Below are 269,863 nucleotides of genomic sequence, written 5' to 3' on the forward strand. Positions count from 1 at the left end.
TTTTGATTTTTTACCGGATTCCTGATATTTACGGTACACTCGTGAAATGGTCGTACAGGAAAATCCCCACTTCATCGCGACCTTACAGATACTGTGTCCCATCGCTCGTGCGCCGGCTATAACACCACGTTCAAACTCACTTAAATCTTGATAACCCGCCATTGTGGCAGCAGTAACCGATCTAACAACTGCTCCAGACGCCTTATACAGGCGTACCGACCACAGCGCCGTATTCTGGTTGTTTACATATCTCTCTGCATTTGAATACTGCATGCCTATGCCAGCTTTTTGGGGCTTCTGTGTAGTGTATACAGGCCTTTATATGGGAGGAAAACAGCCTTAGAAGAAAGGTAAAGAAAGTCGTGAAAAGGCAGGGAACGTATTACTGTATGACTATGTACATCGAAGCAGTAAAAGCAGTTAATTTATAACTGAATGACGGCTGCAGATGCATCTAATGAAATTATGAAGAGTACTTCGCTATAGCCGGCCGCTGTGGTCGAGCGGTTCTAGGTGCTACAGTCCGGAACCCCGCTGCTGCTACGGTCGCAGGTTCGAATCCTGCCTCGGGCATGGAAGTGTGTGATGTCCTTAGGTTAGTTAGGTTTAAGTAGTTCTAAATTTTAAATTACATTTGTCTAACTTTTTAAGTTAACCGGTGTGAACCCTCCAGGCTGTTAAAATATTTACATTCAACATCAAGTATTGTACTGCCAACAAAATAGTTTCACAAAATAATATCATATTTCAAGATAATTCTTTCCACATTGTGAATGCGTACTGCCTTGTTTATTCCTTGCTAATGATGATTACTTTCACTGGGGAAAAGAAAATTTAAGACTTTATCTGACTATAGGCCCTGCAAAGTGTAAAGTAACCCCAGTTCATGGCACTAAAATATAGATTATACATGGTAATATCTTAAGACATCACGTTATGTAAGACGGCAAGCAGATTTACAGCTCTGTGAGACAGACAAAGTGACATAGATTCTACCTTAGCACAAATTTTAAATTACATTCCCCAAATTTTTAAGTTAATTGGTGTGAACCCTCTAGGCTGTTAAAATATTTTCACTCAACATCAAGTATTGTGCTGCCAACAAAATATTATTTTGTGAAACTATAATTATAAGCACTGCTGACCTAGTGTAAACATACGTTTATGGTTCCCCCTACATGAGATTTACATTTTGTGTGGAGGATGATGTCAACAGGTAATGCAATATTTGAATTTTACATTACAATACTGAGAAAATTCATGAACAGAGTAATAAATTTGCTTACCGGTTGTTTCATTTCACAGTAACTGCAAGCTTGCAGAATTAGTCAGATTCATGTAAAGAACTTGCATTTAGATCCAATGTAGGATGTAGTGGGCTTCTTAAAACTCGTATTGGATTTTTGCAAGTTGTGTTATCTGAAATCAAATCATGCAGTTGACAATAACACAAAAAGACATTAGATTAGAGCTACTTTGTATGCAATTCACATTTTGAAGTGTCGATGTTGATTAATCTGCAGTGCTCAACTCCTTATATTTTATGTAATTTATCATCTGATGGACTACAGCTCAATGAGTTGCACACAGTTTAACTAATTTAATCCAACAAGAAAATTGTTTGCATTGAGCTTACGCATGAGACACAACATATCTGTAAATGAATACATCATTTGAAACTACTGTGTTTCATTACGAACAAAAATGGAGCGCTAGAATATTACAACATTCACTTTTGAGATAACTGTACGAAGTCCTACCGTATAATGACTTATTTTAAAGTAGTTTTCATGTTTCTTACCTGTTGGATGTGTCTCCACCAGCAATGGCACGCTTACTTCAGACATTTGTGAATAGAGATTTATAATCTGAAAACAAAAGTGACACTTTTAAGTAGAGATTATTGTAGAAAACATGGAAGAACAGAGTGAAGATCTTACTTCTCCAGTTACTTCCCCCTCCCCCTGTATTACACATAGATGCTAGAGATAATTGTAAAGCCATAATTATATATTTAAAAGCAACTGTTACTTACATATTTAGGAGACATTAAATGACAACAGCCTCTAGTTAAGATATGACCCATAAGTACATTAATTATACCCCAGCAATATAAAAAGGTTTATGGCTGTCCACTATAAATGTTGATAACCTATTCTCCACGTGTATCCCTCAATAAAATATTTAATTACCGCCTCATCATAAAAATGGTATTTGTATATGGAAAAAAAGAAGCAGCAGAAGTGGAGGAACAAACCGTGCTCAATAATTCAGTAAATGTACTATAGTTACTGTAAAACACCCATTGCTACCGTAGTGAATTAATCATTCTAAAATTTAATTACGACAGAGAGCTAGCACACCTCAGAATTATCGGCCAAATTAAACTCCGTGACGCCTGTGTTGTCGCTGGTTGTTGCAGTCTCTGAAAAGATGACATGACGTTCATTATTTTAAAAAGCTGCTTGCCTTTCAAAATAGTTACTACATTAGCTGCCGACGAAAAATTCATCATCTACCATATTGGACGGAATATTCTTACCTAGAAACGTTGCGTCACAATCAAAATGACTAGTGTGGCCATCTGAAGGAAGTTTAATTACATTGTGTATTTTTGTATACACAATTACAAATTTATGTTGGACAAAAGGCCCACCGCCAGTCTGGTGCCTATGCTGCCTTAATGCAGCATAATATTTTCTGGTCTCTTTCTTTAGCCTGTCATATTTCTGTCGCTGCTCATCACTGGTTCTGCTTGATGTTGTTTGTGAATTATAGAGATCGCATACTTACTCCCATGCTTTGTTCTGAAATTTGGAAAGATATCTTATTGGTCAAACAACGAAAACTTAATCATTTAACCAATTTCAAGAGATACTTCATTATAACCTTTTCACTACATGACACTGCATCCGTTTACTTGTTCTCTATTATGCTTCTGAAATCGTGAAGGATGTCGACAAGCTTTAATACATCTTCCAAGGAATAATTTTGAGCTCTCGATCGCTTTTCACTGATTTTAATCGAGCTCTTTTTGCAGACGACGAGACGTAAATAAACTTCAAAAACGCACGAAAATACCCAGAGTGCTCTCCTGCTGTTGCCAACTTAACTGAACGAGATCGCTATTCCAGGATTAACTAACCAGAGAATAAAATGGCATCGTACAACGCGCTGTCAAAGTTAAGCCCGGTCCACACACAACGAGCTGTCTGCGCAGACATCAGCGCAGATGTCTGTACATGCAAAAGATCGCTGCAAATGTGGTGTGTTCACACGACACAAACCCCAATCTAGTACTCGCCCGCCATCTGTCGGTGTAGAAAAGAAATCAGTGGCAAGCGACTACGCTCCCCGTAAACGTCAAAAATTTAATTTAGTTATTCTGAAATATAGAAATGGAGGAAGTTCTGTTGTGGTCTGTGTTCGCAACTTGTGTTGCAAAAAAGTTTCAGACCAACCGCAGGAAACAGTGAAAGCGGTCAAAATTGTGTAGACAGTGGCTGCTAAAGCGAAAGCAGTTTTCTCACATAAATTTACTGCGAGATTTGCAAGGCGAACCTTAAGAAAGCCAAGCAGATCAAAATACTATAACGTTGGCTGGTATACTTGATCTACTCCCACACCAGATCTTCTAGATTTGTGAACTTTGGATAACTCTTTTCGGTAAACAGTTCGCAACGAAATTTTTTTTTATTACTGTTTCTCTGTTTGCGGAGGCGTCAACTGCCCGCAATTTTTCAATTAGAGCATTGTATGGTGCTGTCTTTTTGCCTCGGTCACTATATTCTGTACTTTAATCTTCCACAAACATGGGTGGTTTCTACATATTTCAATGAATTCACTAACACGCTCTCGAGAACACTGACGAGTTATCAGCCATTTTAATGCCCTGTGCGCACAAATTCAAACACTAGACTGAGCAAACAGCTGTTTCGCGCCAGATTTTCGGCGATCTCCTTTCCACACGCTCCAACTCGTCTGCGCAGATGTGGTTTGAACCCACAGATTTGAGAGGTTTCGCTCAAACCTCCAACTCCAACTTCCAGGTTTGCACACACCTCAGGTTGGTGCAAATCTTCTGTCCACACGCAACGATCTGTCTGCGCAGATGTGATGTGCGCAGACAGATCGTTGCGTGTGGACGGGCCTTTATACCGTGGTTAGCTTATTCGGTGGTTAGCTAACCTTGGATTTAACCGGACGTTGTACAACCGGCCCAGAGTAAAATTTCATGTGTGAAATAGAATTACATAAAATAACGATAAAATAAAGTATGCACTCCTAGTTGTGGGAATAAAACATAAAACAATGCCTTGCCCGCGAACTGACGTTCGGTCTCGTTTCGTCCGCCCTTGGGCTGACGGGCAACGCCGGCCCGTCGCACACAGATCAGACAGGTGGCCCAGCTCGGCCCTTGCAGTGACGTCACGGGCCCGTTTCGTCCGAGGCTGCTGAGGCACAGGGCTGAGAAGTGCGGTCACAGACAGTGAGACGGGCCGCTTTGCAGGACTGGGGAGTGGTCTTCTTTACTCCTAAGTATTATAGGATTTGTCATCTTAATACAATGAAAGTAGGTACCTCAACAGTATATTTGTGGTACGGGCAACGCACGGATGCGTTCGTCTATAACAGATCAGCAGCTGTGGTATAAACTATACACAGAAGTAACAAGGACTCCAGAAATCGCATTATAGAGATTTTAATGTTCAGATGTACTCGTTACATTAGTTATTTCTTAACCACTTGCTCAACAAGTTTCGCTGTGCGACGAAGAGGCAGTACTGATGGAACACGTAAGTTGGCAGCAATCGAAAACAAAGGACAGTCAACACGAAATTTCCCAGTGTGTCGTATTCTTTCCGTAAGAGTACTCACTGCGTTTAAATGCGACACATCTTCCGAAACACGAAAAACGAATTTCGAAAACCATTTTTGACTGTCGTATTTACTTGTTATGGTCTGAAGCGGATTTGGTAGCCCTGTTAAATATGGCGCCTGGAAAACGGCTGTTACAGTGTCTCATGTAGTCAGCACCATCGCTGTTTCTCTTCGATCAGACGAGGTGTTAACAGCTTCGGTGTAATTTTTCTATTTATTCTTTACCGTACAAAAAGCTCTCCATCCACATTAGCCGAACATTTTTAAAAATAAGACTAAACCTGACAGCCCAAGCACATTTCAAAACCGGTTGCGTTTACATGGGAGCGAAAATCGATTGCGGAATTGGAAAACAGGCAACCAGAAGCGGATTTCCAAAACAGATTTTGAGGTGTTTACATGATAACCTTGAAGCGGTATTAGGAAATCTATTTACGAAATACGGTTTTGGGAGCCCCATGTAAATGGGGTGATGACAACCCAGAAGCGGTACGATATTGGGGAAACTGGTTTAAGAAATCCGGTTTTGGGAGCCCCATGTAAACGCAGTGATCGTTCACCTTCCACCTATGGTTTCATTTGAGTCTGAAGTGAATTAGTTATCATCAGTGAAAATGAAGTTACCCCAAAATATGATACCGTATGACATAATAAAATGAAAGTAATCAAAGTATCACAATTTTATATCAATCATTCCAAGACAATACGATGCAGTTGGGCGGTTGAAAATTATTGCTAATAAATCCCCGTACACCTCCATTTAAAAAATGGCCAGATGTTGGTTATCTCCCTTAAAACCATGTGCAAATGATGGTCGCCCTAGGTGCGGATAGTAAATTTTCTGAGCTCGCACGCATTATTACACTGTGAATTGCAACAGTTTTCTGCTGAATTGAACTAATAGTATAGAGATTTTATGTATTGCTGCAAAATACGTTGGTTGAGTCTAAGGGCATGCCCGGACAGATTTTTCTATTTAAAAACCGGGTCAATGGAAGCGTCCGATTCCACCCGTCTGTTGTGTTGTGTGACGACATTGCAAGGTGAGAAACAATATACTTCTGATAAGATGTTGATGCTTTTAAAAAGAAAATCGCATTATGCAAGGAACAAATTCGCACAAAAAACAGCCTCAGTGTTCCTAAGTTCACTAGCGTTAAAGAAAACGCGAGTTCTGAAGAATTAATTGTGACCTCGATGGAATTTCGAGGATAGTTTTCTAATTGTTTTGATGACATTGCCGACCTACATCTGTTTTAGAGACCTTTTGCCATTTTAGTTGAAAGTGCCATTGCTCATGACCAGATGCAACAGATAACTGTAATGTAATTCTTCTGAGATAAATTCTTTCACGTCAAAACTGTCCAGAAGGACTAAGTTTCGAGCTTTGCACGCCTCTTCAATGAGCCTGCATACGTGATAAAATATTTAGATTAACATATGTGTGCGGAAGGCGTTTTTGGATTTTGAAACTAAAATAAGTCACGATTAAAGTACGCGGCAACCTGAGAGCGAAAAATATGTGTAACTATTGCGTCTATCCGTATGCCACCAATTTGTGGCAGATAAACGTTAGGTCTTCAGCTCGCCAGAAATTATTTAAATAATACTGAAATTTGTTTTCTTAGTGATCTATATTGTTGAGAAATATGAAACCAAGTGGTATGCCATGCGATTGGATTGTCATCAGAATGCGGTGCGTTCGCAATTTCTCCATCCTCACGCTCAGACGGCGAGGTCTGGTTGCAGGGGAGCTGTGCAGCCAGGCGGGAGAGGTGCCGTTGCCGTTGCCGTTGTCATGACTGGACTTCAGTCCATGTATTCTGAAGGGCCGGTGGACTTTGCCTAATGCCCTCTGTCTGACTTTTGGGTTTGTTAACATGATGGGTTTGTTCGTGCATGTATAGTTGTAAGTGTGTTGTGTGAGGGGATCATGATTTATACCCTAAAGTGTCGGGATATTGTGTTTTTAGGATGTTTGTAGTTGATGTGGAATGGGTCTGAGCCCAGTGATGATATCAGTTGGTAAGGTGACATTTCGGCAGTTTCGTAAAATGTTTGTGTTCTCAACTGTATTATAGACGATACAGTGGGCATGTTTGTATCTCTGTGTATAGTGGCGTTTGAGACGAACCATGGCGCGTCTGTGATGATACAAAGTGCTTTGTTCTGAATGACTCGCAATTTGCGTATGTGGGTGTCAGCAGCCATACCCCAGATCTCGCAGCTGTAGAGTAGAGCTGGAAGGACCACCATCTTCCAGATTTTTAGCTTTGTTTGCGTGGTCAGCCCGTTTCCTTTCAGGAGCGGGCAAAGCTGGAAAAGTCGTCCTGAGCCTTTGCTGCTCGCGTCTGTGATGTGCTCGCTCCAGAGGAGTTTGCTGTCAAACTTTAGCCCTAGGTATTTGATTGTGTTACACCAGGGAAGGTCGTTGTCTTCGATCGTGATCTGCCGGTTTGGTGGCCGTCTTTTGGTTGTAAACGTGATGGCGTTGTATTTCGTAAGCATTGATTTTAGTTTTCCAAAGATTGTACCATTGCGTAATTTCGTCAAGGTGCCTTTGGAGATTGTATACTATGTAATTTAGGTTAGAGTGACTGGCGTATACGGCCGTGTCGTCCGCAAAGAGAGCTAATTGGGAGTTGTCCCTTTGGGGTATATCATTGGTGTAAATGCTGTAAAGGACTGGGCCGAGTACGGAACCTCGGGGCACGCCTGCCTCTATGGATTTGAGGTTGCTCTTGTGTCTTTCCAGGTTTACGTACAACTTCCTATCGCTTAGGAAGGACGACAGTATTTTAAGAATGTGGTGTGGGCAGCCATAGTTGTGTATTTTGTATAGCAAGCCGTAGTGCCATATGCGGTCAAAGGCCTTTTCTATATCTAGAAATACGGCCCCCGTACTTTGGCCTTCGGCTTGTGCCTTGCAAATCTGCTCGACCATGCGGGTGGCCTGAGCTATTGTGCCATGTCCGGCGCGAAATCCAAACTGTTGTGGGATGGTTATATGTTTGGAGTGAGGTGAGGATAAGGCATTCGTGTATTTTTCCTAGGATACAAAGGAGGGAAATGGGACTATGGTTTTGTGGGAATAAGGGATTTTTTCCGTGTTTGGGTATGGTTATGACCTTTGCCGTTTTCCAGGAGAATAGGAAGTATGTATGTTTAAGACAGGAGTTGAATATGTTTGCCGGCCGCTGTGGCTGTGCGGTTCTAGGCGCTGCAGTCCGGAACCGCGGGACTGCTGCGGTCGCAGGTTCGAATCCTGCCTCGGGCATGGATGTGTGTGATGTCCTTAGGTTAGTTAGGTTTAAGTAGTTCTAAGTTCTAGGGGACTGATGACCTAAGATGTTAAGTCCCATAGTGCTCAGAGCCATTTGAACCATTTGAATATGTTTATTAGGATAAGGATGGCTGAGGGGGGTAGGTTTTTGAGCTGGGGTGGCTTGATGCCGTCAGGACCGGGGGATTTGTTGTTGCCGAGCCCTTTGATGGCTGAGCAGATTGTTGTTCTGTCACAGGTTGAAAAATTTTGTCCGAGCGTCTTCGTAAAATTTTCGGAACTGTGCGAAGGACCGTTTCATCGTGGTCATCTGCCTCGTCATCAGTGACGATGTTTTCCATGAACCGTAGTTCCAAGGAATTTGCCGTGGCCTCCGCTTTGTCGTGGGGGTCGTAGACTAGACCGTTTTGGCCGTGGATTTGGCGGACTCCTTACGCGACTTGATTATGCGCCAGAACTTTTGTGGATTATTCCCGATTTCGTGGAGAGTTTGTTCCCAGAGAGAGCTTCTGAACTCAGCCAAGAGTACCCTGACTTCCTGGGCTAGACTGTTTACGATTCTCCTGTCTTCGGGATCGCGGTAAGCGTGCCACCTTTTACGGAAACGTTTCTTTGTGCGTAGTAGTTCCTGAATTTCTTCAGGTAGGTCCTGCCTTCTATTTAGATGGCGTGTTCTGGTGGATGTTTGTATGTTGCACTCGTTAATTATGTGGGTGAAGTGGTCCACGGCTTGATCTGTATCCCTACGGTTTGTGAGTCTAGGTGGTTCGGTGGTATGCTGCCTGACTAGGTCCCTGTAGCTGTCCCAGTCGGTGCTATATGTGTAATAGACTTTGTTGTTTCGGTTGTGTCTGGCTCCTGTGATTTCGATACCAACAGGGCCGTGGTCAGAGTCTATTTCTTTTATAACCACTGGGTCGTAAGCCCCGTTGAAGTTTTTTGTTACAAAGATGTCTCGTATATCGGGTCTGTGGTCTGGATTTTTTGGAAAGTGGGTCGGTTCGTCAGGCGCTATTATAGTCACATCATTGTGGTTTTACACATAGTTGTACAGCGTGCCACCACTGTTGTTGTTTGCGAGGCAACCCCACGTCCTGCTTTTGGAGTTCAGGTCTCCAGCCACAATGACTTTCGGCCCTAGTCCTAACAGGGAATCCAGGTCTCTGACAGTTGTTTCTTCCTGGATGGTGGTAGCAGCTACGAGAATAACTAATCCCTGATCGAGCTTGATTTCTATGGCAGACGCCTCCATTCTTTCGAGTGGAGGGACTTCCACCACTCTGTGAGCAATGCTGTTTTTAATTAGTATTAGCGTTCCGCCTTTTGGACGGTCCGCTCTGTCTTTTCGATACATAGAATAGTTCCTAATCGCTAGATTTGGTCGGGGTCGAGGTGCGTCTCTGTTAAGAGAGCTATGGCAACTCCCATATCATCCAGAAAATGTTCTAGAGTATGCTTTTGTCTCAGAATGCCGTCAGCATTCCAGTTTATTATGTACAGATTGTCTACTGTATTAAGGTCCGTCGAAGAAACTTAAAACTACAGACACTAGTACTATCAACTTCGAGATCTTGTCAGGTGTTTGTTGCCTGAAGCTGTGCCACGGTGTTTTTTATTGTTGTGGCCACTTTGGCCAGATCAAACGAAGTGAGAGTGAGTAGGCTGGCGATGCCTTGTAGTTGCGTCAGGGTTCATTCCCGCTGTGGGGAAGTGCGTGTAGTGCGGCAGACGTATTGGCCGCCGGGCTGGCTGCTGCGCGGCAGCCGTTACCTGTGTTTGCTGCGGTACGCTCCCTTTGGGTACCCTTTTAAATAACCGTGGGTACACCCCCACGGCTTCTCAACGTCGGGAAATTTGTGGTGTTTATGGCTGAGGCTGGTTTATGTTTTGGCTTTCCAGCTTCTCGTTTCGAGTTGTTTTTCATGGCTTGTGCCATTTCAATGTATTTCGGGCATTTCCGGTAGCTTGCTGGGTGTTTCCCCCGCAGTGTACGCACGTTGGATCTTTGTCTTTGGGTTTCAAGCACAGAGAGGATAGATGGGGCCCCGCGCATTTTACGCAACGTGGTTCAGCTCGGTAGTTGCGACTGCCGTGATTGAACCGCTGGCAGCGGTAGCACTGCGTTGGGCCATCTTTCCTTCTGTAGGATTCCGTCGTAAAGGCGTTTTGCTTTGTAGATTTCACCAGCATTTTCACCTTTTACAATGGTGGCTATGAAGTTTGGTAATTTCACGAGCTGTGATTTTCCATTTATTTCTCGGTATTCACGCATTTGAATTAAGTTTTCGACATCAAACTTGAGTTCGGTCAACGCATCTTTTATTTCGAGCGGCTCCGCAAAGTCAGGGAGATATTTGATGACTACTTTTTGCAGTCTGTTTGGCTCTAGGTCACACGTGTGATATTGCATACCGCGAAGGGCGAGGTGTTGCCGGACATAGCGGTAGTCGTCTGGGTTGTCGAGTTGGAATTTAACAGTGTCTCCTTTTATCTTGCTTTTGAGCCGTGGTTTGATTTCCTTGACGAAGTCAATATAGCCTTTTGTCTGGTAACTAATGATGGGTGGTACGCGGATTTCCCCGTCGCCTGCGTCATGTGCGACTTCACTGAATCTGTTTGAAGTGGAGACATTTGCCACTTCCATGTCCTCCTCGTCATCGTCAGGTAGAGGAGTGTCCATTGCTGCAGCCACGTCCTCCGTGGGTTGTTTTTTGCTGCTGACAGCAGACATGCCTGGTTCGCCTTCGGGTCTGTGTGTCTTTCTAGTGTGTTTTTTGTGTGTCGTGTTCTGTTTTCGGCGGTCCCTAGCGGTACCACGCTCGACTGTAGTGAATGGTTGATCTGTTTGGGTAAGTCAACGTCTGGCATTGGGGAAAGTCACCAGACAGCACGCTGGGATTGCCAGTTGCACCTTGGCTGTCACCGTGGGGTATCCGGACCCTGGCTCGGAATCATCCCTATCTTCGGTGGAAGCAGAGTGGGAGCTTTGCTGCGTGGTGTCGTGATATTGGGAAGACTCGACAAATTTGCTCACGCGCATCACGACGAAGTTACGACAAGCATCATGAATAGCTAAACTCAACGACAATTTTGCCCGTAAACGGGCAATAAACTAAGCGCGTGTATTTCGCGGCGTTCGCACACCGTCTTGTTCAGTGTGCGTCGTCGCAAATACAATAACCAACACCGGCGAGCGCACGCCGTTTCACGGCAGTCAAGTGCGTCGGCGGAGAATAATGTAGTAGCGGCGATCAGACCAGCGTTAGCGCAGTGCGTCCGAAGAGGTCGGCGTCGCAGCCCAGAATGCGGTGGCCGGCTGGCGCGGGAGAGCTATGCATGCGTGCTAGAGCACAGTTCGCGTGCCGAATTCTCGGTCGTCGCTACAGGTAGTACACGATCTTGTAAAAACAATGATGGCGCCGAGTGACGGAAGTAAGTCGTGTGTAAAGTGCCAAAAAACAGTTAATAGCAAGGAAATAGCTTTAGTGTGTGGATTATGGTGTAGAAAATCATTCCACAGTGATTGTGTAGGCCTTAGTAACAGAGTGGCCCGTGCAGTGTCGTGTTCTAAAGAGCAAATTAAGTTTCATTGCGAAGCTTGCGAAAATAGGTTAGGTATCGAACATGTCAGAGGAAAAGAAGCGCATGAACCTAAAAGCTTGGAGAACAGTGTAAACAGTTGCTTACTGGAGCTTGTAGAAAATCTTCTGAAGTTAACATATGAAATATCACATGATAACTCGGCAATAAATAGAAAGCTAGATACAGTTCTAAGTTCAAATGCAAGATTGGAAGAGTATTTATTACAGTCCCTGAAGCGTTACGAAAAACGTAGTGGAGAAACCTCTGCCAACAGTGTAGTGTGTAAGGATAGTGATCCTATTAGACGAATAACTAAAGTTAATGTGGTAAACAACACAACTTCACATAACCAAAGCGGAAATAGTAAACAAATGTGCTATCCATCAGAGCATCAACAAACTGATAACAGTTCGCTGCATATTGCAAGCGATCTCCCCAGACATTTAACTGATGGTCAACAGCAAAACGTTGCAGAAGCATGCAGTTCAAATGTAAGTAGGGAACAATCCAATGAATTAGAACGAATGTATGAAGTGATTTAAAATGTAAAAGTAACTTATCACGTAATCAAAAATACTCCATGTAATTAAAATATAACAAGTGTGTGCTACGATAGAAAGTATTATAACATTCATGCGAATCCTAGAGACGAAACCCCGACAAAACATTCCATTTATTCTTTTACCGTTGATCCAAATAAAGAATCGTGTGGCTGTGGGACGAGTTGTGCATTACAAAGTAACAGTTAGAAATTGAGGTACTTTGACAATACATGTGAACGGTAGCCAAGTGCGCTAATAATTGCAAACAGTAAAATAACATGTGCACGAGAACAACATATTCCAATAATTACAAACTTGAGCTTTTACCACATTGAAACTGATATATGAAACAAAATTTTAGGTGTCTCAAATTAAAAGTTATAAAATGGCAAACATTAAAATATGTCATTAAATGGACCATAATAAGTACAGTGGTAAGGCAGGGCATAATATTCATGTACAAAGTGGTAATACTGATTATTATATGTATAATGCTTCGTTGCTAAATTACAATGGATAAATATTAATTAGAAAATCATCAAGACACACATTTTGGCATTACACTGGTAAGGCGTTTTGTGCAAGATGGTAATTTACCCCCTTTTGTTCAAGGCTCAAGTTTTTACTGTCAATATCCAAGTTGTGTTTTCATCTTTTGATCTTGTTTGTTTACATTGAGTGGCTCTTAATTACAAAGCGCATAACGTGTAGGATATACTGTGAGGTCATTGTTTTATCATTTATTATTGTTGTTAATGATTTCATCATTTTATGATTTTATAAAAGGATTTCTGCATAGGCTTCTTTTCCAAGAAGTACCCTACACAGCAAAAGGAGATGATGTACATCTTTGTCAATGAAACAGCTCATTTCATGAGTAACAAAGGGGAAAATATATGTTGAGACTATGGTTGAAGAACATAAAGCGTGCAAAAGTGCACTTGCAAACAGAATGGAAGCCCACTATCGAAGAATTCTAATGCACCTGGAAATCTCAAACATAAAGATCCATTAAAACAATAGTTGGTACAGGAGATGACTCAGGCATATTCTACGGCAGAAAAAGATCATTGTTAATCCCTTGTTTTATTTTGTATTAACACCTCCTGATCTCGCACTGTAATGTTTGGAAAATGGATCTTTCATTTGGCGGTTTATTGTGCAATTTATTCCTTATAGAAAATTATGTTTTGTTTGTTTTACCTTTGAAAATGTAACTCCAAACTGGCTCCTGTTCCACGAGTGTGTATGGAACTCCTAGTGAAGTAGCATACTTAATAATGTTTTCACTGATACACACAACAAATTGGAAGAAGTGCTAACTTGGTTCAGTAAGGATATTCAGTTTTTTAAATAGTTCTTGACAATGAATCTCACTATTAATTTTAGTTAAAATTGTTATCGTCCTCAGTTTGAAAATAGTGCCCATGTTTTGTGCTTTTATACCCAAAAAAGAATCCATATGTGAGAACTAAGTGGACATAGGAACAGTGTGTCACCACATGACTTTGGCTGTTGTTATGAATTCAAGATGGAGTCTGATGAGTCTAAAATGCTGACGACGTTCTATATGCCAGTCTCTTTTTTTTGTGTTATTTCCATGTCAACTGACTGTCAGTATTCATCCTTAACTAGTTCGTGTTCATTACACAGTATATACGTTTGTCATCTATGTGTAAGGTGACATAGTTGTTTTCCCACTGTATGGAAATGTGCATGCTTTTTGTTTTCTTTGTTTTCAGTAAGGAGTATAACTTTAAAACTTCCATTTGGCAGCCCTGCCCCTCCTTAAAAAACTATTAATTGCAAAGGGCACCAAATTATATAGAACTGGCTCTCTGTATGTTATTTGCTACTCATTACACAAAAAAGAAAAAAAGTTTTGTGGTGGTCATGACATAACTTAAACAAGTGTGTGGTATTTGTAGTTCACACAATAGTAACTTGATGCACTCCTTTTCAGTGTCTGCAAGAGTGGGGGGTGCCTGATGACCACAGTGGTACACAGGACGCACGAAGCATCTTTAAAGAGGTGAGGGCAGCTTTACTTTTGTATTATTCCTATGCTGCTGTGAATAATTGTATTACGTAACATAGAAAGGCAGTTTATTATTTATTTTCCATAAAAAGCAATACTTTTTTTTATTTTCAACAGGTGCTACAAATCACGTCATATCTTGCAGGAAACAATTACAGAAACACAGTGCATTTCAGTTATTTATAGATTGTATGGTGCAAAGAAAGATAGTCTACCTTTCTGAGAGGCATTATGTATTACTATAAAAACACCTATTAGTAATAAACACCTGCAGAGCAACATCCACATGGGTACTAAGGAAGTTCGTTAAGCAATTTGATACTCATGTCATAGAGCCTGCTGTCTGTATCTTTTGTCTGATGTCATGCAGGGCGATAAACACAACCAGCGGAAGTGTGGTTACAGTGTAACTGGTATTTCCATTTTGTGGTGCAGTTGGCAATTTTTGTGCCACAAATAATGCATTTCAGTGTCACAAATTTAAACAGTACTTGTAGGTGCCATCCTAACTACAACCTCACAAATGTCAGCATATTTGGGGGAGGGGGGGGGGGGAATGCGACTGTGAATATCAACAATTCAACATAAGAACCACTAAAACGTTCTGTGGAATACGTACGGAGCCAATTCCAAGTGGTCAGCAACTTTAAGAATTATATGTAGGCTACTAAATTGTAGGAAGTGCATCTACTAACATAAATCATGTAGAAATCCCTGTACAGTGCACTGAAAATTATGATGTAAGAAAAATATGTTAAATACATAATGGCAGTAGTAAACTGGTGGCATTGACTGGCTAGACAAGATGACAGATTCATTGGGAAAATAGGACGTGATGAACATTGACATGACTTCGAGTGTATGAAATTATGTGGCGGCATAATGAAATTCAGTTGTGTAGAAAGCTTTCATGAAAAACAATGTACCATAAAATTTAAGTTGTACTCCTAGGTTGATGCATAGCCACTTTCGTGCAAATTGGGATGTTATTGAAACAACCCACTGAGTTTTTAAATGATCAGCGTAAATGTATTGTAGAGATTGAACAGCTACATACACACATTTGCACCTAATCTACACCTTTGGCTATGCTACAGATCAGTCCATCACCACAGCTAGTTTTCCTGCATTTACATTTGTTGGCTTTGCCTTCTCACAACCAAACTGTAACATTCCAATCTTACCTAGCCCTCGAGCTACACTACAAACCAGCCTGTCACAACATACATTTTTTTTTTTTTTTCTAGTTCACACATGTACTAAAATAGGCGCTGCTTCAATTGGTTTGTGACACTACTTTGTACTTAATTTGCTAGAGGTGGCACCTACCAATAGGACTGTGCAATGTGTGTGTGTGTGTGTGTGTGGCGTTGGAAGAGCAGCTGGATGAGTTTACCACATTCCACTGACCACAAAATTTTCAGGATTTAAACTCAATCGAGAATCTGTGGGACAACGTCAATCGTGCTGTTCGCGACAAACCTAGCACAGCTGGCTGCGGTACTGCAGTTAGTATGGCTCTGTGTCCCCATTGATACTTACCTGAGCTCCACTGACATTCTTCCTGAACATCTCGTTGCAAAAAGTGGTTATTCCAGCTTCTGACATATGGTCACATTAATGTGATTGGACAGAGTTTGTATCATGCTAGCAAAGATTTTATATCTACAGTAGGGTGTCCATTCGTCCCGTTTTTCCCGGGACAGTCCCGTTTTTTACCAAAATGTCCCGCTGTCCCGAACCGAGCGAGGTGGCGCAGTGGTTAGCACACTGGACTCGCATTCGGGAGGACGACGGTTCAATCCCGTCTCCGGCCATCCTGATTTAGGTTTTCCGTGATTTCCCTAAATCGCTTCAGGCAAATGCCGGGATGGTTCCTTTGAAAGGGCACGTCCGATTTCCTTCCCCATCCTTCCCTCCCCCGAGCTTGCGCTCCATCTCTAATGACCTCGTTGTCGACGGGACGTTAAACACTAATCTCCTCCTCCTCCTCCTCCTCCTCCTCCTCCTCCTCCCGCTGTCCCGAAAATTTTTTTGGGGAAGCTCAAATGTCCCGTTTTTTTATGATTCCGCTTAGCTAGAGTATTTTACGATACTGGTTGTTTGACTTGCTATGAACTGTGCAATTATTTACGCTAGGAAGTGTATGATAACTTTCAGCATATCCCAAACATGTACCGAACTGTCAAAAATCGCAAGTAATTTTAAACGCACTATAGGTTTCTCTTCTAACTCGATCCACTGAATCTGTCCTTTCGGTCCAGAGACACTCTACACCACTGATACTTGCTCTCTGGCTTTCGTCACCACACTGTTAGTGTTTTGCACTGTGCAATGACTGTTTCATTATGCCAAAACAAAAGTGTAATTTTATCAGCGATATAAAAAGCGAGTTTCCTTTTATCACTGGTAGTGGAGAAACTGTAGAATGTACGTTGTGCAGATCAAAATTTGCTATTGGTCATGGTGGAAGGTCTGACATTGTGAATCACATTAAGATGAAGAAACATCGCATGAGTGATCAAATGAAAAGAGCAAATAAATGCGTGAGTGACTACTACGTAAACTTAAAATCAGTAACAGAATTGCATAGGCAGTTGGCATCACAAGAAGCTACGTTTGCATACCACAGTGCAATGCATAACCATAGCTTTAAGTCAATGGACTGTACTACAGCAGTTGTTAAAAAACTTTTCAATCCTAAATTCACATGAGGACACACAAAATGTAATGCAATCATTTCAAATGTTATTGCACTGTATGCAGCTCAGCAGGTTTTAAATTAACTGAAAAGTGTTTGATTCATTTCTGTAATGATTGATACATCGAATCATCTGGATTTGAAGTTGGTTCCTCTCCTTATCAGGTATTTTCACCCTGAAAATGGCATCACTGTGAAAGTGCTCAAATTGGTTAATATAGCTGGAGAAGCTTCAGATTTACTTCAGAATTATGTGTTGGAGGTCTTAAAGAAATATGATCTTGAGGGAAAGATGATTGCAGTTTCTGCAGACAACAATAACACTAATTTTGGTGGTAAACAGAGGAAAGGAAAAAACAATTTGTTCTATAAACTGCAACAGAACACAGTGAATAATATAGTAGGTGTTGGCTGTCCAGCACATGTGGTGCACAATTCCTTACAAACTGGCTCAGATTGCCTACCCATCGACTGACGATTAATTGTAAACAAAATCTACCAGCATTTCCACATATATACAGTAAGGGTTGAATTTCTGAAGTCATTCTGTAAGTTTACTGAAACTGAATACAAAACTGTACTTGGGCACAGCAAGACAAGGTGGCTGTCTCCGCTACCAGCATTGGAAAGAATTGTAGAGATATTTCCTGCTTGGAAATCATATTTCATTTTCCTTGATTAGTGTCCTGTTATCCTTAAACAATTCTTTGACAACTCTGTGTCTATTGTTCTTCTACATTTTCTTGTTAGCCAGATAAAACCTTTCTCCACAACAATTAAATGTATTGAGAAACAAGAAATCACAATAGTGGAAGTTTATCAAGAAATAAACAAATTATTGGGCAAATTACAATGTAGAAAGTCTGAAAGATTTCTCACATTCGTTGTACATGAGACTCTAAGAAAGCTGGAAGAAGAGGGTGAAATTACTGCAGAACAATTTCATATTTATGCTGACATCTTCTATGACTCCTTCATTGAGTATATTAAAGAATGGTGTTTACCATTTCTCACACCTTTTAAAGCATTTGACTGGGTTAGTACTGAAAATGAGCAGCTACAGTGGAAGGATATTCAGGACTGTTGTGTTTTTGTTAAAAGTATTGTACCAAATTTTCCTGTTTATGAAGACGAACTGTTTGATGAATTTTCATGTGCACAGAATGTCATAAAAAGTGAAGAATGAGACAAAGCAAGTGTTAGTGCAATGTGGTGTAAAATATTTGCTTATTTCAAAAGGAAAAACAGTAACGTGAAAAACATGATTCATTTGGTGGAGTTTTGTCTGGCACTTCCTGGGTCAAATGCTGCTGTGGAATGTGTGTTTTCGTTAGTGAACTCTTTGTGGTCAGGTGGAAAAAACAGAATGAAAGTTGAAATGGCTAGGGCCTTGCTCATTGTCAAAACACACTTTAATGGTGTATCGTGTACTGACTTTCATGATACAGTTTCAAACGAAAATGCAATTCTTGATAAAGTACATAAAAGTGAAAAGTATGGCGATAGTGTGGCAGAATAATTGTAAAAAGTGATTTGGGATCATCTGAGTGCAGGTTGTAAAGGTAAACTTGTATGTGTATTAAATTTAGTCAATACAATATTTGTGTCCCATTTTTTTGTTCATTGTCCCAGGTTTTTCTCTAATTTATTTTAAATGTCCCCTTTTTCGATGAAAGTGAAATGGACACCATAATCTACACTGAAATTATGGTGTAATGGGATCTTCAGCTGCATGGTCTGACCACAGCACTGCCAATTTTCCTTCTTTACCAATTCTGTTTAGCCTAAAGAGTTGCAACTATAATGGAAGTAGTAATTGAAAAGCAAAATGTACAACCAAAATTAAAACTTTTCCGTATGATTAATTTTGGAATCACCTACCATAAATTTCATAATAATTCACTTTCTTCTCTCCACTTCATCATCAATGTATAATAAAACAAGAGTTAAACAGATTTTTGAACTTGTTCGTTCCATGCATAGATCATTGCATAGCTGACCATGCCCCTTCTGTAGTATTAGTGTGTGCACTTGCATTTCAATCTTTGACAATAATTTTATGGTTCACTGTCAAGCCTGTTATCACATTGAGAAGAGCGTTTTCTGTTCTTTTGTAAACAACTTCAAAGCAGCACTTCTTGCAGTATTTTACACACCACCCAACATCAGTTTGCTTAAAACATGATTATCTCTTCCTGATTCTCTTGCCAAACATGTATTTGTCAGTCCCTACAACACAATCCAAAACAGACTTTGTAGCAAAAGCTATTCTAGTCAACAACAGTATGCTTTGATAAATGTAGCAGTTAAGCAGTAAAAATGCTACTACATTTTTGAACCTATAAATAAATTATTTTAATGTGTTCCCCATTGTCAGCCTGCCTTCCACAAACCAACTTTGTAGAACCGTTGTATGTCATCACTTGTATATTTTCTTACTACAAGCTTCATTGGCTGAAAACGTATCTGCAGATCCTGTATTTTGCAATGATCCGTGAACCATATGTCATTTCAGTTCCTCATCTTACAAATGGAAGCAACTTTATTGTAACGTGAAACACCACCTCAAAAACTTGTGTCATATTCTGAAAAACATATAAATACAAAAATCAGTGCCCAACTTTATAATCCGTAATAGCCAACTCAATAACTATCAATTTTAAGCTCTCCAACTTGAAAGTGGAAATAATGGAATCATATATTTTGCTGAAATAAATCTTATATTTGTCAGTTCTTGTCGGCTGCTGATATTATCACCCAATTTGATATAACCTGTGGCAACAAGTTACCAGTAACCATGCAGCTAAATGTCCCATTGCACCATAATTGCACTGTAGATACAAAATCTTACCTAGTGTGATAAAAACACTGTCCAATCACATTAATGTGACCATATGTCAGAAGCTGGAATAACTATTTTTTGCACCGAGCGAAGTGGCGCAGGTGTTAAACACTGGACTCGCATTCGGGAGGACGACGGTTCAATCCCGCGTCTGGCCATCCGTGATTTCCCTAAATCGCTCCAGGCAAATGCTGGGATGGTTCCTTTGAAAGGGCGTGGCCGACTTCCTTCCCCATCCTTCCCTAATCCGATGAGACCGATGACCTCGCTGTCTGGTCTCCTTCCCCAAACAACCCAACCCAACTATTTTTTGCAACGAGATGTTCAGGAAGAATGTCAGTGGAGCCCAGGAAAGTATCAATGGGGACACGGAGCCATACTAACTCCACTGCTGCGGCCAGCTGTACTAGGTTTGTTGCGAACAGCACGATCGACGTGGTCCCACAGATTCTGATTGTGTTTAAATCCTGAAAACTTTGTGGTCAGTGGAATATGGTAAACCCATCCAGCTGCTCTTCCAAACACACACACACTAAGAGCCGTGTGACACTCTGCATAGTCCTACTGGTAGGTGCCATCAGGCCAAGGAAAAACAAACTGCATGGGGGGGTGGAAAATGTCCCCAAGGAAAGATACGTATTTGTTTTGATCCACTGTGCCTTCCAGAGTGATGAAGTCACACAGGAAATGCCACGAAAATATTCCACAGACTATAACGCATCCTCCCTCAGTCTGGACCCTTCCGACGATTGGCAGGGTATTTGCTTTCAAACGTTTCGTGCTCGATGGAGCGTAAAACGTGATTTCGTCTGAAAAAGCCGCCTGTAACCACTCGGTGGACTCCAGTTGCTGTATTGGCATACAAATTCCAGCCTGTGTTGCTGCTGACCAGCAGTCAGAATATGTTCGTGAACCAGACTCCCGCTGTCTTTTTGGACCTCTAATAAATCTTTCCATTTCCAAATTCCGACAATGATTGCACTCCAGGATGAGACTTCCACTCTGCAGCAGAGTGTGCACTGATATGAAACTTCCTGGCAGATTAAAAATGTGTGCCGGACCGACACTCGAACTCGGGTCCTTTGCCTTTTGTGGGCAAGTGCTCTACCAGCTGAGTTACCCAAGCACGACTCACTCCCCGTCCTCACAGCTTCACTTCTGCCAGTACCTCGTCTCCTACCTTCCAAACTTTACAGAAGCTCTCCTGCGAACCTTGCAGAACCAGCACTCCTGAAAGAAAGGATATTGCGGAGACATGGCATAGCCACAGCCTGGGGGATGTTTCCAGAATGAGATTTTCACTCGGTCCAGCACACAGTTTTAATCTGCCAGGAAGTTTCATATCAGCGCACACTCTGCTGCAGAGTGAAAATCTCATTCTGGAAACATCTCCCAGGCTGTGGGTATGCCATGTCTCCGCAATATCCTTTCTTTCAGGAGTGCTAGTTTTGAAAGGTTTGCAGGAGAGCTTCTGTTAAGTTTGGAAGGTAGGAGACGAGGTATTGGCAGAAGTGAAGCTGTGAGGATGGGGCGTGAGTCATGCTTGAGTAGCTCAGTTGGTAGAGCACTTGCCCGTGAAAGGCAAAGGTCCCGAGTTCGAGTCTCGATCCGGCACACAGATTTAATCTGCCAGGAAGTTTAATGATTGTACTGTTTTCTGCATTCTCCTTGTCACGCTTTGTGTACCCTCCACTGTTGGTGCTGCCACTTACCATCTGTGAGCTGTTATTGCACATTGATGTTGAACATAAGTAATGGTCACATTAATGTGACTGGTCCGTGTGTTTGTACATCTTAGTGTAAACTGTTGTACTACGTGTACTTGAAATATGTTTTACAATTATAAGCGTGTATGTTGATGGCAGTGTAAGTAATTATTTCTTTCCCTTGAACACCCCTTGACGTGAATGATTAATAATGAGACTGCATAGAATCAAAACTACCATATTTTTAAAAAAGAATGAATACTCTGTTATATACTTGGCTGCTACATAACCACATTTTTGAAGTGTATGTGAGATTAGATACACTAGTAAAATACACTATTCGCCGTTGATCATTGTACAAACTCATTTCATATTGTCGCGCAGTAGGGGACAGTGTGCTATGGACATAACACATGAACTGGCGTGGCAGTCATTAAAACAAAGGCATTTTTCGCTGCGGCTGAATCTTCTCGTGAAATCTACGTCATCAAATTTCTCCCTGGGTCACAAAAATGCTCTGTTGCTGAACACTCTGTCAGGCACTTAATAGTCAATTGCACCCTAACCATGTAGATGTAGGTGAAACTTACTGAAACTTTCTCGCGTATATGCGCAAGCAACTTTTGGCCCCAGAATTTTACACTGTGCTTTTGAAATACTAATTAAGAAGATGCTCAGCCAACATTAGCCAGTTCAGGAATCTGGCCATACCCACAGAATTAAGAGTGATGATGACACACTGAAGATTCGAGATTGACAAGGTTAACAGTTTACTTGTAGCTAATTTACCTAAAACTGATGGCCAGGTATTGAGAGTAAAACATGATGAGCAGCTAGGTTAAGATTATAAAATTAGAACAGTTTATAAAGGATACGTAATCAGTTACCTATTGTGTAATGACTTGCTTGAAGAACACTGGGAAGACAGTCACAGTTATTCTCTTACTTTGGTTGAGTCGTGCAGTAAACTTCTTTTATCCCCTATTCAGTTCAGTAGGCCTTTAGTTTAGATCTACTCATCTAATCCTCAGATCTCTTCCATAGCACACCATGTGGAAAATTTCTATTTTTGTTGTGCCTTTAGTGTTTATCATACGTTTTCATATAAGACTACGCTCTAGGCCAGTACTTTCAGAAAAGACTTCTTGGTACTTAAATTCCTATGCTATGTTAACAATTTTTTTGCATTGAAATAGGAACTATCATATTCATGTTGAAATCTGAGGGTTATTCATCTGCTTCATGTATCTTGCACAACAGATAGAATAGTTTTGTCGAGGCTGGCCCTCTCGACATCTCAATAATTCTGTGGGGGTGTTCTCTGCTCCAGTGTTCTTTCATACTGCTTTTCGTTACTACCTTTTGTTTGTTGTACTGGTATTATATTGAGCTATGTAGATCAACTGATGTTTTCGATATTGCCTTTCATTAGTTTTCATGATTTTATGCTGTGTGTTTTAGTGTTACCTTTTAGAAATGCTTTGAATTTTTGTCTTATCAGCATTTCAAGTAGAGCTATGCAGCTGTTTTCGATATAGCTTTTTCTTTGTTTTCACGATTATTCTTTGTATGCGTTGGTATCACCTTTTGGGTTTCCATTTTTTTTTTTTTTTTATTTATTTCCCCCCCGCCCCAAGTTGAGCTGTATAGCTCAGCTGAAATTTTTCATATTATAGGTTGGACATTTTTACAGATATGGAATTCTCAGGCAATTATGGTTTACTTGGAAATCTCATAAGATCTCAAGGAATTCAGTGTTTTCAACCAAGCATTGTAATTTATTTGTTTGAGCTTTATAAATCACAAATTTCAAAATAGTTAATATTTGAAAGCCTGTTAATTATATGAATACTATTCCTTATAAATAATCCGTCTTTGAAAACTGCGATTAAACTAGTGCTTATTGGTTAGTATGTCTCAACTGTGAGGAAAGAAAAGCTGTTGATGTAATGGAAAGCCCTGATCTCCCCCTCCCCCCCTCCTCCCTGGCAATCCCCTGCCCCACCTCTCCTCCACTCCCTCTGTGGGTTCAGGGATTAGAATAAACCCAAGGTATTCCTGCCTGTCGTAAGAGGCGACTGAAAGGAGTCTCACGTTTTGGCCATATGAGTTTAGCTACTTGGGAGCCTTAATAACAAATTATAACAGTATTGGAAAGGCTATAAGGGAAAGAATACAAACAGGAAACAGAGCTTACTTTGCAAATATGTAGCTTTTCAAAAGTAGCCTTGTTACAAGAAAAACTAAATTGCTAATATATAATTCCCTAGTCCGCCCAGTTATCACATACGGCTCAGAGGTGTGGACGTTGACAGAACACGATAAAAATGCTCTAAGAAGCATTGAGCGGAAAATACTACGCAAAATCTATGGGCCAATATGGGAGGAAGAAGGCTGGAGAATGCGCTACAATGTCGAATTACAAGACTTAATACGAGGCAGGGACATAGTAAAATTTGTGAAATCACAGCGAATACGATGGCTAGGACACTTGGAGAGAATGGCAGAGGATAGAATTCCAAAGAAAATGATGAAAGGTATGATCCATTCAGTTAGGCGAAAAGGGAGGCCTAGAAGAAGACGGATCGATGAGGTAATAATGGATATCAGCAATATGGGAGTCCGGGGGTGGAAAGGAGCAGCAAATAATCGAGAAGTGTGGAGGGAGATTGTTGAAGAAGCCAAAGCTCACCAAGGGCTGTAGCGCTACTGAAGAAGAGAAGTTTAGGTCCCATTTTATGGTTTGACCTGCCACTTTCAAAATTCTACAGAAATGCAGGCCACGTGGGGAAGGACGCTTTACGTGGTTTACGAGTTATCTATAGTGCCCTTAGATTCGATCTCCTGAGTCTCTTGTCATGGCTTTGCATCTCCACCTGCGATTCAACTATTTGGATGAGGACACTTTTCGGGGTATGCCATCTTCTTCCGTTGTCTCCTGTTCTCTTTCGCCAACATGACAATATTGGATTTCTCTGCACCCAATAACCAGCACGGTAGCCAGTCCGTTGTGGTGGGGCCTTCATATACCAATTTGGTGGTAGTCCAATGACAGCACAGGGATTGCACTGCTGATGCCTCAGCTGTAAAGTCCCCACATATGCCAAGAAGTAGATGCCCGTCTTCCTGGGTCATCGGGAGTCCCGGCAATGGCCATCGTGCCAGTTGGCCTTTGCTGTGGCTGTATGGCACCCGTGGGGAGAGCCCATGATCAGAGTGGGTGGCATCAGGGCGGATGACCCGCAATGAAGTGGACTAAGTTATCTCTTTCTGGTAACCATACGGCACCAGCAGTCTCTAAGAAGGGGAAGAGTGAATACAGTGCCGATAGCTACGACCCTAAATCGTTTCCATCCCTTGCTACACCACGGGAGGAATGTAGGGCTACAGAACGGAGAGAGCTATATTCGCCTCGGTTTTTAGTCTGTACCAGAACCTGCGGGGACTCCTTTATACCTCAGTTTTTCATTGGACACCTTGAGGATAAGTTTGGAGAAGTGACAGCACTGTCAAAGATGCAAAACGGCGCAGTCTTGATTCAGACAGCAACCCCAGCCCAATCCTGACCGTTAATACACCTGGGACAAGCTGGGTGACGTTCCTGTTTCCGTCACTCCCCATAAAAGCCTCAACATGGTCCAGGGGATCATTTTCCATCACAATCTCCTCTTGCAGTCTGACCACGCGCTAATTTAGAATGGTGGAGTGTTCATTTCATCTGGTGTGTTTACAGGGGACCCAAAGACAACAGGGTTGCTACCGGTGCCTTCATCTTAGCCTTTGAGGGTGATTCATTGCCTGAAAAGGTCAAGGTTACGCTTTACAATTGTGACGTTAAATCATACACCCCTTCCCCTATGCGGTGCTTTAATTGCTGGACGTTCGGGCATGTCTCTCCGCTGCACTTCCAGCGCCACATGTCGAGACTGCGGACGCCCACTGCACCCAGATACTCCACGTGTGCCACCTCCCTCTTGCATCAACTGTGGAGAGCACCACTCACACTCCTCGCCAGACTGACCAGTACTCCAAATGGAGTGGAAAGTCATGGAGTACAAGACCCTGGACCAGTCGACTTACACAGAGGCTAAAAGGAAATTTGAAAGGTTGCACCCCATTCAATTTACGTCGACATATGCTGCAGCTACGTAATCATCGCCGTCCCAAATGCCAGTGGTTCCTCACTCTGTGCCACGAACAGTGCCCCCCCCCCCCCTTCCCCTGCCCCCAGGTCACCAGAATACGTCTGCCCCCTTAGTGGTAGGGGGCAAATATTACTCCATTGCTCCCAAAACACCTACTTCAGGAGCAAGGACCCCCCCCCCCCTCCAAATGCTGGGGACATCGGTCCCCTCCCCCCTGCTGGAGAAGCAACAGCCTCCTCTGGCTTCTCCCGTGCAGAAGGGATCCCTTGGGGCCATCTCTCCCAAGGTCTCCACTAATGCCACGGCGGACACTCGCCAGTGGCTTAAGGAGCCAAAAGCTGTTGGACGAAGAGCTTCATGGTCTTCCTCTGTGTCTGAAGCTGCTTTGGAGAAATCTTCCCAGCAAGCCCCTAAAGAGAAGTGAGCAAGCAAACAAAAGAGTCTGCTAAGAAAAAGCCTCACAGTAATGTCATCCTCCAGTGGAATTGCGGCGGTTTTTTCCGCCACCTGGCTGAGCTACGGCAACTCTTAAGCTTTACACCTGCTTTCTGCATTGCCCTTCAGGAAACCCTGTTCCTAGAAATGCAGACCTCTGCCCTCCATGGCAATAGGGGCTATTACAAAAATCGTAGTGTCTGTAATAGAGCGTTAGGTAGAGTTTGTGTCTGTGTCCTGAACTCAGTGTGCAGTGAACCTGTGGCCTTCAAATCCCTCTTGAAATTGGCTGTCAGGATTAGGATGACGCAGGAAATAACTGTCCGCAACGTTTATCTCTCTCCAGGTGGTGCAGTGCCCCTAAGCGCATTGGCTGCATTGATTGATCAACTCCCTAAACCTTTCTTTCTTTAGGGAGATTTTAACGCTCATAGCCCCTTGTGGGGTGGCGCCGTGCTTACTGGCCGAGGCAGATATGTTGAAAATTTACTGTCACAACTCGACCTGTGCCCCTTAAATACAGGTGCCCCCACACATTTCAGTATGGCACATGGCACATATTGGGCCATTGATCTCTCGGTTTGCAATCCTGGCCTTCTGTGGTCTTCCTGTCACTGCCCCGGCATCAGACCCACGGATGCCTGCCCAGATGGGCTTTAAACGAGGCAGACTGGGAAGCCTTCACCTCTGATGTCACCGTTGAATCTCCCTCACGTGATAGCATCGATGTGGTGGTTGAGCAGGTAACTACAACAATCGTTTCTGCAGCGGAAAATGTGATCCCTCATTCTTTAGGGTACCCCATGCGACAGACAGTCCCTCAGTCATCACCGGAAGTTGCTGAGGCAATTTAAGGAGTGTCAGTGAGCTCTACGGCAGCATAAGCAGCACCCTTCCCTGGAGCACCTCATAGCCTTTAAACAGCTCCGTGCACCAGCTTATCAGTCGACGGAAACAGGAGTGTTGGGAGAGACATGTCTCGACCATTGGGTGCCGTACACCTTCCCAAGTCAGGTCGAAGAGTTTTTGGGTACCGGACCCAAACAATTGTTCCTGGTGTTAAAATAAAGGCGTGTTATATACCAACGCAGACGTGATTGCCGAGCATTTTACTGAGCACTATGCTCACGCGTCTGCTTCGAAGAATTACCCCCGCAGCCATTTGCACTCTCAAACGGTGGATGGAAGAGAAAGTCCTCTCGTTCACTACATGCCACAGTGAGCTCTATAACGCCCCGTTTACAGAGTGGGAGTTCCTCAGTCCCCTTGCACGTTGCCCCGACACAGCTCCTGGATCCACTGTCAGATGATTAAACATCTCTTGTCTGACTACAAGCGACATCTCCTCATGATCTTGAACCAGATCTGGTGCGATGGCGTCTTTCCATCACACTGGCGGGAGAGCACCATAATATCTAACAGTTTGGGTGACGAGAAGTGGTGCAAAACTGGATTGCGAACTTCACACTTCTCTTACTACAGTTGACTTACTTGACACGTTGAGCCGATCCTCTTCTCTGGATACACTGCGTCGATCTCCACAACTTCTTCTCCGAAGAAATAATGCTGGTTAGAGGAACCAAAAAAGATTCTCCCTCTCCCTCTCCCCCCGCCCCCCCCCCCCCCTCTCTCTCTCTCTCTCTCTCTCTCTCTCTCTCTCTCTCTCTCTCTCTCTCTCTCTCTCTTTCGAAATAACTCGGTACTCTCATACTTTCAGTTCAATCCAGGTATATTTTTATTTCCACAAGTTTCACATAAGCATACAAACTCTTGCAAGTCAACTGTGTTGTTAACCATTAGATACTATTAAATATAATTACAATGTGGTGGGTTTAATAACCACCAGGAATTCAAAGACAGGTCTTGGTTCTAGCAAGTCTAACACCAAGATTAAGTAAGAGTCTCTAGACAAAACATGTTTCAATTGTCTATAACAATTACAATTATTCGACCACCAAGGAATAACACGTAATTACTCCTTGTACTTTCCACACAGGTTCTATGGCGCGAGCGGCAAACACTTGGCGGCGCCGCTCGTCTGACGCAGCTCCTGTCCTCCCATGACCAATGTCCATCCTGCACACACAGACACGTGTTGCGCAGTAAATAGGCTGTCTCTCACACTTATCTTTAAAATATTGTGTGTTGGAGGCGGCAGAAAGTCTAGTAGTGCCAGGATTTATGTATAAATTTTCAAATCACTACAAATACCAGTGCTCTAACCCCACAAAAACCTGCTTGATGTGGATAGCTATCGCCCCATCAGCCTCACCAATGTTGTTTGTAAGCTGCTGGAACATACAGTGTGTTGGCGGTTGGGTTGTGTCCTTGTCACGTAGCCTACTGGCTCCGTGCCAGGGCGGTTTCCGCTTGGGTCACTCTACCACTGATAATCTTGTGACCCTCGAGTCTGCCATCCGAACAACCATTTCCAGACGCCAACAACTTGTTGCTGTCTCTTTTGACATACGAAAAGCGCACGACATCACCTGGCGACATCATATCCTTGCCACATTATACGAGTGGGGTGTCCCAGGCCCGCTCCGATTTTTATCCAGAATTTCCTGTCGCTCCGTACTTTCCGTGTCCAAGTTGGTGCCACCCATAGACTGGGGTCCTGTAGGGCTATGTATTAGGTGTTTCTCTATTTTTAGTGGCCATTAATCATCTAGCAGCAGCTGTAGGGTTGTCTGTCTCACTCTGTACTGCTCTACCAGTACTGGTGTTGCTGAGGGGCACCGACAGGGAGCCATCCACAAGGCGCAGTCATGGGCTCTAACCCACGGCTTCCAGTTTTCAGTCGCAAAGTCGTGTGTCGTGCACTTCTGTCAGCAATGTACCGTACATATGGAACCAGAACTTTACATTACTGACGATTCCCTCACCGTAGTGGGGCATATCACTTTCTAGGACTGGTTTTTGATGCCCTATTGACTTGGCTTCCTCACCTTCGTCAGCTTAAGTGGAAGTGCTGGCAGCACCTCAATGCCCTCTGCTGCCTGAGAAACACCAACTGGGGTGCAGATTGCTCTGTGATGCTGCAGTTGTACTAAGCCCTTATCAATCCTGCCTTGACTACGAGAGTCTGGTTTACGGTTCAGGGGCACCCTCAGCATTGCGTTTACTCGACCCAGTGCCGTTTGCCTAGCAACAGGAGCTTGTAGGATGAGTCCGGTGACCAGTGTCCCGGCGGAGACCGGAGTCCCTCCATTGCAGGTCAGATGCACAACTGCTCACCAGTTATGTTGCACACGTTCGTAGTTCTCCTGTGCTTTTAGGGTGGGGGTTTTAATGTGTTGCAGAATGGCTGGCGTCTCCTTTTTATTCTCATGGTCAGCCAGCTATGGTAATCTGTTTTGTCGTTTTAATCTCTTCTACCTGTTTCTTGTGTTTCTGTGGTTCTCTTCTCCCCTTTTGTTCTAAGTGTTTGTTGTCCTTCTGTCATTCTTGTGGTTTTTCCTTTCTCTCTCTGTTTAGTGTAGTCAGTCTCACTTGTTTTATTCTCGCCCTTGTGGCATTGTTTTGTTCGAGATAAGGGGCCGGTGACCTAACAGTTTGGTCTCTTCCCCTCTCTTTTAAACCAACCACCGCCCCCCCCCCCCTCCATCCAAACACACACACACACACACACACACTGACTCTCTCTCTCTCTCTCTCTCTCTCTCTCTCTCTCACACACACACACACACACACATCACCTCTCTTTATTTCCTTGCACATTGTACAAGGAAGAAAAAGTTTTATAGTAGTCATGGCATGTGGTGGTCAAGCTCTATATGTACATTGAAGCTCACACAAGAGTAAATCAGTACTCCTTTTCAGTGTCTGCAGGAGTGGGAGGTACCTGGTGACCGCAATGGTACGCAGGATCCACTTTGCATTAATAAAGAGGTGAGTGTGTCTTTCCTTTTGTACTATTCTTATGTCACTGTGAATAATTGCATTTTGTAGCATATGATAATAACTTTTTTATTTATTCTCCATAAAATGCAAGGTTTGTTTTGATTTGAAATATATGTTACAAGTTGTATCCTAACTTGTTGTAAACAATTTTTTAAAATCTCAATTGCGTATGAATAGTATGCTGCAAAGAACGATGGTCCAATCTGCTGAGAGTCATAGCTTATTAATACAAAAGCACTTTTTAATAATCAAGCAATGCAAAATCCAGAATGGAACGTAACAATATTATGAAAAGGAATGTAGCTACTCATCATATAGCGGAGATAGGCACAACAGAAAGACTGTCACAAATAAGCTTTTGGCCAGTAAAGCCTCTATCAGAAATAGACCACACACACACACACACACACACACACACACACACACACACACAAAATGCAACTCACACAACACCCATGACTGCAGTCACTGGTAACTCAAGCCACACAGTGAGTAGCAGCACCAGTGCATGATGGGAGTGGCGACAGGGTGGGGGTAAGGAGGTGGCTCGGACAGGGAGGGGGTGGTGGACAGTGAAGTGCTGCAGTTTAGGCGGTGCGCAGGGGAGGGGTAGGGGGGGGGGGGGGTTAGCAGAAAAGGAGAAAAGTAAAAAGGAATGAGGGCTTGAGTAGTGCTGGAATGGGAACAGAGAAGGGGCTGGATGGGTGAGGACAATGAGTATCGCGGAAATTGAGGCCAGGAGGGTTACAGGAATGTAGTATATATTGCAGGGAGAGTTCTCACCTGTGCAATCCAGAAAACTGATGTTGGTGGGAAGGATCCATATGGCACAGGCTGTGAAGCAGTCACTGAAATGAAGGATGTCGTGTTTGGCAGCGTGCTCAGTGACAGGGTGGTCCACTTGTTTCTCTGCCACTGTTTGTCGGTGGCCATTCGTGTGGACATTCGTGTGGTTGTCATCACCACATAGAATACAGCAAAGCAATTGCTGGTTAGCTTGTAAATCACACGACTGGTTTCACAGGTAGCCCTGCTTTTGGTGGGATAGGTGATGTTAGTGGCCTGACTTGAGTAGGTGGTGGCAGGAGGATGTACAGGAGAGGCTTGCCTCTAGGTCTGTTACAGGGGTACGAGCCATGAGGTAAGGGTTGGGAGGAGGGGTTGTGTAGGGATGGACGAGTGTATTGGGTAGGTTCAGTGGACAATGGAATACCCATTCTCCTCTTTGGCTGGATGGCGAGACTTTGGGAAGTGATGAGAGTCTTTCCAGTTTCCCACCACCTCCAAAAATCTCACCGTGCAGCCACAGAGGAGCATTCCCCTTGTAACTCAGTACCACCCAGGACAGCATCACCTAAATTACATTCTCTGCCAGAGTTTCGATTACCTCTCGTCGTGCCCTGAAATGAGAAATGTCTTGCCTTCTATCCTTCCCACCTCTCCTACATTGCTATTCTGCTGTCCAACGAACCTACCCAATATACTCGTCCGTCCCTAGACAACCCCGCCTCCCAACCTTTACCTCATGGCTCGTACCCTCGTAATAGACTTCTACGCGAGACCTGTCCCGTACATCCGCCCACCACCACCTAATCCAGTCCGGTCACAAACATCACCTATCCCGTCAAAGACAGGGCTACCTGTGAAACCAGTCACATGGTCTACAAGCTAAGCTGCAACCACTGTGCTGCATTCTTTGCAGGCACGACAACCGACAAGTCGTCTTGTCCGCACGAATGGCCACCGACAAACTGTGGCCGAGAAACGAGTGGACCACCCTATCGCTGAGCACGCTGCCCAACACGACATACTTCATTTCAGTGACTGCTTCACTGCCTGTGCCATATGGATTGTGCCCACTAACACAAACTTTCCTGGATTGCGCAGGTGAGACCTCTCCCTGCAATATGTCCTACATTCCCGTAACCCTCTTGGCCTCAACTTACGTTAATCATTGTCCTCACCCATCCAGCCCCTTCTCTGTTCCCATTCCAGCAGAATGCAGCCCTCATTCCACCATCACACCCAGTCTTTTTACTATCCTCCTTTTCCACTAACTCTCCCCCCCCTCTGTGCTGCCCTCCGTCTAGCCCCCCCGACTGTGCATAGCTGCCCTACCCTCTCTCCACTCATCCCGGGGCACTCACCAGCAGCACTTCACTGTCCGCCACCCTACTATCCCTGCCCCCCCCCCCCTCCAGCCTCCTTCTTACCCCCACCCAGTCGCCACTTCCATCGAGCACTGGTGCCGCTGCTCGCAGTGTAGCTTGAGTTGCTGGAGACTGCAGTTGTGTGTGTGGGGGGGGGGGGTGGTTCTATTTTTGATGAAGGCCTTACTTGGCGAAAGCGTATTTGTGACAGTCTTTTCGTTGTGCCTATCTGCGACTCAGCGTCTCTGCTATATGGTGAGTAGCAACTTTCCGTTTTTTGGTATTGTTACACTTTTTAATAAGCTACTGTTGCAGAGCAACTTCCATATAGGTGCTGTGGAAGTTTGTTGAGCTGTTTTCTCCTCGTGTCATAGGGATTGTTGTCTGGACGTCTCGTGTGATGCCATACCAGATGATAAACACAATCTTTCCTATGTTATACATACACATATTTTAGTCTAAACTATTTTACTGGTTCTATTTCAAAGTCAGTTGTACACTTTTAAGAATGTAATTTGATGGCAGTGTAAGTAATTAATACTTACTCTTAAACACCCCTTTATGTGATTCGTTAATTCTCATTCTGCACAAAATCAAAACTTTTTTTTACTAAAGAATGAATACTCTGAACATTTGGCTGCTGCAAATTGCCAAACTTGTGTTGCATGTATAGGATATGAATACTCTAGTGCAAGACACACCATTGGTCTTGGATCATAATTTAGAAATTTTGTCTCTGTATTCATAGCACAAGATGATTTTCTTAAAGATTGATATAAAAAAATGAATGTGATCTTCCCAAGACATCTGTGCCTGCCTAATATTAGGTCAAGTAAGGCAGTTGTGTCATCCAATTTTATTTGCATATCATCATTATTCATTCATTGTTGGATAGCTGAATAGTTGAAGGTGAAACTTAAAACTTAATTAATACTTCTGCCTTGTAAATCCTGTATGTACAAGCAGATTTTGGCCCAAGAGTTTGGCCTTTTACGTGCAGTACCATTCAGAAAAACTGGTAATTAGGAAGGTATTGAACAAATCTCAGCAAGTAGTGAAATCTTAAAGTACCCACGGAATGAAGACTGATGATGACATATTGAGATTTAAGAGCAACAAGCCCATTTGTCAGTTGATTTTCTATTTCTTTTTTTTTTCTGTAAAGTAAGTGGCTCATATGATTTAAATAGAGAACGTTCTTTATTCACGGAGTTTTGGAGAACATTCTTAGGTTTTCAGGAATAAAACAAGTCTGAGAATATAGTTCACATGAGTAAAAATGGCAGAGCTTACTTTGCTCTTACGGCAATAAAAGGCATACTTAGCCAGAAGAAATGCTGAAGAGTGAAAATTTAGGAGTTTTTAGACATTTAACAATAAAAGCATTATTTTTCTGGCGAACTTCCTTCCCAAACATCACGAAAGAAGATTTTTTAAATCTAGGATGGGTCCCCTCCATGCCCACACCAACGCGATGACCAAACCAAAAGTTCTACAGTCACCTCTGTATAACATGTTAGTATTCGAATCAGGAGTAACAGGATGCGGGCTGTGATGTTGTCCATGTGTCTGGGTAGGATTACTCATTGACAGGGTCCGTAAGAAGACAGAAAGTGGACGAAAGCGATTGAAGGGTAGCGGTTTGTAAGGGCAGCAGGAAAAAAGTGCCAAGGCGAGCGCCAAGGGAAAGAAAACCTCTGCGACAGTAGGACGGGTAGTAAGGGCAGTAGCAGCATGCTAGCTGCAACAGTGCATGCAAGGTGAGGTTATGTTAGTGCGAGGTATCGTGCATCTTTACCTTTGTCTCTGTGGGTGCTCGTTGTAGATGGGTTAGTTCCGGCACTGCAGCTGGGCTCCTGTGAATTCTCCTGGCCCTGCTGCAGCGGCTTCGTCCCTGTAACAGTCAGAGGTTGTCATACATTAGTGGGCGATCGGCCATAGATCAGCTCACAGTGTAGGGGGTGTGTATGGCTGATTTGCACGTAGTGTACAGTTCGGCTTCCGTGCAATATCCTGTTTTTTGGCGAGTCGAGCATCTGGGGTTGCCAGCAGTAGCTGTGTTGCAGGAGCTTGCCAGTACCGTTGTGTTAGTGTGCTATGGACCATAGATGTTTACTTCCTAATAGAGTATTTGGTCTATTATGTTTCCATCTATGGTTGCGGTCGTAGGTCCCCGGAGAAAGAATAAATGGGTTATGCAAGTGTCTCGTGTTTCTGTGCAGTTGTGTGGAGAGTTTTTGGAATACCTGCAAGAGGGTATCTAGCCGATATTCCCGGTGAAGATCCACGGTGCGTGTATAACGTGGAGCATCGCTTATGATTCTGAATACTTTGTTCTGTATGAGCTGCAGACGGTGCAGGCATGTGGGCGCAGCGTATCCCCAGACAGGAGCAGCGTACATCATCAGAGGTCTAATAAGAATGGTGTACATGGACCTGGACACTCTCCTGTTCAATGTGCTACGCCTGTTAAGCACAGGATGGAGTTGTTTGAGCTTTGTTTTTGCTTTATTGGTAATATTTTGAATGTGGTCCTCCCCGGTCCAGCTAGACACTGAGGTATGTGACCTCAAGGAAATGTACTGGGTGCGCATGTAGTGTTATTGGATTGCAGTTTTGATGTTTGCGCAGTAGTTTCGGTCTTCTAGCGAACAGAATGGCTTCACACTTGACGTTTACTCTAACACGCTATTTCACCAACCGAGGCTCTGCAGCTCTGAGTGCAGTCTGCAGTCGTGAGTTAATGTTAGACAGTTTCCAATCTCGTGCGAGGATGGCAGTGTCATCCGCGTAGATTGCCACCGTAGTGCTGTGTGTTGCTGGAAGGTCATTAATGTAGAGGTTAAACAGTATGCGCCCTAGGATGTTTCCTTGGGGTTCTCCAGTCTGAATACCATGTTGTGTTGATTGCCCTGCACGTCGGTGTTGAAACTCCTGTCCGTGAGCTACGAGTGTATGAGACGTACGAGCCCGTCGGGGAACCACGCATCGCTGAGTTTGTGTGTGACGCTGTTGTGCCACAGACAGTTGAAAGCCTTTTTTATGTACAGCAACACTGCCCTAGTTGCTTTGTTTGTGTTGTATCTATGTTTTATGTATTCAACGACGTGGAGGAGTTGTTATGTTGCCGAGTGGTGATTTCTGAAGCCGAATTGCTCCGGCCTCAGGGTGTCATTTATAATGCAGTGCCTAGCGAGTCATTTTAATATTACCTTCTCGATGATCTTGCTGAGCACGCTCAGCAGACTGATGGGTCGATAATTTTGTGGGAGGGAGTGGTCTTACCCCGGCTTTTTGAACATCAGGACCGTGGCCATCTTCCAAAAGGCGGCAAAGTGTGGGTGTTTAAGTATGGCATTCGTGATGTGTGTAAGGTATTCTACTGCTTTATCTGTGAACTTCTGGAGGACACCGTTTTGAATGCCATCGTGACCAGGGGCCTTCCTAGCTGTGGTATGCACGATGGCCCATTTGACTTCAGCGGTGCTAGCCTGTCAGAGGTCATTGTGTGATGGTTGGGCCGAGATGCGTGTAACTGCCTGATCGGTCGCAAGTGTGAACGCTGTGTCTGAGGGATCCGGGCTCGGTGTGAATGACGCTGCAAGTATGAGGGCCATCAGTTCCGCTTTTTCTTCTGCAGAATATGTCGGTGCGTCGGGCGCTTGGAGCGTGGGTGTGTACAGTTTCTCCCTGGTGAAATGACGGGCCAACTGCCACACGCCAGGTCGTGTGTTGTCCAGCCCTTCAGAGTTTCTGATTTCTCTGTTGTGTTTTAAATGTTTGGATTTTGTCCCGTATTATTCCCTGGAGCCTGTTCATGTGCTGTTTCAAGTGCTGGTGCCTGGTACACTGCCAATGTCTCCTGAGGTGGTTCCTCATTGAGATAAGGCCCAGGATTTCCTGGGGAAGGGCAGCACTGTGCTGTTGTGTGCGGATTGGTATGGTGTCGGCTATTGCATCTCGGATGGCGCTAGTGAGGGTTTTGACAGCCTCATCAATTTGAGCTGCCTCGTTAATCTCGTGGGTGGGTGGGATGCGACTGTCAAGCGTTTCCTTGAACAATGTCCAATTCGCACACCTGTAGTCTAACATCCTGCATTGGTCCATGTGCTGCAGTGTTTCTCCAATGTACAGTATAACAGGTTGGTGATTTGAGGGCAGATGAAAGAAGAGGGGGTGACCTTTCAAATGAAGTGAAAGTGGAAACATTTTTCTGTTATTTAGCAGACCTTGGTTTTCAGACTGTCATAGGAGAAGACTTATGTATGCACCAGACACCTGTGTCACTGACATTTTCAGGTATTCATCATGTTTCTCACAGCATAAATCTTACATATTGTTTTTTTTAGAAATAAGTACGCATGTGAAAAAAATTAATAACTGGTATATTACATACATAGCAGTCTGTTTCTTGTGACGAAGCCAGACGGGTTGTCGCTTACGTACTTGAAGTGTGAGGGAACCATTATCTATCATATTTAACCAAAATTATGTTGTGTTAGAAGCTTTTGACAGATTTCCAGATTGGAGTAGGTGAAAGTGTGATATATTTGCAAGATTTTGTTCGCATAACATATTCATCTAACTTCAGTAACAAAAGGGTTTCCCAAATGTCAAAAATTAGATATCATCAGAAAATACATTTCGTAAATTGTCCGTGTATGATCTTAATAATTTGCTGCTGCACATAAAATTAAAACTGAAATGTAGTGCAACTCTTCAAGGACACATTGAAGCCAGTTCTATCTGTGTACATTGAATAGTTTGCCTGTTTGGATGAGTTGACTGAAACACCTGTGTTCTCTGCCGGATGCAGCAGATGAAACACTGAGAACCTTCTCGAGGAGGAGGGAAGTAGCGAGAAAGAACTTCCTCATCAGATAATTTGCACCAAATTTTTTACTGATACAAAATTGGAATCATAATCTTTCTCTTTCTTTTGCTCTGAGGATATTCTCCAGAGAATGTTCTCTTTCTTTACTCACATATCTAAATATTCTGACACATATGTAGGTTGCTTTTCATTAACAGTTTACTTGTAGCTAATTTACTTGCAACTAATGGCCTAGTATTGTGAAGCACACTGAACGGGTGTATGCAGATTACAAAATTAGAGTTATTTATAACACTAACATAAACAATGACTCAGTCAGATGCTTCATAATGACTTGCTCGAAGAACACTGGGAAGACAGTCACAGGCAGTATTCGTAGGAAATTATTTTTTTAAATTTTCTGTTCCCTTAGCAGATTTCGAATCCAGTTAAAATTAATCAGTTCCAATATTTTGGAGGTCGCCATTGTCGACGCGGTCTCCAGTCCACGGACCGGTCCACAAAAGCTTTACTGTAAATCTTCGCATATCTGCATAACCACTGTAGTCTACATTCACTAATTTGTCGAGCCTCGATCTCCTTCTGCTCGAACACTTCCCTCTGTTACCCAAATAACTATTCCTCGATGCATCATTATGCCCTATTAACCTGTCTCTTATTTTGGTCAAGATGTGCAGTGAATTTTGTTCCTCCCCTGTTCATCTCAACACCCATTTAGTTAACTGATATATCCATCTAATCCTCAGCTTTCTTATGTAGTACACGATTTGGAGAATTTCTATTCTTATCTTGCCTATGGCATTTATAGTTCTTATTTCCCTTCCAAATAAGTCTACACTCTTAGATAAATACTTTCAGAAAAGACTTCCTAACACATAAATTTATATTTAATGTTAACAAATTTATTGCTTCAAAATAGGAGTTGTAATATTTGTCTCGAAATCTGAAGGTTATTCACCTGTGTCATGTTTCTCGCATACCGGATGGAATAGTTTGCCACGGCTGGCCCTTCCGAGGGTCTCAGTAATTCTGTGGGAGTCGCCTACTCCAGGCACCCTGTTTTGAGTTAGATATTTCAGTGCTCTGTCAAATCCTTCTCACAATATCATGTATTCTGTCTCATCATCATGTATTTCACATTCTCACTCCCTAATATTGTCTCGATGTTTGTTCAGAAGGGCAACAAAAAAGAAACAGTCTACAAGGGGAGTTCAATAAGTAATGCAACCCTTTTTTTTTTTTGTCCTGAAAGCAGGCCGGTTTTATTCAGGATTCTGAAGCACCATATTATTCTCCACTCTTTTGACTACAGAACCGTATTTTTCGACACAATCTCTGCGTTGGTAACCTCCCTGCAATTCACATACTGCTTCCCATGGAGTGCATCCACCATTGGGCCAAACAGACAGAAGTCCAAAGTTGCGAGATCTGGACTGTAGGGTGGCTGAGAAAGGACAGTCCAGTGAAGTCTCGTGAGCTCCTCTCAGTGCGCAGACTTGTACGAGGCCTCGTGTCGTCACGGAGAAGTAGTAGTTCGCTAACATTTTTGGGGCGACAAATGTGCTGAAACACACCTTCAGAATCCCAGAAAGCTGTTGCTGTGACTACGGGGTGAGGGTGTAACTTTGCACTTTTTCTTCGGAGGAGAGGTAGTGTGATACCACTCTGTGGATCGCCATTTTGTTTCTGGCTCGAAGTGCCGAACCCACGTTTCGTTGCCTACGACGACGATCGACAAAAAATTATTTTCGGCCTCGTAATGTACGAGCAGTTGTGCACAGACAGTCCTTCGTTGTTCTTTACGGTGTTCCTTTAGGCGATGAGGAACCCAGCAGGCACATACACTCCTGGAAATGGAAAAAAGAACACATTGACACCGGTGTGTCAGACCCACCATACTTGCTCCGGACACTGCGAGAGGGCTGTACAAGCAATGATCACACGCACGGCACAGCGGACACATCAGGAACCGCGGTGTTGGCCGTCGAATGGCGCTAGCTGCGCAGCATTTGTGCACCGCCGCCGTCAGTGTCAGCCAGTTTGCCGTGGCATACGGAGCTCCATCGCAGTCTTTAACACTGGTAGCATGCCGCGACAGCGTGGACGTGAACCGTATGTGCAGTTGACGGACTTTGAGCGAGGGCGTATAGTGGGCATGCGGGAGGCGGGGTGGACGTACCGCCGAATTGCTCAACACGTGGGGCGTGAGGTCTCCACAGTACATCGATGTTGTCGCCAGTGGTCGGCGGAAGGTGCACGTGCCCGTCGACCTGGGACCGGACCACAGCGACGCACGGATGCACGCCAAGACCGTAGGATCCTACGCAGTGCCGTAGGGGACCGCACCGCCACTTCCCAGCAAATTAGGGACACTGTTGCTCCTGGGGTATCGGCGAGGACCATTCGCAACCGTCTCCATGAAGCTGGGCTACGGTCCCGCACACCGTTAGGCCGTCTTCCGCTCACGCCCCAACATCGTGCAGCCCGCCTCCAGTGGTGTCGCGACAGGCGTGAATGGAGGGACGAATGGAGACGTGTCGTCTTCAGCGATGAGAGTCACTTCTGCCTTGGTGCCAATGATGGTCGTATGCGTGTTTGGCGCCGTGCAGGTGAGCGCCACAATCAGGACTGCATACGACCGAGACACACAGGGCCAACACCCGGCATCATGGTGTGGGGAGCGATCTCCTACACTGGCCGTACACCACTGGTGATCGTCGAGGGGACACTGAATAGTGCACGGTACATCCAAACCGTCATCGAACCCATCGTTCTACCATTCCTAGACCGGCAAGGGAACTTGCTGTTCCAACAGGACAATGCACGTCCGCATGTATCCCGTGCCACCCAACGTGCTCTAGAAGGTGTAAGTCAACTACCCTGGCCAGCAAGATCTCCGGATCTGTCCCCCATTGAGCATGTTTGGGACTGGATGAAGCGTCGTCTCACGCGGTCTGCACGTCCAGCACGAACACTGGTCCAACTGAGGCGCCAGGTGGAAATGGCATGGCAAGCCGTTCCACAGGACTACATCCAGCATCTCTACGATCGTCTCCATGGGAGAATAGCAGCCTGCATTGCTGCGAAAGGTGGATATACACTGTACTAGTGCCGACATTGTGCATGCTCTGTTGCCTGTGTCTATGTACCTGTGGTTCTGTCAGTGTGATCGTGTGATGTATCTGACCCCAGGAATGTGTCAATAAAGTTTCCCCTTCCTGGGACAATGAATTCACGGTGTTCTTATTTCAATTTCCAGGAGTGTACCTTTGAGTATCCCAACTTGTGGATGACTGCGTGAGCACTACTAACGAGGACTCCATTTGAGGAATGAGGTGTTTGTGATCTGTCAATCACTCGAGTGTGAGTCTCTGCACGTTCCAGCATTGCGATTGCCACAGCTGTGTGAAGCCAGCTAGCGAGCGAGTCATCGCACAGGTTTGCGTGACTTGTGTTGCGATGGTGGCAGGTGCCTCACCCGACGACTCACTGTGCTTCTGTTCACTGAAGGGTCTCTGTAGACATTCTGAAAGCACCTGTGAATATCTGTGATGCTCTCAGTTTCTGTGTAAAGAACGTGACGGCGGCTTTGGAACGCACCTCCGTTACAGGTGCCATTTTGAAGGCTACGTATAGCACTAAGAATTATCAGAACTTCGTGAAACTGTAGGGGCTGAAGTGGAAATGCTCCGTGATGTCTCACAGCAAATTCCGGAATTTTTTCAACCAAAATTGGCCGAGAAAAAAAGTGTCGCATTACTTATTGAACGCACCTTGTAATAAGTTTGTGAGTGGGTAGGGGACGTAAAATTGAATAAATTTTTCAGATTTCTATGGGCTGCAAATGCACCTTTGTTGAGCTACATCCATAAAACTACAGACAATCTGTGAAGAGTGTGCGGAAGTTGGTTCGGTTAGCGAACGTGTTTAGGTGCATCTAGCAGTGTGGTTTTTTTTCTGACCGAGCTGCTGGTGCTGCAGTGTTATGCTGTGGTTGTTGTTCTCCTCTGCATTTTCCACATGCCGTGTTGCAGTGGAGTGACGGTGAACACACAGTCAACATTTGCCTTACGTAACAGCGGGACACAGTGCTGCAGGTGGTGGGTGTGAGAAGATGCAGTGCCGGACATTTCTCGAGCGAAAGGCTGCCGGCAGTGAACAGCTTCGGGGCTGCGGAGTGACGAGATTATTGGGCATGTTTGCACCCGAAAAGGCTGTTGTAGGTTGGTGAAGGCTCTGGTGTTTGATGGAGAGATTCTCCAACATTTTGGAACCTTCAGTCAGTATCAGAGGAACAGCCCATGAACTCTGCCAATCATCAGCTTGTTTGGAGAGTCACAAAGGAAAACGTTTTACACTTCCTGGCCAATTTATTAAAAACACTATTGTTTTTGAGCAAATTTTGATTTATGTCTAACGAATTTGTTTTTTTAATACATGAATTGTGATAAAATGATTATGTGTAGTCTACTTCATAATTAAGATGATATAACAAATAAATAAAATGTAGTATTTGTTGAAAATAATTTATTTCAATCATCACAACAAAAATTAAAATATTGTGAAAGTGAAAACATTAGTTTTAATATCTGTTGAGCCACCTTTTGCAGCTATGAGAGCCTTAATACAATGCAGCACACTGTCGATGCAGGACTGTACTGTGTACTGCATTTGTAGATTATGATACCACACAAGGGTGATGTTCTTTAAGAGCTGTCTTCTTGTTGTGATGACATCTTTTGCCACCTCCCTCTTCATTAGTTCCTATACATTTTCTATGTCAAGACTATTACCTGGCCATTTGGGAACCGTTGTCTGAGCTGTGGTATTAACCGTTTTTGTTAAGGGTATTGGTCTTTAATTTTGTGGTTCCACTGTGTTACTTTTCTTATATACAGAAGTCATTTTTCCAGACATTTATGGCTTCGTGCCGGGCAAGAGATTCACTATAAATGCAAGCTGAGTAAGAGTCCGATGCCTCTTTGTAAAATTTAATTAGGATACCATCTGGATCTGGTGACTTATTTGTTTTCAACTCTTTTGGCTGTTAGTCTACACAAGGGATGCCTTTTACTATGTCATCCGTAGGGGAGTCTGTCCGGCGGTTAAACGACAGTATGTACATCTGATTCTGCAGCGACAATGATTTCTTAAACACAAAATTTAAAACCTCGGCTTTTCTTTTGCCGTCTTCTATTGCCGCGCCAGACTGGTCGTCGAGTAAGTTGGTGGAGGCCTTAGAACTGCGTAGCAGTTTTATGTGGGACCGGATTTTCTCTAGTTCTCAATCAGATCTTTTGCTAAGGTGTGACAGTGGTAGTTGCTGTACGGTTTGTGGGTGATCATTTCCGCTATCTCCTTTGAACTGAGAGTGCAACAGCATTTACTTCCTCAGTATTTTTCAAATTTCATTCTTAAACCACTGTGGATCTTTTCGTTTGTTAATCCATGTACTAGGTACACCCTCAGTATTTTCCAAATTTCGTCATTAAACCACGGTGGGTCTTTTCCGTCCTTAATCCACATACTAGGCACATAATTCTCCAGAGCACCATTTACAATCTGTGTAAACTCCGCCCATCGTACTGGAACCAAATGATGTCAATTCCTTGTCTAAGTGAGATGCTAACAACTGCTCTTCTGCCCTTTCTAGCAGAAACACTCTCCTAGCCTGCTTGACTGATTTATTAACTTTAGTAACCATATTGCTATGATGACATTACAATCACTAATTCCCATCTCTATACTGACGCCATCAATAAGATTTGGCCTTTTTCTAGCTACGAGTTCGAACGTATTTCCACTGCGTGTGGGCTGCCGAACTAGCTGCTCGAGAAAGTATTCGGAAAATGTGCACCCTCTTGCAAGAATCTGCAAATGTCCCAGTTTATACTAGGTAGTTTAAAGTTGCCTCCAACTAGTAGTGCACGATCTGGGTATTTCTGTGCTGCTGTCTGTAGACTTTCTTCCAATGGCTCTTAAACAGTCACAGCAGAATTGAGTTGCCAGTAAAAACGTCCAACCATTAACTTGATTTCACCTAGATCTGTTAAATGTGAACGCAAAATGTAAGTGTTGATCAGTGCAGATGAGAAGAGAATAAGTTTCTTTTAAATTTAGTGTTACAGAAGAATGGCAAAGATTATATGGATATGTTGTGGGTTAGGGCTGCAGTAGCCACTGCCGTGTAATGATAGCTGTCTTTGTGTTTGTCCAGGCATCCGACACAATGTGCAGTGAAGTTACACTCACAAAATCAATAAATTATCTACTTAGCAATGGAAGCAGTAAACTGCAATGATTGTTAAGTTACTATGTATGTAAATAAACATGTCACATTTAATGTTGAGTATGTGGGCATGTAAGACTAAAATTATTAACTGTAACTCCCTGAGACTTTTGTTTTAATTTCTTATTTTGTCAATTATGTACATGGAAATACAGTAAAACTTGATGTAAGCTGAAAGTGAAAAATTCGGAAATCTGACCAAACCATACAAGTATTTCAGTCCTGGTGCATTCAGTGCACTTTTATATGCTAATTTTTTGTGTAATTCAGAACCTGTCTAATGTGGAAGCGGATTGGAAACTTTAAGACTTAACTATTAATTCATTGTAGAATATGGAAAGGAGTTTATACAGTACTACTGTATTACAGTGTACATTAGTTATTCACAACTCTACCAGGACGCTGCTTTTAACACAAACTGTACAGCTATGAAAATGCTGTTAAGCAACGCAAAACCATGGAAAGAGATTTGGCACAGCGTGGCATTGCAGGTATGGACATCAAACCGTGCCGGTCTGCGCAACTACAAACAAGTTACACGTGGTGTCGGTACACTGAAGAAAACTGTTCATTCGTGAGCCCTCTGTGTGTCAGCATTTCTTTCCAATATTATTGATGGGGGCAGGTGCTCACTGGAGCATTGTTGCACATCTACGAAGAGACTGCTACAACTTCTGCAGTGAAAGACGTGTTCTTCCATGAAACAGTGGTTTTTCCTGACAATGTCAAGCATTTGACTAGTAGCAACAGTGACAACACAATGTCAGCCAGTGTCGCTAACCCTCAGTGAAAATATTGAGGTAATCGAGGTGAGTGAGAAAGGCAAACTCTGTGTGCACGAAATAACGTTGTGTTTCAAATTTGGTAAAACATAAATGCTTTAAAAAACAAGGATAAGATACGGGCTGAATCGATGAAAGGGAATGAGAAATGAAAAGAAAGGCACAGAAGACAGGGAATGAAGAACTTTGTGAGATAGTTGGTATCGGTTTGTAAGTGCGTTACCATTGACTGCACCCACGTTACGGAGTGATGCTCTGAAAGTAGCTAAAGAGCTAAGTTTAAGGCATCCACAGGATGGCTGGACAGTTTCAGAGTTAGCCACATCATCATGTGAAATGAAATGTGTGAGGAAGCAAAGTATGTGCAGGAAAGTGTAGCAACAGAATGGATTACAATACTCTACAACCTAATTGCAAATTATCACCTGAGAGATTTGTTTAGTGCTGATAAAAGGATTCTTTTATCGCACACTGCCTTCAAAATCTCTATCAATTGGCTGCGAAAAGTGCACTGGCAGAAAAATATCCGAGGAAAGACTCCCTGTACTGTTGTGTGGGTACATGTCAGTTGAAATGGAGAAGTCACTGGTGATTGGAAAGACAGTAAAACAGCGTTGTTTCAAAAATATAGATGCTGTGCTCTTTCAATGCCAAAATGAGCAAAGGAAGTCGCCAAGTTCTCCTTTTCATAGACAATGCAACTTGTTGCCCAGAAGTTAAGTTTTCAGGTTCAACCAGCTTCCTTCAACCCCTGACCAGGGAGTTATTTACGCATTTAAGTCCCATTGTAACTGATTACTGATGCGGTCTCTTGAAGAAATCAAAAGTGCATTTGTTGTTGCATGGTCAGTTTCTGTGTTCAATGTAGTAAATTGGATTGGCTTGCCAGTAGGTGAAAGAAAGCGCGAAAACTGTTACTGACTACTCCAACAAAGTGGGGTTTGGAAGTCAAGAACAAGATGCTTCTGTGACCATCAAAGCTCAAGGAAATGCAGCAGCAGTTGCTGAATTAAAATACGAAACACTTCATGTAGTGCAGATGACAAAAGTGCAGTCGAAGTAATGAATTACTGTTAACTCACTTCACTTTTACTGCAGCAACAGGTCTAATAGAAATCTGCAACACAGATGATGATCAGGAAGAAGCAAAGGAAGGAAAAAAGGAGCAAAATAATGTCCATAAAAAAGTGAATACGCCTGGATAAGCCGCTGCGTGCATAAATGACGATATACAAGTTAAGACACACAAATTCTCCCAGGCTGTTGGAGCTATTGTATAGTACAAAATATTGCTTGGAAAAATAAATTTGAACAGGAAACTCAAACTGGTTTCCCTTCTTGGCACGTAGCGAAAGAAGTGAAATGTAAAACAAATAAACATGGGAATAAAATGTGTGTTCTTACAACAATAAATGAATTTAAAGTTATATTAAAAATACAGAAATACCGTATTATTCATCAGTTAGTGTAATAGTCTAGTGTTCTGTCATATACAGTAAGTGAACACTTGCTGTGCAGGAATGAAGGTACGTAAATATGTGCTTAATTACAAACTAATACTTTGTGCATGATACCTGAAAAATTTTATGCAGCCTAGTGAGTTTTGTGCAATTCAGAAATTTTTCCAATGTGGAAAATTATTTTATACCCATGCGATTTCTATTTGATTAAGTTCTATTGTAATAAGAAATCTAATACTCCATCACATCAGTGTAACATTTATTAAATTTGCACCATTTAAGTTGCGTAGTAGTGTAACAAACATTTTACAGTTTCAAAATGTAAGTCAAATGTGGAAGTTTTTCACCAGTTCGCAAGACAAAAATCATACGGTCAAACACAGTCAATGTGTTGCTAGACTATCTCTACTTTTGTATATTTTCTCTTAAATTCTGCCTGAGATATGTAACTCTGGATATCCTTGAAAATCAAGCTGTAGTTCCAAAATGCAATGGAGAGGAAGAAAAAAAAATTGTGACTGGTGACAGAATAGCTGTAAGCCTTAGCCGTGGACAGCCCATAACTTAATGTCTATAAATGTTGTTGTCGTCTTCAGTCCTGAGACTGGTTTGATGCAGCTCTCCATGCTACTCTATCCTGTGCAAGCTTCTTCATCTCCCAGTCAGTACCTACTGCAGCCTACATCCTTCTGAATCTGCTTAGTGTATTCATCTCTTGGCCTCCCTCTACGATTTTTACCCTCCACACTGCCCTCCATGCTAAATTTGTGATCCCTTGATGCCTCAGAACATGTCCTACCAACCGGTCCCTTCTTCTTATCAAGTTGTGCCACAAACTCCTCTTCTCCCCAATTCTATTCAATACCTCCTCATTAGTTATGTGATCTACCCGTCTAATCTTCACCATTCTTCTGTAGCACCACATTTCGAAAGCTTCTATTCTCTCCTTGTCTAAACTATTTATCGTCCACTTCTCACTTCCATACATGGCTACACTCCATAGAAATACTTTCAGAAACAACTTCCAGACACTTAAATCTATCCTCGATGTTAACAAATTCCTCTTCTTCAGAAACGCTGTCCTTGCCATTGCCAGTCTACATTTTATATCCTCTCTACTTCGACCATCATCAGTTATTTTGCTCCCTGAATAGCAAAACTCCTTCACTACTTTAAGTGTCTCATTTCCTAATCTAATTCCCTCAGCATCACCCGACTTTAATTCGACTACATTCCATTATCCTCGTTTTGCTTTTGTTGATGTTCATCTTATACCTTCCTTTCAAGGCACTGTCCATTCCATTCAACAGCTCTTCCAAGTCCTTTGCTGTCTCTGACAGAATTAAAATGTCATCGGCGAACCTCAACGTTTTTATTTCTTCTCCATGGACTTTAATACCTACTCCGAATTTTTCTTTTGTTTCCTTTACTGCATGCTCAATATGCAGATTGAATAACATCGGGGACAGGCTACAGCCCTGTCTCACTCCCTTCCCAACCGCTGCTTCCCTTTCATGCCCCTCGACTCTTATAACTGCTATCTGGTTTCTGTACAAATTGTAAATAGCCTTTCGCTCCCTGTATTTTACCCCTGCAACCTTTAGAATTTCAAAGAGAATATTCCAGTCAACATTGTCAAAAGTTTTCTCTAGGTCTACAAGTGCTAGAAATGTATGTTTGTCTTTCCTTAATCTATTTTCTAAGATAAGTCGTAGGGTCAGTATTGCCTCATGTGTTCCAACATTTCTACGGAATCCAAACTGATCTTCGCCGAGGTCGACTTCTACCAGTGTTTCCATTTGTCTGTAAAGAATTCGCATTAGTATTTTGCAGCTGTGACTTATTAAACTGATAGTTCGGTAATTTTCACATCTGTCAACAACTGCTTTCTTTGGGATTGGAATTATTATACTCTTCTTGAAGTCTGAGGGTATTTCGCCTGTCTCATACATCTTGCTCACCAGATGGTAGATTTTTGTCAGGACTGGCTCCCCCAAGGCTGTCAGTAGTTCTAATGGAATGTTGTCTACTCCCGGGGCCTTGTTTCGACTCAGTCTTTCAGTACTGTGTCAAACTCTTCACGCAGTATCGTATCTCCCATTTCATCTTCATCTACATCCTCTTCCATTTCCATAATATTGTCCTCAAGTACATCGCCCTTGTATAGACCCTCTATATACTCCTTCCACCTTTCTGCTTTCCCTTCTTTGCTTAGAACTGGGTTTCCATCTGAGCTCTTTATGTTTATACAAGTGGTTCTCTTATCTCCAAAGGTCTCTTTCATTTTCCTGTAGGCAGTATCTATCTTACCCCTAGTGAGATAAGCCTCTACATCCTTACATTTGCCCTCTAGCCATCCCTGCTGAGACATTTTGCACTTCCTGTTGATCTCATTTTTGAGACTTTTTTTGCCTGCTTCATTTACTGCGTTTTTTTTATTTTCTCCTTTCATCAATTAAATTCAATATTTCTTCTGTTACCCAAGGATTTCTACTAGCCCTCGTCTTTTTACCTACTTGATGCACTGCTGCCCTCAAAGCTACCCATTCTTCTTCTACTGTATTTCTTTCCCCCATTCCTGTCAATTGTTCCCTTATGCTCTCCCTGAAACTCTGTACAACCTCTGGTTTAGTCAGTTTATCCAGGTCCCATCTCCTTAAATTCCCACCTTTTTGCAGTTTCTTCAGTTTTAATCTACAGTTCATAACCAATAGATTGTGGTCAGAGTCCACATCTGCCCCTGGAAATGTGTTACAATTTAAAACCTGGTTCCTAAATCTCTGTCTTACCATTATATAATCTATCTGATACCTTTTAGTATCTCCAGGGTTCTTCCATGTATACAACCTTCTTTTATGATTCTTGAACCAAGTATTAGCTATGATTAAGTTGTGCTCTGTGCAAAATTCTACCAGGCGGCTTCCTCTTTCATTTCTCTCCCCCAGTCCATATTCACCCACTATGTTTCCTTCTCTCCCTTTTCCTACTCTCGAATTCCAGTCACCCATGACTATTAAATTTTCGTCTCCCTTCACTACCTGAATAATTTCTTTTATCTCATCATACATTTCATCAATTTCTTCATCATCTGCAGAGCTAGTTGGCATATACGAGGTGTGGCTAGAAAAAAACCGGACTAGTACTGGTGAAACAATATAACGAATGCAATAAGGCTGAAAGTCGCGTGGCCTGTCACGTGACTCTCGCTCCGCCTACTGCTCGAGTTTCATCTGCCTCCTGCACTCAGTCTGCCCGTGGCGTCTGTTTTAAGTAGTTGACGTTTTGTCTGTGTGTCGGAAAATGTTGAGTGTACAGAAAGAACAGCGTGTTAACATCAAATTTTGTTTCAAACTAAGAAAATCTGCAAGTGAAACGTTTGTAATGTTTCAACAAGTGTACGGCGATGATTGTTTATCGCGAACACAAGTGTTTGAGTGGTTTAAACGATTTAAAGATGGCCACGAAGACACCAGTGATGACACTCGCACTGGCAGACCATTGTCAGCAAAAACTGATGCAAACATTGAAAAAATCGGTAAACTTGTTCGACAAGATCGCCGTTGAACACTCAGAGCAGATTGTTAAACGGCGATCTTGTCGAACAAGTTTACCGATTTTTTCAATGTTTGCATCAGTTTTTGCTGACAATGGTCTGCCAGTGCGAGTGTCATCACTGGTGTCTTCGCGGCCATCTTTAAATCGTTTAAACCACTCAAACACTTGTGTTCGCGATAAACAATCATCGCCGTACACTTGTTGTAACATTACAAACGTTTCACTTGCAGATTTTCTTAGTTAGAAACAAAATTTGATGTTAACACGCTGTTCTTTCTGTACACTCAACACTTTCCGACGCACAGACAAAACGTCAACTACTTAAAACAGACGCCACGGGCAGACTGAGTGCAGGAGGCAGATGAAACTCGAGCAGTAGGCGGAGCGAGAGTCACGTGACAGGCCACGCGACTTTCAGCCTTATTGCATTCGTTATATTGTTTCACTAGTACTAGTCCGGTTTTTTTCTAGCCACACCTCGTAAACTTGTACTACTGTAGTAGGCATGGGCTTTGTGTCTATCTTGGCCACAATAATGCATTCACTATGCTGTTTGTAGTAGCCTACCCGCACTCCTATTTTTTTATTCATCATTAAACCTATTCCTGCATTACCCCTATTTGATTTTGTATTTATAACCCTGTATTCACCTGACCAAAAGTCTTGTTGCTCCTGCCACCGAACTTCACTAATTCCCACTATATCTAACTTCAACCTATCCATATCCCTTTTTAAATTTTGTAACCTACCTGCCCGATTAAGGGATCTGACATTCCACACTCCGATCCGTAGAACGCCAGTTTTCTTTCTCTTGATAATGACGTCCTCTTGAGTAGTTCCCGCCCGGAGATCCGAATGGGGGACTATTTTACCTCTGGAATGTTTTACCCAAGAGGACGCCATCATCATTTATCCATACATTAAAGCTGCATGCCCTCGGGAAAAATTACGGCTGTAGTTTCCCCTTGCTTTCAGCCGTTTGCAGTTCCAGCACAGCAAGGCCGTTTTGGTTAGTGTTACAAGGCCAGATCAGTCAATCATCCAGACTGTTGCCCCTGCAACTACTGAAAAAGCTGCTGCCCCTCTTCAGGAACCACACGTTTGTCTGGCCTCTCAACAGATACCCCTCCGTTGTGGTTGGACTTACGGCACGGCCATCTGTATCGCTGAGGCACGCAAGCCTCCCCACCAACGGCAAGGTCCATGGTTCATGGGGGTAGGTGTCTGTTAATAGCATAATGTATTAATTCAAATTCCAAAGCAGGTCATGGCTGAGAATATTACCAAACTTTCAGTTTAATAAATCATGATAGCAAAATATATTATTTACAGAAGAATGGAAGAATTGGTAGAAGCCAGCCCCAGACAGATTAGTTTAAGTTCCAGATAAATGTAGGAACACATGAGGCAATACTTTATCCTACTTTTTGTCTTTGAAGATTGGATGAAGAAAAGGCAAACCTATGTTCATAGCATTTGCAGATTTAGTGAAAGCTTTTGACCTAGCAGGGATAAAATACAGTGAGTGAAAGGTTATTTATAACTTGTACAGAAAGCAGCCTGCAATTAGAAGAGTTGATGAAAGGAAAGAAATGGTAGAGAAGAGAGTGAGACAATGTTGTAGACTACAAGAACTTTGATATTTGCTGTTGATATTGTAATACTGGCAAATATGGCAAAGAACATGGAAGAGCAGTTGATAAGAGGTTATTTGATGAACATCAACAAAAGTAAAACAAAGATAATAGAATGTACTCAAATTAAATTAGATGATGATGATGAGAGGGATTTAGGGTAAGAAATGAGATGTTAAAAGTAGTAGATGGGTTTTGCGATGTGGGCAGCAAAATTACGGACAGTGGCAGAAGTAAAGAGGAGAGGAGATAAAACGCTGTCTGGGTGTAGGAAAAAACTATTTCTGAAATAGAGGCATTTGTTAACATTAAATGTAAGTTTAAGTGTTCGGAGTCTTTTCTAATGGTTTTGGTCAGGAATGTTGCCTTGCACAAAAGTTTGTGAGTATAGGTGACAAGCAGTTCAGACAAGAAGAGAGTAGAAGCTTTTGAAATGTGTTGCTGTAGAAGAATTCTGAAGATTAGATCGCTAAATCGAATAAATAATGGAGCGGTGCCTAATTGAATTGGGGAAAAATAAATATATTTCACAACTTGGCTAAAAGAAGTGATTGGCTGATAGGACACATTCTGAGGCATCAAGGAATAGTTATTTGGGTAATGGAGGGAAGTGAGTGGTTGGTGGTGGTGGTGGTGGTGGTGGTGGTGGTGGTGGAGGAGGAGGTGTTGTAGAGTGAGAATAGTTAGGAGAGCTGCATCAAACCAGTCTTTGGACTGAAAACAACAACAACAACAACAACTACAACAACTACTACTACTACTTCATTTGTAGTAGTGAACAGTATTATGTATGGACAGATGTAAGTGCCGTGGTTTTGTTTGGCAGTGAGTAAGTGCCAGACTTGAAATCCAACGGTCAATGGGTCAATCTCTAGTTGGTCCTGTATCTCTTCTTTCACTTCTCATAATGATTCTTCAAGGTGAAAAATGCTGAGTTGCACTATCTCATGGAATCACATTAAATCTCCAGCTCTAAGGGCTGAAGAAGGCAATGCATAACAGAAGTCAACTGGAGTATGCATAGTAAGGCACTCTAGTCCTGCACACAACTTTCAGGATGAGGACTGCTTGACTTGTTTATGTCAAAATGAAGACCAGATGTGTAGCAGTTTTAAAAAACAGAGGAGCAAAAACAATTATTTATGAGTCACTGCATGTTTAATTGCATTAAAATGTTGTATTTTAATATAATTGGCAAGTACCAACAATTTTGTATTGTCACATAGAAAGCATGTGAAAGTGTTTTTAATTTATTGTTCTTGCTTGTCATGCAGTAATTAACAGTTTGATTGAAGACCGTGTGTGTGTGTGTGTGTGTGTGTGTGTGTGTGTGTGTGTGTGTGTTTAGAATGCCATCCATTTTAATGAATTCTCAAGTATTTTTATTAAGAAAACTAGCTATCATATTCCTATGGTACTATCTTATTATTAAAGCCCGAATCTAATTCTTCTGCTTTACATGTTTCCAGCTTCTTTGAATGTATCATTTGTGCCTTAAATATTTAAGGAATGTTGGAGTTCGCAAGAACTATGAAAGTTTGCTACTGTCAGAAACTGTGTAATAACCATAGTCGCCCTCTAACAATCTGCTATTCTACTTACAATAACTGAAAAGTAATATTGTAAAACTGTAATTATAAATTTTTGCACAATATTTTTTTATTTTATGATAAATTTTTTTGATGATACATCTGTGATACAAAAAAGGTTCAGGAATTGTTTGAAGAATGCTAAAGCTTATCCAGAAGCGGATATAAATTCAGACCACAACCTAGTGATGGGAGAAATACAAGTGAAGTTGAAAAAAGTCTGGAGAGGTAAAGCAAAGGAAAGACTAAACATAGAAAGACTCAAAGAGGTAGGAAAGGCATCAGATTTGGAGAACAGATTTATGGAAAAATGGCAAAGAGGTAGTGTTGATGAAAGTGTTAATGACAAGTGGATAAAAATGAGGGAAGGACTCATGGACTCTGCCAAAGAAGTACTAGGAATTAGAGTATCCCAAAGCACCAGGAAAGAATGGATAACAGAAAACATGTTGAAAAAGATGGAAGAGCGCAGAAAGTGGAAAAGTGTAGAAACTGAAGAAGGCAAAAAGAGGTACAGGAAACTGAATAATGAATTAAGAAGAGAAACTGAAGAAGCAAGAGAAAAACGGATGAAACAGAAATGCGATGAAATAGAGAAAATGGAGAAAGAGGGAAAGTATGGAATGATGTATAGACTGGCTAGTGAGATAGTTTTTGAACGTAAAAGAAAGAGGAATAACATGGAAATAGAAAGAGCCGATGGTACTCTAGCAGAAGAACCACAGGAGGTTTTGAACAGATGGCAGGAATATATTGAATGTCTGTATAAGGGGGATGAAATGCAAAGCGAAATTAAGGTTGAAGAGGAGCAATATGTGCCGGAAGATGGAAAGGGATTTACCATCTTGGAAACAGAAGTAGAAAAGGCGCTGAAGGAGATGAAGAATAGGAAGGCATGTGGAATAGATGATTTGCCAGCAGAACTGTTGAAGAGTCTGGGAAACAAGGCAAGAAAAGAAAAAGTCTACCTCTGTAACGAGATATATGACAAAGGGGAATGGCCTGAGGACTTCACTGCAACAGTTATGATACCAATAGAGAAAAAGAGAAATACTAAAAAATGTGAAGAGCACCGGACCATCAGTCTAATTTCTCATGCAGCTAAAGTCTTGCTGAGAGTGTTGAATAGTAGGTTATATGGCAAGCTGGATAGAGGGATTGCAGAGGAGCAGTTCGGATTTAGAAGGGGGAAAGGAACAAGAGATGCTATTGGCCTGTTAAGAACTATAGGGGAAAGATATATGGAAAAGGGTAGAGAAATCTTTGCTGTTTTCATAGATTTAGAAAAGGCTTTTGACAGAGTTCAGTGGAACAAGCTGATGGATATCTTGAAGAGGAAAGGAGTAGACTGGAAAGAGAGGTGACTGATACAGAATCTATATTTACACCAGAAAGTAAGGATAAGGATTGGAAATGAAATGTCAGAAGGAAGCAGCATTGGACGAGGTTTTAGACAAGGTTGTTGCCTTTCCCCACTGTTGTTTAATGTATACCTTGAAGAGATTATTGCGAAAAGTTTAGATGGGAAAAGAGGAATATGTATTGGTGGAAAGAGAATAGAATGTATAAGATTTGCTGATGACATGGTATTAGTGGCAGAAAGTGAGCGGACAGTGAATAACATGCTCAAAGATCTGAATGAAGCTTGTGTGGAATATGGGATGCAAATAAACACAGCAAAAACAAAGAGTATGGTCATCAGTACAAGATGCAGACTGTCCAATATTAAAATACGACAATCTACCATTAGCCAAGTAAGTGAATTTAAATATCTCGGAAGCACAATAACTGAAGACTTGAGATGTCACAAGGAGGTGAAAACTCGAATTGCCATAGCGAAGGAGGCATTCAACAGAAAGAGGAGACTCTTATGTGGCAAATTAGATAAAGGACTAAGGAAAAGGCTTGGCAAATGTTTTGTCTGGAGTGTGGCACTATATGGAGCAGAAACATGGACACTGAGACGAGAGGATGAAAAAAGGTTAGAAGCATTTGAGATGTGGATGTGGAGGAGAATGGAGAGAATAAGCTGGATGGAAAGAGTGAGTAATGAAAGAGTATTGGAAAGGGTTGGTGAGAAATGATGTCTGCTTAAGGTTGTAAGAGAAAGGAAAAAGAACTGGTTGGGACATTCATTGAGAAGGGAGTGCTTGCTAGAAGTTGCTTTGGAAGGATGATTGGTTTGTGGGAGAAGACTGAGAGGAAGAAGGAGATACAAGGTGATAGACGACATAAAGGGAAGAGGAAATTATGCAGACCTGAAGAGGATGGCAGAAGACCAGACAGCCTGGAGAACTACCATGTGAAAACCTGCCTTTAGGCAGAACACTGATGATAATGATGATGATAATCTGTGATACGATACTTTGCATTCGGAAGTTCTGCACTATTACGTTCATTCTTTTCTTCAAGCCTTTCCTGGTTGCTTTTTTCGTATGGTTGAACATACTTTGCACATCCTCTGAATTTTTCTTTTACCTTGTTGTGGTGGAATGTTTTCCGGGAAATGCTTTTCTGTAGATAGCCTTCTCACTTGCCACCCATGGAGCTCAGTGTGGGAGTGTCCTTGCTCACTGGTAATTCTGCACACCATACCGTTGTACATTTAAATACAAGTCTCTTCATATTTTCTTACTTTATTGTGGAGAATGCTTGCATTCAGTAGGTACTAAACCTGAGTACCTTTTAGCAGATATATAGCTTATGTCCTCCCCCCATGAACCATGGACCTTGCCGTTGGTGGGGAGGCTTGCGTGTCTCAGCGATACAGATAGCCGTACCGTAGGTGCAACCACAACGGAGGGGTATCTGTTGAGAGGCCAGACAAACGTGTGGTTCCTGAAGAGGGGCAGCAGCCTTTTCAGTAGTTGCAAGGGCAACAGTCTGGATGATTGACTGATCTGGCCTTGTAACAATAACCAAAACGGCCTTGCTGTGCTGGTACTGCGAATGGCTGAAAGCAAGGGGAAACTACGGCTGTAATTTTTCCCGAGGGCATGCAGCTTTACTGTATTATTACATGATGATGGCGTCCTCTTGGGTAAAATATTCTGGAGGTAAAATAGTCCCCCATTCGGATCTCCGGGCGGAGACTACTCAAGAGGATGTCGTTATCAGGAGAAACAAAACTTGCGTTCTACGGATCGGAGCGTGGAATGTCAGATCCCTTAATCGGGCAGGTAGGTTAGAAAATGTAAAAAGGGAAATGGATAGGTTAAAGTTAGATATAGTGGGAATTAGTGAAGTTCGGTGGCAGGAGGAACAAGACTTCTGGTCAGGTGACTACAGGGTTATAAACACAAAATCAAATAGCGGTAATGCAGGAGTAGGTTTAATAATGAATAGGAAAATAGGAATGTGGGTAAGCGACTACAAACAGCATAGTGAACACATTATTGTGGCCACGATAGATACGAAGCCCACACCTACTACAGTAGTACAAGTTTATATGCCAACTAGCTCTGCAGATGATGAAGAAATTGAAGAAATGTGTGATGAGATATAAGAAATTATTCAGATAGTGAAGCGTGACGAAAATTTAATAGCCATGGGTGACTGGAATTCGAGAGTAGGAAAAGGGAGAGAAGGAAACGTAGTGGGTGAATATGGATTGGGGGAGAGAAATGAAAGAGGAAGCCGCCTGGTAGAATTTTGCACAGAGCACAACTTAATCATAGCTAACACTTGGTTCAAGAATCATAAAAGAAGGTTGTATACATGGAAGAACCCTGGAGATACTAAAAGGTATCAGATAGATTATATAATGGTAAGACAGAGATTTAGGAACCAGGTTTTAAATTGTAACACATTTCCAGGGGCAGATGTGGACTCTGACCACAATCTATTGGTTATGACCTGTAGACTAAAACTGAAGAAACTGCAAAAAGGTGGGAACTTAAGGAGATGGGACCTGGATAAACTGAAAGAACCAGAGGTTGTACAGAGTTTCAGGGAGAGCATAACGGAACAATTGACACGAATGGGGGGAAAAAATACAGTAGAAGAAGAATGGGTAGCTTTGAGGGATGAAGTAGTGAAGGCAGCAGAGGATCAAGTAGGTAAAAAGACGAGGGCTAGTAGAAATCCTTGGGTAACAGAAGAAATATTGAATTTAATTGATGAAAGGATAAAATATAAAAATGCAGTAAATGAAGCAGGCAAAAAGGAATACAAACGTCTCAAAAATGAGATCGGCAGGAAGTGCAAAATGGCTAAACAGGGATGGCTAGAGACGACAAATGTAAGGATGTAGAGGCTTATCTCACTAGGGGTAAGATAGATACTGCCTACAGGAAAATGAAAGAGACCTTTGGATATAAGAGAACCACTTGTATAAACATAAAGAGCTCAGATGGAAACCCAGTTCTAAGCAAAGAAGGGAAAGCAGAAAGGTGGAAGGAGTATATAGAGGGCGATGTACTTGAGGACAATGTTATGGAAATGGAAGAGGATGTAGATGAAGATGAAATGGGAGATACGATACTGCGTGAAGAGTTTGACAGAGCACTGAAAGACCTGAGTGGAAACAAGGCCCCCGGAGTAGACAACATTCCATTGGAACCACTGACGGCCTTGGGAGAGCCAGTTCTGACAAAACTCTCCCATCTGGTGAGCAAGATGTATGAAACAGGCGAAATACCCTCAGACTTCAAGAAGAATATAATAATTCCAATCCCAAAGAAAGCAGGTGTTGACAGATGTGAAAATTACCGAACAGTCAGTTTAATAAGCCACAGCTGCAAAATACTAACACGAATTATTTACAGACGAATGGAAAAACTAGTAGAAGCCAACCTCGGGGAAGATCAGTTTGGATTCCGTAGAAATACTGGAACACATGAGGCAATACTGACCTTACGACTTATCTTAGAAGAAAGATTAAGGAAAGGCAAACCTACGTTTCTAGCATTTTTAGACTTAGAGAAAGCTTTTGACAATGTTGACTGGAATACTCTCTTTCAGATTCTGAAGGTGGCGGGGGTAAAATACAGGGAGCGAAAGGCTATTTACAATTTGTACAGAAACCAGATGGCAGTTATAAGAGTTGAGGGACATGAAAGGGAAGCAGTGGTTGGGAAGGGAGTAAGACAGGGTTGTAGCCTCTCCCCGATGTTATTCAATCTGTATATTGAGCATGCAGTAAAGGAAACAAAAGAAAAATTTGGAGTAGGTATTAAAATCCATGGAGAAGAAATAAAAACTTTGAGGTTCGCCGATGACATTGTAATTCTGTCAGAGACAGCAAAGGACTTGGAAGAGCAGTTGAATGGAATGGATAGCGTCTTGAAAGGAGGATATAAGATGAACATCAACAAAAGCAAAACGAGGATAATGGAATGTAGTCGAATTAAGTCGGGTGATGCTGAGGGAATTAGATTAGGAAATGAGACACTTAAAGTAGTAAAGGAGTTTTGCTATTTGGGGAGCAAAATAACTGATGATGGTCGAAGTAGAGAGGATATAAAATGTAGACTGGCAATGGCAAGGAAAGCGTTTCTGAAGAAGAGAAATTTGTTAACATCGAGTATAGATTTAAGTGTCAGGAAGTCTTTTCTGAAAGTATTTGTATGGAGTGTAGCCATGTATGGAAGTGAAACATGGACGATAAATAGTTTGGACAAGAAGAGAATAGAAGCTTTCGAAATGTGGTGCTACAGAAGAATGCTGAAGATTAGATGGGTAGATCACATAACTAATGAGGAAGTATTGAATAGCATTGGGGAGAAGAGAAGTTTGTGGTACAACTTGACCTGAAGAAGGGATCGGTTGGTAGGACATGTTCTGAGGCATCAAGGGATCACCAATTTAGTATTGGAGGGAAGCGTGGAGGGTAAAAATCGTAGAGGGAGACAAAGAGATGAATACACTAAGCAGATTCAGAAGGATGTAAGTTGCAGTAGGTACTGGGAGATGAAGAAGCTTGCACAGGATAGAGTAGCATGGAGAGCTGCATCAAACCAGTGTCAGGACTGAAGACCACAACAACAACAACAACATAGCTTATGTAGTGCATTAAAGTTTTCTGCATAGTGGCAAACTGTAAACTCAAATTATACGTACCTTGTTCAGTGGTGAATTTTGGTCCTGGGATCTTGTTGCGCAGATAAAGATGTAAATAAAACATTTTTTCTTTCTTTCACTACAAGCTTTTATTAGAACTTGTCAAAGCTCTGTAAACTGAACACACATAATATGCCAATAAAACACACAGTGACACTGTCTGATACAATCTGAGTCAAAATTAGTAATGAACCAATCGAACCTGTTGTAAAATAAGTTATGTGATCGCAGCAGTGATCTTATTTATAATCCGTCAATGATCAGTGTATTTCAAAGAAGTTAATAAAAGGCAGTATATGTTACTATAAAGATGTCGATCATATGATGCACGCAGATTCTCCAGGAGATGTTCTTTGTTTTCTGAGTCACTGGTTTGATGTGGCCCGCCATGAATTCCTCTCCTGGGTCAACCTCCTCATCCCAGAGTAGCACTTGCAGCCTACTTCCCCAATTATTTGCTGGATGTATTCCAATCTATGTCTTCCTCTATAGTTTTTGCCTTCTACAGCTCTCTCTAGTACAGAGAAGTCATTACCTTTTTGTCAGTGCTAGTCTGCTATTGATGCCCTACATGATCTGTCTGTCACTTGTTATTTTGCTGCCTAGGTAGTAGAATTATTTAACTACACCCACTTTGTAACCATCAATCTTGATGTTAAGTTTCTCGCTGTTTTCATTTCTGCTACTTCTCATTACTTTAGTCTTTCTTTGAATTAGTCTCAATGCATATTTTGTACTCATTAGACTGTTCCATTCAGCAGATCGTGTTACTATTCTTCACTTTTGCTCAAGATGGCAATGTGATCAGCAAATTGTATCCTTTCACCTTGAATTTTAACCCCACTCCTGACTCTTTAATTTATTTCCATCACTGTTTCTTTGATGTACAGACTGAACAGTAGGGGCAAAAGAATACATCCCTGTCTTACATGCTTTTTAATCTGAGCACTTCGTCCTTGGTCGTCCACTCTTATTATTTCCTCTTGGCTCTTGTGCATATTGTATATTATCCATCTCTCCCTATAGCTTACCCCTATTGTTCTCAGAATTTCAAACATCTTGCATCATTTTATTGTTTTGAATGCTTTTTCCAGGTTGACATGTTTTGATCTTTCTTTAATCTTGCTTCCATTATCAACTGTGATGTCAGAATTCTCTCTCTGATGCCTTTACCTTTCCTAAAGCCAAACTGATCGTCATCTAACACATCCTCAGTTTTCTTTTCCATTCTTCTGTATATTACTCGTGTGTAAGCAGCTTGGATACATGAGCTGTTAAGCTGATTGTGTGACAATTCTCACACCCATCTTGTCTTACAGTGTTCGGAATTGTGTGGATGATATTTTTCTGAAAGTCAGGTGGTATGCTGCCAGACTCATACATTATACACACCAACATGAATAGTCATTTTGTTGCCACTTCCTGCAATGATTTTAGAAATTTTGAGGGAATGTTATCTATCTCTTCTGCCTTATTAGATCTTATGTCCTCCAAAGCTCTCCTAAATTCTAATTGTAATACTGGATACCCTATCTCTCCTAAATCGACTCTTGTTTCTTCTTCTATCACATCAGACAAATTTTCCCCCTCATAGAGGCCTGAAATGTAATATTTCCACCTATCCACTCTCACCTCTGCACTTAACAGTGGAATTCCGGTTGCACTCTTTATGTTACCACCCTTGCTTTTAATTTCACTGAAGGTTGTTTTGACTTTCCTATATGTTGAATCAGTCCTTCTGCCAATCATTTCTTTTTTGATTTCTTCACATTTTTCTTGCAGCCATTTCACCTTAGCTTCCCTGCACTTCCTATTTGTCTCATTCCTCAGCAACTTGTATTTCTATATTCCTGAATTTCCCTGAATGTTTTTGTACTTATTTCTTTCATCGCTCAACTGAAATATTTTCTTCTGTTTTCCATAGCTTCTTCGCAGTTACTTCTCTGTACGTATGTATTTCTTTCCAACTTCTGTGGTTGCCCTTTTTAGAGATGTCCATTCCTCTTCAACTGTACTGCCTACTGGGCGACTCTTTATTGCTGTATCTACAGCCTTAGAGGACTTCAAGCATACCTCATCATTATTTAGCACTTCTGTATTCCACTTCTTTGAGTATTGATTCTTCCAGATGAATCTCTTAAACTTCGGTGTACTCTTCATCATTACTGCATTGTGATCTGAGTCAATATCTGTTCCTGGATACACCTTACAATACTGTATCTGATTTCAGAATATCTGTTTGAGCATCATGTAATGTAACTGAAATCTTCCCGTATCACTCAGCCTTTTCCAAGTACACCTTCTCCTCATGTGATTCTTGAACAGAGTATTCGCTATTACGAGCTGAAATTTATTACAAAACTCAGTTAGTCTTTCTCCTCTCTCATTCCTTGTCCCAAGCCCATATTTTCCTGTAAACTTTTCTTGTGCTCCTTCCCTTACAACTGCATTCCAGTCCCCCATGATTGTTAAGATTTTCATCTCCCTTCAATATCCTCATACACTTCCTCTATCATCTTCAGCTTGTGACATCTGCATGTATACCTGAACTATCGTTGTCGATGTTGGTTTGCTGTTGATTCTGATAAGAACAACCCTATCATCGAACTGTTCACAATAATACACTCTCTGCCCTATCTTCCTATTCATTACAAACCCAACTCCCATTATACCATTTTCTGCTGCTGTTGATATTGCACTATACTCATCTGACCTATAATCCTTGTTTTCTTTTCATTTCACTTACTGACCCCTACGATAACTAGATTGAGTGTTTGCATTTCTCTTTTCAGGTTTTCTAGCTTTCCTACAACTTTCAAGCTTCTGACCTTCCACGTCCTAACTCGTAGATGGTTATCCTTTCGTCGGAGATGTTAGTCGCGTGATTTAGGTGGGGTAAACTATTTAAGCACTTTCATATGAATGTTTTATGATCTCAGGAAATACATAGTTGTTTATGGAACAGCTAGGTTGAAATTTACTAATTTGGATGAGTATATGTTTCAAAGACTTGGTTTACAAAATATGTAATTAGTTACTAAAATACAAAAGGTTACAGGATTACTTTGTGTGTGTACACTCGGAATTACCAGTGTGTGAGTAGAATTTTCATACAGAAAATTATTATAGTTTATGCAAATTTTTAATTATTGGCTTAAACTATTAATGATAGGTGTCATTTGACCCAGAAAATTTAGAGTAGCTGGGATCTTAACGAGTACAGTGGCTAAGTGTTCAATAGAAAATTTGGACGTGTCCCATCTCCAGTAGTGGTAATCTTCTAAGTTAATTAGTTTTAGGAAAATTAAGACATGTTAAAGTGAAATCTTGTGTCATAGGTCTCCGGTGAAATGTCAGTATGTTAAATTTGACTTATTAGCTTAGTTGAAACTCCCTATTTCATATTGTAATAAAATTTTCAATTATTAATAACTTGCAATTAACGTAGTTTCTAGGAAACTAAATGCGCCATTGTAATCAGCATATGAATAATTGTATTCTGAATAGTGAAATTGCATGAAGCATTGTGTGATTAATGTTGTAAAAGATTCAAGCCTGTATTATGTATACACTACATACAATAGTAGATTCAAAAAGGAAAATGAATAGAGGAAAAAAAATTAATGAGAGTGCAAAAAAGCTTTCTATAGGCAAGATCGCATAAATACGATTTTTCAACAACTGGTCTAGTCTTCAGAAATGTTTATTACAAAATGTGTTCATTGTGAGCTGCAACCTCATGCCAGGTTATCATATTAGTAGGTAAAATGTAGCTTATTATGCAAGTCTTCGTCAGAAATAAAACATTTACAATTAAAAAGCACTATGTGCACTATGTGCTATGTATGTGTAGTGCTCACAGATGACTAATTCTCTTGGTTCATCAATGAATGGAACATGTCAAACTGACATAAATAGATAAGCAGTTGTACATATTACGGTATGTTGTGTTTTTTAAAACTCAACAATCATCTGTGAACAGTACATACACAGACGTGGCCACAAGGTGCTTTTTGACTGTAAATTTATGACAAGCCTTTGCATAATGCACTACATTTTATCCACTCATATGACAACTTAGGCTGAGGTTACAGCTCGCAGTGCAACATTTTGTAACAAAAAATTAGTAAGTCTTTATATGAAAGTTTTTTACCAAGTAAACAGATTGCGCCTTCTCATGTGTTAACATGAGAAGTTTCAATAATAGGAGTGCAATAATGCCAAATGCAGTGGTTCCAGCTTGCTACCTTATACCATGAATGAATCTTCCTCATAGACTGTGCACATTCTATTTGTCTAGACTTCATTCCGTTACAGTTGTGCCTGTGCTGAAACCTTGAATCTTCAAGCAAATTCAAATTGCTATAGACGAATACATGTTACGACTTCCTTTAAGAACAGTTATATTGTGTGTCCAGATACTATTACTTAATGTAGAGAAACATTGCATGTACAGTTAGTTTGAGTTCTTATATTTGAATCTATACATTCAATTCTGACATACATTAAGAAGCAGATGAACCGATAGTTCTTGTTGTGTCTTCTGTTCGCTGTGACACCAGCAGCATTGTTACGGGTGCTTAATATTTGATGGCGCACCTCGTTACTTTGAGCCAGGAAGCTGAATCGTGGAACAAATACAAAGCCCCACAGATACTGTCCCTCCTGAAAATGCAGCAAAAGCCGCCCTATCTTTAAGGCTCATGGCATTCATGTGTATCATGTTAAATGAAAAAAAAAATAGTTATAATGGTAATAATCATAATAAAAGCTCAAAAGAGTTTTCTGCTTTCAACTGCAGCCATTATTCATCATTTAGACAGACATGGGGTTCACATGCTCTACTGGTGTGATGTGTTGCACCACAATGAGTGCATCCAGTTCTTTATTGAAAGTGTGGCTCATGTAATATACTAATAAAAAACTAAGGTAGTTACATTTCAAGATACAAAAATAGTTCTTAAGATATTTGTATTGAAATGTATGCGAAAACTTTTGCTGAAAATGGAGGACAGTTAGCTCGATTCAAGTATTTGAACTTCCTGCACCGGGAAAAGTCAAAATCTTCCTGCGAAATGGAGGAACACCTCCATTTCTCTAAAATAAGCTCCATGACCAGCAATGACTTTGACTGTAAGAGACCTTCTGAAATAGCAGAAAAAAGAAATGTTCTCACTGTTTTTTTTTAGTGTGATTCCTCATAGTTAAATACTATATTGCCATCCAGTGCTGCACATTTCAAGCTAAACAATCAGTGCCATGTGTCTACCCTGTAATGCTATTATACATTGTCTCTAACAGATTTAATATGGTGCAGATGTTATGTTTAGTGCGAACATGCCACCATTTTCCATGATGTATATTACATTAAGGTCCTTGTGAAGTGTTGAACCAGCTCTAGGTGTTAATTTTTCATGCATTGCAACAGGAACAGCGCCTGCTCGACTGCCTGTAATTTATTTATTTACATTTTCTTTGCGTGAAGCCATCAAAATGATAGCACTATTCTCTTTTCCCTTAAAAATCTGCAGAGCAGTAAGCTTTATCGAGCTGTTTAGCTCATGCATGCACTGCCTGAGCCTAATCAGTAGCAGCAGCAGCAGCAGCAGCTTTATTCATCCGTAGATCTCTTTTTACAAGGCTATAGGACATGTCAAAGTATTTACATGTTTAGATCAATTTAAAAAAAGCTAATTCGTGCACACATATATTTACAAAATTCTAGTTAGAGGCAATTATTAGATTTACTCCCGGTATACAGTACTTTTCTTACAAATAACTTATTAAATAATGTAATGCCACACTGTTCACTTATATCTCACTATCAGTCACTGCACACACTATGCACAGATTGTTTCATAACACTTCATCCCCCCCCCCACACACACACACACGTGATCTCTGGGCCATTTTCTGTATCGCAACTTCCCATTTGCTGTTAGTATTATGCTATGCATAGCTTGGGGGTGAGTATTTCTAGAAAGAAAGAAGGAAAAGAAAACATAAATTGAAGGTGTTATGTGGAATGTTGGATGTTTTATCATCATTATTATTGTTATTATTATTTATTTGTATAACATTCTTCATCAAACCCCTACTCTGTTTTAATTAAGTAATCCTTCAATGTATAAAATGTGTTGCATAACAGGTACTTTTTAGCTGCCTTTTTAAATAAGTGTATTTTGGCAATTTCTTTAATCTCTTTTGGTAATTTATTGTACAGTTTTATTCCTTGGTAGAAAATGCTGTTTTGAGTGTTATGTTTATTTTTTTCTTGGTAAATGTAAGTTGAGTCTATCTCTTGTTGCATGGTCACGGACAGAGTTGTTTGTGCAGTAATTAGCAATGTTATTTTTGATGTGTATAACTGACTGGTAAATGTATTCACATGGAGCAGTTAAAATCCCCAGTGTTCTGAACACATCTTTACAATGACCTCGACTAGTATTTTTGCTTATTATTCTTATGGCTCTTTTCTGGAGTTTGAAAACTGTGTTCATATTTTGTGCATTTGTTCCCCAAAAAAGAATTCCATAGCTAAGAATTGAGTGTACATATGAATAATATGTGACTAAAAGACAATGCATGTTACACACTGATGATAGGATTCTAAGTGCATAACATGTGATGACATTCTGTTTGCAAGTACCTTTGTGTGTTCACACCACTTCAACTAAGAATCAATATTCACTCCTAGAAATTTTGCATTTGTTACACAGCCTATAGATGTGCCATCTACATTTAATTTAACATTGTCATGTTTCCAATTCAAACTGAAATTCATGGTATTAGTTTCCTTTATGTTCAATGTCACTTTATTGCTTATTGACCAACCATAAACTTCCTTGAGAGTTTCATTTGCTTTCTCGGCAAGGAGTTCTCGTGTTTGCTCAGTGACTATAATATTGCTGTCATCAGTGAAGAGAATTTTTTCACCATGAGTAACACTACTGGGAAAGTCATTGATGTATATCAGGAACAGTATTGGTCGTAATATGCTACTTTGTGAACCCCTATATTAATGTATTTTGATTCTGATAAGTGTTTTACTGAATGTTTAGATCTATTTGAAGTATGTGTTATCTCTACTCTTTGTACCCTATCTTATAGGTATGATTGAAAGCCCTTAATTCATATTCACATTGGTTTCCTTATATGTTTCATCCCAGCTTTGTTTTTCTAGCTCTTTTGAAAAATCTTTTATTTAGGTTTCTGATAGATGTCGTTTGTAGGCTTATAGTTTAAGAAATGATTCAGTGCCTGATTTTACTGTTGTTATTTGACAAAGAATAGAAGTCATTCTATTTGTCATCAGATCTCTTCATCTGATATGCAAAATCCCATTTCAACTATGCTATTGTGTATTGAAAAGCTAATGTTTGGCATTTTTGGAGTTCATTTCTGCAGAATTTTTGACAGTTTTGGCAAAGCTGAATTTATTAGGTACTCTGTTTGCAGACAAAAGTGCTCAGGATGATCACTTTATGCTTCACTGACTTAAGAGCATTACTGTGGAACACATTAGTCATCATTTCAATTTGTACTTCTATCGTGCGATGTTCATGAACACATTTTATAACTGCTATGTGTTTACTTACATAAACTGTCACACCACCACCTTTATTTTGTTGCTTAAAGTAAATGTTTGCTAGTAAGTAGCCTCCTAATCTATATTAGTTCACTAGGTTCAGTTACAGTTGTTTTCTTCTATGAATATTTACAACAAGTAGATTTTGTTTTTGAGATATTATACATTTTAGTGCAATCCCTGTAAAGATGCTATTCCTTCTTGTTGATTTATCACTCTGCCTGAGTCGCATTTATTTAAGTTATGTTGCTGTGTTGCACTTGTTAGATATATGGAAATCAAAGGAAATGGGCTGTTAAGATTCTGCTCAACAGTTTGCCATACCCTATCTCTTGCCTTATAGCACATTTTCTTTCAACTGTTTCAGATATGTCCACCTTCTGCAGACTTTGCTGTGTCTGGCACATTCAATATTGAGAAAATGGAGGACGAGGAAGACGAGAAAGCAGTGAGCGAAGATGTTGGGCAGGTGGGTCACATTCCATTGTAACACAGTGACTCAATAGTTGATACACACGAATGTGCATTTGCGTGAGGCCCATATGAAATAACTCCAAATAATTAATATTCCATACATACCATTGCAGATTCTGTGCTGATTCTGAATGACTAACTTGCTTGTGAACTTAATGTCATGTTACATAATTTGTTTTGAGGTTCCCTAAACTTTAAATGCAGATTAAGGACAGATGTAGGCCAAAATGCATTCTTGTACTTAAACATATTTATCTAGAAAAATATTACAGCTAAAATAGTAAAACTTGAGACAATTATATAGAATATAATGCTTGGTATTCTATGCAGTTTTTGTTTGAAAACGTGCATTGACATACATTTTATAAGCATTTGAATTTTTAGTTACCATTGTTTTTATTATGTACCATCTCTCGTAAACCAGTCAGGCAATAAAACTGGAATTTCACAATAATCATCTTGCGGTTGAAGCTCTTTTTTTCCGTGTTTGCTTTAACAATATGTATGTTTTTGGATAGGGTCCGCCTTTAGCAAAACACAATTTTGTTTTTTAACCCCAACATCTTCCACTGGAATTGCAGCATCTTCAGTGGGCTTCTATTTTTTATCTTTTTACCACATCAGAAAAACCCACTGAAGATGCTGCAACTGCAGTGAAACATGTTTGGGTTAAAAAACAAAATTATGTTTTGCTAACTGCGGACCCTATCCAAAAACATACATTTGGAATTTCACAGTTTACATCTGCATAAGAGGTTCATAAAATGTGTGGAACAGTTTTTTGTTTAACGTCATAGTTGGTATGAAATTAATTTTTCAGTTTTGTGTTACCCAGGACCGCTCTATTTTTCTCAAATTTTAAAGGAGAACTTTTCTCAGAGAAAAGATAGTGGAAAAGTGCCGCACAGGATTATTCAGTTAGGCCTAGTAATTCTTTAGAACCATGCCAACTTGCAGGATGTTAGCTTTTATAATTCCTGAGAAAAGCAGCATTGTAGCTCAAAAAAGTCAGTTTATGGCAGTTTGCATTTAAAACTTTTATTGCAATTTTTGACAGTATTGCAGTTTTTGACAATATTGCTATACCTCTTCTGAGTAATGCTGCCCATATTTATATTTTTTGCCCGCATCTCGTGGTCATGCGGTAGCGTTCTCGCTTCCCACGCCCGGGTTCCTGGGTTCGATTCCCGGCGGGGTCAGGGATTTTCTCTGCCTCGTGATGGCTGGGTGTTGTGTGCTGTCCTTAGGTTAGTTAGGTTTAAGTAGTTCTAAGTTCTAGGGGACTTATGACCACAGCAGTTGAGTCCCATAGTGCTCAGAGCCATTTGAACCATTTATATTCTTTATTTTCTTCTTTATCTTTCTGGAGTAACCTCTTCCCCTGCCTCCTTTGCCTAGCCAAGTTTTGCATTATTTCTTTTGCTGCCTGAGCTTTCTCCAGTCGCGCTTCGTCAATGCTCTGAATATCTTCAGTGTGAATGCACGTGGGTGGAAGCCTATTCTCTGCAGGCATTTAATTCTACCTACATTTCCGCTATTGAACACTAGACAGAAATCTCATGCAGCTATCTTCACAACAATTGAGGACACAAATACTGTTTTTGGACAATGCATCCGTATACAGTGATTGTAGCTCATTTGTATTCTGTGTTTTCCCATCTACACATTTTTTCAGCAGTTCAGGATTGTCTAGGTACCTGAAAGTTTGTTTTATAACATCTAAAATAACAAGTGGAAAATTATGTTTGTGGCTGTATGGCTTTCCACTGGCTTCCGCTTGAAGATATTTGCACCATGATATGTCACAAAGGGAATGTTACAGATTATCATCTGTGGAAAATTTGTGAAAGAATATTGCCCACATGGCTTGCTGCATTGTTTTCACACTGTGTAAGTTATCCCTGATAGCTTTTCCATAGTATATTTGTAAAGTGTGAATTTCCTACTCTGTCACTCTCAACATCTCCCAGTGGCTTTTCATCTTCTAAAAGCCACATTGTAAACAAAGGAACAAGCAAGGACAATCTTTCTCATAGCCTTCTTGTCTCATCTGCTGTTCATTTTGATTGTGTGAACAAAAAATTAATGCACAAAAAATTTCTAGTGTAAAGAAGGTGTGGATCACAGCATAGTAAGAGGGGGCATGGCAGGTGCAGACACCCAAACATAATTTTTTAAAACATATTTTGTCCCAGAATTTGATTATGAAACTTTGCAACATTATTTTTAAAGAATAACTTCAATAAATTACCCAATTAAAAAAAAATTCAAATTGTTTCACAGTTTTGCCCTACATCTGCCCTCCCTATGTAAAAATTAAAATGGAAAGAAGACTAAAATAGACAAATTTGTGACCTACCGACAAACTGGATACTGTTATTGAATTTCATATGTGATCTTTTGAGATGATTTAATTGTTTGCTCAAGATGATTGCAACAGTTAATTGTTGTTGACAATTCAAGTTTCTCCTTTCTGATTCCTCAAGGACCTGCAGTGGTACTGTGTTTCAGTGCTCAGAGGCAAGGACGGAAGTGAAATCTCTGTGGACAGAAGATGTCTATTTTTCAAGTTGCAGTCGATAGTCCTAGGCCACTGCTTCTCTGAGCTGTCGGTACTGGGCGTATTTTGTGAGGTCAGCAGCTCATCGTAGAGTGGACACTGTAAGGATGTAACACACCAGAACACAGCCGCCCCAGTCTCACTTTTCCCAGCTTCTCTTGGGTCCAACAGTTGCAGCTAGACAACTACAATGAAAACACACTCTGATCTTTGCAGTTGCCACCTTTAGTCAGAATACAGTTTTGCTGTTCATTACCTGGGGCAGAAGATACTAGTAATGTCACTTTGTACAGGTGTCACCATTTTCACTCGGTGTGCAAGACTAGGTCGGTTGTTGCCGAGTCGTAATACGTTCAGCCGCGTGGGAAGAAGTTGCTATAACCACCTCCCTCTGTCACCTCGATCGTTATCTCGTGGACTCGCCCCTTTTCTAGCATTTTAGCATACCCACGTGCTTTCAGCTATCTCCAGCCCATTAGTAATGCAGGTGGTGGTTAGGATACTTTTATAGTTTCATGCTGCATTTATCCTTCTTCTTCGGTTAATATCTCTGTCTCACTCACATTTAAATAGTATTCATATGTGAGTGGGGGCTGCTCTCAGCTCTCTTTTTCTTAATACTGATAGAAACAGGGTGACCCAAAATCTGTTAACATTTGAAAATGCAGTAACCTGTGGAATAACGTAGGTATAAAGATGAAACTTGACACACGTGCCTGAAATGACACGGGGTATTATTGAAATCAAAAACAGAGTGCAAAAACTGTCCAACAGATGGTATGGGACAACAAGAAGTCAGTGATGCTGTGTGAGAATCGTGTATAAAATGAGTTGTAGTTAAAGAGGGAGTCAGATATGCCAGCAGTCGCAGTGAGTTGACTTTACCAGAAAAACCATTGTCAGTGAAAAACCTGCTGCAGTAGCTTTGTAATTGTAATAAGAATGTTATTTGAATGGGTAAAGTTCCTGTTACAAGCATTACTGCAAATAAAATGATCACGAAGTTTGAAGCAACAGTCTGTTCACGTGATCAGCCCCGTAGTGGGTGACAATACACGAGTGCTGCTCCTGCTCAGACAGTTCAGGAAGAACTGGAGACTGTAGCAGGTTCATATCTGTGGAGTGAGGTCACAATGGAATTCCATTCACTGCTATTTGAAGGGTATTAAGGCTTGCCTTCCAGTGCTATCCTACAAACTGTGAACTGTTAGCCATCGATTTCGTGAGAGCATTTGGGATAGGTGACGATCAGTTGTCTAATGTGTTGCCGACCGACAGAGCCAATTTCACACTCTGTGTGTCTGTCAGTGTCCACATCCGAGGATTTTAGAAACTGCTGTGGAAGTCCATTGTGTGGTGAGAAAATCACAGTGTGGTGTGGATTTACCACATCAGTTGTAATCTGACCCTTTGAGGAAATGGTGGGTGCCCTTTTTCAAACAGTCAGTGTGACGGGTACGAGGCCGATAAACACTCGGGTGGAAGAAAAAACTTTTCTGCGGGACGCGCTTGTGAAAGATCTCTTTGTGGACATCGATTGACGAGGATCGTGCCCTGAACAGCCACTTCCGTCACGCTTGTCCTCCCAGGTCCTCAGACCTCACTCCGTTTGATTATCTGTCTGACCTCATTAGGGATGCTAAAAGACAACCTCTGACAACAGTATCTCACCTTACTTACTGATATGTTGTACAGTGCTGTTCACAGTGTTATCTCCTGGCTACAGGCATTGTTGATGAATGACAGCTGATATGTTAAGCATTTTTTAAAAGGAGCATGTTCTTTGCTAGAAATCAGTTGTTATGCTAATTATTGCTTTTGTTTTATATGAAGCACCATCTGCTAGTCATTTTGTGCACTTTGAGTGGTTTCAGTAAAATCCCACGTCATTTCGAGCACGTATGTCAATTTTTACTTCTCGACCTACATTATTTCGAGAAGTCACTTTCTTCAGTCTCGTAAGTAAGAATGACCTCCTGCAAGTAGGGATGAAGCCATTTGCTATCCACAGTGGAGTCTGCGTAAGATATCGAGCAAGTCCCTTCCCGCTTATAAATCTCCTTTCCGAAAGGTAGTGACAGTCACTGCGTCCTAGGAATTACGGTGCGAGATATTCACAACCTGTCTCCTGACGAGTGGACACAGCTGGGACGTCCACCCCGTGGACTGTCCGTCATTGGTGTGTTGCTGACATCTGTGTAAAGTAGAGGAAGATCAAGCTTTATATCGAGTATCTGGCTGTAGAATGTTACATTCATCTTCCGGCAAAAGTAGCTTAGTGGGAAATGACTTTGAGTAGCAAAGAGATGCACCAACCAGTGCTGTATACTCCTTCTTCTAGGTGTACATAGGGAATGCAAAAAGAAGTGTCCCATGTTCTTACTTAGTATTCAAGGCCATTACTTTATAATACATATATTAGCTACCTTTCATAAGTATTATCACAAGATGCCAAATTTATTTTGTTTACTGATAATAAAAACTTTGCAGTAAATAGTAACTCGAGTATACTATTGGAAAGATTGGTTAATGTAATTGTCATGGGCATGCCAGTAGAATCTAACACTACTGGTTCTAAACCAGTTCTTTGTCACCAAACTTTGAAAAGACACACAATACTTAGTTCAGAACTTGAAAGAGATTTCTACGTAGTAAATGCCAGAAACTGATGACGAGCAGATAGAAGAGGTTGACAGTGTTACATTTGTGGGATTACACATTGATAATAAATTCAGTTGATAGAATCATACCACCTAACTGCTGAAAAGTCTGTGGCTGTTGTCTCGCTGATATAAAAAAAAAAAATCTAGTATTGCTTCACTTAACTTCCATGCCATAATGCCACACGGGATCATTTTTTGGTGTAACTCATCAAGTGAAACTGAAGTTTTGCAAGTCCAAAAGTGTGCAATACAAATTATTTGTGTTGTAAATTCAAGAACATCACGCAGAGGCATGTTTGAGCAACTGGGGTTACTAGCTGTGGCTTCCCAATATATTTATTGCTTAGTGAAATTTGTGATGAATGATATATATCTTTCAAATGAACAGTTCATTTCAGGGAATGAATACTATAAATAATAAAATTGATGTCCATTATTCAGCCACCTCTTTGTATTCGATCGATGAATTTCTGAGTAGAACTGCTTGATCAGTTCGCTTCTTTTCTGATTTTTCCCTTTCCCACAGTATGTGATTTAGTTTCACACATTCATGTGCTACAGATGCAGTTTCTCAGAAATTTCCTTCTCAAATTAAGGCCAATGTTTGATAATGGTAGATTTTTTGTGGCCAGGAACGCCCTCTTCACTTGCGCCAGTCTGCTTTTTATGTCCTCCTTACTTTGTTCAGGATGTGATTTTTGCTTCCAAGGTAGCAGAAGTGCTTTACTTCATTTGTTTAATGGTCACTAATTTTAATGTGAAGTTTGTTGCTAATGTCATTTATGCTACTTGTCGTTATTGCTGTCTTTCTTCATTTTGTTCTCAGTCCATAGTGTTTGCTTATGAGGCTGTTGGTTCCTCTCAGTAGGTCCTGCAGTTCTTCCTAACTTCAGCCAAGGTTAGCAATGTCATCAACGAATCGTACTACTTCTTCTTCGCGGATGGATCACTTAGGACCACGCGTAATCAACATTTGTTGGCCTTCCTTTTCGCACAGTATTCCTTCATAAACAACGAATGGGCTAGCTTTCGTGGCGTAGACCATGTATGTCGGTTAAGTTTTTCTCTCTTCTTCCTCAAAACCCCGTGTGTTTGTGATTTTTCTGATTTCATTTCTATCATGTAGATTTGGAGACCCTAATTCTCTCAGGTCTTTTTCCGTCCGTTTGTACCAGTTCGGTCTTGTAGTTTTGTTCTTTAAAAATGTATGGATTTTGTGCATTAACCTGTTTGAGTCCATTCTTTCTAAGTGCCCCATGAATTGGATTCTTCTCATGCGCATTGTGTCTGTTATTTTGGAGATATTTTTATATATTTCTGCATTGGGTTTTGGATAATGTACCCCATCTTTAGTTCTTGGTCCTAGGATTTTCCTCATTATCTTACGTTTTTTCACTTCTAATTCCTCTTTTAGTGTTCTGTGTTGAAGGTTTAGTGTCTCAGATGCGTAGAGAGCTTCAGGTCTAATTACTGTTGTGTAGTGTCGATTTTGCAGTTCCATGAGAGACTCTTTTTGTTGTAAATGTTTTTTGTTAAATGAAATGCCGTCTCCATTTTCTGGACTCTTGATCTGACAGATTCCTTTTCATTACAATTTTCTGCAATCCATTCACCTAAATATTTAAATTCTTTTACTCGAGAGATGTAGTTATTACCAATTTTGAGATCAGAAGGTGCATCTTTGATGTCAGTCATAAATTTTGTTTTTTCAAATGAAATTTGTAATCCTATTTTAGCTGCCTGTTCTTGTAATAATTCTAGCTGTTTCTGTGCATCAGTAATGTCTTGTGCGATCAGTGCCATGTCATCAGCAAATGCTAAACAGCGTAATTCTATGCCCTTATGTCTTGGTCCCAGTCTGTGTGCTGGTGCACCTGCTTTTTTCCATTCTCTAACAACTTTTTCAAGAGCACAATTGAAGAGCACTGGGGACAGTACATCCCCTTGTTGTACTCCTGTGTCTATTTCAAATTCTGTGCTCAATTCTCCTATAAATTTTACTTTGGATTTGGTCTCCATGAGTGTTTCTTTTATGATGTTTGTTGTCTTTCGATCTAGTCCAAATTCTGCTAATACTTCAAAAAGGGATTCTCGGTCTATACTGTCATATGCTTTTTTAAAGTTGACAAACGTGATGACATAACTTTTGTTTGAAGTACTATGTAAATATTTCATTGAGTTTTTCAAGTTAAGGATTTGTTCTACGCAAGATCGACCTTTTCTGAACCCACCTTGGTATCCGCCTAGTTTTGAATCCAGCTGAGGTTCTGCGCGGTTTAGTAGGGCTTTAGACGGAATTTTGTATGTTATTGACAATAAAGAGATTCCATGATAGTTGTTGGGGTCTGTTTTACTTCCTTTTTTGTACAGAGGATGTATGATTGCAGTCTTCCAATCTGTGGGGATTTTTTCAGTTTTCCAGATTTCATGTATAATTTCTTTGAGTTTTGCAATAAAATTTTCTCCTGCATTTTTCCATAATTCTGCGATGATTTGGTCTTCTCCTGATGCTTTGTTATTTTTCAGTGACTGAATTATCTCTTTAATCTCTTGTAAACTTGGTGGCTTTGAGTCTGGGTTTCGTTGTGTACGATGGAACTCAAATTTTTCTGCAGGCTTTTGACAATTCAGTAATTTAGAAAAGTATTTTGCAAGAATCTCAGTTTTCAGTGTTGGTATGAGCAATTTCCCCATGGTCATTTTTGAACTGGAGTGATGGAGGAGAGTACTTTGTTAATTTTTGTTTGAATACTCTGTAGAAATTTTGGGAATTGTTTTTCTTGAAATCATTTTCTATGTCTTGCAGTTTTTTGTCTTCGTGTTGTTTACTTTGTGACTTTTGTGACTGTTTTCCTGGTATCTTTGAGATCTTCCAGGGTCTTTTGATTTTTGTTGCACAACCAATTTTGCCACGCCTGTTGTCTGAGATTTATCAGTTGGCCACACTCATCTGTCCACCATGGGTGTTTACGTGTTCTTGTTTGCGGTGCTACAGTTTCAGCTGCATTTAAAAGTCCTGCTTGCAGTTGTTGCCAATTTTGTGGTTTTAAATTTTGCGTTTCTTTTGTAAATTGTTCATTGCCATTTATCTTTTGTACATCATATTTGCGGTGTGGATAATTCTTAGTGAATTTTCTTTTTTCTGGAATGACATCTAGGAAGAATTTTGTTGGGTAATGGTCGGAATCTAGGTCTAGTCCATTAAGGACTTTAAGTTTCATGATTTCTACTGTATTTACGCGGGAGATCATTACATGATCCAACTGATATTCACCTAGTAATGGATTAGGTGAGATCCAAGTTTTCGTTTTCGAGGCTCTTTCCTTGAAAAATGTTGATTTGAAAAATAGGTCATGGTTTTTGCAGATTTCAATGAGTCGCATGCCATTCCAGTTGGTCTGTGTGTGCCCTGACCATTTACCTACCCAATATCGATATTTCTTTTCTTTACCGATTTGTGCATTGAAATTGCCCATAAGGATTTTGACATGGTTATTTGGGATTTTTTGGAGAATATTATCTAATTGGTTCCAGAATTCTTCTACTTCTCCTATTTTGTTTTTGTTAGTGATGTTAGTTGGTGCATGTCCGTTGATTAGGGTGTATATCTTATTAGCTGATTTTATTGTCATCGTGGAGAGCCGACCTGAGTAAGATTTGAAAGTTGCGACTGAATCAAGTATTGATGTATCTACTATAAATCCAGTTCCAAATTGTGGACAATTTGCCATGGCTCGTTTTCCAGGTTTTCCTTTGTATATCCTGTATCCTTCCGAATCAAAAGGATTTTCATCTGTATATCGTGACTCCTGAAATACAATAATTTTGATTTTACATTCTCTGGATTTGTCCAGGATGTTTTTTAGTTTTCCCATTTTTAAGAGAGAATTTACATTAAATGTCATTAGCCAAATTCTAGATTTTGGTTTGATTTTGTTGTTATGGGGTTTTGAGGTACTCCGATTTACCTCCATCCACACTTCTGTGGTCTCCCCAGAATCCGAATAGACCACTTGCGGTTTTTCAACCATGGGATTTGACCCACTGGGGTAATTTGTCTTTGAAGGTGCTGTATCCATGTTGATTTAATTGGACTGGGTTTGTGACTGAAATTGAGATTCAGTCTGGTTAAGCTCAGAGTTCCACTTCTGAGTTTTATAGATCAGCCGCCACTAACATGTGGAACAGACGCTGTAGGGTTACCGCCACTAACCTGTGGAACCGTCGTGCCCTTTGTCCAAATAACCTTGGACGATAGCTTTTATAGTATCCCAAAAAGCAAGGTTGCCTCTTCCACCAGTTCCGCCGTACCGATGATCTTCATCTCCGCCTTCACTGCTGTTGAGGTCTTCACCGTGTCCCTGGCAAGGGGCCCTCACAAGGTGCTATCACCCGGGCCAGGTGAACCAAGGTTTTTTTATGAGGTGTTACTCCTCCCCCTCCTCCTTTTTCAACCGGGCTTGGGACCGGCTATGGCGGAGTTCGAATCGTACTATTAGTATCCTTTCACCGTTTATTGTAATATCTTTTCTGAGCCTATCCTTTATTTCTGCCATTGCTCGTTTGATGTGTAGGTTGAACAGTATGGCTGAATGACTGCCTCCCTAACTTACACTCCTTACATTCTTTTTAATCCAAGATCTTTTTTGGTTCTTCCGTTCTTAAGGTTCTCTCTTGGTTGTGTACATGCTACGTACAGGGTGATTATAATTAAAGTTAAACTTTGAAACCACTGTACAAGTAACACCACTGGTCAGAATGGTGTCAGATTGCAACGGAGTATTATCAGAGAAGGGGGAAATGTTTGGCAGAAGAAAAATAAATAGTTAAAAAATGTAGAAATAGATGAAACGGTAAGCATCATAATTTAATAGTGGTGGACTACAAATGAATCATACCACAAAGCCTACGGTATACGTTTGATGTTGAACCAACTGTACTACTCAGTGTGTGTGGGTGTACAGGTGTGATAGTGTTAGCTGCGTAACCCGATCCACCACGGTAAGGTCATATCATGTCAGATGGGAAAAATCGGTTTCTAATTATCCTGAGACCAAAATCTGCATAAAAGGCATCAATCACATTGGTTTTTAATTGTCCTGAGGCCAAAAACCATATAAAAAGCATCAATCAAAATCAAATCGGATTATTAATTTCCATGTGACTGGTGCAAAACATGTTCAATATGCAACAAGTTGAAACCAAGAAACAGCATGTTCCACAACTGATCAAAGTATTTCCAGGGTCATGTTCAGAATGTGCTGCACAATGCGTGCCTTCAATACAGCTAAGTTTGCAATTGGAACACTGATCACAACGTCTTTCAGACAGCCCCACAGCCAGAAGCCACACACATTAAGATCAGTTGATCGGGATGGCCAGGCTGTTGGGAAATGGCATCTGATAATTCTAGCATTTCAGAAATGGCGTTTCAACAGTTGCTTAACTGAATTTGCAATGTGCGGAGGTGCATAAAAATGATCCCATCCACACTGTTGGAGAGCTCAAATGACGTTGTTGGGCAAAAGACACTCGTAGCACTTACCAGTGACGGTACAGATAAGGGAACCAGAATCACCTGTCTCTTCGAAAAAATATGGCTCTATGATAAATGATGCCATAAACGCGCACCACATAGTGACCTTTTCAGGATGAAGTGGTACTGGTTGATTTGTGTGTGGATTTCACATTGCCCATATTCGACAGTTCCGTGTATTGACATATCCTGTCAGATGGAAGTGGGCTTCATCTGTCCACAGAATCTTCCATGGTCAATCATTGTCCACTTCCATTCGAGCAAGAAATTGCAAAGCAAAAGTCTCTCTTGCTGGCAGGTCAACAGGAAACAACTTGTGCACATGGATAATTTTGAATGTGTAGCAAGAAGGATGCTTCGTAGGATTTTGCGTACCTTGCTTTCGGGTATGGCCAATTTTCGAGCAGTTCTCCATGCACTACACATTTGCACACCACCACTCGTCACCTCCTGCATTGCTGTGGCCACTACTTTCACTTATGATGAATCAATTCGTTTCCTCCCTCTACCATGTTGCACACCAAAAGTACCCATCTTTTCAAACTTCCAAATCGTTTTCTCCAGACCTAAGGCAGTCATCAGACCAACGCCTTTATTTTCAAACCCTTCAGCGTCCAGAAATTCTGCAGAACAACATGTGCACAGTCATCATTCTTGTAATACAGCTTTACAAGCAGAGCGCGATCCGGCATTGAGAGACAGTCATGGCAAACATCGCAGATGCGAAAGGAGGAAAAGCCATGTTATCTGGCGTGTTTATACCAACTTCAGTGGGTCGTGTGTATGACAGGTGTTTTCATTTATGTATTCTGACACATACAGTGCCATCTGTTGATCAATTTTAACACTTTTTTTTTTCTTCTGCCATACGTTTTGCCCCTTCTCCAATAATATTCCATTTCAATTTGACATCATTCGACCAGTGGTGTTATTTCTACAGCTTTTTGAAAGTCTTAACTTTAATTATAATCCCTGTGTACTACTAGTGTGATCAACTCTTTTAAAAGAAAATAAGGGAGATATTTATATTCTTGACAAAAAATAAAGGAGGTGAAGAGCATGGTGAAATTTCACCAAAAATCAAAGCAATATTTGTAAAAGATAACTTCTTTAATTATACATTGCTAATACTTACACATATCTTGCAACAAGGAAAATTCATGGCAACTTGCATTTCAGATTTTATTAGGTTTTTACTACTTCTGTTCCTTACATCTGCCCATTTATTATTCATAAGAAAAATACTCTTCGTGTGAGCATTACTTCCTGGTATATTCATAACATAACCTACCAGCTTACCTAAATTTTCAAAATTCACCACTGGACTCGCATTCAGGAGGACAACGGTTCAGTTCCGCGTCTGGCCATCTTGATTTAGGTTTTCTGTGATTTCACTAAATCGCTCCAGGTAAATGCCGGGATGGTTCCATTGAAAGGGCACGGCCGACTTCCTTCCCCGTCCTTCCCTAATCCGATGAGACCGATGACCTCGCTGTCTGGTCTCCTTCCCAAAACAACCCAACCCAACCCTCAAAATTCACATTATTTGATTTCAAAGTTGTTGAAACTTTTATGCATTTCTTGCTAACACTTCTCTCTAAACGGACAGCACATTTAATTGCATCATTAGAACTACAGAATTCTTCATATAATTCATCTTCATTTACACAACCAAGCTTGACACATTCCACAACTTCATGGTGCCATTGAATGTTAATTCCCTTTGTAGACATGGTGGGATTATACACTTTAAACTATCATCAAATTTGTTAACTTAGTAAGAATATAAAGAACATAGAATTCAGTGAACCTGTTCTCAATAGTAGATTTCAAATTTGAATCAAGAACAGTAGCTAACAACTTATGAGTACCACTGCCAGAAAATATATCTTCCTTTCTCTGTCTAACTTTACTAATTAGCAACTGTACAGCTCCTTGAGATTCCATAATGCTAAGATCAGAAATCTCCAAATACTTTGCGTTTTGATTGAAAACATTTCCAAAGTTCACAAAGAAAGCAATAAAAGCCTGAACTTCTGTATTTTCATTGCAAAAATACTTTTTCAAAACTTTAGGTCAGTCTATGATTTTAAAAAAGCTTTTTATAGGCTGCAACAATGTAGGAAAAAGATTGATTGCTACTTACTGTAAAGAAGACGTGTCAAATTGCAGACAGGCACGATTAAAAGACACTCCATGCAGCTCTTGGCCACAGCCTTTGTCAGTGAAGATAGAATAGACAATTGTGCACCCCCCCCCCCCTCCCCCCGTCACCCCACACACACACACACAACCGTCAACTCCAGCATCTTGGGCCAGAATGGCTTTTAATCATGCATGTCTGCAACTTGACGTGTCCTTTGTACAATAAGTTGCAATCTATCTTATCCTACATTGTTGTTATTCCTACCTGGAGTTTTCTATTGTTTGATTTTTATAGGCTCCCAATGTTTTAAAAACCTTTCTACAGCAGGTGTGAGAGATAACCATCTAGTATTTACATGTTGCAAGATTTCAGCTCATGCATTATCAACAGATTAAAAAAATATTTTAACGTATCCCTTCGTTTGGCAGAACAGAAAAAAAATTCTTATATATTTTCAATACTAAAACTTCAACTTCTACATATTGTAAATAATTGCATGCATGTTTCATGGCATTATGAAGCACATAGTCAAAACAACTGGCCTGGAGGACTTTTTCATTCTCATTACTTAATAGTTTCATGACTCATTGATGCTTGCCATAATTTATATTGACATCATCAGCACTGTATGATGATATGTTACTGACATTCAGCTTATTTGAATGTTATTATTTAGTTATTATACATATAACAGCGTATGGAGATCCATTGCAGTTTCATCTGCCTGTTTTGTGAAATCCAACAATTTGTTTTAAATTCCACTAAAGGGGTCAAAATCTCGTATTACAACTGGTAATGATTTCTTGTTTAAGTGATTGATGGTATTTGTTGCTAAAGAAAAGAATATGCTACACTTTTTGGGGTCATTTAAAACTTCCAAAAAATCATTAACATTTCTTGGGGCCAATATGTTCATTATGATCATTTCAGCATTAGTTTTCCACCAATATGTTTTCTTTGACACATTAGCTTAACTGAACATGTTTTTTGAAAGTTTGATCGCACAGTCCGAGGTCCCGTGGCTTAGATTGTGTTGTACTGTGTGTCAGACTAATGAAAGTTCACCAGCAATGATTATCACGTCATTGCTTGTTAGGCATTTGCTCAGTTGAGGAGAGCTGAAGAGAGTATTTATCTTGGATGAAGTAGTAACATCATTTGCTTTGCTTTTGTGACCTACAAGGAAATACAAGAAGTTAATTCAGAAAACTGCCAATTACTAATTACTACCTGCTGAAAATTAAGATATATTTTTTTTAGAATACAAAGTAATAATTTGCTGCCTGAAGTATTCGTGTACTGTACACTATTGTTCTTGCTGCCCTGTGTGATGCTAAACTCACATTTACAGATTGGGACTGTTTGCAGTATAAGCATTTGTCTGTGCTGGTCAAATCCAGGAATATAAAGGTTCCTGCTTCATAAGATACATACACATATACTTTGTTTCCTTTTTTGGTGGCGCTTTAGCTGCGTCCTCACTGCCCGTCACAAAATCTCAAACCACGATTCACAATAAGTACTACCACTGAAATGAAGTTACATCTGACGGACAGGCGTCGGTTGACAATTTCTAAGATAATCGATAGACATAATGTCGATATAGAACCAGTTGTGTCTACTATCCAATGTTTCAACGAATTCTGACAGTGCACATAAAATTTAAATGCTCGAAAAATATTTGTAGGGAGGAAAAAAAAAAGTTAAAAACTGGTTAAAAATGCCCAATGAGCATGCAAATACAGAAGCTGAGAGATTATAAAAAAAGATGTTCAGATATGGGTGATCCTGGGAAATCTGGGAGAGTTGATCACCCTATATACTACCCATCTTCTCCTATAGTTTACACCTATTTTCCTGAGATTTTGAACTCTTGTACCATTTTACCCTAAGTATAATGAAAGAATTATCTGATCGGGATGGAAATCGGTAGATGCAATATACAAATGCAAACAACTGATTAAAATTTCAGAAAAATTGGATGATTTATTCAAGGGAAAGAAACTTCACAAAATGAGCAAGTCAGTAATGCATCAGTCCTTCAAAATCCCAAACTGGTTGGAGGGACCTGACAATATGTTGTTGTTGTTGTGGTCTTCAGTCCTGAGACTGGTTTGATGCAGCTCTCCATGCTACTCTATCCTGTGCAAGCTTCTTCATCTCCCAGTACCTACTGCAACCTACATCCTCCTGAATCTGCTTAGTGTATTGATCTCTTGGTCTCCCTCTACGATTTTTACCCTCCATGCTGCCCTCCAATGCTAAATTTGTGATGCCTTGATGCCTCAAAACGTGTCCTACCAACCGATCCCTTCTTCTAGTCAAGTTGTGCCACAAAATTCTCTTCTCCCCAATCCTATTGAATATCTCCTCATTAGTTATGTGATCTACCCACCTTATCTTCAGCATTCTTCTGTAGCACCACATTTCGAAAGTTTCTATTCTCTTCTTGTCCAAACTAGTTATCGTCCATTTTTCACTTCCATACATGGCTACACTCCATACAAATAGTTTCAGAAACTACTTCCTGACACTTAAATCTATACTCGATATTAACAAATTCCTCTTCTTCAGAAACGCTTTCCTTGCCATTGCCAGTCTACATTTTATATCCTCTCTACTTCGACCATCATCAGTTATTTTGCTCCCCAAATAGCAAAACTCCTTTACTACTTTAAGTGTCTCATTTCCTAATCTAATCCCCTCAGCATCACCCAATTTAATTTGATTGTGACATTATTAATTATATTAATTATATTATCTGACAATAATGCTCCAAATATTCTCAATTGAGGAGAGATCCAGCGAACTTGCCGGTTAAGGTGGAGTTTCTCGAGCACAAAGGCTAGGAGTAGAAACTGTCACTACGTGGGGGGTGAGCATTATCTCGCAGAAATGTAAGTGCAGGATGGCTTCTCGTGAAGGGCGACAAATTAGAGCACAGAATATTGTCAGCGTACTCCTGTGCTGTAAGGGTGCCACGAATGACAACCAAAGGGGATCCTTCCATTAAAAGAAATGGCACCATCACTCTAGGTTGCCGTGCCGTATTGTGGGCGACTGTCAGATTGCTATACCACAACTGTCCGGGGCATCCTCAGACACATCTTCAGCCTGGAATCTCTTTGGCTGGAGTAGAATTGTCTTCAGTGATGATTCCTCCTTCGAATTGAGCCCCAATGACCAGCAAAGGTGTATCTGGAGATGCCCTGGACAGCAGTGGGTTAATTTTCACTTCCGAATTGTGTTCTTCAAACCGTGGTGTGGAAAAGGACCTACCGAATTCCACTGACGCACGGATACTCACGAAGGGAGGCAGCACTATTACGGTTTTGCTAAAATGGGCTTCCGGGTAAAGTCCTGATGACCTTGTCCAATCCCATGTTAACTGTCTGCAACTGTACTGCACACTGATGCTCATGTTTCAACCCTGTGTCGCGATAGCAGTACCGGGGTCTAATGGCAAATCGTGACACTACCACGCCTAACGATGGGAATTTTGCATTGCACGGTCAGACAATCATTTCTGCAATGATGGGTACCCACACGGTAGATAGTTTTCCGTGTACATTAACTCAAATAGCAAAAGTTTAATTAAAAATGTACTATATTATTATTGTGATCTGATGGAAGTTGTAAACTGAAAATCTGATAACTGGAATTGTGTATTTGTCATATTTGGTATTTTTTGTGTTTTACTTGTGTGCGTCACACTCGTAAAGTTTCACTGGTGCACCAGATTAAATACCTCTCTAACGCACATCATTGTTTTGGTACAATGGGTTGTGCAAAACACTCATTACATCATTCAATGTTGGAAGTAGGATATTTTCATGTGATGTCTAGTCTAGGGCATTGGTCCTTATGTAGAAAATGATTGGTCATTTTAAGATGATATGCAAATCTCAACTTTGAGAAAGGAGGTCACGATCCAAATTCAACGATAAATAGCTGTCAGTTACCAATATTAGTAATCTGCTGATCTTAGATTTATGACATTTTTACTCGGGGGAAAATGGGAAGTTTCATTACATTTCACAGAAATTGCTGATTTCACATTGTATCATTAAAACTGATTTATTTGGTGTTATAATTAATACAAAATATCCATATCACTATTTAAATATTGATGAGTGAATAATATTTATTTTGAAAAGTTTGTACAAGGATTTTTCTATTTTACAGTTACCACAGTGTGCAGAACTTATAGTATGATCTTTGTCAGGAACATAAAATTTCAGTTTGCTCTGTCCATTAACAGATTCTGCCATCTGCGCCAGTTCTGTGATCAGAATACTATGTTTGAACTCTTTGTTAACACGAACAGCCTTCGCAAATGCTCTCTTTCACTGTCAGTATTGCGCTGAGTGATGTGATGTGGTGTTTATGTTGTCTCTGGTGTGAATTTCCGTGTAAATTCTAGAAGCACTTGCCCTCCTACCGTCTTGAACACACGATATTTTAAACATAAGTGAGAAAGTGGAAACGTATCTACTGTGGCACCTGTTTCTGTGTGCAGGTTAGAAGTTCGTTATGAGAAGACTGTAAGTGTGGCGGCCGAACAACACCAACAAGTGTTTGCCGCTAGCGCCACAGAAGCTGTGATGAAAGAACAAGAAGTATAGTATTCTTTGCTGTTTTAGTGACTGTGATTATTGTTAAAGAAAAATGAACAATTGATTATAGATTTTTAAGTACTTCACATATTGGACTCGCTAGAGGCAAGACGGTTTCATAAATTATGTGGTTATTAAATCAACTTTATTGCAGATGTATTTTATCGAGTCTAATGCGAGACGAATCAGTTGGCTTGTAAACATTCAAATATTGATGTGAGAAATGGTGAATATATTATTTATGGAAGTTGTAATATACCAAGACTGAACTAAAAGTATTCTTCAAGTACTAAATTATTTCAAAAGTAGAGAGTGAGTCTTATAAATTCCTGTTAACCAGCAGTATTCTTTGGATTAGTAGTTTTTGAAGATCGACGTAGCCAGAAATCAAGAGAAGTAGTTCGGCTGTACATACCACGTGAGTCAACCAATGAGAGAGGTGTGAATTTTGCAATCCAACTTCACATCGCCTCAGGTCGTCTAAAGCGTTAGAATATGGCGACCCCCCCCCCCCCCCAGGAGGTCCACAACTCTTTTGTGGATACGTGCGTAGCGAGCACGGGACCCCGAGCTAATGTGGCCCTCCTTCCTTTCCGGGCTGCATACCTTCCTTTTCCGCATCCTTCCCTATCTCCCATTCGCCCCCCCTCCCCTCACCTCTGGCTCTTTCCTTCCCTTTCTCCCCCTCTGGGAGTATGGTTTGTGCCTACGTCCGGAGACGGACGCTCGTAAATTTAATGCATTCTTCGCCTTCTCTGCTTGTATGTCTTCATCCTTCCTTTGTCCTTCTCTTTTCCTTACCTCTTCTCTTTACCCTTTTCTCTGCTGCGGCGTTTGATACCTCTCTTCTTTCCTTCCCCTTTCTTTGTTTATCCCTTTCTCTTTCTTCCTCCCTGTGCGTGTCTGAAGGCCGACCCACGCATTTTCGTGCGTAGCCGGTGATGGGGTAACGCGTAATTCCCCGCCCCGGGTAGACAGGTAGGACACGTACGTACCCCCTGGTAACGGCCAGGCCCAGGGAGGGGTGATTACCCGAGCTGATACCTTCCGAAAGTGCCGATTGGTCCCTCCGTCAGTTTGTCGGGAGGTGTGACCTGAGGTGTGAACAATCACCTAAGGCGGGAGTGCCCTCAGAGAGGGCCCCCACAAGGGAGGAGCGCGCCATCGGAGACGCCCGTAATCATGGGGGATTCTTCCGCAATGGTTTCCTCACCTTCCACTATGTCTGCTCACAAGCGTAAGTTCACTGAGTCTCAGCCACAGACTGTATGGGTGACCACGCTGCTTCCTCTCGAGATTGCCCCATTTTTAAAGACGAAAAGCTCATCCAGGAAATCAGAGTGAAGGAAAAGGTGTCGACCTTTGCTGCCATAGTTCCTTGTTGTTTCTCGGTCTGATGAAGGTCACGACTTCTCCACGGTCAACCCTTTCATTATTCAGAAAAGTGTCGACGCAATTGCAGGTCCTGTGAAGTCTTGTTCCAGATTACGGAATGGCACCTTGTTGTTAGAAACGGTCAGTGCCCTCCAGGCACAAAAATTGCTGCGTACTTCACTTCTCCACACCTTCCCTGTTCGGGTGGAACCGCACCGTACTTTAAATTGCTCGCGTGGAGTCGTTTGTACACGCTCCCTCGATGGATTGTCTGACGACGAAATTCAGCACTACCTGTCTGACCAGGGTGTAACGGCTGTTCATAGAGTTATGAAAAGGGTTGACACAAACATCATTCCAACCCGCACTGTCTTCTTGACATTTGAGAAAGTTCAACTCCCATCCAAAATCAACGCAGGCTATGAGATAATTTCCGTTCGCCCTTATGTCCCAAACCATACGCGTTGCTATCGGTGTCAGTGGTTCAATCACACCAGCCAGTCCTGTTCCAATCCGGCCAAATGTGTTACGTGTGGCAAGGATGCCCATGAGGGTGCTTGTCCACCTCCATCCCCTCGCTGCATCAACTGTATGGGTGACCACGCTGCTTCCTCTCGAGATTGCCCCATTTTTAAAGACGAAAAGCTCATCCAGGAAATCAGAGTGAAGGATAAGGTGTCGACCTTTGCTGCTCGAAAATTATTCACCAGTCGACAGCCCACCGTGCCTCAGACAGGAAAATACAGCACTGTCCTTGCTTCTCCTCGACCAACAAAGGAGGCGGCCACGCAGACTTGCGACCTCACCTTTAGTGCCACGGTCGTCAGATCGGCCAGCGCAAAGATCGCCCGTTCAACCTCACCACTTTCGCCTGCCCACTCTACGGCTCACCCTTCATCAGGTTCTGCTAAATCTCGAGCCCAAAAGTCAGACACCAAGACTTCGAAAAAAGAGCATACTCGTGAAGATTTTTTACGTACCCCAACTTCACAACCATCGGTTCCTCCTTCATCTAAACATCATATTTCCAAGAAGGCTAATAAGAAACCCAGTTCATCTCCTTCTCTGCCAAGGCGTGTCTCATCTACAGCACCACCTGGCGGAAATCGCCCTCGGCCGTCTTCTGTGTCGCCGAGGCGCACTGCTGGCGGCCGATCAACCGGCCGATCGCTGGTGGCAGGAGCTGCTCCTGACCAACCTATGGATCAGGATCTTCTGCCTTTGGTTGAATGCCATTCCATGCTGTCGGTCGCAAGCTCTGAGCAGTCGTTGAGTTGACGGCAACCTTGGTCACATTCCTCCATTTTCTGTTCACCCTATGTCTATTATCCACTGGAATATCCGCGGTATTCGAGCCAATCAGGATGAATTGTCGATCCTCTTATGATCCTACTCGCCGGTCATCTTCTGTCTTCAGGAAACAAAGCTGCGTCCCCATGACCGCTTTGTTCTACCCCATTTTTAGTCTGTCCGATTTGATCTCCCCTCTGTTGAAGGCACTCCAGCCCATGGAGGACTCATGATTCTTCTCCATGATACTCTCCATTATCACCCAATCCACTTAAACACTTCCTTCCAAGCTGTCGCTGTCCGTCTTCCCCTTTCTGGATATACCTTTTCTTTTTGTACTGTATACATTCCATCGTCCACACTAATGGCACGAGCTGATCTCCTTCATCTTCTTGGTCAGCTTCCACCCCCATATTTGCTGGTTGGGGACTTCAATGCCCACCACCCGCTTTGGGGATCTCCACATCCTTGTCCACGTGGCTCACTATTGCTAGACATCTTCCACCAAGCAGATCTAGTTTGCCTCAACACTGGGGTCTCTACATTTTTATCTGCCTCCACGACAAATTTCTCTCATTTGGACCTTTCGGTCGGTACTGTTCCGCTAGCTCGGCGCTTCGAATGGTTCGCCCTTGACGATACACACTCGAGTGACCACTTTCCATGTGTCCTTAGACTGCAGCCTCAACTGCCATATATGCGCTCGCGACGCTGGAAGTTTGCCCAAGCCGATTGGACACTTTTTTCGTCTCTAGCGACATTCGATGACCGTCACTTTCCTAGTGTCGACGATGAGGTCACACATATTACCGACGTTATTCTTACAGCTGCGGAACGTTCAATTCCACGCACCTCCGAATTGCCCCGGCGCCCCCCAGTTCCTTGGTGGAACGAGGCATGCCGTGACGCAATACGTGAACGGCGACGTGCTCTTCGCGTTTTCCGCCACCATCCTACTTTGGCCAACTGTATCCGCTATAAGCAGTTCCGTGCACGATGCCGTCGCGTCATCTTCGATAGCAAGAAGGCAAGCTGGAAATTCTTTATTAGCTCATTTAACACCTTCACTCCCTCCTCGCAAGTTTGGAGTCGGATTCGACGGTTATCAGGCGCGCCTAGTTTCTCCCCGGTCTCTGGGCTCACTGTCGTGCGTGATACGTTAGTGGACCCCGTCGCAATTTCTAACTCCTTGAGTAAACACTTTGCTGAGATTTCGAATTCTTCAGTTTACCCGCCAGCGTTTCTCCCGAAGAAACGTGCAGCGGAAGTGCAACCTCTTGCTTTCTTCTCTCAAAATCGCGAAAGCTATAATACTGTTTTCTCCATGCGGGAACTCCAACATGCACTCTATTCTTCTCGCTCCTCCGCCCCAGGACCGGATGGTATCCACATCCGAATGTTGCTGCATTTATCAACCCATAGTCTGCATTACCTCCTTCGCATTTATAATCGAATTTGGACCGACAGTACATTTCCCAGACAATGGCGGGAAGCTATCGTCGTTCCCGTTCCGAAACCTGGAAAGGACAAACATCTCCCCTCTAGCTATCACCCCATTTCTCTCACGAGTAGTGTATGTAAGGTTTTGGAGCGTATGGTGAATTGCCGTTTAGCTTGGTGGCTGGAGTCCCGCAGTCTTTTAACACCTGCCCAATGCGGTTTCCGAAAGCATCGTTCTGCAGTTGACCATCTTGTTTCTCTCTCCACTTATATCATGAACAATTTTCTCCGGAAATGCCAAACAGTAGCAATATTTTTTGATCTGGAGAGAGCATACGATACCTGTTGGAGGACATGCATCCTCCGCACACTGTTCTCTTGGGGCTTTCGAGGTCGGCTGCCCCTTTTTCTTTGCGAATTTATGGCAGAGCGCACATTTAGAGTGCGGGTGAACACTACTCTCTCCCGTACTTTCTCCCAAGAAAACGGGGTACCCCAGGGCTCCGTGCTAAGTGTTGTACTGTTTGCTATTGCCATAAATCCAATTATGGATTGTCTCCTTCCTGATGTCTCGGGCTCCCTCTTTGTGGACGATTTTGCGATCTACTACAGCTCTCAACGGACCAACCTTCTTGAACGACGTCTTCAAGGATGTCTCGATTGCCTCTACTCTTGGAGCAACGAAACCGGCTTCCGTTTTTCTCCCAGTAAGACCGTTTGTGTTAATTTTTGGCGACGTAAGGAGTTTCTTCCACCCTCCTTACCTCTAGGACCTGTCAACCTTCCGTTTTCGGACGTCGCTAAATTCTTGGGTCTTATGTTTGACAGAAAACTGTGCTGGTCCTCCCACGTTTCCTCTCTTTCGGCTCGCTGTCTGCGATCCCTCAACACCCTCCGTGTCCTGAATGGTACCTCCTGGGGAGCGGACCGAGTGGTCCTTCTCCGCCTCTATCGCGCCTTAGTGCGCTCGAAATTGGACTATGGCAGCATAGTTTACTCCTCTGCTCGGCCGTCTATTCTTCGTCGTCTCGACTCTATCCACCACCGTGGATTACGTTTAGTGTCTGGAGCTTTTTACACCAGCCCTGTGGAAAGCCTTTATGCTGAGACTGCTGAACCTCCGCTGTCCAATCGGCGAGCAGTCCTTCTGAGTCATTATGCTAGCCATCTGTCTTCCATGCCTGCTAATCCAGCCCTTGACATTTTTTTCGACGCCTCCTTTGATGTAGGGTATGCAGGCCGCCCCTCCTCCCTACTACCACCGGGAGTCCGCTTCCGTCAACTGCTCCATTCTCTTTCCTTCCGCTTTCCTAAAACCTTCTTGACAACTTGGGGTACAGCACTGCCTTGGCTCCATCCCCGGATCTGCTTGCTCCGTGACCTTTGTCAATTTCCCCTTCACTTGTTTATCGTCGGGCATTTGCTGCTCTATGTGCACAAATGAAGGAAGCCACATTTATTTACACTGATGGCTCGAAAACATCGTTAGGTCTAGGGACTGCCTATATTGTTGGCGACACCCCAAATCAATTTCAGCTTCCCGACCAGTGTTCGGTTTATACTGTGGAGCTTTATGCTGTTCTCCAGGCTGTCCAATACATCCGCCGCCATCAGCGGATACAGTATGTCATCTGCTCTGGTTCTCTCAGCTCTCTCCTCAGTCTCCAAGCTCTTTACCCTGTGCACCCTCTGGTCCACCGGATTCAGGACTGTCTGCGCTTGCTCCACCTGGGGGGTGTCTCGGTGGCGTTCCTGTGGCTCCCGGGACACGTTGGTATCGGTGGAAATGAGGCGGCCGATATTGCGGCCAAGGCTGCAGTCTCTCTTCTTCGGCCAGCTATTCACTCGATTCCCTTCGCCGATCTACGGAGCGTTTTATGTCGTCGTGTTCTTCTTTTATGGCACGCACATTGGTCGACACTTCCCCATAATAAATTGCGGGACATGAAAGCTCTTCCTTGTGCTTGGACCTCTTCCTCCCGAACGCGTCGTCGGGAGGAGGTAATTTTAACTAGACTCCGGATAGGGCACTGTCTTTTTAGCCATCGACATCTTTTAAGCGGCGATCCTCCCCCACTCTGTCCCCACTGCTCTCAGCTGTGGACGGTAAGACACCTTTTAATTGAGTTCTCCTATTTTACGCTCCCGTCTACAGCTGTCACCTGATATATCGTCAATTTTAGCAGATGACACGCGCTCGGTTGATCGCGTTCTCGAGTTCATTAGTGCCAGTGAAATGACGTCAGTCATTTGAAGCTTTTTTTTGGGGACAACCAACCCCTTTCTGTAGTGGATTTTTAAGTCTTCCTTCTGCTTTTAGTTTCTCCAATTTTTTGAGTTTCGTTCCCATTGCTGCTGGTTTCCATTTTCGGTTTTTACTGTTTCCTAAGTCACGGACCGGGCGCTAATGACCATAGCAGTTTTGCGCAAGGGACATGGCGACCATGACAGGACTTCAAAAACAGGAATTTTGAGAGGAAATCGAAGCAGAAGATCTGATGTGTTGCCATAGCAACCAGGAATAAAAGGCAAGAAGAGAACTGTTTCGCGTAATTGCGTTAAGTCCAAAAATTAAATAAAAAATTTTGTGAATGCAACACAGTGAAAGACGTTAAAAGAACAGAAAGAAGACCTCGACGTACTAGACTAAGAAGAGATACAACAAGAATAATTCAACTAAGAAGATCCGATGTGGGGAGTGTACAGTTCTCGCACACACCGCCGGGACGCAGATGCAGAGACAACATCCGACAACACCGGTGCCAGTTGCTGCTAACCAGTGGTGATTCTACATCTGCACACCGACGCCGACACAGAAACCAGCAACCGACGCTACTGGTACCAGTTACTGTTCACCGGTGCTAATTCCATACCTGCTCACCGACGCAGCCAAAAACTCTACGCTGGGTGAGCGAAAACAATAGTTGTTCCAGTATAATGTCGAAGGAAATGGTCACTAGACTGTATTAGTGTAGTTATAATGGTTAGAGTTAATTTGTTAAATGATCACTAGATAAAAAACTAAGAGAAATATGGATAATACACAGAGAATTGGGGGGGGACTTCAGAAACAGCCATGGCAATGAAAGTGAGTAAGGATGTGCCAGACTGGTCTGAAGTAGTAAATTTAATCAAAGCACAAAGTGCAGATTCAGCGACTTTAAGAAAGGAACTAAGTGCGATTTTAGATGCCAAACTAGAAGCTGAGAGTTTACAGTTAAATGATAAAATAAATGACCAGGGTGTTTCTTTGAGAAATGAAATAAGTGCAACTTTAAGTGAAAAACTTGATGCACAGAGAGCTAAATTAAGTAGAGCAATAGACACAGTGAATACTCCATTAAATAATAAATTGGATGTTCAAAATAAAACTTTAGAATAGTTAAGTGCTAAGATAGATTCACAAAGTAAAGAATTTAGTAATTTATGTGAACGTATGGGAAATTTGAAGACTGAATTTGACACTTTAACTACTAAAGTAGAAAATCTGAAACTAGATTTGAAAGGTGAATTAACTAGTTCTTTAAGCAGTCATGTAAATCAACTGTTCACTGAGTTTAATCAGAGACAGAATGACGAATTCCAGAATTTGGGAAGAAAAAAAAAAAAAAAGAAAAAAAGATAGAATTTGTTATTGAAGATAAATGTAATAGTGTAGAAACTGAACTGAGTGAAAAATTAGGATCATTTCAAGCTGTATGTAATGTTACATTTGGTGCTGTAAAGCAGAGCTTGCATACCTTAAAAGAAAATGTTGAAAAGTGGGACAAGACCAATAGGCCATTCACAAATTGCAGGCAGAAACTTCAAAGAGAAACTAGGACATAATAAATATAAGCAGTCTGGAGGAACAGGTAGAAGAGATGATAGACCGAAAAGTTGCCGCGAGAGTAATCTCCGAGAACATATCTCCTGTTTTATCTTCTGAGCTTAGTAATACCAAGAGAGGTATGGATGGAATATGGAAAGAATTCAAACTTATCCAGACAAAATAGATAATAGGGTGGCTTCTCATAATGTGGTATTGACTAGTGAGCTAATGACATATTTACAGTGGGGAGCCAGTTCAGGATTATCTAGGAAATTACGTAAGTTTAAGCCAGACACGGAAGTACGTCCTACTCATTTTTTGAAAAGGTTCATCTAAGCCTTGCCCAAGAACTGGGAGGATTTAAAAGATTGAGTTTGCTGTGGGGGTATCTATTAGGGGAGGCCCCAGAGTGGGGTACAGTAAAGATTGAGAACTTTTCCTCTTGGGGAGGTTTTCAGAAGAAGTTTAAAGATAAGTATTGGTTATCAAGTGCCAGAAAAAATTAATATCAGACTTGTGGGACCCGAAGTATTACAGTAATACGTGGGGTACAACGAGGAAGTATTTCGACTGGCATTTAACACGGGTGAAGTACTTACCTAAGCCAATGGAGGAAGAAGGATTAGTTTGAATTTTAATAAGACGATTACCCATTTACATGAGGAAAGATATATTAGGTAGTGGGTGAAAGACAGCAGAAGAGTTGTTGTCCTTTGTGGACGCACTGGATGCCTTAAATAAAGACCGCAACGAGAAAGTACACCAAAGTGAAAATCATAACTACAAAAGGAATAATAGTAATAATTTAAAAAAACTTGAGGCCAACGTAGCTAGAGTGCACCAGTGTAACAGGAATAATGGTAACGATAATTATCAGAAAAAGCATCCACCTTCGAATTTAGGGCCTGTAACTTCATAGGAATTTGTGCCAAGTAATAATAGAGTACAAAGTGGTAACGTAATACCTGATTTGGTAACCAGCCAGTAATTACCAATAATGAGGAAAACACAGTGCGATCTGGATCCAGGGCCGGAGTCCAGGTCGTAGAGAGACACTAATGCAGGCTGTTCCAACCGAGCTCCAGGGAGCCGGACCGCTCCGGAGCGCTCACTGCGGCAGCTCGGAGCCCGCGTGGAGGGGGAAAGCGAACTCACTGCCCCCTGGCCGCATGCAGCCGCAACTGAGGCAATAATCCGTGTTCAATGACAGCTATGATTAGCCGCAGGAGCCCCGTACCTCTATTGGCGGATACCTTTCTATTCATTGAGAGGGATGGTCGTCCACAGTGTCTTGTATGTCATAAAGTATTTAATTGTGCGAAGAGGTACAATATACAACGACATTATACACGTCTTCATGCAGCATACTACGATCAGGTAGAAGGCATTGCACGCAGAGAACTGGTGGCCAGGCTTAAGAACGACATACCAGGAGATGTTAAGTTTACAAACGGTTTCGTAATACGGAGGGTATCAAAACATGCAACATAGTTCGCGATCTGTAATGCGTTTATAATTTTCAGGCGAATTAGAGTGGAGAAAACACTACTGAGTCTGCAATTCGAGCAAGCTACAGGGTGGCTCACATCATTGCGACGAGTGGCAAGCTGTTTTCGGTGGGACCTCTCGTAAAATCGTGCATGGTAGCCGTTGCAGAATGTTTGTTTCCAAGGGAGGTTCAGGCAATTGAAGGGGTTTGCCTGTCGAAGCAAACAATGTCTCGTCGAATCCTGGACACGGCAGCTGATTTAGACACACAGCTCAGGAAAAAGGCTGAGAGCTTTGTTGCATTTTCGCTGGTGCTTGACGAAAGCACCGACATATCGGGTTGTGCTCAGCTTGCAGTTTTTGTGCGTGGTGTCGACATGGAGGTACAAGTAACTGAAGAACTCTTGGATGTGGTACCATTCGATTACACCGCAACAGGACGTCACATTTTTGAAGCTGTTTGTGAATCAGTGGACAATATGAATTTGCCGTGGGATAAGCTCCATTCTGTAGCGACAGACGGTGCACCACAAATGATCGGGTGTCACCAAGGTTATGCTTCTCGTTTGAAAAATAAACTCAGGGACGAATTCGGGGAAGACATTTTGACTCTTCATTGTTTTATTCACCAAGAGGCACTGTGCGCTGAAACAGTAGAGCTAGGTGGCGTAATGAAAGATGTTGTGAAGTGTGTGAATTTTGTGCTTCGTCACAGTATGAATCATCGCCAATTCAAAGGATTCCTGAAAGATATGGAAGCGGAGTATGGGGATATACCTTACCACAGTACAGTTCGTTGGCTGAGTCGGGGAAAAGTTCTTGATGTTTTCTTTGTCATTCATGAGGAAATAACCCTTTTTCTCGAAATGAAAGGGGAAGAAATGCGTTGTCTGAAAGATATAAAATGGATATCAGAGCTGGCGTTCCTAGCTGACATAACTATGCATCTGAATAATTTAAATCTGTCATTGCAGGGCAAAGGGCAGCTAATTGTTGACATGCACGACCAGATCAAAGCGTTCATGGAAAAGTTACGTTTATTTGAGAGGCAGATGAGCAATGGACATTTAACGTTCTTCAATCATCTTGATTCTTTAAAACTACCTGTAGGTACTACTTTCGGCGATTACCAAGCAAAGTTCAGGTGATCACGTCGTTTGAAACACGATTCCAAGACCTCACTAGTTTCGAAATGGAAATCAAGGTGTTCAGCACTCCTTTTTCAGTTTCCCCCGATGACTTGTCATCGACACTTCAAATGGAGATTATTGATTTGCAAAATTCAACTGTGTTGAAAGAGAGGTACTACAACATGTTGGATTTGCCATGATGGTATCGTTCATTACAGCAAAAAACTTCTCCCAAGCTTCAGAACAATCTTGCTCAGATCATGTGCATGTTTGAATCTACGTATTGTTGTGAGCAGCTTTTCTAAGCTATGAAAAGAGTAAAAAGTAAGGAACGACCGTTTCTTCAGGATGCAACAAACGAAGGCCATCCTCCGCATTAAAGCTGCGAACACTTTGACGCCTGGTATTTCCGATCTAGTAATGAAAAGAAAATGTCAAGCTACAGAGGCCCAATAAGTTCAGTATGCAATTTCGTGTAAAACAGTTGTTTCTTATTTAAAGCATGTCACCACGTCTTAGCAGCTAAGAGTATGAGGCTGTCGATCTTGTAAGACGCAGCTGGCACACCAAAACGCTTGCCTTGCTGACTGCCTCAGCCAGTCGCACCACGTGCCAGCCCACTTGAATGGCCACAGCGAGCGACACGGCTCCCTGGAGCAGGGAGTGCCCCGCGGCTCACAACGGAGCCGACGAGCTGGAACAGACTGCACTAGGAGGCCTGGTTCATAATAAGTATGTAAATTTCACGCACAAAATACCTACAAAACAATGGTTGCTACTGAAAGAATCAAGCTTGATTACCAATAATCCACAACCAATAATAGCAGGAACCGTGGAAACTTCTGAAGTTAACATATTTTATAGATTCAGGGGGTGAGGTGTCACTCGTTTCTAGAGCATTCTTTAACACGATACAGACTTAACATTACTTACCTCTATTACCAATAACTGGAGTTTACATAGTTGGCATAACCGGAACGAAAAGCAAGGTAGTGAAACACGAAACCCTTGTGAACTGCCACATTGGAAATACCAGATTTCCTCAAACACTTTTAATATTGTTGTTGTTGTTGTTGTGGTCTTCAGTCCTGAGACTGGTTTGATGCAGCTCTCTATGCTACTCTATCCTGTGCAAGCTTCATCATCTCCCAGTACCTACTGCAACCTACATCCTTCTGAATCTGCTTAGTGTATTGATCTCTTGCCCTCCAATGCTAAATTTGTGATCCCTTGATGCCTCAAAACATGTCCTACCAACCGATCCCGTCAAGTTGTGCCACAAACTTCTCTTCTCCCCAATCCTATTCAATACCTCCTCATTAGTTACGTGATCTACCCACCTTATCTTCAGCATTATTCTGTAGCACCACATTTCGAAAGCTTCTCTTCTCTTCTTGTCCAAACTGGTTATCGTCCATGTTTCACTTCCATACATGGCTACACTCCATACAAATACTTTCAGAAACGACTTCCTGACACTTAAATCTATACTTGATGTTAACAAATTTCTCTTCTTTAGCAACACTTTCCTTGCCATTGCCAGTCTACATTTTATATCCTCTCTACTTCGACCATCATCAGTTATTTTACTCCCTAAATAGCAAAACTCCTTCACTACTTTAAGTGTCTCATTTCCTAATCTAATCCTCTCAGCATCACCCGATTTAATTTGACTACATTCCATTATCCTCGTTTTGCTTTTCTTGATGTTCATCTTATATCCTCCTTTCAAGACACTGTCCATTCCGTTCAACTGCTCTTCCAAGTCCTTTGCTGTCTCTGATAGAATTACAATATCATCGGCGAACCTCAAAGTTTTTATTTCTTCTCCATGGATTTTAATACCTACTCCGAATTTTTCCTTTGTTTCCTTTACTGCTTGCTCAATATACAGATTGTATAACATCGGGGAGATGCTACAACCCTGTCTCACTCCTTTCCCAACCACTGCTTCCCTTTCATGCCCCTCGACTCTTATAACTGCCATCTGGTTTCTGTACAAATTGTAAATAGCCTTTCGCTCCCTGTATTTTACCCCTGCCATCTTCAGAATTTGAAAGAGTATTCCAGTCAACATTGTCAAAAGCTTTCTCTAAGTCTACAAATGCTAGAAACGTAGGTTTTCCTTTCCTTAATCTAGCTTCTAAGGTAAGTCGTAGGGTCAGTATTGCCTCATGTGTTCCAACATTTCTACGGAATCCAAACCGATCTACCCCAAGGTCAGCTTCTACTAGTTTTTCCATTCATCTGTTAAGAATTTGCGTTAGTATTTTGAAGCCGTGACTTATTAAACTGATAGTTCGGTAATTTTCACTCCTGTCAACACCTGCTTTCTTTGGGATTGGAATTATTATATTCTACTTGAAGTCTGAGTGTATTTCCCCTGTCTCAAACATCTTGCTCACCAGATGGGAGAGTTTTGTCAGGACTGGCTTTCCCAAGGCCGTCAGTAGTTCTAATGGAATGTTGTCAACCCCTGGGGCCTTGTTTCGACTTATATCTTTCAGTGCTCTGTTGAACTCTTCGCGCAGTATCATATCTCCCATTTCATCTTCATCTACATCCTCTTCCATTTCCATAATATTGTCCTCAAGTACATCACCCTTGTGTAGGCCCTCTATATACTCCTTCCACCTTTCTGCTTTCCCTTCTTTGCTCAGAACTGGGTTTCCATCTGAGCTCTTGATATTCATACAAGTGGTTCTCTTTTCTCCAAATGTCTCTTTAATTTTCATGTAGGCAGTAGCTATCTTACCGCTAGTGAGATAAGCCTCTACATCCTTACATTTGTCCTCTGGCCATCCCTGCTTAGCCATTTTGCGCTTCCTGTCGATCTTTCCTTGAATTCCTTTTTGCCTGCTTCATTTACTGCATTTTTATATTTTCTTCTTTCATCAATTAAATTTAATATTTCTTCTGTTACCCAAGGATTTCTACTAGCCCTCGTCTTTTTACCTACTTGATCCTCTGCTGCCTTCACTACTTCATCCCTCAGAGCTACCCATTCTTCTTCTACTGTATTTCTTGCCTCCATTCCTGTCAATTGTTCCCTTATGCTCTCCCTGAAACTCTGTACAACCTCTGGTTCTTACAGTTTATCCAGGTCCCATCTTCTTAAATTCCCACCTTTTTGCAGTTTCTTCAGTTTTAATCTACAGTTCATAACCAATAGATTGTGGTCAGAGTCCACATCTGCCCCTGGAAATGTCTTACAATTTAAAACCTGGTTCCTAAATCTCTGTCTTACCATTATATAATCTATATAATATTATCTATATAATATTAGAAAATATTAAGAGGGATGTATTATTTGGCCTAGATTGGTTATTAGAATTTAATGTCATATTGACTTTCGAGGAAAATCTTTGTTTTGCCCAAGATGACAGTATGTGTTGGATACCATTTGTGACTGACAATTACATTGCAAAACAAACAGCTGATTGTCAATGTTTACAATTAACTGCTACAGCACAATTGTTACCAGAGATCGATAATGTAGAGTGCATATCACGTTGAGCTGACATACAAAACAAAGTAAATGAGTCTCCAATATTAACCAATACACAAAAACTTAATTTATATAATTGAATATGAACCATGGACCTTGCCATTGGTGGGGAGGCTTGCGTGCCTCAGCGATACAGACAGCTGTGCTGTAGGTCCAACCACAACGGAGGGGCCAGACAAACGTTTGGTTCCTGAAGAAGGGCAGCAGCCTTTTCAGTAGTTGCAGGGGCAACAGTCTGGATGATTGACTGAGCTGGCCTTGTAACACTAACCAAAACGGCCTTGCTGTGCTGGTATTGCGAACGGCTGAAAGCAAGGGGAAACTACAGCCGTAATTTTTCCCGAGGGCACGCAGCTTTACTGTATGGTTAAATGATGATGGTATCCTCTTGGGTAAAATAATCCGGAGGTAAAATAGTCACCCATTTGGATCTCCGGGCGAGGACTACTCAAGAGGATGTCATTATCAGGAGAAAGAAAACTGGCGTTCTACAGATTGGAGCGTGGATTGTCAGATCCCTTAATCGAGTAGATAGGTTAGAAAATTTAAAAAGGGAAATGGATAGGTTAAAGTTAGATATAGTGGGAATTAGTGAAGTTCAGTGGCAGGAGGCACAAGACTTTTGGTCAGGTGAATACAGGGTTATAAATACAAAATCAAGTAGGGGTAATGCAGGAGTAGGTTTAATAATGAATAAAAAAATTGGAGTGCGGGTAAGCTACTACAAACAGCATAGTGCACGCATTATTGTGGCCAAGATAGACATGAAGCCCACGCCTACTATAGTAGTACAAGTTTATATGCCAACTAGCTCTGCAGATGACGAAGAAATTGAAGAAATGTATGATGAAATAAAAGAAATTATTCATATAGTGAAGGGAGACGAAAATTTAAGTCATTGGTGACTGGAATTCGGCAGTAGGAAAAGGGAGAGAAGGCAACGTAATAGGTGAATATGGATAGGGGGTAAGAAATGAAAGAGGTAGCCGCCTGGTAGAATTTTGCACAGAGCACAACTTAATCATAGCTAACACTTGGTTCAGGAATCATAAAAGAAGGTTGTATACATGGAAGAAGCCTGGAGATACTGACAGGTTTCGGATAGATTATATAATGGTAAGACAGAGATTTAGGAACCAGGTTTTAAATTGTAAGACATTTCCAGGGGCAGATGTGGACTCTGACCACAATCTATTGGTTATGAACTGTAGATTAAAACTGAAGAAACTGCAAAAAGGTGGGAATTTAAGAAGATGGGACCTGGATAAACTGTAAGAACCAGAGGTTGTACAGAGTTTCAGGGAGAGCATAAGGGAACAATTGACAGGAATGGAGGCAAGAAATACAGTAGAAGAAGAATGGGTAGCTCTGAGAGATGAAGTAGTGAAGGCAGCAGAGGATCAAGTAGGTAAAAAGACGAGGGCTAGTAGAAATCCTTGGGTAACAGAAGAAATATTAAATTTAATTGATGAAAGAAGAAAATATAAAAATGCAGTAAATGAAGCAGGCAAAAAGGAATTCAAGGAAAGATCGACAGGAAGCGCAAAATGGCTAAGCAGGGATGGCCAGAGGACAAATGTAAGGATGTAGAGGCTTATCTCACTAGCGGTAAGATAGCTACTGCCTACATGAAAATTAAAGAGACATTTGGAGAAAAGAGAACCACTTGTATGAATATCAAGAGCTCAGATGGAAACCCAGTTCTAAGCAAAGAAGGGAAAGCAGAAAGGTGGAAGGAGTATATAGAGGGTCTATACAAGGGCGATGTACTTGAGGACAATATTATGGAAATGGAAGAGGATTTAGATGAAGATGAAATGTGAGATATGATACTGCGCGAAGAGTTCAACAGAGCACTTAAAGATCTAAGTCGAAACAAGGCCCCAGGGGTAGACAACATTCCATTAGAACTACTGACGGCCTTGGGAAAGCCAGTCCTGACAAAACTCGCCCATCTGGTGAGCAAGATGTTTGAGACAGGGGAAATACACTCAGACTTCAAGAAGAATATAATAATTCCAATCCCAAAGAAAGCAGGTGTTGACAGGAGTGAAAATTACCGAACTATCAGTTTAATAAGTCACGGCTTCAAAATACTAACGCAAAATCTTAACAGATGAATGGAAAAACTAGTAGAAGCTGATCTCGGGGGAGATCGGTTTGGATTCCGTAGAAATGTTGGAACGCGTGAGGCAATACTGACCCTACGACTTATCTTAGAAGCTAGATTAAGGAAAGGAAAACCTACGTTTCTAGCATTTGTAGACTTAGAGAAAGCTTTTGACAATGTTGACTGGAATACTCTCTTTCAAATTCTGAAGATGGCAGGGGTAAAATACAGGGAGCGAAAGGCTATTTACAATTTGTACAGAAACCAGATGGCAGTTATAAGAGTTGAGGGACGTGAAAGGGAAGCAGTGGTTGGGAAGGGAGTGCGACAGGGTTGTAGCTTATCCCCGATGTTATTTAATCTGTATATTGTGCAAGCAGTGAAGGAAACAAAAGAAAAATTCGGAGTATGTATTAAAACGCATGGAGAAGAAATAAAAACTTTGAAGTTCACCGATGACATTGTTATTTTGTCAGAGACAGCAAAGGACATGGATGAGCAGTTGAATGGAATGGATAGTGTCTTGAAAGGAGGATATAAGATGAACATCAACAAAAGCAAAACGAGGATAATTGAATGTAGTCGAATTAAGTCGGGTGATGCTGAGGGAAATAGATTCGGAAATGAGGCACTTAAAGCAGTAAAGGAGTTTTGCTATTTGGGGAGCAAAATAACTGATGATTGTCGAAGTAGGGAGGATATAAAATGTAGACTGGCAATGGCAAGGAAAGTGTTTCTAAAGAAGAGAAATTTGTTAACATCAAGTATAGATTTAAGTGTCAGGAAGTCGTTTCTGAAAGTATTTCTATGGAGCATAGCCATTTATGGAAGTGAAACATGGACGATAAATAGTTTGGACAAGAAGAGAATAGAAGCTTTCGAAATGCGGTGCTACAGAAGAATGCCGAAGATTAGATGTGCAGATCACATAACTAATGATGAGATATTGTATAGAATTGGGGAGAAGAGGAGTTTGTGGCACAACTTGACTAGAAGAAGGGATCGGTTGGTAGGACATGTTCTGAGGCTTCAAGGGATCATCAATTTAGTATTTGGGGGTAGCTTGGAGGGTAAAAATCGCAGAGGGAGCTCAAGAGTTGAATACACTAAGCAGATTCAGAGGGATGTAGGTTGCAGTAGGTACTGGGAGATGAAGAAGCTTGCACAGGATAGAGTAGCATGGAGAGCTGCATCAAACCAGTCTCAGGACTGAAGACCACAACAACAACAACAACAACAACAACATTTTCCGATCGTCCCGGTAATATCAGCGATTACATATGGAAGTTTAAAATCAAAGATGACACTCCATTTTTCTGTAAGCCATATCTAATACCGGTGAAAGAATCAGTTAAGGAGGCAATTGACAAAATGATTGACAACAAATAATAGAACGTAGTTCTAGCATCATGAATAACCCTTTAGTAGTGGTAAAAAAGGTCACAGGAGGTGTACGGTTAGTGCTAGACAGGCGTACATTGAATAAGTATATAGAGACAGAAGGAGACAGACCCATTAACATCGATGAATTGTTATCCAAATTTGAGAAAGCAAGGTTTTTTTTTAGCATGATGGACCTGACTGCAGGATATTGGAAAATTAGGTTACATCCCGAATCAAAGAAGTATACCGTGTTTTTGTTTGATGGTAAATCATATCATTTCAATGTGTTACCATTTGGACTTAATATATCAGCATCAGTATTTATACATGCGTTGGATGAGGCATTAGGGAGAGATTTGTTACAGGATTTAATAATATATGTGTATGATATCCTCAAAATATCAGCTACATGGGAAGAACATTGTCTAACTTTGAGTAAGACCCTAAAAAAATTTAAAGGTAGAGGTGCTACCGTGAAATTGTCTAAATCACACTTTGCGTGGCAAGAGCATATGTTTTTGGGCATATTTCAGGGGTGCAGGGGATCAGACTGGATCTTGAATGCATAAAAGCTATTAAAGAATGTCCTCCCCCTAGAAACATAGGACAATTGAAGGGATTTATAGTTATGGCCAGATACTATAGACGATATATACGAAGCCAAGAACTGGACGACGCAAGAATTTTACATTCATTAAGAAAGGGAAAACCTTGGGTATGGGATCAAGAGGCAAATGATGCGTTTGAAAACATCAAGAGAACGCTAGTAGAATCACCTCTACTACATCATCCGATTATGGGTGGGATATTTAATATTTCGATCCATGCATCTGAGTATGGTATCGCTGGAGTACTCTTCGAAGGAGAGTGGGATCTAGATCGTGGAGAACATCGAACCATAGCCTTTGCTAGTTGTAGTCTGAATAAACATGAATTAATTTACATGGCTATTGAAAAGGAACTGTAAGCAATTGTATGGAGTATCCAGAAATTTCAAACACTAGTATGGGGGTCAGAAATCCGTGTCTATACAAGTCATCAGGCTCTATCTTTTCTAATGAATAGTAGATTGTTACATAATTAATTAATTAGATGGATGTTGTTCTTACAGGAATATAACATTAGGATACAGTATGTAAAAGGTCTGAGAATATTGTACCAGATGCTTTGTCCAGGTTGCCTGTAAGCATGGAAGAGTTAAAACGTATGGAAGGACCCGGCGTAATTTTTTCAATTAATTTTTTGAGAGCAGAATATTAGCATACCAGGGTACAAGAGATGGCTTGAAAAGTAACAGATAACATCCATCATGATCCCTATTTTTCAGAAATGTTTGCTATGTTTATCAGTAATTCCTTACCTCCTAATCAAGCAGAAAAGTGGAAAATTATAGGGCATAATTTGTTTTGGAGAGACAGTATAACATAGCAACGTTGGCGCATATGCATTCCGAAGTTAATGGAAGACTAAATTGTATGGTATGTTCATACAGGATATGGACACTTCGAAATAAAAAAGTGTATAGCCCACATAAATAAGTTTATTATTTTAAGAAGCTAGGGTGTAAAGTGGCCTCTTAAATCAGAACCTGTGAGATCTGTCAGAAGGTGAAAGAGAGTAACACTCATGTTAAATACAGAATGTACCCGATTATTCCTAAATTGTTTCACGATCTTACAGCAGTTGATTGGTTTGGACCGGTTCCGAAAGGAAAGGGAGCAGTGTTGTACATTTTAGTCATCATAGAATGCCGGTCAAAGTATGTTAAGTTATATCCTATCAAAAGAGTAAATACACAGACTGTTTGCAACAGTACTTTCTGGAGGTAGGAAAACCGAAACAATTTCTCACAGATAATGGACCACAATTTGTCAGTAACGAATTTAAAGAATTTCTAGTTTGGGAAGATATTCGTGAAGTATTAATATCCAACTATAACCCGTCATTGAATCCGAGTGAAAGAGTTATGAAAGAAATTGGGAAATTATGCCACACCCTACTGCCACGAATAGCATTCTTTATGGGCGATGAAAATTAAAGACTTTGAGCGTATTTTAAATGAAATACTGCATTTATCAAGGAGAACCTCTGATTAAATGTTTTAGTTGAACAACCTACTTTAGATTACGATCTTAATCGGGAAATAGTTTCCAGAAATTTAGTTGAAAAGGCACAACAAAGAGTGAGTAAACATAATGAGAAAGCTGTTGAACCTGAGTACAAGGTCATTGACCTAGTTCTGGTAAAATAACATCTTCAGAGTTCTGCCCTGAAGAAATATAAACGACCTTTCCAAATACAAATGGTAGGACATCCTACAACTGGATCAGAGAAGGGAAAATACTATGTAAAGGATATAAAGTTGTATATCCCACAGGGATGTTAACGTTCTGTGTTAACGGGTGAAGTGACGACCGTCGGATACCGAATTGTTTTCGGCGTTTCTTCCAAAATAGTTCCCCTGCACCGAATTCCCTTCAAATCTTAAACTATTCTGTAGTCTGTTACTGAATTCTTAAACTATCCTGTAATTTTAGTATTTAGAAAACTGTATATGACCATAACGTAAAGACTGGCGTAAGAGAACCACGGATAAACAGTGATCTCTAGACAAAAAATGTGCCGAACAGAACAACTATTTTATCGTAGTGTATAATTTTCTATTTTGTATAGAATATTTTATAACTTTTATGAGATATGATATAGACGGGAGGGTTTATATCAATTTTGAAAGGGGTGGGTAGTGTAGATAAAAGTACGATTTACACTTACAGATAAGTCATGGCTAACACTAAACACACATCACACCTTTCAGACAACCCTCGCTAACAAGTGTGCCTGATTCTTCACCATTTGCCGTTTCCATAGGGGTTGCTAAGATTCCTTTCATGGACCTCAAGGGTGAAGGTGAGACTGCCCATTCTGTAGGATACGATTTAACAACATACCTCCTGTGGCTTCTCACTCAAGTACTGGAAAGGTAGGGATCCTGGAGAAGGGGGGTGGGAATGGTTTCCTGTCTTTGGGGCTGTCTTCTTTCTCTTCTTTGAACTTAGCAACCACATCTATTTTTTTCCTTTCTTACTTTTCGTTTGAGGATCTATCTATTTCTCCCTCATTCCATATCCATCTACTTCTATCGCAGAAATCCTTCCTGGTTTCTGTGGTTCCCAATAACCTACAACTTATCTTCACATAAGAAGGCCGAAGAATCAGGCTGCACAAACACACATCAGCATACACACAAAGATACACAGGTATGCAAACAATGAAACTACTGACTAGAAACCTGTCAAAAGGTGAGAACTGTCAAGTGGTGGAGGGGAAAGGTATGTGTACATCGGGAAATATGCACACATTGTTTATTGTGACGGTTCTACATTGCGCACACGCACACGCGCGTGCACACACACACACACACACACACACACACACACACACACACAAAGAACTATGACAATTCAATATCGCATATAAATATGTTGTTGTTGTTGTGGTCTTCAGTCCTGAGACTGGTTTGATGCAGCTCTCCATGCTACTCTATCCTGTGCAAGCTTCTTCATCTCCCAGTACCTACTGCAACCTACATCCTTCTGAATCTGCTTAGTGTATTCATCTCTTGGTCTCCCTCTACGATTTTTACCCTCCACGCTGCCCTCCAATACTAAATTGGTGATCCCTTGATGCCTCAGAATACGTCCTACCAACCGATCCCTTCTTCTGGTCAAGTTGTGCCACAAACTCCTCTTCTCCCCAATCCTATTCAGTACCTCCTCATTAGTTATGTGATCTACCCATCTAATCTTCAGCATTCTTCTGTAGCACCACATTTCGAAAGCTTCTATTCTCTTCTTGTCCAAACTATTTACCGTCCATGTTTCACTTCCATACATGGCTACACTCCATACAAATACTTTCAGAAATGACTTCCTGACACTTAAATCTATACTCGATGTTAACAAATTTCTCTTCTTCAGAAACGCTTTCCTTGCCATTGCCATTCTACATTTTATATCCTCTCTACTCCGACCATCATCAGTTATTTTGCTCCCCAAATAGCAAAACTCCTTTACTACTTTAAGTGTCTCATTTCCTAATCTAATCCCCTCAGCATCACCCGACTTAATTCGAATACATTCCATTATCCTCGTTTTGCTTTTGTTGATGTTCATCTTATATCCTCCTTCCAAGACACCATCCATTCCGTTCAACTGCTCTTCCAAGTCCTTTGCTGTCTCTGACAGAATTACAATGTCATCGGCGAACCTCAAAGTTTTTATTTCTTCTCCATGGATTTTAATACCTACTCCGAATTTTTCATTTGTTTCCTTTACTGCTTGCTCAATATACAGATTGAATAACATCGGGGAGAGGCTACAACCCTGTCTTACTCCCTTCCCAACCACTGCTTCCCTTTCATGTCCCTCGACTCTTATAACTGCCATCTGGTTTCTGTACAAATTGTAAATAGCCTTTCGCTCCCTGTATTTTACCCCTGCCACCTTTAGAATTTGAAAGAGAGTATTCCAGTCAACATTGTCAAAAGCTTTCTCTAAGTCTACAAATGCTAAAAACGTAGGTTTGCCTTTCCTTAATCTTTCTTCTAAGATAAGTCGTAAGGTCAGTATTGCCTCACGTGTTCCAGTATTTCTACGGAATCCAAACTGATCTTCCCCGAGGTCGGCTTCTACTAGTTTTTCCATTCGTCTGTAAATAATTCGCGTTAGTATTTTGCAGCTGTGGCTTATTAAACTGATTGTTCGGTAATTCTCACATCTGTCAACACCTGCTTTCTTTGGGATTGGAATTATTATATTCTTCTTGAAGTCTGAGGGTTTTTCGCCTGTTTCATACATCTTGCTCACCAGATGGTAGAGTTTTGTCAGGACTGGCTCTCCCAAGGCCGTCAGTAGTTCCAATGGAATGTTGTCTACTCCGGGGGCCTTGTTTCGACTCAGGTCTTTCAGTGCTCTGTTAAACTCTTCACGCAGTATCGTATCTCCCATTTCATCTTCATCTACATCCTCTTCCATTTCCATAATATTGTCCTCAAGTACATCGCCCTTGTATAGACCCTCTATATACTCGTTCCACCTTTCTGCTTTCCCTTCTTTGCTTAGAACTGGGTTTCCATCTGAGCTCTTGATGTTCATACAAGTGGTTCTCTTTTCTCCAAAGGTCTCTTTAATTTTCCTGTAGGCAGTATCTATCTTACCCCTAGTGAGATAAGCCTCTACATCCTTACATTTGTCCTCTAGCCATCCCTGCTTAGCCATTTTGCACTTCCTGTCGATCTCATTTTTGAGATGTTTGTATTCCTTTTTGCCTGCTTCATTTACTGCATTTTTATATTTTCTCCTTTCATCAATTAAATTCAATATTTCTTTTGTTACCCAAGGATTTCTAGTAGCCCTCGTCTTTTTACCTACTTGATCCTCTGCTGCCTTCACTACTTCATCCCTCAAAGCTACCCATTCTTCTTCTACTGTATTTCTTTCCCTCATTCCTGTCAATTGTTCCCTTATGCTCTCCCTGAAACTCTGTACAACCCCTGGTTTAGTCAGTTTATACAGGTCCCATCTCCTTAAATTCCCACCTTTTTGCAGTTTCTTCAGTTTTAATCTACAGTTCATAACCAATAGATTGTGGTCAGAGTCCACATCTGCCCCTGGAAACGTCTTACAATTTAAAACCTGGTTCCTAAATCTCTGTGTTACCATTATATAATCTATCTGATACCTTTTAGTATCTCCAGGGTTCTTCCATGTATACAACCTTCTATCATGATTCTTAAACCAAGTGTTAGCTATGATTAAGTTGTGCTCTGTGCAAAATTCTACCAGGTGGCTTCCTCTTTCATTTCTTACCCCCAATCCATATTCTCCTACTACGTTTCCTTCTCTCCCTTTTCCTACACTCGAATTCCTGTCACCCATGACTATTAAATTTTCATCTCCCTTCACTATCTGAATAATTTCTTTTATTTCATCATACATTTCTTCAATTTCTTCGTCATCTGCAGAGCTAGTTGGCATATAAACTTGTACTACTGTAGTAGGTGTGGGCTTCGTATCTATCTTGGCCACAATAATGCATTCACTAAGCTGTTTGTAGTAGCTTACCCGCGTTCCTGTTTTCCTATTCATTATTAAACCTACTCCTGCATTACCCCTATTTGACTTTGTGTTTATAACCCTGTAGTCACCTGACCAGAAGTCTTGTTCCTCCTGCCACCGAACTTCACTAATTCCCACTATATCTAACTTTAACCTATCCATTTCCCTTTTCAAATTTTCTAACCTACCTGCCCGATTAAGGGATCTGACAATCCACGCTCCAATCTGTAGAACGCCAGTTTTCTTTCTCCTGATAACGACATCCTCTTGTGTAGTCCCCGCCCGGAGATCCGAATGGGGGACTATTTTACCTCCGGAACATTTTACCCAAGAGGATGCCATCATCATTTAATCATACAGTAAAGCTGCATGCCCTCGGGAAAAATTACGGCCGTAGTTTCCCCTTGCTTTCAGCCGTTCGCAGTACCAGCACAGCAAGGCCGTTTTGGTTATTGTTACAAGGCCAGATCAGTCAATCATCCAGACTGTTGCCCTTGCAACTAGTGAAAAGGCTGCTGCCCATCTACAGGAACCACACGTTTGTCTGGCCTCTCAACAGATACCCCTCCGTTGTGGTTGTACCTACGGTACGGCTATCTGTATCGCTGAGGCACGCAAGCCTCCCCACCAACGGCAAGGTCCATGGTTCATGGGGGGAGGGGGGGGGCATATAAATATACATATAAAAAACTAGGAGGATTCCACGTTGAGTATTTAAGAAGAAGGCGTGAGTGAGGTAAGAGAGCATAAACCAGAGAGGAATCGATTGTGATAATTATTGAGGAATGTCAAGTCGAAGTATAGGTAGACATAGTATCTGTTAAGAGTAAAGAAGTTGAAAAGTAGAGGAGGACTCCAAGGTATAAGTATTAAGAAGGGAGAATGAAGTGTAAAATAGATTTTTATTTTTACCAGGAAATATTTAATTATAGTATACATGAAATGTATGTATACTAGGGCAATGAACCATGAGGCCTACTCACAAAGGATAAGGGAGGCATACCCGGCATTTGCTAGCTAAGGATATAAGGCAGACATATCAACATAGAGATAGGACGACTTGTGGCCTGATGAATAGGGATGTATTATGATGGGGCGTACCTACCAGAAAGGGAGGAGGAAGTGCACTCATAGGGTCAACCCACATGTAAGGTATAGGTACTGATCCTAGGGGAAAAGGACAGTATTGTGACAGAAGTCACACATTTTATAGGAATGATTCTAGTAAGATTGAATTCTATGTACCAGTAGCATTATTATGTGTTATGACTGACAGAAAGAACACTTTCATTTGCCCAGAGTTCCTGTGAAACTACTGTGCATAATGAAATTAGTACATGCTAAAGAAAAAATAGTACAAAGAATTAAAATGAAGGATGAAATAATCAATTGTCTATGACACCTGGAGTTTACGGTTGGAAATCAGAAATGTTGTTCACACGATTCCTAGATGTAAAAGAACTGACTCCCAACATTAGGTGAAATGCTCAAGTTGTTATTATCGAAGTAGAATGAAAAAAGAAGAGCTAAGTATCGAATAAAAGGCTGTTCACGATTATTAAAAGAAATATAATGTATCCTAGTTAAAATGTGAATTAGTATTGTGTGGGATATTAACATACATGGTGATTACGTATAAAATATCGCATGTTTGAGCTGAGGTGAGGGATATGTAGTGCTTCGAGAATTTCCGTGTAAATTCTAGAACCACTTGTTCTTCTACCATCTCGAACACAGGACGATATTTTAAATATAAGTGGAAGAGTGGAAACGTATCTACTGTGGCACCTGTTTCTGTGTGCAGGTTGGAATTTTGTTGTAAGAAGACTGTAAGCGTGGCGGTCGAACGACGCCGACAAGTGTTTGCCGCTAGCGCCACAGAAGCTGTGATGAAAGAACAAGAAGTAATTATGTAATATTCTTTGCTGTTTTAGTGACTGTGATTGTTGTTAAAGAAAAATGAACAGTTGATTATAGATTTTTAAGTACTTCACATATTGGACTCGCTAGGGGCAAGACAGGTTCATAAATTATGTGGTTGTTAAACCAACTTTATTTAAGATGTATTTTATCGAGTCTAATGCGAGATGAATCGGTTGGCTTGTAAACATTCGAATATTGATGTGAGAATTGGTGAATATATTATTTATGGAAGTTGAAATATACCAAGACTGAACTAAAAGTATTCTTTGAGTACTAAATTATTTCAAAAGTAGAGAGTGAGTCTTATAAATTCCTGTTAACCAGCAGTATTCTTTGGAGAAGAAGTTTTCTTAGCCAGAAATCAAGAGAAGAGGATCGGCTGTACATGCCAAGTAAGTCAACCTATGGGGGAGAGGTGTGAATTTTGCAATCCAACTTCACATCGCTTCAGGTCATCTAAAGCATTAGTATCCATGATATAAATGTTCTGTATATTACTTCCGCTGTACCATATTCATAGCGAAAATCACCTCCTTAAAGGCACTTGTTTAAATGGATGCAATTCAGAGGAAGTGAACTGTCCTCTTTCAGCTACATCGTACCATAAATTTATTTTTCTCCAATTTGATGTAGTGCCTCATCCTTAGTTATTTGATCTACCCACCTAATCATCGGCATTCTTCTCCAGCGCCACATTTGAAAAGCATCTATTCTCTTCTTACGTCGACCACTTATCATCCTTGTATCATTACTATACAAGGCTACACTTGTGATATCTACCATTCGACACTTCATGAAGTAACAAATTTCATAATTGTTGCAAACAATAAACTTTGAAAAGCTGGAGGTGATTCTGTTGGAACAACTCCAATGTACCACACCTAGAGAGAGAAGTTTGAATGGCAAATGCATAAATGATAGTTGTTGTTGTTGTTGTTGTTGTTGTCGTTGTTGTCGTCTTCAGTCCTGAGACTGGTTTGATGCAGCTCTCCATGCTACTCTATCCTGTGCAAGCTTCTTCATCTCCCAGTACCTACTACGACCTACATCCTTCTGAATCTGCTTGATGTATTCATCTCTTGGTCTCCCTCTACGATTTTTACCCTCCACGCTGCCCTCCAATGCTAAATTTGTGATCCCTTGATGCCTCAAAACGTGTCCTACCAACCGATCCCTTCTTCTAGTCAAGTTGTGCCACAAACTTCTCTTCTCCCCAATTCTATTCAATACCTCCTCATTAGTTACGTGATCTACCCACCTTATCTTCAGCATTCTTCTGTAGCACCACATTTCGATAGCTTCTATTCTCTTCTTGTCCAAACTAGTTATCGTCCATGTTTCACTTCCATACATGGCTACACTCCATACAAACTGATGGTATGATAGTAACTATGATAGTAACTATGAAAATTTATTCAGTATTGGTAAATGGTCTGGGTATGTGGTAACTGCATGGGTTAACCAAACACTTTTTTAAAAATTGCTCTACATTTATTATAATACTTAAATAAACATAATGCATTACACATTTATGGCAACAAGTAACGACACCTAAAGTACAACAACAACAACCACACTATACTCTGTATAATGCTATACTTCGTTTGTGGGCACTGGCGCCACAGTATATGGAACTTACTGTTCTGATATTACAAAGTATTGTTAGATGTGTACGTGGAATTTCATTTAAAACTATAAACCCTTTATAGTTTTAACATAGGATTTGTTATTAGAAAATATAGTTAAAAATCTTGTGTAAGTTTAATTTTGATAGTAAAACATTTTCAGATTGAAATTTAGGGACTTGCATATTATAAAGAATTCGTACAAATAAAAGTTTATTTACATTTTAATTCCTCAATGGATCTTGTTACTAGCATATTCTCTAAGATTTTGAAAAAAAGTGATCAATTTGCTACAGTTAATTGTGGAAGCTGAAGAAATGAATTAAAATTTGTACCATGGCTGGGACTCGAACCTGTGTGTTCTTGCTTACAATGCTGACCATTACACTACTGCAGCACTATGGTCAACATTTCTGTCCAGTAAGCAAGAAGACCTGGATTCGAGTACTGGCCGTGGCACAAATTTTAATTCATTTCTTCGGCTTCCATCAGTATTGTAGATAAAGATGAGACTTAAGTGTCTTGCGGAAAATTTTATTATAATTGCTACCGTTAGATGTTCGGTAGAAATGGTCTAAATATTTGCGAGTTGTTTACAAAATATGAAGTATCCTAGAATCACCCATAATTCATAAATTTATATACAATAATAATACTATGATATCAAATAGTATGTTTGTAAGTCTAATTGCATTGACCATCTAATAAAGCATCGAAATTATGAAAAACAGAAAGTTCACAGTAACTAAGAATATTGTCATTCCCATGATCTGTGTATGGGTTTCATCACTAAAGTTACAGGATCAAATTGTATACCAATCTGTAGCATTAAACACTAGAGAGAATTACCTTCGGAAAAGACTTCTTAACTCATAGCAATTTTTACTTGTTCTGGAGTGCTCCTTCGTGGTGTAGGGTGTGTCTGTGCTGATGTTTATTGCTCCTTTCTTATTGACTATGTCAGTCTCTGTACTTACTAGAGGGCCTTACAGACTGGTCATCTAAGATTTTCTTCATACTTGTAGGATTTGAAGGGCATTGTCCAGATATCGATTTTGTAAAGCAGTATGTTGTAATATTCAAATAACTCAATAAATCCAACTTCAAGGATTGGAAGATTTCCACTATCAACATAATCAGCAATAGCTCTACCCTACACTGGTAGAAGATTGGCACTGGATCTCACTAGAAGCAAAACATTTTTCCATTTATTTAAATTCTGTACATATTACCAAATAGAAATGTTAATTATCATACATTAAACATGTTTTTAATAAAATAATATCTAATTATTTTGAATTACTGCTAATAAGAAAATAAATTATAATTTGATAGATATCAGTGAAATACGTTATTGTTAAGTGAATAAACAAAGAATCATCATATTAATGTCCAGTCTCCATAAATCGAAAATTGTTTTATGTTCCATTTCACGGTTTGCATTTTTGCACCAAATTTGAATTCCTTGTGATTAGTGTCATTTATGCAATTAGTAATTAAAATATATTTTTATTAAAAAATTATACAGTTTTTTGTTAATTAACATTTATATTCGTTAATAAATACATATCCTATTATAAGATGAGGTCTTTTCCCAGATTGATAACCCAAAAAATACAAGGTTGTCATACATTCACAAATTAAACTAATGCTGCTGAGGTGGATGTTTCTACTTTCTGTAAGAGATATGTCCAACCTGGTTATTCTGAACTGCCCCGTACATCTTGCGCAGAATCCCACGATCAAATATCTTGAGCTGCTGCTTGTCAGTACATGTTAATGTCCGTGTTTCACTTGTGAAGGTCACAACTGGCCTGGCAGTGCAACGTCAGCTGCCTGTTTAATAACGTCAACATGGATAATTTTAAATTCCTCTAATTTTGGTACTTTCTGTGGTCCATTTTCCTAGAAGTAAACTTTTTCTCGTTCAGAAAACTAAAGACAATTTTTCAAGACAAACATAAAAAAATCGATTTTTTTGACAGTTATTCATGTATAAGTCCCCTTAAGCTGTCGGCACTCGAACTGTGCATTCGAATGTTGAGCATGCAGAGTTTCTGACATCATAGCATGGGGGGGGGGGGGGAGACATGTTAGGGAGTCTTTCCAAATGTGCATAGCAATATCTAGCATGTCAGATACTCTGAATGTGAAGTTGAACACAGAGCAAAGGAATTAGAGAACACCACCTGCATCACATGCACGGCATCTCTCTTCTTAACGCATAGATTTATATTAAATGTCAACATATTCCTCTTTTTCAGAAATGCTTTTCTTGTTATAGCCAGTATACATTTTGTTTCTGCTCTATTTCAGCCATCGTCGGTTATTCTGCTGCAAAAATAGCAAAACTCATCTTCTTCTGTCTCTAGCTTGTTATCCTGATCCAGTTCCCTTAGCATCCATGATTTAAATAAACTACTTTGCATCATTTTTGTTATACTTCTCTTGCCTTTATGAAGAAATTTTTAAAACTGTTTCAGAAATGTTCAGCTTCAGAAGATATTGTCGGGCCTAGCACATTCGTTGTTGAGAAAATTGAGAATGAGGAAGACGAGGAGCCAGTGGAGGAAGAGGACTTCAAGGTGAGTCTGTTCCCCCCCCCCCCCCCCCCCCCCCCCCACCTGTCTGCTGCTGGTGTGCTGCTGACAGCCGGGGAAGGTCAAGCTTTATATTAATTGGCTGCCTGTAGAATTTTAGTTTTGCATGGAAACCTTCAGGTTAAGGTAGTCTAGTGGGAAGGGACTTTCTAGTAACAAAAAAATGCAGCACCAAATGCAGTATACGCCTCATAAGAGATAGTCTTATGATAGATAATACTTTTCAAAAGTAGAAAAAAAGGTCCTATAAACCTCTGTCTGGAAACAAGTGCTTATTGTAGTATAAGCCATTTTGGCTTTCAGTTGAGGAGCATATGCCGTTTCTAAGCATCAACAAATTGAAGACCTCTCAAAAACCTATTTTTAATTGTATGGTTTGTTATAATAAAATTACAAATGTCATGTCGGTGGTTAAAGAATTATTGTAAGTAGTATACCATGAAAATATGCATTTTCAAGGCAACAGCACATTGAGAATCTATCAAAAATGCATTTTTATAATTAAATGTCAATTAATAACGTATATACAGTTAAAGCTTATAGGAATATGTTCACAAGTTGTTCACGATCGGTGTAGAGTACAGCTGCAGAATTGTCAGGTATCAGTTCATATCTCTCTGGCTTGCCTCTCAGTAGATCCAAACATTTTTTGCTAATGTTCACATTTACTAATGGCGTCTGATACTTTATTAGTTTAATAAAACTATATTGTGAAATATACAATCTGAAGATAAGTGTGCTGTTTCTGAGGAGTGAATTTGTTCGATTGGCTTTCTCTACAAGACAGCTTGCACTATTTGCTGTAAGACATTTTACAATTCCTGTTTTAAGTTTTGTATTGTCTGATACTAATTCTGAAATATACAATCTGAAGATAAGTGTGCTGTTTCTGAGGAGTGAATTTCTTCGATTGGCTTTCTCTACAAGACAGCTTGCACTACTTGCTGTAAGACATTTTACAATTCCTGTTTTAAGTTTTGTATTTCACATCTTTTAAAGGTTCTGCCACTGAATACGAACAGTGATCAAGTAAGAATGACCTTAAGATCTTACTAAAAAGTGAGAATGATGAAATAATTTGTGTCTAATGTAGAGAGCTATTGCAAATTTGTATCACAGTATTTGAAATGGAACTTTTATAAGCCAATGTCCATATTTACTCAATACGGTACATAGGACCTCGCTTAAAGAGTACCTCCCATAACACGTTATTCGCATAATAAGCAAAACGAACTGTAAAAAAAAATTACTCTTGTAATGAGTGATGCTTTGCATTATGAGTTGCATTGGAAAGTTGCACAGGCCACACCAATATTCAAAAAAGGCCACACCAATATTCAAAAAAGGCAGTAGGAGTAATCAACTAAATTACATGCCCATATCATTAATGTCAGTGTGGAACAGTATTTTGGAACATATCTTATGTTCGAACATTATGAATTACCTCGATGAGAGCAGTCTGTTTACATACCGTCAACACTGATTTAGAAAACATCGTTCTTTGAAACACAACTAGCTCTTTACTCATGCGAAGTGTTGAGTGCTATTGACAAGGGATTTCAAATTGATTCTGTATTTCTAGATTTCCAGAAGGCCTTTGACACTGTACCACACAAGCGGCTTGTAGTGAAATTGTGTGCTTATGGAATATCGTCTCAGTTATGTGACTGGATTCGTGATTTCCTGTCACAGGGTTCACAGCTCATAGTAACCACGGAAAGTTGTAGAGTAAAACACAAGTGATTTCTTGCAATTCACTAGGTAGTGTTACAGGACCTCCGCTGTTCCTTATCTATGTAAATGATTTAGGAGACAATCTGAGCAGCTGTCTTAGGTTGTTTGCAGATGACGCTGCTGTTTATCACCTGGTACACTCATCAGAAGATCGAAACAAATTGCAAAACGATTTAGAAAAGATACCTGAAGGTGAGAAAATTGATCCTAAATAATGCAAAATGTGAGGTCATCCACATGAGTACTAAAAGGGATCCGTTAAACTTCAGTTACACAATATATCAATCTAATCTAAAGGCTGTACATTCAACGAAAATGCAGGAATTACAATTATGAACAACTTAAACTGGAAAGAACATATGGAAAATGTTGTGGAGAAAGGCAAACCAAACACTGTGTTTTGTTGGCAGAACACTTGGATAATGTAACAGAGCTACTAAAGAGACTACCAACACTACGCTTGTCCGTCCTCTTTTTGGAGTAGTGCTGCGCGGTGTGGGATCCTTATCAGATAGGATTAATGGAGTACGTCGATAAAGTTCAAAGAAGAGCAGCATGTTCTGTATTATCCCAAAATAGGGGAGATAGTGTCACGGACTTGATACGGGATTTGGTGTGGATATCATTAAAACAAAGGCATTTTTCACTGTGGAGCAATCTTCTCACAAAATTCCAGTCACCAACTTTCTCCACTGATTGCGAAGATATTTTGTTGATGCCGACCTACATAGAGAAAAACAATCATAATAATAATAAAATAAGGGAAATCAGAGCTTGTGAAGAAAGATATAGGTGTTCATTTATTTCGCACACTCTTCGAGATTGGAATAATAAAGAATTATTGTGAAGGTGGTTTGATTAACCCTCTGTCTTGCACTTAAGTGGGTTTTACAGAGTATCTTTGTAGATGTAGATGTAAACAAATGAGTGATGACAATTTAGTGTGATGTCAGCAGGTGTTTGTGTGTTCCATGGGAAACGTTTAACAGTATGAACACTTTCATTGTCGGCAGTGGCATATAAACAATGTCTTTAGTATGTAGGGCAGTCTGGGTATAGCACTCTTTCTGCTACCACCTCAGTGCAGCTTGTAGTCACATATGTTTCTAAACTTGGGTTAACACAGTGTTTTTTGTGTGTGCAAATTTTAATAACCTTTGTAGAAGTGTCACCAAGGATAAAGCCACAAGAAGACAACCATAAGAGAAAGAAAATGGCCTTGGAAATGAAACGTAAGATAATTGAAAAACACAAATGTGATGTGAGCATTCTTGATTTAGTATGCACATACAGTCTGTCTACATCAATGGTTTGCATTATCCTCAAGAACAAGGACAAGAGTAAGGAGATAGATGCTTCAAACGGAGTGACAAGAGTATATAAACTATGGTTTTGTATTCTGTATGATGTCGAAAGGATGCTCCTTAAATGGATAAGTGAAAATCAATTGCAAGGTGACACTATTAAAGAGAACATAATTTGTGAGGAAGTGAGAAGGAGTTTTGCTGACTTCATTAAGAAGACCCCAGGATTGTCAGTGGCCAAAGACGTGTTAAAGGGAAGCCGTGCGTGGTTCACAAGTTTAAGAGAACAACCGGCATCCACAGTGTAGTGAGGCATGTCAAAGCAGGCAGCTCTGACACAAAGACAGGACAGAACTCCATCAGCTACTTCAAGGTGCTCGTAGATTCTGAGGGTTAACTGCCATGACATCATTAAAACGGAGGCCTTTTTTTTGTGACGGAATCTTCTCATGAAATTCCAATCACCAGCTTTCTCCTCTGAATGCAAAAATATTTTGTTGACACTGACCTACATAGGGAGAAATGATCACCATCATAAAATAAGAGACATCAGAGCTCGTACGGAAACATACAGGCGTTCGTTATTTCCGTGCGCCGTACGAGATTGGAATAACAGAGAATAGTGAAGGTGGGTTGATGAACCCTCTGCCAGGCACTTAAATGTAATTTGCAGGGTATCCATGTAGATGTAGAACAGGTTTTTGGTTGTTACAGGATGGGTATATTCTGGAAAAAGATGCCGAAGCTTACCTTTATAACAGCAGAAGAGAATACATTGCCCGGTCACAAGCCAACGAAAAACTGTCCCTCAGTGCTGTTCTGTGCCAATGCAGCGATTTGAAAATTAAACCTGTGAGCCTTCAAGAAGTGTAAAGTCCAGAAGAGCGGGTTAAATATGATTTGAAGGTCCAACAACAAGGCTTGGATGACACACAATCTTTTTTGTGATTGAATCAATGAAGTATTTGGTCGTATGGTGATAATGTTTGTTTTACATGAATCTGCCACTTGTAATCTCCCCCTCCCAAAATTTGTTTTTGTTGTCACTCCTAATTTCGATGGTAAAGTCTCTTTTTTTCAAAAATACGAGAGGAGTAAGATTTACAATAAACTCTTTGCTTGTCTTCTTTCATCTTGTAGTTGACTCCAATTCTTCACATCTAGGGGCTGATTCTTGAAGCTGAAATTTTCATATTTTACGATCTCATGGTTACAGTTGAAGAATGCCTACACTGTATTTTTGCTTTCACGAATATTTTATTCCCTCACATTTTTCTATATCAGACTGTCTTTTGAATTTTCACATTAACAAAGCTGAAATTACATTGTTCTTCCCAAATATAAAAAGAAGTCCGAGCACATCAGAGGCGTGCCCACTACTACTTCACTCTGCAGTAATAACAATATTCCAAAGGGTTTACAAATTTTCTTGACAAATTAATTTCTGTTAATATATTATTATTTTATAAATGAATCCAGAAATAAACATAATAAATAGTATCAGATTGCATCATTAATAATAGAAATTTTAAGTGTGTCAAATATTTCGTAATTTCGATCGTTTGTAAAAAAAATTATTTCAACTCTACGTTCAGAGCTAGTACATATCGATTGTAACAAAGAAAATAAAGTAAATTTCTTTTTACAGATTTTAGCTTGAAGTATAACACACCGTGTACAAAATCATATGAATCTTTTTTTATAAAAATATTTGAGATAATATTAACCTCTTCAAAATTGGAAAATATTTCTGCTGAGGAAAAGTAATGCCATAGCAGGGTGTCCCTTTACACACGCCATGTCTTGCTTGTTATGGACAATGCTCCTGGCCATTCTTCAGTCCTAAATTACTATCTCCTTGCAGAATTTCAATTAATCAAGATCCAATTTCTGCCTCGCAACGCTACTTCATTACTCCAGCCTATGGACCAGCAGACTATTTCTAAATTAAAGAAGCTCTACACTAAAGCACTCTTTGAGCATTGCTTTGAGTTGGCTGAAGCTACCAATCTCAATCTGTCACTGAGTTTTGGAAATATCACTTCAACATCCTTGCCTGCATCAACATCATCAAAAAGGGTTGGGAAGGGGTTACCAAGAGAACTCTCACATATGCTTGGATAAGCTTTGGCCAATGTGTGTTGTCAAATATGACCTGAGGCATTTTTGAGTCAATACCTGTTTTGTTTTTAGTCAACGAGATTCTCTCTTTGGCCAAGAGCAGGGGACTAGAAGTGGATAACACTGATATGATGAGCTTATGGAAGGTCACAGCCAAGAAATGATCACTGATGGGTTTATGGACATGCAGTGCGTTTCACACCAGGAAGTTGCGGAGAGGAGTTCGGCGGAGGAGGAGGAGGAGAAGAAGGAGGAGTAGGAGGAGGAGGAGAAGAAGGAGGTGGAGGCGGCGGTAACAAGAAAGAAGTAATCTCCTGGCGCAATAAGAGAGATGCTGAAACCATGGTAATCAGTTGCATGGTACATTGAAAATCATCACCCCAATAAAGCAATGGCTATGCACGCTACAAATTTATTTGACGATAATGCTGTGTCGCATTTTCGGCAGAAACAAATGCCTATAGATATCTTCGTAGTAAAAAAGAATTAGTTATGTTTCGTGTATGATAAAGTACATAATACTGTATGTATTGAATAAATGGCATGAATAAGATAAAACTTTCAGTATTTTTTCTACATGCAATGCATTATCATATTTTACATTAATTTATATGGGATAAATTGTTTCACTTAATGAGTGTTTTGCATTATGAGGAATATTCTGGAACAAATTATGCTTGCTACGTGAGGTTTCACTGTTCTTTCCTTTCTGCCTTATAACATTTTCATTGATATTAACGTTTATTGGCATATGGACAAGGGAGGAAATGTGCATTAAAGCTAACATAGGAATTTTGTACTCATCCATTTTGTAAATAAACTGTGTGATCGCAAGTTAGACACAGCCAACAATTGCCACTGCAGCACGCTGTGATGTGTATACCACATTGAGATACGCGTACCGTACGGACAAGTTGCATAGTTTCTGAGCATTCAGTAGGACAGTGAGCTTGGCACTCTTAATGTTGTCATCCAGAAGCACAGTCTGTGTGCCGACAGCTTTAGAACCAGCCAGTGTTGCTGGAGTGACTGAAACATACTTAAAGGATATACCAAGCAGTGACAAATTGTATAGCACTTACGCACTATCAAGACCATCAGACACCTCCCTCAAGTCTACATAGAGATTATGAAGCTCAATATACTTGTGTGCCTTTGATGTATGTGCTTCGGCACAAATATCTGACCTGTTGTTGACCTATTAGACTGAAATCCAGACTGATATTTTCTTAGAATCTCTACTGCGTGCGGAGCTAGCCGGTTGTAGATAATATTAGAGACAATTTTTTAGGTTATATGCATAATTCCTGGGCAATTCAAACAGCAAATCTTGCGTCTTTTCTTATGTATTGATTGAATTTCACCTAAGGTCTGCTCTTCCATGATTCTTTCTGATTCCGTATTAACTTGATGAGTTTGTCGATTCACTTATGGAGACGAAGTCCCCCATTTTTCAACAGATCTGCAGTTATTCCATCAGTTCATAGTGTTCTGTAATTTCTGAGACAGTGCACTACCTTCTGTACGGCCTCTAATATGGGTTCCTCTATCTTTGGATCTACAGTGTAATGTGGTAGCTGCTCGCTTCAAGCAGGATCGTTCCCCAAAATTCCCTTGAAGTACTCTCTCCATCTATGCATGACATCTTGGACAATTTGTTTATCTGTCAGCAAATTTCCCTCTTTGTCCTTACATGCTATTCTTTTCAGTCTATATTCTTTAGTTCCTTCTTTAATTTCCTTGCAAAATTTTCTGCTTGCATCCTTTCGGTAGAGCTCTTCTGTCTCCTCTATCTTTCTCTTTGCGGCTTTGCTTTTTTCCTCCTACATGCCCTTGCTGCTTCTGTTCTCATTTCATTATATAATGCCTGGTTTGATCTCATATTTCATTGTAAGTATTTCAACCTTGCTTCCTTTTTCCATTCCACTATCTGCTTATATTTTTGACCATACCACTCTTCATTTTTAAGTTTCCTTGTTTCACCCAGTATCTGATGTGCTGTTGTCAACATAGCATTTTTAATATAGTTCTGTTCTTTGTCCTTGTGGTCTCCACCATTATTTGCTTGTAACTCTTGTTGTAGTGTGCTCTGATATTTTTTTTTTTTTTTTTTAATTTTATATGTCGTATTCCACAGGACCAAATTGAGCAGCAAGTATCCATGGTTATGGAACAAGTCAGTACTTGAAATTATAAAACAAGAATAATAATAAATAAATATCAACCCCCTAGCCTCTGCTTCCGAAGAACAGATGGATCCCTGGAAACAAACACAAAAGAAAACTGTAAAATTCTCAAACATTACTTTGATAAACTTCTTAATTGTAAAAAACCTACAGGAAAATTAACATTCCAAAAGACCACATCTAATGCCGATTCTGATCCGCCCACAATAGAAGAGATAGAGGAAATCATAAAACAAATGAAAAATAACAGAGCTGCCGGAGAAGATGGTATTATCGCTGAGATCTGGAAACTCCAAGATGAAAACATCACCAAAAAAATCCATAAGATTATCTCCGAAATTTGGATCACAGAGAAAGTGCCAGAGGAATGGAAATGTGCATTGATCCATCCGTTACATAAAAAGGGTGATAAGTCAGATCCAAACAATTACAGAGGCATTTCGCTAGTACCAGTTACATACAAAATTTTCTCTAAGGTGCTATTAAACAGACTAGAACCACAAGCAGATCTGCAAATTGGGGAATACCAGGCAGGCTTCAGAAAAGGGAGATCATGCATCGAACAGATCTGGAACTTGAGAACACTTTTGAAAGTCAGACAGGCAAGAAACACTGTAGTTACCTTTGTGGACTTTAAAAAAGCATATGATTCCATAGACAGACAGACACTCTTTGACGTACTGGAAGAATATGGTATCGACAGAAAAACCAGGGCACTTATACAACAGACGCTTACAGACACTACCTCCAAGATTAAGTTCATGGTAGAAATTTCGGAACCCTTCCACATACACACAGGTGTCCGACAAGGAGACGGGCTCTCACCAATCCTGTTCAACATGGTGTTAGACAAAATTATCAAGCAGTGGGAGGAACAAGTTAAAGGAATACAGCTGGGAAGAACACGTGAAACCAAAACAATCATAAAATGTCTGGCATTTGCAGATGATATAGCCATACTCAGCAATAATACACAGGAGGCAAAGGAAGCACTGGAATGCTTGCATGAAATAGCTGCCAAAACAGGTCTGCAGGTATCTTACGAGAAGACACAATATATGGAACGACAGACCAACAATGTACACACCATGCATACTGTATATGGATCCGTAGAAAGAGTCGAAAAATTTAAGTATTTAGGGGAGTACATACAAATGGGAGGATCAAACAAGGCGGCTAACATGGAACGAACAAAGAAACTCCAGAAGGCATACAAACTCACATGGTCACATTATAATAAGAAAAGCATATCGAGGCAGGCCAAACTTAGGCACTACAAAACAGTTGTATTACCAGAAGCATTGTACGCGTCAGAAACAACCACAATTGGAGCATCAGGCATCATAGACACAGAAAAAATAGAACGCAAAATTCTCAGAAAAATATTTGGACCAATTCACAGAGATGGCATATGGATGAAGCGACCTACCAAAGAGCTGTACCAGCACACTGACAGACTAACAGACGCGATCAGAAAACGCAGATTAACTTTCTATGGGCACATACAGAGAATGGACAACAACCGACTTACAAAGAAAATTTTTGATGTAGTAAACAGCTCAAGCAAGAAAACAAATTGGTATCATGAAATAGACGAAGACTTAGGGCAGATAGGGATCAACAGGCAAATGATAGGAGACAGGAAATACTTCAGAAACAAAGTTAGGAGTGCAAAATGTATTGTAAAGGAGAGAAAGAAGACAGGAACATTATGGACAGAGCAAAGGAAACAGGAGCACAGCCAAAGGATGAAGAGATTTTGGGAAGAGAAGAGGAAGAAAGGAAAGAAGTGAAAATTGTGTCATCATGTGATTTTCGAGTTCAAACACTGTCCATAAGGGCAACAATGAAATGAATGAATGAATGAATAAATAAATAAAATGAAAAATTCACGAATCCTCTGCAGATGACAAGCCATAAATTTAAATAAACATAATCAAGAATGAAGCACAGGAATTAGTTTAATTTTTCCAGGAATTCCTTTTCAGAATAGTAGTGAGCTATGAGGAAACTCTTCAGTTTAGACTTGAAAGTTTGTGGATTAATGCTTAGATTTTCGAATTCTTGTGCCAGTTTATTGAAAATGGATGCAGCAGAACACTGATACCTTTCTGCACAAGAGTCCAGGACGTATGTTCCAAATGCAGATGGGATTTCTGCTTAGTATTGACTGAAGGAAAACTGCTAACTCTTGGGAATAAGCTGATATTGTTAACAACAAACAACATTAAAGAAAGTGTGTATTGAGAAGCCAGTGTCAGAATTCCCAGACTACTGAACAGTAGTCGACAAGAGGTTCTCGAACTTGCATCACGTATTGTTCGAACCGTCCCTTTTTGAGCCGAGAATATCCTTTTAGAATCAAAAGATTTACCCCGAAAAAGTAATACCGTAATGTCATAGACTACTTTTCATGTTAAACTACAAATTATTTCGGATACTGTTTTAAAGGTTCCACAACAGCTTACTATATGTTTGAATCCCTAGGAATTTGAACTCTTTCAATACTTTTGAACAGTTAACATAACTTTCAGTTGTTTTGTATTTCATTTTTTTAGCCTGGTGCTATTTCCTTTGGCAGCCATGGCAAGTTTCTGCTTTGTTTTTGCTCCTGCTATGTAATGGTCAGAATCAAAATCACATTGGAAAGGGAACACATTTTCCATATCAGATGCCCATCTCTCTGATATCAGTATGTGAACTATTTGATTTGTTTGTGGTATTTTCCACACCCCTTCGAAAATACCCGGACGGGAAAAATATCGCAGCACTGAGGAGTTGTGTGATACGAACAAAAGTTGGTAGGCCTGTTTCTACATATGAAAGATAATGCTCTATTCATAAGAGCGGCACCAGTGATGTCACTGTGAGAATGCAAGTCGGGCTTGCTTTAAATATGTGCTGTAGTGGTTGTAAACGTTAGTTATCTTTGAGATTGGACACGGTGAGTCGATTTTAGTCAAAAATGCCTTCAAGGTAACAAAGATGCCATTATCGGCATCTCATCGAGTGGGAACAGGGTCACGCAGTAGGACTACGAGAAGCCGGACGTTCCTTCTCCGATATTGCAGAAAGACTCGGCAGGAATTTAGCTGTAAACGATTGCCGGCAGCGGCGGTCACGAGAATGTGCGGTTGCGAGAAGACCGGGTGGCTCCGGGTGGCCGTGCTGCACTGACCAGAGGGAAGACCACTGTGCTCTGGGTGGAGGTCTTTTGTGTTTCCTGATGAAATCTGGTTCTGCTTCAGTGTCAGTGACGGCCGTGTGTCGGTTAGGAGGAGGGCACTCGAGGATGTGCAATCGACTCGTCTGTATGCTAGACGCACTGGTCCTACATCTGGAGTTACGGTCTGGGGTGTGACTTCGTACGACGACAGGAGCACTCTCACGGTTAACGGTGATTCTACCTATTATGTCACACTTCGTGAACAGCATTCCAGAGGGTGTTTTCCGAGAGGATAATGCGTGGCCACATACCGCCGGTGTAACCCGACACACTCTACAGTGTCGCCTCGGCCTGCTTGAGCCTCTGGTCTGTCGCGAATCGAGCACGTACGGGACACCGTCGGACGACAACTCCGGCATCCTCTACTGACGGCATTAACTATCTCTGTATTGACGAAAGTGCAACAGGCGTGGAACTCTGTCCCACAAACTGACATCCGGCACCTGTACAACACCGTGCGTGAACATTTGCATGCTTGCATTCAAAATTCTGGTCGGTTATTAATGTACCACTTTAGCACATTTTCAATGGCTTATCTCATGCTTATATTAAATTTTGATGCAATGTTAATCACTTAAATATGTTACCTAGGTCAATGTATTCTCATTACTCTATATTAATTATTTTTTTATATTTCTTCCGTGAGGCTATATATAGCTGATTGTAGAAACCATCTACCGTGTGCTAATCTGAATCTCCTGTTAGCACTTATACACACACAAAATTCACTGGAAAGGCCAGAGAGGGTTTGGGGAGGCATAAGTTACTAGAGACAGAGAATATAAATAATTTTAAACAAGCTAACTTTATTACAGTATGACGGAGTAAGTGGTAAGAAACACAGATGCAGTCCAGGTAACAAGTAAGACCTTAATGTCTGTAGCGCTAATAATAATTACTTGAAGTCTGTTATTGAGTAGCCACCTGAGTGGCAATCCAGAAGATGATGGTAGAATTTGACAAACTTATTAACATCTATAAGCATTACTTAAACAAGTGAGGTGAGGTGTCAAACATTTTAGAATTGTTTGTACCAAATGACAAAAGTGATTACAATTTTTCTGATTAGCAGTTTTGAGTCGAACTGTGAAGTATAAGATGATGGACACATTGTGCAAGACGAGATTGAAATGAAAAGCTTCCAACAATGTTAATTACCCGTAGTTCCTCAGCATTTCCAAAATTTACAATTTTTAATCACCAGCAGATAAATGAGCTAAATTAACCGTGACACAATCTAAATACACAACCTTTACGTCAGAGGAGGCCTGTCTGAATGATAACTTTTAGTTTTAAAATGGAGAGGTGTAATGAATAATAAAATTTGTGAAACACTGAGAACAGGCTTAGATAGTGTGAAAGCTAAATATTCATAACAATTTAATTAAAGAATTACATTAGTGCTCACCAACGAGAGCTTCAGTCAGCAAGTTCAACTGTAAAGCTACAGTCCTAACAGTGAGCGAGTTTAGATTACTACAAATGGGAATGCCTAAAAGCTTGCACCAAAAACAGGCATAACACGCAAACATGGCCAGTTAACACCACAGGTACCAAATTAATCAAAATGAATAAAGTAAAACAAGCACTCAGAAAATTTATCAATTTAATCAGCTGGCCAGCTGTACAAATCAATAAACAAATATATATAATGATACAGTGACTTCAGGAGCGTTAGAATGGCTTGTGAACATGAATAGGACTAACTGGGCACAGATGGATACAATATCATACATGTACAATCCACTCACAATAATGATTCTTTTACCTGTTTTGCCTGCAACTTAATTAACTTCATGAATACACATGCCACTCACATAAGCTTACGTATCACATAACTTAAAAAGCCCATAAAAGAAGGTGAAAACCAAATCCAGTAGGTTTTACTAGTGAGATTTTGACAAATAAACACCAGTGATCTACATACCTGGTACAGGTCGTATCAGCTGAACTGTAGAAGCATTACAGGAGATAGGAGAGCATAACCACAGAGCAGGAAGGGGAAATTTGCATCCTATGCGCAAATGCATGGGAACCAAAATAGTGATGCTCCTACTAGGTAATAGCCCCCACCCCCACCCCCATCCCCTTTCCTACACGCACACACAAACTCTCTCTCTCTCTCTCTCTCTCTCTCTCTCTCACACACACACACACACACACACACACACACACTTGGTAATACTAATGGACGTTACAACCTAAACACTTCCAACATGCAAACAACCCAAGTACCAGGGTGCGAAGGCTCCTGAAGTAGGAAATGACAGCTGTGCGGGGGCTACTACCAACAGACATCACAACATAAACACGCCCTATGCACAAATAGCACAAGTACCAACTTCTTTACACCATGAGTTTGCACTGGAAATGTTTATTTGCCAGTACTGGTTATCAAATTTATAACACATCATCAGTGGCATCTGACCCAGCAAAACATACAGCTGTATGTACATTGATTCTGCAAAATGAGAACTATATATATGTCACAGTATTATAAGCCTACTTACATCATGTACCTCCAGAGCAGTGACATATGTGTCAGTTAATATGATACGATCTGAAATTGGTCCTCTCACATAGTATACAGATTGTCATATATGTTACTGTTGTAAATGTGGAACTGATAAGTCAGAGTCTACATTACCTATCTTCTGTTGCTTCTGTTATCATATTTCTTTATTTATTTTGACTTTGGTTAGACGCCATTCAGTTGTTGCTGCATTATAATAATGTCTTTGTGCATTCAGTATCCGATTCTTTTGGTGCAACTTCGCTTTTCCTATTCCTTATAGTTCACTTTCAAGCTTTATGTTTCTGTATGTCCATTACATATAAATAACTATGACATTCATGGATATATGAGTGGTCTTATGCCAGAATGAACTAGCGACATTTTAAAAAAATTGAGTCCTTCACCATATTAAAATGATAGGGTTTCATTTTGTCTTATGACAAAACAAACTATCTGACAACTCGCCTCGCTTCTTTGCTGTAGCAAGGGATTTTGGCAAAGGTTGGTACTATTCATTCTCTTTTTCCAAAGTGAACCATGCGGCATCACAAGATGGCTACCACGGTATATAGCTCAGGCGCACGTTCCCGCGCAATGGCAGAAAACGATAATAATTGTGAAGACGAGTCTTTTAGTTCTAGTTGTTCTGATGTATATGAACCTAGTGATGGTGCCTCTCATTCATCAAATGATAAGTGGATTTTAATAACTAGTGATACTTTAGTTTATAGAATAAACTCGTTAATTGGAGTTTATGCTGTTTACCTTACATGCCAGAATGAACCATGACCACAAGTAGTAAATCTAAGGTCACTGCACAATTGATAGTGAGTGTATGTCGATATTTTGGCCAGTGCTGCCATAAATATTGAGGGAAGAGAAAAATTGACCGTGTGGAAAGAAATACCTCTTTATTTAGGGCGGAAAATGCGATTTAATGTGGAGGGTGTTCACTCTGGCAGAAGAGTTCCTGAAAGAATTGCATTTCGCATATTCATCAGCTACCAAAGTAATGAAATGGAATATCGTAACTTGATCTCATGATTGGCATTTTTAATAAATCAGTTTTGAAAACTAATTTGTAGATCTAAGTAATTTGTTTTTCAGATGAACATGAAATTTCTGGCAATAAAAGAAAAAAAAGAAACAGGGAACACTGGAAGAAAACCCTAAGGAAGAAGAAGTGAAATAGAGGGGAGACTGTCCCAGGAAAGACATTTGTTTATTTTAATTGTTCATGTAGACAAAAATGCTGGCAAAAAAATAAATTGTGAGGAGAAAAGAAAGTTTTTTTGACACATTTTATGGAAGTGGATCTTGGGACGTGCAGACATCAATAATACATGGTTCAGTTAAAAATGTTCCAGTCAATATTCCTAGTGCGGATGGAAATGATGTGAAGGCGTACAAAGAAACTTATCTAAAGACACTACAGATTTCTGGCAGCAGCGTGCATCGAGCCATAACCAAAACAAAGGCAAGCTCTTTATGTGACCTGTGTGGAAAACACGTACCTCATAATAAAAGTGCTGATTCAGTTATTATTCACATCCATAATCATATTAATAGTTTTCCCAGTACATCGAGTCACTACTGCAGAAGAGATTCGTCAAAAAAGTACTTGGACAGTAGACTTAATCTTAGTTTGATGTACAGATTATTCTTTGATAAGCTGAAAGAAGAAGATCCCAATGTTAAACCTCCCAGCCAATCACTGTACGAAAATGTATTTAGACGAGACTTCAATCTCAGTTTGAAGCCTCCTCAAAAGGATACAGGTCAAACATGTGACAGGCTAAACACGCTGATTACAGCAGAGGAGACACTGGTGAGGCAGACACTGAGAAGCTATGAAGATTAAGAAAGGAGCAGGAATTGCACCACAGGAAGGCTGAAGCTGCAAGAGATTGTCTGAAAAGGGATATGGAGAACTCCAAGACAGAAGATAAGCTTACAGTTTTTTCATTTGATTTGCCGAAAGCATTACTGCTGCCAAAATTGACAACAGGTGTTGCATACTATAAACGTCAACTCTCCTGCTTTAATCTTGGAATTCATGATTTTAAAAGTGGGAAGGCAGTAATGCATTGCTGGATTGAAAGTACTGCTTCAAGGGGAGCTCAAGAGGTAGGCTCTTGTGTACTGGAGTAAGTTGAATCTCATGATATTGGTCCAAGGATGGTCGGATTCGCGTGGGGGATGTATTTGGTGCACAGTGACAAAACTAACATTGAGGAAATTGCGCACAAATCTGCTGAACCTGGTCACTCGTACCTTCCTAATGACAGTGATAGTGGGGATATTGGGAGGAAACTACGACATTATCCACAAATATTTGCCCCAGAACGGCTTTATTGTATTATTGAGAATGCCAGAGTGAAGAAAGGTAAATCTGAAGTTGTAAAAATGGATTGTAGTGACTTCAAAAGTACTATGCTACTCGAAAAAGCAATGACTAACAGAGAAGTAAATCTTTCTGGAGAAAAGGTTGAGTGGCTTAGGATTAAGGAAATGAGATTTTCAAAAGGGAAGCCAGGGATAATGGAGTACAAATACAGCCATAATGACATGGAAGAATACTCTTCCGTGAATTAAAATAAACGCTTAAAAGCTCGCCACTGTTCTCTCAGTCAAATTACACTATCTACACTGTATCAATTAGGGCACACTCTATGCCCTGAGAAGCTGAAAGATATTCAGAGCCTTCTAAAGTACGCACCCCCAATATACCATGAATTCTATAAGGGTCTCAAAATGGCTGAAGAAGTATCAGAAATGAGCAGTGACAGTAAGGAAGAAGATGAGTAATGGGGAAGCATAATCATCGCCTTAAGTATATTCCAATGTTCTCTCCTAATTCCAAAAATTGCTTAATAATTCTGTATTACATGAATGCTGAAATTATATCTGTGTGTTTCAGTTGCCAAATAGATCTATATATGAATATAATACAAAAACAAGAAAACTTTACTTTATATTTTGTACTGAAGCGCAGTAATGTGATGTGACAAAATAACCTGACGACGTACATGGATATTTTACATTTTTTCTCTGTAGTTTTAAGTTTCAAACTGTAATTAAATAATGTGCTGCAAGGCTCAAAATGCTTGTAAAGGTTTTTCACACCCATTATGCACCAGACCACATGTATATTCCTAAATATTTTTGAATAAATAAGCTGCTGCAAACTCATAACTTCAGTCCTTCATTTCTCAAAACTAACTAAATGTCACTTAGTTCATTCTGGCAAAAGACCACTCATATGTAAATTATATTTTTTGACAATTGATATATTTTGCAATTTTATACCTTTTGTATGTTCAACCTTCATATACCAAGTGTTGAAAAATTATAATGTACATATATGAATGCATGTCACAGATAAATATATATGAGCTTAGAAATAACAGTTCCATGTTTACACTATACGACAGTTATGCCAAATATTATCAAGAATTGTCACTACCTAAGATTTGACAATAGTAATATGCAGAGCAACCTGTAGACAATGTAATAGGGCACATTTCAGGTCCTGTAGCATGTATGCCACTGCTAGAAGTGGATAATGTATAGAAACTTATATTGGCACTACCTTATATACAGTTGTCATTTTGTAGACATCGATTTACGTACAGTTATTTGTTCTTCTGTATCAGAAGCCACTGATTATGGTTATAAACCCAAAAACTGTCAAATAGACATTTCTATTGCGGCTCGTGGTGTATGGAAGATGTCCTTTAATAAACAACATATTTGCCCATATAATATGGGGATAAATTCATAATAAATTTCAGGTTTTATAAAGAAGTCAAACTTTATATTAAAACAATGAGTGGAACAAAAGATCCTGGGACCTTGAAGAACAGCAGTCAGTCACTATAGAAGTTGAGTGAACCAAGAACTATATACCCAAATAAGGAAAATAATACCACCATTGGAAAAGGAAAAACATTTTTTCAGATGTGTTCTTAGAATGTTGCAGGGGCATTAGTACATCAGATAACACAGTTTCTTGTGAATGGGAGAACTACAGTACACTGTATCCGAGAGCTACAAAGGGATCTGGAAGAAATAGGAATACAGGAGCAAGAGATTTACAACAGCATGACTTGCAAATCAAAACTTCAAGCTGTCACAGTTTTCTAGGGAAGTTAGACCCAAGGCAAGGTCACCACGAACAGAAAAGCCAAGGATGTTACAAAGTATGAGAATGAAAGGATACAGGACAGGGATAAAGACCCGAAGAAATGAAGGTGACTCAAATTGACATGGTCATTGAGATGACCAAAATGAGCAGAAGAAGAAGAAGAAGAAGAAGAAGTGCCCTATTCATATGTATTTTTGTCAGACATTCTTAACTTTCCAATTACAAATTGAATCCAAATCCTCTAACAAGCAACCAAAAATGTCTATTATCTACTCAAAACAACACGTCAGTGTCAAAATCTCGAAAACAGAAAATTGCTGTACTAACTCAGAAATATGCTACATCATTCCTTAGTTTGTGTTATTGTTTTATAAAGAAAAGTATATAGCTCAGTGCACACAATGACAGACTAGCTATGGTACGGGCATGACAAGTTGGCCACTGACTCCCAGTACTGATCAGTAAGTCTGCACCATTTGGAACACTTCGTGTCGACTGTTCTCTGTTTCATATTGTTGCCACCTCAAAGTCATTGAGGTGGCCTGATGTAGTGCTGATTTTACTTAAAATTAAATACGTTATGCAACATGAGACACAATCACAAATGCTTACTAAATGTTTCAATTGGAATTTTTCTACTACTCATTGCATTGTATTAAAACTGTCTTCATTCAATTTTATAGTCCTTGCTACAAATAGGTACTGCATTTGGAGATGACTGTCTCTGTAATGCACATTTATGAATCCATGTTACTTTCACAAATTTATACTTTAGCAGCCAATCAGTACGAATTGCGAATGCTCGTGAGTTGTCAGTACTGGAAGATAATAAAACGTGCCCCATCTCACATTCTCTAACCCTGCAGTGACCATACTGTTCATGTCTCTGCCCCTGGTGCACCTGCCCCAACCAGTGTCAACTACAATCAAGCAATCTTAAAATATGACTGCCTGTGTAAGTATTTTTGTTGGTTACAGGAGAGGAAACTACTAGATGCTTTTTATTGTAAAATACAGCTCAGGACTGTGGGCCACACACATACCTGATTTGGGCTGGATGTAGCCAGTGGGCCACACATTGTCGACTGCTAATATAGACTGTATTAATGATCAGTTTATAAATTATTTCCTGAATACACAAAAGGTATCACACGCGTTTAATGGAAAATGAACCGTGCCAATCTGGTTTCATTTTGTTTGAGATTCTAATAAGGCTAGTATCACCTCATAAAATTTCTCCATTATGGTATCCATTTTCTTTCACTTTAACATTAATACCTATTATTCTCTTGTGTGAGGCACAATGAGTTCCTCGTACATCATTTGTAGATTGTCTACTACATGGGGAAAAATGGGGAGTATATATCCTAGTGCACCCCTGCTTGCAAATTAGCAAACCAACAGTGGCTAATTGTGTACAGGCAAAATAATTAGCAGGGAAAGTGCTCATATTGTATGAGGGTGAGTCAAATGTAAACCTTAAATATTTTTTTAAATATTATTTATTGTGCAGAAGTGGTACAAAGATTTATCACTTTTCAAAATAATCTCCCCCAAATGCAACTCCTCCAGCACTTACAAAGTGTATAAATTCCTTTAGAAAAAAATTCTTTTGGTAGTCTGTGCAACCACTCATGCACCGCGTGGCATACCGTTTCATCAGAACGGAACTTCTTTCCTCCCATTGCGTCATTCAGTGTCACTCGGCAGTTTTCCTTCACTGTGCCTTCAACTGCTGCAGTGTTCTGTGGTGTCATAACTCGTTGTGCCTGACCTGGACGAGGAGCATCTTCCACTGAAGTCACACCATTTGTGAACTTCCTACTCCATTCGTAGACTTGTGGCTGTGACGTACATGCATCACTCTAGTGAACCTTCATTCGTCACACCTTCACTACGCAAAAACCGAATAACAGAACGCCGTTCTTCCCTGGTGCAAGTCGCAAGTGGGGCGGCCATCTTAATACTGATAGTGCGAGGGTATGTGTGCATCTGCACTATGCTGCCACCTACAGGCCATTCTGCACAGTTTGTAGTACGCTTAAGAACTTACGGGATAATGGCGCGAAATTTCTGTTTGTTATTACAAATTTAAGGTTTTCATTTCACTCGCCAGCTGAACCATCTACTGTAACTGGCAGTATAATATTCTTGAATACTAATGGTTCCCAAGACTTGTGTATAAAATTCCATTTTTTGTCCTGATATTTTCGAAGTCTATTGTTTTGCCTCTTAATCATTGAAAAATTATGTATCGATCAAATGGTCATTTTCATGTGAAAGATTTTATGCCTACATGTAAAAAATTTAAGCATTCTGTGTCATACATAAATATTAGTGGTGGGTTTTACTCAAAGTTAAAGTAAAAGGCGAAAACGTTGTCTTGCAAAATGTATTATATGACCCTGAACACAGCACAAAAACAATATATCATTTGGTTATTTGTGACTGTGTGATTAGCGAAATGCTTTGTGAATGAACATTTCGATCTGCCTTTATATGCTAGAATAACATTTGAAAGCGTTCCCAGATTGTAGTCAGCTGAAAACAAGAGAGAAACATTCTTGTGAAACAAGGAAGAATATTGATTAGAAATTACATGTTTAATAAATGAAATGAAAGAGAATTATACTGTATCATAATTGTGATTATTACAATAAATTACACTGGCAAGAGTAGTTGTGGAGTTAGTCTCAACAGACTCTTCTGCCTTCCAAAAATGACCAGCAATTAACTGGAACGAGTGTCGGTGTGTTTGCTTGATAATTGATGAAAGGCCCAAGAAAACTTGAGATACATTCATAGTATTTTTCAACCTAGAAGAAACATTCAGAAATGTAAAGTGATGCTAGATGTTTGAGATTCTCAGTAAAGTCTCTGGTGAGGAAATAATAAATAGCGTTGAGACTTCAAAAATTTTACGTGTCATATTGATGAGGTGAAAACCATGTTTTGGAACTTCTAAAACAAATTAGCTGAACAACATTTGCACTTAGAATCATTGCAAATATTGGGGGGGGGAAACAGATTAGTAACTTGACATATTTCGCATATTTTCCTTCAATAATGTTGTATAGAATAATGCTCTGGGGTAACATATCTTTCACAAAGAAAGTTGTCATTGCAAAAAAAGTGCTGTAAGAATAATATGTTGTACTCACCCGTGATCATCTTGTGAACATATGTTTAAGGAGCTATGCATTTTTACTACTGCTTCAGAGTGTATTTATTCCCTCTTGATGTTTGCTGTAAATAATCTGCTGCAGTTCAAAAGGAACAATGATATACCTAATTATGATACCAGAAGAAAAAAATGTCAGCAATTATTCTACATTAATGTAGTCTTAAGCACAAAGAAAGGTGCACAATTTTGCAACCAAAATTTTTGATGATGACTTACCCAGTGATACATAATGTCTGACAGACAGCAAAGTAGAATTTGAAAACAAATTGAAAAAGTTTCTTGTTGACAACTCCTTCCATTCCATAGAAGAAGTTTAATTACTGCAAGCTGTAAAAGGTGGTGGATAGAAAGTACTAATTCACTTCTGCAATACTAGGAAAAGGGTAGATTGCTACTCACTGTTAAGATAACATGTTGAGTTGAGATACTGTGTGAATGTATGTATGATTTCTTTTCTGAACAAGGCATTGGCAGAAAGCTAAATGTGAAACAGTCTTTTTGTTGTGCCTGTGTGCAACTCATTGTGTCATCTTTATGGTGAGTAAGCATTTCCTAATATTGTTGGTATTCCAACCTGTAGTTTCCATTGTTTAACTCACATATGTGAATTTAAAAAAAAAAAAAAAGTACTTTAAATTGTCTGCATGTAACCATATTTTCAAATTAATGTGTGATGAGAATGTAAGGTGACTCAGTCCACATCATTACAATGTATTGTGCAAATGACCCATGTAACATGAAACTAACTGCCTACATAACTACAATGTAGGAAAAGACAGATTGCTACTTACAGCAAAGAAGACACGTTAGGTTGCAGACAGATGCAATCAAAAAGACACTTATATAAAGCTTTTGGCCAAAGCTTTCATCTGTGAAAGAGAGAGAGAATCCAGTTGTACATGCAAGCAAGCACGCCTCATACACACATGACCACCAAATCCAGCGTGTGTGTGTGTGTGTGTGTGTGTGTGTGTGGATCGTCTCTGTCTCTCTTTTACTGATGATGGTTGTGGCCGAAAGCTTTATGTAAGTGTGTCTTAATTGTGCCTGACTGCAACTTGACGTGTGTTCTTTACGGTAAATAGCAATCTGTCTTTTCCTTCATTGTTGATATTCCTACCTGAAGATTCCATTGTTCGATTTTAGCCTAACTAACTAGATTAAGATCGGTAATATAAAATATATACAACAACTGAGAAAGAACTAGAATAATGTAAAATTAAGAGAAAAGTGTGTGGATTAAAAAGGGCATTGACGAGGAAGTACTTTTCTCCTTACTATATATCAGAGCAGTATTTACAGAAACAGAAGATTCAGAAGTGGGATGAAAATCAGAGTGATAGGTTATTAATGAGGACAGTGGTCTGCTCTGTGGAAGGAGGAAGATTAAATGGGATTTACAATATACTGAGTGTGAAATATGGATTGAAAGTAAAGAAAGAACTTTGAGGAGCAGCAGAAATGAGATTAGCAGTGGACTCGACACCAAAATTGTTATTGATGTGGTAGATGAAGTGAATGAATTTTGCTATTTTGGAAGCAAAATAACACATACAATGAATGAAACAATAAAGATATAAAAAAGCAATCTAGCACAGAAAAAGATGGCATTACTCACCTAAAGAGGTCTGCTATCGAGAAATATTGGCTTTAATTTTAGTAATAAATTTCTAAGATTATATTTGTGCAGCATTGTATTGAAGTGAAACGTGGTTCATGGAAAACCAGAAAAGAAGAGAATCAAAGTGTTTAAGATGCTGAAAATTAAATGGACTGAAAGGAAATGATTTGCAGGAATGTTGAGAAAAGGAATGAATGAAGTCCACTTGCCAGAAGAAGTGACAGATTTGCAGTACATTTGTTGAGACAGCAAGGAATTATCAGAATAGACATTGACTCATTAATGAGTATTTCTTTTTATCTTCCCTGAGAATCATTGTCCTTTTTGAGTTCGTGAGTGGCTGAGGAGACCAATGCTGGAACAGAATGTATACACCCCGGGACAACCAGGAAATGCAGGCATTTTTTCATCTTGGAAAAACTTAAGAATTTCTTAAGATTCTAGGTATTTTTTTATTGTTTTAGTTTCCAGTTAAATTTTTATAATTTTGACTGGTAAGAACTGGTATTCTAACAAAGAATTTTGCTAGCCCACTACTGAAAAATAATACTGCAGCAATAAAATGTGTGTGTGTGTGTGTGAGAGAGAGAGAGAGAGAGAGAGAGAGAGAGAGAGAGAGAAACTAGAAAAAAGAACTTGTAAACAAAATGTGCCATTTACCACAACAAAATGCAGTAAACACAAGTGTCTGCCACCAGCAAAATGTGTCAAGGGCTTTAGGACAAAGACTACGCAATACTTCATGACAACTAATTGCTTTTGGTGTTACAGATGTTTATGTTTCTAACAAGGGCATGGGAAAATATTGTGAATGGTGGTTTGAGAAGTGTTGCTTTCAAATTAAATTTCCTTTTATGCAAGATGGATTAAGTTATGTGTGGGAACGTGTGATGAATTTCTTAAATCAAGAAGTGTTTGACTCTCTTTCAGAACTCAGCACTTTGAGGACCAGCCACTCAGAAAAAAAATTGGGTCCAAACACTGGCTGTTTATTCCATTATTTAAAATTTTACTGGCACATTTGTGTTTGATATGTCTTAAATGGTAACACATGCTAAAAACACCAATATTGTACATGACAGCTTAGCTTTTCTTGTAACTACACTTATGTGTATTAATTTAAATGATAAACTTTTCCTATTTGTATGTTCATGCTATTTAAATCATGTTGCCATTGGTTGACTACATGCTCTGAATATCTGCTGTCATTAGCTGGCAAGATCATGTGATGTGAGCTTTGATTGGCTAACAGAAGCACATCACAATCTCAGTGTCAGAGCATTGGAAACTACCTGGCTTTATTTGACAGAATTTGTATTAATACTTTCATAATACGAAAATAAGCAATGTACATATTGCCACGCATCAAAGCTCTTTTGAAAATGCGTTGTTTTTTTACTAGGTTTCATTCCCTGAAGTGCTGAATAGTTTTATGCTAGCGTATAAATCCTTTATCGTTCAAAGCATTGATAAGTTTGACAGCTCTGGGGTGAAGTATGTTGTCACGTAACACGGGATCGGGAAAAGATATACTTTTACCCAGGGGGTAGTGTGTTTCTCATCTGGGAAAAAGTGTATTTTTAACCTGAAAATCTGGCAAAAATCTGAGAATTTTTTTTTCTTGTCCATGTATAGATCCTGTGGAACCACATTTTCTATTATATTGAGGGCACATTCTGTCCATTCTAACCACGGATTGTACGGGGTTGTTTGTCACGAGATTTTCTTGCCATATTCTAAGGTTCCATGTATTTGATCTCAGTCTTTGCCGCAATTGTTCAAAGTACTGTGGACAACCACAAACAGTTGGACACGGTGTCGGACAATCATTGGCAGTGGTTTCCCAAATACTGGTGTCTGTTTGGCCCTTTTTAAAGAGTATTTCTCATCGTTCTTGTACAGTTTCAGTTGCCCTCCTTGCTTTTGTTGTCTATTTTTGAATTTAGAGTACATTATTTGTTTTGGTAGGTATCTAACAGGCATGTCGGTAATACGAACAACCCATCGAAGTAGGTGTTTGATAATGATGGGCTCCATGCTGGTAGTATTTGTTTCCAGCAGGTTACTGATATTGGCACACTGGTCTTGCCATTTCCCTTTCAGTATTTTCACGAGGGAACACTTACAATATTTTTTGAGCAATTTTAGATGTCACCTGTAGGTGATCAAGGCCTCAGACCTGTTAGTAAGAATTGGTATAATGGTAGTCTGGTATTAGTGCTGAGGTAATGGTTGTTGAAGATACTGTCCTGCAAATGCCCAGAATTTTGTCTCACTATCTGGAGCCTGTTGGTAAATACCTTGCCAGAAACACAGTGTCCTTTTAGACCAAACTGAGGTGCAGTTGATACGGTATTTAGCACATGACAAATCCAGTAAGGAATAATTTCAACGGTACTAGAAGGAGCCGTAGAGAGTGAGAGTTTTAGAGGAAGATAGAGATTAAAATAAATGTGACAAATAACTGAGGAGGTTGTGTGGAGGTGCTGTTCTGAGATGTGGAGGTTAGCACAGGAGAGGAAACTGTGGTAGGTTGCATAAAACCCATCAGATGACTACTGACGAAAGGTGTTTTTCACCTTGAACTTTAATTCCATTATAATTAATTACCTGAATTATGTCCAGTTTCATGAGTCACTCCAATGCTTTCACAGTCAGTCTGCATGGCTTTTCGCTCAGGTATTGTATACAAGTTATTCTAAATGATGAACCCATTTTAAAAACTTCGTATTTATTCAAGTCCAAAATTAAAAATGAAAAGAGGAAGTTACAGAGTTTTTTTCCATAATGTTTGATATCTGTTTAATACTTTGCAATAATTTGTAATTAATTAGCTTTTAATAATTATTTAATAATTAGAAATAAGATAAATGTTCAGTGTTGCCACTGTTGGCTGAATGGCAAACATCAGTGTGGTAGCCAAACTCATCCCACATGTGGGAAAGCATATCTGCTGTTACTGAGTGCACGGCAGCAGTGATCCGGTTCTGTAGATTGTTCAGAGTGATTGGTAGAGGTGGGATGTAAACAGATTCTTTCACACCCCATAAGAAGTAGTCACAGGGTGTGAGATCAGATCCGGCATTGAGGAAGGGAGTCATTCGAAAAGCTCACACATCACGGTGCCAATGGGGCGGAGCTCCGTCCTGTTCGAAAATGAAGTCCTGGAAATCTTCCATAACTTGAGGTAACAGTCATTTTTCCAACGTGTCCAGGTATGTGATTACAATTACAGTTCTTTCTGTAAAGAAAAATGGTCTGTAAACCTTTGTACGGGATACGGCACAGAACACATTGATCTTCAGTGAGTCTCTTTTGTATTGCAGTGGTGAATGTGGATTTTCCAAACCCCATATGCGAACATTGTGTCTGTGCGGGGGGGGGGTTGACTTTTTCACTAATGTGAAACGTTGTTTCATTGCTAAAAATTATATTCCTTAGAAATGCTTCATCCTCCATCTTTGCCAGCACATAACCACAAAATGCGAGACACTTTTCTTTGTCACTAGGGTTGAGAGCCTGCACAAGTTGGAACTGGTACAGCTTGTACAGCAAACGCCATCTCAGAGCTTCCCATATAGTTGGTTGGAGTATACAAAGTTCTCAACTGGCTCCATTGGTAGACTTATTGGGACTGCGCAGAAAACTCTTGAATCAGTCGGACATCGTCCTCTGACACACGTGATCGGCCTGTGCTTTTTCCTTTGCACACACTCCCAGGCTGTTTAAATTGCTGAAACCTATGGCTAATGCTTTTGCGAGTTGGTGGTCGAATACCGAATTTGGTACAAAATGCTCGCTGCACTGCACTTTTTGACTCTCTTTATCCGAACTCGAGAATGCAGAAAACCTTGTGCTCCACAGTCACCGTCTCACTCACAACTGACAGTGAAATCGAATGGTGGCCTATTGCTGCACGAAAGCTACCGGCCGCTTCTGAAACAGTCATCGCCTGCCTGCCACTACTCACCAAAAACTTCGAAACTTCCTCTTTTAATTGGTGTCAAGTTTGTTCATTTTGGATTTTTACTTGAATACATATGAATTTTTGAAAGTGGTTCCATCATTTAGAATAACCATGTATTTTCATCTTGAGCACCACCATTGTACATGTTGAAGCCATTTTGAGTAATGAGATGAGACATCTGGCACTGCTTTCACATTTACTTATTTCCATATGTTGTTAACTGGGACGCATCTAAGAGAGAGAATTCTTTGACATTCCATAGATATCTCATTTCAGCTGTTGGAACAGTGTTCGCATTAGCTTTACAAATGGTCCATGCTGCAGCACCATACAGTAGCAGTGAACCTGTTATTATTATTATTATTTTCGATTATTCCCATTTAAGAGAGCGTTTGAACTTGAATTCCTTTATGATGATTGTTTATGTTTTTCTGAGCCCAAATTTTCTTCATGTGTTCACTGTGTTGTTTCTTTTGCTCCGCTGTCCATTTGCATCCTGGTCTCTTCTGTGTTGTGGTGTCAAATTTATGTTTTTTGATGATGTTCCTGAATTCAGTTCTATTTTCTGCATCGTTTACTGTTATGTGTGCTTGTCTGAGGTCCTCTTGAACTTCTTTTATCCATTTTGTTTTTCGCCTGCCTGAGTTGATGACTTTAAGAATTCGCTTTGAAATTCTGTTTTCATTCATCCTGTGGATATGTCCGTAGAACTGCATTCTTCTTTTCCTTTTTGTATCCGTAATCTTGTCTGTGTATTTATATAATTCTGATGTTGGTCTCTTCTTCCAGATTCCTTGCTCTTGTATCGGACCAAAAATTTTCCTGAGAATTTTCCTTTCTTGTTTCTCTATTTCTTTGATTTTAGTTTGCCCACCTATTTGTGTTGTTTCAGATGCATACAGTGCCTCCGGAAGTACGACAGTGTTGTAGTGCCTCAATTTTGCATTAATGGATATGGACTTTTTGTTATAATAGTTCCACGTGAGTTTATATGCTTTCTGTAGTTTTTTTATTCTTTCCTCATTGGCCTTTAGGTTGATCCTTGATGGCTGGATGATTTCTCCCAGGTACTTATAATGTGGTACTTGTACGATTTTCCCATGGGTTGTCACAATAGGCAATTTGTCTTGTGGCACTCTTTCTATGTACTGGGTTTTCTCATATGAGATTTACAGGCCAGTTCTTTGTGGAATTTCGTGTAACTTCTCTATGGCATTAGTGGCTTCTTTTCTATTATTTGTGAGGATTGCAAGGTCATCCGCAAAAGCTAAACACTTCACATTGGGTCTATTATCTTTTCTAATGCCAATTTGGATTCCTTTGACTTCTTTTTCCATGTCCTGATAATTTTTTCAAGAATGATATTAAAGAGTAATGGTGAAAGTCCATCATCCTGTCGCACTCCAGTTTGGATTTCAAATGGTTCCGAGATACCCCCCATAAATTTAACCTTGGAGACTGTGTCAGTTAATGTTTCCCGAATGATTGCTCTTGTCTTTCTGTCAATGCTGAATTCTTCCAGCATCTTGGAGAGCGCTACTCTGTCTATTGAGTCGTAGGCCTTTTTAAAATCTACAAAAGTAACCACTGTGTTTCGGGTGTTTCTCATCTGGAGAATCATTTTCAGATTCCAGATCTGCTCTATGCATGATCGTCCCTTGCGAAAACCAGCCTGGTATTCTCCTATTTGTGGGTCAGCTTGTTCTTCTGATCTATTCATGAGACTTTTGATAGGATTTTATATGTGACTGGTACGAGTGAGATACCCCTGTAATTATTTGGTTCAGTTTTGTCCCCTTTTTTGTGGAGTGGATGGATGAGTGCGCATTTCCATTCAGAAGGGATCTGTTCTGTTTCAAAAATGTTTAATATGATTTTGTGAATTTTTCCTGTTAATCTTTCATCATTTAGTTTCCATAGTTCTGCAATAATTCCATCTTCTCCTGTGGCTCTATTGTTTTTCAGTGTCTTGATAATTTCTACTATTTCGTTGATGGTTGGTGGTTTAGTGTCAGGATTTGGTGTAGACGTCTCATAGTGAATATCCTCTGTAGGTCTTTCGCAGTTGAGAAGTTTGTTGAAATAGTCTGCGGGGATTTGGCAGTTATTCTTTGTGTTAGTTTCTAGTGAACCATCCGGTTTCTTGAAACAAAGATTGGGTGGCTGGTATCCTGCAATATGTTCTTTAAACGTCTTATAAAAATTCCTGGTGTTGTTCTTCTTAAAGTCTTGTTCTATCTCATCTAGTCGCCGTTTGTCATAATTTCTTTTTTCCCTCCGAATAGTTTTCGATGTTTGTTTTCGGATCACTAGAAAATGTTGCCATTTTTCTGATGTTTTGTGACTATTGAAGTTTTTCCAGGCATTGGCCCTTTCTTCTATTGCTTGGTCACATATTATATTCCACCACCTGTGTTTTCTCCTTCTCGGGGGTTGACCCAATTTCATCGTGGATTTGAGGACGTCCACAAGTTCTGTCCAGTTTGTGGTGTTTGTCTGACTAATTTCCTGTAAGATGTTTTCCTTGTTGAGTTTTATGTATCCGGGGTCTGGTCTCAGCAGTTTGTTTAGTTTTGGCTTTTTTCTATTGGGTTTTAATCTGGTCTTTATCTGTAGAAGATGGTGGTCTGAGTCAAAAAATCCTCTTCTCGTTTTCACATTCAGAATTTCTGCTGTGTTACTCTTGGAGATGGCCACATGGTCTATCTGGAATTCACCCAACATTGTCTTGGGCGACTTCCAAGTATACAGTTTCTTGTTGGGTTTTTTGAATTGTGTTGACATAATTACGAGGCCGAAATTTTCACAAAAGCTTATCAATCTTTCCCCATTCTTGTTAGTTCTCTTGTGAGCTGTATGGATTCCGGTGATTTTCCTGTATTTTTTCTCTTTACCTAATTGTGCATTAAAGTCGCCTAACAAGATTATTACATGGTATTTGGCAATTCTGTTTGTCGTCTCTTCAAGGTCATTCGAGAAGTCATCCACTTTCTGGCGGTTCTTCTTCTTATAGTTATTTGTGGGTGCGTGTGCGTTGATCAAGGTATCTGCTTTGTTGGCCGATTTGACGGAGAGCGTTGATATACATTCTGAGGCAGACTGGAAGTCAATGACAGAGTCGCTGATAGATTTGTGGACTGCAAATGCTGTGCCAAACTGTTTGAGTCCTTTCTCATTAGTTTTAACTGCTGGTTTTCCTTTGTAGATCCTGTAGTTGTCTGTATCAAAATGGTTTTCGTCCGTAAATCGTGTTTCCTGGATTGCAAGGATTTTGATCTGGAATTTTTGCAGCATGTCTGTAAGTTGTTTGATCTTGCCCAGTTTGAAAAGAGTATCAGTATTAAGTGTACCGATGAAGTGTCTTTGTTTTGTGTGTAATAATTTGGACATCGTCTGGTTCTCAACCTTAGGCGTAACATGATGCTCCTGGTCCCCCGGAATCCAAGCTTGAGTGAACCTGTTATTATTATTATTATTATTATTATTATTATTATTGTAATAGATGTTTTTAATTCTTCTTTCAGGAGCTCAAACATGAAGTACAAGTACAGCTGACAAGTAATGGCAGTGAATCAGAAAGGTAGAGTACAGTTTATTTTTGTATCTCTTCATTTTTATTTTGTGCATGAGTCATTTTGCAGCTCCATGTTGTAATTGGAGCAGCAGAACATAATGATATCACACTTATTCACAGAATATTGAATGTTGTTGACTAGTGTCTATAGTGTTCACATGCTTGATCTGTGGAACACTCAGTCTCTTGCTCTGTTTCACCAACAGCATGCATTCCTGTATTTAATTAATTAATAGCTCTAAACTTCCTGAATGTGCACATTTTGAAACCACTCATGTGAACCTCTGGTAAAGTTCTTAATCTCCATGAAGATTTTGAGGAGAAAGCATTAGACTCTGCAAGTTTTAAGCTTGTTATCTGTTGGAGGTATGTGAATGATACTTGTTTAGAGTGGCCCTATGGTGAAGAGAAACTTCATCAATTCTGGAGCCATCTAAATTCCAGTCATGAGAACGTCAGATTCACTTTGGGGCCGGAAAAGCATGTACGTCTTCGTTCAGCATAAAACTGACAACATCCTGGGGTGTATGTCTTTGTGCATCTAAAACTGACAACATGCTGGGGCGTGGATATTCACCTGCTAGCAGACAGCTGTCATCATCAAGTGCAGGCCAATTGCATTCCCAACAAACTTATTCAAGGGGCACATATGATTGCTGATAAGGACTGTCTACAGGAAAAATTTGAACATCTCAAAAAAGTTTTTGGCGATAACAGCTATCCGTCGTGCAAAAGCCGTGAGACTTGAAACTAAAACTGAATGTTTGTCTCCCACCTCAAGAGGCTGAAAAGGAAAGGTTCAAGTCCATGGCCCTCCTACTTTCTTCTAAAACATTTTGTATCCTCTCTAAACATAGTCAAGGCTATTTCTCTATCAGCTCCAAAGATAGCCACACTCATTGACTCTTGAAGGTTGAATTGAATCTACGGCAGGTAAGTGTGTATAAGATGTTCTGTCAGTATGGTTTGTTGTCTATAAGACATATTTTATGTACATTGTGCAGAACATCGACAATATACTCGCTTTCTAGGCCTGACAAATATGTTGGAGCCGAGCACTGTGGACAGGCAAGCCATTGAGCCGACTGCAAGAACAGTCAGATTTAAATGTCTGTTTCATCCGTTCTGCGATTCAGTTTTCAGAGAAGCTATTCAAATACATTTGAGGACGTATTTCATTTATCATGAAGATGGTCTTAACCTTGACAAAATTTGAAATTTGCCAGTGGAATAGTTAATTCTTATAGATAACAGTGTCGTCGCCATGTCAACCAGAATTCTGAAACACAAGGGGTCATGGTAGCATGTATCTCTGCCACCTGTGTGGTGTTTCTTCCTCAACCATTCAATTCCCTGAGGGCTCGTGAACTTGGCTCACCCTGCCAGTATATAAGGTGGATGGGAGTTTTTCTCCATCAATCATTGTGGCTTACTCAAAGATGGTTTAATGGTTTATAGGTGAAAATTAAACAACAGACAAAGTTAATTTATTTGTAAGTTAACTTTAATTGTTGCTAACAATAATTCATGTCCACTAATCATCTTTCTTGATGGATACAGCTTTTAAACTGATATTTTGTTCTGATAAGCACAGTTCGTGATACTTGCATGGCGCCCAGTTCCTGTTCACGAGGTGCTTTGTTATTCTCGCATTGCAAACGAATGTAGTTTCCATAACATCCATTACATCATTTGTGACTATTATTGTTTACAGTATTCTTTTTCTACCATTGATACTCACACAAAAGCATCAAATGTATATGTGCTCGCATAAGCTGAAAGCCACTCCCGCATGTGATTGTTAATCTCCACCATATGTGCTCAAAAGTCAATAATATTTAAATTATTCTTCCATATATTCCATATGGTGAACTTGCATTTGATAGTCCATATAGTATCCCTCAGCATAGTTGTAAGCATTTGCCAGTGACTGTGTTGTTCACAAAGCACACTAATGTCAATTAAAGCCAAAAACCAGGAAATGGATAAAGAGGAGAGCACAGTAGCAAACTCTGTATCTTTTCTTCCCTTTATCAGCAATATTTCTTTCAAAATAGCCAGAATGCTATGGAAATTTCAGATTAACGTAGTTTTCTGACAACCATTTAAGATTACAGAACTACTGGGATCAGTGAAGGATGACTTGTAATTGCAGGAGGCTGTAATTTAGAAATGATCGTGTAGCATCGATGGCGGGAGGCCCCATCCCCGGGGAATTCAGCTGCAGGGTGCAAGTCTTATTTCAGATGACGCCACGTTGGGCGACTTACGTGTTGATGATGAGATGATGATGAGGACAACGCAACACCCGGTCCGAGAGCGGAGAAAATCTCCAACCTGGCTGGGATTTGAACCCAGTTCCACTGCATGGTAGACAGATATGTTACCACTCAGCTAAGCAGGCAGACTGGAGTCTGGAAAAATACTTTGCCAGTGTGGTATGGCTTGCTCAGGCCAGACCACACGCACTTTGGAAGACCACTGTACCAAATACTGATGCTGCACCCGGCTTTTGCAACCAGTCAAGTGTGTTATCACTGAGCATTGTACCTCCACTGTGTATTAGTGTGATAAATAGTAATTTTCACCAAACTGACTTCTTTTGAGACTGTTATTAAAGAAACCATGGAAATATGAGGGGTATTCAATAAGTAATGAAACACATTATTTTTCTTGGCCAATTTTGGTTGAAGAATTTGTTGTGGGACATGGTGAAATATTTGTGCTTCAGCCCTAATAGTTTCGTGACGTTCTGGTCGGTGGCAGCACTGTACGTGGCCTCATAGTGGTGCCTGTAACAGAAGTGCATTCCGAGCGGAGAGCTGTCATTGAGTTTCTTTTGCTGGAAAACCAGAGCCTTGCAGATATTTATAGGCACTTGCAGAATGTCTGTGGAGACTTGGCAGTGAACAAAACCACAGAGTGTCATTGGGCAAGGCATCTGTCATTGGGACAAGCTTGCGAAAACCTGTTCCATCTCCTACATACTGGCTGCCTGTGCACACCCTCAGGAAATTGTGAACTACTTCTGCGTGTTTGTCGGCACAAAAATGCGTACGAATTTCTCCTTCTTCGTGACGGTGCAAGGCTTCGCACAAGCCTGCGTAGCTGAGAGAAGCTCACAAAACTTCATTAGACTGTTCTTTTATCATCCACCCTACAGCCTGGATCTCGCAACTTCTGACTTCGAGTCTGTCGCATTGGTTGGAAATTATGTTGAAATATAGGGTTTTGTAGCCAAAGGAATGGGGAATAATATGTTGTATTTGAATCCTGAATAAAACCGACCAGCTTTCAGGAAAACTTGTTGTCTACTTATTGAACTCCCCTCATACACGTGGCAGCGAATCTGATGAAATGCAATAGTGAGTACCAGTTGTATAGTTTGTGCAACTTCATCAAATCTATGATTTATTCTAAACGAAGTCAGAAGAGTACACAGATGGTCACAATAAATGGCAACTCTGAGGGCAGCTGAGTTCCGCAGTTGCACCAGTGACAGTGGTGCCTGCCTGGTAGTGTGTTCACTCAGTCAACACAGTTGTAAAGCACGTCCAAAATGTACACGCAGCTTACTAGGAAGTTGTGGAATGGGCGAAGGCTCGGTCAGACTTTGATGTCTCACCCGGGGATGACTGGCAGGTGCTCAGTTGAAGTATCACGGAGAGTAGTCAGTTACTGCCTGCAAATTGAAGTCTTTATCAATAATGATAAGTCGTGTAAGTTCATGTAGCATGATGTATGGTGCATTACATAGGGAAATGCTGAATCAATTGTGTTTAGGAGAAACCAATAGTGTACGAATGTACTACACCTTAGTACATTTTATAAGCAGACTGAGAGTCTGTCACATCATAATCTTCTGTTAAAATCATTCTCTTCTCTGGGGCAAGACAACAAATGATTGTTTATTGACATCTAAGTATTCCACTAAATTATGGTACTCAGATCCCTTGATAATGATAGCTAATTAAGACACATACTACTTGTAAAAAATACCAGATTACATAAGATAATTACACACCATGAGATATAATGAAAAAAATCATTAAAATGCATACACCATCTATCTTGTTAGGCTTTTGCCTGTTTCACCGTCATGTCGTGTGTCTGCTGTCTGTGGTTAGTTTTTATTTTATCGTGCAGTGCAGACTCTCGTGGACTTTATTTGCATCCTTGGTAATTTTGTTTTACGGATATTGGACCATGGTCAAGGCATATTTCTGTGGCCAGTGCTTTGTTTCCTAATGCTGGAGACATCATCGTAGGCTGTAAAGACCCAGGTAGCAATTTCAGACCTGTAAGTGCTCAGCAAGCCAAACTGTTGTTATACATCTATGCAACCGCTGGGTTGTGACGTCATCAGACTGCTGGTTAAGATCGCAGAGCCATGCTGACTTGTGTTATGAAGCTTGTAGTGGGGAAAGCTTGTAAATTTGCTATATTTTACGCTGAGGCCCATAACTTGTCTAATTTACATTCTTCTTCTTTCGCATTAAAATTGTTTTTGTGCTTTTTATTTTCTGTTCCCCCTTTGCAAATCCTAACATAGTAACGATTGGATCTGGATAAAATCATAGCATGGAGAAACTAATTGGGTGGGTATCTGGTTCCAGTTCATAACACACTACTGCAGATTTATCTCTATTTGCCAGATGACAGTTGCTCTTGTGTTCCTTAAGCTGGTTATCTTTGTACGTGGGGGAAATTTCCAAGTACTTTGAGACATTTGTCATACTGCTTTATAAGTTTCAAAAATCCTTCCAGGAAAAAATCAGGGCACTGCATATGAGAGAAGCATGGAACAGCTTGTTTGACGTCAGCATTGCTGTCAAAACACCTTCCGCTGAGAGTCTTCTTCAAAGCAAGAAACAGATGGAAGTCACTTGGTGCAAGATCCGGACTGTATGGCCTATGGTGTAAGCACTCCCAACCAAGAGTTGCAATATGGTTTTGTGTTGCCGTCACCGTGTGTGGTCTCGCATTGTCATACAACAGCAGAACGCCAGATCTGAGAAGGCCAGGCTGCTTTTTCTAAAACACCTCTTTCAGTTTCGACAGAGTGGCTCAGTACTGCGCAGCATTGATGGTTGCATTCTCCAGAAAGCCCAGCAGCAAAACTCCTTTGGCGTCCCAGAAAACAGTGAGTAGCACTTTACCTGCAGACAGAGTGCTTTTGAACTTCTTTCAGACAGGTGATGATGAATGTTTCCACTCCACGGATGCGGCCTTCAATTCGGGCGTGTAATGGTGGACCCACATTTCATCCCCCATCACAATCCGAAACAGAAGGTCATTGCCAGATTCATGGTAATGCACAAGCTGTTCCAGGCTGAATGCCATGTATTGTTCCATGTGTATCGGGGTCAGTTGGCGGGACACCCATCATGCTGACACCTTCCTGTATCGAAGAATGTCGTGGATGATCTTGTGAGCTCGCTCATGTCCGAATTGAAGTTCTGCTGCTACTCCATCGATGGTGGTACGCCGGTTCGCTTTAATCATGTCATCCACCTTCCTGACGTGCATCTGTAGTGGCCATGCACGTCCATCCAGGTCTCGGTATGTCTTGCACGTGCTGACGTTGTCCATTGCTGACACCATCGCTGCACCATTTGCCTCTACATCACACCTGACCCACACACCTCAACAAGGCAGTTATGAATTTCTGTGCCTGATACTCCACATGCCCATTCATAGGAGATAACAGCTCTCACTTCTGCCTTTGACCATGACTCCAAAATGCACCTTCTCTCCATAGCTCCAGGAAAAGACTGAACGGCTTACCTCCGCTTTGTGCAGGCACTGCTTGATCGCGGGTAATCTCTTCCCAATGGTGTATCAGTGTCTTGCACGTGCGCGTTCACCTGCCGTGTCGTCTTTTGCCCATATCACACATCTCTGCCCACAGTCGGCAGGAGAAACTTATTTTCCAACTCCCCCTCGTGCTTCCAGTGCGACTGCATGTGTAAGGGATTTTATGTACTCTAGCTGTGGCAAGCATGGGCTATGGCCCTCTACAGTATTCAAAGACTTGTGCAACTTTCTTATTGGTTTAAACACTGTGTGAATACTGTGTTTTCCTAGTGCTCTGCTGATAAAATCTGTGATCATTTCTGTGAATGTGAGGGAAATTTTCCTTTAGTTTTTTTTTTTTTTTCTGTCAGAAGCTCCAGATCTTTTAGTGGTAGTGTCCTATTTATCTCTCTGTCAGAGCAGCCATTTCTGTTGAAAGTAGTGTGTATATTATCAAGCTTTTCCTCTGAGTACTGTGGTTCCGAGTGCTTTTAAATAGCTTTGTCCACGAATGTTTAAATAACTTCTCTTTTCTGCTGAGGATGGTGACTGGAAATTTTGTGAAGGTACCTCTATCCATGTGAGTGGGCTTTCTGTAGACATTGTGCCCTAAAGTTCCTTATAGTTTTCTAAGTACCCGTACATCCAAAAGTGAAATTTCACCTTCTTTCTCTTTTTGTATAGTGAACTTTGTATTAGAATTAATATATACAAAATTAGGAAATATAGAAATATGAGTGTTCTTTTTCACCACAAGGCCATATAACGAATATATCAATGTATTGAAACCAACAACATTGTTTCTTGTTGGCCATCTAATGGGCTCTTTCTTCAAATTTTTCTGTATAGAAATTCACTATGACTGCAGTTCTTGCCCATCCTGTGCTACAGGAATTGTAGGCAACTCGTTTAAAATGTCATTACAAATAGCTCACATCTTGGGAACACTGTTGATTGTCTTTATGTTCGTATGATTTGGTGTTTCTCCTCATTATTCTGTTATGGTGTGGCAAGTTTCCTTTCCACAGACAATTTTTGGTTATGTGGATTTTCCTTGTATTCCCGTATGCATTGTTTGCTTAGTTTGCCGTCACACTAGCCTTTTCGAATGTCATAAGGACTTCCCCAATATGCCAACTTTGGATGCTGTTATAGCTTGTGGAGTTGCAGTATGTATTCAATCTTTCAAGGCAATATTGAATGCCTGCATAGATGTTGTGTGTCAAGGCACCTGTGTGGGCTGTTGTCATGATGTGCATCCTGCAGCTGGCATAATGCGACATATAAAGGTGTATTGAGGCTCTAAATAAAATTACAGACTGTGAATCTTGTTCTGTCCAATTCAGTAAACCAGTTTTAATAAAACTGTGAACAGCAATGTATATATCAATAGTAGTCTACAAATTCAATTTCAAGACAAAAATATCTCATAATAAATAACAGTATATAGTTTATATACGGTGTTAATGTGTGTGTGTGTGTGAGAAGTCTATAGGAAGTGTAAGTAAACAACAAATATTGAGTTTGAGAGTGATTAAGAATGTCTGGGAATCTATATAATGTTATGCGACAGAGTAGTGAATAATACGCGCTGAGAGTAATATCATTCGTGCAATTCTGAAGATATCAAAGGCAGATAACTGCAACTAGTGTACAGACGGCTTAACAGCCCAGGTTGTTGGCAAGAATAACATACAGAAGAACGGAGAAGGAAAACGATGATCTGTTAGATGAGAATGAGTTTGGCTTTAGCAAAGGTAAAGGCACCAGAGAGGCAATTCTGACATTAGTCTTGATAGTGGAAGCAAGAATTATGGAAAATGTAGATATGTTCATAGGATTTGTTGACAAAAAAAGCATTCAAGATTGTAATGGTGCAATGTGTTCAAAATCCTCAGAAAAAAAGGAGCAAGCCTTAGGGAAAGATGGTTAACATACATACATGTATAAAAGCAAAGAGGGAACAATAAGAATGGAAGACCAAAAATGAAGTGCTCAGAATAAAAAGGGTGTAAAACAGTGTGTCAGTCTCTCACCCTCTGCTGTTCAATATGTATATATATCAAAGAATCAGTGGCAGAAATAAAGGAAAGATTCAGGAGTGGTATTAAAATTGAGGGTGAATGAATATCAGTGATGAGATGCGTTGATAACGTCGCTATCCTCAGTGAAAGTGAAGAAGAATTACAGGACATGTTGAATGGAATAAACAGTCAGATGAGTACTGAATATGGCTTGAGAGTGAAGAAAGATGGAAGTAATAAGGAGAAGCATAAATGAGATTAGCGATAACCTTTATGTCAACATTGGGTGCAAGTCACGATGGATGAAACAAGGAGGGTATAATGGGCAGATTAGCACATATGAATAATAATAATAATAATAATAATAATAATGGTTTATTTGTCCATAATAACTTTTACAGGCATGGGCATAGTCAGTCAGTACATACATGAGCAATAATAATAGTTTAGTAGTAGAAATAAAGTACATACAACATTAAAAATCCTTGATGGAGTACAAACATTTAGCAATTAACAGCTGCTTTAATTTTATTTTAAATATATTTCCTTTTAATATTTTATGGTATAAAAGAAAATCTTCCAGCAGAAAATGGATTATGATTGGTTGCTTTTTTATTTCTGATTTTTACGTGGTAATCCTCTTTCTTCCTTGTATTATAACTATGGATATCACTATTTATTATACTGTGCTCCATATTTTCTTTTACAAACAGTATAGTCCTTAGAACATATAATGAATACACTGTTAGTATACTTAATGAAGTATTCTCTACAGGATTGACGTTTACTAATATACGCTATTATCCTAATTGATCTTTTCTGGGCTCTAAAACCCCTATCCATGTATACCGTTGGTGCCCCGCCCCAAATCTCAATACCATATTGTAGGTGGGAGTGTATAATACCAAAATAGATTTGTCTTAAGACTGGTGACACTATTATTCTAGAAAGGCGTTTTAGCAGGTAGGTATTACACGAGATTTTTTTACACATGCAGCTGATGTGCTCCTTCCATGTAAGATGTTCATCAACTACCCAGGAATTTATGTTTATCAATTGTTTCAGTTGATAACTCTGGCTCAGTATCCACTTGTCTTGATTTGTAATTTAGCATAAACTCCATTAGAATTGTCTTTTCCTTATTTAATGCCAATTTATTTTTAGTCATATATTCTGTGATGAGGCTAGTGTTGTTCATATTATTTTGCACTGCTAGCTGTTTTGTAGGGCCCCAGCTTATGAAGGAGGTGTCGTCGGCATAATTCACAAGGTCTGCATTTTTTGGAATTGTTATATCATTGATGTACACAATGAACAGAAAAGGCTCAATAGTACTTCTGTGAGGGACTCCACAGTTAAGAATTTTATAAGATGATTTTACTGTTTGTATAAGTCCCCCGGTTGTATAATACAACTTAACACATTGTCTCCTGTCAGCAAGGTACGATCTTAACAAATCTAATGCCACTCCTCTGACACCATAAGTTTCTAACTTATGTAGAAGAACGGAGTGATTTACTGTATCAAAAGCCTTAGATAGGTCTAGAAAGGTGCCAATAACTTTGTTTCCATCATCAAGTTTATTCAATACTGCTTGAATAAATGTGGCTGTGGCTGTTATTGTAGACTTGCCCTTCCTGAAACCATGTTGAGAACTTTTTAATATGAAGAGGGCATGCCTGGCCAAAAGAAATCTGTTAGTATCAAACAGTGGAATTAATTTGAGGAAGAAATTCTTGAGAATATACTGATGTAGTGCAGCTTTGGATGGAAGTGAATCATGGATTGGGGAAAACTTGAAAAGAGGATCAAAGTATTTGAGATATGGTGCTGTATAAGGATGCTGACAATTGGGTGGGAAGGGGGGGAGGCTGATAAGATAAGAAATGTGATTCTATGCAGACTTGGCAAGGACAGGAATACATGGAAAAAATTGACAAGAAGAAGGAACAGGTTCGTAGGGCATGTGTTACCACATCAAGAAAATTCGCATGGAACTAGAGGGAGCTGTAGGGTGTATAAACTGCAGGAGAAGACAGAGATTGGAATACACCCAAAAAATAATTGAGCAAAATTTGGTGTGAGTAGTGCTCTAATATGAAGAGATTTGCAAGGAGAGGAAGTCATGGCAGGCTGCATCAAACCAGTCAGTAGACTGGTGACAAAATCATTGCTATCCATTTGAAATTACCCGTATCCAGGAGTTTGTTTATGCTGACCTGTCAGTAAGAGAAATGTTTACTCGCATGAAAGTCGACAGTAAATGGCTATGGAACGTTCTGTGGACAAACGAAGCCCATTTCCATCTCCAAGGACACATCCATACACAGAATTGCAGAATATGGACAACAGAAAATCCTGTACAGCTTCATTCTCCTAATGCAACTGCGCGATGCAGGTTGACGGCCTTGTTTCTCGTAGGGCCATATTTTTTCAAGGAGATGGCTTTTGCATGTCCCGCTACCTGTACTGTCACTGGTAAACGCTATGAGAGTCTTTTGCCCGCCAACCTCACTCTGACCATTCAATAGTGGGGATATGTGGGTAGGATCATTTTTATGCAAGGTGGCACTCCTACATACATTGCACAGCCAGCAAGGCACCTGCTGCATTTTGGAAGTGCTAGAATTAATTATCACTCTTCATTTTCTTATTGCCTGGCTGTCCAGATCATCATCATCATCATCATCATCAGTTATCTACTATATTAGTAGGTCCTTTGCCTCTCCATTTTCTGCGATCCTTTGCTTCCTTCTTAAGGCTGCTGTATGTTGTACCGTCCATCATGTCATCCAGTATCTGGAATCTCTTCCTTCCTCGCTTCCTTTTCTCTTCTACATAACCTTCTAAAACTGTTTTTATCAGTCCGTCATTCTTTCTTAATATATGCCCAATCCAATTTCTTTTTCTTCTCTTTATTACATCTAGTAACTGTCTTTTCTCTCCCACTTTTCTCAGTACCTCTTCATTTTTTACTCTGTCCATCCAACTTATTCTTTCCATCTTCCGCCATGTCCAGATCTCAAAAGCCTCCAGCCTTTCTCTGTCTTTTTTCCTCATAGTCCATGTTTCAGCGCCATATAGAAGAACACTCCATACAAGACATTTTATGAGTCTCTTTCTGAGTTCTCTGTCCAGACCGCTGCAGAAGATTCTCCTTTTCTTATAAAACGCCTCTTTTGCCATTGCTATCCTTGTTTTAATTTCTGTGGTGCACTTCCAGTCGGTGTCTATCCTGCTTCCAAGATACTTAAAATTTTGCACCTGTTCTAGTGTTTCTCTATTCAGCACAATTTTTATTTCCTTATTTCCTCCTATTGCCAATATTTTTGTTTTATTTGTGTTAATTTTCATTCCATATTTTTTCCTGTTAGTTGCAATGGTGTCCACCAAATCCTGTAATTCTTTTTCCCCTGTGGCTAGAAGGACCATGTCATCAGCAAATCTCAAGCACCCTACTCTTCTTCCTCCAATTTCTACTCCTTTGTCATCTAATGAGCATTGGTCAATCATATTTTCCAAGTACAGGTTGAAACGAGTAGGTGATAAACAGCATCCTTGTCTTACTCCTTTCCCTAGTCTGATCCAGTTTGTACTTTCTCCTCTCACTTTAACTGAAACTTTTTGATTAAGGTATAATGAGTTTATAAGTCTTCTGGTTTTCCAGTCCACTCTCTTTTCCCTCATAATAGTCGCCAGCTTGTCCCAAACCACATTGTCAAATGCCTTTTCTAAATTGATGAAGCACATATATAGGTCTCTTCCTTTTTCAATAAACCTTTCTCCCAAGATTCGTAGGAGCCCTATTGCATCTCTGGTGCCCGTATTCCGTCTAAAGCCAAACTGCTCCTCGCCAAGACTCTCCTCCATTACTTTTTCAAGTCTTTTATTAATTATTCTTAACATCACTTTGGCTGCATGTGAAATGAGGCTGATTGTCCTGTGCTCGCTGCATTTCTTGGTTCCTTGTTTTTTTCGGTAATGGAATCATTACTGTTGTCAAAAAGTCCTCAGGCCATTCACCACTGTCATATATTTTATTACATAACCTCAATATTTCTCTTATTCCATTGTGGTTCAAGCATTTCAGTATTTCTCCCGGTATTGTATCTGTACCTACTGCTTTGCCATTTTTCATTGCAGCAATGGCAGACTTTACTTCTTCCATTATGATGGTCAGTCCTTTCTCTTCATCACTTACACTGTTGTGTGCTTCAAGTTCCAGACTTTCTGGTTTGCTATTTGTTTCATATAGCTCTTTTATATATTCTTCCCATCTCTGGAGGACATCGTCACGATCTTTGTACACTACCTCTTCGTCTTTACTCAAAATTTCCATAGTAGCACTTCCTGCTCTGTTCTGTTCCCATGTCATAGTCTTTACTCTGTTGTATAGTAAGTCGTATCCTCCCTTCCTGTCCAGTTCTTCAATTTCATCACATTCCTCTTTTAGCCATTTTTTCCTAGCCTTCTCTGTTTCTCTTCGCAGTTCGTTATTTAACCTTCGGTATATCTTTCTTGCATCTTCAGTGTTCTTGCTTTTCAATTTTCTTCTCTCCTCCATCTTGGAAATCATTTCTTGTGTGACCCATGGTTTTTTGACCTTTTCCCTTTTACATATCCTATATTTTCCCCCCTGCGGGTTCGGGGGTAAGAATAGGCCCGCGGTATTCCTGCTTGTCGTAAGAGGCGACTAAAAGGAGTCTCAAATGTTTCGGCCTTATGTGATGGTCCCCTCTCGGGTTTGACCTCCCATCTTTCTAAATTATTCCGAAGAGCGAGCCAATTTGGGAAGGGCGCCTTACATGGTGCATTGTATCCGTCGTGCATTGAGACCTTTAGCCGGCTTTTTCGTCGTTGCAATGGTGTCCCGCTCGTTTTCCATCTCTTGGGCGAGGATACGTCCCTGGGTGCGATTCCCACGCTGCACTCTGCAGTGTTGCTTTTAACTGCGACGACGACCTTGGACATTTTTGCACCTAAGATCCAGCACGGTAGCCAGTCCGTTGTGGTGGGGCCGCCATGTACCCTGTTGGTTGTAGCCCCCTGACAACACAGGGATCGCTCTACTGATGCCTCCCCACGTATGCCAAGGAGTAGATGCCTATCCTCCTGGGGTATCGGAACTCCCGGCAACGGCCATCCTGCCAGGTGGCCTTTGCTGTGGCTGGGTGGCGCCCGTGGGGAGGGCCCTTGGTCAGAGTAGGTGGCATCAGGGTGGATGACCCGCAATGAAGCGTGGTACATCATCTCTCGCTGGCGACCAGCCGCCAGCAGTCTCTAAGCGTTCTCGGGCTCAATTTAATGCTCAAAAGTACGATCCGAAAACGTTCCCCTCTCTGGCCACGCCTTGGGAGGAGCGTAAGTCTCAGGATGGAGGTAATAGTTATTCGCCCCGATTCTTAGTTTGTACGAGAGCTGATGGGGAGTCTTTTCTCTCCACAAAGCCTCAGTTCTTCGTCGAGCATTTAGAGGACAAGTTTGGGGAGGTGGAGGGCTTGTCCAAAATGCGCTCTGGATCAGTCCTGATAAAAACGGCATCCTCTGCCCAGTCACGACAGTTACTTGCTTGTGACAAGTTGGGGGATGTTGCTGTTACGATCACACCGCATAAGAGTTTAAATATGGTCCAGGGAGTTATTTACCATAAGGACCTTCTTTTGCAGTCTGATGACGAGCTGCGCGCCAACTTAGAGCGCAGAGGTGTACATTTCGTCCGGCGCGTTCATCGTGGTCCGAAGGAAAATCAGATAGCTACCGGTGCCTTCATCTTGGCCTTCGAGGGTGATACGTTACCGGAAAAGGTCAAGGTGATGGTCTACCGATGTTATGTCAGGCCCTATATTCCTCCCCCGATGCGGTGCTTCAAGTGCTGGAAGTTAGGCCATATGTCTTCCCGCTGCACTTCCAGCCTCACATGTCGAGATTGCGGATGCCCGTCTCATCCCGATACTCCATGTGCCCCGCCTCCCATCTGTGTCAACTGCGGGGAGCACCATTCACCTTGCTCGCCAGACTGCAGAATCTTCCAGAAAGAACGCAAAATCATGGATTATAAGACCCTGGACCGACTGACTTATACTGAGACTGAGGCCAAAAGGAAATACGACCGATTACATCCCGTGAGAATGACATCTTCCTACGCCGCTGCTACAACACCTGTGCTCGCCCCATCAGTTTCGCGACTTCCGGCCGGATCGCTGAGTGGTACAACTCCTCCTGCCCCCTTGCCAGTGGGGGGCTCTACCCACCGGGTTGCTCCTGCGCCACCTACCTCAGGAGCAACACCATCCCCCCCCCCCCCCCCCCATCAGGGACGTCCGTCCCTGCTTCTAAGCCAGAGAAGTGTCCAACTTCTTCGGCTTCTCACGCTCGCAAGGGGTCCCTTGGGTCCCTCCCTTCCCAGGTTTCCACCAGTGGGAAGGCTGACGACAGACAGTGGCGTAAGTGCCCGCAATCAGCTGGTCGAAGGGCTTCACGATCCTCCTCAGTCCCGGAGACTGAATCGGTGAAGCCCTCCCAGCCAGTTAAACCCAAGGAGCATCGTGAGAATTCCAAGAAGAAGAGCTCTAAGCCCAAGGAATTTGCAGTGGCAGCCACCCCACCGCAACCTTCCAGCTCTGCGTCTGAGGACGAGGTGGAGATTCTGGCGTCCGCTGAGGACCTCGATATCGCCGGTCCCTCAGACGCCATGGATAGCACTAGCACAGGTGCTCAATCGGAGGCAGCAGGTGACCCAGCGGCGTAATCTGCCTTCGCAGTCCCGTCACGCCTTTCTCCGCCATGGACAATACCATCCTCCAGTGGAACTGCAGCGGTTTCTTCCACCATCTAGCTGAGCTCCGCCAACTTATCAGCCTTTACCCTTTCTTCTGCATTGCTCTTCAGGAAACTTGGTTTCCAGCAATGCGAACCCCCGCCCTCCGTGGCTATCGGGGTTATTATACGAACCGGGCAGCTTATGAAAGGGTGTCTGGTGGCGTCTGCATATATGTCCTTCACACTCTGCACAGCGAGTCTGTCCCTCTCCAAACACCTTTAGAGGCTGTCGCTGTTTGGGTGTGGACGCCACAGGCTGTTACCGTCTGCAGTCTTTACCCTCCACCGGATGGTGATGTCTCGCAGCATGTCCTGGCTGCACTGGTAGCCCAATTGCCACCACCTTTCTTGCTATTGGGCGACTTCAACGCCCATAACCCACTGTGGGGTGGGTCAGTGGCAACAGGTCGAGGCGCCATCGTTGAGCATTTATTGTCGCAGCTCGATCTCTCGCTGTTAAATGATGGTGCCTTCACACACTTCAGTGTGGCACATGGCACATACTCAGCCATTGACCTTTCAATCTGTAGCCCTAGCCTCTTGCCGTCTGTCCAGTGGAGTGTGCATGACGACCTGTGTGGTAGTGACCACTTTCCGATCTTTCTGTCACTACCACAGCGTCACTCTTCTGGGCGCCCTAGTAGATGGGCTATGAATAAGGCTGACTGGGACTTCTTCTCCTCCACTGCCGCTATTGAGCCTCTCTCTACTGATGACATTGATGCGGTGGTTCAATCGGTCACCACCGGCATCGTTACTGCCACCGAATCTGCCATTCCCCGTTCCTCTGGGTCCTCTCGGCGGAGGGCTGTGCCTTGGTGGTCCCCTGAGATCGCTGAAACGACTAAAGATCACCGGCGGGTGCTACAGCGTCACAAGCGACATCCCTCCGTAGACCACCTTATCGCCTTCAAACGGCTGCATGCGCGGGCCCGCCTCCTTATCCGCCAAGGCAAGAAGGAGTGCTGGGAGCGGTATGTGTCCACCATTGGCCTCCATGTCACTCCATCGCAGGTCTGGGCCAAGATTCGATGCGTCTACGGCTATCGGACCCCTGTCAGCGTCCCAGCGCTCTCACTGAATGGAGCAGTTTGTACAGACTCCGACGTGATTGCTAACCGCTTAGCAGAGCATTTTGCTACGTGTTCCGCTTCTGCGAATTACCCCCAGGCCTTCCGCTCCATTAAAGAGCGGGTGGAACGTCGGAGCCTTTCTTTTCGCACCCACACTTCTGAATGCTCCATTCAGTGAGTGGGAATTTCACAGTGCCCTTGCCGCTTGCCCTGATACAGCTCCCGGGCCCGATCGCATCCACTGTCAGATGCTGAAACACCTTTCGGTGGACTGCAAGCGACGCCTCCTCGACCTTTACAACCGTCTCTGGGTCGAGGGTGAGTTTCCGTCGCAATGGCGGAAAAGCATTGTCATCCCCGTTTTGAAACCGGGCAAGAGCCCATTGCAGGTGGACAGCTACCGCCCCATTAGCCTCACCAATGTTCTTTGCAAGCTTCTCAAACGGATGGTGAGCCGGCGCTTGAATTGGGTACTGGAGTCTCGGGGCCTTCTGGCTCCGTCTCAGGGTGGGTTCCGTAAAGGCCGCTCCGCCGCCGACAATCTGGTGAGCCTGGAGTCGGCCATCCGTACTGCCTTTGCCCGCCGCCAGCACCTGGTCGCTGTCTTTTTCGACATGCGGAAGGCGTACGATACGACATGGCGTCATCACATCCTTTCTACGCTTCATGGGTGGGGTCTTCGGGGTCCTCTGCCGATCTTTATCCGCAATTTCCTGTCGTATCGTACCTTCCGCGTGCAAGTCGCAGTCTCATATAGTTCCTCCCACGTCCAGGAGAACGGCATGCCGCAGGGTTCTGTTTTAAGTGTCTGCCTGTTTTTAATAGCCATTAACGGGCTCGCTGCGGCCGTGGGAAGTTCTGTCTCCGCTTCCCTGTATGCTGACGACTTCTGCCTTTACTACAGCTCTATTGGCATTGCAGCTGCTGAATGTCAGCTACAGGGCGCAATCCGCAAGGCGCAGTCTTGGGCTGTAGCTCATGGGTTCCAGTTTTCGGCAGCCAAGACTTGCGTTATGCATTTCTGCCGGCGACGTACTGTCCACCCGGAGCCGCAGCTTTCTCTTAATGGCGAACTTCTTTCAGTGGTGGAATCACACAGGTTTATGGGGGTGGTTTTCGATGCCCGGTTGACTTGGCTGCCTCATATCCAGCAGCTGAAACAGGCGTGTTGGCGGCATCTCAATGCTCTGCGATGTTTGAGCCACACCCGCTGGGGCGCCGACCGCTCTACCCTGTTCCGGCTCTACCAGGCGTTAATCCAGTCTCGTCTGGATTATGGGAGCCTGGCTTATGGCTCAGCTTCCCCATCTGCGTTGCGGGTGCTGGACCCAATCCTCCACAGCGGGATACGCCTTGCCACTGGTGCTTTCCGCACCAGCCCGGTGGACAGCATACTAGTGGAGGCAGGTGTCCCTCCACTGGGGTTACGACGCCAACAATTACTGGCTGCTTATGCTGCCCATGTTTTTAGCTTGCCGGGGCATCCAAATTACCGTGTCCTGTTCCCGCAGTCAGTCGTCCATCTGCCAGACCGTCGGCCCCAGTCGGGTTGTCCGATCGCCGTACGCGTCAAGGAGCTTCTCTCCGGGCTTGGGTTTTTCCCTGTTCCGCCTCCTTTCCGGGCACCTCTGCGTACACCCCCGTGGTGTGTTCCTCGCCCTTGCCTTCGGCTCGACTTGGCACAGGGCTTGAAGGACTCAGTCCCTCCAGAGGCCTTCCGCCGCCGCTTTTATTCCATCCTGGCCACGTATCAGGGCTTTGGAATTGTTTACACTGACGGTTCGATGGTTGCTGGTCGTGTCGGGTATGCGCTAACTCTAGGGGACCATTCCGAACAACGTTCCTTGCCGGATGGCTGCAGCGTTTACACTGCTGAGCTGGTCGCCATCTCTCGTGCCCTAGAGTATATCCGCTCCTGCTGAGGTGAGTCCTTCGTTATCTGTAGTGATTCCCTGAGCGGTTTACGAGCTCTCGACCAGTGTTTCGCTCGTTCTCGTCAGCTGATGGCTATCCATGAGTCCCTGCATACTCTTGCGCGTTGCGGCCGCTCTGTGGTCTTCGTGTGGACCCCAGGCCATGTTGGGATACCCGGCAATGAGAATGTTGACCGCCTGGCGAAAGAGGCCACTAGTAAATCATCTCTGGAGACTGGCCTCCCGGAGACTGATTTGCGGGCAGTCTTACGCCGCGAAGTTCTTTCGGTTTGGGACGCTGAATGGCGCAATCTGCCCACGCCCAACAAACTCCGTCCAATCAAGGTGACGACAACTGTGTGGCGGTTGTCCCTGCGGGTCTCCCGCAAGGAGTCTGTTGTACTCTGCCGGCTGCGCATTGGGCACACTCGGCTTACGCACGGCCACTTATTGCGCCGTGAGGACGCACCTCTATGTCGCTGCGGCTCCGTTTTATCTGTGGTCCATATTTTATTGGAGTGTCCGCTTTTAGCTGTGCTCAGGCAGTCGTTCGCACTGCCTGATACGCTCCCTGCCCTTTTAACAGATGACTCTGCTACGGCTGACTTAGTTTTACGTTTTATTCGGGCAGGGGGTTTTTATCATTTAATCTAAGTGTTTCTGTTTTATCTTATTGTTTTGTGTGGATTCTGGCCTTTGGCCTCCGGTTTTAGACTGATTTTTTAATGTGTTTTAAGTGGTTGGCTTTTCCTTTTTTATTTCTATGGTCGGCCAACCACCGTCACACTCTGTGATTTTAGTTCGTTTAGTCTGGTCTTTGTCTCAGTTTCTCTTGTTCTGTGTCGTCTGTGCTCTATTCTGTTAATCGTTTTTATTCTCCATGAGTGTTTTTCGTACTTGGAAAAAGGGACCGATGACCCTAGCAGTCTGGTCCCTTTAATCCCACAAACCAACCAATCCTATATTTTGCTGTCCTGCTTTAATGATTCCTTCTTTCAGCATATTCCAGTACTCAGCATTATCAGGCGCTTCTTTGTCTCGTAATGTGTTTAGAAAGTCCCGAGACAGCATTTCTGTAATTTGTTCTTTGTTGGACCTTATCTTCTCTAAATCCCACTTCTTCACCATTGTCGCCTTTTTCAGTTTTTTCATTCTTATTTCTATTTCTGCCATAAGTAAGTTGTGGTCACTATTACTATCTGCACCTGGTAATGTGTGCACCTTCTTGGTTCCATTCCTGTATCTTTCTCCTACCAGTATAAAATCGATTTGGTTTCTGTATTTATCCCCTGGTGATTTCCAAGTGTAGAGCCTCCTCTTATGGTTCTTGAACCATGTGTTTGCCGCTATCAGCTGCCTTTCCCTGCAGAAGTCAATTAACCATTCACCTCTGTCATTTCTCTTTCCAAGACTATGACTGCCTACTATGTTTCCCTCTTTCCCTTCTCCCACAATGGCGTTCCAGTCTCCCATTACTCCCTGAGATCACCTGACCTTAATGCAAGTGACTTTTGGCTGTGGAGTTATCTGAACGATGCTTTGAATCCGTTTGACTTTCGGATGTGGAGTTATCTGAAAGTTGTTGTGTTTAATGATCGGATTACAAATGTAGCTGAATTGAAGGTACACAGTGCGCAAAACATTCTTAATGTGAGCCATGAGACACTCCCATCAGCTGTTTCTGGATTTCAACTTGTCAGAAAATGGTGAACAGCATTTTTCATTCATTCTTCATTGATCCACTGAATCATTTTATGTTCAGAGAGTACTACATGATATGGGACAAGTGATCATAGTAGCTAAAAATTTTAAAAAATACACAACACCTAGACTTCCACAATTGTATGATAGTTATAGATTACAAGATATAGTAATAGAATACTCACAAGCTGTTAAAAACTAAGATCAACAAGGCCTAATTAAAATTTGAGGATACATTTAAAATCAAATTGAGTACAGGTAAGCATTAGATAATAAGATTTACTAGATAAAAATAATATTTACATACAAGTAGATCAATTTTTAACAGTCGGTTAGACCTTATTGAAATTTACATTTTGAAGATAAATTATAGTACAAAAAGACAATTGTGCAAATATACAGGGTGTTTATGAATGAATATTGGGGTTTTAATGCTTTATAATCTATATATATATATATATATTACATTAAACTTACAGTTATAAATGATATGTCGAATGAAAGAGCAACTCAAACAGTTGTGTTTGGCACCAGTGCACAATGTTTCCGCCGAAATACGTGATTGGTTGAACTTCACCGTACCCAAGCAAGGGGCCCAATGACAGGGCTTGCTTTGCATGGCCTCCACATTCACCCAACCTAACACCATGCGATTTTTTCCTTTGGGGCTTCATCAAGGATTGTGTGTACATGACTCCGCTACCAGCAGTCCTCCCTGAATTAAGAAGCCGGATTGAAGCAGCTGTTGCTACAATCACTGAAGACACACTTATCAACGTTTGGGAAGAACTCGGCTATAGACTTGATGTGTGCCTTGTGAAACTGGCGCTCACACCGAACATTTATAAGGTTCTTGGAAAAACTGTTTGAGTTGCTCTTTCATTTGACATATCATTTATAACTGTAAGTTTAATATGATAAATATTATAAACCGTTAAAACCCTGATATTCATTTATAAACACCCTGTATTACACAGAAAAATCACATTCAGAATATTCATGTAAGTTGAAAAAAAAGAGTATTTTAATAATGTCAATTTAAGCCTTATTTTAAAATGTGCTGGATGGTTGATGTTTTTTATGTTTAGTGGTAGATGATTATAAAGTTTAATCCCCACACATTTTACGCTATTAGCCTATAATGTGGTGGAATTGGGAAACTGTGTCGGCAAGTATTTCTCTCTAGTGTTGTGCTGGTGATAGTCCAGATCCTGCTTCAGGTCGCTTTGTAAAACTTAGTGTCTCCAATATGTACTGGCATGGAAGCAGAAGAATACCTAGTTTTTGGAATAGTTGTTTACAAGAGTCTCAACTTTTTAAATAACATTATCCCTACAGTTTTCTTTTGGAGCTTAAATATTTTATTGGACTCAGAACTGTGGCCCCAGAATATGATGTCATATGTGAGGATTGAGTGCAAAAGAGCATGGTATACTGACATTAGGATATTTATATTCGTGTCTTCCCTGACTGACAGAAGAATAAAACATACTTTACTTAGCTTGGTAGCTATGCTGTCAGTGTGCCTCTTCCAGCTTTAGAGTGTCAGAGATAGATATTACAAGGAATTTAATTAACATTTACCAGTTCAATACTATTTCCACCTATTTGTATAGTTGGGACAGTGGGATTTCTATTCTGGACTGTATGAAATGTTAGGCCTACAGTCTTTTTCCACTAAAAAGTAGCCTACTAACTGTAAGCCATGAATCCAGTAGAGCTGTACATTGGTTGACTGCAGCTTCAATGCGATCATCTGAGTCAGATATCAGAATATTGGTGTCGTCGGCAAAAAGGAAGGTATTGCAAGTTCGTAGGTGAAGAGGAAGATCATTAATTAACAGGAGAAATGGGATCGGGTCTAAAACTGATGTTTGAGGGATCATGTATTGCGCCAGTCTCACCACAACAGCTAAAAACCAATTTCATTGTTGCTTTTATGCAGTTTTTGACCTCAAGACAGTTAAATATCGATGTATCATTGCTTTGTATGTGGTTTTTGGCCTCAGGGCAATTAAAAACTGATTTTTTCATCCAATGTTTTTCAACCTTGCCATGGTGGGTGGGCATACCCAACAGTGCCACAACTGTTGAATTACAAACTTGTACAGTTACAGCCATTGCACAGTATGGTTGGTTTGACATGCAACTCTCACCATAGCCATAGTATTGAGATTCATCTGTCATTTGTAATCGAACCCATTTACACTGTGCAACTTACAGCGACATCTAGTGGAGGATTTTTGTTAATGTTGCTCCTTTCATTGATAATATTCCATTCAGATTTGATGTCATTCTGAGCAGCAGTTCTTTTGTTACAGCGTTTTGAAACCGTAACATTAATTATAAAAGCTCTGCATACATCTTGAAGCAACTTAACTCTGTGCGTGCAGATATTCAGAGTATTTTCAACTAGTATTTGACAATGGGAACACTTGACGACTTCCAGAAAACAAACATAAATTTAAACTTTTTATATTTATTGCTCGCATCCATAATGTCAAATATTTAACACACAGTAATTAGAAGTGTGACGCTGTCTTATACATGGAGCTCGATTCTTTAAGAAATTGGGGGTTTTCTGGTTAGTTAGAATTAACATAATACATAATACATTTTGACGTTATGGTTGTATACCTCCCTAGGATCTTCATTTTCTTGTAACAGGCCATGCAACGTGTCTGTTTTATTGTTCTATCTTAATATCGATATCACCTTTGGTGTTATACCATTTGTCCCACGGTTGGACCTCATTAGGAGCACTGTTTGGTTTTCTTCACCAACGTCCTAGTTGAGTGTGATTGTTATAAAATCTCATTTATACCAGAGCGTATGAAAGAGAAGACAAACAAACGAGCATTCGCAAACAATTCGCCACTTTCTATTATTGACTATATTGCATCTGTGAACAAGTGCTTGCGCTAGAGGAAACAAAAGTGAACATGAGATAACAATTATAAGATTGACAACCCTACAAATGCTACTTTATTGTTTTTTAGTGCTAATAATTGCCTCATGAGTTTCATAACAAGGAGACAGTACGATCTTCTCTTCAGCGGTTTGATCTGTAGGACTGAAACATATGTAAACAGGAAGAGACAATTCTCAATCTTTTCGAGAAAACCGAGTTTGAAAGTTTTAGATGTGCTTGTATACTTCGTATGATCACTATAATTCAAGGGGTCCGCATCCGAGCTAGTAAGCATAAGGTCTCTGGATCGAATCCCGCTGTCGATACTTCCCTTTTTTTTTCACGTAATTCTAATAACAGGTATGTGGGGTACGCCACGAAAATGTGTGACTAGCGAGAGTGGTTTGAGTGTAAACCACGTTTATTTACACTGAAAGAGCAATGCATTTGCAAAGATTAGGCGTCCATTACACGTGCTGTATGTCACAGTAATTATTGTCTTCCATGTTTGTACAGTCAGTGTCATCGAGATTCGGCAGTGCTCCGTAGGATACGCATTGTACTTGTCACAAATGTGGATATATTAATAAAATGAATGTACTGATTTGATTGATAATTCTTGCGTCTCGTCTTTTTATTTCCAGTTTCTTACCAAAAAATTTCTCTTTTGTTCAGGATAAGGAGTATGAAAATAATAAATTTGTTATAATTACTTGGGAATGAAAAAAAGAGAAAAAAAATCAGACGTACCGGCAGAGCTTACTTGCTAGGCTGTGGACTCCTTGAATACTAGTGACAATAAAAAGTGTATAAATAGGTCTAAAGTTTTCAAAGACGATTTTCTTGAAAACTATAGAAAGTTGCGTGTTCCTGTTTACCTATATTCAAGTCCTCGTCTTGCTCCACACTCCTTGTGAATATGAATCATATCGGTGGGGGGAAGAACGTAGGGTCCCCTTGTAAGTACAGCACTATTTAGAGGCACAGTGCAAAACTTTGATATGTTCAGAGAGGATTATTTTGCATAGGACTGCACTGTGTTTGACGAAGAAATGAAAACTGGGTAGGAAAAGAGGAATTAGATGTCCGAATTTGTACGTAAGTGTGAGATGCGTGAAGAAAGTGCAGTTAACACTGAATTTCAGTTCCAACTTTCTTTAGTATTATTTCGAAATTACCCCTTATATCTGTCGACGCTTTTTGCTGGCTTCCAGTATAACTGAGGAGGAAGTTTATAAACAGAACACTAATTAGCGACAACCGATAACCTGAAGAAAGCACAGCGTTTACACTCTGGTTATTAGTGGTGGTTAGTGTTTAACGTCCCGTCGACAACGAGGTCATTAGAGACGGAGCGCAAGCTCGGGTTAGGGAAGGATTGGGAAGGAAAGCGGCCGTGCCCTTTCAAAGGAACCATCCCGGCATTTGCCTGAAACGATTTAGGGAAATCACGGAAAACCTAAATCAGGATGGCCGGAGACGGGATTGGTTATTAGTGCTGGTGACTGGGAACGTAGTTGTATCACGGTGCAGTAGCTGCTGCAACTCAGTTCCTGGTGTCCGCAGTCACATACGGAAAGCAGTTCAAGAATTTTATTGACGTGTGGTGTGTATAAGGAAGATAACGTCAATAAAATGTGAGTAATGAAGTGTTAAACACACGCAATTTTTATCCAGGCTACTAGATAAACCTTCTATATCATTTGTTCGAGAGTAGATAGCATTATCATGGGAAACGTTTATTTATTCTGTTATTACATTAAAAAATTTTAACCTAAAAGGGGCACATCAGCCATGTAACGGTAGTTACCATTTAACGTGAGCAATGAGTATGATCAAGTCTTTTGTATATTTTTAATTTTAATCAACATTATAGATACATATTCGAAGTAGTTTACTTCCAATGTAATATTATGTGGTGGTCCTTTTCAATAGAAAGTGCAAAGTTTGTGCTTATTCGCTCTGTTGACACATGATGGAAGCATTTCATGTCCCCATTTGGACCTTTGAGTGCTTCGGCACTTTTCTGTCAGTCATATTTCTTTTCCTTTGGCATTTTTGCTGCAGGTTTCTTGGATTCCAAAGTACCTGTAGCATCTATAGGATGGGCGAGAAGTCGCCATACCCCTGTAACCCCTGTTCAGTGTCAGATGATGATGTGCAGGTTAGTAGCTGTGTACTTCTTACCAGTCGTTGGAATTCATGTATACATGTTTACACAGGCAAATTTTAATGTGTACCCGTGCCAGATGTGAGCAGTCATAGTCACACTATGGAGAAGCGCTTAATGACAACTGTGTGGGTGTATGAAGAACACACAATGAGACAGTTTATGGGTTATCCCAGGAAAGGTTTAATAAGGCTGCACCGCGAAAGGCTACCATTCTGGATTGAGAAAAACATGCTCTTGCTTTTGGCAGTGTTGGAGACATGCTGCAGAGTGACAGGAAGAAGACACAAGAAGGAACATGGGCCGGAGTCTCCGCTTCGACGGACCTATCTCCTTTGAAGTCGACACGTAAATGTGCTTCGGAACTCGGTATGCCGAGAACTGAAATGCGAGGTCACATGAAAAAAGACCTTGAACCTTAGCTACTATGGATGTTGACAGGGACACAGTTACTATGGAGGAGTCTCTCAGATCCCCTTTTTATTTTTTATGTATAAAACCACTGTTTTGGTGTAAATATTTTTTCATGCCTCACTTGGTGTAAGGAGCGTAAACATTGGACGACTAAACAAACTTCATGCAAATTTACACCTTGTACACAATGCATTATGTAAAACAATTTGAAAACTAAAACATAGCAAAATTTGCAGTCTATTTTTGTTTGTGTGTTACTGAAATAACAGCACATATTTGTCTACTCACTCACAGATTATCGTTAGGGAGATAGTATTACAGATTCGCAACGTAACTGTATGGAAAAGTGCATTTCAGTTACGACAAATTGTATTTGAGTTTACTATTCGCCGCTTCAGCCTTAGAGGGATTATTCCACCCATAATTCTATCAAGGGAGAAATTTCGCCAATTTTCTATTTTAAAAATCAAGAAGAAAGTAGTTGCCTTATGTATTCTTCTGAGGGCCTGAATATTATTTTAATTACTTTCAGCCTGCGTGCGTGTTACACAGTCCCTCCTACAATCTCCAACTGAATAGGAACACCACACTGTTGAGACAGATGTATTGTTTTCCACTTCAAACAAGAAACTGATGTTTTTCGTTTAAAAAAAAAATATTTCCGTATTTGAGGCTCATATCTCCAAAACAGCAAGTTTTCTCTGAGATTATTCGGAATCTGTTGCATCCAGGAAGCTGCAAGACAGTGTTGTTGCCCTGTTCATACGTTAGTCAGTGACTTCCGTTTTCTCCATCGAAAACATCTTTCTGTTCTTACCAAAAAAGGACGCTTTACCATCGTCTGTCACATCTTCATCACTTTCAGTTTCCTGCTTCGAATTAGCGTGGCTGTTCACTACATACTCAAAGTCAGTGTCATTATCACTGTCTTTCATCTGATAATTCACTGAGGCATTCTTGAGCACCCACATCAATCTCGCATAGGAAACGTTGCATAGAAGGTCTAGCTTTTCTCACCACGAAGAAACAGTAACGTTCAACATGATACTCAAATGCTGTGGTGTGTCTGAGAGGCGTCGCAAGCCGCCCCCCCCCCCCCAGAAAAAGGAAACAAATTGCAACAACAATGCCAGATTTCTGACACGTATACACTATGTGATCAAAATTATCCGGACACCTGGCTGAAAATGACTTAAAAGTTCGTGGCGGCGCCCTCCATCGGTAGTACAGGGATTCAATAGGGTGTTGGCCCACCCTTTGCCTTGATGACAGCTTCCACTCTTGCAGGCATATGTTCAGTTAGGTGCTGGAAGGTTTCTTGGGGAATGGCAGCCCATTCTACACGGAGCGCTGCACTGAGGAGAGGTATTGATGTCAGTCGCTGAGGCCTGGCATGAAGTCGGCGTTCCAAAACATTCCAAAGGTGTTCTGTAGGATTCAGGTCAGGACACTCTGTAGGCCAGTCCATTGCAGGGATGTTATTATCATGTAACCACTCCGCGGCAGGCCGTGCATTATGAACAGGTGCTTGATCGTGTTGAAAGATGCAATCAACCTCGGATTGTTCTTCAACAGTGGGGAGCAATAAGGTGCTTAAAACATCAATGTAGGCCTGTGGTGTGCTAGTGCCACGCAAAACAACAAGGGGTGTAAGCCCCTCCATGAAAAACACGACCACACCATAGCACCACCGCCTCCGAATTTTACTTTTGGCACTACACACGCTGGCAGATGACGTTCCCCGGGCATTCGCCACACCCACACCCTGCCGTCGGATCGCCATATTGTGTACCGTGATTCTTCACTCCACACAACGTTTTTCCACTGTTTAGTCGTCCAATGTTTACGCTCCTTACACCAAGTGAGGCATCGTTTGGCATTTGCCAGCGTGATGAGTGGCTTATGAGCAGCCACTCGACCATGAAATCCAAATTTTGTCACCTCTCGCCTGACTGTCGTAGTACATGCAATGGATGCTGATGCAGCTTGGAAATCCTGTGTGATGGTGTGGATAGACGTATGCGTATTACACATTGCGACCCTTTTCAACTGTCGGTGGTCTCTCAATAGACGAGGTAGGCCTGTATGCTTTTGTGCTATACGCAGCCTTTCATGTTTCCACTCATCACATCGGAAACAGTGGACATAGGGATGTTTAGGAGTGTGGAAATCTCGCATACAGACATATGACACAAGTGACACACAATCACCTGACCACATTTGAAGTCCGAGAGATCCACGGGGCGCCGCATTCTGCTCACTCACAATGTCTAATGACTACTGAGGTCGCTGATATGGAGTACCTGGCAGTAGGGGGCAGCACAATGCACCCAATATGAAGAAGTATGTTTTTGGGGGTGTCCAGATACTTTTGCTCACATAGTGTAGCTTGCCATCCTGTAGGAGGGGACACAGAAGAGTCTTAAGTCACCTCACAGGGGTGAGTGAAATATCACAAGACAAAAAACTGTTGTGGTCTGAGAGACCATCCATAACAGTTAAGGGTTAAGGTCCGATCTTTGCGACAGACGTTCGTAGACGAGTTTCGGATACAGACTGGAATGAGCGCTTTTTAACGTGCTGTACTTTGTTAACTCAGTTTCTAAATGCAGTGAACCGTGCCAAGGTTAAGTTTTCAATGAGTGTGCCATTTATCGCAGCTAGAAATATTGTCGTTTAGGCCAAAGGGAACCTGCTGAGGTCATCGGTACCTATGCTTACACACTACTTAATCTAACTTAAACTAACTTACGCCAAGGAAAAACACACACACACACACACACACACACACACACACACACACACACACACACACACACACAGACACACACACACGCACGCCTGAGGGAGGACTCGAACTTCCGAGAGGGGGAGCGGCGCGAATCGTGGCAAGGCGCCTGAGACCACGCGGCTACCGCGTGCGGCCCCTCACATAATGATAAGGGCAGCGATGACATCACAACATCTGCTTGGACTGCACTTTTTTGAAGAGACTGTAAATGACGTAAATTGATTTACACGTGCTACAACATAGTGAATACCTCAACTTAAGGAAAGGGGCCTCTGAGAACGTATATCAGTGCAGCCAGACGGAGCGCCTCCTGACTTCACTCTTGAAGTGCGCGAGACATAAATGAACATTTTTTAGGACGGTGGGTAGATCACGGTTCATCAGCAACGCTGGCTCCTATGAAGTGGCCACCAGTTAAGTCCTGACCTCGCCACACCTTGCAACTCGGTAAATGGGGAGTCACCAAGGCGCATTTCTCTGCACCTCGTCACGCTACTCGGGAAGAACTGCGCTGCGCAATGCTGTTGAGGATGCATGTCGCTCTTCAACACCTGACATCATACTGATATATTGCACATTTAATGCGTAAATACTTGGGCTGAAATAAATCAAATGAAATAGTAATCCGTAATAGGGGTACGGGTACTTCTTGCCAACCGTGTGCATTCTTATACACTGAAGCGCCAGAGAAAATGATATAGCCATGCGTATTTAAATACAGAGGTGTGTAAACAGGGGGAATATGGCGCAGCGGTCGGCAACGCCTATATAAGACAAGTGTCTGGCGCAGTTGCTGGATCGGTTGCTGCTGCTACAGTGCCATGTTATCAGCATTTAAGTGAGTTTGAACGTGGTGTTATAGTCGGCGCACGAGCGATGGGACACGGCATCTCCGAGGCAGCGATGAAGCGGGGATTTTCCCGTACGACCATTTCACCTGTGTCTGAAATGGTAAAACATCAAATCTCCGACATCGCTGTGACGGGAAAAACATCCTGCAAGAACGGGATCGACGGCGACTGAAGAAAATTGTTCAACGTGACAGAAGCGCAACCCTTCCGCAGATTGCTGCAGATTTCAATGCTGGGCCATCAACAAGTGTCAGCGTGCGAACCATTCAACAAAACATCATCGATATGGGCTCTCGGAGCTGAAGGCTCAATCGTGTACCCTTGATGACTGCGCGACAAAGTTTTACGCCTAGCCTGGGCCCGTCAACACCGACATTAGACTGTTGATGGCTGCAAACATGTTTCCTGATCGGACAAGTGTCGTTTCAAATCGTATCGAGCGGATGGACGTGTACGGGTAGGGAACAACCTCATGAATCCATCGACCCTGCATGTCAGCAGGGGACTGTTGAAGCTTGTGGAGGTTCTGTAATGGTGTGGAGTGTGTGCAGTTGGAGCGATATGGGACCCCTGCTACGCCTAAATACGACTGATAGGTGCCATGTACGTAAGCATCTTGTCTATTTACTTACATCGATTCATCTCCATTGTGCATTCCGACGGACTTCGGCAATTCCAGCAGGACAATACGACACCCCACACGTCCAGAATTGCTACAGAGTGGCTCCAGGAACACTCTTCTGAGTTGCACCTTGCTGTTCAGAAGAGATCTCCAGCCTGTCGCACTCTCAGGAATTTATGGACAGAGCTGCAGGATTCATGGTGTCAATTCCCTCCAGCACTACTTCAGAACACGTCGTGTTGCGGCACTTCTGATTGCTCGTGGGGCCGTACACGATATTAGGCAGGTGTACAAGTCCACTTTCTTTGGCTCTTCAATGTATAATCAGCATTACTTTCACTCACGACCACTCCATCGCTCACGCAGTAACAAAAGTGGTTCGGACACAAAACAGCTATCGAATGCCTCCAGTGCTTGTGGCGCTGAAACGGCGAGGATGGTTCGCTAAGAGACCGGCAACCAGCCATTGGCGAGTACCGACAATTCTGTAAGGTAAGCAAATGGTATTTTTAATTGGTATTGAATCATCTTTTTGGTGAATTCGTTGATTACCAGAACTTAGACCTCAGCTGCCTTAGGAGATCCTCTCAGTTGACAGCAGAATCAAGTTTGTAAGCTGATATTGAGTTTCTGAACTACAGTCGATATCTATTACAGCGACATCGTTTTTAACGACGTATGGGCTATAAAAGGAGAATCTAAGGATCCCGCCGAAACCGTATGTCAACGTTATATTGACAAAATCTCGTAGTACGACGTCGCCTATTGAGAATTTTCGTACAAAACGACGTATTTTTATACATTTTCTGAGAAATATATCTGCTATAACGTACATTGATCATTTTTTGTTACATATTTGGAGGTTACTAACACCAGTATAACGCATATTTTCAAACTCTTGTTTTTCTGCAAGTTGGTTTCAAATCAGGCGTTTAAAACGAATGCATTGTCAATGCAAAATGCATACGCACATCTTAATTGCAAACAAAAATAACTGCTCACCTGAAGGAGGGTTGTATACTGTAGTATGCGTTACTGTACCGCATCTTAAAGTTAAATCAGCTGGTTGAAAGACTAAACAAAATCGTCTTTGCTGTGAATGTATAAAAGTAGAATATTAACTCCAGTATGTGTTTCTTTTTCAAAGTACAGAAGTGGAATAATAGTGCATTCGTTGTGGATGTTTTGTGGTTACCTGTGTTAGATATTTTCAATGTGTTAGGTAGTGTACCCCTACAACATTTTAAAGAGAAACATGGGAGAAACTGTAGGCCTTCGTGTATTTATGTGTAGAATATTGTCTTTTCATTTTGGTACTGTTGATTAGTTTCTGGAGTATAGTAACTGGAACGAAGTTGTATTCATGACTGTTACACCATACAGTTACAGCAAGGTTTAAACATGCTCAACATTTTTATCATCTTTCATTATCCAAGACTGTTCGATATTATTGAACAGTTGACATTGTTGCTACTTTTTTCTTTACCAATTAAAAGTATTTAAATTGTTACATATGAGCCAATGTCCTAAGCTCTGGCTTGCAATATGTTGAATAAAGCATCATTGAGAAGGAACATATCTCTGAGGCCCATTGCACAATTACATCTACATCTACATCCATACTCCGCAAGCCACCTGACGGTGTGTGGCGGAGGGTACCTTGAGTGCCTCTATCGGTTCTCCAGTCTCGTATTGTTCGTGGAAAGAAGGATTGTCGGTATGCTTCCGTGTGGGCTCTAATCTCTCTGAGTATATCCTCACGGTCTCTTCGCGAGATATACGTAGGAGGGAGCAATATACTGCTTGACTCTTCGGTGAAGATATGTTCTCGAAAATTTAACAAAAGCCCGTACCGAGCTACTGAGCGTCTCTCCTGCAGAGTCTTCCACTGGAGTTTATCTATCATCTCCGTAACGCTTTCGCGATTACTAAATGATGCTGTAACGAAGCGCGCTGCTCTCCGTTGGATCTTCTCTATCTCTTCTATCAACCCTATCTGGTATGGATCCACACTGCTGAGCAGTATTCAAGCAGTGGGCGAACAAGCGTACTGTAACCTACTTCCTTTGTTTTCGGATTGCATTTCCTTAGGATTCTTCCAATGAATCTCAGTCTGGCATCTGCTTTACCGACGATCAACTTTATATAATCATTCCATTTTAAATCACTCCTAATGCCTACTCCCAGATAATTTATGGAATTAACTGCTTCCAGTTGCTGACCTGCTATTTTGTAGCTAAATGATAAGGGATCTATCTTTCTATGTATTCGCAGCACATTACACTTGTCTACATTGAGATTCAATTGCCATTTCCTGCACCATGCGTCAATTCGCTGCAGATCCTCCTGCATTTCAGTACAATTTTCCATTGTTACAACCTCTCGATATACCACAGCATCGTCTGCAAAAAGCCTCAGTGAACTTCCGATGTCATCCACAAGGTCATTTATGTATATTGTGAATAGCAACGGTCCTACGACACTCCCCTGCGGCACACCTGAAATCACGCTTACTTCGGAAGACTTCTCTCCATTGAGAATGACATGCTGCGTTCTGTTATCTAGGAACTCTTCAATCCAGTCACACAGTTGGTCTGATAGTCCATATGCTCTTACTTTGTTCATTAAACGACTGTGGGGAACTGTATCGAACGCCTTGCGGAAGTCAAGAAACACGGCATCTACCTGGGAGCCCGTTTCTATGGCCCTCTGAGTCTCGTGGACGAATAGCGCGAGCCGGGTTTCACACGACCGTCTTTTTCGAAACCCACACTGATTGCTACAGAGTAGGTTTCTAGTCTCCAGAAAAGTCACTATACTCGAACATAATACGTGTTCCAAAATTCTACAACTGATCGACGTTAGAGATATATGGACCTATAGTTCTGCACATCTGTTCGACGTCCCTTCTTGAAAACGGGGATGACCTGTGCCCTTTTCCAATCCTTTGGAACGCTACGCTCTTCTAGAGACCTACGGAAACCGCTGCAAGAAGGGGGGCAAGTTCCTTCGCGTACTCAATGTGTTAGGATGGTCCGCGTTCCGCGCGGTTGGCAGTCATGTATTCGAATTGGGCCCCACACAGTTACGCGGACGGTCCGCAAGCGGCGGAGCCGCCCGCGCAGCCCTTGCGCGCCGCGGACCGTCCGCGTCAACTGAATACACAGAAACAAGTTGGCGCGCGCACGTTCCTGCGGATACCGCGCGCGCAGTAGAGTAAATATGGGTGTGATTTAAGAAGTTTCCAGAATGTCTTGTGAAATCGATACAGACATGTTAATTGCCGAAGTTGAAGGAAGGCCTGACATATGGTACCGGTATCTATCGCATGGGGACTACAAGAACCGTGAAATGCGATTCAAGGCGTGGCTAGACGTCTTTGCAAATATAATACTCGGCTTTGAAGGTTCGAACGAAGCAGATCAGAAAAAGTGTGGTAAATAGACGCATATTTTCCTTGTGTTGTTATTGTAGTTCTATACAAAATGCAGTGATTTACAATTATAGAATTATAGACATTCACAAGTTCAGTTTATGCACAGTGCAAACATTGATTATGTTGAAAAATTGTACACAACCGCAGGTGTCTGTCATTGAGATAAGTGGCCTGTGTTCAGTGAATTTTTGATTCCTGCCAGGGCACAGCTCCTCTACCGACAAAATATTCCGCAAATTTATCTTGTACACTATTACCCGATTTACTGACAGGTGTAGTTTCTGCCAGATCTTCGAAGCCGGTAACATAGAGGGTGTTTTCAAAGTTGTATCCGTCTCTTACTCGAACCAAATTATGCAAAATGCAGCACGTTTTGACAGTAGATACTGTTAGATCAAGATTGACATTCAGGGGGCAGTGGAAAACCGTCCACTTGTGACTTAATATTCCGAAAGTACATTCAATAAATCTTCGGGCTCGGGTTAAGTCGGTAATTGAAAACCCACTTTTTGTGAGTCATGGTTTTTCGCGCATACGACCTAACACACGTGTTAATGCGAAGCCTTCGTCTTCCACAAGAACGTATGGCACTGGAGAGTGGTGTGTACCTGGCAGTGGCTTTGGTGGGGGTAACGCTAATTTCCCTTTTTCCATTTTCTCCCAAAAGACGCTGTTTTTAAATATATTTGAGTCACAGTTCCTTCCGTGTCCTCCGACATCAATGAACGTGAAACAATAGTTCGTGTCACAGATGGCCATAACAATAATGGAGAAATAATTCTTGTAACTGAAGAAAAGTGATACACTTTTGATAGGTTTTACTAGATGTCATCCAGGGCTCCGAAGCAATGAGGAAAATTGGCGATATTTTGGAAACCGTGGCTAATTTCGTTCCCTTCGTCTGTTGAGGGCTCAGGCATGCATTCTTCTCTTAACGTAGTCCAAATAGTGGCGCTCACCTGCCTGGTAATCTGTCCAACTCTTTATGCACCTATTAAATAAGAGTAATGCAGATCTGTAAATGTGTTTACGCTTCGAAGATACCTGTAACTTGTAAAGCATATATTTGATACTTATGTACATTCACAGAGGAAAGTAGACTTAATTGTAGGTATTAAGTCGGCTACGCTGACATAAAACCTTAGATGTATTCCTTCTTAAAATAATATATGTACGCATCCTCAGTAATAAGAGACTTATCGGCCTTGTTATTTCAGTTGACAAGATCCAGACAGATGGAAAACTGCACGGGATGCCTATTTTAAAAGCCTCACTAGAATAAATCAAACGAGGTCCGGATCAGCAGCATCTAAGAGACCAAAATACATGTACCATCAGCTGTTACACTTTCTTGACCGTCTCCGAGATGCGCCAACAGTATCGGTCGTGCAAGATAATCAGTATAAGAACAATGCACTCGCAGAAAACAGTCGAGACGAACCCTCTGAAGAACAAACCAATGACGTCCGACTGAATGTCAACACCGAAAAACAATACTTCAAGAGGAAGAGGCCTATCAAGAACACAACATTTGAAGATAATTTACTTACAGTATTAAAAGATGGTAAGGAAAAGGAGGAAGACGACGACCGAGCATTCTTTGTTTCGCTGTTGCCCTCTGTGAAGACATTAAATGTTCATCAGAAGCTATTATTTCGTACTCAGGTACTTCAACTGTTTATGTCGATTAAGCAAACAAATCAGGCTAGCAGGCTAGTTTAAACATAAACCCCCCCCCCCCCCCCCAGCTCCCATCAGCTCTTTCCACCATCCACCGACCTCTTTTACCTACGCCCCACCTTCAATATCCCAACAGGATCCTAACCAATCGATGCCGTACCGCAAGGATCCGTCCGTACAGACACAAGTTGCGACTCCCCATCCCTCTCCAGCCCAATGAACGTCGTCGTCATCTTGGGAGATGTTATAAACATTATAGGAGGTGGCGTGAGGTCAGTCGCTTGACGGCGCGTTCGGTGCTGCCCTGTGCGATGCCGGCGCGCCGTAAAGGCACGGACGCTCGCACTGGGGCGTATCGCTTCTAGTTGGGCGTGCCGCGGCAGTCCTCACAAGGGGAAGTGATGCGTCTCTCATAGCCTCTCCTTCCCAAGTGGCTCTTTCCGCCTTCCCGTGGCGCCAGACGTTAAGCTCGGCATTCTGCTTTGCGACAAAAGGGAGAGCTGCGACCCAACCCGATGCGAAAACGAAAGGTGCGTGGCACAGGGGGAGCTGTGTCGAGGGACCGAACATCAGTCCGTCTCTATTCGCAGGGCACAGACCAGCAGGTGCTCTGCATGCCGGCGACCTCGTTTGTCGGCGTGGGATCGTGGCGCGAGTCGGCAAGGGTGCTTCGCCGCACCCCTGGGTAACCGGGGCGTGTTCTGCCAAACCCAGGAGGTGGTGACATCGCCTGGGCTAGGTTAGATGGGTCCAGACCGCTGAACGACTGGGTGACCGACCCACCACCTGAGTAGGAGTGGGTCCTTGGCCGAGAGGTGGAAGCTCGGGCAAGTAGGCGGCGAAGGCAGGTGCATCCGCCTCTCAGGAGTGCGGGGTGCAGTTGCCGAGCAACGTCGGGTGAAATTGATGATGACGGAGCCACCGATGGGGACCAGTGCGCTGGCAACGGCGCGCTAACCCTGCAGTTCGAGAGTGCCATTGGCCTTGGGGCGAGGCCGGTGGGTGAACTGCCTTCTTTGTCCCCCCCGCCCCCATGCCAGAGGAGCCGGTCCGGGGTAAGAGACAGGCTCCCACCTTTTATCACTTGTTAATTCAAAGATGGCTACAATAGAAACGAGTGATTCGTGTGCATCAAAACGCGCTTCTTCTGCACCTGATCCCTCTCCCCAGGACAAGCTGGGACAGGCAGAGGGTGAGACAGTGACACAGAGGCATGCCAGAATATCACTGCTCTTGAAGCAAAATGTAAAAAATGGCAAAATAAGTCCAGTGGCTCTGTCCGTAATGAAAAACGAACTAACAGCATGGACCATTGCTCATGCAAATCTTGAAGGCCGGGTGGAAGAGTTAGAGAAGGAGAATAGTAGACTACGAAAGCAACTTGCTAAGACTTGGGCGGCGGTGGCTGCGCAAGCGCCTACCAAGCCAAATACCACCAAGGAGACAATAGACAAAGTAACTAAGAGATCAGACACTGTGGTGTTTCTCAGGACTCTGCCTGGGCAAGACACCAGTGTCAAGAAAATTCAAGAGTTGCTTACCACAACTGCCAACCCAGCAAAAGACAAGATTAAAATAAAGAGAAACCGAGCAAGAATTCAGTAATTGTGGAAGTTGCGTCAGAGGGGGATAAAGAAAAGCTTTTGAATAACCAAAAGTTAGTAGTAAAATGCGAACCATCAAGTTATCCTCTATGATGTACCCACTGTAATGACCAATGAGGAGCTTACTGACACAATTCGAGAACAAAATTATGAGGACATAAATGAGGAGGAATTCAAAAACTGCTTCAAACTAAGGTTAAAGACGGGGCCTCGGGGGCGTGATGTTCATCACGTTGCCGAGGTCACGGCACCAATGGGGAAGAGGATTACGGCAATGGGCAGATTGTACGTTGGCTTCCACTCGGTCAATATTAGGGACTATATCATGGTACCTCGCTGCCACAACTGTGGTGCCCTGGACCACATTCTAAGGCTTTGCACCAGGGAATCGGCTTGCACGAAGTGTGGCACAAACGGCCGCAATCGCAAATATTGCAAGGCAGCAGCAGTCTGGATCCCTTGCAAAAGCCGTGGCAAAAAGTCATGAGGAGCCACAGGACGTAATTGCCCAACATACCGGATGCTGGAACAGCGGTTAATTTCCAGAATCGACTATGGCTGATTGCAGCCTACGGAACAGGATGCCAAAGCGCAAATCCCCGAGCAAGAGGAGGCGGGATGCTATGAGGGCAAATAGATTTAAGAAATTCTTGATGTCTCTCTCGGGCGCCACTAAGACAGAAACATTGGATAAGGCCACCAAACAGAGCGCTGTACGATAGACAAAAGCATGCAAACTGATCTTCCCTCAATGGGCATTGACCCCACCCTTCAAAGCCGGGGAACGAAGCCGATAGCACATCAGAAGCGGCAAGGGCATCCTGTGGCTGTGACAATCTCAATAGATAATCAAAACAAAGTAACCCTACCGATTCAAGAAAACACAGTTACCAGTACAAGTCCAAATTCCACCACACATAGCACTCCAGTAGTCAGATTGCCACCTGTTGACCCGGTAAGGGTGTACCCCAATATCGAGTACATGATGCAACTGGCTAGGCTGGAAGAGCCGATTACCCTGGCCACAGCCTTACGACATGTGGTCCGTGTAGGACATGAAGAGGGTAGGAGGGGTCACCTTCTCAGTAATGGAGGCTGTGGACAGAATTCAGCTAAAGTCAGTGAATCTCCCCACTGATTTCGGAGCCCTGCGGGTCCTGCTAAAGAAAGTTTTTGAGAGATGAGGTGAGAAGTTTGACCTCAAGGACATCTATGAACAGGCTGTACTGGCAAATTGCTTTCGACTAGAGTAAGACTTGGCCAGACGATCACATGCACACATACTTTCCTTGATGACTGAAATAACTATTGGACAGCTAAACTGAAATAACTATCGGACAGCTAAACACTCACAATAGCCGACTTGTGATGCAGGAGCTCCGTAAAGAGGTGGAGGAGAGGAGGCTGGATGTGCTCGGCCTACAGGAGCCGTACTCCCAAACTGGGAAAATAGGTTTTGCTGCCGCGACATGACAAATTGTCAGCAGAGGAGATGACCCAAGAGCGGCGATAGCTATCACAAACAAACTTCTGAGGGTCACTACACTCTCGCAGTTCACGTCTAGTCACTGCAACGTTGTGGAGCTTCAATCTCCAGTTGGAGTAATCATTCTCATAAACACGTATTTCCAATATGGAGATGACATCGAACAACATCTAGAACATCTGGCAAGAGTTACCATGGCGTTGCAGGGACGGAATATAGTCATAACTGCTGACATTAACGCAAAATCCCCCCTGTGGTACAGCAGCACTAGAGGTACAAATGGGGAAAAAGTGGAAGAATTTATTATGGCTTCGCAGCTCGTGGTGGCCAACAACCCTGGCAACCCTCGTACCTACGCAGCAGGAGGAGGACAGGGCATGAACATTGACGTAACGTTAACATCACCGAATGCAGCAAATCTTATACAGCACGTGAAGGTCGTGAGCAATGCCACCACAAGCGACCACAATTTAATAGCTTTCACTCTAGGTGAAAGGGAGTGCCGTTGGGCCATGGGGTGGGATGTACAATTTAATTACAATAAAGCAGACTGGAAACACTCAGCAAGGGAGTGCGACATTCCTGCCTTACCGGAAGGTGACATATGTCAGGACATAGACGTGAACGAAAGAGCTGAGGAAGTGGTGGGTGCAGTACACAGAGCGGTGCGGGCCGCTGTACCGACCAGGAGGGAGGCCATGGCGGCCTCACCGTCACCATGGTCGGCCGAATTAGAGGAACTATGTCAATCTGTCAGGAGGCTGAGGAGGCACTACCACTGCAGTGTCGTCTGGCTAGAAGGGCAAAGATGGCAGTTGCAATATAGGGAGGCCAAGCAGAAATTTCAAAAGGAACTGCGGGAAGCAAGGATGCGTAGCTGGGAGAGTTACGTGTTAAACCAGTTGGCCTTGGACCAATGGGATCTCCCCTATAAATTAGTGAGAGAGAAAATCCGCTCCCATGGAGTTATCGACAGTCAGGCAGGGGGACAGGATGGCGGAGTCTTGGCAGGAGTCTGCAGAGGTCCTCCTCTGGTCCCTGCTGCTTGACTACAATGCGGATGGAGAAACCGAAGGACAACAGCAACTGCGAAACACGGACTCAGACGAATATAACAACGATACGGCAGTCCACCCCTTTTCGGAAGAGGAGGTGGCTGCACGTATAAGATCCTTTAAAAGAGGGAAAGCTCTGGGACCAGACGGCATTGTGGCTGAGATGGTGCAATTCCTGCCCCCCCCCCCCCCCCCAGTTAATTGCGCCACTAACTCATCTCTTCAATGAGTGCCTGAAACAAAGGAAGTTTCCTAAGAGGTGGAAAACTGCAAACGTGGTGATAATCAAAAAAGGACCCAAAAAAGACTCGGCCAAGGTTAAATCATACAGGCCAATTTGCCTATTGGACCTGTTTGGGAAGCTACTAGAAAAACTGCTAGTGCTGTGCAGGATGAGGGGCAGGCAGTTCGGCTTCAGACTGGGGTGGTCGGCATCTGATGCTATCGCTCTGGCGGCTGAGGTCTGTGGCTCAACCCTGCGTAAGTATGTAGTTGGCATCATGGTGGATATCAGTGGCATCTTCGACAACCTGTGGTGGCATTCGCTCTTCTCTGTTTGCGGGAGAAAGAGTCCTGTTTGCGGGAGAAAATGTGTCCAGAGCCGCTATATGGGTGTCTGAGGAGCTATTGCAAGGATTGGGAGGTATGGCTATCATCCCCTAGTGGGAAAGTTGGGAAAGCAATCACCAAAGGATGTCCCCAAGGCTCCGTTTTAGGACCCCTTTTCTGGGACATCCATATGGAACCGTTATTAGACAACTTACAGCAAATTGAAGAAGTGCTAGAGGTGATAGCCTACGCGGATGACCTCCTCCTGTTGGTCGGCGGTCGCAGCCGAGAAGATATAGAACCAAAGATTGAAAGGGCCGTAGAGAAACTGCACGAATGGTGCCAAAATACCAAAATGACAATATCGCCTAGTAAATCTACATACCTGCTAGTAGTTAATCAGGAATCCTACTGTTAGAATCGATGGCTCGCCAGTTCTTTGGCGACGGGAGACACGATACTTGGGAGTCATCATTGACGAGAGATGGAACTTCGGGAAACACACAGACACCGTAACCCAGAGAGCTCTCCAATTACTAAACAGTCTCATCTCCATAGGACATAAAAGATTTCACATACCTCCTCATCTCATAAAACTCTATCATAACAGTATTCTAACTTCAGTAGTGGGTTTCGGCTCAGGAGTCTGGGCACACAGGCTCACGAGGGTCGTGCCCGCCATGACAGTGAGAAGGGTCCAGAGAAGCATGATTCTGAGATCTGTGGGGCCTACAGAACATCTCCGGGGGGAGCTCAGTTAGTCATAATGGGGCTCTGCCCATTAGATATCAAGATACGAGAACAAGTGGCGTGGTACTGGGCCAAAAAGGGGAATATGGAGAAAGTAATAGAGATCATGGGTGTGAGGGTGGAGGATAAGAGGGAAATAAGAAACAGAGGGGAGGAACTTTGGCAGAGGGCTTGGGAGGAAGAAGAAACTGGAAGGAGGACATTCCAGTTTGTAAAAGAGCGTGGGGGCATGAAATACTTCGAACTTACACGAGAACTCATTCACTTTCTCATGGCCATGGACCCTATCCAACATATTTATGTCTGTTTGGGAAGAGGGCAATCCCCGTGTGTGACTGTGGCGCGGCAGAGGGTACCCCCGACCATGTGGTTTACGAGTGCCCTCTCTTCAATGATGTTGCAACAACACTCCGGGACAGACTTCCAAATAATGACACATACCAACTACTCAGACAAGAAGACACTTTTCACACTTTGAATGCATTGGCAGATGGGGTATCACGAAAAGTGTTAGCAGAATACCTGAGGGACCTAGATTAGGTATCAACTTGTAGATCAAACCGATTGAGACCAGATCCCATTCCCATACCGCCTGTGTGTGGGCTGTCCGACTTCTGTCATAGTTGGAATTGCAACGCACAGGACTAGGGGGGGGTGGGGTCAGCACCACCGATTACGACAAAGCACCAGATACGACGTAGGTTAAGTTAGTTTTGTAGGACTTAGATTAGGACATTAATTTAGGAAACTGCAGCGATTACTTACCTTGGCCAGTCCAGTGCCAGGGGCATGCTCCTTTGGTTTAGCTCGTGGAGCCTGGTATCCTAAGTAGGTTTATACACAACTGGCACACATGTGACGCTGCAGGTTATAGTCATAGTAGTTTAGCTAAGTAACAAGTAGTTAGATCAAATTGCCTGTTGTCGTAGAAAACTAAAACGAACACATTGTAGTAGTAAAACTATAGCTCACTAACATAATTGTAAAAGCTGCATTGTAATCTAATCTATGTATCATTGTATGACCCACTAATCATCTTAGGAGGTGGGTTAACATTGTATAATTAGTATTGTTATTGAATTAAAGATTTTTTTAAAAATATAGGAATTCAGTAGTAATACAATACAAATGTAAAATTGTCTATTGCCAAACGAATGTAATACATAGTTGTAGCAAAGCTTTGAATGATTAAATATATTATTAAAATTAATCTTCATCCGTATACATATTCATATTCTTACCTTAAGGTTAATGCTACTCGTTCTGTCGGAGCAATAGGTATCCTTTTGAGACTTTCAAGTGTCAGGTTGTCTTGTATTTTACCGACAAGCTCGTCAAAGCAACGAATAGACATACGAAAATATGTATTAAATTTGTCTTCCACTTTGCGCAATTCTGAATACAGTGTACGAACGCTCCTTTCGTACATCTTTGTTCCACCATAGGATGCACCCAAAACAGTCTCTCACACGTGGAATTTCTCTTTTTGCATATGAAATGACTTTTACTTGCAGCGAACTCATCTCTATACATCCGATCAAACAGAACGGTATGCTACACCACAGATGAGATCCGGCACAGTGCAGGAAAGACGGCGTACACTCGACTGCACGGAACCGCGCGCAGCCGCCCGACTGTGTGAACATGACGCGGGTCCGCCACTCGGGCCTAAAAACATGTAGAATGAAACTGACTTCCATCATGATTTCAAATCGACGTGTAGAAGTACAGGCTTCTTCGTTCCGCTTATTTGGATCTGTTTTTTTCTTGAAAAGTGGAACAATTTGACTGTGGTATAAGGTTTTGACAAAAATATATGCAGAACCCAAACATGCAAGAACTTTGGGTAGTCGTTTCTTTGCTTTCTCATCTAGAACCCCGAATATTTTGGTTGGCATGGAAAACAGCAGAAATACCATTCAGCCTGAGGGAAAATGTTCTACATTTTATTAATCTTTGATACGACTTTAGATAGCACCTGAATTCAAAAAGTGGTACTGTGAACGAACATTGCGGTAGAACACATGTTTATCGCTCTTCATTGCAATATGTTGAAATGAGCAGCTATAAGTGCAGCCTCATCGTAACTCTGAGCGTGTTTGTGTATTTTCAAAACCTTCCAACGACTTGACGAACAGCTGGTCACTGGAAAGTACTGAGGAGACTCGTGATAAATTACAACAAGTGAGACAACATTTGATTCACTTATCTCCTGTCTTATTTTATTCGTCAACGTGTTTGAAAATAGAGGCACTCTTGTAATTCGATAGTAATTTTACACTCCTGTAAACTTAGAATAATTTTCTAAATAATATTTCAGCATCCGTTATATTCACTGAGAAGATTCACGGGTTCAACAGAATCGCATTTATCCAGATTTTGCATATTAGGGCATTCTGATAGCCAGTGATTGTTGTTGTAAAGATGCGTATTGAAACATAATATGCAAGATTCCTAGTTATGGTACGGACTTAGCCTGAGGTCTGCTCAGTTGTATTACGTTATGCTCCTTTTTGAAACTGCGAACAGCAAAGTTGTACCGCAAAGTCGCTGCACATTCCTATCGGCGCTGCCCTGGTTGGATTCCAGTGACGTCGCAGCCCAGCAGTACGATATGCAACGAACTTGATTGATTCTATTCCTGCCAACAGCAGCATGCCTGTGTGATGGTTGTTATATTTTGGAGTAAGATGACGTAACCATACTGACGGAAAAAATCGCAACACCAAAAAATAATTAATGTGGAGTAATGATATTTAAGGAACATTCACCTAGGAAACATATTTAAGCGATTAACACTGCAAGATCGTAAGTTAAATGTACGTCGCGATATAGGTCTCTGCTAACGTGAAATGGTGGTATATTAATAATCGGTGTAACGGCCAGGATGTTGAATACAAGCATGCAAGCGTGCCTGCATTGTGTTGTGCAGATGCCAGATGTCAGTTTGTGGGATGGAGGTCACTACCTGTTGCGCTTGCTCGATCAGTACAGGGACGATAATGCTGTTGGTGCATGATGCTCCAGTTGTCGTCTGATAATATCCGATATGTGCTCGAATGGAGACAGATCTGGTGATCGAGCAGGCGAAGGCAACGTTTCTACACTCTGTGGAGCATGTTGGGTTACAAAAGTAGTATGTTGACCAGCGTTATCCTGTTAGGATGCTGTTCATGAATGACAACACAACAGATCGAAATCATTGCTGGCACCGAGGCAGTACCGGCTTTCATCAGAAAACACTACAGACTCCCAGCCGGCCCTCCTGTAAGTTCTCGCTCGACACCAGTGAAGTCGCAGGTGGTGGTGGTCGTTTGGGATCAATGGACTGCACGCTACAGGACATCTGACTCTGAGCTGTACTTAAAGTAACAGATCTGTAACAGTGCCAACCGCTACTCGCAGTACGATGCGTCAGAGGCGCATGCCCAACACGATGGTCTTTCCTCTCTGTGGTGCCACGTGGCCGTCCACAGCCTGGTCGTCTTGCGACCGTACGTTCACGTGACCAAGACTGCCAGCAAAAGTGTGCAGTGGCTACATTCCTGCCAAGTCTTTCTGCAATATCGCAGAAGGAACATCCAGCTTCTCACAGCCCTATTACACGACCTCATTCAAAGTAAATGAGGTGTCGATAATGGCATCTTCGTCGCCTTAAACGCATTCTTGACTAGCATCAACTCACCACGTCCACTACGCTTATGACCGCTACAGTGTGTATTTAATATTAATCAGAGTTGCATCCTCATAATGGCGCTACTAGCGCCACTCCTACGCGACCGGCGCGAAATTTGAATAGACATAGCATTTCAAACACACCTACCAGCTTTCGTTTATGTCGCAAAACACCATTTTGGTGCTGAGATTTTTTTCCCATCAGTGTATGTACCACATGGGTAATTAGTCATTTATCTTAACAAAGAGTACGTTTTCTGTAGCACCAGGGAAGAAATCACAACTTCTAGTCCTAACCTCACACAAAGGAACCTGGCGGTCGAGACTGACACATAGCCACACTTCCCAGTGCTTCAGCCATCACTTGTACAGCCCATTCAGAAAACATCTGTTCTTGTGTGAATCATAAGTTTATAGCGAGTGTATGTAGTAGGGTAAAGGGGGTTCGTAACCACCTTTGATATCAAATTGATATGAAAATTAATTAAATTGATCAATTAATTACCCCCCTGGATGATGTCATGTGTTTTCCCCAGCAGGGATGTCGGTCCCCGGTCCTCCTCTCCCCACTCCTAACCCCATCCACCACCTACCCTATTGGTGGGAAATACGAATTTTGCCAGTAATTCCGAATTTTCAAAGTAAAATTGAATTTTCGTGATAAAATTCAGTTGTCAATTCAGAGGCGTAATATTAATGGAGATTGTTTATAGGGTAGGTGATAGAAATCGAAAAAATTGACAGGATGGGAAATTAGCGAATTATGCACTGTTGAGGACATAATTTGCATTTTGTACTACAGGGATACTCTTATTTATAATGCAGCAGCATCGGTGAGCGCTCTCCCTACAGCCTGGGTGCTCCCATAGGACCTCACTGCCGCCACCTCCTCCTGCTCTGGCTGTGAGTGTTCGTCCCTGCCGGCAATGAAAGATATGTGCACCTCAGTGCATACCCCTCACACCAGCAGGTGCTTCTTCCCCAAAGCCATAATCCACCAGATGGACAGTTGTTGGCACCCCTATACGCAGATGATAGTGATAATGAACCTGTGGCCAGTGTTAGTGCTCTCTCCTGTCCTTATAATGAAGGACCTTAGATTAGCTGCATCGTGACCCCTCTAGGATACCTAGCGGTTGCTACGGCCTTTGAGGAGTGTATCTTGTTCACTAGAATTGAGAATCCGGCTGGAGGTATCGCCACATAGGTTTATAGAAGTGTGCCTCAAAGCCATAGATGATGTAATGCAGTACTCTGCTGTGAGTTGACTCACCGTCCCTAACATCAGGGTGCTGCTGTGGTGATAATCTTGGAGCTCATCAATCGCGAGTGGTATCGTTAATCCACGTTGGGTGCTATACTGTCCCGGTTTTCCGAGATGGAAGTAAGAGGATCAGCTAAAGCATTCAGCTAAATATCACACCTCAACATCCATATTCATGTCTATTGTTGTGACTTGGCGAGACAGCCAAGCCACTACGAGGTAGCTGAAAGGCACGTGTTTAAGCTCACGCAGGCTGGCGTGAGGTCTGGAACAGGTAAAGTAATTGAGACTAGCAAATAAAGTACGTAGCTGCTGGAATACTTAACTTTAATCCATAATTGGTGAACATCGGTCTGACGGTACATGCATCACAAGATAAATAGCAAATGATAATGGCGCCTTGCTAGGTCGTAGCAAATGACGTAGCTGAAGGCTATGCTAACTATCGTCTCGGCAAATGAGAGCGTAATTTGTCAGTGAACCATCTCTAGCAAAGTCGGCTGTACAACTGGGGCGAGTGCTAGGAAGTCTCTCTAGACCTGCCGTGTGGCGGCGCTCGGTCTGCAATCACTGACAGTGGCGACACGCGGGTCCGACGTATACTAACGGACCGCGGCCGAATTAAAGGCTACCACCTAGCAAGTGTGGTGTCTGGCGGTGACACCACAGCTATGATCCCTTAAATGGAGGGTTATATCAAGCTCTCTAAGGATATAGCTGATGAGAAGGGTTCTGTTGGCGATCCTGGTTTGTGAGAGAAATTACTGTTACAGATGCCATCCTGAGCGCACAACATACAGTGTACCAAAGAATAAAATCCCCAGAGATTATAATTTTGATAGTGTTGAGTTAACTTGTAAAGATTCAGGACATACCAAAATTAGAGGCGCAAGATCCCGGAATAGTGGTTCACGATTATGGCCTGAAGAAGCTGAAAAGCAGCCAGATGAGAAGGTTAAGCATACTGTAGTTGGACCACTCCATTTTTCAAAATACGCAGGTGAATGTGATGTCATGTAAACATGCTTGTCTTCTCTGAAGGTGATAATCAGCATTATGTATGGATCAGAGATATGTCCTGCCTCCTTAATTCCCAACTCAATAAACATAAATGTAAACAGCACATTTGCTTCAGGTATCTAAATACGTTTTCAGAAGAAAAATATTTAAAAAGTCATCTGGAGGACTGTGAATCCAAGCAACCGGCATGTGTTATGTCTACAGAAGAAAATAAGTTAGTTAAATTCAAGAATGCTCATCACCAGGAACAATGTCTGTCTGTTTTATATGCTGACTTCGAATGCCTCCTTGCCCCTATCACCCGCTGTGAAGAGAATCCCTTCGCCTTACATACCATCATCAAGAAAAAACAGGTACTGAATGCAGCAGTGTTCCAACTTGCATGCTCATATGATTCAAGTCTTAACTGCTATGAATCTTATGTTGGGAATAATCCTGTGGTTTGGTTGCTCACTGAGCTTGAAAAACTCTCATGGAATGTTGATAGGCTTTGAAGCACCGACATCTCCATGACCGAATCGGAGGATAAAAAATTATACAATGATGCAGTAAACTGTTATATTCATTGGGCTGCTGTTAGATAGAACAGCTGAAACCCCTTGTAGGGACCACTGTCATCTTACGGGGAAGTTCCACGGTGCAGCTCACAATGCATGTAATTTGGAGTATCAGCTGGCGGATTCCTCTTATGTAGAGTATGTGGTGGAGGCAGACCTCATACCCTGTAAGTATCCATGAATGCCTAAGCTGATGACCACAAGCAGAGGTACATGATTCATTATCATAATCAACCAGCCCCCTGGTTGAAGGAGTATAAGGCACATACCCGTTTTCTTCCATAATTTAAGCTGTTGGCTAATTTTAGCTCGGAGAAAAATCAGGCCAGAGTCCGACTGATAGCGTTGAGAAATGTATTTCATTCTCCAAGTGCACAATGCCGAAAATTATGCTCCACTTCTTTGAATACTACGTTGTATGCAGGCGCCACTCCAGAAACTTATGGAAACTGTACCTCGGGATAGTGTGCGTATTACACGATCTGCATTCCCTGATGAGAAAAAGTTTCGTCTTGTGACTAGCTAAGGACTTTTCCCTTTTGAGCATCTGGCTAGCAGTGCATACCTGTACAATGCCAAGCTACATGACCTGTCTGTATTTACCAGTAATCTCACAGGTGGTGCCATAACTAGTGCACGTTATGGCATACTGTAAATGTGGGGTTGGAATTTATCTCTCCCAGTTTGGATGAATACACACGACTATACATAGACACCAACGTGTACTTGCTTACAGACGTTTTTCAACAGTTCCAGAGTGTGTGCATGATCACGTACTGTCTAGACCCTGTCTTTTATTACACGGCACCTAGGTTTCCTTGGACGTGATGCTTAATAACACGAGGGGCAGCGTCGAACTTTTAGCTCCAGATAATCCACTTATGTGTGTAGGTTTCAAAGCATCCCTCGATTAGAGCTATATTCAATATGTGGATGTGAATAACTTACAAGGGTATGCCATGATGCAACCACTGCTGATTGGTGGGTTTCAATGGGTGTCTGAAAATAAATTAGAGGGATTAAGTGGAAACATAATGGGTCTGGTGGATGAGTCTGATGTAGAGTATGTGGTGCAGACAGACCTCATACCCTGTAAGCGTGCATGAAATGACAAGTGACTTCCCGTTATGTCCACAGCAAAACGTTCTGCAAGGAAGTACTATCCCTAAACTGATGACCACTGTTGGACACAAGCAGAGGTATGTACCAGCCCCCAGGTTGAAGGAGTATATTGAGTTAAGTACTGAAAAGAGGATGGGCATGACTAGCTACGTCGAAAAAGACCTCTATAAACTAATGAATAATTCAATTTTTGGTAAAACCACACAGAAGGTAAGAAGTGAATGCGATATTTTAATTAGGACTGAATGGGATGGGCATGGGACATAAGAGAATGCATTGCCCGACCAAATTTTAAGCGGGTCACTATTTTCAATGATAACTTTGTTGCTGTGGAGATGTTGAAGGCCTCAGTAGAGTTTACAGTACCTAACTATTTGGGTATGTGTGTACCAGACATCTACAAACTCCACATGTACCAGTTCCACTATGAATTTGTTAAAACTCATTCCACAAAACCGAAGTTATTTTATATGGATACAGATAGCTTCAGCTATTCAGTGAGGAACTACAATCCATATGAAGTAATGAGGTGTTATGGTAATGAATTCGACACGTCGGGATGTGCAGCTGATAATCCATATGGTATTGTTCCTCAGAAAAGAAGGTTACCGGCTTAATGAAGGAGGAGGTGAATGTAGTGCTGATTGTGGAGTTTGTGGGTCTAATACCCAAAATCTATGTATATTGTACAATAGATAGGGCCATCCAGAGGGCAGCTAAGGGTGTGCAACATGCGGCATCCTGTGTCCTTGCAGTGCTTGTGTGGTGGTGTTCGTAGTGCTCCACCGCAACCTCTGCATATGGTACAGCAAACTAGTATTCAATGGCGAGGTCACGAGGTATACACTGTGCTGCAATCGTAAGTCAGATTGTTACCTCATGACAATAAGAGCCGTTTGTGACGATGGTATCGAAACCCTCCGATACCCACACTGTTTATTTGAAGTGCAACATGGAGTGGGGGACTTACATGGTGTGAATGAGAGAGAGAGGGGGGGGGGGAGAGAGAGAGAGAGAGAGAGAGAGAGAGAGAGAGAGAGAGAGAATGTGTGTGTGTGTGTGTCAGAGAGAGAGAGAGAGAGAGACTGAATGACTGGTTGAGTGAGAGCTTGTGCCAAATAGTAGGACTCTTTTATCATAGTGTAAGTATTGTATGTGTGTGATGTATGGTGTGCCTGCGTGTGGCATTGCTTATGTGTTTTTGTATGCGCATGTACACATGTTTGAGTGTGGGTGTCTGTGTAAATAAATTCTGCTTATTTTTCCTTAATAAGTAGCATACTAAGTACGCATGAATATATGAGCACCATGTGCTAGAAAAAATTATAAAACAATAAAGAAGTAAAAAAAAGTGCAATGTTTATACAGGGCGATTTTTTTTTCACCATGTACAAACTAGGCAATGATCAGTGAGAGGGTACAGAACAAGACAGGTCTAATGAACCTACATCTGGAAATGCATGGTTTCCATGCCATAGACCGTGTATTCAGTTGTACTTTATTACAGAGACTGGTCTAATATGTGCTGTACCATGCAGCTGCAGTTACAGTATGCATGGTTTCCTCCTAGAGGGTGGTACTGTTCCTCATATGTCATGGGCTTGCGCACTCTCTTGCCATAGTAATTGGTAATGTTGTGTCGGATTCTCTTCTCTTGCTGACTCACCTTGTAGTGGATGCAATACGGCGTTGCACACAATGGTTGTGCATTGGAATTGAAAGCTTGTCAACATGGTGTTTACTTACGGAGAGGCAAATGGCAACGGGTGGTGGGCAGCAAGTTTTTATCAGGAGAGAGATCCCCACCACCAACCACCACAGCATTCAATGTTTGCAATGGTGTTTCGCCATTTGTCAGAGACTGGGTCGTTTCAGGAAGCAGGAAACCACGAAGGACATACTTGAAATGTTGAGGAGGAAAATGTGATTAACACTGTGGAAGGCAAGTGCAGTGTCAGTACGGGGCAGTTGGCCCTCAAGTACAAGGCAAGCCAGACGACCGTGTGGAACATTCTCCATGACAGTTGTCACTACCCTTATCACTTAAAGCATGTGCAGAGTGTACTAGTGACAGACTTTCCACATCGGGAGCAGTTTTGTCACTGGTTTCTTCACCAGGAAACCACAATTCTGGCATTTGTGTCATCTTTGGTTTTCACAGATGAGGCTACCTTTACATGAATAGTATCTTCAACTTTCATAAGTCATTTGCAGGATAGTATGCAGACCCCCCCCCCCCCCCCCCATGGTGGTGACAGAGAACAGGATCGGTGCAGCTGGAATGTGTGGCCGGGATAATTGGTGACCATATTTTCGGACCCTTCTTCCTTCCACATCACCTAACAGGGTGGAACTATCGGCGTTTCTTGCAGGTGGAAGTGTCATTGATGAATGGAAGGGTTATGTATCTGCTACATATGAAGTGAAATGTTTGTGGCTGCTACATGTGGTACTCCAGCCCACTTTGGCGTTAATGTTCAGACACATCTCAATTGCGTCTTTCCTAGTCTATGGATTGGATGAGGGGGGTCCAGTTGCATGGCCTGCTCGTTCACCAGATCTCAACCTGTCTGATTTCTGTTTAGGGGGCCATCTCAAAAGCACTGTGTATGCAGAGGCCATTCCAGATGTGGAGACACTGGAGCAGCATATTCATGCTATCTTTCACATTTATCAGATGCAGTCTGAGCAATGTGAATGTGCGAGATGGAACATGCTAGGGCGCGTACATGTCTGGAAATCATTTTCAGCACATTCTGTAACTGTGGCTGCATGGTACACCAGGTATTAGACTGCAGTCTCTGTAACAGAGTATGATTGAATAAAGGTCTCTAGCATGGAAACCACGCAGTTTTGAACATAAGTTTGTTCTGCCTTTTTTGTTCCATATCCTCACATCAATCAGTTCCTATGGGGTGGAAAAATGATCCTGTAAAAAAGTTAAAAAATAAGTAGAGAGAACGATCAAAAAGGTCAAATAATTGTAAATGGAGAAGAAATAATAGTTTTACAGTATTTCTCTTCTTTTATACTGTGTGCGTGAGATTGTGTGAATGCAAGTGTAAATAGAATAGTTTTTACATTTCACCTACCGCTAGCTGTGCAGGACATTTTAGTTTTAAGTGTGAGTTCTGCACACTTCATTTTAGTGTAGCTGTTCCTGATGAGCATTTTAGGACTATCTGCTTCATTGCATTATTAAATTATTTCATCTGGTTGAGGTGTGAAATGTTTTACAGCAGCTGGAACATGTTAAGTTTAGAGCCACCCAGTTCAATATATGAACTACGTTTTCTGTTTGGATGGAATTCCACAAGTTGTAGTAGTAATATTAGTGTAAGAGAAACTGTACCTGTACCTGTGCAGTGGCTGTAATCAGTACTGCGATGTTATGCAGAAATTTTCGCCCCATATTGTTAGTAATGTAGGAATATTCAGTCGGTACTGCAATGCAAAGTAAATTTTTTCAACCAATACTATTATTTGTAAATCTAAGAACTATGAATTTAAAAGCAGTATTACTTTGTGTATTGTAAAAACAATAAGATTTGTGACTGTAAAACAGTATTACTTCTGTGAGTACATATGAATACAAAAATTGTTATTCGTTACCATATGTCTTTGATGTTATTTCACAAATCCATACCCTTACAAATGTATATAAAGGCTGTGCAAGATGTACAAGGTATTAATTTCAAGCATGAGAGAAGTGCAAGATGTACAAGGTATTAATTTCAAGCATGAGAGAAGTGCAAGATGTACAAGGTATTAATTTCAAGCATGAGAGAAGTGACGTTTAAGATGGACACACCATCAGTGGGCAACAGTTAATCACAGGGATGGATCGGATTTTGCCTATTGTTCTGTACGAATAGATTTTTGGGAACAGGCGACCTGTGATTGTGTCTACTTCCAATGACGTGTAGTAAATGTGTTTGAAATGATATCGTCTGTGCTCGATCAAAGCCGTAGACGTAGGATCTGGGCACAGCTATGTGCTATCTAAGTGCAAGCTATGTGTAAAGAAAGAAAAACACAGAAAGTGAGGTAAAAATTCATTTATTTTCATTAATCCAACTTAAAAGTAATTTTATAGTTTCATAAGCAGTCACAACATTAATTTTCACACATCATCTTGAGTTGATGGGTACTATGGCACCCATAGAATTCCATGTCTTGAATAAACGCAAACTTGAAGATTCGCTGCATGCATGTGTTGTTCTCCTCGCCTTTGATGTTAGATGATGGTGTCAGGTGATTGAATATTGAAAATGATGTCATCATATCTTTATAAGGTATACCAGGATTGTCCCACTGGAGTCCATGGAAGAAACGTGTTAACCAGTTTGCATTCCTCCGTGTTTTAGCATAATCCACTCCTTGAAAGGCCTCGGTGATGAAGTGCTTGCCGATAATGTCTCTATTATACAAGCATCTTCTATGTATGTTATGAACGCGACATCTTTAAATATGAATTGTCTGCACTCATCATCATGGAAACGGCGTTCACACTCAAAGTTGCCTTTGTGAAGTGCTCTGGGTATGACACAACAGTTGGTCATTTATACACCACACTGCAATAGCACATGTAGGACTAGAGCATACGCTGCAGTGTGTTCTGGGAAATTTGATGATTCACATTCAATCAGCACCTTTATCAGTCCTGATTTAATTATATCATTCTGCTTAGAACAGTCTCTTACGATGATTGGCGCCAGCTCCTTGAATTTCTGTGGACTGAGTAGACATCCTTCCTCTTTGACACCTTCATAGTAAGAAGCATGGAGCCTTGCATACATGTCAAATGCTAGACCCTATACATTCTGGTCCCACTGTAGCAGTAAATTGTCATAGGGGTAGAATTTTGAGTTCCATTAGACTCTGGCACTAGTTAAATTACAATTCTCAAATATGTTGGAATAATTTGCTAAATTCCGCTTTCTATTGGTCTGAAATGCAAGTATGTTGAATCTCGGTGTCTCCAGCTGCACGAGGTTTTAATAGCCCATGTTTGTTTGCTCACTGTTGGTCGCATTGGATACACAAAAACCGTCCATGACTGGAAAGTTAATGGCGGATATGTACTGATATTCAGAACTCTTAAAAGCTTTCAGTGCTCCTTGTCTTCCGTGGTGATGTGTGGTATTTTCCATATAATTTTAGTGATGATCTTATTCTCCTCTTGAGCTCCTTGTATGTACGAGTTGCTATGCGTTGCACTCGATACCAGCCTAACTTCCTGTTTAGCGTTCATAATAATTCGCTGCATCTCCTCAAAGTACCCAACAAGTATTTTTAGAGGTATGCATGCAGTAAATTGGCTGTACTCTTGCTATTCTGCCCACAGGCTCGTGTATGTATCATCCTGCATTTTCTAAACAATTCAAGCGTGAGGGCGATGAGGACACACATGTTTTAAGGGCTGATGCTGCGCTTCATTATATGCACAATCAGTCTCTGATCCATTAAGTCCATATTGTATTTCCTGGAACAGGAATGCCAAAGCATTACGTGTCAGCTTTGATCCCACTGTATGACAACCATCCACTTCCTTAAATGATCCATCCAAATATATCAAACTCGTGCACGTAAGAGTTAAAGTGTCTTGATGCTGGATGACAATTGTAATTTCCTCATTCTTGTTAAATATCATTGCAGCATAAGGTTTATCTGAGAATTATTCCTGGTGTATAATTTGCTCATCATATTCCACAGGATGAGATATGTTGTGGACTGGCAAGACAGCCAATCCACAATGACGGGTAGCCGAAAGGCACGAGTTTAAGCTCACGCAGGATGGTGTGAGGTCTGGAACAGGTCAAGGTCTTATAGTAGCAAAAATAGTACGTAGCTTCTGGAATACTTAACTTTAATCCATAATTGGTGAACATCGGTCTGACAGTACATGCATCACAAGATAAATAGCAATTGATAATGGCGCCTTGCTAGGTCGTAGCAAACGACGTAGCTGAAGGCTATGCTAACTATCGTCTCGGCAAATGAGAGCGTAATTTGCCAGTGAACCATCTCTAGCAAAGTCGGCTGTACAACTGGGGCGAGTGCTAGGACGTCTCTCTAGACCTGCCGTGTGGCGGCGCTTGGTCTGCAGTCACTGACAGTGGCGACACGCGGGTCCGACGTATACTACCGGACCGCGGCCGATTTAAAGGCTACCACCTAGCGAGTGTGGTGTCTGGCGGTGACACCACATTCCTCCCCCGCAAATCGGCGTACGGTTATAAGGCTTCCGCCCGCCGTGGCGAGGACCCCATGTTGACGTATGCGACGAGGTGGGGAGCCTAACAACAGGCGAGGCTGTGCTACCCGCACCCTGCCATTCGGTCAGAGCAGAGCTAGGAAACGCCTGAAAATCTAGTCCAGGGTGCACGCCAACATGCGGTGTATGCGCCCGTAAAGCGACAGGAGGGGCCGAAGGGTCGACCTCCATCGGGTCAGGGCACCCGACGGGCGAAGACGCCATGTTGTCCGGAGCGGGCAAGACTTCCATGTCGGAGGACAGCTGGTCACGGGAAGTGATCGGCGGCGCGTGACCCAGGGAGGCGCCCGGCGGTTGCAGCGACACGTCCACTGCGGGCGTCGCCGGCGGGAGAACAGATGGCGGCGCGTCGCCATGGGGCAAAATGGAAGGCAGCGTCGGTAACACCTGGGGATGAGGCAAGCCAGTAGATGGATCCCCAGGGCGCTGACCGGACGGCACCGTCGCTGAAAGCAGACGGGGAGCGGCAGAACCCGTGCGACGACAGAGGCGCAGCTAATTGAGATGCCGACGCACCTCACCAGAGGCTCCCAAAACCAAATACATCGCGCGGCCGAGGTACCGAAGAATGCGCCCTGCGAGCCAACGCCGTGAACCTCGATAATGGCGATAGTATACAACGTCGCCTGGAGCAAAAGCAGGTGGCTGCCGCTGCACAGGAACCTGATGCGGCGGATGTAGCAAAGACATCAAGGTGCGATGAGGGCGACCGTGCAACAACTCAGCCGGCGAGCGACCATCTCGGGGCTGAGAGCGATACGAGGACAAAAAGAGCAATAACGCGTCCTCCCGAGAATGCGACTCTTTTAACTTCAACATCTGTGACTTGACAGTCCTGACCAAACGTTCAGCGGCACCGTTTGACTGCGGCGAAAACGGCGCGGACGTCAGATGTTGAATACCGTTGGCCTTGCAGAATGACTGAAATTCTGCGGACATGAATTGTGGGCCATTGCCGGAAACAATAGTCTGTGGAAGACCTTCAATGCAAAAGATAGCGGATAACGCTTGGATGGTGGCTGAAGACGTCGTGGAATACATCCGGACAACAAAAGGAAAATTACTAAAGAAATCGACCATCGAGCATTCCAGAATGGACCAGCAAAATCGATGTGTAAGCGTTGCCAAGTGGAAGTGGCTTTTGGCCATGCAATGAATTTCCGCGGTGGTGCGGATTGTTGTTCGGCACACGCCATACAATGAGAGCACATATGCGTAACCGCAGCATCGATTCCGAACCAAGTACAGTGCTGACGAGCAAGTTGTTTCGTTCGCACTATACCCCAATGTCCTTGGTGGAGAAGCCATAAGACAGAGGACTGTAACGAACGTGGGACCACGACCCTGGACTGATCATTATCGGAACGCAACAGCAAAACACCACGTCGAACAAAAAGTCTCTCCTTGTGAGCAACAAATCGTTGAACCAACGGATCCTCGATCCGTGACTTTGACAAGGGCCATTGCGTAGCAACAAAACGCGAAACGGTAGCAAGGACAGGGTCATCAGCTGTGGCTGTAGCTACATGACGAAAATCAATTGGAAACGATTCGACCACGTCATCGGTTTCCGAATCAATGAACATGCAAGCAAGTTCGGAAGAGTCGAATGCGCTATCCTCAGCAACAGGCAAACGGGACAACGCATCGGCGTTTCCATGCTTAGCAGTGGACCGATACAAGATATCATAGCGGTACTGCGAGAGGAAAATAGACCAGCGAATTAATTTCTGCGCTGTACGTGGAGGTACAGGCTTGGTCGGATGAAAAAGCGATGTCAAAGGTTTGTGGTCTGTGATGATGGTAAAGTGACGACCATACAAGAAATCATGAAACGTTGTAACACCAAATACGAGAGCCAAATCTTCTTTCTCGATCTGTGAATAACTTCTTTGTGCAGACGAGAGCAATTTGGACGCAAAGGCAATAGGGCGATCGTGCGAACCATCTTTGTGCGCAAGCACAGCACCGATCCCAAAATCCGATGCATCGACCATCAACAAAAGGGGCTTCCGAGAATCGAATGGCGTAAGGCAAGTAGTGGAAAGCAACGCCGATTTCAACTGGCGAAAGGCGCGTTCGCATTCCGTCGTCCAGACGAATGGAACACCTTTATGGCATAAGCGATGAAGCGGAGCTGAAATGGAAGAGGCATGGGGCACATATTTATGGTAATAGTTGTTTTTTCCCAGCACACTCTGTAGCTGCTTCAAATTCTGCAGCGAAGGCAAGTCTTGTATGGCACGGAGGTGCTCGGGACTGGGATGTATGCCTTGGGCATTGAGTACATGTCCGAGATATGGTAAGTCACAAGCAAAAAACACACATTTGTCCTTCCCAAGCGAAGACCATTTTGTCGCAAGACCTGAAATAATGTTCTGAGATTGGCTAAATGTTCTTCTTCCGTCTTTCCGGAGATCACAATATCGTCCAGATAGTTTGCTGCAGTAGGGACCGACGCACAAACAGTTTGTAAATATTGCTGAAACAATGCAGGGGCAGATGCACACCCGAATGACAGTCTTTTGAATCGATACAAACCCAGATGCGTGTTAACCACCAAAATGCGCTGGGATTCTTCGTCCACCGGTATTTGCAAGTACGCATCTGCTAGGTCCAACTTCGAAAAATATTTACCCGGACACAGTTTGTCAAAAAGATCTTCCGGGCGGGGTAAAGGAAAAGTTGCAGTCACAAGTTGTGGATTCACTGTTGCCTTGAAGTCCACACAAAGTCTCAATTTTCTGGAAGGTTTTGGCAAAATTACTAAGGGTGATGCCCAGAGAGAAGCCTGCACACGTTCAATCACACCTTGTGATTCCAAATCGTGTAATGTTCTTGCGACCTCATCACGCAATGCATGGGGAACATTGCGCGCTCTGAAAAATTTCGGTTGCGCGTTTACTTTCAGTTCCAAATGTGATTTATAGTTCTTAGCGCAACCAAGGCCCGGTGCAAAAATGTCTGCAAACTCTTCACATAGACGAGAAACATTGTCTGAAGGCACAGTCTGGTTCACTGATAGGACCCGATTGACTATAGACAAGTTAAACAACTGAAATAAATCTAAACGAAACAAGTTCACTGCAGAAGAAGAACGAGGGACGTACAATGACACAAGTTTTGTTTGTCCTTTGTATGTTGCAAGAAGGCTGCACTGTCCTAACACGGGGATAGCTTGTCCTGAATAACTACTGAGCTTAACATTTGCGGCACGCAACCGAGGTGTGCCCAGCTGTTTGTACGTGTCTTGATTGAACAGTGAAACTGCAGCTCCGGTATCGAGCTGGAATGCTATCACTTTGCCGTTAATGTCCAAATCTACAAAAAGTTTATTGTCCTGCTGACGACAAGAGCGACTGTCTCATGCAACGTGAACTGACACTGGTACAGAATCACTTGCGACTTTACGGGATTTCCAGCGATGTCGATGCACACTATTTGTGGGACGAACACAGTCACTGTTAGAGAGAGTGGCACTGGGCGGAGTGGAATGAACTACATGAATTTCCATGGGCGAAGGTTCACGAGCCTGGGTATTCTGGGTTCGATTCCGGCGCGAAACAAAGGGCCTGGAATGGTTGTGAGTGTCCGTTCTGAGCTTTTTCTGGCAAACACTTCGAACATGTCCTTTTTTATTACAGAAAAAGCAAATAGCCTGGCGTACAGAAAAAGCAAATAGCCTGGCGTGACGGGGAATTCTCACGCGAATGTGTAGTAGCACACCGCTGGCATGATTTTAGCACTGCATTTGCTTGCTTGCGCGGCACACGTAGCGGAGAGCTTGGCGGCAGCTGCGCGGACGGGCGCGAGGGCTGTTTACTGTTAAGTGCAGCGCGCCTGGCGGGCCGGTTAATGTGACACACGGCCGGTGAAGTTTCAAATGATTGCTGAGCAAAGTCAAGTGTGTCCTGCCGATCCAATATGTCCATCACTTGTTGAAGGGAGGGATTGACTAGTTTCAAAATCTGTTCCCTTATACGAACATCAGAAACTTCTGTGCAATTGCATCATGTACCATAGTATCTGAATAAGGGAGTCCACTTTCACACTCAAAAGCACAATCCGTAGTAAGGCCTTGCAAAGTTGCAACCCACTCCCGATTAGTTTGACCGGCCGTACGTTTTGTATGAAAGAAGGTATACCTTTTCGCAACTACATTGACCGATTCTTTGAAATATGCATCTAATGCAGACAAAATTTCGTCGTAGGACAGAGTTGCTACGTCGCGTCGGGGAAATAATGTCACTATCACACGGTACTTCTGGACGCCTAAGGCGGAAAGGAGAAAAGGCTGCCGCTCATTACCTTGAATTCTGTAGGCGGCGAGATGGAATCCAAATTGGCGTGACCACTCCATCCAGCTTTCCAGTGCAGCATCAAAAGGACGAAAAGTTGGTGCAACAGCGTGTTGTGGCTGTGGTAGCGGTGGAGCGGCGGCTGCCGCGTCGTTTTGCATTGCACGTTGACGCTGGACAAGCTGTCCAAGTGCATCCAATAAGGCCTACGTCTGCTGGTTCTGTAAGCGATAAAATTCGGACAGTACATCTGGAGATTGTGGCGAAGCCATGACACAAGTAAATTAGGGCAACAGCAAGACGAACGCAAAATTCTCGTCGTCAACTTTTGTGGACTGGCAAGACAGCCAATCCACGAGGACGGGAGGCCGAAGGGCACGCTTTTAAGCTCACGCAGGATGGCGTGAGGTCTGGAACAGGTCAAGGTCTTATAGTAGCAAAAATAGTACGTAGCTTCTGGAATACTTAACTTTAATCCATAATTGGTGAACATCGGTCTGACGGTACATGAATCACAAGATAAATAGCAATTGATAATGGCGCCTTGCTAGGTCGTAGCAAATGACGTAGCTGAAGGCTATGCTAACTATCGTCTCGGCAAATGAGAGCGTAATTTGTCAGTGAACCATCTCTAGCAAAGTCGGCTGTACAAATGGGGCGAGTGCTAGGACGTCTCTCTAGACCTGCCGTGTGGCGGCGCTCGGTCTGCAATCACTGACAGTGGCGACACGCGGGTCCGACGTATACTACCGGACCGCGGCCGATTTAAAGGCTACCACCTAGCAAGTGTGGTGTCTGGCGGTGACACCACAAGATATATTGAGTGTAAAATAACACTGAAATGCTGAGTGAAAAGATATTGATAAGCATTGAAGATGTATAGCTATTGCGGTGGTGTTATTTGTAATTTTGTAACTAATAAACAACTTTATATAACATTATCTGTATACAGAATTGGCCACTGACTGAAAATGAGTTTTTACACTGATGTTTCCTGATAATTTTCAACGTGAAGAATTTTTGAACTGATAGTACTTCAATGCGACATGACAAAACACTTTCCTGTTTTTTTGGTTGAATATAAATTTAGTTTGTTACAGAAAATGTGCACAGTACCTTTTGTTGTCTTCTTCTATCTGGTACTTTGTACACAATCTGATGGCCAAATATGGCAATAATGATTTTAAGCACTTTATATAGGCCTGCATATAGCCAGCTTACGATCTGAAAATGTTGCTTATTAAGTATCGGTATGTGAAAAGAATACACTAAACATCTACTGAAATGACAACACTGTGATCAAGCTTATTGCTTTTAAACACTTAACTTGTATTACTTGTACAAGAGAACAACAGATCATGACTTTTACGATATGTCCATTGCTATGAAAAATAGAATACACTGAACTTCACCAAAGAAATAAATAATTCAGTCCTTTTGTGGTGTTTGAGCAACATATTGCAGCCTCTGAAGAGATTCTGCTACCGATGGATGGTTTAGCAGCTTCTACACAGTGGTTTCCAATTCATAATTCCCATCTTAATATTTGGCCTGCTGCAGCATAATGTCTGCCTCCTTCACAGCGAACAACGACTTCCCACTGACCCTCGCAATAATGTAGTCACTTCTGGTTGGTTGACAGATAGCTGCTTAATACTGTGTAGCAATAATTTCCCATCCATCGGAAGCCATTTAAGAATGGTGTGCTCATTTTTATCATCACACAATACAGTACATGGGCTTCACACCATACACTACTCCACAACCTTTCCAGCTCACAGATAGAACTGTTCTGGAACTTCATGCCGCAACGTTTCTCCTGCCTTATACTTCCGCAAGGAAGTCCCTGTAGATTTTAACTTAAGCCTAAAGCCATAACTCTTTACGGTTTTAATTACAAAGGTTCATAATACTTTTAAAGCTAAGGTCTACTTAACAACATATAGAGATTAATACAAAAACATTATTTACAGCTACATTTAAAAGACTGTTACAGATTATTGGTTGCGAGCTTCGCAAGATGGTGGCAGCACTTTACAGGGGGCGAGCTGCCTTACCTTACCCCTCTGTTGTTAAATAGCATATGCTCCTTCAGCCCTCTGTCATCTCACTGCTTGCTTTATACAGGTTTTTACAACTGGCTTGCTAGTGATCATATTTTTTAAGTTATGACAGAGATTAGATTAACAAAGTAACTTCCACGAAATGTGTGGAACAATTCCTACACTGTGTGATGTATATTTGTGCCATTACAGAGTCCCAACAATCTTATACCCAGTTCCAACTGCTGGGAAGAATCCGTAAGTTGAATGACACAATCTGTTGATGAGACGTGAGTTCGTTGCAGTGCAACACGGATTCTACTGACAGGCAACTTATCCACAGTCTGATCTGACATGTAAAATTTACTGGCACCCTTCTTCAAAACCTGCCCCTTTGTGAAACCCAGTAGTGGGCCTATCGGACATTTCTGCTTAAAGTCAGTCGAAGCATTAACCCTCCTTATTTCAGATTTAAGTGTACTGATGTTTGCACAGAGCTCAATTCCTTTTTCTATATGTAAACGCTTCGAATTGCTAGCAGTTAAATTATATACTGAAGCGCACAGGGCGCAGTTGGTATCTTCTCAGACATTGTATCCACAATTTGTCCATGTAGTGTCACTAGAATCGACGTGCTGCAGACCCCGACAGGCTGGAGAATGTCGCATCCACCCACTGATGAGCAAACAAGAAAAACAGTTACAAGTGTTAATAGCAGCACAAAGATTTCATCTTCATCGCTTGACAGTAAACAAAGACATTAAGCGAGGGGTACTGCAGCCTTTTCCTACTCTGCTGCAGCTGGGCAGCAGTGGACGAGATCCGTTGGCACTTTTATCCTGACTGACAGCTGCTGAGGCTGCAGAGTTGTTGTTCCTGTCAGCGGATGCTGCGTTCCTATTGACTACTGTCAATTTAAAGCGCCTCTGGTGGCATAATTGTGAACTGGACCAGTTGCTTGGTCCTCTGGATTGGAGGTGGAAAACTGACCGTAAATTTAAAAAAATGGCAAGAAGTTATAACAGCAGCATTTGTCTGCTTAACGTGCAAAATGCATCTTGATAGCATTCTCCTGCCTAGCCATTATTTACTGGACAGTATTCGTCCTCTTCTTTAGGCACTCATCCAATTTTCTTTCCATTCTGCATATAGGAGTTTGTGGGTGCAGTCCTTGGCTGTATGCTTAAAGGCAACATGCTGTTGAATTTCTTCTCGTCAGGCACCAGCAGCTCTTTGTAGAACACATTCTGCTCAGCAGCGAGGATGGCAAGTGAGTGATGATGGGATGAGAAGGTGGGTTCGTGGAGGGGGAAGTGGATGGGGATGAGCAGTTGAAGCTCTTAAGTGGTACATATTATGTATACGAATATGCTTCCACTCAAGTGAATTAGCGTCAACTGCTCGCCTCTTCAGTTTTGGAAGAGTTAATGCTTCATGTGGAATACCTCGGCAGCTTGCGAATGCGCACGAACATGGGCATGTATCGGTTTGCAACGTGCATCTTGGCTCCATCCCTCTGCATTGCCACATTCAGATGAATCAAATCATTGTGCTTGTTCCATTATCATAGTCTTCCAGCCACTGTGTAGTGAACTGTGGCTGCAGTGCTTTCTCGAATGTGTATATTGAAAGTCGCTCTATCATTCACAATCATCTCGTTGATGGGACACATTGCAATGCTTCCACGACAGCTCAGCATAGACTGAACCTCCTGACCAATTCTGGTAATCCAAATTTCAATTTCGCGCCAATTTTTGTGAACGGGACGGAGGTGGGACATTGGCAAAGTCCTGGGACAAAGAAATTCCCGCCATTTTTGAATATCCCGCCAAAAGTCCCGCAAGTAGGATAGATGGGGGAGGGGTAGGGTGTGGGGAACCCATGTGCCGGTTGGGGAAAACACGTGACGCCATCCGGCAGTGGGAAGTAATTGATTGATCAACTTAATTAATTTGCATATCAATTTGATATGAAAATTGGGTTAGGAGCCCCATTACCCTACGACTAGTGAAAACATGCGAATTTATCTGAGAATCATGACAAATAAGAAGGGGTAATCCGAAAATATTGTATAATGTCTATTTTATAAACCCCTTGTAAGGAATGGAATTAAACTTTAACCTTTACATTAGTTTTGCCTTGGTTTTCAGTTAATGCTGGGTCAGCACTGCTTATGTTAAGCCAGTTGATTACACACCACCACAACCAGGAAAACACGAGAAGACACCAGAGAATGTGGTCTGCACACAATCAAATGAAGTTCGTTTGTGCCCACTACTGTTTACACCAAGGAGACTTCTTGTTTGCTGATTTTCGTTCACTGATGATAATTCACAGGTGTCAACTGTGGTGTAAATCAGGTATTATTTTGTGACTTTGTAGGCTTTCTGGGCAAAATAATTCTCTCCAATCTCCTTTGGTTAGCTGTAGGATCGTAAAATCAACATGACTGAATAATTAGACGATTCATATATGCCCCATCTTCAGGAGAATGATGCTGCTGATTCTCTCTGAAAACTGAGCAATTCATTGTCCTAGATAGGCCTTTGTACTGTATGTGGTGCATGTGCTTCCCACCACAGTTGTTCCCCCAAGACTGGGCTGGTGACACTACCCCTAGTATAACACTGGAGCCAACTATGTATCGCCATCAAGAACTATCTTCAAACACTCAGGTCGACTGCACCAGAGAGCATAGGTTTCGATGTGAGATAGTACAGGGTTCCAAGTCCCACTAAGAAGAAAACTCTTGTCTTTATTGAACAGATTATCTGCCAACCTAATTTCGATTGCCTCTTTATAATCACAGTTCTAAAATTTGAAAGTGCTGGCAAATATCAGAACTAGGTTAATTTCATTCCATGTTACTCATTTAAATAATGTTCTGCTACTGCCGACTTTTCAGAATGTGATGGCGATGTTCCATGCACCTATCCTGAACTGTGCGAATTGAAAGGCCAATGTAAGCACTCCCACGTTCACACCAAGTTTTGTATATTGCAATCTTCCTAAGTCCCAGATCATCTTCGAGAGAACCGAGTAGTGTACTAATCTTGAAAGGTAGATGGAAAAACTTTTAAAATTCTTCCAGTCTGAAACTATATGACACCAGTATTATGAATAAATGCCACAAATCTATGCTCTTCATCATGCACTGCTGGGGATGGTCCAGATTCCGACCAATCTGCTTCTCAGAGTGCACATTTTTCTTAAACACAGCCATCAAAGGTGCAGGTTCATGGGTTAATGCGGTGGTTAGTAGTGGTTGCATTGTCATGATGGAATTTGAACTTCCCACTAGGGGGGGGGGTGGCACTTTCTCACCAGACAGGTTAATTAATTGACCAGTTTAATTAAGTAGTCAAGCAAATTGTTAACAGTGAGAGGGGTCTACTCCAATAACACAGACCCAAAAGTGTACCTATAGCAGTGAGGGGGAAAGGGTTTAGGGGAGGGGATGGGGGGACAACGGCTTAAGTGCCTGTCAATCAAAAGGAAATGGGGGTGACATGGAAAAGCGCTTAACAGAACAATAGGCTAAGGACCTGTCAATCAAAGGAGAACAATAGGTTAAGTACCTGAGTGCATACCTGCCCCTGATGTAGGCAACCCGCAGTAACAAAATGCGCCAGAAACAGATTAGTCCCCCTACTGGTATAGTACTACTGTTCACAGTAAACTTATACTAGAGTGAAATTTTTCATTAAAAATATATTCCCTACTGAACGAACAGCTCTATTCGTGCAATCAATAATAAAAGTGAAATGTGATTGTATGACACTGTTGGCAGAAAGGTCCCATCTGGGGTTCCTTGGCTATTTGGTGCAAATCCTCCTGTCTGACACCAATTTGGCGACTTGCAAGTCGGGGAAGGTGAGTTGAAGTGATTAGAGTAACACAAACATCCAGTTCCCAAGTGAGGAAAATCATTTGCCCCTTGGGTGTCGAAGCAAGGACCCCATGATCTAATGGCAGTGACGCTAATGACTAGACTTCGATCTGTGGACGTTTGTACTAGAAACAAGAATAATGTTCATAATAATAAATTTTGGTCCAGAAAGCTGCTCTTTATTATAACAAACATTTTCAATAACGTTCCAGCAGCCATAAAGAGTTTAACTACTAATGAAGTTGAGGTTAAAAGCAGATTGGTGGCCAACTCTTTCTGTTCGATTGATGAAATTATTAGCAGAACCGAGTTTTGTGTGTATGTTATTGACAATATCAAATAACACTAATGTTATGTACTGTATGACTTGTGTATGAATTCAGTGCAATAATATGATCATTGTAAATAAGTATCCGAAAACGATTTTATGTATGCTGGTGGGTGGCTACAATAGCCCAAGAAATATCATGTGCGTCTCGGTGTATTAAACATTTAAATGTTTTATGACAAATGTTATTACCTTTTAAATTAAAAAGTAAGACTTTTTACTTCTTCTACATCCACAAGGACCTTTTCACTTGTGACGAGTGAAGGTACGTTAGCGTATCAGTTTATCCCTGTTAATATATATTGTGTTCTTGTTTTCTAAGTGTTTTAGATGCTGAAGGATCTCCTCACTATGGATCAATTGGAACGAAAATTACATCTCAACTAATCTTGGGACAGTCTGTATCTATCTTCTATCGCCTGTCAATTCCATTTCTTCGGCACCTCTTGACACTCTTCCTTGGGTCAAACAAACCTGTGATCATTCGTGCTGCTCTTCTTCGGACACGTTCACTGTCTTCTATTAATCATATTTTGTATGGGTCCCACACATTTGAGCAGTATTCTAGGTGATGGGACTTCCTTAGTATGCTACTAATGGACCAAAGTCTGCCACCTGCCTTGCCCAGGACTAAGCTTAAATGATCGTTATGTTTCATATTTGCTAAAAATTAACTACACCCAATATTTGTGTATGAGATTGTTTGCTGATGAAGCAGTTGTGTGGAGGTAAGTAGCTTCAGTGGAAAACCATGAGCAATTGCAGTGGTTAACTGTAAGATAATATCTGTAACAATGAGAAAAATTCTCCTATGGTATCTGATTAGAAGGATTAGTGGTGAACATCTGGGAAACGACACATTGTGTATATGTTTAAGGGTAATGTCAAGCGATGTGAAATGGTACGATCATTTAACATCGATATTCGGGAATGTGAACGGAAGACTTACACTTGTTGAAAGGGTTCTGGGAAAATGTGGTGTATCTGTAAAGGAAATCCAATACGTGATGTTAACGTGACCAGTTCTAACAACTGTTTCTGTGTTTGGAGTCTGTATCAAGGAGGCGTGACAACAGACATAAAACGAACTCAGGAATGTGCTGCACTTTCTGAAGATGAATGTGTGACCATTACGCTGCCGCAGTCGTTTATCTGGCATAGGGATCATAAGAAAAAGTGATGAGGGTATATACAGAGGCATGTAGACAGGCATTTCTCCCCTGCCTCAGCACGCAGATGGAGCAAGAAAGAAAATTGGTGATATTGGTAAATTTATGCTCTGCCATACACTCAACAGTATCTTGCGGTTTATGTACAATGACGTAAAAATCGCAACATCAAAAATAATTAATGTAGAGTAATGACTTTTGGGAATACATTTGTCTAGGTAACACATTTAAATGATTAACAATGTAATGTCACAACTGAATGTAAGCACGAGATAAGCCATAGCGAATGTGAAATGCTGGTATGTTAATACGAAGTGTAACCACATTTAACGACTCTCACAATCCGCAAACACGTGGTCGTCACAAATAGAAATTTTATATAAAATGAGTGCTAAAATTCAGAATAGCTAAGCAAATTGGACAGGATATATTACTGTGAAATACGATCTGCGAACTTAAGGCTCTGAGATCCGTAGTTAACACGTACTGAGCCGACAAAGACACGTGGAAACTAGATTACGAACTGAAATCTAAATTAGCGAAGTTTCAGAAATCTGTTCAGTTGTACTGTACTCGTGAGATCAGACTGAACTGAGAAGATACATCGCGAGTCCACTTGTTTGCTTGCATGCACGGCTAAACGCAACTTAACTGCTCATAATGTTCCGAAATTAGTGAGAAAAGTTCCGTACACCGCTGAACGAGCGATGAGCGAAGAGAGCAACACGTTAATTTTGACTTGAGCTGAAATCTACAAAAATAAGATAATGAGTCATCTATGAGTAGGCACACTCACACTTGGTGTCGCCCGCCTCGCGCCTACCGGAACACTGCCGAACGAATCCTTTGGGGCCCACGGATTCCGTTCTTCCGGCAATGCCCAGAGGCCGCAAACCATAAAAAAAACGGGCTGTGCAGCTGAGTGTGTGTATATTAGTGGCCACAAGGTATATTATCTTTATTTCACCTCACATTTTCCTAAGATTTTGGTAATTATCGGAACGAAAAGACGTATTGCGCTTCTCTCAGCTTTAATGTAATTTCGATACGTTGCCTGCATTTCATATGCATTAATGTGAGACCTAAAACGAACCAAATGCAATATGTACCCAATGCGCTTTTATCTCTGGAATTTCTTTAAAATTTCGTGCAGTTTTTACTTGATTTCGTGTAGAATTTCTTTAAAATTTCGTGCAGTTTTTACTTGATTTCGTGCCGCACAGTAACAATGACGAACAGCGAAAAGAAATGTTGCCCTTTATCGAGCGAGAATATCACGCTCTAAGATGGAAAACAGTATAATTTTTTTTCACGGGATATTTTCTTACAATCGGATGATAAGTATTTCATAGCAGCGGGCGTGTCTACTAGAGCGCTTCGCCGAAAATTCTCATAGCTCCGAGGGCCATACCCGACGTCACACTCACATTCAATGAATCACTGTCCATGACTAATGTACTCGACAACATTTAGACAAGTGATGAGTCAAAAATAACTTCTCATGACTCTCATAACAGTTTTTAACATTGCAGTTCCAGTACCCATATTCAGTTTACAATGATAGTACATTACACTTGATATGGTAGGCAGTTATTTGTAACTGAATATGTCTGTAAGTTGATCCTCAGTATTTCCTCTATTAAGATCACATATTTCAACCACTCTGCGAGTATTTGTCAGCGAAACAATCAATGGAATATTTTCACAATAGCCAATTCCATCCTAAACTGCCTTTAACATTACCATAGCAAATAAAGACATGAAACCGACGCCTACCCACCGTAGACAAGTTTTCGTGTAAACCGACACCACAGACGGTGAACAGTTTGGAAAGATGTACGATAAAATAAAGAAAATTATTCAGATTGTTGTTAAAGTAGATAAAAATTTGAAATACAATGAAAGACGGATTTCGATAGCAGGGACAGGAAGATGAAATAGAAGATGGGCTGGGAGGAAGAAATGAAAGGGTGAGCCGCCTGATAAAATTTCGCGCAGAGCGTAATTTAATCATCGCTAAATCTTTGTTCAAGAATCATGAAAGAAGTACGTCAACACAATAGACTTTTCGAAACACGATTTTAAATTCTAAGACATTTCCAGGTGGAGATACGGACTGAAGATAATTTACTGCAGACAGCAACGAAAGAGACAGCTAAATGTAGCGAATTAAGAGATGAAATCTAAATAAGTTAAGACCATAGCTTGTGGATACTCTTAAAGGGAACATTAGCCAACGATTGATTGAAAGAGAGGAAGGAATACACTACAAGACGAATGGGTACTTTTGAGAGAACAAGCATTGAGAGCAGCACAAGATAAAAAAACGAAAAAGGTGCAGTAGAAAGCCTTGCATAACACGATATATTGACTTGAATTGACAACAGAAGCAAATATAAAAAAGGAGTGCAAAATCGTAAATCAACAAAGGCTTTGCAATTGCACTTGGAAAAGATAGATGGTGCATATAGGACAATCAAATTTAAAAAAATGTTTGGAGCAAACAAAAGCAACTGTACGAATATTTACCGCTCAGATGGCAAGCCAGAATTAAGCAGAGAAGGGAAGGCTGGAAGGTGGAGGAAATATTTGTATGGGGAGGAGGAGACTATACAAACTAAACTGAGCACAATTTTAGAATCCTGTGAAATTTATGAACACGCGACACAATACCGATCCTAAAAGCTATCTTAGTAGACAGACAGAAGAAAGGCAAACCTACGTTAATGGCACTTGCAGATTAAGAGATCTTGATAATCTTGACTGAAATACACTCTTAGAAGCTCAGTGGGTATCAGTGATAAAACACAGAGACATAGAATTCTTTACAGCGTGTACAGAAGTCGTACTATAGTTGTAACTTCAAGGACTAGAAAGGGAAGCAGTAGTTGAGAAGACAAAAGTATGGAAGATAAAAAATGTAGACTGATAATAGCAAGAAAGGTATATCTGAAAAAGAAGAGTTTTTTTTTACCACGATTATAAAGTTAAATGTTGGGAAATACACTCCTGGAAATTGAAATAAGAACACCGTGAATTCATTGTCCCAGGAAGGGGAAACTTTGACACATTCCTGGGGTCAGATACATCACATGATCACACTGACAGAACCACAGGCACATAGACACAGGCAACAGAGCATGCACAATGTCGGCACTAGTACAGTGTATATCCACCTTTCGCAGCAATGCAGGCTGCTATTCTCCCATGGAGACGATCGTAGAGATGCTGGATGTAGTCCTGTGGAACGGCTTGCCATGCCATTTCCACCTGGCGCCTCAGTTGGACCAGCGTTCGTGCTGGACGTGCAGACCGCGTGAGACGACGCTTCATCCAGTCCCAAACATGCTCAATGGGGGACAGATCCGGAGATCTTGCTGGCCAGGGTAGTTGACTTACACCTTCTAGAGCACGTTGGGTGCCACGGGATACATGCGGACGTGCATTGTCCTGTTGGAACAGCAAGTTCCCTTGCCGGTCTAGGAATGGTAGAACGATGGGTTCGATGACGGTTTGGATGTACCGTGCACTATTCAGTGTCCCCTCGACGATCACCAGTGGTGTACGGCCAGTGTAGGAGATCGCTCCCCACTCCATGATGCCGGGTGTTGGCCCTGTGTGCCTCGGTCGTATGCAGTCCTGATTGTGGCGCTCACCTGCACGGCGCCAAACACGCATACGACCATCATTGGCACCAAGGCAGAAGCGACTCTCATCGCTGAAGACGACACGTCTCCATTCGTCCCTCCATTCACGCCTGTCGCGACACCACTGGAGGCGGGCTGCACGATGTTGGGGCGTGAGCGGAAGACGGCCTAACGGTGTGCGGGACCGTAGCCCAGCTTCATGGAGACGGTTGCGAATGGTCCTCGCCGATACCCCAGGAGCAACAGTGTCCCTAATTTGCTGGGAAGTGGCGGTGCGGTCCCCTACGGCACTGCGTAGGATCCTACGGTCTTGGCGTGCATCCGTGCGTCGCTGCGGTCCGGTCCCAGGTCGACGGGCACGTGCACCTTCCGCCGACCACTGGCGACAACATCGATGTACTGTGGAGACCTCACGCCCCACGTGTTGAGCAATTCGGCGGTACGTCCACCCGGCCTCCCGCATGCCCACTATACGCCCTCGCTCAAAGTCCGTCAACTGCACATACGGTTCACGTCCACGCTGTCGCGGCATGCTACCAGTGTTAAAGACTGCGATGGAGCTCCGTATGCCACGGCAAACAGGCTGACACTGACGGCGGCGGTGCACAAATGCTGCGCAGCTAGCGCCATTCGACGGCCAACACCGCGGTTCCTGGTGTGTCCGCTGTGCCGTGCGTGTGATCATTGCTTGTACAGCCCTCTCGCAGTGTCCGGAGCAAGTATGGTGGGTCTGACACACCGGTGTCAATGTGTTCTTTTTTCCATTTCCAGGAGTGTACTTAGTGGTGTGCAGTTATCTACACCGTACCGTTCCTCGTGTATCGGAGTGAAAGATTCGTTTACATTTCCTGTTAATGCTTCAGTGTTTTGCCTTTCTATTATATTCATATTGTCTTGGGACCTATAACCTGTTGTACTGTGACTTGGAAACTGCACAATTGGTACATGTGTCGCCGCAACTTGCTCTGTTCTAGCGTCACTCGCGTACGTTCGGAGGGTCGGCTGCCGCTCTGTTGGAATTGCGCGTTTACCGTTTGTCGCTCCCTTGTCTGCTGTGACCGCACATCACCTGCTTCGCTCACCTGTGTTAACTGTTCTTTTCCTGTTTTCTTTTGTTTCGGTTCCGTAATTATGGACGCAATCTCTTGCGTATATACGACTGGAATTTCATGACGTTTTTGTGCTTCCGCTACTGCTACGGACAATTGACTTGTTTATTTCTGGATTGCACTGTACGCAAAAGGTAACTGAGACAGATAGATATTGAATGTAGGGCAACGATGTTGTCCAGAAGGGAAAAAGGTGTAAGAAGGAATACACAGCCAATTACCATGTGCTCACCTAGTTCGTAACTCTCAAAGTGTCTGTCCTAAAAATGGCTTTGTTAATGGTGCAATAATATTTCAGCAAGAAACATGTAATATGCACCGCAATATAAACATAACATAGTTCAATAAATTCCCATCTCAACACACTAAAGTTAGCATAATACAATGTGAATCCTGACGTAACGCAAAACATAGCAAAATTCAATGGTTAATTTACCAATATATGTTCTCAAATTTTCCCTCGGGTATAAATTGGTAAGCAGCACTGTTGTATTTTCTGGGCCACATTTCGCTTCATCTGATGTTTGTGTTTCTGTTTAGTTAGGACATCCTGTGGTATCTTTCTCTCCAGTTATATTCTGATCTGTTTCTTTAGCTCTACGTTTTAAGGAAATATCAAGAGCTCAGATGGCAACCCAGTTCTAAGCAAAGAAGGGAAGGCAGAAAGGTGGAAGGAGTATATAGAGGGTTTATACAAGGGCGATGTACTTGAGGACAATATTATGGAAATGGAAGAGGATGTAGATGAAGATGAAATGGGAGATAAGATACTGCGTGAAGAGTTTGACAGAGCACTGAAAGACCTGAGTCGAAACAAGGCCCCGGGAGTAGACAACATTCCATTAGAACTACTGATGGCCTTGGGAGAGCCAGTCATGACAAAACTCTACCATCTGGTGAGCAAGATGTATGAGACAGGCGAAATACCCACAGACTTCAAGAAGAATATAATAATTCCAATACCAAAGAAAGCAGGTGTTGACAGATGTGAAAATTACCGAACTATCAGTTTAATAAGTCACAGTTGCAAAATACTAACGCGAATTCTTTACAGACGAATGGAAAAACTGGTAGAAGCGGACCTCGGGGAAGATCAGTTTGGATTCCGTAGAAATGTTGGAACACGTGAGGCAATACTAACCTTACGACTTATCTTAGAAGAAAGATTAAGAAAAGGCAAACCTACGTTTCTAGCATTTGTAGACTTAGAGAAAGCTTTTGACAACGTTAACTGGAATACTCTCTTTCAAATTCTGAAGGTGGCAGAGGTAAAATACAGGGAGCGAAAGGCTATTTACAATTTGTACAGAAACCAGATGGCAGTTATAAGAGTCGAGGGGCATGAAGGGAAGCAGTGGTTGGGAAAGGAGTGAGACAGGGTTGTAGCCTCTCCCCGATGTTATTCAATCTGTATATTGAGCAAGCAGTAAAGGAAACAAAAGAAAAATTCGGAGTAGGTATTAAAATTCATGGAGAAGAAGTAAAAACTTTGAGGTTCGCCGATGACATTGTAATTCTGTCAGAGACAGCAAAGGACTTGGAAGAGCAGTTGAACGGAATGGACAGTGTCTTGAAAGGAGGATATAAGATGAACATCAACAAAAGCAAAACGAGGATAATGGAATGTAGTCAAATTAAATCGGGTGATGCTGAGGGGATTAGATTAGGAAATGAGACACTTAAAGTAGTAAAGGAGTTTTGCTATTTAGGGAGTAAAATAACTGATGATGGTCGAAGTAGAGAGGATATAAAATGTAGACTGGCAATGGGAAGGAAAGCGTTTCTGAAGAAGAGAAATTTGTTAACATCTAGTATAGATTTAAGTGTCAGGAAGTCTTTTCTGAAAGTATTTGTATGGAGTGTAGCCATGTATGGAAGTGAGACATGGACGATAACCAGTTTGGACAAGAAGAGAATAGAAGCTTTCGAAATGTGGTGCTACAGAAGAATGCTGAAGATAAGGTGGGTAGATCACGTAACTAATGAGGAGGTATTGAATAGGATTGGGGAGAAGAGAAGTTTGTGGCACAACTTGACTAGAAGAAGGGATCGGTTGGTAGGACATATTTTGAGGCATCAAGGGATCACAAATTTAGCATTGGAGGGCAGCGTGGAGGGTAAAAATCGTAGAGGGAGACCAAGAGATCAATACACTAAGCAGATTCAGAAGGATGTAGGTTGCAGTAGGTACTGGGAGATGAAGAAGCTTGCACAGGATAGAGTAGCATGGAGAGCTGCATCAAACCAGTCTCAGGACTGAAGACCACAACAACAACAACAACGTTTTAAGGCAACTGGCACCCTTAATTCATTATTAGAATCGAAATTGTGTGAGTTTTCAACTCAAGCAAACTAAACTTTCCATTTACATACTCTCTACCTGAATGTAATTGCGAAGACGAAACTGATTATTTTACAGTCATAATCAAACATTTCACATCAATTAACATCATTCAATTCATGTCCAGTTGGACCTTTTCTGTGAACTGTACACTATTTACAGATTTTTTCAAATACACTGTCGAAAATAGAAGGTGTAACACAATAAAGCTCCAGTCTGATATGTATCAAGAATGCGAAACTGTTAAATGTCGTGAGGGGTGTTATATGACTAACTCATCCTGAAGTCATGTCCGTCATCGCCAGCAGGAGGTGTGCCTGCTGCTGGTTCTCTGGGCATGATGGCTGGACTATTCTTGGCACATATTGGGTAGTATTAAGCCTTTGCCTAACACTTATCAAACCACTTCTTTTGTTGTATCCCGCATATCCCATAGTTTCCGAAATCACGATTCCATGAATTGGAGAGGTATGCATCTTGAAATCCACTGCTCTCTATGGCTGCTCACCAATCATCTACAAAGACATTGGAGTCGACCTGGCCGCCGCAGACGGAAGTAAGACTCATTGCTGAAACCACACAGTGGCGCTTTATGCACCCCTGGAACCTGGATTTACACCACAATGTCTATAGTGGGAAGGTGTCGCTAATAAACGACCCATGACAACTCAAAATCTCAGCACCGAACCATTTCCCAGGTTGACCTTCCTGTAACCACCCACTGTCGTTTAAGTAGTTTATTCCAGGTCTGTCGCGGTGTAAGTAGGCTTCTCATAGTGGAACGTGTGTTCCACGGTCCGTTACTTTCTGAGACATTTTATCTACTGCTCCACAACCAAGCTGGCATCGTTTATAGTAGTTTAAACAATGTTTCATAGTCTTTCTTGACACTGGTGAATTCTAGTTGTTAGGATAATTAAGAAAAATTAACATGCCCCAATATATCTATGATCTACAACAAAAGGAATATATTAAGTTACGTATTTGCGACACACCATAGGTGAGTTGTGGAATATAGACTTTGATGTACAAGTTCACATGCTATACATTAGAGTTCTATGGGCCCCATCAGCCAATTTCTTGTGTCTGCTGAAGGAATGGTTATGGTTTGTGGCATCCTGTGTTTTCACTTTTCAGTAATCCCACTGTCAATGAATTTTTTATACCTGGCTTCTGTGAAGTACCGTGTGACAAATTTTAAGCCTCTTTTTCCCTAAATTTCGGGTACATATGGACTCAAATCTCTCTGTTGCGTCTTCAGAACGCCATACAATATTCTGTTAATTTAATACTGTTTATTCCTAATGTGTGATCTAGTTTGCAGACTATGCTATACAATGTGCATTTGTGGGGAACGTTTGAGACATAAGATGACCTCCTATATGGTAATATAATTTTTTATTTCTAGATTTGCACTGTTATGACAATACTTTCTGACACAGTTTTCTCCATTTTTATGCAGCACCAGCCCTGTTGGCATCGAGGACGCCAAGAGTCTTGATGGCAGCTGGAATTTGGTTACCAACGTTTCACAGGCTGCAGGAACAGGCTACAAGATACAATACACCACCAAAGAGAAAGTCTCCTGCGGGAATAAAAGTGGTACAAGTTGTCTGGTGCATAGTTGTGACATTTGTAAAAAGATGTTTGCAAATTTGAGGGACCTGAAGGATCACACATGCATGATCAGATGTACCTATCATTCGTGCTGTGTGTGTCGCAAGAAATTCGCAAGGAGGAGTGATTTGAAGAGGCATTTCCTTGTGCACACTGGCGAACGCCCGTACAGCTGTGTCGTCTGCGGCAAGACATTCTCGGAACGTGGCACACTGAAGCGGCATGCGCTCTTGCACACAGGCGAACGCCCATACAGCTGTGCCGTTTGCAGCAAGAGATTCATCCAACGTAATCAATTGAAGCAACATTTGCGGTTGCACACTGACGTAGGTCCCCACATCTGTGGTCTTTGCAACAAGACGTTCAAACATAAAATGTCCCTGAAGCGGCATGCGCAGTTGCACACAGGCGAACGCCCGTACAGCTGTGCTGTCTGCAACAAGACATTCACACAACTTAGTTATCTGAAGCAGCATTCGCTGGTGCACGCTTTCGGACGTGCTTAAATTTGTGGTGTTTGCGAGGAGACACTCGTGGAAAACAAGCATTTGAAGCAGCATTTGTGGTTTCGCACTGGTGAACGCCCTTGCAGCTGTATTGTGCGTCATGATAAATACAGGGTATCAGCAACCTGGGGGAATACCGGACCCTGCACACTCGTACTGAACCATACAATTGCTGCATATGTCAAAAGAAATTCTCATCTAGTAGCACCCTGAGAAAACACTTAGTTCTTCATGTGATACAACATCAATACCCTTGTGGTATGCTTCTATAAATATTGGCAACAATGTACAGGCTAGAAAAACATTTATTTTTGTATTTTCGTACACAGGGCAACTGAGAACTGCCTGAAAAAACACTCTGTGAGAGCACAATGACAGCAACTACATTGTGCCATAAGACGTTGAAGAGTAAAAATGGATTAAAATGCTTGTGAATTCTTAGAGTTAGCGTTTTTATTATACTTTACACCATTCTCAGCCTTGATCATGGTCATTCCCATCTTAAATGGTTCTCCTAAGATATAGTTAAGTAGTTGATGTTGGTGATTGATTGCCATAATCAATAGCCTCTCATTTAGTCAAAACAATATTTTTTTTTTTTTAAACCCAAGTGTCGACAATTCTTCAGATAACAAGAGAAATCTGTCCGCGCCTGATTGAGAGTGGGTCACTTCCTAGTCACCCGAATGGTAACAGTGGTTGACCTGCTGCATGGTTGCAATAATTTGTGTTATCGTTTCAGATTCTTCTCACCTTTTGAAACAGCCATTTTTGGAAATCAGCAGGTCTGTCATAGGGCATAGTGACCTTTTAAGCAGATTTCCAATTTGTTGAGACACTGACTTCCATGAAGGAATGTAATGCTGCCACCTCTACATTACATGTAGTCTTATCTACATCCACATCCATACTCCGCTAGCCACCTGACGGTGTGTGGTGGAGGGTACTTTGAGTACCTGTATCGGTTCTCCCTTCTATTCCAGTCTCGTATTGTTCGTGGAAAGAAATATTGTCGGTATGCCTCTGTGTGGGCTCTAATCTCTCTGATTTTATCCTCATGGTCTCTTCGCGAGACATAAGTAGGAGAGAACAATATACTGCTTGACTCCTCGGTGAAGGTATGTTCTCGAAACTTCAACAAAAGCCCGTACCGAGCTACTGAGCGTCTCTCCTGCAGAGTCTTCCACTGGATTTTATCCATCATCTCCGTAACGCTTTCGCGATTACTAAATGATTCTGTAACGAAGCGCGCTGCTCTCCGTTGGATCTTCTCTATCTCCTCTATCAACCCTGTCTGGTATGGATCCCACACTGGTGAGCAGTATTCAAGCAGTGGGCGAACAAGTGTACTGTAACCTACTTCCTTTGTTTTCGGATTGCATTTCCTTAGGATTCTTCCAATGAATCTCAGTCTGGCATATGCTTTACCGACGATCAACTTTATATGAGCATTCCATTTTAAATCACCCCTAAAGCCTACTCCCAGATAATTTATGGAATTAACTGCTTCCAGTTGCTGACCTGCTATATTGTAGCTAAATGATAAAGTATCTTTCTTTCTATGTATTCGCAGCACATTACACTTGTCTACATTGAGATTCAATTGCCATTACCTGCACCATGCGTCAATCCATTGCAGATCCTCCTGCATTTCAGTACAATTTTCCATTGTTACAACCTCTCGATATACTACAGCATCATCCGCAAAAAGCCTCATTTATGTATATTGCGAATAGCAACGGTCCGACGACACTCACCTGCGGCACATCTGAAAGCACTCTTACTTCGGAAGAAAATACCGGCAATGGAGGGTGAAGCTTTGACAATGCCAGCCACTCGTGCTGGCGAAACGTCAGAAAAATCATTAGATGAACGTCGGCCGAAGAACCCGAGACAGAAGCCAATAGGCAGTTTGTCAACAAGTGGCCACGAAAGCCTCAACAATTTAGAAAATAAAATAGTTCAAATGGCTCTGAGCACTATGGGACTTAACTTCTCAGGTCATCAGTCCCCTAGAACTTAGAACTACTTAAACCTAACTAACCTAAGGACATCACACACATCCATGCCCGAGGCAGGATTCGAACCTGCGACCGTAGCGGTCGCGCGGTTTAACCGCTTGGCCACACCGGCCGGCTACTTCGGAAGACTTCTCTCCATTGAGAATGACATGCTGCGTTCTGTTATCTAGGAACTCTTCAATCCAATCACACAATTGCTCTGATAGTCCATATGCTCTTACTCTGTTCATTAAACTACTGTGGGGAACTATATCGAACGGCTTGCGGAAGTCAAGAAACACGGCATCTACCTGGGAGCCCGTGTCTATGGCCCTCTGAGTCTCGTGGACGAATAGCGCGAGCTGGGTTTCACACGATCGTCTTTTTTGAAACCCGTGCTGATTCCTACAGAGTAGATTTCTAGTCTCCAGGAAAGTCCTTATACTCGAACATAATACGTGTTCCAAAATTCTACAACTGATCGACGTTAGAGGTATAGGTCTATAGTTCTGGACATGTGTTCGACGTCCCTTTTTGAAAACGGGGATGACCTGTGCCCTTTTCCAATCCTGTGGAACGCTACGCTCTTCCTGAGACCTGCGGTACACCGCTGCAAGAAGGGGGGCAAGTTCCTTCGCGTACTCTGTGTAAAATCGAACTGGTATCCCATCAAGTCGAGCGGCCTTTCCTCTTTTGAGCGATTTAAATTGTTTTTCTATCCCTGTGTCATCTATTTCGATATCTACCATTTTGTCATCTGTGAGACAATCTAGAGAAGGAACTACAGTGTAGTCTTCCTCTGTGAAACAGCTTTGGAAAAAGACATTTAGTATTTCGGCCTTTAGTCTGTCATCCTCTGTTTCAGTACCATTTTGGTCACAGAGTGCCTGGACATTTTGTTTTGATCCACCTACCGCTTTGGCATAAGACCAAAATTTCTTACGATTTTCGTATGGGTGGTAATAACAAAGCACATAACAAAAAAATGAGAAATATGTATGTGATTTTCCTATGAAGATAATACAGCAATACTTATAACATGTAGCCTGAAGTGGCGTAAACAAGAAAAATTCAAATGGCTCTGGGCACTATGGGACTCAACTGCTGAGGTTATTAGTCCCCTAGAACTTAGAACTAGTTAAACCTAACTAACCTAAGGACATCACAAACATCCATGCCCGAGGCAGGATTCGAACCTGCGACCGTAGCGGTCTTGCGGTTCCAGACTGCAGCGCCTTTAACCGCACGGCCACTTCGGCCGGCTCAAGAAAAATTGCACGATGGCTCTTCATTGAATTCAACATCAAGCAACTGATAATTTCTTACATATATTTTCCTCCCTTATTGTCACAGACCCCATATTCACGACATTGTACATACATTTCATCCAGTGCAAATTCTAATGACTAAGTGGGAGAAGCTACATACTTGTCATTATGTGCAAGTCATATTTGTCATTGTGACCTGCTGACTCCGTATGCAAGTGCTTGTGGTGGGAAAGCTTGGTTGCGCTGCAAGCAGTCGCTTGCGACTAGTAGTGGTTGATCTTCTTCTACAGGGAGTATACGAACCGGGAGATCCGGGAGAAAACCGGGAAAACCAGGAAATCTTTTAGATTTCCTGGAATTTTTCATTGTTTTAGTTTTCAGTTAAATTGTTGTAATTTTGACTGGTAAGGACCGATACTCTGACAAAGGATATTACTGTATCCCGCTACTGCAGAATAATACTGCAGCAATAATACATGAACGAGAGAAAAAAACGAAAATAAAACTTAAATCGTAAAGGAAATGTGCCATATACTATAACAAAACGCAGGGCTCATTCAAGCGTCTGCCAACAGCAAAATGTGTCAAAGGCTTTAGAAAGACTATCAATGCTTCAGAACAACAAATTGCCTCCGATAAGCGCGACGTTACAACTGTTTACATTAGATTCCTTTTAGCAGTTACTAGCGGGCTTCTGCGCATGCGCAGTTCAGTCGCGTTTGGGTAGCTTCTAGCTACAGAAAGGTGGCTGTTGGCTGTGTAAGCAGCCGCAGCAAGCAGCTGGATGATACCGCGAAAAACTGCTGGAGCGCCCGAGCTGCCAGATTCACGCATGCGCAGCAGGCCCAGCATTTGTACACGTATCCCTGCTGGTTTTAGAACAATTTTGAACACATCCTAAGTTGATTTTTGAAAGAATCATAAAGTGATTTTTGAATGCGTGCATAGTGTACGTCATGTGCCTGTCAGGGGAATCCTCGTCGCATCCAGAAATAAACTTTCCTGCAGACAAAAGGGGACGCGGCTATACGAGCTGAGCAGAGTAAAGCCGTACGGATGATGCCAGTCGCTATGTGATTATGTGGTTGATTCGGTTTGCGAATGATCAGCGTTGTTATAATTATTAGCGAAATCCATAGGTTCAGACTACCAGAGTGGAAATAAACGACCAACAGGTAAGAAAGATTACGTGTTATCTTCTCGGTGTATCCAAGAAAATGAAATTTTGTCAGAAAATTTTAGCCAGATCGCTACACTAGTAAAGACCTGTTATACAGTCTTCGGCTAGCAGCCGCTTAAGTTCTATTCTGGAAGCAGCATGTAACAACGCAACCGGAGAATAATCGCGGTGTAACTAAACTGGTGATTCTGGCAGAGTTACCGAATTTAACCGGCGAATAAGTTTTGAGAATGGTAGAAATATATTACTGGCCATTAAAATTGTTACACCAAGAAGAAATGCAGATGATAAACGGGTATTCATTGGACAAATATATTATATTATAACTGACATGTGATTACATTTTCACGCTATTTGGGTGCATAGATCCTGAGAAATCAGTACCCCGAACAACCACCTCTGGCCGTAATAACGGCCTTGATACGCTTGGGCATTGAGTCAAACAGAGCTTGGATGGTTTGTACAGGTACAGCTGCCCATGCAGCTTCAACACGATACCACAGTTCATCAAGAGTAGTGACTGGCGTATTGTGACGAGCCAGTTGCTCGGCCACCATTGACCACACGTTTTCAATTGATGAGAGATCTGGAGAATATGCTGTCCAGGGCAGCAGTCGAACATTTTCTGTATCCAGAAAGGCCCGTACAGGACCTGCAACATGCGGTCGTGCATTATTCTGCTGAAATGTATGGTTTTGCAGGGATCGAATCAGAGGTAGAGCCACGGGTCGTAACACATCTGAAATGTAACGTCCACTGTTCAAAGTGCCGTCAATTCGAACAAAAGGTGACCGAGACGTGTAACCAGTGGCACCCCATACCATCACGCCGGGTGATACGCCAGTATGGCTATGACGAATACACTCTTCCAATGTAAGTTCACCGTGATTTCGCCAAACACGGATGCGACCATCATGATGCTGTAAACAGAACCTGGATTCATCCGAAAAAAAAATGACGTTTTTCCATTCGTGCACCCAGGTTCGTCGTTGAGTACATCGCAGGCGCTCCTGTCTGTGATGCAGCGTCAAGGGTAACCGCAGCCATGGTCTCCGAGCTGATAGTCCATGCTGCTGCAAACGTCGTCGAACTTGGTGCAGATGGTTGTTGTCTTGCAAACGTCCTCATCTGTTGACTCAGGGATCGAGACGTGGCTGCACGATCCGTTACAGCCATGCGGATAAGATGCCTCTCATCTCGACTGCTAGTGATACGAGGCCGTTGGGATCCAGCACGGCGTTCCGTATTACCCTCCAGAACCCATCGATTCCATATTCTGGCAACAGTCATTGGATCTCGACCAACGCGAGCAGCAATATCGCGATACGATGAACCGCAATCCCGATAGGCTACGATTTATCAAAGTCGGAAACGTGATGGTACGCATTTCTCCTCCTAACACGAGGCATCACAACAACGTTTCACCAGGCAAGGCCGCTCAACTGCTGTTTATGTATGAGAAATCGGTTGGAAACTTTCCTCATGTCAGCACGTTGTAGGTGTCGCCACCGGCGCCAATCTTGTCTGAATGTTCTGAAAAGCTAATCATTTGCATGTCACAGCATCTTCTTCGTGTCGCTTAAATTTCGCGTCTGTAGCACGTCATCTTCGTGGTGTAGTAATTTTAATGCCCAGTAGTGTAGTTCCAAAGTTAGTGATGACAAGATTGTTTGTTAGAACAAAGTTGTTAGGACGAAAAAGAAACAGCGACATCGCACAAATTATGGAAGAATATGACGATTCAAAGTTTATATAAAAATTTCGTACTACTTTTCGATCTCATGCATGAGAAACTGGAGCGTCTGAATGAAATGTAAAACTATTTCCTAACATAAAGCTTTTCGCGTGTACTAGGCTAAATAGTCATTTGATACTGATACTTCGTGAATTATAATCTGTCGTGTTCTAAAAATGACCATTTCTGCCAAAACAGTCTCGTTTATTTGGTGTGTGCTACAATTGCTGCAATATTAGAAAGGCCTATTTTGTTTTATATAGCAGACATGACAAAACAGACGTAATCAGTTCGAGAAACAACACCAGTCTTTGATACTATATGTATTAACAGCTTTTGCAGTATCAGAATACTACATTTCAATTTTTCAAGTAGCAGAACGTTTGACGAATTTTGATGAGGTAATAAATTCTTTCGCAGAAAGAAAAACGTGCCATGTAAAGCTATAGCAAGATCAGAGAGAAAAAAAATGCTTGGAGCTAAGGATTGAAGAAATGTGTACTGCCTTGCTTGTCTCTTGTGTTTACTGGTTTTATGTATCCTATATTTAATTTTATGTCACACAAACCAGGAAGTTATTAGCTAATAGGCAAATAAACAGTGCAAATTTTCTGAAGAGTTCTTCTTCTCCCGATCACAAATAATCTCATCAGTGTTAATTGCGAGGTTTTTTCTTTTTCTTTTTAAAAAGGAAGAGGGGCAGGATGTCAGACCGGCCGACTGGGAGCAGGAGGGGCACCGCAGGACATTTTACTTTCCACTGTCCTGAGTGTAGTTTGATGGCCCCTATTACAAAATGTTGCACGTCTCAATTCCACAGAGCGAAATACAGTGACGTGGGATAGAAGAAAACTATGTGAGGAGGCGTGGCAGTGCACTTCGGCACGCTTAAGACCAGAAACTTGTTTTACATTGCCGCGAACATATTTGTTTTATTATCAGTCTTTTCAGAAACATGTGCGCTTCAAAATGAACATATTCTTGAAAATTCGAATTTTTTTTAAATTTTTGCCGTCCTACCTCAAACGCTCGAGGTAGGAGGGGGGGGGGGGGGGGGGCGCCGGTTCGGAATTATCGTAGACAGAGCAGCCTGAGTTGTAGTGGGCAGGTGGGGAGTCTCCACGTGACCCGTGCTTACGTTTAGTGGTTTTGCTGTTTCCTCTTCGTTTACTGCTCTCGTGTCCAATGAAAACAAAACGGATTTCCGTGGCCAAGACCTATCAAGTCAATAAAATACATTCACATAATTACGGAAGGCTGAAATATGTTATTAGTTCCAGATTTTATTTTATTTCCACCTTTCTGACAGTCAAGTATCAATCACCTTACAGAACAATGAAGTTATTTTTGTCGGTTTGCTAAACAAACTTGGTTTTTATTAATCGTTTCCGCTGAGGCAGTCAATGTATTTAAAACGAAGTGTTTAATTCCACACTATTGGCTAGTTTCAACTGTTCGCTGCATTTCAAGTGCACGTTTTCATCTTCTAGCATGTATGGCATTATGCCATAATGAAGAACCAAACATGAGATAATACAGTACTGGTACTCCAAGAAAATTTCCTTCCCAAAAACCACACTGGAAAGCTTAATATCTGGTCAAGGCCTACTTCATCGGGAATCTGGACATACGAATGTCCACTTAAAGTATGCACTTTCAATGTGAACGTTTTAGTATGGTTCACAACATTCTCTGGGAGCACCTCCTGATGTCTCTTTTCTTTTATGACAATATGTAAGATCTTTTAACGTTTTACGCGTGCGAACATACGGCCTTCCTGCGTCATCGTAGCTGCGCAAGCGGGGTGACGGCTGTTATCTGGCGCTCTCTGACAATTGCTGAAACGTGCACATTTCTAACAGATAGCGGGAAAATATAGCGCATGGTGGTCTGAAATGCGTTAATTTCAATTTAAATTTCTTTTTACGCAAGTTGAACTATTTGCGAGAATGTACGATGAATTTCTTAATTCACAGAGCGTTTGGCTCTCATTTAGAAATGAACTCTTTGATGACGAGCCAGTTAGAAGATTTTCGAGCCCAGAAGACCAGACATTTATGTCGTTATTAAAAATTTTACTGACACATTTTTGTGATATATCTTAAAGTATAACACTTGCAAATAATATCAAAAAATATTAGATGTGAAAGTTTTGCTTTTCTTGTAGCAACACTATGTATATTAATTTGAACCATTAACTTTTCCTGTTTGTGTTTAACAGTGACGTTGCTATTGGCTGACTACATCACGTGTCCTATGCTCTGAATATCAGCTGTCATCGGCTGGCGAGATCACGTGACATGAGCTATGACTGGCTTACAAAAGCACATCGCAATCTCGATTCCAATGGTTCGGAAAGTAAAATGCGGTGTTTGGTGGAATTCGAATTTATACTTTCGTAATACGAAAATATGCAGTGTACATGTTGCTGCATATCAAAGATCTTTCGAAAACATGTTTTCTTCCTTGAGTTTCATCTTCTAAAGTACTCAGAAGTTCTACGCCCATGTATGAAACCTTAACAATTCAAAGGATTGATATGTTTTACAGTTCCGAGGGAAAATATACTGTCACTTAACACAGAAAAGGTGTTTTTTCACCCGGGAGAAAGTGTATTTTCAACTAGGAAATCCGGGAAAAATCCGGAATTTTTTTTTCTTGTCGGCGTATACACCCTGTTCCAGCACCTGGTTATAATAATACGTGTCTCACATTATCCTCATCTTGTTATCAAAGTCATTTTTAGATAGCTCAGATGGGCTGTGGAACAAAATACCCTTGAAAGCAGTTTTCCGATCTGTGAAATCACTGTGGTCCTAGATAGAATGTAATGCTGTTCCACCCATTTTGTATGTGAAACTATTTCATAAGGGTGTGTATAGGAATGAACGCAAAATAATAAATGAGAAATTTTTTCTGCCGTGTTCGTTTAAACACATATGTAACGTTAGTAATGACTCTCCAGAATACTGATAACATGTGGCATCACAACGCTTAAACAACAATATAAAATCATTTGCACTCTAGGTGTTTATAAAACTGAATGTTAAACAGCAAGGAAGTAGCAGTGGGGTGTATATCCCGGGACAGTCTTCATTGTTGTCAAATTTCAGATGACCTCACTGGTGACATCATCAATTATTATTGTCATACTTACCTTCTCCGTACCCTTCTGATGACATACTAATTTCTGGGTGCAAAAAATGATGAAACATTTAAAAGTTGGTTGGAAATGCAAAAATCCGAGATGGCGGACTTAGTGTATTTCTTTGAAGTATGGAATCTGACATTACCACTGGTTTCTCTTAACTCTATGACGTCAGAGTCCAAGATGACCAACCTGATGGATTCTGGAATTGCTTGTCAGATCACTTGTGTTTACATATAGACTCCAAGATGGCCCCAAGAATTTTGTGACAGGCTACGTGGTGATCAGAGTTTCGGGGTTTTCCACAGCACTATTTCTTCAAATACATGAAGGTGAAACTTGATAATGTTGTCATGTGAGCTAAGTACTAAATCCAAGAAGACATACTTAAAATACAAGCTTTAGTGTGCATGGTTGACAGGTCTCTAAGACTAAAATATGGTCCTAAGTTGAGAACATTGGGAAATTAAATATAGTGGAAATTCCAATTAGCCCAATCGTGCTCTAGAACTGAATGACATTGTAGAGTCCACTTGCCCTTTTTTTAAAACAGGGTAGCTCCTGGTGCACTCTGAATGTTGAAATAACTTCCACTGTACCTTTGATGTCACAGTTCACTGCTACACTAAATTTGAAACCCAAGAGATGACAGGCCCCAAATTTAAAACTTAATGCTTTTTAAATAGGTAGGTTGTGATAGGAAAAATGGCATCTTAATTTAAACAAAAGTGTTGGAGGGTTTCTTGTGTTTGCAAGCTGTGCACATACCAGCAGAGCTAACACGATTCAGCAGTACACGTGCACGCAGTTGCACCACCCAGGCGTCATGCTGACAGAGCTGTGGTGTGTTGTGGATACATCCCCCACTGATGTGATGGCTGCTGCATAGCACAACAGATCTCACTCCTGGTTGGTTGAACAGAGTTGAGATCCTAGTGATGCCTAACAGCCTGTATCACTTTCGCCATGTGTGTGTGACACAATTCACAGGTATTTGCCTTTGAGTTTGCAGTCACTGTCCTTTCCAAGACTTCAGTATATCTACAGTTATTCCTAGAGTGTATTTCCTATTTTCTGGTTTTTCCCAATCTGTTCATTGTTGATCTTCTTTCCACAACATGAAAAAGCAATCAGAAGTTTGCAAGCATGTCATTCAGTAAGCAGGAACGTGAAGATCTACTTTCAAACGTAGGGACATCCACCACACACACACACACACACACACACACACACACACGCAAGCACATTGACCATACCAAACATCAACTCTTTTGGTGTAGACTGATGCTTCATAATGGCAACATTTACTGCTTGATAGCTCATGGGTAACTGAAATTATTACTTACATTACATTGTGGGTAGCTTCGCAACAAAAATCGTTTCTTGATGTTGTTAGTTGTTCTTAGTTGGGGGACCTACTGTTTGATTTTTTGGAGGTATACAGGATGAAGAAAAAATACCACACTCAGCAGTCGGTATGTGATTCCTAATCCCAATTCAAGACAAAACTGTATCTAGCAAAATTTAGTCCCATCAATGTGTTTAATAGAAATGTTATTAGAAAATCGAAGCTTTGATGATGCTGTAACTGGGTGCAGAATGGACAAGAATAGGTAACATTGAACCTGTGCTGTGCGGGAGTTGTCCCATTAGCACAGTGAGACGAGGCAATGCCATCAGGAAGGATATGCTGACATGCCAATATTCGAGCTGATTTTGTGTCAATTTTTTTGGTAAAGCTACAAATTTGTATCCAGTTTACACTTGCAGTTTACAGCATATTCTCTATTTCTTTCTGTTACTGTTACCTTTTTGTAAACATCAAGACACAACATGAACTTCTTACAGACATAAACGACCACCGTTTTTCATCCATGACACAAATAAAGCCAATAGAAAATTATAGTGGCTGCAGTAACATCATCTGTATCCAGTGAGTTTCAAAAAACACAGTTGGTGGGCTACACTGGATTGCACATCATGATATGCACGATAATCCCATCCTGTATGTCCAACACCCAGACTTATATCCATGGAGCTAGTATTTACACATATTATCAACATTCACTATAGAGACGGTGCTTAAAGTCGTCACCTAGCATTTAAAAACACTTTGCCATGTGCTGGATCATACTTTTACTGGAAGCTATTGCAGTACACCTGCATCTTCCACTGCTGATGCAGCATGCATGCGAGCTTTTAGGTTGGTTCATCCATGGGCGGTGTACTATAAACTTGTATCTTTGAGTATCGCCACAAATAAAAATCTAGCGGATTAAGATCCAGGGAACATGGAGGCCAAGATATTGGAACTTCACGACCAATTAAATTCCCTGGAAACACTTTATTTAAACAGATATGCACATTTATTACATAGTATGGTAGTGCAGCGTCATGCTGAAACTGTAGCTGTCGCCGAACACCAAGTGCAAAGTTTACTAACCCATCAAGCTACTCATTGAAAAGAAACATATGATACATGGATGCATTCAACTTGTCTTGAAATAGGTAAGGGTCCAAAAGGACTCCTCCCACAAATTTATGCCAAAGCATACCTCAAAGCCACATTCACAGATGGCCACTAAGTTAGGTATCGCACAATGTTGGCACTACGTACATCTGGTTATGATGAACCATTAATACATGCACATCTGGAGATAAATTGGGTCGAAAGTTGAATGAAGGGTAGTAGTTTGAAGGGCAGAGGGGAAAAAAGTGCCAAGGCAAAAGCCAAGGGAAAAAACCACCTTGATAATTGGGTCAGGTTGTAACAGCAGTAGCAGTTCTCTTGCTGCCTGCAACAGGTCATGCAAGGGTAGGCTTCGTTGGTAGTGGGTACCATGCAGGCGGATACCTGTGACATTGTGGAGTGGTGTTACTCACAAGGGAACCTCCCCATCGCACCCCCCTCAGATTTAGTTATAAGTTGGCCTTGGAAAACTGAACACAGATCAATCGAGAAAACAGGAAGAAGTTGTGTGGATCTATGAAAAAAATTAGTAAAATATACAAACTGAGTAGTCCATGCGAAGATATGCAACATCAAGGAGAACGCGAGTCAAGGAGTGCCGTGGTCCCGTGGTTAGCGAGAGCAGCTACGGAACGAGAGGTCCTAGGTTCAAGTCTTCCCTCGAGTGAAAAGTTTAATTTTTTATTTTCAGTTTATATGACAAAACTCTTATGTTTTCATCACTTTTTTGGGAGTGATTATCACATCCACAAGAAAACCTAAATCGGACAAGGTAGAAGAATCTTTTTACCCATTCGCTAAGTGTACAAGTTAGGTGGGTCGACAACATATTCCTGTCATGTGACGCACATGCCGTCACCAGTGTCGTATAGAATATATGAGACGTGTTTTCCTGTGGAGCAATCGGTTGACATATGACCTTGCGATCAAATGTTTTCGGTTCCCATTGGAGAAGCACGTCCTTTCGTCTACTAATCGCACGGTTTTGCGGTGCGGTCACAAAACACAGACACTAAACTTATTACAGTGAACAGAGACATCAATGAACGAACGGACAGATCATAACTTTGCGAAAATAAAGAAAGTAAAATTTTCAGTGGAAGAAAGTAAAATTTTCAGTGGAGGGAAGACTTGAACCAAGGACCTCTCGTTCCGCAGTTACTCACGCTAACCACGGGACCACAGCGCTCCGGAGCTAACATTCACCTTGACGTTGCTTATCTTCGCATGGACTACTCAGTTTGTATATTTTACTAATTTTTTTCATAGTTCCACACAACTTCTTCCTGTTTTCTCGATTGATCTGTGTTCAGTTTTTCAAGGCCTATCCACTGTGCCAACTTAGAACTAAATCTGAGGGGGGTGCGATGGGGAGGTTCCCTTGTCAGCAGCTGCAGGTGGTTACCAGGTTGGCTTCTCTGTCAGCATTAGCATGGCTGAAACAGTTGGGTTCATCGTTGTTTAGTGTCCATTAGGTCATATATCCGATTTAAAGTATAGGGTGGCGTTGGCGGTTTGTTTGTGCATTAGTGTGCAAGCTTTCCTGCTGTAGCCTGTTGGTCGGCTTTAATAGCAGCTGTCATTTCCAGTCAATTCGCTGACTTGCAGGGGCTTGCTGATGTCGCTTGTGAGTGTATGTTAACTCGCCATTTGTGGTTATGCCCTAACTAGTAATGCCTTTGGTCGCTTATGCTTCCTCCTATGGTTGTGATTATAGTTCATCAGAGTAAGGCTGAAAGGATAGTCGGAGTGTCTCAAGTTCCTGTATAGTATAATGGCAGTAGTCGAGATTGAAAATATGTTCAAAAGTGAAGCTAGATTTGTCAGTCCATACCACACTATTTATAAAATTTTCCTTATTTTTCACTTGGTGCAAAAGCACTGGTTGAGTGTTGTCTTCTGGCCAATTGTGTTGAGTTAACTTGTAATGATATGGATGCAGTTCTACATCATGCAACACTGCAACAACAGGTCTTTGAGATATCCAGAACTGCTTTGCAGTATCACAGGTACTTCAAATAGGTGATGGTTGAACGGTTTCAAGACACCCTTCCTCTGTTTGTGGAGTATGTCCAGTCCATAGACAACCTCTGTCTGTTACCTGTGGATGAAGAGTACCGGTTTGCGAAAGCAATGCTCAAGGCAATGAAAAACGTTCTTATCAGGCTGAGGCCTTTGAGGGTACGGAGCAGCATTCACACGAGCCACACCAGTAGCAGCTTTGTTATTGGAGGCATTTGTGTACTCCATTGGGAAGCAACACCACGTGAACATGACAGCATCAGTTATAGTTGTGCATTGCACAATTTGTAGACATGTGCATGCAGTTTAATGGATGCCACTGTCACGTGATATGCTGTTGTCACATGACGAATGATGTCGTGCTCGTAAATCATGAGAACTGAGAAACAGACCTCTAAAAAGTAAAAAAGGAATCTGATGAGAATTCAAACCTGAGCTCCAAGGTGGATGTGGGTTTTGTGCCGCAGCAGGTTACTCAGTGACCTAGGATGGCTGGTACAGTAGTGCAGTGTGATGTACGTTTCTCTGTACATTCCGATACATTGAACAATGCGACAGTGTTGTCAACTCCTCGTTTTCATACAGTTATTTTCGAACTGCAGCCAATCTGATTTTGCTGGATAAACTTTTGTATTGAACCTGGATGAGAAATTGCATGACCATCTCCAGTTGTGGCATTTATTTTCTGCCCTATGTATGATTGTGGGAATTGCTGCTTCAGTCTTTGGATGAACCTGGTGCTACTACAGTTACTAAAACTACAACTGCGCCATACTGACCAAACATCTTTAGAAACTGAAACTTCCTGGCAGATTAAAATTGTGTGCCAGACCGAGACTCGAACTCGGGACCTTTGCCTAGGCACTCGATCGAGCCCGCCTGTCACGAGAGAGGCCAGAGACACACCTGCAAGCGACACGCCGCCAACGCCCTCTCCACAGCGTATATCTAGGGTGCTGTCGCTAACTGGAGCGCCTCACTCACTCCCTCATCCAGTTTGGCATCTGTCAGTTTACTTGCAGGGCAGGTTTAGCTCACCACAGGCTACAACAGTACACGGTGACCAGATTAGTGATCATAGTGGGACTATTACTGATGAGCTTGTACCACGAGCATGGACTCTAGTCGAGTACACATTCCAGGTCATGTAAATAGAGAACTGCATTAATCCACGTGTGCATTTGTGTTGTAGAAAGATACTGGCCGCCCATAACATCATCCCCTCCCCTGCTTCCTTGTGGGACAGTACTCTTCAGTATTATTTTGTCTCCAAAGCATATAGATTCATTTATTGTTTTGTTTGTGAAATTGTACTGAATGTGACAAAGGTTTGTTGATTGTGTGTGTGCTATATATATAAAGCAGAATGTATGTATTTTTGTACATTCAGAAATCTCCTCCAAAACCAGTGGATCAATTTAAGAAACTGGAGGTCTCATGAGTGTCATGCCTATGGAGATTATAATCTCCTAGCTCCAATAGGCATGAAGATATGGGCCAAAATGTGCACTTTGCAGCCCTGACATATAGGCTGCCCTGCATTGCAGGTATGTTGTGTGGGAATAGTATTGACCTACCTACCGAGCTGCTTTGTAGGGCAGCCTAGACAATGGGGCAAAAAACGGATTTTCAGACCCCGACATATAGATTGCCCTGCACAACAAGTGTATTGTGTAATAGTTGTATCAGCTGCTTTATTGGCCTAAGAGAGAGGGCCGGAGGGGTAAAGAGATGGGCAGAGAGAGATAGCAGCAGGGTGAGATAGACAGAGAGGGGGAGAGGGGGGATGAGATAGAAAGAGGAAGGTTAAGAAGATGGACAAGGGAGAGGAAAAGATGGACAAGGTGTGAGTGGTAGAACGAAATATACAGAGAGAGAAGGGAGTATGTGGATATGGACAGAAAGTGGGAGATGAGGAGCTGGGCTGAGAGGGGGCAGAAGGAGATGGGTAGAGATAATGGGGTAAGGAAACTGGTAGACAGAGGAAGGAGATGAGTGTCAAGAAGAGGCAGAAGAATGCTGAAATGGGGAAGGAGGAGATGTGCAGAGAGGCAGGACACAGCAGTGGAAAGACAATTAGGTGAGGAAGTGATAGCCAGAATGTAGGGAGGAGGAGATGGACCAAGAGAGGATGGGGGAAGAGGTGTGTCCATTGTATCTCACATATTTGTGTGTGCTTAAGGCCACAGGGAAGAGCTAATCTTAATATGCACAAAGCAGAGAACATGTATGTACTCGTATGTCTGGGAACTCCTCTCAGACCCATGGACCAAAGTGGATCAAATTCGACACAAAAAATTCTTGCCATGAGAGGAGCAACATAAGGGGCTCATATTGCTCTGACTCTAATATTTAGGGAGATGTAAACGTGTGTTTACAAGCCCTTGCCCCATAGACAGCCCTAGACCATGGATGCGTTTTTTGAGAATGGTGTCAACATGCCATATCGACAAGCCTTACTGATCTGCTTTGCAGGGCACACTTCGCATCAGGAGCAATAAATCGTTTTCCAGCCTCCAATGTGTGCACTGCCCAGCACAACAGGTGTATTATGCTGGTGTAGTATCAGCCTGATTTGTCAATCTGCTTGGCGTAGCTGCTCACACTTCATGGGGCAAAAGTGTTTCCAAGCCCTTGGCACGTACACTGTGTTGCTTGAGAGGAATGTTGTGGGAGTAGTACTAGCATGCATTTAGACCTATTTTGCAGGTGCTACACACGCAGATAGGCACACCTGGTGGAAGGTTGAGATGGATAGATGAGGAAATAGAGAGAGGGTGGGGCTATGAGCGTATGGATAGGAAGAGGGGGCAGGAGGGGGTGGATATGGAGGGAGAAGGAAGGAGGTGGTGTACAGGGGAGGAGGGGGAGGACAAGATGCACAGAGAAAGGGTGGAAAATATGGACGGAAACAGAGGACGGAAGGAGATGGGATGAGGTATGTGGGGAGGAGATGGGCAGATAGGGAGGTGAGGAGTTTTTGGGCAGAGGGCGCGGGAGGAGAAGGGCCAAGAGATGTGTGCATTACATGTGTCATACACATGTGCAGGTAAACTGTGGGAAAAGCCTAGTATATAGAGGGTGGTCCATTGATAGTGACTGGGCCAAATATCTCACGAAATAAGCATCAAACGAAAAAAAATTACAAAGATCGAAACTCGTCTAGCTTGAAGGGGGAAACTAGATGGCGCTATGGCTGGCCCACTAGATGGCGCTGCCATTGGTCAAACGCATATCAACTGCGTTTTTTTGAATAGGAACCCCCATTTTTTATTACATATTCGTGTAATACGTAAAGAAATATGGATGTTTTAGTTGGACCACTTTTTCCGCTTTGTGATAGATGGCGCTGTAGTAGTCACAAACGTATAAGTACGTGGTATCAAGTAACATTCCGCCAGTGCGGACGGTATTTGCTTCGTGATACATTACCATTGTTAAAATGGACCGTTTACCAACTGCGGAAAAGGCCGATATCGTGTTGATGTGTGGCTGTTGTGATCAAAATGCCGAACGGACGTGTGCTATGTATGCTGCTCGGTATCCTGGACGACATCATCCAAGTGTCCGGACCGTTCGCCGGATGGTTACGTCAACCAAGACCTGCAACAAATGATGATGCCCAAGTAGGTGTTTTAGCCGCTATCTTGGCTAATCCGCACATCAGTAGCAGACAAATTGCGCGAGAATAGGGGATCTCAAAAACGTCGGTGTTGAGAATGCTACATCAACATCGATTGCACCTGTACAATATTTCTATGCACCAGGAATTGCACGGCGACGACTTTGAACATCATGTACAGTTCTGCCACTGGGCACAAGAGAAATTACGGGACGATGATAGATTTTTTGTACGCATTCTATTTATCGACGAAGCGTCATTCAACAACAGCGGTAACGTAAACCGGCATAATATGCTCTATTGGGCAACGGAAAATCCACGATGAATGCGACAAGTGGAACATCAGCGACCTTGGCGGGTTAATGTACGGTGCGGCATTATGAGAGGAAGGATAACTGGCCCCCATTTTATCGATGGCAATCTAAATGATGCAATGTATGCTGATTTCCTACGTAATGTTCTACCGATGTTACTAAGATGTTTCACTGCATGACAGAATGGCGATGTACTTCCGACGTGATGAATGTCTGGCACATATCTCGCTTGCGGTTGAAGCAGTATTGAATAGCATATTTCATGACAGGTGGATTGGTCCGCATGTTCACCGGATCTGACGTCCCCGCATTTCTTTCTGTGGGGAAAGTTGAAGGATATTTGCTATCGTGATCCACCGACAACGCCTGACAACATGCGTTAGCACATTGTCAACATTACGGAAGGCGAACTACTCGCTGTTGAGAGGAATGTCGTTACACGTATTGCCAAATGCATTGAGGTTGACGGACATCATTTTGAGCATTTATTGCATTAATGTCGTATTCATAGGTAATCAAGCTGTAACAGAATGCGTTCTCAGAGATGATAAGTTCACAAAGGTACGTGTATCACATTGGAACAACCAAAATAAAATATTCAAACGTACCTACGTTCCATATTTTGATTTAAAAAGCCTACCTGTTACCAACTGTCTGTCTAAAATTGTGAGCCATATGTTTGTGACTATTACAGAGCCATCTATCACAAAGCGAAAAAAGTGGTCCAACTAAAACTTTCATATTTCTTTACGTACTACACGAATATGTAATAAAACACGGGGGTTCCTATTTTAAAAAAATGCAGTTGATATCCGTTTGGCCTATGGCAGCGCCATCTAGCGGGCCAACCATAGCGCCATCTGGTTTCCCCTTCAAGCTAGACAAGTTTCGTTCTTTCTAGTTTTTTCGTTTGACGCTTATTTCGTGAGATATTTGGCCTGGTCACTATCAATGGACCACCCTGTATATTGAACATGTGTATATGGTCTCCCAAACTTCTGGATCGATTTCAACCAAATATGGAACAGAAACAGCAGGCCATACAAGCATTACAAGTATTACCTCCTAGCTCCAATAGGTGTTGAAACATGTGCAAAAACTTTTTTTTTTCAGCTCATGACATATAGGCTATCCTGCACAACAGACAGATTAGCATTGGCCTGCCTTACAGCCCTGCTTTACATGGCAGCCTAAACCTTAGGGGCAGGCACAATAATTTCCAAGCCCCTTCCATACAGGTTGCAGAGCATGGGAAGAGACTGTGCTGAATTGTACAGATGGGATGGATAGAGAGGTGGTGGGAGGATGACACAGAGAGGTGGAGGAGATCAGTAGGGAGAGAGAGAATGAGGGAGGGACAGAGAGGGGAAGAAGGAAGGAACAACAGAGAGAGTGGTAGAAGAGGATGAATAAGGAGAATGGTGCAGGAGGAGATAAATAGTGTGAGGTGGGAAGCAGGAGGTTTAGGGAAAGTGAGTCAGGAGGAGAGGGAGGGAGGGGGAGATAGAGAGATGGGAGGAGGGGGAGATAGAGAGATGGGAGGAGGCAGACATGGACAGAGAAGAGAGGTAAGAAGAGATGGATAGAGAGAGAGAGGGGAGGAGGATGAGATGGACAGAAAGAAGGTATGGATCAGATGGGTAGAGGCAGGAGGAGAAGGAGGTGGTCAAAGTGAGGGGGAGGAGATGGCCAGAGAGAGATAGAGGAGGAATGGACAGAGAGAGGACGTGGACAGAGGTAGGATGAAGAAATGAAGACAGTGGGAAGAAGATGGTTGACAGACATGGGAGGGAGGATAATGTGAACTCAGGATGAGGTGAAGAAGGGAGAGGACACAGAGCAAGTAGGAGGTAATATGTGTGATACATGAACTGAATGTGTATGCTGGTGAAGCCATGTGTTAAAAGCTAGTGTGTATGTATATATATATATATATATATGTGTGTGTGTGTGTGTGTGTGTGTGTGTGTGTGTGTGTATATATATATATATATATATATATATATATATATATATATATATATATATATGTCAGTGAATAGTGTAGAGGAAAGTGCAACTGTGCTGCAGGCTGGGAGAAGACAGGGAATGCAGTCTCGTGGGCAAATACTTGAGTGCTGAATCGTGCGCTCTCGTTAAAGCAGCGTGGTTCCATTAGGCATTTATAGGTTTGATATTCACTCCACACTTCTGGCAGAAGGGGGGTAGCCATGCAGCAGCTGAGGATGTGCCCACCAGGGGATGTTGCTGTGATGTCGTACGACGAGTCACTGCAGTGGTGTGTGAGGTTACAGCTGCACCCCTCTTGCACAATCGGCGTGTCCATTGCGTGAGCCAGCGAATCCTGGCCCCGTACCAGCAGTCGAGTGGCCGGTGGTGGCCACCTGTGGCACAGCGGCCTGCACGGAGTGGCGCACGGGCACCGAGGGAGGTTTCCACGTTTCAGTCTAAAGAAAGACGCAGTTCCTCATATCACATCCTACCGTAAATGTTTAAATAGTACACAGTTTTAACTTAGGTAAGACAGCTCATGAATATCAAACTTAGGTGGTTTCATGTCAGAGGGAGGGGGAACTGTTTAAAAATTCAAGTTGTATCAGTGGGTTACACTGTTTTAAGCTTATGACAAACGGACTCTTAAGACAATATAACTGGGACCTTGTAAAACAGAGGTTATATTGTTGCACAGTTGGACTTTTTTTCAAATTTCTGGCTATTATAAACATAGAAGCAGATTCTGAGCTTGACGCAAGTGACGTGGCAACCACGTAGAGTGACCAGAATCCTCACGAATACCGCCTTGGATATTATACTTAGCATAAGTGACCTGGAAAACTTGTAGGTTGTGCCAGGATACACCAGTTCCACTGTCTTGTATATGACATCATAACGCTGAGCAAAATCGAAAAATCCAGGAACTATTACAAACACTCAGCTTGTCCCGGTTTCATCAAGTGCACTTCCTGGATTCCATACGTAGCACAAGTGACGTATCAACCATGCAGAGGTGTCCACGTCTGTCATTTTGGTTTCTGATGCCAAGAGGCTGAGAAAACCAGATGATTATTTTTGATTTTATACTTACAACAATTAGACTCTCGCTGCCATCTTGGTGCACTAACTTGGATTCAGATATCATGGAAGCTGCCCTAAGATCCCCCATCTTTAATTTTATACTTATGGCTGTTGGGATAGGTCTACCATCTTGGAATTTTTAATTTCGCGTCAGAATATGAGTTTTTCATTATTTTATATACAGAGCGATTCGCCAATGATGTCAGAGGGGTTTGTCCGCAGCTCGTGGTCGTGCGGTAGCGTTCTCGCTTCACACGCCCGGGTTCCCGGGTTCGATTCCCGGCGGGGTCAGGGATATTCTCTGCCTCGTGATGACTGGGTGTTGTGTGCTGTCCTTAAGTTAGTTGGGTTTAAGTAGTTCTAAGTTCTAGGGGACTGATGACCATAGATGTTAAGTCCCATAGTGCTGAGAGCCATTTGAACCATTTTCAGAGGCGTTTGCTGGAGGGGAAGGTGGGAATTCTAGCAAATTGAATATGATGTCATTGATAACGTCATCAGTAAGCTGGCAACAGTGCAAACTGTGCCAAAGCATATTCAGCTCCACCATCCACTATCACATTGTTTTTTTTCGGAAATACATGTAATTGTATGTATCGTTCATGTCAGAAATTTAGTGCAAACTGCCAGAAATATCACACAAATTTTTTTGATAATTGTTTACATTGTTACAATTTTTAATCCAAAGATGAACAGATAACCGTTTCTAAAATCACTGAAGGAACTTACAAAATGTCAACAGGAGATGCAGAACGCGTTTCAACACACAGTTACAATTTTTTTAAAAATCATGAGATCAATAGATAATTCTTTTTTTTATCATCGAACAAAATTCAAAAATGATAGCAGGAGATGCAGAAGGCGTTTTGGCACACAGCTCTAATATTTGTTTTAGTCAAAAGATCATCAGATAACTTTTTTTAAATTACTGAAAAAATTCTAAAACAGAATTCGCAGAAAGCAATCAGGAACGGACGGCAGTGTAGTTTATGACTATTATTGTTTGGCAAGACTCCGCAGAAGGCGACATATTGCATTACAGAATAACAGACTTATAAAATTATTAGTCACTGTGTATCCATAATAACAAAACCATTCAATAAACACACGAGCAGATTAAAAGAAAACATAAGGACTGATGAGCTGAGGGCTCTTAATTAAATATAAGGCTCTTTTATTCGGTTAAAGTTGTGCAAGGAATCCTATTTTACAAGAAATATTCATGCAGACATTTTCGTTGAAATGCGAGATTACCCTAATTCCGCAGTAGCCAACATACAGCTATAAGAAATTATGTTTTATTCATCAGGAATAAAACAGAATTATCACAGCTGTCGAAATACAAAGTTTAGCGAAAAGCATGTTAAATGCCTTTTGTAAAATTAATTTCTTTTCAGCTGCAAGGACTTCAAATGGAGTTACCATAGAGTGCTTCCGCTTGTTGGTGACAATTCAAACTTCCAGTGAAGTATCTGACTCCCAACCAATAGCCTCTCATGAGCTCATCCGCTTCAGTAACATTAGTTTCACTGTGTTTGAAATGGCCGAACAGCAAAACCCTCTGGCCGGACAGCAAAACCCTGATAACAGTGACTAATACTATTGTTGTTGTTGTGTTCTTCAGCCCAGAGACTGGTTTGATGCAGCTCTCCATGCTACTCTATCCTGTGCAAGCTTCTTCATCTCCCAGTACCTACTGCAACGTACATCCTTCTGAAACTGTTTAGTGTATTCATCTCTTGGTCTCCCTCTATGATTTTTACCCTCCACGCTGCCCTCCAATACTAAATACTTCCTGACAAATGTATACTCGATGCTAACAATTTTCTCTTCTTCAGAAACACTTTCCTTCCCGTTGCCAGTCTACATTTTGTATCATATCTACTTCGACCATCATCAGTTATTTTGCTCCCCAAATACCAAAACTCATCTACTACTAAGCGTCTCATTTCCTAATCTAATTTCCGCAGCATCCCCCGATTTAATTCGACTACATTCCATTATCCTCGTTTGGCTTTTGTTGATGTTCCTCTTTTCAAGACACTGTCCATTCCGTTCAGCTGCTCTTTCAGGTCTTTTGCTGTCTTTGACAGAATTACAATGTCATCGGCAAACCTCAAAGTTTTTATTTCTTTTCCATGGATTTTAATTCCTACTCCGAATGTTTCTTTTGTTTCCTTTACTGCTTGCTCAATATACAGATTGAATAACATTGGGGAAAGGCTACAACCCTGTCTCACTCCCTTCCCAACCACTGCTTCCCTTTCATGTCCCTCGACTCTTATAACTGCCATCTGGTTTCTGTACAAATTGTAAATAGCCTTTCGCTCCCTGCATTTTACCCCTGCCACCTTTAGAATTTGAAAGAGAGTATTCCAGTCAACATTGTCAAAAGCTTGCTCTAAGTCTACAAATGTTAGAAACGTAGGTTTGCCTTTCCTTAATCTATTTTCTATGATAAGTCGTAGGGTCAGTATTGCCTCACGTGTTCCAACATTTCTACGGAATCCAAACTGATATTCCCTGAGGTCGGCTTCTACCAGTTTTTCCATTCGTCTGTAAAGAATTCGCGTTAGTATTTTGCAGCCGTGTCTTATTAAACTGATAGTTCGGTAATTTTGACATCTGTCAACACCTGATTTATTTGGGATTAGAATTATTATATTCTTCTTGAAGTCTGAAGGTATTTAAGCTGTCTCATACATCTTGCTCACTAGAGGGTAGAGTTTTGTTAGGCCTGGCTCTCCCAAGGCTGTCAGTAGTTCTAATGGAATGTTGTCTACTCCTGGGGCCTTTTTTCGACTTAGGTCTTTCAGTTCTCTGTCAAACTCTTCACGCAGTATCATATCTCCTATATCATCTTCATCTACATTCTCTTCCATTTCCATAATATTGTCCTCAGGAACATCGACCTTGTACAGACCCTCTATATACTCCTTCCACCTTTCTGCTTTCCCTTCTTTGCTTAAAACTGCTTTTCCATCTGAGCTCTTGATATTCATGCAAGTGGTTGTACAAAGGGTAAATCACAGAATTGAAAACAGGTTGAAAATATACATTATTAAATTCGACAGAACTAAGACGGCCAATGCAGGGAAGTATCCAGTTAGTACATAGAAGGTTGATTAACTTGAACCAGAAGAAAATCACACTGTCAGGATAGCCGAGTTGCAATACAACTCTTTTGCTTTAGCAACTTATCTAGTTGGTACAAAAAAAAAAAAAAACTAACCATATGTTGATACACCTGTGCAACACAATACAGCAGCTGTGTAGCAAGTCATGGTAGCTGTCGTCCAGAGGTAAGTGGCACCAGATGTCTGTACGCAGGTCCTACAGATTCTGCAAATTAAAGACCACTAATTGGTTAATAAATTACAAATGTTTTGTGTTATTATTTCATTTAAATGAACAAATGTGCATTGGTGGTCCCTGTTCGGGCGCCAGTGTGGCGGCTTTTTCGTATCATCAACATGGATAAATGCAATGAATATGGCGTCCCAGATGTATTCAGTCTGGTTCACATTGGGCGAATTTGGTGGCCAGCGCTTCAGTACTTCACTATCACGCTCCTCAAACCGTTGTAGCACAACTGTGGCCTTTGACATGGACAGTTGTCCTGCTGGAAGATGCTACTGCCATTTGGGAAGACCCCAAGCTGGAAAGGGCGCAGCTGGTCCTCAATAAGGTTCACGTACTCCTCAGCCGTCATGGTAATTAGAATACTAGCACTGCTGCCATGGAAACCAAAGTGAATATCACACATAACATTAAAGTGCCCCCAGAAACCTATGTCTGTGGCATAGTGCATGTTTGCACAAGCGTGTCAGTACTGAAGTTCACAACATGTTTGTGACAATACTGCTGGCTGATGTTTGTAACATGGAAACAGCTATGCGTGGCATTGCCAGTGCTGAACAAAGAAAGCAATGTTTCTGGACAGTTATTGCATGTCACCACTGCAAGGCATAGTATTTGTGTGTGATTTGGTTTGCTCGATGTTCACCTGGTTGTATGTTTGCACATACTGTTCATTGATACTGATATTGAAATGGAATGCGTGAGGCCGCATCTTTTGGAAATGGGGTCGTCGTAAGAAGCAGAGGAATGCCTCTCGCATGTCAGGAGTTCCAGCCACAAGAAAGTAAACGAAAGCAGGACTCCCTGGAAAGAACTGCTACTGCATTTAACACCAAAAGCCGCTATGTCGAGCTTAAGATTACATCGCTATTCGTTCAATACCGAAGGAAGAAGAGAACAGTGGAGGAAAGCACCAAGTCGTACAGTGATGCAGAAGGAACTTGTAAGCTGAAGGGACATGGTTTTGAAGTCATGCAGTTCCTTGATGACATACATGAATCAAAAGAAACGAGATGTAAAATAAAAATACACAAGGCTCTGAAATGCATCTTTATTTGCCAAAAAAAAAGGAGTAATGGCCATTCTTTGCTTCACTGTATTTGTTGTCTTGAAATTTATGTCTTGCTTTGAAACATATGGTGCCACCATATTTGTCAGAATTTCAAAATTGTTTCAAACAAAACATGTTTCCAGTGCCAATGTGGAAGTGGGTTAACAGCCGTTTGCCTGGAGGACAGTGATCCCAGACAATACCGTGGACATGGTTTGGCAAGGAATGTCGTTCATCTGGTCAGACAACGCAACCATTTATCGTCAGTCCAATCTAGATGGGTACATGCCCACTGTAATCGTAACTGATGATATCATTGGGCCGACATGGGAACATGCACGGGTCAATTGTTGCCGAGCCGCATCTTCAACAATGTGTGCTCTGAATCAACACTCGTGCCTCTGTCACCATGCCTGCCACAGATTGCCTCCACATTCTGTAATAAGGCCAGCACCTTGTCGTCTGCTCATCGTTTTACCATACTTAGACTATTCCTCACGGATGTTCACGACAGCAGCATGAGAATAGCGACAGAGCTTCGAAGTTTCTAAAAATCCCATTCCCAGGAGCCAGGTTACAATTAACACCACTTTATCAAAGTTGTTTATGTCAGTGGATTTCCGTACCTGTTCGACTTACTCGCTTTCCTTACGATGTCAGATGTCCACAGCAAAACATATGCTGTGGACAGTAATCATTATATTTTTGTTCGTTGCTATAAATGTAGAATAAGAATATATAAGGTAACATTATGTAAGTGTTAGAAAATAATGCAGTATATCATGTAATAATATAATGCTGATATGTAGCACTTATTAACTACTGATAAAATAAAATCACAAATTATGTGAATATCCTTGAGTACTTAACCAACTAAATCATAAATCCACTTGTAATAGCAAACTTTGTTTTAAATGAGAGAAAATGTATCCTCAGTATTTGATGGCAGGGTTGAATCCAAAGCCATAAATATGGAGTATATCACATGCAAGACTGTTCACTTGAAAGGCAAGCTCACTGTTTATAGACAGGAATAGGGATATCAGGGACTTTAGTTAGACCAAGATGTAGTTTTGCATCCCATAGTGAACAAGTCAGTGGAAGAGTGGCATTCATGTATACAAAGAATTGAGTGCATTGTACAGAAACTTTCATTCGTCATTGGGAGACACAAAAATAATATGTGCGCTCTCCTCATTTTCTCTGTATGTAGACTCACAAACAATTTTGTGCGACCTGTTGTGGCTGTCAGAATAGTGGAGGGAAACATCATTCTTATACAACAGAAATTTTTGGAACATCTGTTGCTTCCAAATTTTTTTTTTTTTATAATGATTGGTCTGTGACTAATAGAACTAACAATTAAGTAAGTAAGAGGCAAAATATTGTTTAGAAGAGAACAATGTTGAATAGGTAAGATATGCTGTGGGTGAGCAATTATTTATTAAAGGTTAGAATAAGTAATACAGTCCACAGCAGTACATCTTCAGCCAGTGGACAACATTTCCCATAGAAGACTTCATATGATACCTATAGTTCCAGGTATGTTGTAAACAAAGTACTATCAGACAACAAAGGGAGTAACTCTTTTCCATTAGTCATCGGCTATATCTTTGTCTCACTGACAAGAGTCTGCTTAGTGGCAGTTTGTGTGGACAGAAGAAGGAACGCTATATCTCGTACTATTCAAGTGTTCCATGTAAATAAAGTTTGTCTCTGTTGGGACTCAATCATCTTTATACATATAATTCTACTGTACGTGTGTATGTCACTGAACTCCTCCTAAACGGCTGGACCGATTTGAATGAATTTTTTTATATGCGTTTGGATGGTTTAGATTCACAAATCAGCCCGGCAGATGGCGCTGCAGTCGGTATCTAGGTTATTTATCTATACTGCAACTGAACGGCTGGATCGACTTGAATGGATTTTTGTGTATGCGTTCAAGTGGGGGTCTGGATGATTTACGTTCTTAAATCGGCACGGTAGGTGGCGTTGCATTTTTTTGTGCAATATTCAGCGTATTATATTCAGATATAAGTTACGTGCATAGGATTTCGTTTATTTTTCGACATTTTAATTTGAGTGTATTGTATTAAGTGTGTTTTCATTATTTCGACATTTTTATTTTTTTTGTACGGTGTCTTTTGATATTTCAGGTGTCGCGTTTCAGGGAATATTAAGTGTACTGTATTCACATATAAGTTACGTACATATAACTATGCCACGTCTTCGTGGACGAGGAGAAAATATTGGTCGACGAACTCGGAATTCACAATTAGTCCAGAACCGTCGGTTAAATAGATCGGCAGAAGATCAGCTGACGGACAATGAAAATTTAAGAAACCAGACTACAATCAGACATGCTAATGAAAGTCAAGAGCAACGCAACGAACGCCTTCGAGCTAATGCATCGAGACAAAGACTGGCCCGTCAACGAGTCACCGACACATTAAGAACACGTGAACCGCAGCGTCTGCAAGTGTATCGCGCATTGACACGTGCATCACGTCTTCGCATTGCGTTTGAATACGAGTCGGACATCGACTATTCGTCACATTCACAAATTGTAATCGCTGCTATGAGTAAACAATGCCAACACTGTCATGCACTCAAATACAAAGGTGGATCGGCCGGTTTCTGCTGCGCGTCTGGAAACGTTGTATTGCCACTAATGAATTCGCCGCCAGAACCATTGAAAACACTATTGGCTGGAGCTACATCTCAGTCTAAATTGTTTTTGCGTAAAATTCGCAAATTCAACTCGTGCTTCCAAATGACATTTGGGGCAAGAAAAATCGTTCAGAATGAGGATGGTCGCAATTTTAAATCAACGTTTAAGATTCAGGGCCAAGTGTGTCATGAAGTTGGTTCTTTAATGCCGATGCCTGATACCGATTCAAAATTTCTGCAGATCTACTTCACGGGTGATGAGGAGCAGCAAATAAACGCACGCTGCCACTACAACCACATCTAGCAGATGGAGGAGCGAGAAATTGCAGGTATTTTAGAACCGTTTTTACAGAATCACAACCAGTTGGTACAGTTGCTCAATACCGTTTCAGACTGCAAAACGACAACTATACGATCGTCATCAAAACAGATGACCAGCTGGGCAGCACGCGGGCCGATATAATGCACCGACCATTAATGAAGTTGCAGTTGTTATGATTGAAAGTCATCGCTCTTACGACGCTTTGCAATATCCATTGATATTTTGGGAAGGAGAAGATGGATATTGTGGTGTCACTGCCAGACACCACACTTGCTAGGTGGTAGCTTAAATCGGCCGCGGTCCATTAGTACATGTCGGACCCGCGTGTCGCCACTGTGTGATCGCAGACCGAGCGCCACCACACGGCAGGTCTCGAGAGACGTACGAGAACTCGCCCCAGTTGTACGGCGACGTTGCTAGCGACTATACTGACGAAGCCTTTGCTCTCATTTGCCGAGAGACAGTTAGAATAGCCTTCAGCTAAGTTAATGGCTACGACTTAGCAAGGCGCCAATTGTCACATTGCATGTATCTTACGAGTCTCATTTGTATAGTCAAGAGAGATGTATCACAAGGATTGATTAAAAGTTGTATATTCCAAAGATACGTATTTTCTTTATAGTATTCAATACGTATCCTGTTCCAGACTTGACGCCAGTCGGCGTGTGTCTACGCGTGCCTTTCGGCTTCCTCCTCAGTGTGGCGTGACTAGCTTGTTACGCCACAACAGATATCATTTAAATCAAACAAATAAATTCAGGAACAGGTACAATCTACACATGTCATTACCTAATATTTTATTTTTATGCACGATTAATTTCGTCTTCATTATATTTTTACTTTGCAGGCGCAGAAACCAGCAAGAAAGTGAGCACGATGAACTTCTACGCATATCGGTTGATGATTCGTGCCAATGATGCCACCAGCTGTTTTATCAATATATCGTTTATATGTATTCGAAAATTGAAAGTGAGCGATTACGATGCACGTGTCAATGCGCGATACACTTGCAGACGCTGCTGTTCACGTGTTCTTAATGTGTCGGTGACTCGTTGACGGGCCAGTCTTTGTCTCAATGCTTTAGCTCGAAGGCGTTCGTTGCTCTTGACTTTCATTACCACGTCTGATTGCACCCTGGTTTCTTAAATTTTCATTGTCCGTCAATTGATCTTCTGCCGATCTATTTAACCGACGGTTCTGGACTAATTGTGAATTCCGAGTCCGTCGACCAATATTTCCTCCTCGTCCACGAAGACGTGGCTCTGTTTTATGTACGTAACTTATATGTGAATACAATACACTTAATATATCTGAATATAATACGCCCAATATTACACATAAAAGTGCAACGCCACCTACCGTGCTGATTTAAGAATGTAAATTTTCCAAGCCCCTACTTGAATTTATACACAAAAATTCATTCAAGTGGATCCAGCCGTTTAGTTGCAGTATAGATAAATAACATAGATACCTGATGTGAATCTTCAGGTTTTGGCGGCGCAAAGACTGTTCCATTAAGTTTCGGGTGTGCAGCCGCAAGAGATCTCATTCTTCTTCTAATATTTCGGCCGTATAACGTTCAGCCATCTTCAGAGTGAGCCGCAAGACTGCCGCTCCAGTGCTCGCTTCGTCCCTTTATACTGTTATACCGCGCGACTGCGCATTCGGCCACAGATGCAAATGCGCCAGAGACGTTGGTCGGCAGCAGAGACGTGCATAATGCGCGAGTTGTATCTATGACTCCACAGTCGATCTGTATATAGGGACGAAGCGAGCACTGGAGCGGCAGTCTTGCGGCTCACTCTGAAGATGGCTGAACGTTATACAGCCGAAATATTAGAAGGAGATTTCTTGCGGCTGGAAACCCGAAACTTAATGGAACAACCTAGATACCGACTGCAGCGCCATCTGCCGGGCTGATTTGTGAATCTAAACCATCCAGGGCGCCACCCAAACGCATACAAAAAAGTTCATTCAAACCGGTCCAGCCGTTTCGGAGGAGTTCAGTGACATACACACGTACAGTAGAGTTATATATATAAAGATAACTGAAAAAGTTGAGAACAAGTGTGTCGCCACGTCCGGATGGCGCACAGGGTAAGCAGCAGTCTGCTGATGATGATATGCCGTCGTTCTGTGACTGTAGGCGGATACAAGACCACTTAAACAAAATTTCTAGTTGGTGTGATGAATGGCAGCTAGCTGTAAATATGGTAAAATGCAACTTAATGCAGATGAGTAGGCGAAACAAACCCATAATGTTCGAATACAGCGTTAGTAGTGTGCTGTTTGACACACTCAGTTCCATTAAATATCTAGACGCAACGCTGCAAAGTAATATTAAATGGAATAAGCATCTAAGGATTTGTAGTAGAGAAGACGAATGGTCGACTTCGGTTTATTGGGAGAATTTTAGGAAAGTGTTCTTCATCTGGGACAGGGCAGCCTCCGCTACGCACCATATAGTGGCTCGGGGAGCATGTATATATATATACTTCCCTGGGGCAGTCCTCACGATACCCTTGCCTCGCTTACCCTGTCCGCCCGATCATATACACTGAAGAGCCAAAGAAACTGGTACACCTGTAAACTGGTACACCTGTCCAATATCGTGTAGCACCCCCGCAGGCTCTCACAAGTGCCCCAACAGGACGTGACATGGGCTCGACTAAAGTCTGAAGTTGTGCTGGAGGGATCTGACACCATGAATCCTGCAGGGCTGTCCATGAATCCTTAAGAGTACGAGCGGGTGGAGATCTCTTCGGAACAGCAATTTGCAACGCCTCACAGATATGCTCATTAATTTTCATGTCTGGGGAGTTTGGTGGCCAGCGGAAGTGTTTAATCTCAGAAGAGTATTCCTGGAGCCATTCTGTGGCATTTCTGGACGTGTGGGGCGTCGCATTGTCCCACTGGAATTGCCCAAGTCCGTCGGAATGCACAGTGGACATGAGTGGATGCAGGTCATCAGACAGGGCGCTTACGTATGTGCCACCCGTCAGAGTCGTATCTAGACGTGTCAGGAGTCCCATACCACTCCAACTGCAGACGCCCTACACCATTACAGAGCCTCCACCAGCTTCAACAGTCCCCTGCTGACAGGCAGGGTCCACGGATTCATGAGGTTGTCTCCATACCAGTACACGTCCATCCGCTCGATACAACTTGAAACGAGACTCGTCCGGGGAGGCAACATGTTTCCAGCCATCAGTCCAATATCGGTGTTGACGGGCCCAGGCAAGGCGTAAAGCTTTGTGTCGTGCAGTAATCAAGGGTACAGGAGTGGGCCTTCAGCTCCGAAAGCCCGTATCGATGATGTTTCGTCGAATGGTTCACACACTGACACTTATTGATGGCCCAGCACTGAAATCTGCAGCAATTTGCGAAAGGGTTGCACTTCTGTCTCGTTGAACGGTTCTCTTCAGTCGTCGTTGGTCCCGTTCTTGCAGGATCTTTTTCTGGCAGCAGCAATGTAGGAGATTTGATTTTTTACCGAATTTCTGATATTCACGGTGCATTCCTGAAATGGTCGTACGGGAAAATCCCCACTTCATCTCTACATCGGAGACGCTGTGTCCCATCGCTCGTGCGGCGACTATAGCATCACGTTCAAACTCACTTAAATCGTAATAACCTGCCACAGTAGTAGCAGTAACCGATCTCACAACTACGCCAGTCACTTGTCTTATGTAGGCATTGCCGACCGCAACGCCGTGTTCTGCCTGTTCACGTATCTCTGAATACGCGTGCCTGTGGCAGTTTCCCTGGGGCACTACTTACGTTACCCATGTCTCTGATGAACACTCGGCGTCGAGGACAACAAACTGGGTTGTGTTACTTAAGAGGTCTCCGAGCAACTCCCATATCTGGAAACCAATCTCGTATGCTTGTACCTTCGTTAACAGTCGCCAATGTGGAATCGTGTCTAATGCTTTGTGAAATTCTAGGAATATGGAATCTGGGAAGTTATTCCCTTTCAACTCTTCCAGTCGTTTCTCTACGATAGGGACGCTTCTTATTACTGTGTCAACGACAAGAGAGCCTGTCCAATGGTAAAACGGCGGTGTGTCTGTACGAGTGTGCTGCGTGGACGATTTCTTAAATGCTAAATTTAAAACATCAGCTTTACTTTTGCTGTCGTCTGCTGCCATACCAGACTGGTCAGCGAGTGACTGGATAGATGCCTTAGACCCACTTAGCGACTTTACGTAGCACCAGAATTTTCTCGGGTTCTCGGCAACTAATTTTGCTAAGTGATAGTCCTTGTAAGATTCACGCATCGACCTCTGTTTCAGACGCACGAATTTATGTTAATTTTTGCCTGTCATAATTTGCACTTTCTCTTTTGAACCGAGAGTGCAACAGCCTTTGCTACCTCAGAAATTTTCGAATTTCGTTGGTAAACTACGGTGAGTCTTTTCCGTCCTTAATCCACTTATTTGGCACATACTTCTCCAGAGAATGCTTTACAGTCTGATTAAACTTTACCCATAATTCCTTTACGTCAATTACCCATAATTCCTTTAGGTCCATCGTACTGGAACTAAATGATGTCAATTCATTGTCTAAGCGAGATACTAACAACTGTCTGTCTGCCCTTTTTGGCACAATTACTCTCCTAGCCTTCTTGTTTCAATTCTTAGCTTTAGTAACCAAAGTCATTATGATGACATCGTAGTCAGTAATCGCTGTCTCTAAACTTACGCCTAGATATCCCAGACGTATTTGCCAAGGTGGCCTACTGCAGGTTTTGAATGAAGATACGAGCTTACGGAAATGGTTCCCTGGCTTGAAGACGTCCTAAATTACTGAACCCCCTAGTCCGTTGCCCTCAACGGGGAGTGTTCGTCGCAGACAAGGGTGTCGCTAGGAGTCCCCTAGGGCCGCCGTTATCCCCTACATAGATAAATGATCTGACGGACAGGGTCGCCGCAATCTGCGGCTATTTGCTGATGATTTAGTGGGTTGCGGGAAGCTGTCGTCATTGAGTGACTGTAGGATGGTAAAAGATGGCAGACAAAATTTCTATAATTCGTTCATCATAAGAATAAACCTGATGTAAACAATGCACTATGTATTATTCCGCGTTTGCTGGATCCTCATTTTACGCGCACGTCGACTTAGCGATAATACAAGACACAAGCTTCACCGGCACATTTATCTTGGACAGCACTGGCCGGTCAGCTGGTACAGCTAGCCTGCTGTAGTTCACGCGTAAAAAGAGACGAACGGAGAAGCAATACAGCTTCGAATGCCGTTTAATTTTTAAGCAGAATGAAATAAAACCCTGCAGAACTCTCAGAATACGCTCCTTAGACGACTAGACGAAAACCGGATCAGGTTATAGTTTTTAGTTAATGCACTGTTGTAATGGAAAACAAGAAAGATGAACATTGCTGACTTAGCCACAGGGTAATTTTTCTGCATATGCTGTGTGTAACGTAAGAGAGTATTGAAGGATTTCACCGTACAGTTAAATATTGAAGCCACTGAAGGTATTACTTACAGTCGGCCGTCTGGTAATCTCTTAGCTCCTTCCTTATCCGAATCCGAGAGATACATTTCAGTTCAGGAAGGGTCACCTGCTACGTTGATAATGAGCCTACCAACAACAGAATACACGAAGCCAACCAGGTGTAGCATTATCTGTTCTCCTTTTATGACTGGCCGTTCTACACTCCTGGAAATTGAAATAAGAACACCGTGAATTCATTGTCCCAGGAAGGGGAAACTTTATTGACACATTCCTGGGGTCAGATACATCACATGATCACACTGACAGAACCACAGGCACATAGGCACAGGCAACAGAGCATGCACAATGTCGGCACTAGTACAGTGTATATCCACCTTTCGCAGCAATGCAGGCTGCTATTCTCCCATGGAGACGATCGTAGAGATGCTGGATGTAGTCCTGTAGAACGGCTTGCCATGCCATTTCCACCTGGCGCCTCAGTTGGACCAGCGTTCGTGCTGGACGTGCAGACCGCGTGAGACGACGCTTCATCCAGTCCCAAACATGCTCAATGGGGGACAGATCCGGAGATCTTGCTGGCCAGGGTAGTTGACTTACACCTTCTAGAGCACGTTGGGTGGCACGGGATACATGCGGACGTGCATTGTCCTGTTGGAACAGCAAGTTCCCTTGCCGGTCTAGGAATGGTAGAACGATGGGTTCGATGACGGTTTGGATGTACCGTGCACTATTCAGTGTCCCCTCGACGATCACCGGTGGTGTACGGCCAGTGTAGGAGATCGCTCCCCACACCATGATGCCGGGTGTTGGCCCTGTGTGCCTCGGTCGTATGCAGTCCTGATTGTGGCGCTCACCTGCACGGCGCCAAACACGCATACGACCATCATTGGCACCAAGGCAGAAGCGACTCCCATCGCTGAAGACGACACGTCTCCATTCGTCCCTCCATTCACGCCTGTCGCGACACCACTGGAGGCGGGCTGCACGATGTTGGGGCGTGAGCGGAAGACGGCCTAACGGTGTGCGGGACCGTAGCCCAGCTTCATGGAGACGGTTCCGAATGGTCCTCGCCGATACCCCAGGAGCAACAGTGTCCCTAATTTGCTGGGAAGTGGCGGTGCGGTCCCCTACGGCACTGCGTAGGATCCTACGGTCTTGGCGTGCATCCGTGCGTCGCTGCGGTCCGGTCCCAGGTCGACGGGCACGTGCACCTTCCGCCGACCACTGGCGACAACATCGATGTACTGTGGAGACCTCACGCCCCACGTGTTGAGCAATTCGGCCTCCCGCATGCCCACTATACGCCCTCGCTCAAAGTCCGTCAACTGCACATACGGTTCACGTCCACGCTGTCGCGGCATGCTACCAGTGTTAAAGACTGCGATGGAGCTCCGTATGCCACGGCAAACTGGCTGACACTGACGGCGGCGGTGCACAAATGCTGCGCAGCTAGCGCCGTTCGACGGCCAACACCGCGGTTCCTGGTGTGTCCGCTGTGCCGTGCGTGTGATCATTGCTTGTACAGCCCTCTCGCAGTGTCCGGAGCAAGTATGGTGGGTCTGACACACCGGTGTCAATGTGTTCTTTTTTCCATTTCCAGGAGTGTATATCCCGTCAGCATTCGGCAGGGACGTGTGGAAGAGCTGCTTGCGTCACTTCCAGTACGACTGACAGCTTAACAGTCTCGTTACTTCTCGGGCCAAATCCCACAGCTTGGCTCCAGATCAGCTCTGTTGGGTTCATATTGTGGTGGTACAGTAGCAAATGCAAAAATGCAGCATTTGTACGACGTGCTCGATGCTCTGAAAATTATGGTTTTTCGTGTTTCTACGATACTTATTTACGTCTGTGGTATAAAACGATGGACATAGTCCAAGTAAAGAGGATTTGGTTTTCCATTTTTGCTTTAAAAACTTAAATTGTTGTGTTTTCTTAATTTAAACAACTTCTATAAACAGTCTTTCGTAAAATATCGATAATTAAGAATTTTTATTTGAAATGGAAACAGCAATTTCGTGTCCAATATGTAATTAGGAACACGTAGATTATTCATAAAAATGATGAGTTTTATAATTACGAGATGTAGGTATCTCAAATTGTACGAGAAAAGAAAGTGATAACGAGTAGATTTGAACCGACGTTCGAACAACGACTTCGTCTTCTCAGGCCAATACAGTACCGACTGCGATACACGACCACTGTAAATGTGATAGCAAAAATGGTTCAAATGGCTCTGAGCACTTTGGGACTTAACTTCTGAGGTCATCAGTCCCCTAGAACTTAGAACTACTTAAACCTAAGGACATCACACACATCCATGCCCGAGGCAGGATTCGAACCTGCGACCGTAGCAGCAGCGCGGCTCCGGACTGGAGCGCCTAGAACCGCACGGCCACCGCGGCCGGCCCTGAAGATGTCCAGCGCAGTTCTGGACCAAACGTTAGGAACAGAAGAGTTTCGTGGACCACGACCTTACACCCCGAAAGGTTTACCAGCAACAAATTCCACTGCTGTTTTTGATGATTTATTGCAGTTTACAGTAGTTAGGTGACGAAAGATTGTGAAAACATTTTGAAGGGCGCCTAAAATTGCCACTTACATTTCTTCCAAAGTGATTTAGGCTATGAAACTACTTGTGTAGTTTCATACCATCCAGTATTTTACAGGTAGCTCGTGAGCGGGAATGCCATGTAGCTTCCACATAAATCGATTTGAAAATCGATGTTAAAGCATGTAGCGGTGGTTTAAAGCACAAAATGTGTGAAATGTTATTCATCTGAAAACTGTAATGTCAGCCAAACAATTAATTGAGAAAACAGTACTTACATTGGCACAAACATAACAATAACGTAGACAGTGGGAAAACATAAAGTCTGGGAATATAAAAATAGGTTTTACTATATTAGTTGGCCACAATATTATTGTACCAAGCAGGGTGGTGTTTCGAGCACGTAATTGGGGATGACAGCATAGGCACATCTGACCTGCAAGATCTGATAATTCAATGTCTATTCCTTAGTTGTCACGTTATTTGTTTACTGTAATGTCATCACTAGTTTCTGATAATGGCCAAGTGCAATAATATCGCGGATGAGTAGTAATTATACTGTTAGTTTGTTTATGTTTACAACGTTGACCAGCTTCACTGGAGAACCAATTTTAGGAAAAAAGAGAAGATAAAAATGTCCTTAATATTTGTAATCACATACATGTATGAGGAAAATGTTTTGCCTCTACTGAAGTGAAATCGTGTGGGTGCCCTTAACGAGATTTATATTGTTTCTGCTCAGACAGTTGACTGTAGCGCTGTTGGTGACAGAAGTAAGAATCAAAGGTGAAAGCAAGAGAAAACCGTTAACATCAGAAATGTTGTTCAGTCACCCCACAGAATAGCCGTCTGTCGCAGCCACATTGCAGCAATGTTGACGACAAAACCATTCCGGCCAATTATTACCATAAAATATGGCCTATTTAAACGAAAGTATAGCTAAAAGTTCTGCAAGTGAAACGAATGACGTTTATATTCCTTGCTTACCACAAAAATTTCACTTTCTATTTCCAAAAATTTCGCGATTTCAGAGGGTGAGGTTAGGCAGCAACCTATGAGTGAAGCTGAAACTGAATTTGATGCGAGCTTTAAACAGGCAAAAACAAAGCGAGTATACACAGCACGCGTTAACTCATGCTACAAATTTAGACCAGCATGCGGGTGAAACATACTGCTTATCGATTGGCGTTCCCGACGTTACTTTTCGTTGGTCGTTTGGTTAGAGCTCAGATGGCGTGGCGGGATTATTCGTAGACCGTAGAATACTCGTAGATCATGCCTTGTTTCAGGTCTTGCACTTGAAATTCAGTATTTACGTTTAGTTTGCAAGCAATGAAACCTACGTGCTGTAAGCCAGAGTCGTAACCGAGTTTTGGCTAAACATTCGCGAAAGGAAAATGACATAAAAAAGTTAACCCATACTGATCCTTGCAATATAGACGCTAGAAACTTTAAATGAGAACATTTTAGGCTATGGTTTACCGTGACTGTTATTGATTTTGAGTGAAACAACAAGTTTACTGTTACCAGACACTGTTTATTTATCTTTACGACGCGTTTCAAAGGTTTAAACCCCTTTCACCAGGAGGATTCACATTTGTTAGTATGACATGCATGTGTGTGTTGTGTTACGATTTTTAGAGGAGCTTGTGGCACTGTCTAGTGGAGAAACAAAACACTGCTCCAGAACATGGTTTTGGGTTTCTTTTGACAGAAACCTATATGTGTATCTAACGGTAAAAATAAAATACACCCCCCCCCCCCCAAAAACATATCTTTTCCATATTGGGTGCACTGAGCTGCCACCTTCTGCCAGGTACTCCATATTAGCGACCTCAGTAGTCATTAGACATCGTGAGAGAGCAGAATGGGGCGTTCTGCGGAACTCACGGACTTCAGGTCTTACGTTTGACGCGAGATTTCCACACTCCTTAACATCCCTAGATCCACTGTTTCCGATGTGATAGTGAAGTGGAAACGTGATGGGACACGTACAGAAAAAAAAACCAAAAAAAAAACGTACAGGCCGACCTCGTCTGTTAACTGACAGAGACCGCCGACGATTGAAGAGGGTCGAATGTGTAGTAGGCAGACATCTATCCAGACCATCTTACAGGAATTTCAAACTGCATCAGGATCCACTGCAAGTACTATGACAGGCGGGAGGTGAGAAAACTTGGAGTTAATAGTCGAGCGGCTGCTCATAAGCCACACATCACGCCGTAAATGCCAAACGACGCCTCGCTTCGTGTAAGGAGCGTAAACATTGGACCACTGAACAGTGGTAAAACGTTGTGTGGAGCGACGAATCACGGTACACAGTGTGGCGATCCCATGGCAGGGTGTGGGTATGGCGAATGACCGGTGAACGTCATCTGCCAGCGTATGTAGTGCCAAAAGTCAAATTCGGAGACGGTGGTGTTATGGTGTGGTCGTGTTTTTCATGGAGGGGGCTTGCACCCCTTGTTTTGCGTGGCACTATCACAGCACAGTCCTACATTGATGTTTTAAGCACCTTCTTGCTTCCCACTGTTGAAGAACAATTCGGGGATGGCGACTGCAACTTTCGACACGATGGAACACCTGTTCATAATGCACGGCCTGTGGCGGAGTGGTTACACAACAATAATATCCCTGTAATGGACTGGCTTGCACAGAGTCCTGACCTGAACCCTATAGAACACCTTTGGGATGTTTCGGAACGCTGACTTCGTGCCAGGCCTCACTGACTGACATCGATACCTCCCTCTCCTTAGTGCAGCACCGCCTGAAGAATGGGCTGCAATTCCCCAGGAAATCTTCCAGCACCTGATTGAACGTATGTCTGCGAGACTGGAAGCTGTCATCAAGGCTAAAGGTAGGCCATCACCATACTGAGTTCCAGCATTACCGATGGAGGGCGCCACGAACTTGTAAGTCATTTTCAGCCTGGTGTCCGGATACTTTTGATCACATAGTGTAAGTTAAACAGAGTACCTCCAGTGGTCACAGGTTCCTTTCACTGTTGTAACACATCACATGTATACTGTCATATTTTGTAAACAAATATGGCGTCTGGAAACTATTAGGTGCAAGGATCATACAGCAGAAGAGGATCATTATCACAAAGTATAAAGAATAAACACTACTGGCCATTAAAATTGCTACACCAAGAAGAAATGCAGATGATAAACGGGTATTCATTGGACAAATATATTATACTAGAACTGACATGTGATTACATTTTCGCGCAATTTGGGTGCATAGATCCTGAGAAATCAGTACCCAGAATAACCACCTCTGGCTGTAATAACGGCCTTGATACGCCTGGTCATTGAGTCAAACAGAGCTTGGATGGGGTGTACAGGTACAGCTGCCCATGCAGCTTCAACATGATTCCACAGTTCATCAAGGGTAGTGACTGGCGTATTGTGACGAGCCAGTTGCTCGGCCACCATTGACCAGACGTTTTCAATTGGTGAGAGATCTGGAGAATGTGCTGGCCAGGGCAGCAGTCGAACATTTTCTTTATCCATAAAGGCCCGTACAGGACCTGCAACATGCGGTCGTGCATTATCCTGCTGAAATGTAGGGTTTCGCAGGGATCGAATGAAGGATAGAACCACGGGTCGCAACACATCTGAAATGTAACGTCCACTGTTCAAAGTGCCGTCAATGCGAACAAGAGGTGACCGAGACGTGTGACCAACGGCACCCCATACCATCACGCCGGGTGATACGCCAGAATGGCGATGACGAATACACGCTTCCAATGCGCGTTCACGGCGATGTCGCCAAAGACGGATGCGACCATCATGATGCTGCAAACAGAAACCGGATTCATCCGAAAAAAATGACGTTTTGCCATTCGTGCACCCAGGTTCGTCCTTGAGTACATCATCGCAGGCGCTCCTGTCTGTGATGCAGCGTCAAGGGTAACCGCAGCCATGATCTCCGAGCTGATAGTCCATGCTGCTGCAAACGTCGAACTGTTCGTGCAGATGGTTGTTGTCTTCCAAACGTCCCCATCTGTTGACTCAGGGATCGAGACGTGGCTGCACGATCCGTTACAGCCATGCGGATAAGATGCCTGTCATCTCGACTGCTAGTGATACGAGGCCGTTGGGCCGGCCCAGTGGCAGAGCGGTTCTAGGCGCTTCAATCTGGAAGCGCGCGATTGCTACGGTCGCAGGTTCGAATCCTGCCTCGGGCATGGATGTGTGTGATGTCCTTAGGTTAGTTAGGTTTAAGTAGTTCTAAGTTCTAGGGGACTGATGACGTCCGATGTTAAGTCCCATAGTGCTAAGAGCCATTTGATTTTGAGGCCGTTGGGATGCAGCACAGCCGGCCGAAGTGGCCGTGCGGTTAAAGGCGCTGCAGTCTGGAACCGCAGGACCACTACGGTCGCAGGTTCGAATCCTGCCTCGGGCATGGATGTTTGTGATGTCCTTAGGTTAGTTAGGTTTAACTAGTTCTAAGTTCTAGGGGACTAATGACCTCAGCAGTTGAGTCCCATAGTGCTTAGAGCCATTTGAACCATTTTTGGATGCAGCACGGCGTTCCATATTACCATCCTGAACCCACTGATTCCATATTGTGCTAACAGTCATTGATTGGATCTCGACCAACGCGAGTAGCAATGTCGCGATACTATAAACCGCAATCGCGATAGGCTACAATCCGACCTTTATCAAGATCGGAAACGTGATGGTACGCATTTCTCCTAACACGAGGCATCACAACAACGTTTCACCAGGGAACGCCTGTCAACTGCTGTTTGCGTATGAGAAATCGGTTGGAAACTTTCCTCATGTCAGCTGGTTGTAGGTGTCGCCACCGGCGCCAACCATGTGTGAATGCTCTGAAAAGCTAATCAACTGCATATGACAGCATCTTCTTCCTGTCTGTTAAATTTCGCGTCTGTAACTCGTCATCTTCGTGGTGTAGCAATATTAATGGCCAGTAGTCTACATCGTAACAACATTATTACAGAATACGTTTAAGGGGATTTTGGAGATCTTTGTTTTGAGGTGTTGAATACATGCGTTGGAATAATAATTTCAGGTGGTATACAAACCCGTTTTCGTCACATTAATATAACTTAATCTTCATATTGGTTTATATAATCAAGTAACATGTTGCAAACTGTAATTACAATAGTTATGTTGGCTACAGTGGTAAAATTATACATAAATAACACGTTTTGTTGGGGTTCCCTGATAGAAATAAAAGACTGGAAGCAGAGGGAGAGAGAGCCCTGTGGAAAACCTCCCGTATCCTGATAGTCCTTAAACCTGGCAAACCGCCGTCCGAAGTCTCCTCCTACCGTCCCATCAGCCTTAGCTCGGTCTTCAGCAAGGTCCTGGAATCTATCCTCACCCGCCGCATCCACCAGCATCTCCGCCAGCACCGCCTCCTTCCCGTCACCCAGTGTGGCTTTCGGCCGTCCTTCTCTTCCGACGACCTTCTCCTTCACCTCACTCATCTCCTTTCCGAACAGCTTAATTCCCGTCGCTACGCAATCTTCCTCTCCCTGGACCTCGAACGAGCTTATGACCGCGTATGGCATTCCGGTCTCCTCTTCAAGCTCCAAACCTTCGCCCTTCCCATTAACTACGTCCGTCTGATCGGCTCCTTTCTCTCCCACCGTCATTCCTATGTCACCATCCATAACACAGACTCCTACACCTTTTTCCCCTCCGCCGGTGTGCCCCAAGGCTCCGTCCTCTCCCCCCTCCTGTACCTTTTGTATACGGCTGACATGCCGCCGCCGTCACCCCCCATCCACCTCCTACAGTTTGCCGATGACACCGCCTTCCTTGCCCTTGCCCCCACCCTGCAGCGCTCCCAACACCTTCTCCAATCCCATCTTGACCGGTTCACCGCTTGGTGCAACCAGTGGTTGCTCAAGGTCAATCCCTCCAAAACCCAGGCGATCATTGTAGGCAAAACCACCCCTTCCTTCCACCTCCTTGATTTCTATCTCACCATCTATGGCCGTCCTATCGCCCTCACTCCCACCCTTAAGTACCTTGGCGTCACCCTCGACCGTCGCCTCTCCTGGGCTCCCCATCTCCGGACAATCCAAGCCAAGGCACGCTCCCGACTCCGTCTCCTTAAGCTCCTTTCCGGCGGCCGTACATGGGGTCTAGACCCCTCCACCATCCTCCACGCCTATAAATCCCTCATCCGCCCTATCCTTTGTTACGCCCATCTGGCCTGGATCTCCGCCCCCCCCCCCCTACGTTTTATAAATCCCTCCAAATCCTTGAACGCCATGCTCTCCGCCTCGCCTATCGCATCCATCTCCCCTCCCCCACGCGGATCCTGTATGATCTCATCCCCTTCCCCCACCTCCTCCTTTCCCTTGAAAGGATACAGATCCTGTACACCTCCCGCAAACTCAATCCTCCTCATCCCCTTGTCTCACTCATCCTCTCCCACCCCCGCCCGCTGCCGCACCTGTATTCCCACCTCCCACCCAGTCTCCATCTCTCCACCCTCCTCACCCTCTCCCAAGGTGGCTTCCGCCAGCTCCCCCTCGCTGATGATGCCCTCCTCCCCTCCATCTACCCCTCCTATCAACTTTGATCCTCTCCCCACTTCCTGTGTCCTTTCCTTTAGGCACCCTCCCTCCCTTGTCTTTCCTTTTCCCCCATCCCCTCCCTCCTTCCCTCTTCCCCCGGGCTTCAACTCCACCTTCCTCCCTTTCCCCTATCTCCCTTGCCCATGGCATCTGCTCTCCCCTCTCCCTCTCCCACCCCCCCCCCTTCCTCCTCTCTTGGCAGGTCCCCAGACTCGTACACGGTTAGTGAACATTCGCGCGCCGGAGATCACCTCGTGTTCTGTGTGTGCCGTCGTTTTGTGCTTCAGTGCTTAAGCGTTATTCGTTTTGTGCACCTACGTTCACGTGTGACAATTTTCGTCTCTGTCTGTGTCCAAGTGTCTTAAATTTTATCTTGGACTCTACGCCCATGAACGGCACCTTGTATTTTAAAAAGTGTTTGTCTCCGTTTCTATGTCCACCATGTTTTTTCTCTAAATGTCTTCATTTGTATATTTGTGTTTCTCTGCGGCCAAAGAGCGGCGTAGTATGCTACTGCAGGCCTGCCTGTAATACAGGTTTCAAAATAACAATAAAGAAAAAAAAACGGGAGAGGAAGAGCGAGAGGAAGAGACAATGAGAGGGTGGAAGGAGTGACTGGATTTGACCAAACTCAGGATTATATCCGTTACATGTAATAACTGCCTAAAGGTTACGTTAATATATTGGTTAAAGCTTTAAAATACGCAGATGGCTGTACAATTTGTGTCATTAGTTAGTGTTCATATAGTTTCAAACTGACAGGGGATAAATGCTGTTGGTGTGACAGTATATTTGTAAATGACGTTAATCCCTTGTACATTTGGGGAATGTCATGGCAACATAACTAAATGTTTATGGTAAATATTAAGATTTGTGTGTGTGTGTGTGTGTGTGTGTGTGTGTGTGTGTGTGTGTGTGTGTGTGTGTGTGAGCGCGCGCACACACATACACATTTTAAATTTAATAACGTAGGCAGCTGCTGAAAACAGAGATGATACTATTGTAAATACTTTCTTGCCATTTAAAATGGATTCATGTTGTTTGGTTTAATATTTGTATATTTGAAGTGTTTCAACAATGTTTAGTTTTTTGCCTTTATGTTGGATGTGTAGGGTGCTGATACTTGTATTGTTAACATGATGTTTTGTTCCACGCAGATGGGTCACTATGGCTGATACGTATTATTTTTTTTTTTGTGCTGCCATGCATTCTTTGAATCTAATCTCAAATGATCTGCCTGTCTGGCCTATGTAGAAGCAGTCACAGTCCAAATATATAATGTTGTACCCACTTGTGCGATGAAGTGAGTCTCGTGTGTTGATGTTGTGACGTAACTTCTGTCCAATCCTGTTGTCTGTGGTAAAGGATATATTTATGCCCTTTTGTATGAAGACATTGGTAATCTGATATGAAATATTAACTATAAAGGCGATTGTATGGAAGACGTTGTTTTTTTTTGTGATGTGATTGCTTCGGCAATGAGTGTTTTAGGATGTCAACTACGGTACTGTTATAACCATTTGCAATAGCTGTTTCAATCTCTTGTTCACATTTCTCTTCAGAGAGTGGTAGTTGGATAGCTCTATTGATCATGTACCATAATGCTGCCATTTTGTGGGCTGTGGAGTGACATAGGCCAGGCAAGCAGATCATTTGAGATTAGATTCAAAACTAAAAAACAAAAAATACTATACATCAGCAATAGCGACCTACCTGTGTGAAACAAAACATAATGTTAACAACACAAGTATCAGCACCTACACATCCAACATAAAGGCAAAAATCTCGACGGCCTTAGAAACTCCAAATATGCAAATACCAAACAACCTGAAACCAACTTAAATGACAAACATGATAATATTTACAATAGTCTCTTCTCTGTTTTAAGCAACTTTTTATGTTATTAAGTTTGCAGTTTGTGTGCCAACCCCCCCCCCCCTCACAAACACACACACCTTAATATTTATCACAAATATTTAGTTAAGTTGCCATGACATCTGCCAAATGTACAAGGGATTGACCTCATTTGCAAATATACCACCACACCAGCAGTTTGTATCTCCTTTCAGCTTGAAACTATATGTACATCAACTTGATGGCACAAATTGTACATCCATCTGCATATTTTTGAAGCATTAACCAATGTCAAGATTTTAAACATGGCTGAGACAGCAACTGTTGAAATTCTTCACGGTAAATGATGACAGCGAAAACAGTTGCAGGATAAAGATTTATTAAAACTCTTGACCAAGGTTTCGGTGTATGTAAATGTGCCTTCATCAAAAGTAAAGTATCCTGAACAAAAAGACACTTTCATTAGCGAAAACCTAGCATCGGAAATGAGAAAGAAGAAACACTATAGCTTAAGTAATCGTAAAATTACCAGAGTATTAGAGGCACAAAACTTTTAGTCACTTACTAAAATTACTTCTTGCAATGGAGATTAATAAAACAATTGTGCCAAAGGCGTCGTCAGTAGTTAAGACATCACCTCCATTTATACAACATGATTGTGGACACAGGGCCGATGCGAACACAGCATAGCATCAGTACTTGGCCTATGAACTATCGTGACGAGAGTGTGAAAGCCCTAGGGCAGATAGTTTCGCCGAGAGAGGGCACTTGCGGTATGTGCCAGACACTCGCGCACATTAAAATTCATGGATACATACACATGCGCAAAAAAATTATTAAAAGTTATGCTAATTCAAACCTCCTGCCTTAATAAATAAAACATATCAGAAACATTTAAAAACATCTATGTAAAAAAGAAAATATGAAACCAATTTACCTGTGTCCCAGTGTCAAGCAGATGAAGCTTGCGCTACGGAACGCAACTAACGAGAGAGGGCACTAGTGTTATGCGCGAGAATCTCGCGTAACGTAAACGGTAAAATACGTACTAGCGAAAACAACCAAAATGTTAAAGTAAAAGGAAACCATCCGTCGTTGTAAATAAAAACATAAGTCAATTAACCACACATACACATCGAAAATCACAAACAGCAAACATCAAAAATACGTAAAATTCGAAGAAGACATGAAAAGCGCATTTCACCGGCATCAACAGGTAAGAAAACTAACTTCTAGTCAGCCAAACTATATTACATTATAGCAAGTAGGGGTTTGAAACTGTCTAAAAAATTTTCGTTTCTAAGCTGCACCTGTTCATTAAGAACAAAACCATCTTTTTGAGACATGCTTGAAAATCTCTAATTCTTCGAGCAGGACCAGTTTGCAACCCTTACTCGCTTCATGAAGCAATTCTGCGTCATCCAAATTTCGTGGCGTATGTTGTAAGAGCCATAGATGTTCAGCAAACGTGTAATTACATACGCCTTCTCCATTTTTACTTAGCAAGTGTTCTTTGTACCTTACTTCAATAGGTCTACCTGTCTGTCCAATGTAATAGTTTGGGCAGTCTTTACAAGCACTTTTGTAAACTCTAGATTTAGTGCCAAGTTCTTCCCGTGCTCCAATAGTATGAATCACTCTTTGTTTCAGGCTATTATTTACGGAAAAGGTAACTCTGTAACCGTATTGTTTCTGTAGAAGTCTTCCTATTTTATATGATACGTTTCCCAAAAATGGGATAGAAATAAAGTTATTACCCTCATTCTTTTTCGCCATGTTATCTCCTAAGGTTTAACATTTTACAGCTGTTTTTTTTCCTAACAATTTGGTCAATTAATTTAGGGTCGTATCCATAGTTAGTAGCTATTGATTTTACTAAAGATATTTCTTTTTCTAAACAATTTTGTTCTAAAGGTGTGCTCACAGCACGATGAACTGCAGAATGAAAGAGGGCGCTATTGTGAGTTTGAGGATGACAAGAATCTGCTGGGATAATATTATCAGAAAAAGTGTCTTTACGGAAAATGTCGAATCTAATAGTGTTATCAGATAACTTAAGTTTCAAGTCAAGAAAATTGAGTTCTCTCTCATTGTTTTGCATCTCTTTCGTGAAATTCATTTTCTCGTGAAACTGTTAAAAACATGAAACATTTGTTGTAGATCTTGGTCACTCCCTTGAAATATTATATCATCAACATAACGAGCATAGAAAGAAATCATATTACCCAACAGAGGATTATTTTTGAAAAAATTTTCATCTAACGCATTCAGAAAGATGTCGATATGTATGTGTGGTTAATTGACTGTTATGTTTTTATTCACAACGACAGATGGTTTCGTTTTACTTTAACAATTTGGTTGTTTTCGCTAGTATGTATTTTACCTTTTAAGTTACGCGAGATTCTCGCGCATAACACTAGTGACCTCTCTCGTTAGATGTGTTCCCTAGCGCAAGCTTCATCTGCTTGACACTAGGACACAGGTAAAATAGGTTTCCTTTTTTCTATTTTACGTAGATGTTTTTAAATGGTTCTGATATGTTTTAATTATTAAGACAGAAGGTTTGAATTAGCACAACTTTTAATAATTTTTTTGCGCATGTGTATGTATCCATGGGTTTTAATGTGCGCGAGTGTTTCGCGCTTACCACAAGTGCCCTCTCTCGGTGAAACTGTCTGCCCTAGGGCTTCCACACCCTCTTCACGCTAGTTCACAGGCAAGGTAATGATGCTATGCTGTGTTCGCATCGACCCTCTGTCCACAATCATGTTGTATAAATGGAGGTGATGTCTTAACTACTGACGACGCCTTTGGCACAATTGTTTTATTAATCTCCATTGCAGGATGTAATTTTAGTAAGTGACTAAAAGTTTTGTGCCTGTAATACTCTGGTAAGTGTCGCCCCCCCTTTCCCTGCACCCCATCCTTGTCTCTTTCCTTCCCACATCCCTCCCCACCTGGCCCTCTTCAGCGCGCCCGCCGCCCATCTCCCCCCTCTCTCCCTTCTTCCGGTCCCCCTCATCTCCTTGCGCCTGGCAGATCCTCCGTTTTGATCATCGTCAGTGTGCCACGTCAGTGTTGTGTTTAGTGCTGTTTCTCCTGTGCGTCATGAGGTGTGATTTTAATTGTGTGCTGGCCTTAAGTTTCGCTGTCAGTGTGTTGCAATGTGCTACGCCATCCATTCCATACTTTTTAGCCGGCCGCGGTGGCCGTGCGGTTCTGGCGCTACAGTCCGGAACCGCGGGACTGCTACGGGCGCAGGTTCGAATCCTGTCTCGGGCATGGGTGTGTGTGATGTCCTCAGGTTAGTTAGGTTTAAGTAGTTCTAAGTTCTAGGGGACTTATGACCTAAGATGTTGAGTCCCATAGCGCTCAGAGCCATTTGAACCATTTGATACTTTTTATGTTCGTCATACTGTGCCTTGTGTCCTTTTAATTTTCGCAGTGTGTGGCTTTTTGTGTGCGCTACTTTTTTACGGTTTTTATCTTCATTTTACAGACGCCCCTTTTTTTGTCTGTTGCCTTCCATGATGTTCCCCCTTTTTTATATCTATGTTCACCATATTCTCTCCTTTGTATATTTTTAACTGTCTTCTATTGTTTGTTCTATGTCTTGGGGCTGAAGAGCAGCGCATATGCTGCTGCCAACCCGCCCCGATGGGGAATTGAAATACAATAAAGGAAAAAAAATTCTTTCTCATTTCCGATGCTAAGTTTTTGCTAATGAAAGTGTCTTCTTGTTCAGGATATTTTACTTCTCATGAAGGTATATTTATATATACCGAATCCGTGGTCAAGAATTTTAATAAATCTTTATCCTGCAACTGTTTTGACTGTCATCATTTACCGTGATTAACCAATGTATTACCCCAACCTTTAGGAAGTTAATACACGTAACAGATATAATCTTAAGAACCCTTTGGAAAGGGGCCAACTGAAGGATGGGATACAACACATCGGCTTTGACCAATGACGTCATTGGTTACTCATAGAATTTTATGTCTTTATTTTCAAGCCATACATAATAAAGATTAGATTAGATTAGATTAATACTAGTTCCATGGATCATGAATACGATATTTCGTAATGATGTGGAACGAGTCAGATTTTCCAATACATGACATAATTAAGTTAATTTAACAACATAATTAAGTTAATATAACAACTATATTTTTTTTTTTTGTTCTTCTCTGGTGATGCGTCATCATTGTAAAATGGAAATAAATGAATGTGTATAAATAAGACAGGGCTAGACAGTGTGTACGATTTCTATCGCTTCTATTAATTTAAATTATTTGTTTGTTTCAATTCATTCGGTACTTATTTCCATTCTTAGTGAGTTTGAGATATTTTGAAAGAATTGTTTTTTATTCGGGATAGTTTTTGCTTTTTGATTTTTCTTTTGTAGCAATGAATTTATCTATTCCTATGAAAATGAAAGACTTGAAGCAGGACTTGTCAACCGCAGTACGGAATACAAATTTTACAGTTGCCACTTTTTTCCGCCTTCGCTAGCATTATTATTTCTACGATATTTTTCAATCGATACTAGTACTATCGAAGGCGAAAAGACCGACATACGAAAAATCACCTACATTAATCAACTGGAGAATATTATACTAGTGCTAGGGAAGACGAAAAAAGCGACATACGTAACATTGGCATCCTGTAGCTCAGTTGAACTGCGATAGCGGTAAATACGTGGTATGCAAGTAGAGAATACAAATTTTACTGTTGTAGCTTTTTTCGTCGTCGCTAGTGATAATTTTCAGTCGATACTATTTGTATCGAAGGCGAAAAAAAGATTGTATCCCATACTTCAGTTGACCTATACACATCCAATACAAATTTTACGTGTGTGGCTTTTTTCCGCCTTCGCATAGTTCAACTGAGGTACAGCATGCCGACGTGAGGTACAACTGCGTGAGATAATCCGGCACTATAACTTCCGTACAATCAAAGACGAGATGGAACTTCACCCAGATTTATTAACTCTCCACATTCGCAGTTGTGTACAAGCGTTACTACATCAACAACAAGAGCCACAGAATCTCTACAAAAAACAAATAGTAAAAATCGTTAGCTGCTCTGCTATTCTAAGGGCAGATGTGGCGCGTTCAAATGGTTCAAATGGCTCTGAGCACTATGGGGCTTAACATCTGAGGTCATCAGTCCTCTTGAACTTACAACTACTTAAACCTAACTAACCTAAGGATATCACACACACCCATGACCGAGGCAGGATTCGAACCTGCGACCGTAGCGGTCGCGCGGCTCCAGACTGAAGCGCCTAGAACCGCTCGGCCACAGCGGCCGGCCAAATGTGGCGCGTCGCTGCAGGCGAATCAGCGCGCCCGTAGCGGCGAAAACGTTCGGCGTGAGGACGGCATTCATCTGTCTTCATTTCGCACTGGCGCGCGAACTTGGACGTGGGTGATTATGGCACGCACCGGCTGCGGTGACTGTGTGTAGTTGTCGCTACAGGACGAACGTTCAAAAGCCTAGTGGCTTTCACTGATTTCATGCGGTCCACAGTCTCACGTAAAGTACGTAGGAATTGCGGTTGATCGCTCAAGTCGCATATCTTCGTGGCGTCGACGGATTCACAAGCTCTGCTGGTGAAGCCTCAGTGTCTGGTTTGAATGCAGTCCTCGTACCAAGTAGGCAGTGCACAAGTCCATGTGGTCCCGTGGCACACCAGGGCTGCCAGTACTACTGCAACAAGGGCGTCACCACAAAGCAGGTCACCCCAAGTACCGTCAAGTACGTGGCGTGAGCTGTTGGCGCGAGTACCGTTATCCGGGAATGCCGATAATACGGGACACTTTTACTACCTCCACTAACCTAAGTCACTTCTTCCTAGCAACTCGCGGGAAGTTTCAATTTTGGCGGGAAGAAATGTCAATTGGACTACCTCCACTAACCTAAGTCACCTCGTCATACGAACTGGTGGGGAAGTTTGAATTTTTCGATGGGAGATAGGTCAATTGGGCTACCTCTACTAACGTAAGAAAATGCTGCCAAAAAAGGGCAGTTGCGCCACCTCCACTAACTTAACCCACCTCTTCCTACGAACTGTACGTAAGTGTTTATTAAAGAATTAGAATCAGAACCACTATCAAGTGTGTTCGTCATCGTCTTCGAAAATGTTCCCCAATTTTGCTCTAAAAGCTAACATTCAATACGAATATAATTTCCATAAATTTGTTTAAATTTCTTTAAATTTGTTTAAATTTATTTATTATTGTTATATACGTACAGCATTAGTTTCCTGTTACCACCACGATGGGCTAAGATATCGATAGCTGTATTACATGCACTGGACGTAAGTCCATATTTAAACAATTAGAGCCACTACAACCATCAACTCTGTTCACGAAATTTGTTCTAACAGCTGATGCGAGTCGCTATCGTGTTTCCATTCAATTCGAATATAATTTCTGTAATTTTTTTTAAAATTTGTATAAATTTCTTTAAACTTGTATAATTATTTAAAACTTTGCTTAAATTTATTATCTGCCTACAGCATTAGTGTTGTGTTACCGCCACAAGAGGCATAGATATGTTTTTCTGAGTGTTTTAATAGCTGTATTACATGCACGGGACAAAAGTCTTTATTTAAACAATTAGACCCACTACCGCCATCAAATGTGTTTGCCATCCTCTCGGAGAATGTGCATGAATTTTGCAGAGGGAGGTTAGTATGGTGTCGCCCCCACTAGACGCTGCTCATTCATATAGGGGGGAAGAGGTGTTCGCTACACTTTCAACTATCTAGTTTCAACTACTTTTCAAGGTCACTCAACCACATTTCCTACATACATCGAGTTACAGATGTCACATACTTTATTACGCTGATACAAAACACTCACCCTGCCGGAAGTCTGGACGGGAGAGAAAATTTGTGTGAAAAAAGAGTCAGCCTGTTCTGGGCTGCTGAAGAGAGGAGGGACTGTACTTTATTTATTTTTTTGAACCATTTATTTAGCTACGGATTTCACCTAATTTATTTATTACGCTGATGCAAAACACTCAGAAATGGTTCACATGGCTCTAAGCACTATGGGACTTAATATCTGAGGTCATCTGTCCCCTAGACTTAGAACTACTTAAACCTAACTAACCTAAGGACATCACACACATCCATGCCCGAGGGAGGATTCGAATCTGCGACCGCAGCAGCAGCGCCGTTCCGGACTGAAGCGCCTAGAACCGCTCGGTCACAGCGGCCGGCGGAAACACCCACCCTAACGTACTTAGAGTCACAATATAAGTTTACAGACCTCGAAAATACTCCTAAATA

General features: G+C 42.0%; 1 protein-coding gene and 1 long non-coding RNA gene across 2 annotated transcripts; one reads left to right on the top strand and one right to left on the bottom strand.

The window, feature by feature from the left end:
* Positions 1 to 2,363: 2,363 nt before the first annotated feature.
* On the bottom strand, positions 2,364 to 3,020 carry LOC126209786 (uncharacterized). The gene is made up of 3 exons (XR_007540592.1): positions 2,890 to 3,020; positions 2,543 to 2,807; positions 2,364 to 2,425 (listed from the first exon to the last, which is right to left on the bottom strand). It is a non-coding gene; the product is annotated as an uncharacterized LOC126209786 (long non-coding RNA).
* An 8,400-nt stretch (positions 3,021 to 11,420) lies between these two features.
* On the top strand, positions 11,421 to 218,318 carry LOC126210328 (zinc finger and SCAN domain-containing protein 30-like). Its single transcript, XM_049939530.1, has 7 exons — positions 11,421 to 12,237; positions 14,252 to 14,320; positions 29,978 to 30,046; positions 66,367 to 66,468; positions 113,676 to 113,777; positions 143,322 to 143,377; positions 217,217 to 218,318. Exons 1-7 carry the CDS (start codon positions 11,575 to 11,577, stop codon positions 217,875 to 217,877), a joined length of 1,722 nt encoding a protein of 573 aa, XP_049795487.1. The 5' UTR covers positions 11,421 to 11,574; the 3' UTR covers positions 217,878 to 218,318.
* Positions 218,319 to 269,863: the final 51,545 nt, after the last annotated feature.

Source organism: Schistocerca nitens, chromosome 10 (genome assembly GCF_023898315.1).
Source record: "Schistocerca nitens isolate TAMUIC-IGC-003100 chromosome 10, iqSchNite1.1, whole genome shotgun sequence".
In the NCBI taxonomy this organism is placed as follows: domain Eukaryota; kingdom Metazoa; phylum Arthropoda; class Insecta; order Orthoptera; family Acrididae; genus Schistocerca; species Schistocerca nitens.

Bases quoted from the DNA above. Each gene is read 5' to 3' on its own strand.
- LOC126210328 (XM_049939530.1), top strand. From the start codon at position 11,575: ATGATGGCGCCGAGTGACGGAAGTAAGTCGTGTGTAAAGTGCCAAAAA. The intron at 66,469-113,675 runs GTGGGTCACATT...AAACTGTTTCAG, and splicing joins TGAGCGAAGATGTTGGGCAG to AAATGTTCAGCTTCAGAAGA. The intron at 113,778-143,321 runs GTGAGTCTGTTC...TTCTTCTTTCAG, and splicing joins TGGAGGAAGAGGACTTCAAG to GAGCTCAAACATGAAGTACA.